Below are 278,371 nucleotides of genomic sequence, written 5' to 3' on the forward strand. Positions count from 1 at the left end.
CTTAAATTTAGCTACAGCACTATCAGACAGACGTCTTGTATAGAAGTTTTTTCCCAATGGCGTGTAGTTCAGCAATACAGATTCAAAAGTTATCAAGCAGTGGTCAGATTAAGAGGGATTCTGTGGGAACACTATTAAATGTTCAATTTCAATACCGTATATCTGGAAAAGGGGTCTGTTCCAGAAAGCAGGTTTAACAAACTCTGAATTGAAAGTATATGAAACCCCTAACCCAAGCTGTTATTCTGTCATTGTGTTACTCATGAATGGAATAATAATGGAAATAAATTATTCCCTTTTTCGCTGGAGCCCATGAAACCCCCTCTAGGACCCCTGGGGGCCCTCGGACTCCACTTTGAGAATCACTGTAAGATCTGGAGAATTTGGAAGGCTTTTTTCTTTTTAATTAAGCATAGATTTCATTAACTGCATCAGTGTTTCCCATTAATCAAGGAGACCATGGCGGCCCGCCATAGTCTAATTTGCTCCACCATAGTCTCAAAATGAACCGAAAATTTTCACGCTCACACACTTTGGCATCCAACTCGAGACAACGTCTCGGGTTACGTATGTAACCCTGGTTCCCCGAGAAGGGGAACGAGACACTGCGTCGGTTACGAAACTATGGGAACGCCTATAGGCGAAGCAGGTCTGAACGTGAATGAAATCACTCCAATCCTATTGGCTTGTGTCACGATCGGTGGTGTGGAGCAGGTTGGAGGACCCAAAAGCAGGACACAGAGCGGAGCAGGTATGGTTCAGTGGTTTAATAAACAAACAAAAGGCAAGCACACTTACAAACTGAGTAGCTGCTGACAGAGTCCCAAAACAAAGGCTGTCCAACAGAAATCCAAAAGGGTGAAAACCAGAATCCAAAACTGAGCAGGGTAACAACGAGACACGGCGAGTAAGGCTGAAGACACGAGAACAAACTGCAACACTGGGTGACAACATACAATGACCCGACAAAGACAAGACAGAAACACCAGGTATATATACACACAGGGACTAACGAGCAGGGCGGGAGCAACACAGGTGAAAGACATGAGGCTAATGAGACACAGGCAGGGAGAGAGAGAGCGAAGTGAGGAAGTGTGGGGGAAAACAGAGACAGAAATGCAGAGTGTGACAGCTTGTTGCTAGAACGGTAAGGTGTGACGGAATAACCGGAGGAGTATAAAGCACACCTGTACACACTCATCATTAACTTAAACTATGAAGCAGGCGCTTCAGGCGGGGAGAGAGGTACGGCGGGCCGACGCAGTGTCTCGTTCCCCTTCTCGGGGAACCAGGGTTACATACGTAACCCGAGACGTTCCCCTTCGAGGGAACTCGAACTGCGTCGGTTACGACACTATGGGAACGAGATACCCACTAAACCGTGCCAAAAACCCCGCCTGCCCCTGTGTGCAATAAAGTGGCACGACTAAGAGGAGAGCGCACGGGTGCCAGGTGCCGAAGGAAGGTCAAGACTGTAAAACCGAATGAATGTGTGCGGAGTGGCCCAGCCAGCTGCAAAACAAACATCCTGCAAAGAGGCCCCGGAAAGGAGGGCTCGAGAGGCCACCATGCCTCTGGTAGAATGAGCCCTCACAGCCACAGGTGAAGGCAAACCGTGTAAATACTCAGTGCTCTGACAGGGCAGAGCAGATGAAGTCTCCCGTCCTCCGCCGTCACATGAGGTGGAGGATGAAATGCCTGCAGCACTGTGGACCCTGCCGCACAAGAAGGCACTTTAGGGATGTATCCTGAACGAGGGTGCAGGATAGCCCTAATATTCCCCAGGGCAAACGCCAGGCTTTGTGGGGAAACCGAAAGCGCTTGGAGATCCCCCACCCTCCTCAGAGAGGTGATAGCAAGGAGAAAGGCCATCTTGAGGCTCAAGTGCTTAGCCTCAGCTGACTTCAGGGGTTTGAAGGGGGCCTCAGCCAACGCCCCAAGAACCACTGCCAGATCCCAAGTGGGAACCTTGGACCGAGTCGCAGGTCTCATCCTCCGGGCACCACGGAGGAAACGTACAACCAAGGGAAGTTTCCCCTAGGACCCCTCCCTCAGAGGGGTGTGGAAAGACGAAATAGCTGCCACGTACACCTTGAGGGTGGAAGGGGAAAGACCAGCAGAGAACCGGTCCTGGAGGAACTCAAGTACCTGAACCACCGGGCAGGTAACAGGGTCCACCGACCGCTCCCTACACCAAGTGGAGAAAACACTCCACTTCAGGCCGTACATCCTCCGTGTGGACGGGGCCCTGGAGCTCAGGAGGGTCTTGACTGCTCCGGCTATTAGACCCGCCTCTAGGTACTGTGCCCCCTCAGGGGCCAGACCCACAGTCGCCATATGGCGGGGCAAGGGTGAAGAACCCGGCCCTGCGCCTGGGACAGCAGGTCTCTCCTCAGAGGGACCCGCCACGGCGGGCCGTCCAGGAGCGACATGATGTCCGAGAACCACACCCGGGTTGGCCAGAACGGGGCTATGAGCAGTAGGCCGACATTGTCCTGGCGGACCCGCTCCAGAACCCCCGGGAGCAGAGCGACTGGGGGAAAAGCGTACAGACGTAGCCTCGGCCACGAATGTACCATGGTGTCCAGACCCAACGGGGCTGGAGGAACAAGAGAAACCATAGCGAGTAGTGCGTAGTCTCTTGAGACGCAAACAGATCCACGCCTATGGGGTCGAACTCTTCGCACAAGAGCTCCACCACTTCGGGGTGAAGTCTCCATTCCCCGGGCCTCAGCCCCTGCCTCGACAGCAGGTCTGCTCCCTGATTCTGCGTCCCCGGGAGATACATCGCCCTGAGCGATAGTAACCTCTGCTGGGACCACAGGAGGATCTGACGCGCCAGTCTGTCCAGAGGGCGCGAGCGCAGACCGCCCTGGTGATTCAGATAGGCCACCACCGCTGTGTTGTTCTCTTCGGAACGAACCAGGACGTGGTGGCCTTGGAGATCGGGCAGGAAACTCCTTAGAGCCTGGAACACCGCCGACATCTCGAGACAGTTGATATGCCACTCGGATTGATGCACCTGCCAGGATCCCCTTGTAAAGCGGCCGTCCATGACCGTGCCCCAGCCCGTGAGGGAGGCATCTGTCGAAATAAGACAGACAAGACCCTCCCAGCATGGGCCCCTGGGACAGGAACCAAGTTTCCTTCCAAACTGATAGGGAACGAAGACACTTGCGCGTAACCCAAATCAGACGGAGAGGATTTCCCCTCGGGGAAAAACCCTTGTTCCTTAGCCACCACTGCAGGGGTCTCATGTGCAGCAGTCCAGATGGTATTACGCTGGATGCAGCCGCCAGGAGACCCAACACTCGTTGAAAGTGTTTCATAGTGATGGCGTGGCCTAACTTCACCCCTTTCACGGCAGCCAATATGGTGTCGACACGTGCCAGAGACGATTGTGCCCGCATCGTTGTCGAATCCCATACAACCCCTAGGAACATAGTCCGATGGGTGGGCGCCAGCACGCTCTTCTTTGAGTTGAGCCTCAGCCCTAAACGCCGCAGATGAGCCAGAACGACATCTCGATGCCGAACCGCCAACTCTCGAGACTGGGCTAGGATGAGCCAGTCGTCGATGAAGTTGAAATCCGGATGCCCTGGAGCCTCAGCGGGGCCAGTGCTGCATCCATACACTTGGTGAATGTGCGATGGGAAGTGCCAGGCCGAATGGAAGAACCCGATACTGGTAAGCCACACCCCCGAAGGCAAACCTCAGGAACTTCCTGTGAGAAGGACGGATGGAGACCTGGAAACAGGCGTCCTTTAGACCTATCGTGACGAACCAATCCTCAGATTGGATGTGCGTCACAATGGTGGGGATGATGAGCATCTTGAACCTGAATCTCCTCAGAGACCGGTTAGAACCCGCAGATCCAAAATAGGGCACGCAGCCCTCCGTCCTTCTTGGGGACTATGAAGTACCGGCTGTAGAACCGGTGTCTCTGTCTGGGGGGGAGACACGTTCCACGGCCCCTTTCCTCAGCAGAGTACGAACTTCCTGTCCCAACACCGGACCTTGCTCCAGGCAGACCACAGTCCAAACCACCCCCTCTCTTCTGTTGAATTTGGAGTGCGGGTTTTGAACTGTAGTCGATACCCATCTATGGCAGTGCGCAGGACCCACGGAGAAATGTTCGTCAGGCTCCGCCAAGCCTCTGCAAAGTCTGCCCCTCGGGGCTGGTGGTCGGTGTCTCGTGTGATCTTCTGGTGGACCCCTGAAGCCCCAGAACGGCAGGGGGGAGCCGCCGAAGATCCACGGTGAGTGAGTCGGGACACCGCCTGACTGCAGACCCTCGGGGCAGGCAGTACGGCGTGGACTCAATGGTGGCAGGTGCGTCCTGAACGTGTAAACTGCGGGATAACATCACCTGTTGCCACGGCGGAGGGGACCTCGGTCGGTGGGGGGGGTGCGGGAGGGGAGAAAGACTCCCCTACCCCGGTCTTCCCTGAGCTCCGTCGGGACTGGATGACGGTCCTCAGATCGCGTCTCTCAGACGCCTGAGGGTGAGAGCGCCGTCTCGCTGCCCCAGCTCCTCGGGGGGGCCCCCGAGAAGCGACACTCTGCTTCCTCTCCTCTCCGTAGGAGCTCGTAGAGGGAAGGGACCTACGCCTGGCAGCCTCAGCTGCCTTGGGTCCAGACCGGCGAGGGAGGTACTGGTGGAACGCTTCGCCCTGCGTCTAACGCTCCGTGGTTCTGCGAAGCTCCGCCAGATCTTCCTCAGAGGGACCCCCCCTCTGAACCATCTCCTGTAGCAGGTCGGCTTGGTAGGCTTGAAGCACCGCCATGGTGTGCAAGCTCGCACCTGCCTGGCCCGCTGCCATGTACGCCTTCCCCACGAGCGTGGATGTGGTGCGACATGGTTTGGATGGTAACACCGGCTTCTCCAGGGAGGACGCAAGTCGAGGGGAGATTCTCCACCCGAGGCATCCTCCCATAACCATAACATTACACCCCGATCACATTACTGTAGTTCAGTGATCGGGGTGTGGAAAGCAATGTAGAGAAGGGTCTGCCCCATGATTACTCAGTTCATCATGTAAATCAGGAGTGACCGGCGTGGAGGTGGCGTGTGGTGTTTAAGAAACCTTTCATCAAGCTTACCACTAGCCTGTGGTGTCTGCTCCTTTGGCCAGTTGATGTTGAGCTTAGCCACGGCTCTAGTCACCACCTCCAGCAGCACGTCATAGTCGGGCGCCGCCAGATGACGCCGCCCCGACACCCGGGAAGTCATCGTCCACCAGATCCAAACCGCGAGCGGGAGAAGCCGAGAACGGGCTCCCGAACGAGGAAAGGAAGCGTCGGAGCCAGCGGATGAAGGTCGGGAAAAAGCCTCGGCCGTCCCGAAATACTCCGACAGATCACGCTGTGAACCCATGAGTGAAGCCGCCGGGCCGCCTCAGCGGCCGCAGGGCCCACACCACGAGGAAAACACATCCGGCCATCCTCGGAAAAGAGAGCCATGCTGTACCTCAGTACCCGCACGGAAAGGGCTTCGCAACGGGCGCAGGCAGCCCCCTCGAGAGCTGCCCGGGCGTGCTCCATCCCCAAACATGAGACACACATCTCATGAGAATCTCCATCCGTGATGTACCGAGGGCAAGAAAAAAAACACACCTTCTGTACATCTGATTGCCGGACATGCTGGTAGACTTTTTCTTCAGGTAAGACATACTGCTTGTAGGACTGGAGCTTTCTTCAAACAACATACAGAGCGCCTGCTGAATAGAAAAAAGCTAATGATGAGTGTGTACAGGTGTGCTTTATACTCCTCCGGTTATTCCGTCACACCTTACCGTTCTAGCAACAAGCCAATAGGATTGGAGTGATTTCATTCACGTTCAGACCTGCTTCACCTATAGGCGTTCCCATAGTGTCGTAACCGACGCAGTTCGAGTTCCCTCGAAGGGGAACCACTTTTCTTTTGAGGTAACTACGGCAACGTCAACGGCCTGTTTCTGTCACTCGTTTCTGAGAAGGCGATCAAGCTAGCCGCGCCAAAATTAGGAGTGCACACGTATACAAGCCTTTATGGTAAATCCACAGAAACAGTCCAGTGCGAGCTGATAGGCAGGTTGGCGAATTTGTCCGGTCACTTTCTCTCTTTACAAAGACAAGTGTTGCAGTATGAGAGTCCTACCTGAAGAGAGGCTATTAAGTCTTTATGTTACGACATACGAGAACCACATACAACATTATTTATCAAATTGGGTCGGACTTGATGAATTTAGCGCGAGGAGGATACATATGTGACAACGTCCGATTTTCAAAATAAGGTGTCTATCCAGTATGGAAATAATATTAATTGGATTATATCATACACAGAAAGTATAAAACATTAAATGTGTCCATTAAAGTAATAAAAAACAACAACACAAAATGTTAGGAAAATGACTTATTTTATTATCTATTCTTTGAATTAGGGTTGCTGGAAAAACATTAGGCTACATCTGTTGCCTTTTGTTGCTGTTTCATCACCATTTATAGCTATATAATGGGTTTATGATAACATAGTTTACTAGAGTACAACATTGTTCAAGTTATTCTTAGATATCCTCTTAATTTAGCCCCAAATTAATGCATTTAACTTTAAATGTACAAAATTTTCTTCCGGAGGGGCATGGTCCAAGGTCCACCCACCATAGTCTCTTAAAATCCTGTGGGAAACACTGCTGCATTGATGGAATAGTGACTGTTTCACCTGTGAACACCTGGGGCAAGGGGTGTGGTTATCCTTGTGAGGGCATTTGAGGGCGGGAGTAGTGTTTTATTGGTCCTTCTCTCATATCCTGAAGTGAACACTGCCCAAATTAGTGGGATTACAAACAGAGGATAACCTTTAATATCCTTTTGACACACCAGGCCAAAGGTAAGAAATTGAGACATGTTATACTTTCTCTTGTTGTCAGTTGTGTTAAGGTAAAAAAAGAATGGAGAGGCATACAATCCAAGATGCTTGAGTCCAGTGTGAAGTTTCCACAGTCTGTTTGTTTGGGGAGCTATGTCATCTGCTGGTGCTGGTCCACTGTGCTTTATTAAGTCCAGAGTCAGCGCAGCCGTCTACCAGGACATTTTAGAGCACTTTATGCTTCCTTCAGCAGACGAGCTTTATGGAGATGCTGACTTCATTTTCCATGGGATGACCATGACCATGGGATTACTGTGCTTGATTGGCCAGCAAACTTGCCTGACCTGAACCCCAGAGAGAATCTATGGGGCATTGCAAAGAGAAAGATGAAAGACATGAGACCGAATAATGCAGAAGAGCTGAAGGCCGCTATTGAAGCATCCTGGTCTTCCATAACACCTCAGCAGTGCCACAGGCTGATAGCATCCATGCCACGAGGCAATAATTCATGCAAAAGGGGCCCAAACCAAGTACTGAGTACACATGCATGATTATACTTTTCAGAGGGCTGACATTTCTGTATTTAAAATCCTTTTTGTTTTTTACTGATTTCATGTAATATTATAATTTTATAAGCTGTACGCAATAATCATCAAAATTATATCAAAGGCTTGAAATATCTCTCTTTGCATGTAATGAGTCTATATAATGTATTTTCACCTTTTAAGTTGAATTACTGAAATAAATGAACTTTTGCACGATAGGTTAATTTTTCAAGTTTCACCTGTATAGTGTCAAGGAAACATCTGAAGGATTAGGAGAGTATTCTTCTTGCGGGTCAGCATGTTTTATGTAATGGTCTGACTCTGACTCTGAAACTCTGTCTACAGATTATTTGCATGAGCTGGTGTAAATCATGTTCCTGTGGCAATATCTGACTCTACTCCTGCTGGTACATGTTCAAATATGCAAAGGTAAAGCCCAAAACATAACATGTAAAATGTGTGTGTGTGTGTGTGCGCACATACAGTCGTTTTGTTAGTAAGTGTATATCAGCTGCACTCGTGGGGATAAAAGCCCAGCAGGCAACATTTGGGGAAGTGAACCTTATTTGGAAAACCTGCATGTTAGAGCAACTGGCCTTTACTGTGGTTTGCAAAAACGAATAACACTATATAGACCTATGAGCACATCTACTGTGTAACAGTTACTGAGAGCAGCTTCTTCAACATAAGGTCACTCAGTATAATGTAATACACTTGTTAATTTGTTTGCGGTTTATTTAGGAAAGGAAAACTCAGGGATAAAATGTTTGACCACAGTATCAAGAAAAACAAATCAGTCTCTATATCACTACCAGTTCAGATGGAAATCAATATCTTGTTGTAAACACACTTCATTTGCTTAGCAGACTGTTAATAGAAGCAGAGGTGAGTGTTCTTGAGTGTCTTCATTATTATTGGTTGTTTGCTCAATTATCATGTGGTTTGGAAGCTGGCAGTGACATAATTTAAACTCTAAAATTTTCTTGCTGAATTGTCAGATAGTTTAATGCCACTGAATGAAACAACACACACCATAGTCTGTCTCAAGTGTCAATATTTTGTTAGTTGTGGTGTTCTAGGCTGTAGTAATTAGTATTATTTCTGCACGTCTTCTTTACTAATCCAGACATGATTGGTGGCGTGGATGCACTTACCATTATAACCACATCTTCTGCCATTCTGAAGCTCTATAACTATATGTGTCAGTGATCTTGACGTGAATTTCATTTAGCATATGTTTTGGTTGAATTGGGCTGCAAACTATTTTTATTACATGTGAACTTTGTGTTTGCTAAACTTCCTGCTTTCCCTGTCGAACTTGTTCATGAAATGTTTGTCTAGTAGGCGAAGCTGCGTTTGAAATGTTTAAATGTAGTATTTACAATGAATACTCCCTGACTCATATGGAAATTGTCGCTGATGTTAGCTGACACCATGGATGAGTCTGAATATTTAGAGCAATGCTTGTTAAGATAAAAATGCCCATGTCTTATTGTTTTTTGGTTTTTTTTGTCCCCTACACAAATACACCTTTCTCCATTTCTTATTTCCCTCACCAGCACTTCCAGATGAGAGATGTGCTGAATTTACGGATCTAGATCTTGGTCAAGCAATCATTGGAACCAGACTCGAAGTCAGGTTCTTGGTGTACACTAGACTTAATGGCTCCTGTGGTACACTGGTTTCCCAATCAGACCTGTCCAACCATCCCCGTTTTAACTTGTCCAGACCAACTACCTTCGTCATTCATGGGTATCGGCCCAATGGATCTCCACCAATATGGGTGTCAAATGCCAGAAAGCTGCTGCTGGCCAGGAATGATATTAATGTCGTCATAGTGGACTGGAACCACGGAGCTGCTAATGTTAATTATTTTAAGGCAGTAGAGAACACACGCAAAGCAGCGGACTATATCACTGCTTTCATTGAAAAGATGCAGGTATGAGATGTATCTGATGCACTCTGGGACTGTGATTGCTATGTCTAGATAGAAATGTCAAGACTGTGTTGTGTGTAACAAGCAAATAACTGATCTTTTCAGAAACATGGTGCCTCTTTGAGCTCCATCCACATGATCGGAGCCAGCCTTGGGGCTCATATATCAGGCTTTATAGGGGCCAACCTGAAAGGTTCAATTGGAAGAATTACAGGTAAGTGTGCACATTCAAATTCAGATCACTTTCATCATCTAAATTTTGCTATCCTAGCTATCCACAGTTCTACAGAGGTGAGATATCTGTTTTTTAAAACAATTCTGAATATTGCTGTCTAGATTTCTAAACCATGAAATGCTTCTCTCAGGACTAAGATTCAAATTCCATCCTAAAACAAACCCCACTGCTATAGGAGAGCAGTTTGTTTGGTCTGGGTGTGGTTCTTGTGATAGTTCATTGCCAAACAGCACCATTAACTTGGGAAGCTTGTCAAGAACATTTCTTGAGAATTGTGACACTCGAATGAACTTAATTCCTAGATTGCTATAATTACAAATAACTACTAACACAGAGTGGCAAAGTCCTTCCTGACAAAGTGTTTGTAAGGGTGCAGAGTCTATGAAGGATTTTGGATATGACCGAGTTGTGGAGTTGCAGCAACATATCACAGTTCAGGTTTTGGCCATCTGGGCAAGGATTTGTGTGGGGGAAAAAAATCAGTAGTTTCAATGATTCCACCTGAAATCTCTGGAGAGATTGTGAGGTGAAGGCAGAAAATCCTCTCCATGGTGCCTGTAGTGTCAGTGAAGTTCAGAAAAATAGATGTCTAGGTCAGCACTGCTTGAAATGAGTATAAAGTATTAAAACATAAAGATAAGAAAGGCGGGTCTTGGACATACAATATAAAATATCAAATAAGAGACAGTAATAAAATTAAAGCTGCAAGCAGCAGTGGGCGGGCCCTCGGGGCGTAATGCAGCGGCACAGTAGCAGCCAGAGGTCAGGAGAGGCTCCTTGAATTGCCACGCGTTTTGGACCAGTCACAAAGCAGTTAAACGTCACTTCCTGTGTCCCCTAGGTGGCACTAGACAGCACCTGCTAATTATATGTTGTGCAGCAGTTCCTGTTACCAATGGTGGCGTGATAAGTGAATATTTGCATGTAGAAATTTTCAGGGCGGGATTCTTATCAAACATGTAAAGGCTGATACAGATCTGAGCATGTACACTCCATACAACAACTTCCTGTTTCATGGCGAAGCAGCGAACTTTAACACCACGCCAAGGATGCGCCATTACCCGAAAACTCACAAGCTTCACAACATAGCATCATCAATGTCTTAAGGCTCTTCTGAAACTGTTTTGAAGTAGGTGTGGCCAATATGTTTGGAGTAGTACATAACTGTGTAAATCTTGACACTTCCTGTTGCAGTTGGTGGCGCTATGACATTGAGTGTTGTTTGGCTGATGGTTCTGTTCAGGGCGGGAGGGTCATCCTACATTTTTCAGATGTGAGCATGGACAAAAACTTACAGATAGCACAACTTTTCATCGTCAATGCCTCTAGAATGCACCAATCAACTTGAAGTCTATCGGCTAAATTTCCTAGGAGGAGTTTGTGCGTAATCTTTGAATTGTCAAAAATTGGCCGTTAAAGTCATAATGGCTGACTTCCTGTTGGGTTTAGGGCATTGGCCCCGGAGGCTTTTTTGTAGGTCTGGACATGATACATGTGCCACAAAGATTTCATACAATTCGATGGGAATGTCAGCGAGCCATTTTGCCACGCCCATGCGCAAACACCATATGGCACGTAAATTGTTGCCACCCTTGAACTTTGTGCAGTTTGCGTTTTTGAGTATGTTAATGCTGTCAAAATTGAGCTATATCTATACTGAAAACTGACTTGTCAGATGTAATAAAGTGCAATGAAGATACTAAATCTTTACAATAAGAACATTTCAGTCTTCCCAAGCCTGCTATTTTAGCTTCCACCAGCTAATGTTGGGTTTGAGGTTAAGCTTGAACCTCTACTGAGGTCTGTTGATGTGATGTTTGCAGCTCTGGATCCTGCTGGGCCTCAGTTCACTGGCACTCCTCCAGAGGGCCGCCTGGACTCCACAGACGCCCAGTTTGTGGACGTCATGCACACAGACATGGATGGTCAGTTTTTACTGAAATACTGTATTATATATTCATTTTATATTTTTATATGTATTATTTTTACATCCAAACCTACAGATTTACACATGTGAAATTTTTTGTCATGTGCCAACTGTATTCACAGTCTTGGGCTTCAGAAAACCTCTAGGTCATATTGATTTCTATGTTAATGGAGGACTGGACCAACCTGGTTGTCCAAAGACCATCTTTTCTGGTAAGGTTAATATTTACTGAATTTATGTTATGAGAAATGGAACTACTAACTAGAAACAGAAATACTGTATGGTTACAATGACCCTTGTTTGTTATCCCCGTTTAGGAGAATCCTATTTTACATGTGACCACGAGAGAGCAGTGTTACTCTACCTTGACTCTGTGAATGGGACGTGTGTCAGCAGGGCCTTCCCCTGCTCCTCCTATAAAGACTTTCTGGATGGAAACTGCTTGAAATGTGACCAGTTTGGTGCTGCAGGATGTCCTGTTGTTGGTTGGTATTTTAATAAACTCAGACATGAAGACGCATTGTTTCAGTTTTCACTGAGAAATATGTTTCAATAGACAAATTACATAAACACAATATTTAACAATACTATTAATGAAAGAACTCTTATGTGATGGTATCTTTTATTTCGTCAGACTTCAATATGTTGTTGTTGTAAACCTGACGCAGCTGTTTCACTGAAATCCAGGTTATGATGTCACAGAGTGGAAAGATGTCCTGCTGAGGCTGGGCCAAACAACAGCGTTTTTTACCACAAATGCAAAGTCTCCATTCTGTAGTAAGTAACACAACACTAATAATCTTAACAAATGGACAGAAACACATAGCAGGAACATTTAATCCCACTATGGCAATGTAATAACTGCACTGTAGTGTGGTATATAGATATATTGGTAATGTAAAAGTAAAGGGACACATTAAAAGGCATATCATACTTTGTGAAAGGATTTAAAAATATATAAAAGAGCTTTGAGCCCCTTTAAATGGTTGAATGCTTTACTACTACACAAGGTGCTTTCTATATTCTCAACATCAATCGTTTAGTTTGACATTGGCGCATGGTGGCACAAAAGCAGATGGAAAAAGATGGAAGACAGAAAATGACGGCTACCTGTGGTAACATGTGAATAAAGAGTATAAAATTAGACTGAAAATTAAATTCCGACTTCAGCTGATCAATTTTTTATTCATGAGAATGATTTTTTTTTTTTTTTGAGCCAAATACTTTCATGAGTGTCATCAGCTGAAATGGCAAACATATTGTACTTGAATAAAAATCTTAATGTCCCCTTTCAGTGTCCGCCTACACAGTGGACATGATGTTGGCGAACGAGGATGTGGACTGGGGATACATTACTGTTAAGCTATATGGTAATGGTGAAGAAGCAGTGGCAACTATTGTCTCCAAGTAAGTCTTCACTTTATCATAAGATAAATAACAGATATTCCACCTCAACTTCTTTGTCCATCAGGTGCTTCTTTCACTCAGTAATGTCTTTTTCCCCCTCTTTTCCATATCAGTAAAAGTGCAAAGAGTAACACAGAGACCAAGTTGTTTGCCCAGTTTGACAAAGACATTCAGTCAGTGGAAGAGGTGTCTCTCAAATTCTTCACCTGGAATATATTCAAGCTCAAATATAAATTCAGTGTTCTACAAATCCGTCTCACAAACCTTCAAAGCAAGGAGAGGTATGAAATAAATATATAACACACACACACAGATTTTTGTGTAATATCTTTAAGAAATTTTATCTAGGAGATATAATTTCAGCTGGTTTCACTGTGTAAGTGGTCTCTTACTTCTCCCAGCTCAAGATTTACAGTAATGTTGACTCTGTCCTTCACAGGCCTCTCTGTCTATATGACATCCTTCTTCAGGAGAACAAAGAATTTACCTTCAGCCCTGTTCTCTGTTAAGAATCCAACCCGACAGACCCCACATAAAAATAAAAAAAATGCCACTGCTTGTATTGGAAGAGATTCAACTGACTTTCAAATCCCAGACTTTCTTACCATTAAAAAGTAGTGCACTCTTAACTTATGAAGATACTTTGCTAAACGTGGATTTTTGAGTTTTAACATGACATCACTAGAAACTTTAGATTTGTGTCTATGGATTGACCCTCAACTATGAATAAAATCTCAAGACAATGTCAGACATCTTTTAAGAGTTCACAATGTTCCTCACACAACGACTGATTTAACTGTATTGACTGACTGCTTGGTCCGTCGAGTATTTGTACAAAAGGCAAACTATTACATTACTTATTTACTAATATACTAATGTGATATAAGCTTCATGTTTGTGCATCCACATCACAGGCTCGCCTCACACCTAGAAAACCTCTGGGGTAGAGAATGCATTATGTCAATGAGATATGCCAACGGATAGTGGAACAAACGTGATATTTTCATATTTCCCCCACCACAAGATGCTAAAATAGCAGTCATTAAGAGTCCATCTACTGAAATAAAAACAAAACAGGGCCATGTGCTGACATTTCCAGAGAGAACTGCCAACAGATACCCCACTCAGTGTGACATCGGCTCAAGTGACAGGTTTTTTTTATTTGTTTTTTGCAGCTCCCAGTGTGCATCACGTTTGCACTTTCAGCAATGACTCAGTAAAAACATTCAATCCTCTTGGCCAGCCCAACAAAAACAAAATGAAAATGACCATCTAAGAGAAGTGTTTCGCTAAAAAATAAGAACTTTTCATCAAAGGTGGTCTTTTCAAAACGCAGAAAAATATTATTTCTCAGAGTGCAGAACACGACCTTTTAAAACTTCTCAAGCTTGTCTGTGGTGATGGTGAAGTTCTCCACTTATTTAGACATGTGCTTCTTCATACGTTGGATCTCCATCTAAAACATAACAAAAACTTAAGTCTAATATTCTTACCTCACAGCAATTCTGCCTAGTTATCAGAAAGCACATTAGAGCAACTACACAGAATGGATTCCTTTTGCTTCTTCATGCCGCACCTGTAAAGTCAAGCGAATCCTTTTCTCCTCATCGAGCTCATTCATCAGCAGTTTAATTTCTTTGCTGGAACACACGATAATTAAAAACAAATTAGTACTGCAACAAACTCTTCTGATTAAGACCATTACAGATGCAGGGATGAGAATGTCACACACACCCAGGCTAAGTGTGAATGGGCGGGTACAATAAAAAACTGATTGCATGACAAAGCCATACTTGTGCTGACTCTTCATCTGATCAAACTGGTCCCTCAGGTCTCTCAGCTCTGTCTGAAGTTGTTCCAGATTCGGTGAAGTGTGTTTCACCCGATCTCTGCTGGGCTGGGGGTCGGAGTTGAGACCTGGGGGCAACGTTGGATGTAGCACAGCAGAGAGAGCCTTTGGTAACAGAGAGGAGAAGGACTGCGTGGGCGCACCTTTGGACCTCGCTGCTGCCTGTAGAGAATAACCCAACATTTACTGACAACAAAAACCTGAAACACAATAATTTGAATTTTAAGCCTTAAGTTTTTCTTGTACACTTACAGGCAGGGCAGACCCATTGTGACTTGTTTCCTGAGAGTTTCTTGAGAGTGTTAAAGATTCCAGCTCTTCACTCTGGTTTTCTTTTCTTTCTTCCTCCATCATGAGTGTTACCTGTAAGTTAAGTATATTTTGAGACAGCTGATAGGTAAAAAAAATATTTAAAGGGTACTTCACCTCCACCCATTGTAAGTGTGGAATAAATGCTCCCAGCTTTAGTTTGGTGTCCCCAAATAAGCTTTTCAACATGGCCTTTAGGTCATAGATTGATTACAATGATACCCCTCTAAGGAAATTTCAGAGTATATCATATTTATTACAGGGCAACTAACTTTTAATCTTCTTTTAAGTAGTGTGAGTGCATATCTTTCAGTGCTGTACATGGCTGTGTGTGTGTGTGTGTGTGTGTGTGTGTGTGAGGCAGCTCAGAAAAGTTAAAATTATCCCAAGGACAGATGGGACACAAACCGAGGAGACCACACACTCTTTTCAAACAGTATTTAACTGGATGATATACTTCCCAGAGTCTGAAGCTCTGACTGTAATCTGCCATCTGCGGCATGAGCTACCTGCTCATTCAGCTTCTCCGCGATTGACACAATTGAATCAAACTCTTCAGTCTCTTCGAGAGAAACAGAGAATAAATGTTAAAACCCAGAACTAACTTAAACCTATCACTATAGAGAATGTCATCCATTTTCACAGTAATAAGACAACATCTTCCAAAGCCTGCATTATCAGTCAGCCTCTTTCACATGCAGCAATCGTAATAGTAGTATGTAAAATGATGTTGCGACAGGTTTGACAACAATAGTTGCGAGGCTTACCAGGAACGAGGGCTGAGCTATAGCTGCCCATCGTGACAGAGAGGAATACAAGTGCAGAGAGTGAAAGACAGAAAAACCTGCAGAGTCTTTAAGTCTACATCTACAAATGACAGATTGGAGCAAGTCAGTGGAGCAGAAATCAACAGAAACCTGTCAGTTCAGTGCACTCTGATGTCATGCTACACCTTTAACAACCTGAAGAATAGTGGTTTTATTTGTTAAACCATGACCTGTGCTCTTGGTAATATAACAGCAACATCAGTCTGTATATTAAACTGAGATAATTATTTATCAAAAACTGAAACTTGGCAGCCGTGTCTCTCATGAAACAGCAGTGAACCAAAATGCAACACATGCTGGAACCAATGCACAGACAGAAGCACAGTGACAGATTATATACATTAGCAGACATAGTAACCCAATTACCATATTATTGTCAGTTACAGTCAAGGATCTGGTGCGCACACTCACCTTGTTTGGCCAGCGTCACCGATGAGATACAGCAGCATCTGTGGTAACAGGACACCAGCCATTGTAGCCCACTGTGGTCTGCAGAGTATGTTGTGATGAGGTGTGGTACTGTCAGGGCTAAGTTTAGCTCCACTCTGCTCACAAATACCACCGGGACAGAGCGAAGGGCGTCACAGGGTGAAGGGCGAGAGTTGTGTTTAAAGGGGCAAACTGGAGTGCAGTTCTGCTATAAGGCATAAACAGTATTTAAAGGGACACGCCACTGATTTTACACTTGAAGTCTATTTTATTGATCGTGAATAATTAAAGCCCTTAGAGGATCTTTAAATGTCTATGGTATTAAACAGCACGTGAAATCAGTTGTATGTCGTCTGTGTGAGTTAATAAAAATTACCCTGATGTCATCAGAGTCATGTCAGCTCAAGACTTACACTTTTAACAGAAAGCCTGAGTTAGAAACTGGAGGGTTTTTTTATTTTGTTTTTTTAGGAGGCTGGGGCCATTTAATTGCATTATGGGAAATGTAGAAATGAAGAAAAAATGATTACCAAAAAAAGTTTTTATTTCAGAACACACAAACTGGTTTGTAGGCAAGATTAAGAAAACTTGTGATTATAGGTTAATGATTCTTAAAAGCATTATTGATGGACTGTCCAAATCTACAAGCAAAACTCAAAACAAATAAAGCTTGTTAAATCTGATTTTATTTCAAGTCTCAAACAATAAACTGAACATGTGATTATACAAGTTTTACAAGTAGTAGCTAAGTGTCTTGTGACAAGCAGCAGTTTCTAATCAACACCCATGATTAATCAAATAGGACATCTCATGTGATAAGTCTTTACAAACAATAAAAAGGTGAGATAGTAAACACTGCTTGGACTTCAATCTGAAATTGAATGCTGCAGGTCAAAAAAAAAGAAAAAAAAAGAAAAGCTAAAACTATTAAATGTAAAATAAACTCACAAGCAGCAATTCCCAAATAATTAAACACCAGTCAAAAGCAGCACAGTACAATGTTGTAGGATGTTACAAATATTCTAAAACAAAAAGTACTGCAGTACTTCAAAGACAACTGTAACACCAGATAACAAATGTAAGCAACAACACTTCAATTATTTACAGGTAGGTTGAGATTGTAGAGAGAGATGGGTTTGTGCGGCCCACACCAAGCGGAGATAATCTTGATGTTTTCCAGTATCATGTCTGCACATTGTGGGACCTGTGCTGAGACACAAAAACAAAACTCCTTTGAATACAACATTTCTTGAAGATCTTGAAATGTAAATTATACACTGCTTTGCCATGATAAATAAAGACTTGTTTACAATGAAGAAGTTACACATACAGCTACACAGCTGACTAATGGACAACACCACACTGTTTTGAAATTGCCATGCTGCCCCCTCACAGCCACTGCATCATGATAACTTACCGGAAATTCTCACCAGCGTTGCTGGTTGGGTCCTCGGTTGTACGGTGGGCGCTGACGCATCACTCTCATGGTGCGGTATTTGGACATGATACTGTGACTTTTTCGGAACACTGGCCTCTGATTTGGGAAGGGACGTGGCACCAAGCTCTCCTTTTGTAAACAAAGACATTCAAATATTAGTTATTTAAAAAAAATAAATAAATAAATAAAAGAGTCGATGAGCCATTTAAGATTTCCCAGAGGAACCAAGTGATCTCTGAAGAGGGCATGCATACCATGAGTGGTCTTCTAACATTTGAAGATAGTTCAGGGCCTGTCTTCCTTGGACCACCAATGAACTTTGGTCTCTGTAAAACACAATAGGGAAGGCTGAGTACATTCAGTAGGCCATTATCCTTATTCATTCTTACAACATATTTTAGGCAAGTACACATTCATGAGGCTGAAAAGGCTGACCTCTGACAGCTTCCTTGTTTTCATTTATTATATTTGTTTTTGCAAAATATTTGAATATAATTCAACATTTCAAAAGCAGTTAATTTTAACATATGCAAGTTTTGCTTACTGCAGCAATTCTTAACCATATACAGAGGGACCAGCTCTGCACGGTCCTATGCAATAAAAGTTTTGCTCACCTGCATGGGTCCTGGTCCAGGTCCTTGTCCTGGTCTCCTGAAGGGCCTCCCAGGTCTATGGCAGTCCTGCATCATATTAAATGGCCTGCAAAAAAATAAAGGAAACATTAGAAAAGGGACACGTTCTGTACGAAGCTTGCATTTAACCTACGGAAAACAAAGCACTTTCTAATGAATGAGAAGCTTGTTTTAAACACTAACAAAAACTGATTCTATGAAATGTACCTGAACATCTTCTTATCCAAATAGCCCCGTTTTCGGTCTTCAGAATCATTCGTCCTTGAGAGTCGGCTGTTCAGTGTGGTATCTGCATCTGAACTGTGTTCTAAAAGAAAACAAAAAAATAAATAAATAAAAAAAAGAGAGAAGAGATAAACCCTGCAGCAGAAGCTTTTAAAAAATAAACAAAAAAGTGAAATGAGCCATCAAAACAATAGATAAATGGCCTCTGGTGCACCCTTAAAATATGTGAGATCAAAAACAGAACTGACTTACCAGACTTGGGTTTTGGGCTGCGATCTTTTGGAGGTGAGCCGTCCTTAGAGGAGGAGCTTGGCCCAGGTGGCCAGTGGGACAAAACAACAAGGTCACGTTTCTCTATGGGAGAAGATCTGGGGGGAGATCAGTGGAGGCTGTGTTAATGACATCAGCATCCCCATAAGATGTGTATGAACATCTTCAATGTAGCCTGTATACATTAAAATCGCCTCATTCAAGTTATCACAGTGATTAATGGAAACAGATTGCAAGTATTAAAAAATAAAATCACCCTTGCAACTATTAGAAGTAATGCAATTTAAACCAACAGCTGTTTTGCAGGCAGACAAATCATCATAAAGCCACGCATCACACATGGGTACTTACAAAAACCATGGAATGTCCATGCTTCTTTACTCCTATTTTTGTACCCTGAATCAATCTGAGCTCTCTTCATTTACTCAGTGATTGTTAGAGCGGGCAAATCTTGGAGAGAACTTTTAGATATTGGTCTACATCACATCCCCGAATCTTCTATCATTCCTCTCTCAGAAGCACAGGAGAACGACGTGTTTGCACAGACAGCCTGAACTTCAGAAGATTCCTAGTTGTTCCTTTAGCCGTTTGGATCCATTTCATCATCCGCAGGGTTTTCCGAGATGGACATGAGAGTAGATGGGAGATTTGAGTCCTGGAGAAAGCAGTAGATTTGAAGTGAATAGTTGAACGTGTGATTACGTCAGATTAACAGCTTCTCCAGAGCTGTGCAGTGCTTTTAAGAGATGATCCATTGTTTGTCTGCCCATGAAGAAGTCCTGGTTGCAAGGCAACTTACTAAAAAGCTTTGTAGTTCCCACAATCGACACTTGTATTTCTTTAGATCTTCTGAGACTCTGGGGCATGATTTAGGAAAAGGCAGTGATTTAATAAAGATGATCACATGATTGGTTCTGCAGTAAAAATGCAGTCAGGGGGCTTGCACAGTGCTCTTGTCCTCTTCTTGTAGTAGTCTTGAAGGTACAGTGGGATTGTTGATTGAGATCATTAGTTGCCCATTACACTGAAATGTCTTTGCAGGTTGACTTGCAGGTGTGGGTTAGAGATCTTTGTTGCATTACTGAATATTGGGATTTACCGCAGGCCGATGCACACTTTATTATTACTTTTAGGTCACGTCAGATTATACAGATGAACTGACCACAGCACATGCTGACCTGTAGGCCAGCTCAAATGCATTCACACTGATAATGACAGAAATTACCAAAGTGATCTTCCTTGTGTCTGTCCCCACGCAGTATGAAGTTGGAATTTTGGCCGCTTGTAATCTCTTTTCATCTTCTGATGTACTTTAACTCCATACTCATGGGTCCGTCTTGCTCCTCAATTTGTGGCTCATCCTTTTTAGAGATTGATGTAGTCTTCTTTTGTGTTCTCAGCCACTTTATACATTAGCTTTTTCCAGCTATTCAAAATGACAGGAGTGTTTCACGGCAGGCATTGTTGATTAAAATAGAGGTGGCCACATAGTAGCGCTATTGTTGTTTGAATCCTGCGAAATTTGACGTCATCCCTGGTGTAGGTCATCAAAATACTTAAAGATAATTCTCCCGCTTTGACGTCGTTAATGGTTGATGGCTGCCTGGATGTGTTCTTGAAGTTCCTATTACTGCAGAGAAGCAGAAAACTCCAGTACTTAGATGCACTTCAGAAGTACAAGTAGTAGTTTGGCTCCTCTTCATTTTACTAATTCTGAAAGGGAATGATGCAGCACCATCCACATGGTTCCAAATATTAGGTGGTGCAGAATTGTTTAGTTCCTTCTGATGAGCCAATTCTTCTGGCATAGATTATTTCACTTGAAGGACTATGATTTCCACGTTTGCGTAAAACACAAATTGAGCATTACTCCGGGTCTATAATGCATGCCGATGAATGTGTGAGGAGAAAAATTCCTGAATATGTTTACTATTGGTAAAAAAATTATCAATTGTTTGCCGAATTCCTTGTCTCGGACTTTAAGTTTTTTTATGTTGTTAAAAGTCTATCATGACTACTTCGGAACTCAATAAAAATAATTACTGGTAATTTGATGAGCATACACTTCAATCTTTGCATAGGAGTTATGTATCAGTTAATTTATCAGGGCACTTCTAACTGATGGTGGCTTATAATGTCCTTCAGCAAGTCCTCTTCATTGTTTTATGGCTTCTGTCGTCTGTGTTGTCAGCAATAATCACCGTCATCCATCCTGGCGTTATGGTTATATTTAAAGTAAAGTGTCACATCTCAGATCATCTTTGTTTTGGGAATTTCCACTTGACTTGCAACTTTGCGGTCTTGGTTTTAGTTGGTGCAGTGAAGAGTCAACGTTTGGACATTCATTTGATGAATCTCTTTTCCCAAGGCCCATGTATGACTGATTCGTTGCCATTCCTTTTTTCATTTAAAGAAAAGGGGGGGGGGGGTTGAGTAGCATTTTCAGTATTGGTCATGTTTAGTGTAGTCCTCTTCATATCCTCTTCTGCGTACGCAGATACCGTTTTACACTACATGTTGTAACTTCAGTTTACTTTTGTTCTCTATTGGGGATGAAGGGGTCTTCATGACATGCTGAAGAGCACTTCTTTCAAGCTTAAGACCATCAATGCTGACAAACTGATGAATCCTTCAACAGGCCAGATCAACTACTTTTTCCACACCCTTCATCAACGGTAGTAAACATTACTTGTCAGGTTTTAAAACAGGTTGGCTTTTTTTTCCCCCCTATGGTGCGTAACTTAGCACTCTCTCTTCAGCCCACTTGATAGGAAGATATTTTGAAACATAGGCAGCACGCAGACAGGAAGGCATTTGAAAACTTTTGCAGCTTTCATCAACTGAATCAGTGTTGCACATTTAGCCATCACGATATCTCCATTTTCCACAGCTGGCACCCCCTTCACATAGAGACATTCTTTCTTGACCTCCTAATCACCATCAAGCCCCTGCGAACAGTGCTAGAAGGAAAATACCGTACCTGTGTGTGTTCAAGGACCGGCGAGACTCCACCTGTTCTTTGCCTGTATCAGAGTCTCTTGAAGACTTGCTGGCATTGCTTTCTTCTCTGCGGGGTGACTCTTGTGGTTTTGCCCTCCTTGGTTCCAGGTTTCTCAGGGGAACCGCATTTGACTGGAAACGTTTCTTTCTGATAGCAAAAACAGAACTAACATTCCCCCGTGAAGCAGAGTCGCCCAGGCGAGGTCTGGGTTTCACAGAAGGAGGTATTCTGAGCCCCATGAGAGACTCTGCTCTGACTTGTCTGCTCTTAATCAGGTAACTTTTATCTCTAAGAGACAATGGTTTACCACCAAACGGCCTGGGAATACCGAGCAGCTGAGGTCTCTCTCTCCTGGGGTATTTTGGATTGCCATGCTCCAGTGCAGGGTTTGGGGAGGGCATGCTGATGTCTGATATCCTCCTCTTGCGGGGTCCTGCCACTTGCCTCTCCTGAGGGCTCCTGTTGTAGGAGGTTGACGGTGCTGGACCTCCTTTCCATGAGGGGGTTCTGAAGGGGGGCGGGTGAGAGACATCTTGTGCCCTCTCTCTACTGTGGGATCTGCTGCCCTGCCTCTCCACCGGACCACGCTGCCGCCTGGTGTCTTGCTCAGATGACCACCTGCATATCCATCAAACAATAGAGAAATCATTACAATGATAGATCCATTGCCATGTTAAGTGGGAGGAGGGACGTTTAATTTTTATCTTAATGCAGCCCCTTCATAATGCCATGACAGAATGAAACAGGTAGGAGAAGTAAAGGGCAATAACAGATGTAACACTCCTTTCAATGGCAGGTGAAACCACATTTACATCAGACCCCCATTTATCCCCTCTAATAACTATGAGTTGGGGCAGAGTAGGAGGTCATCATTACCACCCCCTGTGACTGGGAGGACTGGGCCAGCTTCAGGCCTCCTCTTTAATAATTTTACCCAGCTGGGATTGTTGCTTCACTCCTGTACCTCTGTGGACAGGAGCCTCTCCCATGCATCTCTCTGGGGCCCCTCTGTGAACCAGAGGGCCCGTGCTCTCCATTGTGTGGATGAGAGAACGGTCCAGCCTCGTCCCAGCGCTTCATGCCATGACTTGAGTGCTCATTGGGCCTTTCTCTGGGACTGTAATTTCCACGAGGGTCTCGGCTCCGCTGCTCCTGATGCTGAAAACCTGACTGCCTTTTGTTGCCCCTGAAAGACCCCTGGTAAGCTGGTGTAGATCCTGGCCTCCTGTCAGCTGGGTGGCTGCGAAAGTGTCTCGGGGAGGGTGACCGGTGACCTGAGGGGTGGCCATGGAAAGGTGGGCCCCTTTGACCCGGGGATGCTTGTGCAGGACTGCGAGAGGATGACTGATGCTGGACATGGGGGGAGCGGTTTTGCCTAGATGGAGAAGGCCTCCTCTGGCTATGGTGTGGTTCAATTTTGGCAGGGTATGATTGAAAGGAATCCTGATTAGAGGACCTCCAGTGGTTGAAACGTGGCTCCCTCTGCTCCCCCATCAGGGGGACTCTCCTGGTAACTGGGGGACGTCCTCTACCTCTGGAATCTCGCCAGTTAAAAGGGGCCTTTGCTGGGTACCCCTGGACATCTCTTCGACTTTTGGAATTGGGGTTGTAATTCCCTTCACTAGAGCCAACGCCGTGACCATCTCCGTAAGGTCTGATAGGAAACAACAACAGAATTTGATAGATTATAACACATCATGCCATCATTTTGCAAAAAGAAGAGCCAGCATCTTCCTTAAATCACGAACATAACACCAAAGTATTTGGGTGCAACTTGACATAATCATATGACATTACCTGGGCTTTAGGCGCGGTGGTCCAAAATGTGGTCGAACCATCTTTGGAAGTGAGTCAACAATCTATGGACAAAATAGAAACCACATTGAGTTTTGACAGCCCTAAGCTGACATAAAGCTAGACTCCAGAAACTAACCACAATCTTTGTCCCGACTCCGTAGTTGAATCCAGCTGATCATATAAAATAACTACCGAGTAAAACTAACTTCCAATTTCTGTTAAGTTTCTTTTACTCACCGTCTGTTTCTTGCTATCTCACTCATGTGGTAGAAAAGCTGGGTAGTCAGTCAGATAAAAGTTGCTTAAAACATGAATAATACTAAACAGCATGTAAATGACCAGAAAAATGCAGTCAAAAAATTTGAAAACTATGGTGTGCTTTGGAAATATTTCCACAACGTACATGTTACTTTTAATAGATGGTATTAACATGCAAAAGCATGCCTGTCATTTAAATTACATCTATTTTATCTATTACTAATAGATAATACTAATTACTATTACTAATTTCAAAAACCACCATTGATTTTCAACTCATACTGTTAAAATGCTGTTAAAGAACTTATCACAATAAAATTACTAAACAAAATTCAAAAGCTCCATATAGAGCTGTTGCGATAACTGCAAAATTGAGATACGCGCAATTGGTCAAGCTTACCGGAGGATGGCAAGCACCTCAACAAACACAATGTTCATACTTTACACTTCAGGGCGTGTTAAATTATAACCAATTATAATTATTATAATATTGAACAACAGTGTGTAGACTTTAAATTAATAATAGTATACAAGATGCATAAAGACTTGTAAACTAATCACTTTCCAAAAGCAATGGTACATAGCATATCTATAACTGTTACTATGGCCAAAGCCAACCCACAGCAATATGTTACCTATTTACCTGAGATAAAGCCCAGTGAACCTCAACCTAATCAATACTGTCACAGAAAAAAATGACAGGCATCCCTTTCACTTATCCAATATATTAATATGCATATATGCCTAAATTAATATCAACCAGACTGTTATGAATTAGATTATTAAAGAAAGTTTAGATTTTCACGCGTGGTTTGAGAAGGTCTTTAAGGTTGTTTAGGACAGTGGTTCTCAAACATTTTCACATCAAGGGCCCCTAAACTCACAAAACATACACACTCAAAGGACTGCCACAGACTTGATAAGATTTTTCCCCAGAGTGCGGCAAGTGTATGAAACCCATGTCCCAAGTAGTCATACATTAGGTCATTGTGTTACTTATAGATGGAATTATAACGTTAATGAAAACTAATTACCCCTTTTTGCTGGGGAGAACCGCTTTGAGAACCACTGGTTTAGGAAACTGAAACTGTCCAAAGCGTGGACGCAACTAAAGGTTAGCTTAAAAATCTACCGTAGAAAGAACTAAGTTTAATATACAACACATTTCCACATGCTCACGCAACTTTAACGAGCTTGTTTTATTATGCCGCATATTTCACTATACCAGATGAAAAAAACATCTAAATATAAGCGAATAAGATTACAGGGGAGAGATCAGTGTTTAGGCTGTATACGTTTCTAGGATCACTGTCGGTTCAGTTTCAGGCCTGATCCTTAAATCCTGGCGAAAGACCTGGGAAGATCGTGCTTCCATTTTTGGTATTAGCCACTGTCAGCTGGCTGAGAAAACAACATTATTATTACGATCTTTCTGTGGCGAAACGAAACCAGACAGTGGTGTTGCGAGTAACGCAGTGCCGTTAGTAAAAGTACCTCAATGTTTCGGTCTGGTTTCGATTAAGCAACACAAACACCTTATCTCACTGCTATGTCTGCTAGCTGAGGCCAGTTACGTAGCCTGGGTATTTCGCTAGCTTGTTTCGTTGGACGCAGCTCTCGGAAAATTCACGTCGTGAATCATTTAAACATCTTACGACCAGTCAGACAAAATAAACCAATACACATAAACTTTAACTGCGTGTAATTTAATAACTTAGCTAACTACTTACCAAAGACCAACTGTCGATTAGGAGAAAGCTAGGTGCGACCAGGCTGCGACACAGTCGAGTTGCTCTTCCTTCTTCTTCTTTATAGAATTTTGTTGGCGGTTGGCAAACAACGAAATGGTGCATTACCGCCACCAACTGGTGTGGAGTGTGGATCAGAATGACTGCATATAAAAGGACTAAACAAAACAAACAAAAATAAAATAAAACTCAGATCCTCTCAATGATATTGATTACTCTAAGAAAATTAAAAATAATTCCATAGCACTTCTTTCTAAGAATTTCTATTAAATCAAAATGTATTCTTTCCCCTTTAAGGTTATGGATAATTTCCCTCCGTTTCCCCTCATACTTCTGACAGTGTCCCATGACGAGTTTGACTGTCTCTTGTTGTCCACAGTATTTTGAATAAAGTGCTGTTTAATCCAGTGTGCCCAAATCTAAGTCGTGATATAATTGTCTCTTCTCTCCTGTTCCTTCCTGCACATGTCATTTCTCCCGCTATGTTGCTTTCTGTCTTACTGTCCAACCAAAGCTTTTTGTCTCCCTCCTCTCCTTTTCCCAGCAAGGTTTTAAAGTGCCTTGTGGTGGATGATCTTCACTATAGCCGTCTAAATTGACCCAGTAATTCAGAGATAGCTGTAGTCTTCTCATCTCTAATGGTATTTCTCCCATTTCAACCTGTAGTGCTGCTGTTGAAGTTATTTTAAATGCCCCTGTGCATAATCTCAAAGCCTGAGACTGAATGTTGTCTAACATTTTCAGGGATGTGCTTGATACAGATCCATACACCACATAACCAAACTCTAACACTGAATTAATCCACAATATATTGACTTAAAAGCTGCTCTATCAGCCCCCCAGTCACTTCCCACCAAACACCTCATAACATTTAGTACCATTTGTGCAATACCTTCTGAATATGTAGTCTACACCCTATGTAATTCCCTCATCAAACCATAACCCCAAAAAGTGTTTCATTCTTTCCAATTCTTAATGATATAAATTTAGTTTTGCCTCAGTTTTCTTTGTAAAAAAGACATTGGCTTTGTCTTATCAACTGAGAATTTAAAACCCCATTTATATGACCACTCCTCTGTTTTCACAATAGCTTCCTGTCGTTTTTTTTACAATAAATTCCAGATTTCTTCCCCTCTTCCAAATTGCCCCATCATCTGCAAAAAGAGAAACCCTCTCTATTTCCCTGACAACATAATTTATTATTATGGAAAATAATAACAGTCTTATTATCTTTCCTTGAGGTGTTCCATTCTACAATACATTTTAACAATATATTTTCTTGAATAACTCTTTCCTATTCTTACTTGTATTAATCTTCCTCGTAAAAAGTCCTTAATCCATCTATATATTTGTCCTTTGATACCTAATTTGATAGTCTAATTAACAGTCCTCCTCTCCACATCATATCGCATGCCTTCTCTATGTCAAAGAAGACAGCCGCTACACTTTCTCAGTTTACTTGTGCTTTTCTGATTTCATGCTCTAAACATACAGCGGGATCCATAGTATTTCTTCCTTTCCTAAAGCCACTTTGGTATTTTTTTTATATATATCCTTTATTTTCTATAACCTTTCATTTAACATTTTCTCCATTATTTTGCATATATTTGATGTTAAAGCAATTGGTGTGTAATTCCCCGGATGACATCTTTTCCTGGTTTGCATACTGGGACTACCACAGCCTCCTTCCAGCTCTGCGGCAGTTTCCCATCCCCACACACTTTATTATATAGTTCTAAATATATCCTTTCACATTTCACTGAACTGGTTTATCATTATATAACAGATCTGATCCATTCCTGGTGCTGACATCTAGGTTTTCTGGAGATCGCGTTTTAGTTCTGTCTTTGTTAATGGTTTCTGCTTTTCCTCGGCGTACCGTCCTCGCTCTTCAGCACAGCGTTTGACAGCCACACTGAAGCGCCACCTACTGCCTCGCAGTGTTAACTACACCTCTACGCAGACTGCCGGAGGGCTTTTGCTTTTCACAAACAAATGCTGTATAAAATCCTTTTTATATACAGTCTATGATAAAATCACATACAGTCTATCGCGGCTTAAGGCAACGCAAAACAAATTTGCAGCCGCGAGGGACTAAACACTGAGAGACTGAAAACACTGCGACGCGCAAAAACTCAGTTCCACTCAACGATCCAAGTTCAAGCATTTATTACACTTCAACACATAAAAGTACAACTGCACTGCAGTTACCAATTCATAAAATTGCTGTGTGAGTGCGGTCAACAGAAAATGTTCGCTTCCAGGCTCACCCCCTCTCTCTGTCAAAGCCCCCAAAAAACAGCTGAAGCAAACAAATACATCACTATCACTTCTGCCCAAACCCCAGTGGACACGCCCACCATCTACAATCTGAGTGCAGTGAATAATATGAACGAGAACATAAACATAGAACACATGGGAGACTTACCGGTGGCTCCTACACAGTCTATGTATAAAATACATACATAAGTCTTATTAGTGAGTCAGCGTTTCAACAGGGAGCGCTGAAAGTAATCTCCCTTTTACTCATAAAGAATTGTTGGTTCCTTATTAGGCCTACCATTTATTGAAATCATTTGATTTCTAATATTTGCTGCATAAAAGTTTGTCTCTTACCCAAGTAAAATGGGTTTTCTTTTAAATTAACTAACAGACTTTACCCCTCTAGTTACTATTAGCACTGGCTGTGTTTTCTGTAATGAATCTGTCACTCATTTATTTTGGAACTGCCAACTGTATAAGTTTTTCTAAGGATCTGTGTATCCATTTTAAATCCAGAGTCGGCTTTCTCTCTCAATTGGGAAAATGCAGGAATGATAGGGACACATTTTCCTTGATGAACCTTATTATAAATATGGCAAAATCTTATATTCCTATTTTAACTTTACTTTTCCTGCTCTGGCAAGTGAAATAAAATGGCATGGCTGTACAGTGCGAACAGAATAGCTTTAAAGCTGTCTGTATGTTCTTTAGTGTTTTTATGTAATCAATACCTGTTGATGTGTTTTCTGTAGCCTAACCTTTGGCTTTACCCTTCTTTAGGGTTAGGAATTAATTGCTTAATAGCACAGACAAAAAAACACAAACACAAACATAACACAGACCCAATTTTAAATTTTATTGTTTCAGATAGCATTGTTATGACCATGCTAAACATGCACAATGTCCACAGTAATTACATAACTTAAAAAGTTAAGCTGACCGCGAGAGACTGTATTGAAAAATGGGTATGAGCAGACTTGAATACTTCTTGAGGTGGTTGTATATATAATTTATTTATACTCAGTCCCCTAACTCTACACAGCAAATCCTAACTTTCAAATAGGCTACTGTATGTTATAATGGCTACTTCATTTAAGACAATTTCAGAATGCCTCTGTCTTGCCAGGGTATATATTGTCTGAGGAACACAAATCTAAATGTCACTTTATAAGTGACATAATAATGTATATAAGCTGTTGGCATAACTGTTTGCAGTGTGGTGAAGATGATGGGTTTCAAACCAAGGTTCAAGTATTACAGGTCACACACAACAATCCCAGTGGCCAAATAGAAGGGATAAACATACACAGCCAGAGGACTTTAAAACACTTAGCACAAAAACCCAGTAACCGATCAGTCCCTCATAAGGCATCTCTACTGAAAGTACATTTAGACATGACACAGAAAATGATAAATTGCAATTCTTAGTCATTTTATGAACTGCTCAAGAAGTTAAAGGAGCCCACTGGATAATTCCTACAGGACCACACAGCATGTTTATAGCTACAGTACAGGGTACACAAATTGATTGTTAAGCAAACATTCCTGCACATCCAGTGTACTTCAGTCTTACATATTATGTTACTGTATGTCTAATAGATGAATGCATTCATTAGCACTGTGCCTTGGAAACACTTTACAAAGCAAGGCACACCTACAAAAAAACTTTAAATGACATGAAGTTGCTCAGCTGTCAGTATTTTTATGAACCATTGAAAAACGGGCGCCTTGCCAGTGAAATAAGCTTTTATGAATGCAATTACTGTATATTTGCAATAGAGTCGAAATTAGGGATTCACTCTAGTCTGCAACAAACATGTAGTTATGTATATGTATCATATTGTGTTGATGTCATGATTTAATATGTTTATCATTTAAATGTGCAATAACATTCAAGTTGACAGCTTTGGAATCAAACCTCTTCACTCACGTGCAGTTAGACAGCCCCAGTTAAAGATAAAAAAAAAGAATAAAGGGAATTATCTCATTGAAATAAAAACTGTGAACAATCTTATGATCAGACCTCGCTGGGTTAAGAGGAATGAAGGACGGCAGTGGTCCTGAGAGTCCTGCTGGATTTTAGTTTGCCAGATAAATCCATAGAATTCCAGCCAAATCAATCATCAATACGTGCATGAATATCATTATCAAGAAAGGAAATTTCTGAAGTTTTCAAATTTAGGCTATCATGAAAATAAAAGTCATGCCTTTCCCAGCAACACACTGAATTAGATTTAAATGCTTAAGAGGGCATGTGGAAAGTCAGTTGTACAAATGCAGTAATCAGTGCTCTGAGCAGGCTTTTTTACTCCACTACTGGGACTGAACTGGGACCCAGTGAGGAATCTATGCAGGGGAAAGTATTGATTTTTACTGTACATTAGCAACACTGAGTTTTCTAAACTTCTATAACCTGATAACCATGATATTTGTCTTTTTTGTCATTATTTCACATATCCAGACACACCTTCTCTCCCTGACCCTCTTTCACATGTGCAACATGCACACACACAGTTGTCCACATAAGATTAAACAAAATATTTGTAAAATAAGTTCAATGGACAGTTGCTATGTGATTGGAACATAGGAGATGTTTGGTTTCTATTGCAAGTCATGGTTTACAGTTTTTTAAAGTCAATCTCTATGGCTCTATATCCATAAATGTAGCGGGGGCACATACTCGATGTGACATTGTGTGTGTGTGTGTGTGTGTGTGTGTGTGTGTGTGTGTGTGTGTGTGTGTGTGTGTGACAGTGTGAGACAGCAAGAGGGATAAGAGAGAGATAGCAAGCGAGAGAGGGAGAAGAAGAGAAAGATTAATGGACTACTGGATGCTGAGTTTATTTGAAGACAGAGGCGACATCCCAATGAGCTTTGAGTCTGACATGGGACTAACAACACCCTCAATGAGGTTCTTGTTGCAGTCGCCCATGTTGCCTTCAGAGGACCGTTTGGGATAGGTGACGCTGCCCGTCAGGTCCATCAGGTCTTCAAGAGCTCGGGTGTTACTCATGCTGCTGTGCTGGATTTCGTTGACTGGCGAGAAGTCTGGGATTGAAATCAGTTCCTCCTTTGAAGCCGGGCTGAAATATAATAATAAAAAAAGCAGTTAGGTATCATTGGTGTTCTTGAAGACCATGCATGTAATAATGTTGTCCAGCACTGCTATAATAATACCAGGTTACCAGATGACTCACCTGACCTCCATGGACTGCACCTCGTCGCAAGAGCCTGTGCCTTTCACATTTAGTGGCTCCAGCTTGATTACTGGAGGTGATAGGTGTCCCACGGGCATGGGTGTCACAGGGGGTCTAACAACCACCATCTGGGACCCTCCTTTAGCTTTCCCCTCAGCTGCTGACACATGCAGGCTTTGTTGTTCGCGGCACTCGTTCAAGGCACTTCCTTCCCCCTTCACTGCTCCATTCATCATACCACCCTCCCTTTGGTTGGCTTTGGCATCTGCTGTCGGCTTTGTCAGCCCTTTATTCATTTGGTCTTTAACATTTGTTCTGTGCTGCTTGTTTACATTCACATCCGCCTCGCTTCTCTGCTGCTGGAGAGCACAGGCTTTCCCCTCTCTGTTAGGTTGGCTGTCGCGCTCTTCGCTGGTTTGCTTGGTGTCAGGTCTCTTGTCAGGAACACTGTGTGTTGGTGTCACTTGATGAGTGTTGTTTTTTATGTGCAAACTCTTCTGACTGTCCATCTGTGCCTCTGCTGCTTCTTTCTTCACCAGGGCACACTCCTTCTTGTTGACCTGGACTGTGACCTGCTCTTTAACCTGAAACTCAACCTTTTTGATTGCTTGCTCGTTCGCCTGAGCATTAATTTGAACAGTCTTTACTTCACCTGTGGAGAATAAAAAACATCACAGTGGGCTTCACTTTATTTGGACTATCCAGTTCACATCAACTGAATTTTATTTGAGTTGACTTGAGTCATCCTGTAACGGTGGATGTCACGTATTACTAGTATTATTGGACAAACTGATGACTAAATATTGCTTCAACTCAACTGTAAAACCCAAATGAGCTGAGAACAGTGAACAGTCCAAACCAAGTGCTAGCTCACACTGTGTAGAGCAGCTCCTGAATAAATCTTCCAAGGGCATTTTGAAGAGCAGCTAATTTTACAGTCAGCTCCCATGGCACAGCTCTACAGTAAAAGGTGCCCAATCAGCACCAAGAATAAAGTCCTTGGCTGCTGCTCCATTTTTCAGAAAATATCGCACACCTCCAACCCAAACAGAATGTGAATGTATCGCCCAAAGCACAAGCAAAAGAAAAAACAATAACCTATGTTCTTTTCATTTCGACTTAAGCTGGTATAGACAAGGGTCATAGCTGTTCACTCTTCTGAATAGCCAAAGCCAAAGCAATGTAATTACTACATAGCAAGACATGACCAATAATGTTGGAAAAATCTGTCCCTCTGAGGTTTCACATAAGCCAACTTAAATGACTGCTGCGCATGCTCAAAATAAGATCATGAATGAATCACATCATACACCACGCATGCCCTGTTTGCATTTTTACAGCTGCATGGCATACAGAGGGAGAGGGGCACAGCAGGGACGACAAGCAAACGTAAGTATTTGCGGGGCGACTAATCAACACACTAACCTGGTGTTGAGACGGGCTTCGTCTCCACCTGGTCCTCCTTCTGATTCAATGCAGAAGAGAGACGATCAAGTCAATGTTTGTGGTAATCAGGACACAAAACCAAAGTATCACCAACAACAGAGTTTAATAAAAATAACAACAAGAAAGTTGGAGTTTTAACAAATTAAAGTTGGAAAAACAAATCCTGATCACGTATTCGGCAGGCAAAGGCAGCAGGACTACTGTATGAGAACAGAAGGTCTCTTACAGTACCTTCAAGTCAGCTTCCCCCTTCCTAGTTCTCTTCATGATCTCTTCAATTCTCTGCAAAAACACATCAACATTTAATCAGTTGTGCAAACTTTCAAGTGCTTTATTCAATCAATCAGCATGCTATGATTGCTTGGACTGTCCTTTCAGTTTAATTATAACCTTTTTTCTTAGCTGCCTCTCCTCCTCTTCTTGTTGCGCCTGCAGTTCTCTATCTTGCCGCTGACGTTCTGAGTCCTCCTGAGCCTGGACTTTGGCTTTTTCTCTCTGTTAACATCAAGAGGAAATCTATTTGTAACCAGAAACTGTAAGACAGATTATTTTTACAATATGCCAAAGGTTCACAAGAACTCAAAAATCTAAATCACTACTGATCTCTTGCCTCTTTGTCAATCTGGGCCTGTAGTTCCTTCTCCTGCTCCTCCTTTTTTTGATTTTCTTCTTCTTGTTTCAGACTGTGAGGATCTTCTTCATTTTTCACCTTTTCCTTCACTTGTTGAGCCATTGCCTCCTGCTGTCGCTGCTCCTGTGGGAGTTGCTTCCTCAGCTGCTCTTCCCTTAGTCTGATCAGCAAGTGCATACACTTATTAAACCCAGACTCTTTAATGCTGTCTTAAATTCCCAGTTTAATCAGTGGACTCACCTTTCTTCTTCCTCCTGTTCCCGTTTTTTCTCGTGCAGTTCTTTCTGAGCTCGAGCCTGACGCCTACGTTCTGCCAGCAACCTAGTAGCCTCCTCTGCATTTGTTGTGCCAGCCGCCAGCTTCCCTGATTCTGTCAAACACACATAAAGACTGGTGTAAGATCACCCAAGTTACTACAACTTGACTTTCTGTAGGGTTACAAACACTTTATATGAAGTTTACCTTTTTTCTTGTCTCCGTCCTCAGTGTTGCTCTGTGTCTTCCTCTCTGAGCATTCCACTTTGGGAGACATGTGGGCCTTTCTGTCAGGGGACTGATTTTTTTCAGATGTGTCGCCTTTGAGACGCCTATCAAAAGCTTCACCTTTAGATGATCTGGATTTAGTGCTTTCAGTATTAACCACATTCTTCTCATCTTGTGAAGATGGATTCGTGCTGTTGATGTCGGTATTCTTCATCCCTGCGGTCTCATCTTTGGATTGTTCACTGTGTTTTTCCACCTTCTTGTCTTCTGCTTTCCTGTCATCACTTGACAGGTTTGGACGATGTCTTGTAGGAGAGTAATGGTTGTTAGGAGATTGGGCGCGTATCTTAGATGCCAACCTGTACACAGATAGAGATGTTTGGTGTTCCATGACAGGAAAGGAAATTTAAAAATGAACTTTAAGTCAGAGCAAAATCCCACCTGACAGCCACGTTTCACCTTTCAGTTCAACACCAAACAAATAATCTTACTTGGAGGTAGTAGGGGAAGCCCACTGCTTGGTGATACTAGCAGGGGATTCAGATCTTCTTGCAGGGGATCCACAACCGGGGGATGCAGTTCTTCTGTCCCTGCGCAGCCGCTCTTTCTGTAAGCAATGTCAGAGTATTTTATCCATTAATGTTGGATTCATACAGATGTTATCTAAGTATGTCAAGGTACAGCATGTGAGCATGTGTGAGGTCTGACCTTGGGGGTATTGGGAGTGGAATGAGAGCCTCCCTGAAGTCCAGCTCTGTTGTGATCTGCAGGGTTCAGCGAGCTGCAGAAAGGTGATCTGTGAGGGCTGCAGGGCGCTGCATGATGACAAACACGATGCTTATCAAATCAAATGATGGCAAATAACAAGTGACAGAGGGATATTTATACAGTAGCTGGGGGGTAAGGGAGGGCTTCACTGGACAGTGTGTGCTGCACCCAACTGAAGCTTACAGACTCATCATTTGCAGCCAAAGTCAGTTGTCAGAGATGATCCTGCAAAACAAATTAATATAATAATATGCTGCTTTTTAAGAACAACCTAAAATTTCAGGAAGAAATGTATTAGGGATGTACTGTAGGCATCCATGTTTCACTGTGTGATATGTTTCTTTTCAGTGGTTGAAGTCATGGTAATCAGCTTTTGGTTTGGGTAGAAAACTTGCAGCTCAAATCTAGAAAATATTCTCCACATCAGATGTTATACATCATTGACAATTTTGCATTTAGGTTTTACAGCAAAAGGTAAAAGTGCATGATGAACTTTTTCCAGTCAACTCCCCGTCAGCTCTTCTGTATATTGGATTTTCTGAAATTGACAAACAAACGTGGAGGGACACATTCTTGTTTTGATTCTGCCAAAAAGAGGCCACTGATTTCCCAATATTAGATTAGGCCTGACTGAGGGATATTGACCACATCCTTGTTTTTCAACTGCTAGTATGAATCATTCAGGGTCAGGGACATAATAGGGGGGCGTTAATGTCCCGAGTCTGTATGCTACTATGCAGCACACACACATGCCAGCATAGTGGCTGTGAACATTAACCCTTGAACCTGATTCCGAACATCTCCCCCCATTGCCGCAACCAGAACAACGACAGCAAATGAAAACACACACACACACGTTGTGCAAACTCACAATCACAAAAGCAAAGGCATTAATGTGGAATGCATCGTACAACACTAGAAATAGTCTTCTCTTGTAACGTCTCCCCCATCTGTCACCCTCTGTAAAGAGTAATCTCTAAAGAGTGCAGCCCTCTCAGTGGGATGCCTATACTGTATCTGTGGTTATTTTAGTGCACATATTTCTATTCTAGGTCATGTGCGATTAATCTCCAAAACCGTCTGCTCCAGGGAGCGGGAGTCAGCGCCACTTGGCTGCTTTCATTTTGAAACGCCTATCCCAGGTTATCAAAACAAAAATGAGACAAACACATATATACACTGTGAAAATACAATACCACTGCAGTGTTTGAGATCATCAAGTCAATGTGATCCACTGTTCTTCGGCGTGTTTGTAATTACTGAGAGGTTACTAATCTGCGGGAAACTAATCCAGAGGTTGACTTCTAGGGAAATTAGGAGAGAGTTATTCATACCGCAAGTGTTACTAAAACACACGTCACATAGGAATACTGAGATGAAGGTGATGAATTAAAGGAAAAAAATATGTTTCCGCCGACAAGACTCAGTCTCTGAAATAGCTGATACCAGTGCATTTCCCTGTTGTCCTTTTTTCCTGTGTGGTGATCCACTTACAGTCAGCAGAGTTCGTCTCTACAAGAGATGAAAGAACGAAAGTCCCTCCCGGACATTAGGCAGACGGAAATGTGTCCAACCTCTGCCTGGAAATTAGGTTAGATCATAATAAGAACCAGTATTTTGGGGAAATGGATTGGATACGTGTTGGTGAAAGCCCCTGTACTGATAACATCTGCCTGTTAATTTGCATCCCTGATGCCTGTCTCACAGTCCTCCACACAGTCTTTTGCGATGATAACTCAAAAATAAAAGCCACTGCAGCAGACCACAAACACAGCAAACGTACCAAAGGCTGGAGTACATACAGACCACTTTGCAGACATACATTATATCTCATTCGTTCAAACAACACAACTGCTTTACATACATGCATCACAGGAGGAAGACATTTGCCTTTTGGTTTCAGCCCACCCAAAGGCAAACAAACACAGACATGGTAACTGTTGGATGAACAGGAGGCCAGATACATTTGGGAGGGCAACGGGGGCTTAACTTTACCAGATTCGCTGACAGCAGGAAGGGGGGAGGCAATGCCATGGGAAAAGGCGGAGGCAGCAGAGAAAGGGAGTGGGGCATTCTCACTGTCACCTATAGGCAGCGGGCGGAGCAGAGCAGAGCAGAGGTGAGCAGACAGAGCGTTATGAACAGTTTATCTGAGCAATTCCTTATCCAGCTGTAGATACCTGGATGGGAGTTAACATACCAGCATGGATGTCGTGAAGTAACGTAACTTAAACAGTCATTGTTTTGTTTTGATTTAAAGCCATTATGTGTGGGTGTTGAAAACTTCCAATTGTGTGATTCCCCAGTGGTGGTATCATAAAAGCCAGTGTGGCAGGCAGATGATTTCATTGTTATTTTTACATTTTCATTACAGTTTGCATACCCTGGCAGAAATTTTGGCATTGATTTTCAAAATATGACTAATCACATTTGATTTAAGGATAGTGATCATGTGAACACATTTCTTTTAACATAGTTGTTTGGCTCCTTTTCAAATAATAATGATAACAGAAATCAATCAAATCGCCCTGATCTAAAGTTTACCTTGAATGTTTGGCCTTGTTACAGACACAAAGTGACACACACAGGTGAAAATGGCAATTAAAGGTTAATTTCCCACACCTATGGCTTTTTAAATTGCAGTAAGTGTCTGTGAGTGTCAGTGAGTTTGTTAGCTCTCACATGGATGCATTGAGCAAGCTAGATACTGAGCCATGGGGAGCAGAAAATAACTGTCAAAAGACCTGCATAACAAGGTATTGGAACTTTATAAAGATGGAAGAGGATATAAATAGATATCCAAAGCCTTGCAAATGCCAGTCAGTACTGTTCAATCACTTATTAAGAAGGGGAAAATTCCAGGATCTCTCCATACCAAGCCAAGGTCAGGTAGACCAAGAAAGATTTAAGCCAAAACTGCGAGAAGAATTGTTCAGGATACAAAGAAAATCCACAGGGTGACCTCGGGAGAAATACAGGCTGCTCTGGAAAAAGATGGAGTGGTTGTTGCAAGGAGCACAATACGACAATACTTTAACAAAAATGAGCTGCATGGACGAGTTGCCATAAAGAAGCCTGTACTGTGCCAATGCCACAAAAAAGTGCGGTTACAAGGCCTATAGTGAATAGAATAGCATCCCCACTGTGAAGTATAGTGGTGGCTCACTTATATTTTGGGGGTGTGTGAGCACTAAAGACACGGGAAGTCTTGTGAAAATTGATGGAAAGATGAATGCAGCTTGTTATCAGAAAATACTGGCAGACAATTTGCATTCTTCTGCACTGAAGTTGCGTTCTTGGATTTTCCAGCATTATAATGACCCTAAGCACAAGGCCAAGTTGACCCTCCAGTAGTTACTGCAGAAAAAGGTGAATGTTCTGGAGTGGCCATCACAGTCTCCTGACCTTAATATCATCGAGCCACTCTGGGGAGATCTCAAATGTGCGGTTCATGCAAGACAACCAAAGACTCTGCATGACCTGGAGGCATTCTGCCAAGATGAGTGGGCAGCTATACCACCTGCAAGAATTCGGGGCCTCATTGACAACAATTACAAAAGACTCCACGCTGTCATTGATGCTAAAGGTGGCAATACACAGGATTAAGAACTAAGGGTATGCAGGCTTTTGAACAGGGGTCGGTTCATTTTTATTTTTTTTTTATAGCCGTGTGTTTTATATAAATATGTTTTGTTTTATGAATGTGCCATTCTGTTAGGACCTACAGTTCAATTTGAATCCCAAAAGAAGTAAAATACATGTTCTGCCTGCTCACTCATGTTTTATTTACAAATGGTATATTTATATTAAAAATGATCCAAGGGTATGCAAACTTCTGAGCATAACTGTATTTCAATCATCCACCAAAGTTTTAAAAAAGATGTATTTCCGTGGTACAAAGACACCAGTGCACATAAGTAACTCCATCCTGTCTCTGTGGGAAACCAGGAACACATTTCTGCTCATGAGTACTTCAGTAGCCAGGCTGTCTGCAATGATCAGGCCAAGAGAAAGGCTCTCTTTAACACACACTCACTCACATACACAAATCTACACATACACACCCATACTGTGTCATGGTGTCTCACAGAAATACAGCAAAATGCAATCCTTCTGAACAAAAGCACAACTTACAAATCCTGCTGCTTTTCAGTTTCAGATCACTCACATTTGATCATTCTGCCATCCATGCTATCCAGAGCAATCTCTGTTCACATCTCACAAAACTATGAGCTCTGTTCTTACCTGCAGGGCAGCCTCTGCTCCAGCGTTTGGTCCTCTGCTCCAATTGAAGGCTTCGCTCCAGAGAGCGTTTCATCAGGGCCTCCAGCCGCTCCTGAACGTAACAAAGCAGAGCTGTCATTTTTATACCTGAAAGTGTTTATGTATCTTGCACACACACAACCACACATTAGCTAGATAGGCAAGAATGCATTTATAGATTAGACAGATCCTGATGTTGATTTTTTAGTTTGTTTGTTAAATCAGCTGACCCTCTCCTCCTCAAGCTGCTGCCTCCTCTTCTCCTCCACTGCAGCTCTGCGGAACTCCTCTTTCTGCCTCTGCTCCTCCAGCCGCCTCCAGCGTTCCTCCACTGTGCGTTCATACTGCAGCCGAGCTCTGCGCTCCTTCTCCCTGATCAGCTGATCCCTGGCCGCTGAAAGAGACGAAAAAAAGATTTGAGCCAGTGGACCAGTGTTGTTGCCAGGGGCTTTTTGCTGTTCAGAAGGTTGTGTAGAGTCCAGGATACAATTCAAGAAATCAACAACTTGATGAATACAATCTATACGTAATGATAGTGCACTTTTTTTGTTTTTGATTTGGCATCATGTGACATTTTTTTGTATTCATTCTTCTAACTGAACACTCATAATTTGTCATTATAACGTGAGCTTGTATATGTTCCAATGAATATGTGAAGTGTCCGTCAATCCACACGCAAGACTTATCATGAAGATAGAAATCCTTGTCATCATGAGGCAACCGCAGGAGCTACAGGATTAACTGTGAATGGGAGACCTACTTTACTGGACTATTCGATGTTACTGTCACGTTCTCTGAAGTGACAAAGCTCATCACATCAAAAGCCCAGTGAACTCAAAGTAAATCTTCTATCGGCTAGCAAAGCCATTCCATAACCAATTAAACTGTAGAGAGAAAAAACTTTGCAGGGAAACTGCACTGAAGGACAATCACAGCACGAACAAGAACTTTATTTGAACTTGTACCAAAACAAACAGAACATCACCCACCCAGACTTCTCTCCCTCTCCTCACGTCTCTCTTTGGCCAATCGCATCCTGTCATCCGTCTTCATATAACCCTCCACGACTGAAAGATGAATGAAGATGTATGAAAAAAGAGTATTTTACAATGCAGCCAAGCTAAAGCAGAGAGAAAAGGCAGTTTAATAGAAGCAAACCTTGAGACTTACTTTGTTTACCTGCATGGTTGTTATTGATGTTTGCTGTTAAGTGTGAAGGAGACGCATGTCCGTTTATGTGTGGCTTCTTCTCCATGTTAGACGGAGCTGGGATCATCATAACAAAGGAGAGAGAGAGCAAGAGACCACACTCAGCTTTATCTAAAGAGGAATGACATCAGTGGCACAGTACTGACCTGCAGCGCTGCTTTAATACCAGCAGAGGGACACATTTCAGCTCTGCGTGTGGCTGCTCTGTGTTAAACGCATTGTGTTGCAAAATGTCAAGTAGCCCCATGCCAAGAGCAAACTGCAGCAATATGCAGGAGAGGGGAAGAAGCTGTCCTTGGTGTGATAGTCACTCCACACATGCTGAATGCCTCTTTTTTGGTTACTGTTGCTGAGCTACATTTTTCCATGTATAGGCCTACAGAGTCATACTATGCATTACATAATGTTTCTCCAGTAATCATTCAATAACCCACATCATTGTGTAGTAAGTGATTTTCATCCTGATTAAATCACTTGGAAGTTCAGTGTGAATTGCCTGGCAGAAGCCAGAGAGGATTACTCACTTGTTTTTCCAGTTCGGGCCGGAGAGCTATGACCGTTTGTCGGAGATCTCTTGTCAGGAAGTAGAGTGATGGACGGTGGTGCCATCTTTTCACCTGATGCACAAAAAAAACCCCATATTGATCTTAACAGTAAGATCAGTCAAAAAACTATAGTCACAGAGTGTGTGTGTGTGTGTCTAAAAGGGGAGAGATGTGTGGAGTCATGACACCTTAAAATAAATATTCTAAATGTGACACCTCTTTTAGTTTATATATGAAAATGAAGCCAATATAGTTAAGCCAATATAGTTAGTATTATAGTTGAAATAAACAAATAAAATAAATATATTAGATAAAAATATTTTGAATTAGTACCCAAATAACTAAGATAAGATAAGATAATAAGACTTTAATGATCCCACACCAGGGAAATTCACTTGTTACAGCAGCTCCAGATCCAACATAACACAACAGATAAGAAAACACACAAGATACCAGAACATATAATAGAAATATGAAAAATAAGAATTATCTGTACACTATGTACACATTTTATATACACAATTATACATCTAAATCTTGACACAGTGAGTGGCCTCTTAAAACAAAATTTAATTAACAAATTCACTCAATCAATATGTGCGTTGCAGGCTAAAATGCCAACACAGTCAGTTTCTTCACTTGATCAAGGGAATTACTCTCTTTTCAGTCAGTCAGGGCTTTTATATTGTGCTGAAACCTGGCAGACAACACAGAGTCCCTTTTAAATGTGGTTTGGCTTATGTCAGACAGGAAGCTGCCTGCATTTCACTTGATATAAACTTCTATGCTCATATTACTGTAGACACGCATCATGCTTAACTTGTAACATTCAGAATTTTCCATTTTCCATGACAACATGATATTGATTTCTTCAGTGGCTACAGGGGTAGCCTACCTCTCATGAACTGGGGTGTATTTATCGTGGCTTTTATGGCTTTGATGAGAATACCGCTCATACTCTTATTTCTTTGTCATACAGGCATTAATCTTGAGCATAAAACATGCCGTTGTAAAAATAGAGGCTGCAAAAATAAACTAATTTCTACAAGATATCAAGATGTTGCCAAAGAGCTGAAACGGAAATGAAGACATTTTTGGGGGGATTCAGCATTGTCAGACTTGTAAAAGTACCAACATAACAAATGTCTCCAGTAGTCACCTTGCATTAAATTTTCAGCAGACTCTCAATATGAACTAGTATGACAGGATCAAGTTATTTCTCCTTTTTGGAATAGCACAGTCACTCATACAATTGTTTCAAATGTAATTATTGACCTGCAGGGATGATTCTTTCAGGGCATGGAGTATGTGAAAAGTCCATTTTCGTCCTGCTCTAGACAGTGTCCCAGCCTTCAACCCACAGAGGAATCACAAAATGGTTTTTGATGGTTATAGACATTACACAGAGTAATCCACGGGTCTGTCCTCCTGTGTAGGCAACAACCCAGCCTTCCTCTCTCCACCCATTTGAACCTTTTTACCAGATTGAGTCGCGTCATCACCACAAAAAAGGGTACACGGGCCTGACTTTGCTTAAAAGTGACATGACACTTATCATATCTGTAATGCCGATATCCCCTTTTGAGAAAATGTAAATAACACAATGAAAGAAGACACAAGACACAAAGAAGGACCCCAGTTCTGTTTGGCTCACTTTCACGCGTGCTAAAAAAAAACCCACCAGGCCTAATAATTTGAGTTTATTTCCAAGGAAAATAAAAGTGTCCATCTATATTTATTACTCTGCACCTTATATACCTGCACCTAGTGGAAACAGCCAGCACATCGTGGATAGCGAATAAACAAAAACAGTGAAGCCGGATCATCGCTGCACAGACCCGCATCACGCACATAGCAATGAAAATGCCAGTTGCGTCATCCATGAGTCTGCTTTAAACCGTGGTGCAAACACAACAGAGCGCGATAGCATGATAATACCCGCTAAACAACCTCTTGCATCAAGCTTTGCTTACCTGTTATTGCACTGGATGATGTGGCTGTTTTCGCCATGGTGGCTGTCACAGGCAGAAATCACCCTAATGAATGTCACCAGAAACGCTCTGCAGTTATGCCAATGCAGCACAGGTATCCCTCCACAGCAGCAGCAATGAGCGCAGCCACAGCGGCCAAAAACAACCGGACACCATTCAATCAGATGGCCTGAAGGTCATTATAAAGTCTGGAGATGATGGGCAGGATAGGAGGGTCCTGTGTGGACGGAGGAGAGAGATGCTTGGACTGGAGCGGAGATGATTATGATGCGCACACAATGGAGTTTACTATCGACCGACCACACTGTGCGTCGCAGCATAAAGCCCGCCCTGATGTAGACTAGATGGAGGAAGTTTCCTCTCTGCACACAGCTCAACCAGGTCCAAACCAAATTTAGCTGGATTTAATGCTGCTACTAATGCTAATGCTACAACTTACAGGCCTACCATGTTCACAGTCAAATGTGGGATATTAGTATGGGACACCGGGGATGGCTGTCACATTTTTCTGTCTGTTTCTTGGAGCACTTTTAAACCAGTGATACACACAAGTCACGTGTGTGCTATTAAATAGTGTAACTCTTATTTTCACAAAACAGACAGACAGACACAAAGAGTACAATTTTACAATGTAGGCCTGTCCCGTAGTCCGGCTTAGCTGTAACATACCCAGGGCTGAAATGTAATATTGTGTAATATGAAATATGAGAAAAACAGAATATGGAAAGCTTTTTAACATAATTTGTGTGTGTGGGGGGAGGGGTGGGGGGGTCCAAGTGTCTTATATACTATCAGTTACAGTGACATAATAGTGAACAAAATACTATCAGTTCCACAAAATGTGTAAATGTGCACCAACTGAATATTAGTGTGTGTGTGTTGGTGCTTGTTTGTCTGGCACCATCACAGCGGTGACAGACATATGGCAGTCCTGGAGAGCAGGCCTCATGGGCTCACAGAGAAGAATACAGGTCTTACACTAACATTTAAACATATTAATAAAACAATTAAACATTCCATGTCAGAAACATATTGAAAAAAAGAAAACATAAATACAACTAAATAATTTATAGGGGTGGGTTTTAACGATGTCTGTGAAGGTTCTCAGTCATCCAGGTCATAGTTATCCAAAGAAGGTTAAAGTCAAGGGCAACTGGACTTGGATGAAGATAGTAGAAGCCGTTTTGTCCCTCATCCAAGAGACTTCTTCAGTTGTGAAATGACCAGTAGGGAAACTCAGCTACTAAACCTCTGTGGGGTTGTTTGCCAAGATCATCGATACCGCTGGTTCATTAGTGCTCCTGGCTGTTGTAACGACAGTTGTTATGGTCATTAGAGCCACCGTGGCCAAGCCTGAACGACCATCATGGGTGTCTCCACCTGAGACCAAGAGGTAACGTTTGTTAAGTTTCCTGGGAAGTGGTGAAAGGACAGCATTGTAGGATAAGTGGTGTCGTAAACCATCCATCCTCTCTGTCTAAATTGTGCACCTGATGGTCCTCAAACGAGTGTCCTTTATCCTTCAGATGTAAGTAAACTGCTGAGTCTTGACCTGAGGAGTTAGTCCTTCAGTGTTGAGCCATGTGTTTATGTAGTGGTTTTTTGGTTTCCCCATGTACAGTTCTGTGCATTCCTCACTGCACTGGACCTGATTTAAGTTTGATGAGTTTAACTACAAAGCAGGCAATGCAATAACAAAAATACATGTGCAGTGTGAATAAGGTGACTTGTAACTTGTTCCTGATTGGAGGAATTAGATGTGTTACAACTGACCCTTGTTACAACCATCCCCTGTCTCCCCTACTCTGTAGCACTAGACATATCCGAGTATCTGATTTGAGACTTTGAGACTATAGAATTGATAGAAATCTTGATTAGTCAACCTCACTTTTAAATCTCTTGTCAAAAGAATTTTTAATTTTTTTGAAAAGATCAATCTGAGAGGGCCATAGATTAAACAAATAAAGACTCACAGGTTGAACTATATGGGTTAGTGATGCACACAGATCAACATTTGTGACCCAATCCATAACATTTAGATAGGGTCGCATTTTCACCATTATGACGATTTGGTACAAAGTAGAAGATCTGACCATGGTCAGTAAAAGCCTTTTCAGTGGTCATATCTCTGGATCAAGGTCCTGGGGCAAAATGAGCTGTGGGCCCCTATATCCTCCCCGTTCTTTCTACTCTGCATTGAGTGAATTAATATCATCTCCAAGTGCCCATCAACTAAAGTGCATACTGCATACTGCAGACTGCACACGGACAGCTGTATTACATTTTGCCTGCAGTCCCAAAAACAACTTCTACTCCTGTGTTGAAATACTTCCAATCCCAGGATTTTTGTGGTTCAGATAATACATGTAGGCTATTTAAGAATATGCACCAATTAGTGTTGTAGTCAAGACCGCCCAAACCGAGACCAAGTCAAGACCAAGACCAGAGTTTATCGAGACAGAGACAAGACCAAGACTTTTAGGGGCTGAGAGTAGTCGAGACCAAGACCGAGGGAGGGCGAGACCGAGTCAAGACTAAGACCAGTTCCCTGCATTGCATGGCACGCAATAAAATGTGGAATGAGATCATAGGTAGTTCTCAAATTGATCTGAAAGATCCACATTCCTATTAAAACACCCACATACAAACACTAAGGGCTAAAATCAACGTAAGCATCGCAGGGAGGGGTGACCGTCATTAATTAGCGTTATTGGTTGCATTTGAAGCAATATGTTTTACTTCCAATCAAAGTTAGGATGTTAACAAATCAGACAATGCAATAGCAATTTATTGATATTCCCAAAGTTATGGTCTTGACTGGTCTTGAAATAAAATCCCAAGTCCTCAATATCCGAGACCGAGACAAGACCGAGTACAAGACCATCAAAAAGGACCGGTCTTGAGTACTACAACACTACCACCAATTGAATCCGAGGTAAATCCTTAAAACTAAATTTGACAAGTGTCAATATTAAGTGTCGTGGAAATTATATTCCTGGTGAGGGGCTGAGCAAATTATTGAGTTACAACAAACTGTTGTCTTTGAAGAATTTATTTAACAATAGAGAATAAACAGAGAAGTACTACAACACAAATCAGCTGGACCAGAGGTTCTGTCTCCTAAGACAGTCACTAACGTCTGGCCCCAAGCAAAGGGATGCATCATCATTTACACAGTCTAGGTTTCTATGTTTTGGGGAACAGAGATCCTCTCTTGGCCTTGAATGAACATTCCAGGAGAGGAGAGGAACAACAAGAGAGGAAAACAATAAAACAATCTCACAGCTCTGACCTAAACCCTAGTAAATGTGGACAGACTAACATAAGAAGTATAGGAGAGGAAAGGTTAAGGATAAAACACAATAAATAATAATAATAATAATAGTAAAAGAACATACATAAAAGATTAAATGTAAGAGGACACAATTTTCTGCCATAACATTAAGCAAGCAGGTGTGTTCTCAAGGTCAGCTCAAAAAAGATTACATTGTGAAACATGTTTTCAAATTGTCACACATCTGTTCGGGATTCCAAAGACTCCAGCTGTAAAACATGGTAAATGTAAGGGATTTTCATATGCTCTATCTATTTGTGATTGGTGTTGACAGTAGTTTTTTTGTGTGCAGCACTATCACTGCTAAATCCAAGCTAAATCTATTAGGATTAACGTTATTGTGTATTCTCATTTTTTAACACTCTGTTCATAAGAGGTCTTACAGGGATAGATCCTGCTCTATCTGAACCCAAACAGAAGTAAAGTCACAATGTAGCACAACATGACATATTGTTTGGCAAATCAAAAAAGATATTTCTTAGTGAACTGCCCACATAACATAAGCAAATTACTTGAAGTTGTTTCATCTCTCCTGGAAGAGGCTTCTTCAATTCTAACTGACTGTCAGGGAGTCTCAGTTATTTAACAACAACAACAACAACAACAACAACAACAATAATAATAATAATAATAATAATAATAATAATAATAATAAATAATAATAATAATAAATAATAATAATAATACCTAAAAACCCACATTTTTACTTAATTCAAAATGGGATTCTTTCATGCATGTGTTGTCGCAGACAGACCAGAGGAGCAGTGGGGGCAGTAGCGTATTTGCTGCCGTTATTTAAGCCAGAGAAGAAGAAGAAGAAGAAGAGCAAGCGCAGCCGGAAGGACAGAGCCTGGCAGAAGGACGGAGCAGTGCCGTGTCGGGATTGTGGTGAGCTAGCTGAGGAAGATGCTGACCAATATCTCTAACGTGCTGAGAGCGGGCGCTCAGAGAAATGTAAGTACACACATTTCAAACTATGAGCGGTCTTCACCAAACACCGCATTTCAGTCTCTGAAACCTGCGGGGTTCACCCAAAACAAGACTGTCATCGCTGTGCTGACCTTGTAAGTTAAGGCCGAAAGATGGTAGCTTGTTGGGCTAACACAGCTAGTCTGCACATACATCTAAACTCTTGATGGTAGCTTCAGTGTTTTGGTAAGTAAAGACTCAGTCATGTACATTTTAAGTATATGTTTCAGAGTCGGGGCCTGTTTTCACAGCTGTTTATGACAGCTAGCATTAAGTTAGTAAGTTGCTTAAAGATTAGTTACTTAATTCTGCCAAGAGATGGAAAAATGGAAGCAGCTTGTCAAAAAATTTTATTTTCCTGCTTTAGTGAATGAGATACCACTCCATATATAGACTTTTACTTAGAAACACTAGTTATGTCAGCGTTATGTACCTTTTTATTACATCTTTTCCCAAGACGTTCGCTCTAATGTTAACTATCAGAACACTAGCTAGGAGGTCTTTGAGGATTTCCTGAGATCTACCAACAAACTGTGGAATGGTTAAATGCATTTGAATTATCTGTATTCAGATTTATCACAATAATGAATAGTGATATTGGTAGGCCGATATCTTATTTTGTTATAACTTGTACATCTTGTCCATTCTGCAGTTATTTATTTATTTATTTATTATATATATATATATGTATATGTGTGTGTGTGTGTGTGTGTTTAAGTCTGGCACTTATCAAACCAAATTCCTTGTACGTGTAAAAACTACATGGCAGTAAAGCTGTTTCTCATTCTGATGACAGCAAATTATCTCAATCTCAAAACCATTACATTGTCTAGCGTTAAATATATTGTTATACCCTAGAGAATAATGCAGTTCAATGACGTCATTTCTGACTGTACCCCGCTCTCCACGCTCCGAAGTCTACAGCACAACCCAAGTAATTTTTGTATTTCATTAATTAATAAATATTCCATCTAAAACAACATGTTACTGGCTAAGATAACCATTCATATTAGATTGTACTCTGCATCGGCCATCACTCACCCTGCTCTCTAAATATTGACATCTGCCAATGGAAAAACCCACACTAGTCGAACACTAATGATTAATACAAATGGTGTTTATTGCCCAGTGTATGTTCAGCTACACTCAAGAAAAACTTGAAAAACTTCATTAGGCAGGTTTATTTACAATATTATTATTATTTCACATCATTCTGATTGTTGTTATTTGGGCTGGGGTAATGTGCTGTGAAACTTGTGTAACACAGTATGTTGTCTAACATGGCACTGGGGCTGTATATGGATATCAGTTATATTTTAGGAGATTATTTTACCAATATCTTTGCACGTGCTCTGTCAGAAGCAGTGTTTATTTCTGTCCTGCTGGTCAGATCAGCATTATGTGTCAATAAATAGCAGCAGATTTTAGATATTAACCAAATTGAGTATCTAAAACTGTAAGTACTGAAAGCTGCCATCAAATGTTTGGTCCAACTCATAATCTTGTTTACTTACAATCAGCCAGGTAGTTCCTGATTTGTTTTTAGACCACATTTCATAAATGAGCACTTATGATTATGTTTTGTTTAATGGACAAAAGTGTTTTGTAGAAAACATGTTTAAATTAAGTGGGTAATAAGAAGATACTGAAACTTATTGTCTCTAGTATTAAAACATTTCATACAATAGCAGATGTGAAAGCTTTTGTGTCTGTCGTTTTTATTTTTTTTAATTTCTTTTTCTCCCATGGCAGGGAGTTGCAGTGGTCATGTCAGCGCGTACATATGCTGACTTCACAACCCAGGCCTCCTTTGAAATAAAGGTAAGCTTCAAACACTGCCATTTTCTGCAAGAGTGATCAATGCACTTGGCAGTTGGTGTTGCTATGGGTATTTTCTTCCCTCTAGAAATGTGACGTTCACAAGTTGGATGAAGCCCCAGCCACTCAGGTGGTTATGACTCGGGATGAGGGTCTGCAGTACTACCGCACCATGCAGACCATAAGGCGTATGGAGCTGAAGGCAGATCAGCTGTATAAGCAGAAGATCATCAGAGGATTCTGCCACTTATATGACGGCCAGGTTGAGAGCACCATAATTTTTTACTAAACATGTAGGGATAGTTTCTCTTCAGTGATATAGTAATTATGTTTGCTACAATGGAAAGGATATTAATTGGCATTAAAGTAAAGCCTACCCTAAAACACAACCAGATATTACATATTACCTTACAGCTGCTCAGTAAGTAGTAATATTTAAAAGATCCACATATGTATGCACATCCAGATATCATGTCAAACTGTTCTCTTTGTAGGAGGCCTGTGCTGTTGGTATTGAGGCGGGAATTAATTTGACAGACCACCTGATCACTGCGTACCGCGCCCACGGCTACACTTACACCAGAGGAGGGACTGTGAAGGAAATCATGGCGGAGCTCACCGGTGAATCTGCGATGCTAAGACATTGTGACATTTTCAGCTGCATGATGCAAATTGTTCTTCTGTTTTTCTTTCACCTCAGCTCTTTCATCTCCTGCATGTTCTTGTTTTTAATTCACAGGCAGAAGAGGAGGTATTGCAAAGGGCAAAGGAGGCTCAATGCACATGTACTGTAAAAACTTCTATGGAGGAAATGGAATTGTCGGAGCTCAGGTACATGACTGAAGTGTAGCAGGGTATTTGTTTGATGTAACTGCGATAGTTATTGTGCCTGAATACAGGTTAGTTAGTTAATTAGTGGATCTGGTTTCATAGTGTTTACTGATATTGTGGAAATAAAGGAAGGTGACATTGGTAAAAATCTTGATACTGTGTTTTGCCAAGTTCAATGCCACGAGTTGTCATTGAACTCTGGAGACCATTTCAGTCTAATGACTGACGCAGAAGTTGACAGAATTATAATTATTTGCCACAGGAAGTTAGCAGACTTTGGCTGGACTTACCTTTCAGGGCAAGAAAATTTGAAATGGAGAAAAGGGAGCTAAAACTTAATTTCCTCACTTAGCATCAACCTGCATCAATCTCTGGTACTGCTCTAGAATGGTTTTCATCCTACCTGTCAAATAGGAAGTTTTGCGTGTCTGTAAACAACTATGTCTCTTCATTCTGTCCAGTTAAATATGGTGTGCCTCAGGGGTCGGTCTTAGGACCCATTTTGTTTTCCTTGTATCTGCTTCCCCTTGGACATATTATCCATAAACATGGCATTTCTTTTCATATTTATGCTGATGACACACAAATATACTTGCCCGTCAGATCCACAGACCCTGGAATGCTGAGTTCACTTAACAACTGCCTTTGTGAAGTTAAAAAATGGATGTCAAATAATTTCCTCCAGCTGAACTCAGACAAAACAGAAATCCTGGTCATCGGGTCCCAGCAGATGGCAATCAAATACTGCCATCTGCTGGTTCCCTAGTAAATCACATTAAGCCTGTGGCAAAGAACCTTGGTGTTTGGTTTGATAGTAATTTAAATTTCGAGCAGCACACCACAAAGCTTGTTCAATCATGTTTTTATCAACTTAGAAATATAGCTAAAATTCGATCTATGTTAACTTTTAAGGACACCAAGACTATTTTACACGCCTTCATCTCATCACGCCTGGATTATTGCAACAGCCTTTTCACCTGTTTAACCCAAAAATCTATTGATCGACTCCAGACTGTCCAGAACTCAGCTGCCAGGCTTTTAACCAGAACAAAGAAATATGACCACATTACTCCTATTTTAGCTTCATTACACTGGCTCCCAGTATGTTTTAGAATTGACTTTAAAATTCTATTGATCACTTTTAAAGCTCTTCATGGCCTCTCGCCTTGTTATATTTCTGACCTTTTAGTCCCATACGCACCAGCACGTACCTTGAGATCCTCGGGCAGAGGTCTGTTGTCTGTTCCAGAGTCTCGACTGAAAACTAAAGGGGACAGAGCGTTTGCTGTCAGGGCCCCGAGGCTCTGGAACAGCCTGCCCGAGGAAATCAGGTCGGCTGAGTCAGTGAACTCTTTTAAGTCCCTTCTTAAAACATACTTTTATAGGAGAGCTTTTCCCGATCTTATTTGACTTTTTTATCCCTTTTATTTTATTGTATTTTACTAATTTTATATTAAATTTTCATGCTCTTATCTTTTTTTTGTATTATTCTTTACACTTGTTAAAGCACTTTGTAACTTGTTTTTGAAAAGTGCTCTACAAATAAGGATTATTATTATTATTATTAATATGGAATCACTACTCAAAGGTAGTAATAGGTGTCAGATTACCACATACAGTCAAATTACATAAAAGACAATATTGGCTTTGTTTTATAAAAAAAAAAAAAAAAAAGTGATTAATTTAAAAAGTGTATCCATGTGTTGTTGTTCTGTATGTTTGTTGTTTTGATCAATTTCTATGGAAGGATTAGAAACTTTGTCCTGATATACCTGCATCAACATAAGACTGTTTGATGAAGCAGCTTCTTGTAATGTAATTCAAACTATCACTTTCACACATTAATATTGATGTGATGTAACCCCCACATATATCTGTATTCCCCTCAGGTTCCCCTGGGTGCTGGTGTGGCTCTGGCCTGCAAATATCTGGGCAACAACGAGCTGTGTGTCAGCCTCTATGGAGACGGTGCTGCCAACCAGGTATGGCACATATTACTACATTTTAGTGTAGCTTTGTTTGATAACTTAATGGGACCAATAGCAAAAGTAGGGGATAATCATTCTAAAGTTTACTACTACATTACGTCATTCATCCGTTCCTCCAGTTTCTAACTTGATAATCTTGTTCAGGGTTGCAGGGATCAGCTTGAATCCAACCAAGCAGATTTTAACCTGGCCACCATGCTGCCCCTACATTAACAGTTGCAAGTTTTTTAAAAGTGCAAAAAGCATCTTGTGGAAGCACTGTGTATGTCATCATGGGTGCCTGTAAACCTTATTAATAAATGCATTATACTGAAGTTGAGTTAGACCACCCATGTGTTGTTGGATAAGTTTAATAGTCTGTTTCTCTACTTTTGAGTCTTAGCTGCTGCTGATCTTATAGACATCATGTAACTGAGCTAACCTAGGCTGCTCAATACACACAAGTTTGCTGTAAGAAGGGAAAATAGTCCCCAAAAAATGAAACTCAGACAAAATAAGACCTTTTCTAACCTGTCTATTTAAACAGACTGAAAATGATATGCACTTTGCTGTATAATTCAAATGTAAGCTAACATTGTCATATCATTGTACCATACCACATTTAAAAATAATCATTTTTATTTCATAGGGTCAGATTTTTGAAACCTACAATATGGCAGCACTGTGGAAGCTGCCCGCCATCTTCATCTGTGAGAACAACCGGTATGGCATGGGCACATCAGTGGAGCGAGCTGCAGCCAGCACAGACTACTTCAAGAGAGGAGACTACATCCCTGGTCTCCGGGTACTGTTCTTACTCACGTATTTAAACCCACTCTGTCCCCCACTGATAAAACTGACTACCGTAAAACTTCAATTAATAGCCGAGTCCCAAATAGTTATCACTGACCGCCTACCCCCGTTTACTGGCCTGGTGTGTGAACACATAACAACATTGACAAATAAACGCACGCCTCTATTAAACGCCTGGTCTGGTTTTTATGTTAAGTTCTTTGGATGTATAAAACTTCTTAAACCCTGCCGGGTCACCCGCTTTAGCCGCTTCTAAGCTGCTTAGATCTTTAATAGGAATATTAATGTTTAAATGTATGGACATGCTGAGATATTGACCATGCTACGCATCATTAAATCCATTAGATTCTCCACAATTCAGTCGTTAAGTTAATTTAACAGAAAAAACAACCCCCAAAGTCTAATTCATATATATTTACCGGTGTAACCGGCATGGAAATGAAAAGGAGAAAAAAAGTGCTGACTCCCATTACATTTGAAGCTTGTTAAGTCCGAATTTGTCCATTCCTTAATTATTTAATAAATTTACTCAGTAAGGGTCCACTGATCAAAAGAATCAAAACAGCTTTTCATAAAAATTAATCCAAGTTATGAATCCTGTCATGTGAAGTTATTGCTCTCTGTCAGTTAACATCTGCCACACTTTTCTAATCCTGCACCCTGTTGTTGTTTTGGTTAAGTTGCTGCCTTCAAAATCATATAAGCTGTCTCTGGGAGCTAGATCAAATGAATGAAACGTATTTGATTATTTCATACTGTTCGAAAAAAATAAACTGTTTTATAGAAGCCTATTTCAGTTTTGTGCGAAAGGAATTAAAGGCCTGTCCCATATGGACACCTGTCCCAAATATAGACAGGGTCAATTCAGTGATTTTAGCAAATAAAAGCCCGGGTTATTAAGTTTTACGGTATACAATAAAATGAATTCATTTGTAAATTCTAACTAGATATCTGTGGTTATAACAACATCTTAACATTGCTTTGCTGCCCAATGAATGCAATGTAATATAATACAAAGCTAGTACCACTCCATACTTCCATATACAATACCTGAAGTACCCTGTATATACAGTAGCCAGTCACTCATTCATTTCATCCACCTAGTAATGACATCCTTTTGCTGTCCATATGATTAGTTCAGTATAAATTACTATAATGTATTTCCTGAAAGGGGCACACAGTAGTTCACTGAAATTTGGGATATTGTTTGTGTGTCCAGGTGGATGGGATGGATGTTCTGTGTGTTCGGGAAGCGACCAAGTTTGCAGCTGATCACTGCCGATCTGGGAAGGTCAGTTGAAAACATTGAACTATATAAAGTGGTTGTGTGTTTGTCTCAGCTAAATCATTTTTGTCCTACCTTTTGACCAGGGTCCCATTCTCATGGAACTTCAGACCTACCGCTATCATGGACACAGTATGAGTGATCCTGGTATCAGGTACACAGTCACCTCCTGACCTTTTTGTAAAGTTTAATTTACATTAATTAGATAGAATTTAGATATTAATTATTGCTGTAACTGATAAATTGAACTATTTCTTGATAATCTTTAAACACTTTAATGAATTAATTGATTTATTAATTATTTGGATGTATGTATTAATAATAATCTGACCTACAAATGTTATCCTCGCTGTGCTGTTGCCCCTTGCTTCTACCACTGTCCCACAGTAGTCTTCATGTACTCTCCTTCCTGCTGTAGTGGCCTTGGGATGGGGATGCTAGGGATGGACTTAACGCAGACACTAATATTGCTATTGGCTTTAGCAGACAAATGCCTGGCTTAAATAAGGCAGGAGGAATTTCTCATGAGAAACGTAAACAAATCATAGCAAAGTTACTTAAATTTTGTTCTATTGATTGGTTTTACAGAATGACCCCAAATCAGTTAACCTTATTTTAATAGCTGTTAGTGAAAGATATGCAATGCATTACTAACAAAGTAATTCATTGCTAGTAATAAAGATTTTCCAGTACTTGCACTTGAATTTGGTGTCGGCTCTAAAACATAAATATTATATTAGTTCATACCTACAACATCCCTGCACCAATCTCTCCCATTTCAGCTATCGCACACGTGAGGAGATCCAGGAGGTCCGCGGCAAGAGTGACCCTATCTCCCTGCTGAAGGACCGCATGCTCAGCAACAACATGGCCAGCGTGGAGGAGCTCAAGGTAGAAACTATTTTTAGTATGTAAAATGAAAAAATGCTTCTACAGCAAGTTGTCTCCGGAAATAGTTAACATTTCTGTATCACCTTTTAGCATTTTTAAATCCTTTTTTTTATTTTATTTAGATTTTTAAAATGTATTAATCCAAGTGTCCCACCATGGGCTTTCAACAAGACTTGAAGAAGTTGATTTGAATAATTCCAAAAATGCACTGAGACAGACGCGAAGGGAGATATATTTTATTATTATTATATTTTATTGTTATGACTCCCTTAATAGTTGGAATTAAAGTGTGTTTCGGGTAATGGCATAGAAACCACATATTACCAAAATAATCAACCAAACATTCTGAGGTGGTCATGAATGCAGCCAACCACACTAACATCGCCTGGTAATTCATCTAGAAAACACAAGTAATACAGTATTATAGAAATAAATTTAGTTTTGTGGTCAGTTTTGATTCAGGACTGTATGTTATGAGAGGAAGTGAGCTGCGTACTAAAAATGTAGTTAAAAACATTTATGACAACGTGTCTACAAATAAAGCACTTGCTGGAAAGACATTTATCTTATCCCGAGGTAAGTGGTAATTGGATTTAAAATTGGTCTTGAGTTTTCTAAAGGAGTATTGTCCTAATCCAAATATTCTTTATTACCAAGTGCCTTTGGATACAATGGCTGTTATTAGGGAATATAACAAGTTTGTGACATAATTTAGTATTTAAAAATTTTTAAATATAGACCTTAAACTCCAATCTGCAATCCTCTTTTGAGGGATATTGTTTTAGCGTTTGCACACAAAGCTGCAGTACATTGTTTAAACACAAGTGAGTGCTAGTCTCTCTGGTTTTAGCTTCTGTCTCATCACCCTACTCTATACAGTTCTGTATCTAGCTGTATGAATGACTTTATTTTCCTTGGTTATGCAGATGTACTGTAACTATCAGGCAGCAAAGTACTTCAGAATAATTGGCTGTCTTACCTGTGTTGTGTCTGTAGGAGATTGATGTGGAGGTGAGGAAGGAAATTGAAGATGCTGCTCAGTTTGCCACCACAGATCCTGAACCCCCACTGGAAGAATTGTGCAACCACATGTTTTATAACAATCCACCAGTGGAGGTGCGTGGCACGCACCCGTGGAGCAAGCTGAAGTCTGTTAGCTAAAGTTTTTTTCATCATCTCATGATGTCTATTATATATTAACTCCCCATGCCCCTCACATATACGTACACATCATGAAATGTACCATAAAGTTGTGCCTCAGACCCAGAGCTTAAAGCATCAACAAGTAATTTAATTTTAATGTTTACATTTAAACAGCAGGTACCAGATTCACAAAGATGTTCTGAGAATAAAACTGTATGCAGACACAGTCAAAGATATTTTGGGCTACAAAAATGTTCACGGTAAACACAAAGCCTTACAAAGGGAAATGTAAGTTCAATCATCTTTAAATGGTGTCGGTGGTCAAAACCTTGTTAGCATATGTCACGGTGATGCCAAAGTCTCATGAAATTCTGTCCCATATTTATTTATATTTTTTGTAATGGTATTGAACTATTTGCAAACTCATCAGAAAATGCACCAAAATATATATAAATCAATTCCTGTCATTGTCATTATATTTATTTTATTTTAAAGGGAAGCTCACAAAATGACTACTGTTTTTAAAGCATGTTGGGTTCTCCTAACATTAAGCATTTAGCATATTTTATCTTCAGAAGGTTTTGTGAATCTGACCCCAAAGTGAATATATTTAGTAGATTCTGAAGTTGCTTGTTTGATGATCACCTTTGGTCACTTTTGAGGTGCAATTTAGCAAATGTTCATCCATCACAGTCCAATCTCAAAAAGTGACTGACCTGTTTTAAAAAAAAAAAAAAAAAAAGCCTTTGTACTCTTTATACAAGTGTACGCGATAAACCATTAAGTTTAAGTTAACTAGTTCTTGTCTTTTTTTTTTATTTATTTAACCACCTTCTTACAAAGGCAGCAGGACAAATGCTGTTGTTACTATCCGCATTCTCAATATGTCTCCATGTGTCTTTCTTTCAATATACTGTATATGAGTTGGGTGAAGAATACCAAGGGAAAGGTTAGAAATATTTTAATTCATCTTGCCAAACCAAACGTGCCTGGCAGATCTTGTTGATTTTAGAGGATGAATGTGTCGTCTCATGTTTTTGTCGCAATCCAAGTTGAACAGCATCTAAAAGCCAAATGTTTCAAGACATGTTCAAAAAGTGTTTTTAGTATACATATGGTTATTTTGCAGATACATGACATAAACATTAACTGCTCATTTTCATCTATTTGCAGAAGCTCTTGTTCAATTTCTGATGTACTTGTGGGAGGATAATTATTGTCCTAAATATTTACACTCAAAATGACCACAAGCTGAACCAGCTGTGAACATAAACATAATGACTTTTAGCTAATCACTTAAATTTTGCAAATCAAAGGGAGATGTTGGGTAAAGTATTGGTTCAGCTGAGAGAGTTTCAGTGGCTTTATGTGCCACGTTTTGCTCAGTAAGTGTTTTGTGATATTCCGATAGGTCCACAGTGGAACATTATTGGCTCAAATGCACAGTGGTACATGGACATTTTAAATTTCAGTTTTTTTCTTGTCAACTACTTAAAAACATTGTAAAAACAAAGTCTCTTCACTGACACATCAGGTAGCAAAATACAAACAGCAACATGTACTGCTAGCAGCAAATTGCCACGTCATTCACTAGTATTTGTTGTAAACATTGCAACAATGTATGTAACCCTTTAAAGGGTGCCTGAAGGGAAGGGTATTTTCTTTGAAATGTGAAAAGTATTTAGTCAAATAAGAAGACAAACTAAAATTTAAAATGTCAATACCTGTCATATCACACCTGAAAATGCCTACAGTGTGAATATTTAATGTGTAGTAAACTGTTACATTGAGGGTGGTCGTCATGGAAACATTGGTTTTATGTATGTGCACATTGTAATAAAAAGACTGTAAGGTACTGTATGTATGTACTCTTTGTATGTACAGCTGTTGGGTAAATTGTCTGAAACATTTACATTGTTCTTGAGTGAACCAGTGAGTGCATCTCTGTTCAAGCCAACATTATTATTACTGATATTTGGCTGATTTGTCAAATTAGCATCTGGATAACTGTCATGGTTTGTAAATCTAACAGTTTTATATACGGGTAGGGAAAGTGACTGGACCAGATGGATGGTTAAAAACCAGAAATAAATGCCACATAGAGCTGCAGACTGATGTGTTGATTCTCAGAAGTAGCCGTACACAATTGTAGTACTCCATTGTGAGCTACAGTGCCCAGGTATCCACTCCCAGATCAACTCTCCCCTTGGACAACAGATCTTTTTCAAGGCATCGTCTGAGCCATCTTACTGTACTGGGTTTCTCCGCAGTTTGACCCTCAGGCATCCGCAGTTCTATCAATTTTAAAGTAATTTACCAGTTTTTAGATTACGAGTTAATTAAGGGTGTGATCAGGAGTAAATTTGCCATGAGGCCATGTGAAGTTGTTATGTTTAGGTAATTAGCTTAAAAACTAAATATATAAAGAACTAGGTACGATGGCTACAGCTGAGGATCTGTAAGTGACGACTCCATGCAAAATAGCTCATTTAAACCTTTATTAGATTCTAATCTTTGTACATGTGCTACATTTAAAGGAGTGTTTATTTGTTTGGCTGGTTGGTTTTAGATCACTCCTTTGCATTGTGTGCAGAGCACGGTTTACTGGTCTTACCGGATCTACAAGCCTACAGGTTCTTTTCACATTACACCACAGCTCATTTATATTAAACTAAATAATGTTCTTTACATATTGCAGACTAAAACTATAGTGATGGTATGTCAAAGCAGGCGGCCAATTTTCTTTGTAACTTGTATATTTGTTTATTTGTATGTTTGATGGTGTATCGTACCACAGGATTATTCTCAACATATGTGTTTATGCGTGGGAAATAACTAGACCAGAATGATGAGCTGGTCGTGAATATAGACTATAGGACCAATGTGACCCAATATTTGCCTTGACCAGGGTTCACTGTGAAAGCCAAATAAATAATGTTACATATATTTTAATTGCAGCATGATAGTGCCGATTCCTGATGGATGTCATTTGAAAGACAGCTATTTTGGGCATGTATTAAAGAACACTGAAATACAATATTAAGCTAAGGTACCTGCATTGGGAAAGATGGCAGTGTTTTTGGTCCAGACTAAAATATCTCATCAACTATTAAAAGGATCACAGATAAATTTTGCACAGACATTCATGGTCCTCAGAGGAAGAATCCTGACTTTTCCTACACCACAAGTAGGTCAAGTCTGAGTGAAAATATATAGATTTACTGTATGAATTGGAACAAAATTTTGTACATTTTAGGACATTTATGTTATTTATTTTGACATCTATAATTCGTTTGGTGGTCCCTTTTCCTCAAGCGTCACCATGAGTTTGACATCTTTGGTTTAAAATGGCTCGGATTTCCATGTATCCAACACTTCGGTTAACAGGCTACCTGCAAAACTGATCAACCTCATCTGTACTTTGCGTTTAGTATAATTAGCGTATGTTAGCATGCTAGTACTTTAAGCCAAAATGGTGAACCTAGTAAGCGTGGGATGTGGTTAGCATGGTGATGTTAGCATTTAGCTCACAGCTGTGCAGACCCATGGGGGCTAGCGTTGCTGTAGAGTTATAGTCTTTTTAAAATGTGCAACAGATGTGTTGGTTAGAATAATGTGATATATATTCGTCCATTTCTACCTGTGGGATGTCTCCCGATTCTCGCTGACTCACTCAGTACTGACCGTTCTGTCTGAGTTATTGTCCTCTGTGATTGTGCGGTGCGCTTCTCCCATCCGGACAGTTGGGAGCGGCCACGGCTCACGCTAGCCCTGCTCTGTGCACAACTGATGCGGTCGCTGTCATGACCTCGTCTGCACCTGCACAGCTGCGGGCCCCCCCATCCGGTCCCCGACCTTTTACGCACGGGTCGGTTCTCTGCCTTCCCATGTTGCGCCATTGGTTATTGCTCGCACAGCGACACCAATGCCGCGGGCTACAGGGGATTGGGTGGCTTATTATGTTGGTTCTGGGTAGGTGGGTCTGTGCTTGGTGGTACCGTATGTGCCAGGGAGGCGCTGACTCATCCTGTTCCGCCTCTAAACTCGTTGGCGATGGCCTTACAGGGCGAAGCCTATACGAAATAGAACGATTGTTACGTATTGTAACTCCAGATTCTGTGAGTATAGGGCAAGCCCTCTAAGCAGTCCCTCACTGGGCCTTGGTTCTCAGTGCTGAAGAAAAGGCACTATGGGAGCCGATGTCTGGGTCTCACCGTTGTGTATATACGACCCCTGCTCTATAGGTCCACATACAGTTTGATTAGATACTGAATGTCAAAGCATGTCACCTGGATTAAGTACAATGATCTCCTCTAGTAATACTGCTAAAAAAGTTTTGTTGCAACATGAGAATGCATAGTAAAAATGTCACAGTCCTGATGGGACAAACAAAAATACAAGATTCTTCCATTTGAACAACTCTGGGATAGAATGTAATACATAATCTAAATATGATATATTCTATTTATTGTTTATGATAAATATACATAACGCACGCAGTGGAGAAGAATATTCTTGGGTTCTACTGCATACGACATCACAATTGTGACACTCCATAGAACATGTTCATGCACTAACTGTTGAACCTGGTACCTGTCAGTCAGTGACTGATCTGACAGAGAGAAAGTACTCACACTTGTTTCCACTTGTGGAAGTGATGGAGAAACAAGAAACAACAAACATCTTCCACCAATTTTGGAAGTGGACCCGGGGGGACCGGGATAATGGTGATGTAAGTAACCAAATCTGCCAATCACTATCCTTCCTTCTATTCATATCTGAAGGTCTTTCATAGTTGACTGCTCTAAAAAGTATGTAATTTCAACTCAAATGTAATTTTTGCCAAGTCACTAAGTTGTTTTGTTGTCCTGCAAACTGGGAGCCAGTGTAGACAAAAGAACCCTGATAACTTCACCAGTGAGGCCAGGATCCTGGACATACAGAGGGATGAGAGGGCTGCGTTAACTGAACGCACAGAAAGGCTGTGTGCTGCGACGAAAGCCAGAAACTATGCTGTTCTGAAGAGACTGGGACTCTCTGTTCAGGACTTCACCCAGCCTTCACCTCAACCACCAGCTTTTCCCAGAAAAAGCATAAAACCCTCTCGGCGGGAAAAGAGGATCAGCTGTATTTTAGATGCACCGTGTTTGAACATGGAGGGCATCGACAGAAACCAGAAGAGTCCTAAAGGTATGGATGATGAGGACGATGACTGCTTCAGGGACACGGTGCTTCCTGGCGGTCAGATGACTGCACTTTTACGTAAGGAGGCTCAGACGGCAGACAGGGACGAGAGCCTAACTGCTTCGATCAGCCTCAGCTCTGTAGATACTCTCACACCCAATGAGCTGAGGGCCATTTCTCTGATTGGAAGCCCTGTTGAGTTGACAACTTTCAAACCAATTCATGCTCCTCAAGCTGTTCTTCTATCCAGGAGAAGAGCGTCTCGTCTGCCTGTGTTTTCTGCCAAACTCAGTGGAGCAGGTCAGTTCCTTTAAAGACAAACTGGTGAATGGGGATGTCTTTATTTTGTGGGAACCTCTGCTGTTCCTTCTGCAGGTCTTTTAAGTGTCTGTTGGAGTCACAAAGCATTGGAATATTTTGCTCAAACCTTTGGATACAACACTTGTATTTCAAAGTGCAGTAGAACTTAATGTGAAGTCTATATTGCCGTTAATCCCAACAGACAAGGAAGTCACTGATGGTTGTAGGCTCCAAACTGCTAAATATAAAGTTGAGGCTATTGTAACAAGACTGGAGCGCTTCCAGCTCAACTCTGTCCCTCCAGCTCGACCACAAGCCACTGCCAAGAGGAACCCTGAGGTGGCCCCAACCCTTCCAAGAGTTCGCCAAACCACAACAAGGGGATCTCGACCCGGGATGTTCCTTCCCCGTGCAAAGGTCAGTGGAGAAGGTAAGTTCTTCCATACACATCCTGAATAATTCTAGTACAACCTGTGAACTTTCATTCATGAGTTTCTTAAACTCTTTTGTAAAAAGTTATAGTACCTACACTAAGTGCAATGCTTTGAGTGAGAAGAAAGGAGAGTAAACAGTATTTTACTGTTTACCAGGCAAGAAGACAGCCAGTGACTGCAGCATCCAGACTCCAAATGATAGAAAGGTTGAGCTGCAGCCGTTGACCAACCCTGTGGAGAGCCTGTCTCTCTGCTTCAGGCTGCTCTCCTCAGACGACTGGTAAGACACTGACTCTAGAATACTTGAGTTAGGGCGCTACGTTGCAACTAGTTAGTTTGACATTAACTTCAATACACTCTGCCGAAAGCTATTGCTCTTTATTGAGAGGCCAGTAAATATTGAGCTGTAACTTTTAGCAGTTGATACAACATGTTAGTATAGAATAGAATTAAAAGGAAAAAAAACGTAATTATAGTTGTTGTATATTTTGTAATAACACAATTATTGTTGTTGCTGCAGCAATGTACAGTGCGATTTATTTTGTCACATAAATTCACAGGGTGAAGAAAATAGACGGCTTGAAAACCATGCAAGCTCTGGCACAGCACCACTCAGAGACCCTGAAGACCAAACTCCATGAAGTGTGTTTGGTTCTCATTGAGGAGGTATTGTACAAACTTTCCTTTTTGTATCTTAATATCCATCTTTGTGTTTAATGCATTTTCATTTGCCTACACGTGTCTATGAGTGTGCATACTGCGTTCTTGACTGATGATGTTTGTTCTTACTATACAGGTGAAAAACTTGCGCTCCACGGTGTCATGTGCAGCTATGAACACTTTAGCTGAGCTATACGTTCAGCTCCAGAAAGCCATGGACCCGGAGGCAGAGGGAACAGGCCGAGCCCTGCTGTTGAAACTGGCACAGACTAGAAACGCCTTTATTCAACAGCAGGCCAATCTTGCACTAGATGCCATGGTGCAAAGCTGCAGCCATGGTCGGATCGTGAACGCTCTGTTGAACACAGGGCTGAGGTGAGAGGAGAGAAGAGGGTGCTTTCACTTTATCGGCACAAGCATTCATATCAAATAAAGTGAAATGAAACATGGACTGTGGATTTGTTTGCCTCATATTCCGTTTTTTTTCCTTCCTCAGTCACCGTTGTGTTGCTTTAAGAGGGAGCATGGCACAACACCTGCACCTGCTGGCCAACGGCCTTGGAGCAGCTCGCATCTTGACAGCAGGAAGGAGCTTCACTGAGCGCTTCCTTACTGCTGTCTCGAAAATCTCTGTGGATGCTGCACCAGAAGTAAGGTGGGTTATCAAGTTTTAGTTAGTGTACAATTTCTCACTTGCTTGTGTCTTGTAATTTGTGGCTCTTGTTTGTTTGCTGAGTGAGTGTTACCATCAATATTGAACATTGTGCTAAATAAGAAACGTATTCGGCAACAGGCACCATGGAAAAGTTATCCTCCAGGAACTGGCCCTCCATAAGGACTTCCTGAGCCTGTGGACAAAGATCATTCCAGAAAAAGAAAGACGTTCACTAGACAAAATCTTAAAGAAGGCCAAGAAGTAAAAATGGAGGATATCTGCAGTATTTTAGTGTAACTGTTATCGTTGATAAATGTTTCATTAACAAATGTACCTTTTAAAAAAAAAAGTTTTTGGAAGATGCTTCATGAGTTGGCTTAAAAACAACAGCACAAATCACACACACACACACACACACACACACCAAATTTACATGTCTACATCTTTAACAGGATGTTTACCTTGTAGGAATGTGTATTACCAAGAGTCACAATCCTTTATGTTTATACTTAAAGGGGCTATATGTAAGTTTTTGATTTTAATAAATCAAATTTTCATTGCCTAATTGTCAATGGGCCCAAAACTCACTCAGAAATGAAGCATACGCCTGTTTTCTCTGTTGCTTGCATCAGTCACTATTCTGCTTTTAATGTGAGGTCTCCGGGTCGGATTCAGCCCTGCAGTCCACTAACACCATCAAACAACCGGCTCACAGCAAAACATAGGCTCCACATAAGGATACAAGACAACAATAAAGGTTCATGTGCTGAAGCCCATCAGACCAAACAGGTTCAGATGATGTCGAGTAAGAACAAAGTGAGCATTAGAAAAGCTGGAGAAACACGGAGAAAGTCACGTTAGCTCGCCGGCTAACGCTGAGCAGTTGCTAATGTTATCCAGTGCAAAGTTGTATCGCTTTCCATATTACTTCACCAGCTAACGCGACCCATGTTACTATCCTGTATACCATTGGTATTATGTCAAAGTGTCAAAGCCTGCAAGAAATTATGTAATGGTAAAAAGTAAATGTGGAGCGATTTGTTTACTATCATATAGTGATGCAGCCAGTTAACGCTACATTGCTACATTAAACAAGCCGCTGTTTGCTTCATTACGTTCAATTTAGATTTATTGCCTTTTACCAATACTCAGGTACACAGCTTCTCCACCTCTCAGTCGCTGTAACTAACATGATCCACATAATATACAACCCAAAGGAAGAGCCATCCACTGACACTACAGTAAATTTACTTACTGCAGTCTAACTGTTAAAAAGTGTGACACAATCTCGTTATTATATTTAGTCCAGCCCACTAACAGTTTAATTATTATCCAATATATGTAGCTGTGCTGACATTGCTGAGCATCCGATGAAAGATACACAGATAATAAAGTTAGTTACTGAAAGCAGGAGGTGAGCTAACACTGTAGCACGTTGGCTAAATGCAGTAAATGTACCGTTATCATGTAACGAGCATGGATTAGTTCAACATTGAGCTGATAAAAATATTACTGTAACGTTGCAGTGGGAGTTTACCTGAGTTTCCACCATGTCGTGTGAAGCAGTCTCCCTGCCTGTCTATAGCTGCTGTCACTCTGCCTTTTTTCGGGAGTACTGTGCCAATATGCCAGTGTCTCGCTGCACTGAATGAAAGGTATGGCGCCGGTGTTGAGTTGTCTCTGAGACAGGAACGTTGAAGTAACAGAGCCTGAACATGTCTGTGTTAAAAGCAACAGCCTGCATACAGGTGTTTCTTCGTTTATTGCAGGATTTCTGTGTGAAAGTGGTTGTGTTTTGGATTATGCTCACTCATGTGTTCAAGCGAGCACGCGTACGAGCACATGCCTGATTGCAATCTTAAAACCGCACCGCTAGTGGCCGCTGAAAACTACATAATGCCCCTTTAGCCCTCTTTTTTAAATGTAGCTTGGGTAGCTTGGATAACTACTAATGATTTAACAGAACTCAGGAAAGTGGGACAGAATTTAAATTTAACATGGATGCATGTGAATGTTGAAAATTAAATGACAAAAAGTTGCTGATGAAAATGCAAAACCAAAACATTTGACAGGAAAATACCCCACTGATAAATATATGGCTATAGCTCCTTTGTGGTGCAGATAGAGACTTTTGTGTAAGTGTAATATGATCAATTGTATGATTATTAAAAAACATTTAATGTGAAATTATTTAGGTGAGGTTAGGAAATAATAAAAATATATATTTCAGCTACATAAAGATGCATTTACTTATGGGTCCCAGGATCGGATGCTGCAGGGTCTGAAGCTGCAGTTACATCTCCAAGACAGTTAATATTGAAATACAGTCTAATGATGTAGTATAGATTATAGACAAGCTATCTAAAATAACGTTTCAGACCAGACTTGAGAGAAAAGGAAAGAAAAATAAAACATAATCATGGCAAAATTACAAAACAGGACAGTAAACCAGCTAATGATTGTGATGAATTTCAAGAATTTGTGTAGGGACTAGGAGGATGGGGACATAATTATAGAACCCCTGTTGTCCTGGTGTCCGGTCAATGTGGGCCTGTTTGGTTTAGCTCTTGTTCTGGAACTACAAGTCCAATACGTTTTTTAAGTTTTTAAAATTTTTAGTGACTTTATTTCTCCCGCTGGGAGATCCTTTTTATTGTCCCCACCTACAAATATCTAAATATCCGCGCCATGTATTATTTTTATATTTATTGGGTAAAACCTTGGAGAAGGACTTGGAGAAGCTAATTAACTCCAGAAGATGGCAGTAATGCAACAATAAGAGCGCCAGTCGCTGTAAAAACCTGATGGAAGAAGAAGAGGAGGAGGAAGAAGGTCTCTTCAAATCCTGTCCAAAGGATCTGAATCGCATTGCCAGGCAGTGGCTACGTGCTCTTAACGGGACGGCACAATGGAGTTTCTTTCCCATAATAATCTAAAGAAGGAGCTTTTCTGCGCGCTTTGCGCAGCTCTCCTCCTCCTCACCAGAGTCACATCTGCAGAGGAAGGCGACTATGTGAAAAATTCCCAATGTCACAACTACGCGGGAGGACACGTCTATCCTGGAGAGGCTTCCCGGGTGCCTGTGTCTGACCATTCCCTGCACCTCAGCAAAGCCAAGAGTGAGTTCCTCTCATGATTTCAGACATAGGTGGCAAGTTATTTGCATAATCGAAAGTGCGCAGTGATTTGCTTTTCTTCCAATTGCTGACAAACACAGCGGCAGCTGCAGCTCCAGCATGGTGCTCCTGCTGTCAGGACAATAGAAACAACCTGACGGCGTGTGTCTGCGGCTTGTGTTCATTTGTTTGGCTCTGTCTTATGGGTTAATGCTCTTATGAGAGTTTAAGAAGTTCGTAAACTTTTAATCAGATGGTGGTAGGACACGTCATTCTATGAAATGCATCTCTGTTCCTCCCTCCGCCCCTTCGACACATGACGGTGTATGGCCCCGCGCCAACACCGCTCATAATAAGACCAGAGGGTTTTACAAAATAACAGCAACACTTGGACATCCATTAAAGTCGCGTCGTCATGTTTGAGCGACTATAATATGCAGTCTTGTAAGCAAATGCAGGTGTTTTACTTCCTCCTCACTAATACAGTTTTTTTCTCAGTCATGTGTCATGACTTTTGAGACTTTACCCCATGTCACTTTACCAGTGTTTGTGCACCAGACATGAGCATAGTACTTGTTCCACTTGCTTTATGTTGCCCATTGTAATTGAGACAAAGATTTCTAAATGATGGAATGCATACAATGCCAGAAGGAAAGCCTAAAAATGACATATTATGTCAGATGTATCACCACACCACAATTGCACACTGTGCAGTGAAATGCTTTATGATCACCATAGTGTGTAATAAAATAGAGTAAACCAATGCAAATACTTCAAAATAGAAAGAGCAAAAATAATTCATACGAGCAAAAGTGTGCTGTACAAGTAAGTCATTAAAAAGGATATGGACATAGAGGTAACGTATCTCTGAGAATGATGCTGTACAGTTTAGATAAATACACTTAACCTTATGGCCGCCTAAACATACATTAGAGTAAAATCACCCCCTCTAAAAGTGTAAAAATAGTATGTAGAGTATGATAGTCTTAATGTTCTATTTAAAGGCTAATGTACTGCTGTAATCTCTCTTTTTTTTCCTGCACGTTTTTGCCAGAATACATGACATTTGGTTATTTGCAGAAAACAAAAAAAAAGAGTCCTGGTTTTACCAATCCATGTATTTTTCTTCCTACTCAAGTTTCAAAGCCTGCACCACACTGGGAAGGAACAGCTGTCATTAACGGTGAATTCAAGGAGGCGAAGCTGTCGGACTACAGAGGAAAATATCTTGTCTTCTTCTTCTATCCACTGGACTTGTGAGTAACATCAGAGACACACATTACATCATCACTTTATTTGTTTTGCCAGGCTTGCTGCAAAACAGAGTATATTCTTATGTAAATGTATTTGTTATTGTTTTTTGCAGCACATTTGTCTGCCCCACTGAGATCATTGCATTCAGCGATCGTGTGCATGAGTTCCGTGCCATTAACACAGAGGTGGTCGCTTGCTCTGTCGACTCCCAGTTCACCCACCTGGCCTGGTAAGATTGCTGTCAACATTGCAATCACAAAATGCTGTCAGATTTTAAAGACTATAATAAACGCTATTGTAGACTGAAGTGGGAAAAACAATCCAAATACGTTGGCAATTTTAATAAATACATTTTTCAGGTGGTTCAAGAAGGGGAGTGGGTGCTTTTTAAAAATGTTTTGCCCTCATTGACTTTATCTTTTTGTTCGCCAGAAAGTCCTTTATCTAAACTACACACTCAGAACATCGCTTTTTTTTTTTTTTTTTTTCCCACATTTCTTGTTATTTTTAGGATCAATACGCCCAGGAAGCAGGGAGGACTTGGACCAATGAAAATCCCTCTGTTGTCTGACCTCACTCACCAGATTTCAAAAGACTATGGAGTCTACTTGGAGGACCAAGGACACACACTGAGGTACAGTCTCACATTTACAGACGATCAACTTAAAGAAACATGTCCTATTATATATGCTAACACTGAGGTTGTTTAGGAGTGAACAAAATGTTATAAGAGCAGGTAAACTGTAGTTTGGGTGGGATCAGTGTGTCTTCCTGCAACACTTTAAAATATGAAACAAATCACAGTAGATGGTTCTACAATGTGGATGAATGAGCTTCATAACTGATATAAGTTAGAACTAACTAGGATTTTAACAACCACGGAGAAGTTAACTGTAAACAACTAACAGTAAGTCATGCTTGAATCTTTGGCAGGGGACTCTTCATCATCGACGACAAAGGCATTCTGAGGCAGATCACCATGAACGATCTTCCAGTAGGAAGATCAGTGGATGAGACTCTGCGGCTCGTGCAGGCCTTTCAGTACACTGACAAGCACGGAGAAGGTACGAAAAGCTCACTTATATTAAATTTCTTTCAAACTCATTCAGCAGTGTCTGGAAACAAATAGCTGGTTTCAGAGGATCTTGTGCTGATTGGAAATATGTGTCTTTTATTTTTTACAGTGTGTCCAGCAGGATGGAAGCCAGGCAGCGACACAGTGAGTATCACGGGCTGTGGCTGATTTGGATCCTTGGTCACTAAACTAGTGCAGGATAGAAGGTCTCAGATAGAGTTACCATATATTTACAAACCGGTCGGTGTGTGTCCAGGTAGTGCAAGAACAAATATTGGGGTTGTCTAAATGACAAGCTGTCTTAGTCTTTTTTTTACAAAACGAATAGCGTTTTATTTCAATTCAGTTTTATTTATATAGCGCAGTTCACAGTTCTCTCTGTGCGCTTTTCATAAAAGAGCAGGCCGAGACTGCACTCTCTGTGATGATAACAGTTCCCACCAAGAGCAAGCACTGGTCGATAGAGGCAAGGAAAAACTTCCTTTTAAGAGGCAGAAACCTCAGGGTGGGCGGCCATCTGCCTCGACCTATTATTTAGTTCACAAATAAGTTAAGAGTCTAAGTTAAGACTCTCACTGTGGGCTTTGCATGACAGTTTAGGTTGTGCCCTCATTGGAGGTTTAGTAATAAACTGCAGGTGCCATTGCTGGTAGCTACTTGTTTGTGAAAAATGCTTTATGTTCAACTTGGATACAAAATTGTGAGCAGGGATGTTCACTGAGCAATCACTCCTCTAAGTAAAATACTTCTTTTTAAACATAGGCCAGATTGTTTTCATCTGTGGGAAACTGAGTAATATTTGAGATACTAGTGGACTAGTTTGTTGTCAGGGATCTGCATTAGTCACAGCCTGGTTAATAGCATATATATATATATATATATATATATATATATATATATATATATATATATATATATATATATATATATATATATATATATATATATATATATATAAAAAGATATTTCTATTGTCCAGTGTATTTCTTGTTATCACACATTATCCACTAATTAAATTTTTTCCCCCACAGATTATTCCTGACCCTTCAGGCAAGCTTAAGTATTTTGATAAACTGAACTGATCTGCATTTCTGTCGTCCCAGTCCATAAAATCCACCTCATTCTGAAAGTTCAAATAAAATGTGTTTTCATAAAATGCTGTCTGCGTGTCTTCATCTAACAGTGACAACATGAAATGGCAGCTTTTGCTTAGTTCATACCTTGTTTTCCTAAGTGCAGAATGTTTCAAAGCCTGCACACTGGGAAACAACAGCTGTCATTGATGTGAATTCCCTCAGTGGCTGCCAGATGCTGACAAGCAACAACATATTAAAGAATCAAGAAAGTATGATCAGATATTATCATATTTGCTGTGCTAGTTATGGTGACTGCTTTGAATCTTGCTAGTATGCAAATGTGCGGTGAACACAGCAGATGACACAACTTGCAGTGGAAAAGTCCCAGGCTCTGCACATGCACGGTCAGTTAAAACAACTTTCCTTAAGCATTTACTCAAAGGATGGAGTTTGCTTTGGGATTACACTGAGAGCAAACTGCAATTTCTGGGTAAACAATGTATACTTAAATTTTAACATCAAGTTTGAAAGACAGCAATGTTTATCCATAAACCTAATAAAAGCTAACCACAGTTACCACCCAACAGTGACTAATATTTACATTTGAAGGATAATGTAATTAACATTATTTAGAGTTTTGCCACTTAAAGGGGCATTTTGGAGTGTTCAGCGGCCACTAGCAGTGCGGTTTAAGATTGCAACCAGGTGTGTGCTCGTACGCATGCTCGTGTGAACTCATGAGCGACCATAATCCGAGACACAACGGCTTTCATACAGAGATCCTGCAATAAACACAAACACCTGCATGCAGACTGTGGCTTTTCTCCAGACATGTTCTGGCTCTGTTACTTAAACTTTCCCGGATCAGAGGCAGATCAACCCTAGCACCATGCATTTCATTCAGCGCAGTGAACCACATATTGGCACAATACTCCCGGAAAAAAGGCAGTATGATAGCGTCCATGGACAGACAGGGAGACCGCTTCATACAACATGCTGGAAACTCAGGTAAACTCCCACTGCAGCGTTACAGTAATACACTGCTCAAAAAAATAAAGGGAACAGTTAAACAACACAATGTAACTCCAAGTCAATCACACTCCTGTGAAATCAAACTGTCCACTTAGGAAGCAACACTGATTGGCAATCAATTTCACATGCTGTTGTGCAAATGGAATAGACAACAGGTGGAAATTATAGGCAATTAGCAAGACACCCCCAATAAAGGAGTGGTTCTACAGGTGGTGACCACAGACCACTTCTCAGTTCCTGTGCTTCCTGGCTGATGTTTTGGTCACTTTGAATGCTGGCGGTGCTTTCACTCTAGTGGTAGCATGAGACGGAGTCTACAACCCACACAAGTTGCTCAGGTAGTGCAGCTCCTCCAGGATGGCACATCAATGCGAGCTGTGGCAAGAAGGTTTGCTGTGTCTGTTAGCGTAGTGTCCAGAGCATGGAGGCGCTACCAGGAGACAGGTCAGTACATCAGGAGACGTGGAGGAGGCCGTAGGAGGGCAACAACCCAGAAGCAGGACCGCTACCTCCGCATTTGTGCAAGGAGGAGCAGGAGGAGCACTGCCAGAGCCCTGCAAAATGACCTCCAGCAGGCCACAAATGTACATGTGTCTGCTCAAACGGTCAGAAACAGACTCCATGAGGGTGGTATGAGGGCCCGACGTCCACAGGTGGGGGTTGTGCTTACAGCCCAACACCGTGCAGGACGTTTGGCATTTGCCAGAGAACACCAAGATTGGAAAATTCGCCACTGGCGCCCTGTGCTCTTCACAGATGAAAGCAGGTTCACACTGAGCACATGTGACAGACGTGACGTGAGTCTGAAGACGCCGTGGAGAACGTTCTGCTGCCTGCAACATCCTCCAGCATGACCGGTTTAGCGTGGGTCAGTAATGGTGTGGGGTGGCATTTCTTTAGGGGCCGCACAGCCCTCCATGTGCTCGCCAGAGGTAGCCTGACTGCCATTAGGTACCGAGATGAGATCCTCAGACCCCTTGTGAGACCATATGCTGGTGCGGTTGGCCCTGGGTTCCTCCTAATGCAAGACAATGCTAGACCTCATGTGGCTGGAGTGTGTCAGCAGTTCCTGCAAGAGGAAGGCATTGATGCTATGGACTGGCCCGCCCGTTCCCCAGACCAGAATCCAATTGAGCACATCTGGGACATCATGTCTCGCTCCATCCACCAACGCCACGTTGCACCACAGACTGTCCAGGAGTTAGGTTAGGCTTTAGTCCAGGTCTGGGAGGAGATCCCTCAGGAGACCATCCGCCACCTCATACAGGCACGTGGAGGCCACACACACTACTGAGCCTCATTTTGACTTGTTTTAAGGACATTACATCAAAGTTGGATCGGCCCGTAGTGTGGTTTTCCACTTTGATTTTGAGTGTGACTCCAAATCCAGACCTCCATGGGTTGATAAATTTGATTTCCATTGATAATTTTTGTGTGATTTTGTTGTCAGCACATTCAACTATGTAAAGAAAGGAGTATTTAATGAGATTATTTCATTCATTCAGATCTAGGATGTTATTTTAGTGTTCCCTTTTAATTTTTTGAGCAGTGTAGTTTTATCAGCTTGAGGTTGAACTAATTCATGCTCGTTACATGAAAACGGTACATTTACTGTATTTAGCCGACATACTACATTGTTAGCTGGGCTGTCTACTTTTCAGTAACCAGGCAAACTTTGCTATCTGTGTATCTTTCACTGGAGGCTCAACAATGTGAGCACAGCTCAATGTATTGGATGATAACAAAACGGTTAGTGAGCTGGACTGAATATTATAAATGAGATTGTTGTCACAGTTGATTATGGAAGCCCTAAGCAGCCATTCACTAAAAAAAAATTTTAAACCGTTTTCCCGTGATAACGGGATGATTGTCTCGTGATCTTGAGATAACAACTGTTGTTTTCTTGTGATAACGGGTTCATTTTCTCGTGATTTCAAGATAACCAACCATTGTTGAATCAAGCTGGATGAGGGCGCAGGACAACCGAGCTGCCGTCACCCTGTATCCTGATGCCACATTCAGACCAAACGCGAATTTTCGCCTCGCGGCGCTTTCTTCGCGTGAGTAAATTTGCTGCAAGTGTTCACACACAACGCGAGAAGAAGAAGAAGAAGAACGCGATTTTAACGCGATAACGTGAATAAACACAACTCGCCATTACTACAGCTGTATGAACCCAAAGTAAACATTTTGCTGTGATTAAATAGCAATAAACGGATCAAACGGATGCCGAAATAACTACAATATGATGCAGTTTTGTTAAACATATGAATTCATGCTTTGTCAGGTCTGTCAGCAAGACAGCAACTTCTACAATGTTCTGAATTCTAAAAACTTCTGAATGGAGTTCAGATTGATCAGGGCTATGCTATGCTAACTTGGTCCCAGTAAAGTAGCCTCAGTACGGTTAAGACCTACGCTGCAGCCATCTCCTGTCACGAAGGGTTTGGTGACAGGACTGTGTTTATTCAACTGTTGGTGAAGCGTTTCTGAAGAGGGTGCAGAGACACAGACCGGTGTCACGGCCTGTCGCTCCACAGTGGGATTTGGCTGCCCTCTCTGTGGCCCCGTAGCGTCTCATGGCGCTTTCAGACCAAAAGCGAAGTGAGCGTTTGGGGCGGTGAGTTTACATACAAAATCAGTGACTTTTTGTCATGTGTTTTTGTTGTATGGCCACTAGAGGTCACTGCCACAATAAACAGAAACATGAACCATAATGTTGTGTGGCTAAAACCCATACGGCCGTTTTTCTGTGTAGGACAGGCTCAAAAATAGACTACCTATTTAAAATGCAATGTAATGGGCTATAGGAGAATTCCAGCACTTCATCATTCATTTGGGAAATTCCAATGCTGAATGAGCTACACTGAGTAAAATGTAATATTGTTAACGTATTCCTTCACTCATGCGTTCTAAGATAAATATCATGGTCCGCAGTGGCAACTTTTCATATTTATAGCGCCACCCGATTAAAATGAAGGCTCTGCTCTTTATTTACCACTAGCCATGGTGAATGGCAATGGGTAAATAAAGCGCTTCCATCAGTTTCAACATACTCAGTTGACTGAACTAATTCTAATCAGCTGTTCTGGAACGCAGAGTTTCCCATCTCAAGCTCAGTTAACTCAGGGATAAGCTCAGGAAAAGCTAGGCTTGACCTAGTGTGATAAGTGCATCCTGGCTTTATCAGTTTCACAAAGGCCAAACCAGGCTCAGGACTGTCAAGCCAGTTATAAGTAATTCAAATAAATGTTTGTAACGTCATATATGACGGTTAAGAGCAGCGATATTTTTAGCAACTTACACATTAAGTCGGTCCACTTGTCTGCCGCACTTTTTGTTCGCTGTTTTATTAATATGCCCGTGTTACTTTTTATTCCACGTAAACCTCCTTGCTGTTGCTCACTGTGTGTAAAGTATGGTGCACGCGTCTTCTTTTCAAATTATGAAACCTAATAACCACAAACTATGTGCTATATACCATATTGCCAAAATGTAGTATTTTAATGCAGGCTAAGGAAAATGATCTTCGTGACCGCTGACTGAACAGATAAGGCACCAGGATTAACCAAGCCTGGCTGTTAGCCTGGTCTAGAGCAGGCTAGCTGAACAGAATAAATCACCATGGTAACTTATGTGCTACTACTTTCATGAAAACAAGTCATGGCTTAATTCAACCAGAATATCTGGAAAATCCAGGCTTAATCCGCTATCTTGGTTTTGTAAAACAGCCCTCAGGTCGTAATGGAAGCTAACATCAACAGGATAAAACGTGTCGGCATCAGTGTCATTTACACTGGGGTCGCTGGGGACATGTCCACATCACCTTGAGGAAGGTTTATTTGAACTTAGTTATTTATTTATTTAACGTAGCCAAGATAAAACAAGCTACTAATTAGAAAATTACACAAAAACGTGCATGCACCAGTCAGTAACTCTAACAACTTCTTGACACAGTTGCATTTTGGCCAAGTTTTCCGTTCTCTGCCTGTGAACATGACAAAACAAGAGGGAAGACTAAATCATGCCTGCATGTGTGCGGACCCAGCAGGGATGATGTTAAACGAGAAAAGTTGATCTATAGGAGAAACCTATCTGAAAGCAACACAGAATGAGAGCCTTACTGCTTTATAGTCTGTAATATTTTTTATATTTGGAATTGTCACCTGCCACCTGAATTTCCCTTTACATAAATAAAAACACTTCCACCATAAAGTGATGTAGGAAATTCACCAGAATGCAGGAAATGAAATGTTTGCTTGAAATTGTATAGGGGAGGACCCCAAGAACCTCCAACTAGGCCTAATATATTTCAGCATTGATGATTTCTATAATGTAATGTTAAAATATCGTCACATCTTGACAGCAATATGGTGCATCGCCACATCTCGTAAGCTATCGTCACACCTCTAATATGAGGTCATGTCTCTACCACTTTTCAACACAAAATAACGCCCTTGCATGTTGATATCTATCTGTTGTTGTAGTAGTCAAATGCATGTTATCTCATCATGTAAGCTTAAAACAGACCTCTCTTACATTTTTTACCCATGACCAGTTTGCATGGCTGTTTTTGAAAATAATAAGATTGCCTTATTAGGCCTTTGCAACTGAAACACATGCATGTTTGTTAGGAAGGTTTGTGGTTTGTGTTCATAGATGCAGAAAATTTATCTTGAGCAAGTCAACCAAAGGCATTAGCATACAAGACAGAGACTGAAAACTAGACACCAACTCTATTTTGTGTCCCTAAAAGTTATGCTGTCCTTTGAGCAGATCAAACAGTGAAGGGTAAGTGTGTTTATGACTGTCGCCAGATGACAGAATATGATCATCATCATCAATGACTTAAAGATGCTCTCCATCAGCTGTGGAGTACAGGGATCTGGTTGACCGCTTTGTGTAGAGGTGTGGGAGCAACCACCTCCGTCTACACATGACAAAGACAAAGAAGAAGGCGGTGGACTTTAGGAGGACCAGGACAACAACACTGAACAACATTCACCATCTGGGAGAGGAGGTAGAGATGGTGGAGAACTTCAAATACCTGGGTGTACACCTTGACAAAAGACTGGACTGTAAATACAACTCTGAGGCTGTCTTCAAGAAGGGCCAGAGCAGACTCTACTTCTTGAGGAAGCTTAGGTCCTTTAATGTATCCAGCAGGATGTTGTATCAGTCTGTTGTCAAAAGGGCAATTTTCTTTGCAGCCATCTGCTGGGGCAGCAGCATCAGAGCCAGTGACAGCAAGAGATTGAACAAGCTAATAAAGAAGGCTGTCTCTGTGCTGGGGTCTGCTCTGGAGACCCTGGAGATGGTTATGGAGAGAAGAATGCTACACAAACGGTTTAACATCATGGACAACACTTCACATCCACTGCACACCCTGCTGGTCGGGCAGCAGAGTGCATTCAGCTGGAGACTCATTACAGAAAGTCATTCCTACCCACTGCCATTAAAATACACAACAACTCTCCTCTGTGCAGGGAGAGGAGACTGAAAGACATGTGAATGACATTTCACTACAGTTAATGCAAGTGATGCATCCTGAATATGTGCACAGTTGCACTTGTGTATACATCTCAGTTTTGTAAATATACGTTGTAAATATTTACGTACGTAAATTTTGCACAATATGTAAGTTGTGTGAATATGTCTGGTCTGTACATTTTTGTAATGTGTCAATTTTACTGCTGCAACACTGCACTTTCCCTCGGGATCAATAAAGTTCTATCTATCTAGCTATCTATCTAAAAGATGTGAACACATCACAGCCTTGTCTCTAGTCCACCACTTAAAGAGTTAATCTTTCACCTGCTTATTCCTGGCTATTAATAACCTAAACTTTCCCAACTCATTTTCCTTTTTTACTTTTTATTGGAGGTAGAAATGATTGTTCGACTGTCTGTGTGTTAATGTTTGCAGAGCAGAAGCAAATGTGACCTACTCTGTGTTTGCACTCATTGTCACATTCTTCTTTACTCAGCCCTTCAGACATAATGTACACATGTTTTCCAGATCTGGTTAATATTTACCTTTTAAATGACAGAACGAAAGAAGTAGGCTACAGTGAAAAACAAGAAACATGACGTAAAGGGCTGCTTGACCATAAATGAATTACTGAGCAAGTCCTCCTCCTCTAGGGATCTATAAAGGGAAGTCACTGAAGCTGCTGTTTCAGTCTGTGCGACGCACCCAATGCATTCCTCTACACTCTGGTTTTATAAATTCAATGCCCGGGGGTGAACTCCTGAGGAGCGGATGAAGAAACTAATTTTGCTTTTATTCACATTCAGAGGACTAGTAAGCAAAGGGAAAAAGAGAAAATGGACAGTTTTAAATTACGGAAAGCTGAACCCAACGATGTGTCTGATATCCTGCGACTCATAAAGGTAAGCCAAATGTTAACGCCTCATATTTTAACAACCAACAGAATATTTGGGCCATTTGATAGAAATCTTATTATCTATGTTGATTAATTGTAGTTCCAGTTAAAGTTTCTTGTTTCCTTTTAGGAACTTGCTAAATTTGAAGAGATGGAGGAGAAGGTCATGCTGACAGAGAAAGGTGCTTTAGTTTATGTTGAACTAAAAGCATACAATTTTAAACATATGCAGTATTTACCTGGACTGTCAAAAAAAAAATTCCGGTCTTACAAAATCAATCTCCCACTTGTAGAGCTACTTGAAGACGGCTTTGGGGATCATCCATTCTACCACTGCTTAGTTGCTGAGGTCCCAAAAGAGCAGAGCTCAGAAGGTAAAAACATGCCTCCAACACAATTTAAGAGTCATATTTCTTAACAAATATAGGCTTAAACTTTCAATTCAACCCTTGATTCGTGGCGCTTTCTTCTAGGATACACTGTGGTTGCCTTTGCCATGTATTACTTCACATATGACCCTTGGATTGGAAAGCTTCTATACTTGGAGGACTTCTTCGTCATGCAGGAATTTCGTGGTAAGGCTGTTAAGAAGTACTGTTATATAATGGTGGTAAAGGTTAATGAGTTACAGTTTTGAAGGGCAATTAAAGATCAGTTTTAACTGAACTGTGTACATTTATCTTTCACCAGGTCTTGGCATTGGTTCAAAAATCCTGAAGGTTCTGAGTGAGGTATATGATCATGAAGCTCCTTTGGTGACACATTAAACTTAATTTCAACTATATTCTATACTTAATATGTCCTTGTGTGTAATGTTTTGTTTTTTCTTTCCCCAGACTGCAGTGAAGACTCGCTGTAGCAGCATGCACTTCATTGTAGCAGAAAACAACACAAAGTCTATTGAGTTCTACAAGCGGAGAGGAGCAGCTGATCTCTCCTCTGAGGAGGGCTGGCGTCTTTTTGAGATTGAAAAGAGGGATCTACTGAAAATGACTGCCAAATAGAGTTTACTGTCACTTGTACTGCCTGTTGGTGATAACAATAATCATGTTTTGTTTGATCAGTGATTTGACACAGTTTTAATAAACACATTTAAAAATCAACTTTTACCTTTGATAATAAACACTGCTAATTTCAGTTACATTTAGAAAGACCTCTACTGATTAGTGAATGAACACTGAGGTTTGGGAATATCAATGCTAATTGTACTGCTGGCTGATAATGTTTCATTTGAATATTTTTGGAGGCCTGTAAAGGTAAATTATGACCCTTTGTTGGGCCCTGACCCCCAGGTTGAGTACACTTGAATAATTATTTGCAGAAGGAGTGTTTGTTTATTGTTGTTTTTTACTGCCATTGCAATAAATCCACACAGTTTGAAATAACCTCTGATTTAAAGGTCATACAGGAGAAAACATTTAGGTGTATTATTACAAATACAAAGTTAAAAGACAATGTTTGTGAGACAGAAGCTTAGAATCAGTGGTGGAAGTTTTCAGATCCTTTAATTAAGGAAAAGTCGCGTAAAATATTATCCATTACAAATAAAAGTCCTGTAATAAAAAACACTGCTTATGGTAAAGGAAAGAAATATGATCACCAAAATGTAGCCAATTAAAAGTATCATAAGTCAAATAAGTAGAATTTTTAGTTCCAGTAAAAATTCTAGTTTTAAGTAACAAATGTATTGTGTGTTAAAGACTCATAATCGCGTTTCAGGTAATAACTAAGTTGTAAACAGTCAGAAACATGTAGTTTCCCTCTGAAATGTAGAATGGAAATACTCAAGCGAAGTACAAGTTCATCAAATTTGTACAAAAAGTAAAATGTATTAAAAAATTGTATTTCAAATACAGTTGATGGGTAAATGTGGGATATTTTCTAACTTATACTTCTGCCTACATCAAAAAGAATGGTGTCCAAACACTACTGTCTCACTACATTTAGTAATTAACTTAAAAAATTCAAAAGTCATTTCTTATTTTTGACCAGCAGCAAATCTGGCAAACTTAAACTAAGCCAAAGGAGCTGAGGTTGTTGTGAGGAAACAATTGGGTTCATACACTCAAGAGTGAAACTGATCCAGTGTTAGGGTGTTTCGCTGGAAACTAGTCAGCGGTTTGTTTAAATGTCGGATGCTCTCCGCCTTCAGGTCATGGTTTAATCACATTTTATTGTCCACCTCACTGCCTCGTAGGTGTCTGCTTGTTTGGCGAAGTGAAGCAGTCGTCAGCCCATTACTAGGCTCGCCAACCTCGGGGCACACACTAATTAAAATGAACACCACACTGCACGTTTTCACATAACCCGTCTGCACAGCGGTCCTCAGATTATGGCCTGTTTGGTGCCTGCCGGTGTGATTTCCACCACAACCCTTCCGCATTTTCCTGCTGCTCTCGGGCTGTGACGTGTCGTGCTGACGGCGGCCTCGGAGCTGGAGGAGCGGGGGGCTGTAGCATGACAAGATCTGGCTCCAGAAGTCCTGCTTTGCTTTCACCAGATATCCAGAAACAACCCCTAACCCCTCCTTCTCTGCTCCTCTCCGGCCCGCCCAAATAACACAAAATTCCCGACTGAATCCTGCCCGAGTCTGGGGGAACCAGGCGGCCTGGGAAGCCGAGGAGCGGACAGAGGCCATCCCTGCAGCATACATCTGGTACGCGGGTCATTTTCGCTCTTGGGGCGCCCGTTTGCAGAGCTATGTTTGCATTTGTGCGTGTCCGTGTGTCTTTGTTTTTGCGTGCATGTGGTATTTTAATTAATTTCTTTATTCTCACCGAGAGGCCGCAAAAGGGTTGGGCCTTTTCTTCTCAGGCCCAGGCCTCTATAGAGGCCGTAACTGTTAACGTTAATTCAGGCCTATCCGGTTAGCTAGCTAGCCTGCTGAAAGGAGCGGGGTTTTTGTATTCGCCAGTCGTCGCTGGCTAACTTGTAATTTGTAATTTACTGTATCATTCACTATACAGCAACATTATAGCCTTCAACAGAAGCGCGATAAGCATTTTCTCATCGCAGAAGGGTATTTTCAATAAATGTTAAAATTAGCATTCGTCCAGACACCAAGCTAACAAAATGGCGGACGCTGGTGTGATGAAAATCGGTTGTAGAAAATGAGTGTGTGTTGAGCCTCCTCCAGCTATCTGGCTACTAGAAAGCCACACCAGTGCACACCTAACGCAACCTCCCCTCTTTATTTTGTAGTTTTATCTTAGTGCATGTTTGTTGGTGCAGTCGGCTGTTTCTGAATGCCTGTGTTAGCCGTGACAGTCGGACTGTAATGCGAGTGTAATCAGTGCTAACGTACTCCAGTGGTCAGTCGAAGACATTAACGGTATGGTTAATCATGTCTTCGGGGTTCACGCTGAATGAGTGGCTAAGTTAGTACGACGGCAGGTTTTAATGTATTAGCGGCATCTTTCAGCACAGTGATGCACCTTGTTGTGCGCCACATCTCCACACCGTTGTCATCGTTTTCCACCTGGAGGTGGGGGATGGTAACGTTACACTGGGTGGAAATTAAATGGCACCCCGGCTGCATCGTCCACACCACTGTTTACATCTCTGCATCCCCCTGTGTGTATCAGTGTTTGTGTGTGGGTGGGGGGTTGTTGTTGCACAGTATCTCATCTCCATCATCCAAGGTAGTGCCGATTGGTCTGAAATGTTTGTTTTAATTTTGAAGTGGGGATGCAGTCGTGGTCATTATGCCACCGGTCATTACACTTGCTGTCTTCTGCCGCAGCCACAAGCTAACACTGCAGAAATCTATCATCTTAATAATAATTTAATCGATTATCTAGTTGTTTCCTCCGTTAAATTTACTCAAGTTGCCAGTTTAAAAAAAATAGCACGTGAACTTATGGAGTGTGTGTGTGTGTGTGTGTGTGTGTGTGTGTGTGTGTGTAAATATGCGTTTGTGAATAAAATGTCAAAACAAATTAAGCTCTCCAAAGAGAAACTTATTAATTGCAGCAGCAGGTTACAAGAATGCACAAACTAAGATTAATATAAAATCGTAATATTGTGTTTATTATACAAGTAAATATCTTATTGGGGCAGGATATTATTTGAAAAGGTTTAATCCTTTTGCTGATTTAATGAATAAGTTTTGTACAAATTAACAATTAATACTTTGAATAGGTGCTTGACAGTTTTCGGTGTACTGTGAGTTAAATACACGTTGGTTGCTTCCAAAAAAGTACGGAGGTTTGAAGCCCAGCCCTGTTTCTAGTAGAAAATATGAAGTTTACTCAGTATTTAGAATTTCAAACCCACTGAAACCAATCCATAATAGTGTTTATGGCAAAATGACATAACGGAGCGATAAGTATTCAGGCTGCAGTAGTTGTGTAACATCAGGCCAGTGGTCTCTCCATCATGTGAATCACATAATGTTGAATGAACAGCACACTCGCACCATGTTTTTGTTTTTTTCAACAAGCAAAGGATGACAAGCTCATTGTGGCGTTTGATGGGCACATCTGGAAAAGAAATTACAAATAAAGGTTAACAATCAGTGTTATAATCCCATTTGACGCTCTGCATCATCTGGTTTTCTGTTATAAAACTGTTTAGGTCACATTATGACCATGAACACAAACAGGATTTTTGCTTGAGTGGGTGCAGATTCAGTTGCTTGAGGTTCAGAGTTCTAGCACACACAGCACAAGGAAAATGACCGTTGTCAACACACATCATTGTATATTATGCAATTAATCTGAGAAAATGCACTTGGGTGACCTGCAGTATATTAATCCTTTTATACGACATAAGCATCATACTGAAAAATATGATCATACATGCGTAATAATAATCTCAGAGAATGTAATGATGGACAGATTTGTTATTTTGGTGAGTAACAGTATGATAATGAATAACTTATCAGTCATGGAGATTGCAGGGATTTGCATAGTTCTCCTGTTTAGCTTTGTCTCCGAAAGTTTTGGTCACTAAAGATCTGAGCTTTCTGTCTTTTGCTTTCAGCTCTCCAGTAACAAATGCAGTGCGAGGACAATGGATGAGGATGTCACCAGGCTTGCAATACATTCTGAAGAGCCTAAAATAATACTCCACGGATCGGGTAATTTGTTATTGTACACAAAGTATGTTTGTGGGTGTGTGTGTGTGAGTGAGCTCTGATAAACGTGCTAGCATTGGGGTATTTCAAGAAACAGGAATATTTGATTAGCCTGATAACACATCATATAAATTTAACGTCATAAGTCAAGTGTTGAAGGAGATGTTATATTATGGCTGTTGATATTATTATAGTTGCATGATGTTGGTAAGAAATCAGTAACATTTAAAAACTGTGCCATTTAAAACTTCCACACACAGTAAACCATTACTATTGACTGATTTCTGCTTAACTGGATAATCCTGCTTCTTGTAGATGAGGGTGGTGCTGGCGGGCAGGAATTTGTTGTGGAGCTTCAAGAGACTGTGTTGGTGTCCGAAGGCGAGGGGGAAGGCATGGCAGTTCACAGGTTTGCCCCAGACGAGCTAGTCATCCAGGATGCTGTTGAGGATGTGGTTTCTGAGTATGTGCACTGCGATGAAGACGAAGATGTCGCTGTGGAAACGTGCGTGATGGCTCTGGAGGGCGAGGAGGAAGGTGTTGCCATGGGAGACATCCCTGAAGATGGGCTGGACTCAGAGCAGCAGGAGGACGACCAAGATGGCTGCGGAGATTATCTTATGATATCCTGTAAGTTTACTGCTCTGCTGTGCTGAGATTGGGTTTAAATGTGCCATATTTCCTCTGGAAAGTATACTTAAACCTTATTTACACAACTTCAGGCGTCTTATGCAGATTGTATCTTATCCACAAAAAAGTATAAATGCATAAAAAAGCACAGAAATACAATTGTTCAAACTACCTTGGGGGTTGCAAATAGCAGCTCATTGTCTGATTTCCTTAATACATCCATGATCTGTCTCCTCTGTCCTGATAAGAGCAGCTAAAGTTACACTGAAATTAACCAATTCATTCCTGTGTTTGTGTTAAGTTATGAATAGATGTTAGGAAATGCTTGCTCAACTATTGTTCAAACTAAACTGCTAAGTGCAGACATTATCCTTATTCTGGTGTTTTTGGCAGTTTCTGGCGCATTACCAGGGCTGACCCTGAATTTCATGTAGCCGGGGAAAACAAAGACGAAGTGGAATCAGATTTGTGATCTGACCAACTGAGATGCATATTATGTAGCTAAGTGTAAATGAGTGTTTTCTGGATTTTTATCTCAGTATGAGACACTTGAAATGACAAGATTAAGTCGGGCCTTGTATGCTAAGATGTCGATAATGGTGTAAAGTGTTCACAGAATTTAAAGTGCGTGACTGGTGGTGGTTTTAAAATGATATAGGCTAGTTTACAGTGTGAAATAGTGATTTTAACTGGTTTAGTTGTTGAATGTTCAGCTCATACAGGAGCTGCTTTCCTTTATCTGTCAAGGGCAGCAGTCATCAATGTAAAATGAAGGTAAATGTCTGTTATCTAACTACATCTCTGTTCAGTGAAGAAGTGCTATTGATTTTTGTTGGTTTTAAAGAAGACAAACTTGTGACAACTTGTGTCCAAAATACTGACTCGGGCTATTGCTGACATTTCAGCTACTGAGTTTGTGAACTGTTATAGACTGCAACACATTTCAGATTTGAACAATCTCTGGTACAGGGCCACATAATCAGTCCAAGCAGCCAGTTTGCTTTCATCCTGCAATAATTGTAGCAATTATGCAGCACTGACTGACATTTAGTTATAGAATTTAATCTGAATTTAGTGTGTTAGTGGACATGCACCACAATGTTTTATGAGTGCTTGGAGATTTTCTTTAGTCACTGATTAGGGTTACTAACCACATAAGAGGCTATGGGGTGGTCGTTTAAAAGACTGTTTAATATGGTGGAATTTAAACTTGGATTATAAACTAGAACGACTTATAAACCGATTATTTTGAAGATAATTAATGGTTCTAGATCTCAGAATTGACTGGGTAACTTTTATTGATTAGTTTCATATAATAAATAGATAAAAATACTGAAAAGATACAATTAAAATCAGAGCGGCATCTTTACTAAACGAATAAATAATGGTGAGTTATGAAGCATTCATGTTTAAACCGTCACCAGCTCGTGGCTGCATGTGTCTCTAATAAAATGTGATATGATTCCGTTCTAGTGGACGAAGCCGGTAAAATGGTGTCGGAGGATGGAACGGAGGTAACAGTGGAGGGAGCTGTGGAGGACCAGGAAGTGGAGAAGGATGAGGATGGGCAGGAGGTGATAAAGGTGTACATCTTCAAGGCTGATTCTGGGGAGGATGACATGGGTGAGTAGCGGTTAAGCTTCAGCCTTTTGTTAGGAACAATGACGGGTCCAATTATAGCCCAAGTACTAGTGATTGCCAGAGCATTCCGTATTAGATGTGGGATCTTGTTGCGACATTGAATTGTGCACACAAACCCTTTTTGTGGAGTTTTAGTCAGCGCCGTCAGACATGTAGCACAATCTGTCACTAAAGCTAGCTGGCTAACTTCAAAACTCATTGTCTCATAATGGGGAAAATGATAATCTTAGCAAAAACCTAAATTTATTAATAATTTTTAATTAGTTCAACCATTTTTATGCAGCTTATCCGGGTCCAAGTTACATTTATTTAACTGGATATCATTACGACTTATTGCTATGTACTGCTGGGACATACTGGAAAAAAAGGGGTGCAATACATTTTTTTAGACCATATCAACCCCACTGGTTTTCCAGCATACTTTCACCGATTACAACTGTGAAACAAGTGTTGCATTGCATTCTATAAGGTGTTTAAAAACGTCTTAAATCTAAATTAGTGCACTCCTTCAGAGGGCTTAGTTTCCCACAGGATGACAAATAATTTGTGGCACATTTGCCAAAAATTGGAGGATTTAAAGGTGTTTTTATTCTGCAGGAGAATCAGTTGACATCAGCGATGGAGACACTGAGAGTGTGGCGTTAACAGAGTCTTCAGGCCAAACGCTCAGAGAGAAGATGGTTTACATGTCTGTCGGAGATTCTCATCACAATCAAGGAAACCATGGTGAGACATTTAGAGCGAACGCGCGGGGATAACTGTCATGAAACTAAACATCACTAGTTTTTTGGTTTTGTACATGTTGGGCTCATCTACAGGTGGGTCCAAGGTGACTGATGAGGTTTATATGGAGGTGGTGGTAGGAGGTGAAGAGCCAGTAACTCACGACCGCTCGTATGACAGCGTGTCTCTAAGCAAGGACTTCATGCCTGTGGCCTGGGCAGCTGCTTATGGTCAGCACCCCTGTCTATTAAATTGCTTTACAAACAACACTGGAAGCCTGTGCATCCAGCACGTCTCTTGAGTGTCTTGGCTTAAGCTTTACAGAAGCTGGTTTTGTTAATTTTTTGTGTAAAAGACACACTGTTGATCTCACAGGTGCAGAGGATAGCGAGAGTTGTGAAAACCGAAACGGGGCAGCCAGCGCACTGCTACACATCGATGAATCCGACGGCGTTGACGAAATCAACAGACAACGCAACAAGAGCAGGAGGCGGTCGGAGCCTCGCCAGGTGCAGACAGGTAAGAGCAGCACAAAGTTAATGGATATGGAAGTTGCCTGTAAATGCTCTTTCTCTCAAGACTTTCAGGTCATAACTCCTCCACTGGAGCTGTGCGGGGCTCAGCAGTAGCAGAAAGGATTCATAAAGGAACAAAGCTGCAACTGGGTTTTATGGGTGCTCTGATCCGACATGTAATCAGCTGATATTAGTTATAGTTTGATCGGAGGTATATAAAGGCTTACCAGAAGAGCCCATCAGATAACGCACCTTAGGTATATTTACAGTGACCCATTCTGAAATTTTGAGAAAAGCACAAAGAGAGAGATGTTATCTGGTGTTACGTTAGAAGACACGGACATGTTGGATTTTTTTACAAGCACGAATGGCAAGTTGTGTGTTTTGGGGCGACTTTATAAAACAAACTGCTGATGAAGAAAGTCAACAGAGCAAACATACAGGGAGAGAGAAAGAGACAGTGGTGTAGGAGTGTCTGAGGGAAAAGCGAGGTGAGCAGTAACAAAGTCCTTTATAGATAGCAAATCCCGCCAGTTGGCAGCCATCCTGACAATGCCTCCAGGCAGTTATTATGGACTAACAAGACCAGGCCCCTATCTAAATGAATGTGGAGAGAGCCGTAACTGCACTTTCACTGGTCACCGGGACATAAAAACAGCATGGATAGAATCATTAATAAAATCTGATAAACGCTTAAAATGTTTGAAGACTTTGCCCCAAAGTAAGGTTTAGATTTTTTCCCCCCCAGTTATACTTCTGCTACGCATGCGTGGTAGACCCTTACATACATAATGCTGCACAATAAATAGAAGGCTTTAAATATAAACAATAACCAATGCACAACACACATGATCAGAGACCAGAGTGATTAAAGAATATTTCTAAGATCATTGCCCTAAAATAAAATCATGCAACAAAATCCTCATTTTGAATAAATTGATTTGTCAGATTCGAAGCTTTGAACTTCTCTGTACACCCCTAAAATGTAATCCACAATGTATCAGCACAGCATGTTCTCCTGATTCAGTCCAGCTCCCTGTGCTGCTGTCACTTGTATCCTTTGCACAAGGCTTATTGTGCATTCCTCTCTGACAGTTGCAGCAGCCTGGATGTTGGCCTTCAACAAGATTTTGTCCTCATTCATAACAAAACATCCAGTGTAGGTGAAGCAAAAAGAGAACTCTTACCTGTTAGAACTCATGAAAGACCTTTGATAAAGCAAACCACAAATACGGGTCTTGGGAAAACTTCTACAAAACCTTTTTTTCCCCCTACTACTTAAGAAAAAGCCATTTGTTCTGCTTCTCAGACTGAGGACCTCTAAATGGTCATGCTGCTGCACTCACAAAATCTTCCTAGTTCTTCTTTTACTTTTTACATATATTTTACATCTATATCTTTTACTCTACACTTGTGTTGTCTGCTCAGTATGTCACAGAGCACTTTTAACCTTACTGTTGCATTACAAGGACCAAGGATTGATCATGTGTGCACTGATGTGTGGCTGCTTATATTAATTATTGATATATTTTTTCCCTACATTAAATTCAAGGCCATACCTGTTTTTGTTATCAATTGTTTTTATTGGGATTGTTGTTGGTAAAAAATATATGCTGTCTATTACCTTATTTAAAAAAAGGTTATTGGTTATTATTTTAAACAAGTGGAAGCTCATATGATCAAAGGTTTGCAAGATTGTGGCAATGTAGTCATTTCCGTCTCCCTCTTGTCATTTTTGTCTCCAGCCATCATCATTGGTCCATATGGTCAGCCTCTGACAGTTTACCCCTGCATGCTTTGTGGTAAAAAGTTCAAGTCACGAGGCTTCCTGAAACGCCACACCAAGAATAATCACCAGGATGTTCTGACGAGGAAAAAGTACCAATGTACAGATTGTGACTTCACCACCAACAAGAAAGCCAGCCTCCACAACCACATGGAGGTGCACGCTCTGAGCAGCAAGGCCTCTTTTGAGTGTGAAATATGTGGCAAGGAGTTCCACCAGCAGGCGGCGCTGTTCTCTCACAGACTGCAGCACCACCACCGAGAGCCTAAGAGCCAGCCGCCTCCAACGCCCACCAAGATGCATAAATGCAAGTTCTGTGACTATGAAACTGCAGAGCAAGGACTTCTCAATCGGCACTTGTTGGCTGTTCACAGTAAAAGCTTCCCTCACATCTGTGTGGAATGTGGAAAAGGCTTTCGACACCCTTCAGAGTTGAAAAAACACATGCGCACGCACACGGGCGAGAAGCCTTACTCCTGCCTGTACTGTGACTACAAGTCGGCCGATTCCTCTAATCTCAAGACCCACATCAAGACTAAGCATAGTAAAGAGATGCCATACAAATGTGAGCGCTGTTTCCAGACCTTTGCAGAGGAGGAGGAGTTAATCCAGCACGGACTAACACACGAGGAGAACAAGACCCACCATTGTGCCCACTGTGATCACAAAAGTTCCAACTCCAGTGACCTGAAACGCCATATCATATCTGTTCACACCAAGGACTACCCACACAAATGTGCCATCTGTGGTAAAGGCTTCCACCGGCCGTCTGAACTAAAGAAGCACTCGGTCTCCCACCGCACCAAGAAACTCCATCAGTGCCGGCACTGCAACTTCAAAATTGCAGACCCCTTTGTTCTCAGTCGTCATATCTTGTCTGTCCACACAAAGGAGCAACAGGCCCCTCCTGAAAAGAGTGAGGCTAAGAGGACAGAGACACACACTCCTGTTGTGACGCCTAAAAAGTCTGCGCCTAGTGGGTCCAGCAGCTCTGGCCCACCCGGCAGAGTCAGCGCAGCCAGCTTGGCCAGCAGTGTGACTGTAGTTATTGGCAAAGGACAAAAAGAAAGGAGAATTTACCAGTGCCAGTACTGCGACTACAGCACCGGGGACGCTTCGGGTTTCAAGCGCCACGTGATTTCCATTCACACAAAAGACTATCCGCACCGCTGCGAGATCTGTTCGAAAGGCTTCCGACGCCCCTCGGAGAAGAACCAGCATATCATGCGCCACCACAAAGACGTGGTGCAGGCAGAGTGACTCTGACAGAGCCAAATACTGTGCCACAACAAAGAACAATGTTGAAGAAACCATCACACCCCAATCACTGCACCCTCAGCACAGCACCATTTACACTGAAATAGTGTGGCGTGTGTGCGTGCTGCACTTGGTCCGTTCTGTTGTTTAGCCCTTTTTTTTGATCCTCAGCCTAATGTTTGTTCAGAAATGTATACACGTGTACATAACGTTAATGCTCTGTCAGAGTTAGCAACAGTACCCCTCTGTAGACTTGCACTTTTAACTGCATGTCCCTTGCTGGTGACAGTGTGCATGGCAGATTGTGCAGATGTCTCTTTGTAGATATACATTTTTAATTTTGCAGGCCGCAATCAGTTGTCAATCACAGTGGTCCTAATTATTTGTCTCAAAACTGAAGTGTGATTTTTGCAAAACGTTTGCGTCATTTTGTTAATGTACTAAACACAGCAGTATGGATTAGCAACCTGTTCCCAGTAGCACTTCCCATCTCGGTGGAAATCATGAGATGAATGCAGTCATGAAGTCGTGTGTGTGTGTGTGTGTGTGTGTGAGAGAGAAAGAGAGAGAGTGAGAAAGATAGTGTGAAAGATAAACAAACCATCTGTTGTGCTTCCTGGTGCTCTGACCCCACCACTCTGTAACATAGTGCTTGCTGTTGTGTTGACAAAAACACAAGGCTGGCTGTGCACAGCACCCGGAGGAAAAGAAACGATCATCCTTAGCTTTGAACACAGGGCTCTACAATCATGAAATGAACACAAAATACACAGTGAAATAGTGTATGTGTTATGGTAGTGAATAAAAGTTCACATATGCACCTATATCACAATGCGATCATTACCCCGTCACTTGATTATCACATACCTGTCTGATGTTTCAGTTTCGAGTCAGTGAGTGTACTGTGAGTTGTTCAGAACTAGTGTCCAAAGCAGTAGAGATGAAGCCCCGGCTAACAGTATTTGTAGTCCATAAAATGCTACCTGGGGAGTGAAATCCCATTAATTTGGAGAAAAGAGTTTAGTGATGAGGAAAATGTATCATTTCAACATTATTACTGATGACGAGCTGTTTGTACAGATGGTTTGTTTTTCTATGAACAAAGTTGTTTTTCATATGAATTGACATGTTTATCTGTTAAATCATAGAAAAAGCAAAATCTACAAGCGCCAGTATGATACCGATTATTAGGCTGGGTTAAAAAAAAAAATTCACATCAGTGTACCAATATAACTGTCTAAATTGGAGTCATACAGTATATCTGGTACTGCTGTTATAAAACTATGGACTGAACTTTGTTTTCACCTACACAGATGTACTTTTGCCAGTTGAAAGGGAAAACGTATATCTTTTTAGATGCAACTTCAGAAGACAGGTGCTGGTGGCGTACTTGTACTATGGCTTTTTACAGTTTTGTTATCACCTGTGATTATTTCTGTTTTTATATTTATTTCATTTACACGTTGTTGTATAGCTAAGTGTAACTAGACTTCTATGGGACGTAAATTATTGTTTTGTATACAAATCTGTACAAAGCGAGTAGATGTAAACACTTCTTAAAAAGGAAATCTGAACTGTGTTGTTATGGATGTACTTCAGCGTATTTGTTAAAAAAGGTAATAAAAGCAAAGTATTTTAGCAGTTTGTCTTTTTATTTGCCCACGTTGTTCTGCTTATTGTTACTTTACTTGGATGTTTGTATGTGCAGTTTGACATCAGCAGGTTGTTCTCATCTGCTGAAGGGGGAAAGTTTCTTTGACCACCTATTAAATCTGAGTTTAAAGGTACCCTGTAGGGTTTTCTTGTAAACAATGTTTACTTTCAGTGTTATGCACCACAAATCTGTTAAATTTATTTCCTCCCTCATAAAACGTGGAACAATTGAAATCTGTTGCTCTGTTTACATCCTTGTTTACAAGCTTTGTTGCCACATTACTACAATCTAGATCATTGGATAAGACACCACTGGCAGTAATGTGTGTCACGTCACCCACATGTGCGTCCTGGTGCGCACAACACAAACAAAACTGGGGACCCTCTCATGAAAAAACAACTCCACAGGGAACTGTTAAGATGAGCACGTACAAGCATGACTTTATTTCCACAAGTAGTTTGGAAGCCTATTCGTGGTGTGGAAACTTCACACAGCCTCCAGTGCACACTCTGAGAACGGACAATATTTATAGAGAGAATTGAAAGAATTTAGCCATTTAAAACAAGGCAATTAATTTTTTTTTTTTGTGGAAAAAAACACAGACACAAATATTCAAAGCAAATCATTTTATATGTCTCAAAACATGTCTGGAAGGGACTTTTTAAAGACTGCTCTGTTAAACTGCAGGTAGACAAAAGCTTAATATTGAAACCAGGCATTACATCATGTTTAGTGGCATTAGAATAAAATAAACTGGGAAAAAAAAGAATTCGTAGTCTCAGTTTATGGAAGTGACTTTGATAAAAGTAGAATATTCAGAGCAAACGTTAAGGTCTTCAGACAGCATCATTGACATACAATGACCGGGGCAGGAAACTAGGCAGCTGGGCACTCCGCTGAAGAAATAAGAAAGAGTAGGATGATGAGTGCAAAAACATCACTCTCAATCACAGGTGACTTATGTTTTACATAAAACCTTCCCATAGATGTAAAAAGTACCGTTTTTGGGAAGGAAAGCAATATTTTCAGGCAGGATGCCAGTCTCCAAGGAGATCTGCCTGAACTTCTCCAGCAGCTCAGGGCTGAGGTCCACTCCACGGCCTGTCAAACCACAAGAGATGAATTTGCTATAGTATGCATAACTACCGAACTACGGAACAAAATCATAGGACAGCGTGTAGCATCACGGCTAATGACTTTACCATATAATTTGTTGACAATGGTGGCCTGACCCGCCTTGATCTTAATGGTATGAATCAGGGCGTACTCGTCATACTTCACGTCAACAATCCGCATGTCATTCTCATTTCCCCAGCCTGCCCAAAGGGAGAAGGGCAAAATGGATCATGTAAAAGCAGAAATACAGTGGATGGTTTAATTGTGAATGTTGCACGCCTCTGTGTGTTAAGTATTTGAGTGTGTGTGTGGGAGTGCACTCACGCGCACTTGTGTAGGTGAACCTTCCAGGTGTATCAGTCTTCCTGGCCAAGTTGTTTAGTCTCCAGCAGGAGCCATCAGAGCTGCAAGGAAACCATTGAAACAGGACAAATTGGGTCACCACTGCTCTCCTTTATTTAAAAGAACCCCCTCTTTTCTCCCTGTCCGCCCTCTCAAACTCACTTGAGACTGGCGTATGAAAGGTCCAGGTCCCCATCTGCAGTTGGGGTGATCATGGCCGTGCCTACCTTCATGCTGGCTCTGCGGCTGACAAACCACTGGGCGTTAGTGGCAAATCCAATCAGGTACCACTTCCCTGCCATCTGTGGACAAACACAAAGCAAACTTAGAGAAATGAAAATAAAAAAACACCTGCAATTAAACAGCATGTTTTAAATAAAAACCAGGTGCAGGACTTTTGAAAAGTTGAAAAGATAATTTTATACACACAGTTGTCCATTAGTGTGTAAGAAAGTGATGATAGGTTAGAAAACACATTTATTTACCTAAATGCCACCTTACTCTTTGCAAAACTTGAGGGAGATACACATCTAATTCAAGTACACAGCTGTTTAAATGCATTTTACATAATAGGCATGAAGGTTTACATCATCAGTCAAAGTCCAATTATCCTTTGATACTTTTTCTAGCTCACATAACCATAAAATAATTTCCTTTGACAATTTAGTAATCGTCATGTAACACCCTATCACACATCCTGAAACAGCACAACCTCAGATTCTCAGGCTGCAGCTGACTCAGTTGTGAGGACGAATTACAAAACAAAATGCACACATGTGCCATGAATCAATATTGTGACTTAAATCAAAACATGATAAAATTTCACCCAGTGATGTGTCTTACCCCCTGTAAATTGAAGTCTGCCTGGGGCACGAGTTCAGAGGAAACCGTCAAGGAGCAGAGCACGGCTCCCAGCACAGTCAGCAGTAAAGTCATAGCTACTGATCAGTCGCAGAAATGACAGTGGAGAAGAGTGCGGGATGAAGATCTGGAGGTCTGTTGTTGTAGTTCTGCCTGACAACCCTTTATATAGTGGAGAGTGAGATTACCCCACACACACATACTCCCACACCCACAAAACCCCCCAGAGCAGGGATGGGTTCAAACACGTGTAGCTTCATACAAACGTACAAACAATTTCACAGCGACAAGGTAAGCTTTTAGCCCTGCCAGGGCAGAATTCAGTCAACCGCGTGAGAGGTGAATTTGTGACAGTAGACAGGAGAAACATGCCAAGGACTGCATAACCACACCAGCAAGTAGGGTAGAAATTATATAATCTCTGCCACATAGTTAGAGTTAGAAAGCACGTTGTCTGATAATGGACTTTGATTTTGCAGCCTACTGTTCATGAGTATGAGCTGTAAAAACACAGTAACCAAAAGTGGTAAACAAGGCAGGGGCTGCCCTCCAGTGCTTTCTGTGGCAGAGACCACAGAATTAAATTCATCTGTCAGCAGTTGCGATAGTAAAACACAGAGACAACACAAATACCCTTCCAGATTGTGATGCTTGCATTCATGGTGAATTGAAATGCTTTCCTGTGAAACTATAGTCTCTCTTTTATGGGTTAAAAATCTGTAAATACTTTCTCCTCCTCACTTGTCATAAAATTACACAAATTACTGACATGAAAATAACTCTATGTGCAGCTTATAGCTCCCTCACTTTAAATAAGAGAACTGATTTCACATTGAGTTTCAAAGTTCATTCCAAAGTCAACGATCTTGCATCTTAATAAGCGGACTCAGTATAATTGGAGTAACTAATCACTCAGTCTATCACCTGGAAGAATGGAATATAATTTAACTTCATCTGCTGATTGAGATCATGCGATGTGATCAGAAGCACCAGAACAGTTACTAAATGGACCCTAAAATGGAGAGATTGAAGGACAACAATGATCTAAGCCAACAAGAAGTTCTCAATTGAGGTTGTTGAAAATCACAACTGAAAGTACCCAAAAAACTACTAAATGGACCTTCAGGTGAGATTGTTCTGTCAACTGCTTTCATGTTGTTTGCAGTAGCCGCTAATCTATTTATGAATTCATGTGCCTTAAAATGTACTGGCCTAGTAGACTTAAAAACTCTACAAATAACGTACTGACCAAAAGACACAACACTTCCTGACTGTATTCAGGTGTTGTTTTCAGTGAGAGAGAGAGCAGGTATCCATTAAGGAGAAAAAGGTATATTGGTATAATAATTATTATCATTATATCCTGAAATGGAAATTTATACTTTTACTTTTGGTACTTTAAGTATGTTTTGTTGTGCACAATTAGTTTTGTCTGCAATTCGGATCTTAAATAGGTTGGTCACAAGGCCGAGCTCTTGACTTTTCTCCGCTGCACAGATTCAAATATAAATCCAGGAATGATGATGAGGAGATGAATTAGTTTAATGAGTTGTGCAGTCACATGCAGGCAGATACACGCCACAGTACAAAGATTTCTCCGACCTACATACTTTTCCAGTTCAAACAGGTGTGCCTTTTGCCCCAAGAAAACCAATACTTAGTAATGTCGTGCCACAAAGGTATTTATAAAGACAGGCTCACACGAAACACTGCAGCTGTGTGTGTTACAATTGTGTTACATATTTGTAACAGTTCAATAAGTGAAGCCAGATACTGACAAATAATGTAGACCCTTCTTGATTAACTAAATCGATTGAATAAGAGTCAACCAGATTAGGCCCAGGGGTCAAACGCTTTTTTTATTTTGGCCACTCCATGAGCTTTCCTCTAGTGCCATCTTCAGGCCAATATGTCAACTTTATTCACAAGAAATCACATGACCTAAACAGCAGATTCAGCACATTAAACTCCCAGGAAAATAAACTCTCTTGACTTTACAGTAATGAATCCATGCCCTTTCCTCGTGTACTACCCTAAGGCCAAATTACTTTTGTACCTTTGTGGCAAAGCTGTGAGGGTATAAAGATTACAGTCTGTATTCATTATGTTTATTCTCTGTCACTGTAATATTTGGGTGTAATGAATATTTCATTGCTTCACTCTCCAAATTTTCAATTCAATTCAATTTTATTGATATAGCACACATTTACAATAGAAGTTATGTTAGACTGTACTGTAGATCTAGGCTGTACTCTTTTTAAATATTATTTACAGAGACCCAACAATTCCCACCATGAGCGGGCACAATAATAATTGTAGTAGCAGGTGAAATATGGGGGCAGCAGGTGGCCTACAACCACAGATCAAGACTCTACAGCCAGAAACCCCTGCGGAAAGTGACAGAAGGAGAGGGGAGAGGGATGAGAAAGCACAAAACTAAGGGAGAGGGAAGAAGTTGAGTTAGTGACATGTATTAATGGAATAAGAATGCATACAGATGGAGATGAAGAGGAGGAGAGAGGAGCTCAGTGCATCATGGGAAGTCTCCGGGCAGTCTTAAGCATGCTCTCAAGTGGAGATGGTGTCTGCTTCCCAAACTCAAAATGTCACCAGTGGCAGATGACTCAATTCTCCCTGAATCCAAACACCTGATTCCAAACATCCCATAAACTTTATTTCTTGTTTTACTATATTTGTGGGGTCTGACAGCTTAGCCAAAATGCTGGACCCCATACGTTTAAAGGGCTGTTTGAGGGTTTAGACCGGGTTTTAGGGTTAGGATTAGAATTAGAATAGAAGATTAGGGTTAGGGTTAGGCACTTAGTTGTGATGGTTACGGTTAGAGTAAGGGGCTAGGGAATGTATTATGTCAATGACGGATAGCAACTCAAGGCTCTGTGTGTGTGTTTGTGTGTATGCATGCCTGCCTTGGAGCTCCTTGGCACACATAGGAATCTCAGCATTGAGACTGTGATTGCTCTGGGCAATGAGCTATTCACAAAATATTCAATCATATTTTCTCTGTGATGATTTACATCCTTATTTATAGTTCTGATAAAGTAGAGCAAATCATAGGCCCCTTTTTTCCAGTGCTGAGCCGGAGTTACACATTTCAAGGTTAATACCTTCAAATTATATCCTTCAGACTGTAATTATGAACAACCGAGTGGAAGAAACTGTTCATGTCAATTGAATTTCTACAGGAGCACTCAGAAATAACATCTAATATTAAAAGTTCAGGGAATTTAAAAATGGAGTTGCACAGCAATATTGAAGAAAACACTATATCATTCAGAGTAGTAAGCATAAGAGAGAAATTGATTGAGGGATAAAGTGAGAAAGACTTGCTCTGCCACAAGCGCTCAGACTTCCAGATGTCATACTTACAACTCTGTGGGGAACTGAACACAACACACACATACACACATTTTAACCATTTATTTATGTCCACATGAAAAAAGGATCCAGTAGAATACATACACAAAATCATGGACCACTGGCATACAGCAGGTCTTTTCAATACAAAGCATATCACTCAGTTCTCATGGGTGTAAGTAACAGCGTCTCAGTAATAATAGGTGATAGAACACAGTACTTTGTGAGCTGTTTAGCCCTCTTTTTGGGCACCCGAGAGCTTTTGAAGCCCTCTTACAACCAATCTGTGTGTGTGTCCATGGCTGCCAAATACGAAAACAAGTCTGCACCTATAGCCTACCTCTGAGATGGTTTTTAGGAGTGGTTGGTATTTAATGACCTTGGTCATAAAAGCTTCCTCCAATGCCAGAAGAAAGTACCAGAATTACTACTGCAATAATGAAACATGGATGGTTTTACACAGGGTGTAAAGAGAGAGGCAAATGGTTTGATTTGTCTTTCACACACACCCACACACACACACACCCACACACATTTAAAATAATGCTAAAGAAAGGCTCACCAAATTGTACTGTGTATATGACAACATTGCTTGCACTAAAAAGCCCAGTAAGTAATTATATAAATGTACATGAGTATAGCCAGTGAGTCTCAGCAGCAGTTATCATTCACAGGGTTACTCTTAAAATACCCTGAGGAACTGAAATGACCAACATTATTTATTCACTTATTTATTCTTTAAGAGTATGTTGGGGTGATCAAACTGCTGCACTTTATTTATCCCTTTCATGCATGAATTATGACAGCCTTTCTCTGGATTTTTTTCCTATGTGTTTTTATTGCTCTTTAGGCATGCAAAATATAATTAGAATTAATTTTTTTTTAAACACATACAGTGGGTACGGAAAGTATTCAGACCCCTTTAAATTTTTCACTCTTTGTTTCATTGTAGCCATTTTCCAAAAATCAAAAAAGTTCATTTTATTTCTCAGTAATGTACACTCAGCACCCCATCTTGACAGAAAAAACAAAAATGTAGAAATTATTGCAAATTTATTAAAAAAGAAAAACTGAAATATCACATGGTCATAAGTATTCAGACCCTTTGCCGTGACACTCATATTTAACTCAGGTGCTGTCTATTTCTTCTGATCATCCTTGAGATGGTTCTACACCTTCATTTGAGTCCAGCTGTGTTTGATTATACTGATTGGACTTGATTAGGAAAGCCACACACCTGTCTATATAAGACCTTACAGCTCACAGTGCATGTCAGAGCAAATGAGAATCATGAGGTCAAAGGAACTGCCTGAAGAGCTCAGAGACAGAATCGTGGCAAGGCACAGATCTGGCCAAGGTTACAAAAAAATTTCTGCTGCACTTAAGGTTCCTAAGAGCACAGTGGCCTCCATAATCCTCAAATGGAAGACGTTTGGGACGACCAGAACCCTTCCTAGAGCTGGCCGTCCGGCCAAACTGAGCTATCGGGGGAGAAGAGCCTTGGTGAGAGAGGTAAAGAAGAACCCAAAGGTCACTGTGGCTGAGCTCCAGAGATGCAGTCGGGAGATGGGAGAAAGTTGTAGTAAGTCAACCATCACTGCAGCAATCCACCAGTCGGGGCTTTATGGCAGAGTGGCCCGACGGAAGCCTCTCCTCAGTGCAAGACACATGAAAGCCCGCATGGAGTTTGCTAAAAAACACCTGAAGGACTCCAAGATGGTGATAAATAAGATCCTCTGGTCTGATGAGACCAAGATAGAACTTTTTGGCCTTAATTCTAAGCGGTATGTGTGGAGAAAACCAGGCACTGCTCATCACCTGTCCAATACAGTCTCAACAGTGAAGCATGGTGGTGGCAGCATCATGCTGTGGGGGTGTTTTTCAGCTGCAGGGACAGGACGACTGGTTGCAATCGAGGGAAAGATGAATGCGGCCAAGTACAGGGATATCCTGGACGAAAACCTTTTCCAGAGTGCTCTGGACCTCAGACTGGGCCGAAGGTTTACCTTCCAACAAGACAATGACCCTAAGCACACCGCTAAAATAACGAAGGAGTGGCTTCACAACAACTCCGTGGCTGTTCTTGAATGGCCCAGCCAGAGCCCTGACTTAAACCCAATTGAGCATCTCTGGAGAGACCTGAAAATGGCTGTCCACCAACGTTTACCATCCAACCTGACAGAACTGGAGAGGATCTGCAAGGAGGAATGGCAGAGGATACCCAAATCCAGATGTGAAAAACTTGTTGCATCTTTCCCAAAACGACTCATGGCTGTATTAGATCAAAAGGGTGCTTCTACTAAATACTGAGCAAAGGGTCTGAATACTTATGACCATGTGATATTTCAGTTTTTCTTTTTTAATAAATTTGCAAAAATTTCTGGTTTTTTCTGTCAAGATGGGTTGCTGAGTGTACATTACTGAGAAATAAAATTAACTTTTTTGATTTTTGGAAAATGGCTGCAATGAAACAAAGAGTGAAAAATTTAAAGGGGTCTGAATACTTTCCGTACCCACTGTATTTTTCAAGGACTTTCTTACTAAGGTGGACAGTGTGCGCCTAATGTATTAACTGAAGAAATATTTATTTAATAAACCAATGAATAAAATGACATAGTATGTGAAAACTATATTTTTAATGCTGTTAAACCAATGTGGTGACATATTTTAACATATTCTAATGCAGTTTAATGCAATACGTAAACGTTGAACCTCACTTCTGACTCCTCAGCATCTCTATCTCAGCACCCTCAGCTCCACTATCACTACTGCTAGCATTTGGAGATTCTCCAATTTCTGGCAGCCATTCATTATCACTGGCACTAGTATTATACTTACTTGATTTTGAATTTGCTCCACTGAATGCCTTTCTATTACTTGCTGCAACACACTAAATGTTACTCACATAATGGAACTAATCTGCACAAAATAATGTTTTTGTTACAAAAACTGCAAGTGTAACATAAATCCATTGAATTACATCCCAAAAGTTAGCAGAAAAACAAAGTGAGTTAATTGTAGTTGAAATACAGCCAGTGATGCATAATGTCCAATTTAGTGAACAGATGATTAATTGTAATTTCCTCCCAACATAAAATCAATACTTGGAAAATTTAACAATTGCACTACTCCTCAGGAGTACTCCTTAGTTGTTACCAAATTTTATTTACCTGCAGGGGATGGCAAGATTTACCTGAGCAGCTCAGCATTTCCAAACGTCCGTCGGCCATCTTGGTTTAAACGAATTTAGGTTGCACTTACAATGGCTTACCAGACGGTGGCAGTGTATGGCATGACACTACATTTAAATTTATTCATTTAGCTGACGCTTTTAACCAAAGCGACTTACAATTGCTATATATGTCAGAGGTCACACGCCTACTACGTGAAACACTGCAGTCTATACATCACAGGAGAGTACATACACTGTTCAGTTTGCTATGTTTATTATGCTAAGTAAGAGTGAATAAATAAAATGAATAAAAAACATATACACATTGAATGTTATACAATACATTTGAGTACAAGACTGACTTTCAGCGTAATATAAATAAATAATATTTATAACTGTCTATTTACAGAAACAATCACAGGATGTCTTAAATGGTCTGGACAGTGTAAGAAGCACCACTGGCACTATGAGAAAGCAATGGACAAAAACCATTAGATTAAAAAAATCAATAATGCAGAGAACTGCAGAGAACAATATTAAGTGAATACAGGAAAAACAAGATTGCATCAGTCATAACAGCAAAGATGACCACTGGGTCAGATGCAGTGATCTGTCTGTGCCAGTATTTATGCCTGTTTTGTTAAATCCAATGCTGAATGAACAGTCTAAATTGAAGTTTTATAAAAGTGCAAGGATGGGATATATAATCTCCCCTGCATGTCCCTGGGATTTCTCCATAGTCAGGAGATCTCCTCAGGGAGGCATCCAGCCAGCTCCACCCTTCTGCTTGACAGAGAATAGTACTAGTTGAAACAGGGTTCTCCGCACAATCAAAGCAATATACAGCTGAATCAGGTGCTCCTCAGTTTGACAACAGCAAACTTCCATAGAAAAAACAGAGACTAGAGCACACTGATTGATTTGCAGCTTTTAATTGTGCAAACAGAATAGAGAGACAGGCACTAGAAACAGCTTGCTAATAAGCTAACATGCTAAAAAGGAAATATTAGCATGGTAAAATGCTAAATGTCTGTTAACATTTAAATGTGCAAACATGCTAACTGAAGGCATGTTTCTAACATGCATTAGCATAGCAGAGCTGAGCCTGACAAAGCACATCTGCGGCTGAGGAAGTCTGACAGCTGAGCCTGACAAGTTAAGTCTGAGATGTTCTGTGGCCACTGTACAGAGGTTAAACCCTTTCAATTGCGGACACAAAAAGGGCTTTTGTCTGGCACCACCAAAGCAAAGCCAAGCTATTATACACTGCTAGTAAACTTTCTGCAAAGTTATTTCTCCATTTTTTTCAGTTACTTTTCCATTTCATGAATTCAGCTGTTGTGTTTTCTAGGTGCGTACTGACTATTAGCATCTCACAGAGCTGAAGGCATGGCTGTAGTTCTTCTTTGACTTCAACCCCAGAGTCAGTCTTCATTTATTAAAAGGTTAAGGTTTCATTTTTTAATTGACATGCAGTCAAAAATAGTTTGAATTCAGTCAGAAAGCACACATGATTTTCACTTTCTGCAGGTAGAGAAAATATGTACAGTAACATGCGTGTATGCTATTTCCTTAGAAATAGACAGCTGTACAACAAATTCCAACCCCAAAACATGTGTCAATGTGTGGTTTATTAAGTAGTCAACATTAGTACCTTGACATCCCCCTGCAACTCTTTGTAGCGTTAAAATACTGTTTAATGTATTAAATGCAATAAGCATTGGAAGTCACTAACTGATATAAGAAATACATGAGATGGAATTCTTCACACATGCTGTATTAACAGTCTGTTATCATGATGTTATTAGAGTATAATGTGAAACTAGACCAAGTCAGTGAGGCTGGAGCGAGGAGACACCGCGGCATCTGCCATGGTGAGGAACTCAACCCAGTTCTGACAGAAGCCACGTGAATTCTCTCCTGTGTCGATGACGAGTCCCCACAGGCGGATCTGCCCCGTTTTGTTCCTCAGAGCTAGCTGAGACTCCCGCTCCGTCACATTGAAGCTGATGTTCAGAACTTGTACCACCAACAGGTAAAGCAATCCACCTGTGACAATGCTGCTGTACCAAGCACAGGTGAAACAAAGCGCCGTGCTGTAAACATGAAGAAAGAAATGCATTTAAAAGTGCAGCATTTTAAACTTCTTAACACTGGCAAGAAGCTGGCAGCTGATCACTTTATTTAGTGTTTGTAATATTTCTGCCACCTAACTATAAACCTGTTATTTCACTTTTGTGAACATGGTATAAGTTGATCTGATAATCAGATAAATTTGGTGTAATCCAAGTGAAAAAAGAGGGCATATTTGAGGGAAGTATGCACGTATGCATACATTGCCAGAAGTGTATATGCTGTTCATGCTGGTTCAAAAGACAAAATAAACAAAGGAAGGTAGTAAATAAAAAGTAACAGTGATAAAAGAAATTTGACTATGACAAAATATGACTGTCTTGAATATATGAAAAGAATACGACTAACACAGTAAAACTGTGTTAGAAAAAAGAGACATCCTTCTGCATCATTTATGTCCCTGCTAATGCTATTGATGTTTTAACTATTTGTTGATCGTGCTCATTATTTAATATCAACCAGGAAAGAATAGAAAGGAAATATAAAAGAGTGTTGTACCTAGGCTGACTGTAGACGCCGGGGCAGTAGAAGAGAGCTGTCATTAGATACTGTCGAGGACAAAGGCTGCAAAGCACCAAACTGATCCCATAGAGAGAGGTCAGTACGAACACGGAGAGGGTCAGCAAGAAACTGCGATGGTTTGCCTGTCCAACACAGCTGTTTATCCTACAACACCTCAACACATATAGACATAACACACAAACACACCAAACAATGTACAGGTTGAGATCAGATAATTACTCCATACACCTACTATTGTTTGTAAAATCATGCAATAGCAAGATAAAAATATATTTTTTTACACATTTTTGCCTTTGAGTTAGAATTAGTATTAGTGGTAAATATTTGCAGAGAACATTACCTACATTAGGAGACAATTCAACACTTCCTTTTTTTAGCGCAGACTCAAAGGCCATAGCTTTGTCCTCCTGGTTGCCCTGAAATGGTCTTTGGTTGCGTCAGGTGCTAGGTATATCTGCTTACAGGTCTAGTTTAGGTTTACATATGAACATAGTTTTGCTGAGAACTGCTATAACTTTAAAAAATAAAACCGAACATATTTTAATACAAATAGATACAACTATACAGCTACAAAGTTGAAAATTACACTTTAATGGCTGATTTATGTCCATTTAACTGACAGATTTGATGTTGGTGTTGGTGTGTAATCTAATGTTATAAGGGTTATTAGTCATTTCCTTCTCTGCTATAGAAGAAAACAGGAGGTAGGTGGAGTCTTTGCTGAAGATTAGATTGCTGGTGTGTAACTATAGGGCAGTTATCTAATCCATCATAATTCTACCTTCATTTTTATGATCTGTTGTGAATGCAGAATACAAAAAAGTATAACTGACTTAAAAGTGATTCACAGGCCACACAAGAAATATATAAATATTTATGTTAAATCCAACCCACCAGATACAGTGGTGGTCCAGACGCTGGACACAGGATTCACAGGTTCTACAGTGTCCGGCCCGCGGGGGTCGCATTATTTTGCACACAGGACACCGGCTCCATTTTGCTGTCAGGGCCCCTTTTGTTGTCTGCAACTCTGCTGTAGTCCCTGAGGAGGAGGCTGCTGATTGGATAGCTCCATTAAGGTGTTTGGAGTCCTTGTTAGCCTCTTGACTGTGTGCTTCATGTGGGGAAGTGGTCACAAATCCTGGGCCTCTCTTAGTGTGAATAAGAGAGACGATAGTGAGAATCATCCCAGCGGTCACAGTACATGCCTGCAGCTGGCTGACGTCCCCACGCGGTAAGATCTCTGTGATGAAAAGGTAATACATATAGAACAGGGAGTAGAGTGAAAGAGTGAGGAAGAAGAGGGTGCGTCTCCTCTTTCGGTGCGTGGCGTAGTAGTACCACAGCACCAGGCCGGGCAGAGCTGTCAGGATGATGATACCCAGCAGGTAATGCAGAGCTGCAACCTGCAGCAGAAGAGGTAGCAGAACCAGGGCCGGGATCATGGAGATCTCCAGATTGCCAATCATGGCCCCGAGTACAGGAGACTGACATCGACCTTTAGGGGGTCTGTCTCTCAGCCACCTACAGAGAAAAGTGGTCATCAGTGTAGCTAATATTGTAGCTCTTATCATTGGTGGAAAGAAAGTAGTTTTCACTGTGCTTGTCAGGCATACATTTCATACACTCTAAAATCAGTGATGCTTTCACATAAGTAGATTGTTTTTTTAAGTACTGTACTCAAATTCAAGATTTACAGTGTAGCTTACATTGATGCTATAATGGCATAGTTAGAAAGATATTTAGTTTTTTTTTTTTTACTTTCTGAGGAATTCTCAGGGAGAGTTTTCTTATAATAAAGGCCAGACTAACCTTTTAGGGGGCCCCAGAAAAAAATTGTGCTCTGGGGCCCCCTATTTCTTCCCCTCTCTGTGCAGTGTGCATGCATTACTTAGTAGTCATTTGTTTGATGTAATTTGATAAAGCATACATTTTTTAAGGAATATGCAACCTGTAAGCACAACTGAAATAATATTGAATTCTAGATTTTCACTCGGGGCCCCTCTAAGGCCTTAAGATTGGTGTTACATAAAAGGAATAGTTTGACATTTTGGGAAATTGATCTATTTGATTTCCTTCCAAAAGTCAGAGTAGAAGACTGATACTGCTGTCTTGTCTGTCAGTTAAAGCTACAGCCAAGAGACAAAGCTTAGCACAAAGAAACGGGAAAACAGCTAGCCTGGCTCTGTTCATAGGGTAAAAACAACAGGGGGTGTTATGTTCCAGACTATTTCTTGGCTAGTAGATGGAGCAAGGCAACCAGCAAAGATCACAGGAAGTGACCGTTCCTAGTCAAGATGACAGGCTAGCTGTTTCCCTGTTTCCCATATTTATGCTAAGCTGGCTAACCAGCTGCTGTAGCTTCGAATTTCACTGGCAAATGTGAGAGTGGAATTAATCTTCTCATCTAACACTCCTCCCAGAAAGCAAATATTCTTTTGTGGTCCCTGTCATTTCAATTCATATTGTGCTTTTGTGTTGCCTACGCTGTTACCAAGCAAGTTTGAAATTAATCACCAAAAATAAATCGCATCATGGAGCCCTCAGGCCACCTGAGGGTCTAGGGCCCTGGGGCAATTGTTCACTTCCAGCTGTAACCACACTTGCTCTTTCTTGGTTACAATTCATGACAAAAAAGTCTGTTACTTAGAGCAGACTTTAAAAGATGCTACTTCTATGTGAACAACATTTAAAGCAAAAGCTTGTTTTACTTTCCAGTACAGTACTTCAGCATATTCCACTGTAATTGTACTCAGTAGGCTACTGACCCTTTTCCTCAAGCCTTTCATACCTGTTAAAGGCTTCATCCAGATCTTCACAGTCACAGCAACATCCGTACTGGTAGATATCACACTCACAGCAACACATAGGATCATCTGGCTCTGGAGGCTTTAACTTCTCCCATTTCATAATGGCTTGCTAAAGATGACTGAAGTTTACAAGCTGTCATTTCAACACAAAAGGTCATCATTTTAAAATTCTGTATCCTTGAACCATGAACAGTACACTGGTGTAGAGAATATGTTAAAACATGTAAGTTACATGCATAATATAAAAAGGCAATGCCACAACCAACAACAATCCTCAGAACAAAAAGGGTTTTAGTAATCTATATGTTTCCTGCAATTAGTATTAGCAATTAGTATAACACGCACTCACTATATGCAGCAAGCAAGCACACACGTACGCACACACACACCCATACAGAGAGAGCGAGAGATCTGACCCTGTCTCACTGACCTCTCCCTTCACTGTTTCTCCAAATTTGAGAAGCAATGATAATGACGACAAACATGAAATCCAGAACCTGTGTGTATCTAATTTCAAGTTTGTAGAAGAGCACATAGGAACAATGACCATGACAACTGGTGACTCACACGGCAAAAACACATATGTACGACAGAAACATCTGACAGCAATTATGCTACTACTACTTTTACTGTTTATTATGATATAAAACCTCTGAAATCCTCTAAAAACAAAGGATTTTATATGAGATTTATAAAGCTACATAATAAGAATACAGATACAGTTTACAGCAACTTACACTTGACTCAACCTGTACCTGTAACTTACTACAAGATTTTCTGTTTGTAATAAAAATTAATCATTTCCAAAATCAGAGGATCCTCAGTCCTCGAGAGATTCTAATGTAATTTGTTGAAACAAGGCTACTGTGTCCACAGGGACAAACTATCTGGGCCAGCTAAGCCAAGTCCTTGAGTTATTGTCAGTGTAAGTTATTATTTTAGTCTGGTTTATAACTTGGGTTACAGCCTTGTCATATGGAGCCTGACCAGGGATTAACAGAAATAAAAATATACATCTCAGACAGCTTTTGTCTGTCTGTCTTATCTTAGTTTCAATGACTTAATTTTTTTAAATTAAACTTAATTTTCTAGCACTCTACCTTCACAAATGCAATATAAATCTTCTCTCTTCCAACTTACCTTTTGTCCCCACAACAAAAATACAAAAACATCAATACAGCCCAGCTGAAATGTCACATTGACTCTTTCCAGGTAAAAGTTATTCAGCAAATTGATGAAGAGGAAAATTAAAAAGACGAACCTTTGTCACTAAGCTTCCTCTGTCAATGACTGACGTTTCTGCTCTGGTGGTGCTGCGGCGACACCATATCAGTGCAGCGAGATGGTTTTCATTTCATGAATTCCCACAGTGGAAGTGTCCCAACAGAACGTAGCTTAGATTCCTCCTGACAAGTGGTTTGATATTGTGTTGCATCTGCCAGATCTCTTTTTACAAGACTACCTTCCTCACATGTCATTAACTAGTTCACAAGTTGTTCTCTAGCATAGCCTACTTCTGCTTTTCAGCTTTCTAAAAGTTACCATCTGAAGTTGTAATGCTGGCATGCTTGGTAAATAAAGTGGCTGAGGGAGCCAGAGAGCCAGGAGCCTTTCATACCTCTTCCCACAGCTGACAGGCTATGTTGAGGTGTTCAAAAGCTGCAACACAGCAGCCCTGGCAATCCACCCTGAGCTGGACGAGAGTGTATATGAGAAGCATGACAGGCACTCGTGGATGAGAGTGAGCAATGATCCACAGGACAGCCCCGCCCTCTGGGATCAGATTTCCTCCCACAAGCAACCTGGGCTCGCTGCTCACACACAGAAAACTCTGGAAGAGTGTATTTGTGTGTGGAGCTGTTTAAATGAGCCTGTGTTTCTACATAGTATACTCTTTGTATGACATATGTGACAACACTAGATAACAGTGTAAATAAGTGATCCTTGCAGGGGAGTTTTCTGTTCTCTTTCCACTCAGGGTCAAACACCAATCAGGCTCCCCCTGCACATGTTAGGAATTTGGATTCAGATTCTTGCTCAGCAGAGAACTTATTTGCCAACATGGGAGCTCGAATCCAGTCTTCACCCTGCTGCTACAGTCAGCAAGTGATCAGTGAGCTGATGATAGGGAATCCAGAAAACATGGAAGAAAAGTTGGAGGAAGAGCAGGTAGCAAATGCCCCGACGTTCATGAAGTAGTCAGAGACTTGCAGAAGTGCTGATATTATAGAGAAGCTAGTCTATTAATTACATAAAAGAGCACTTTATTATTCTATTGTCAGACGACTGGTGAACTTTTACAATGGCCACACAAATGAATAAAATACCCATAGACATGATGGAATGAGGCACTTTCACTATTTTCTTTACACACAGTTTCTCTATCCCCACGGGGAAACCCCCACTGACATAATGAATTCGCTAGCCCCTTACCCTAACCTTTACCATCACAACTACATGCCTAACCTTAACCCATAACCCTAACCTTAACCTAATTGTAAAGTCTTAACCCTCAAAAAGCACTCTTAACCCGTGGGGACCACAATTTTTGTCCCACGGTGACATGAATCCCCAGGTTAAAGTCCCCACCGGGATATAAAAACATAAAACACACACAAACACTGCCTGTCTGTCATTACAAATTGAAAAATGAGAGAAAGAGAGGCAGGTGCATTGTACGCTATAGGCTAATACATCCTGAGGCCACAGAAACCTCTTAATGTCGGCACTAGCGTGAGTCTGGATGGACTGAATCAATGCAGAGTAAGAGATGTGCTCTTGCTCCTGTGGGTTATGCTTCCATTAGTCTTGATGGAGGCCGGAACCCGAGATACCAGCTCTAATCTGTTTTGGAGGAATTAATGCTGTGTCGTAGACAACGGGCTGAACCAACAGTACATGCTGAAGATTATACATCAGCAATGTACAGCAGATGCTGTATTTGCAATGAACAAAGCATCACTAGTGAATGTCCTTTTTCTTCTGTGTTTATATTTCCCTCTTGTGAAGTACAACATGTCAGTGCTTCTCAGCAACACTGCACTGTGCCCAAGCAGAATTTCCCCCTGGGGAAAATAAAGTTAACCTAACCTAACCTAATGTAACAGGGGGAAATTGTGCAACCAAATATTTTTTTAGAGACAGTATTCCTATAGAACAGCAAGTTTTACCTTTGCTTCCTTGATGAGACAGGAAGCAGTTGATTAAAAAAATAATCAGTTGTCCACCTGTCACACGGTCTGTGATCCTGTCGTCGATCTTTCTTTTAAGTTTAGACAGAGCCATTATGTTGTCAGGTGCGTCGTAGTGTTGTTGGTCCTTGTGTTAAGGGCCCTGATAAACAATTTTCTCAATAAGCTTATTAGCTTATTATAAGAGTATTAGGCTCTTATATGAACACCCAACAGTTTAGGTTATTTCAGATGAAAGATATTCATATTTTCTGTTTTGTCTGTGTGCTTCTCACTGATTTTAAGTGGGAGGGACTCCTTCTAAAAAGGTGATGTCATGTACTTCCATGCACCAATCAAAATTTACCAACATTTGAATCAAAATATGATTAAAGTTGAGGGGTTGGTTTCTCATATTTCCAAGCCAAAGAATGTTTTCTTTGTTGAAGTCATTTAGTAAATACTATTTTATGTTTAAAATTCTTAAGATCTGAAACCCTGTTTTCAGAGGCTTTAATTATCTATAATGCAAAAGTTCAAAGTTAGGCACAGCTTGTTAAATGTTGATTTTTACACTCAGATTGCAGCTCAAACAATAATAACAATAAACATTTGTGGGCCTGATTTAACAATAAATATGAATATTTATATTATAAGTAATAACCACGCACCATGTTTAAAATATTTACATTTGATGCGGCAGTGCAGTCATAAGAAAATGTTGGTGTTTCAGGCTCAAATATCTCACATTTATCATCATATACTGTACGGTTGAAACAAGTAGACAGATACACAATATACTGTAGTGTGTAAATATAGGTTTCCTAACTTTTTCAAAGCTAATAAAAAACACATTCATGACCGAAAATAGGTTTCAAGGGGTTAAAAAAAAAAAAAAGAGCCTTTTCCTAACCGTCAACCTTCAGCATTCAAGCAATGTGTGTACGCCACCTAGAGGTGCGAGTCTTTCACTGAGTATCTTTGTGTTCAGGAGTTGCAGAAGTCAAAGGTTGATTCTCATGCTCATGTTTAGCTTTTTTAACAAGGTAAAAGAGCTATAAAAAATAATGTACTTTATATCACTTTCTAATCAGCTGTGAAAAGGAAGTCACCAGAAGAAAGATGCATCCTCTTTCAGACATCCACACAATGAACTTTAGTCACTTCTTTACATTTATTTCAGGAGACATTAATGTTCCATGAATATAATAGAGAGACATCTTTTACAACACAACACCAACACACTCATTCATTCACATTGTTTTTTTTTTTTTTTACACATAATATCAAGTATATAGTCCACAACATCACTATCACACTGAAGAGGTAAGAGGTGGAAGAATGTCTTTAACCCCCTGATATACAGTAACACAGAGCATCTGTCCCTTTACCCATGTGCATGATGCCATTTGATTATTGATTTCTAATCTGATTATTGATTGATAATCTGTATTGAACACTGTCACATCTGGGGGGGGGAAGAAACATCCCTTTCCACTATTTGCTGCAGCTATTAGTTAAGTGCAAGTGCAGCTCCTGATTTGGGGCCCACTGACTTTATCCACAACATGATGGTGTAGTGATCTATAAGTGCAATGCAACGGGCTGAGTGAAGGTGTTGCTACATCTGCAGAGCAAACCATATCTTCAGGGGACTCGGGATATTCCAGTACTGTGTTTCTGAAGTAGACGAGCCAAAATTAAATTAATCAACTAAACGAAATGCAAACTTCGGCAGATCATGGAATGTTTAAGGGGACGTAAACACCAAGGAATTTCACATGACTGAGGCAGACATTCAGAACATGGGCCATTTAATCTGCACTATGTTGCACTGCACTGGGGGTTGGACATTTAGGAGAGGAACTGAGAGGTAAGAAACTCATTCCTCCAAGGTCCGGAAGGAGTTCTGCATGTCCTCTAGCAGCTGGGCGTACTCTGCTTTGATTTTAGCTTCGCCATCCTTAACAGGGTCCTAAAGAATCCAGTGAACATAAAGAGGTGTTACATCAACAGAAAATAAGTTAACAAGTCTCTTGACTGATAACATAAAACATCAGCTAGGAATAATTATGTACCTTGAACTTCATGGAGCTGATTTTGTACAGGGTGTCTCCCATGTGCTCCCTGATCATGGCCCAGGTGATTTTGTTGTCACTCTGTGCTGTGGACTCCACTGCGTGCCGGGCCATGTCGTAAAAAGCAATCATGTTTGAGAGGATGCCGACAGTTTTGTAGAAAGGGCAGAACCTGTGTGTAGAGACAGAAGGATGAGTCTCATAAGTTTATATAATAATCTCATGAAGGGAAGATATTTACAGACACCTCGCTTTCATATCCACAGATGATAAGACTACGATTAGGCTTTATGTAAAACCAATAGACCACATTAGTTTTTCTATTATGTCCACAGAAATCACTTGGATGTCTAAAAATACATTAACTTCAAAGCTGTGTAGTTGCCGGACAGTAATGACTTTGCTTTGCTAATGGCTAGCTTTTCAAGAAATGTTTCTAACTTGTTGCTCTTGTGAGAAAGTTCTTCTTAAAAAAAAGCAGGACTGAACTTTTTTAAATGTTTTGTTTTAGAAAAACAGTATTTCAATGTTTACAAAATTCATTATCTCCATTGTGATTTTAAAAAGAAGAAGAGTAAGGAGAGCCATTTCATGCCTTATGAGTGGAAAAGACTTGTGTACTGTGTATTGTGTGAGTTGTTTTAAATTCACCTGTCATAGGGGGTATAACCGTTCTGCTGCAGGAAGTCATCCTTAATGAGCTTAGCTACTTCTAGAGTGATCTTATCAGATTCAGCAAGAGAAGCCTGTGAACAAAACAAGATCATGACGATCAGCTAATATTTTATCAGAGTTGCTGATTAACCAGGATAGCATGTTAACAAGGCTCATCTTTAAAACACAGATTTTACACATAACATGGCTGTAAAAATGTGTGGGAAACATTAATAAAGGCTGACAGCATTTGTTTTGAGTTTTTGATCAAACGCATTTTGTCAACTAGACTTTCTTTGCAGTTAACTGAGCCACAGATAAAAAATGTTTTGCTGTGTTTCACAGGTGTTCACTTAACTCTTCAGTTACTTTTAAGGCCAAAGTTTGTGTTATACCATGTTATATAATCTCAACCGGCCCCACCTTGCCTACAAGCTGCACGATTTCAGCCAGGTCCTCCTCCTCCTGCAGGATCTCTTTGGCTTTTGTACGGAGAGGGACAAACTCAGGGAAATGTTTGTCATAATATTCATCCAGAGCTCGTGTGTACTTGCTGTAGCTAATCAGCCAGTTTACAGAAGGGAAGTGCTTTCTCTGAGCCAGCTTCTTGTCCAATCCCCAGAACACCTAGAAAAAAAAAAAAAAAAAAATCTGACACGAACTCAGAATGCTGCGCAAAAGAAATAACTACTTTAAGGTGAATAAGCCAAATTTTAACATCAAGGACCGAAGAGCCACTACCCATTACTTACCTGAACAATTCCCAATGTGGCTGAAGTGACAGGGTCTGAGAAATCTCCACCAGGGGGTGACACACTAAAAAGAATTCACATTTTTTAAGGAAAGGGTCATCTAATAATTGATAATGTACCTAACATGAATTATGTTGTGTGCGTATTTGATTTCCAACCATCCATTAGTTTTAGTTGGTTTTATAATGCTACGGCAAGAAACTTGCAGAAACTTTGACAGGGAAGGATCATTGAAGGCACCAAAAAGCAGGTGATACAAGTTGATTTTCATGGTTACTGAAATGAACTAAAAGCAACAGCTGCTTGGAAGGAAGGAGATTCATTTTGAATCCTTGGTCTGATTTGGAAATACGTATTTACAGCAATAGTAGTATTAGTTGTAAGTATTAGGCTAAAACATGTAGTTTTAATGCACCTACTTTCAGTCAATTTCAACAGGTGCGTATATAAAAGCCAACTCACGCTCCCACGATGCTGACGCTGCCTTCTCTCTCTGGATTTCCCAGGCACTTCACACGTCCGGCGCGCTCATAGAAGGATGCAAGCCTGGCTCCCAGGTAAGCAGGATACCCACTGTCTACAGACGACGAAGTACACAGCTGTAAGTGGTTTCACAGCAAGCTGTCTCATAGTGTCTTCAAAAAGACATATAAAATCAATCACATCGGTTGTGAACTTACCAGCAGGCATTTCAGCTAATCTTCCAGAGATTTCTCTCAGAGCTTCAGCCCATCGAGATGTCGAGTCGGCCATCATGCTCACATTGTAGCCCATATCTCGGAAGTATTCGGACAGTGTGATCCCTGCAGAGGTAATTATATTCAATTTACAAATGCATGAAAGTGCATTTAATGGATTCCCCAAAACAGGAAAGAAACATTTACTTAATTGTAACTATTTCAACATCATTCAGAATGGGATTTCAGGGCGTTTTAAGTTTTTCCCATTGCTTATAAAGACACACAAAAGGGTAAATGAACTTAGTTTTCTCATGTTTATTTTAAAACAAATCATGTAGTAGCATTTTAAATAAACATTGAGACTGTTCGTTATAATGTGAATGGTTGGTACCTGTATAAATTGAGGCCTCTCTGGCAGCCACAGGCATGTTAGATGTATTAGCAACCAGTGCTGTTCTCTTCATGATGCTCTCAACCTTGCCATCGACCTCCATCGTAAGCTGTTGGGAAAGAGCAGTGTTAACATCACACAATGTGAACACTGGTGCAGTATTGAAGATTCATTCATCTTCAAAGCTTAAAGGGAGCTGAAAATGACCCAGTAAATTATATACTGGGCAGAAATAACAGATATGGCACAAGGAAAACGTTTTGTTCATCCACCGACCTCAGGGAAATCCCGCAGCACTTCAGACATTTCATTTCCACGCTCTCCACAGCCGACATAGATAATGACGTCACTGTTGGAATATTTGGACAACGACTGCGAGATCACCGTCTTTCCACATCCAAAGGCGCCTGGTATAGCAGTGGTGCCACCCTGCACGCAACTGTATAGCACAAAGGTCATGCAGTTTGATTTGCCGCTTACAGACTTTAATCACACATAAAATAAGTGGCTCCACACATGTTGAGGACTCACTGTAGAGTTAAAGCGCAAGTTTAAATAGAGTGGAGAAGTAGTAGCAAGAACAATATACACAAAATATTAAATTCCATCCTAATTTCTACTACAAGTACATACAGTTTTCCTGATTCCACAACTGAGAACAAATTGTTTAACGTCTGCAGTTATGAAAGCAAATGAGAGGATAACTCACGGAAAAAGTGCGTCCAGAACTCTCTGACCGGTCAGCAGCGGATGATTCGCAGGTAGCTTCTCTGTGACTGGGCGGATTTGTCGTACTGGCCAAACCTGCACCATGGTCAACTTCTCCTTCACGCCTTCAAATTCCAGCTCCATAACCACATCCTGAACGCAACAAAGTGAGAAAATCAGCTTCACAGGAGATGTTGATCCAACAGAACAGTGTTTTGCTTCATACAGAAACATACAGAAATGTTGTAGTGTCCAGGTGGGGCAAGGTAGGTGACAGTGCCTCTGCTGCGAGGCGGAAGCATCATCTTATGCTTTATTAAGGAGTTTTCAAACACCATGCCGTAGATATCGCCGCCTGTCACATGACTGCCAACCTGGAGAGATCAGGTGAAAATAGTCAGAACAGTTACTGAGGAGAAACATCCAAATCCACATAACACTCCATTTGTAATTTTCTTACCCGAAGACTCTGGCCGGGTGTGAATTCCCATTTGATGTCTTTGTTAAGAGCACTAATGTTTACTCCTCTTGGAATATAGATACTTTGAGTGAGGTCATTAATGTCTTTAAGTGGACGCTGGATACCGTCAAAGATGGAGCCCATGATTCCTGGTCCCAGCTCAACAGAGAGGGGTTTTCCCGTCCGAAGGACAGGATCACCGACGGACACACCAGCTGTAGCATTAAGTTAAAGAAAACTAAACAAACCACAAGCACATCAAATTCATATTCCCACTTTCTATCAGTAAAGTAGCTATAAGATGTGTCTTTTGTAACATCTATTATGTGAATTTAGTTTTAAGAAAGATCATGGCATGGTTTGTTACATGTTTAACCACAGGGGAAGTTCATATGGCATCAGAAAGGATACAAGTCTCCTCGTAGACCTGGATAGTTGCCATGTCTCCCTCTAAACGGATGATTTCTCCCACCAGCTCACTGTGACCTACACGGACCAGCTCGTACATGGCTGCTCCCGCCATTGCAGTAGCTGTCACCACTGTTGATTGGACAAATTTGGGGGAAAAAATTAAAGACAAATATAGAAATGAATACAATGAACAAATCTGTTGGGGAAGAATATTCAGTTTTTTTCATGCTTACACTTTGTATGGGCACATTCAAAGTGCAGTGAAAAGTGTTGTATTAATACAATAATGAGAAAATGAATAGCTTAAAAAAATGTAAAAGCCCATAGTTATATAAATCATATTAACATATAGGTATATATACACACACAATTTACCTTAAAAAAAAAAGTTTAATAAATAATATATATATAAACAAATACTCAGCAGCCATAATACAATGAAACCAACTAAATTACTTCAATATTTTCTCAATGATTTTGTGCCTACAAATTTGACCTTTACCACCAGTGAAAGGGATTCAAAGCTAGATAAAGATGCTGATTGATTGAGTTGCTAAACCACTTTGAGCAATATTATGATATACAATGAGCTGATATAAATGTGTGTACTGTCAAGATATTTTTATATAGTTTATAGTATAGTAGCTTTCCTTTGAATATATCTGGGAGTAATAGTTCATTGTGTGCAATCTTGCAAATCAATGAGCAAGTACAGTATTATGGCAATATTAGATTTTAGTATGATTTCTGCTTCAGTGTGATGAAGTTTCTTGATTTGTATTCAAACAAAAACATTACCATCTGGTTAGTTTTACCCACATACAGTTTCTCAACAGATTTTTTTTGTTTTAAAAGCATAATATAGAACTAAATATATCGTGATACAGCATTATATCCATTTTGCCCACTCCTGGAGAGAGCCATAATAATGTCAAAGGTTGTCAAAGACACAACCCTTTCAGGCTTGCCTGACTTACTGTAACTGGCTGTTGGACTATCTGATGCTAAACAATGCAATCCAGCCATTTAAAGAGAAGGGCAATAAACCAGACCTGGTCCAGAAACCCCATGCACATATCCAAACTGGCTTTCTCGCTCCTCATCCTGGATCTTAGGAAGTTTTGAGGTATCCATCTTGACAGCTTCTGTCCTGCAAAAATTTTAAGAATGAATATGAAACACAGATAGTGTCAAGTCACGACAATCCTTTTACAAAGTTTAACACGCGTGTGAAGAACCCTCATCCCAGCTAATGATCAGACTTTACATACCACAATATCCAATACACGTACCAAACCACACAAGATCCTCATAGTACCCGCCGAGATATGAATGACCAAGCCGGGCAGTGTAAGATTACAAGCTAACTCTGCTAGGGCTGCAAAACCGTTCATAAATGCTGCTTCACCCAGGGTAAAAGATAAGGTACAGTATCCTACTGCTGTTCATGGCTGAGGATATCTTTGCTAGCCAGATGGCAGCATAATGTTTGTTACTACACACACATAGCTTTGAGAGGAAAGCTGATTTGGTGCGTGTGTCAGGTAAACTAGCTAGCAAACATTAGCTGTCATCATCATCATCGTCGTCATAAACAGAATAAGTTAAGCTTATTCACGCAATATCTGGTCCTAGAATGGAAGGAAATCTCAAACCTTCATAAATCTAAAACCTACTATAAATATCTTACCTTGTCTTGATGTGCAGTTCTCCAGGTTTATCTCCAACGTAGCAGGCAGAGGAGGAGCTTCACTGTGCTAATCACCTGCTAGGCACCAGACTGTCACGGGAAGAAAACAATCTCCATTGTGGCTCAACTGCTTTCCTCCGTTCTAACGTGGCTGGCTAGCTGTAGAGCCAACATGGCGTCCGATGCGCACCAGTTTCCAAGTTCCGCCATTCTACACACTACGACCAGGTGTATTACTGACCTCTGCTGGAAATAAATGATATGTTCACTTCAATCAAACCGTCTTTAAATAAATGAACCAAGGTCAAGCACTTCATGACTAAGTTATATTTAAGTTTTGTGGCTATAGGTTTTACCCCTTACCCCTTTTCTTTATTATGTTACTGCCTACTAGCCTACTAACATAATTTGATAGCGTTGTACCAATAACTACCTAATAATTACATGTATGCATAAATACATGAACTGTAAAATAAAGTGTTTAAAACAGAATTTTATTCCATAATTGAACAGCATCTCTTATGGGATAAATTGGAAAGACAGCTACAAGATAATAACTATGAAGTAAAATACAAACACAACATTTTAATGTTTTTATTATTATTATACTATACATGTAGCTACTAGAGGATTATGATGCACAGTCTAAGAGTTTAAGTTAAAAGAAAATATAGTAAAGGAGACAATCACAACATGATTTTCTGGCTGATGCTAAAAGAATTAATATGTCAACAAGACACATCACAACAAATAATAATTTAATGGCAGAACAAAACTGTATTCAGACTCTTTATGACACCCTACTACACATACCGTGGGGTAGTGGATTTGTCACAGATTGAGGTAGCAGTTACGAAATGTCTTACAACACTTATATAATATAAGGAGGGGTACATTTAGGACAAAATTTAATCTGGAATGTGTAATCCCATAAAATGATACAAAATAAATACTGAAGTCCTTAAGGTTTTTCTTTACATAGTTGCACTGATTCAAATCTGATGTGAGCATGTGTTACAAATGACAAGTGAGCCAACATCATAATACCAGCACCCTGAAGCGAGCAGCTACATTTTAGTGTACCTAAGGCGAAGTGTCAAATGTCTTCTGTGAAGAATGCATAGTAGTACTGAGACATCACACATTTCCTCAATAGAGCTACGGGTATGGTGCGTTCAATGCGTTAGTTTGTTGTTAGGAGAGGACATTTGATTGGAACATACAGTTTCGGTTGACAAAGTTAGGAAACTAATGGCTCATATTTCATCAGTGGTAGAAAACAAAACATTCATTATCATACAATTAATCCAATTTAAACTGTGTACAGTAGCTCTGAAAATTCACCCTTTTAAGAAAAATAGTACAAACTGCTCACTCATGCCATTTCCTCATGAGAAGTACAGGGCAGCACATATTAATAAAAGAAGATGAAGATACTTTGGCAGCAGTGGGTTGATACGTAGAGTCCACAAGGTGGAGCCAAAGCAAGTGATTTACAGTTTTGTTTTATTTGCACTGAAGATCCAATACAAAGCAAAACTTCCCCCAGGTGCTACACTTCCTGTCCGGTCAGTCTGACCACTCGTTTTCATCCAGCTCTGAGTCATCATCGGAGTCACTGTACTCCACCGCTATACGTCGGGACAAGATGGTGGCCACGTCATTCCCCACCGGCTGCCGCTCGTTCTGCTGCTCCTGCTGCTCTTGGACTTTCTTCAACTGGATGCCTAATAAGTGCACACATACAGTGTATTAAAATAGGATCACATATTGTACACCTGTCACACACAGGGTCATGAACAGGATATAGTTGTATACAATGTCTACCAATGTCTGCTGATACCCCGACTCACCTATGCGGATGGCGGACAGCAGGTCACTTCTTGCGTCTCTCACAGGTTTAGTCTGAGCTCTGCTGCCTAAGCTGTGTCCTGCTATATGTGAGGGTGCAGCTGGGGGAGGGAGAGGTGGAGGTGGGGGACCTGGTGGAGGAGGGACCATGCGTGGCCCTGGAGGAGGTACAGGTGGGAGTGGGTAGCCTGGGCCTACATGCAAAACTCCATTATGTGCTGTTGGTGGTAGCGCACCATGTGGAAACCCAAAGGCTGTCTGGGCTGATGGGATGGGTGGGCCTGGAGCAGGAGGTGAAGGGACGGAGCTGGTTTACATTAAAAGAAAGAGAATTATGTTGCAGTGGAAAAAATATATTATATTTAATTCTTTCTCTAATTATGCAAACGACAAACAAACATACTTGTAATCTGCAGGTGGACGTATTGAACCGTTAATCCGGTCTGCTGCATGAGGCTCTGCTGTGGCATAGGTTACTCTCTTGTAGTTGACATCAATGCTGTGGTATTCATGCTCCACAGGTGGTGAGGGGTGTGCATTCCCAGGCACGTAATCATGTGACTTGGCATGATTACAAGCAGAATGGGCGGGGACTGGAGGGACGGGATAGTCTAGGAGGTCAGGCCTGGATAAACAATGAAAGAATGAGAGCTTCTCATTCAGATGCCTTCACATATCCAGATGGTGGATTTGTTGTTATAAAATCACAGCTGAAGCTTTACACAACAGAGATATTGTTATTTTAGTCACAATATCCTATTCTTGAAAATCTCAGTCCAGTTTAGATTTTATTCCTCCCATCTTTGTCTGTAATTTTTACTAAAATCTACATTTTGTCATATTTCTACATATGACAAAGCTATGCAATTTTTTCACAGGTGCTTTTTTAAAGATAAATGTTGCCTTTCTTTGATATTTAGAAGTAAAGACTGACAGGAAACATAGGAACAGAGACATAGAGGACATGTTACATCAGGACAATCCTTATGAAATGTTGTTTTTTTGCACTCTCCAAAGTATTATCCTAATATAATTTTCATTGTGGACACACAAGGCTGACTTTCCAGTGAATAAAAAGCTGGGCTAAAACATTTCACATGCAGTATCAGAAAGAGCAGATGCAGCAACATTTCTCCAAAGCTGTGCAGTTTATGACATTTTACAAACACAGATTTCCTGTTCCATCTCTACTTTTTTTGTCAAAAAATTAAGCACCAACCTGCCATCTGGGGACAGCGAGCCTTCAGATGATGCCCCTCGGCAGAGAGTCTGCGGATGACGGTGATCTGGGCGCAGCTCCTTATCGAATGCCATCCTGTTCCACTCTTGCCTGCGGTTTCGAGCCTTTCTCACCTTTTTCACCTCGCGCTGAAGGGTGCTGCTTTCTACGCTTCGCTTCTGTTCCTGGGAGAGGTACACGGGTGGACAGAAAAGAAGATGCAAACCCACTTGCTAAACAAATACATAAAAATAAAGTGGTAAGGTAGCAGTGGAGATATGAGTATGCTCTTACTCTTTGCCTCCGCCTTTCTTTTCTCTTGTCCTCTGTGTCCTGAAGCATTTTCTCCTTCCACAAGTCAAAAAAGTAAGACGGGTCTGAGTAGAATTTCATTGCATCAGTAGAATCCTCTCTGTATTTTAAAAAAACAAATATCCACGTGAAATGAGACACTGCCTGAAAATGTAACCTGTTCAGATGTTGTTGTTTTTTTTTACAATGCGTACAGTACCTATAGGCAGTGAGGGTGCTGAGGGGAGGAGGCCTGTCACTGCTGTTGCGCATCTCAGCCACAGAGTTTGGAGTGCTGCCCTTAGACAAGACCTGCTGGTCCTGGACTGTACAGCTTTTGAATGCCTTCCTCATGTTTATGTCATGAAGAGAGACTAGAAAACAGCAAGACAGACGTTTAGGTTCAATGTAAAGCATGTGAGGATAAATGAAAGGGTAGAATATAGGGTATTAAATCCACAGACAGATTGATTTCCAGTGAACTAACCCTCCTCCACGCTGGAGTCCAGCTGGGTGACCTTGACGGCCAAGCGGTCGATACGGTCCTGGAGAGAGTTGGCGCGCCCATAAAAGTTGTTGGCCTCGTTAAAAAGCTCCCCAAAAACATTTTCTGCATGTTTACCTGCAACCAGGGCAAAGAACCAGAAGAATCTTGACATGGAAAACACTGAAATCTGCACGAACACCTGTTTTAGACATCAGCTATATAATGTTTTCTGATAAAGTAAGGTCTTACTCACAGGCTTTACAAGAAGCAACTGTCCATTTGGTGTTCGGCTTTATACACTTAAATAAAGTACAGCAAGTTTGGCCATCTTATAAAACACGGATTCTTTATATTTATACTGTTTGTACATTTCTGAATCCATTATATTTACCTGGATTACACACTAGCATTTAGTGCCTGGACGGTGCACGTCAAACAGTTTGTGTCTCCGCCCACTCACTCTCCATCTTGTCTGCCTGAGATACAAAGCTTTACGGTAAGCTCTAAGCTCCTGTAACTTCACTAAATCCACACACACACACACACACACACACACACACACACACACACACACACACACACACACACACACGTACACACACTAATCAGAGTTTCCTTTGGGCCAGATGTCCAGGAGTAAATTTGCCTCCCAAAATAGTCTCTCTCTGTCTAACATATTTCAGTGCACAAACAACAACATACAGGTATACCAGTGCTTATGCAGACATATACGCATCCTTAACCATATAAACCAGTCCACTTCTGTACAAATTGGCTAATTAGAGTATACAGTGGATAGATGTTCAGTACTGTCTACAGCGTTGTATAATAATGTACATTAACTGAAACAGTTAGGTGATAATGGCTTTATCTTTAATGTGATATTTATCTTTGTCAATATATCAGGGCTCAAATCATCGGAGAGTCCGTGAAGAAGTTCTGATCTGCTGTTGTGTTTACGTCATAACTCCTGAAGACCAAAAATGTGTCAGATTTTTGTGTTGTGTTTATCAAAATGGGGCTACAAACCCTAATTGAGATGACTGAGAGTCAGAGATTATTACTTACTGCATCCACTAATCCATGACTTCTAATGAACTTGTTTAATGCTGATTTGGGTGATTTTGCAGTTGTTACAGTTTCCCTCCTGTAATGACCTCAGGTTAAAAAGCATCTGAACATGTTATGATACAAATGATACTAAATATGAGTTACTGTAATCTTACTCAGGCTACTGAGCTGGCGGATGATAGTGGACAGCGTGTTGTTGGTTACACACTCCAGCTCGTTGCCAATCCCATCAGGCACTGCACCGTGGCACAGGTGCCGAGGCTCAATGTTTCTCTTGACCAAAGGCATGGTCCCTTCTCACAACTCAGCCACCTGCTGGGGGACAGAGGACAGCTCACTGCATACTGCATACTGCAACCAGAGTAGAACTATCAGCACATTAATCCACATTCATAAAGCAATCAGTGTTCATGTAAATACACGGGTTACACTGACCTATTCATTAGGCACAAAGTCCACTTTAATGCATGTAACTTTTATTGTTACTGATTTACTCACCAATAACTAGAGTAATGATTTCCAGTATTTATACTTTCTATAAGAATTTATTTTTAAGTTTTACAAGTTTCAGATAAAATTATAATATACATAAATTGTATATTTTTAAAAAGCATGTTGTAAATGTTTATTTGATCAAAACTGAATTTAACATTTTGATGATATTACGTTTAAAAAGAGTGGACAGCGTAAACAAGTGTAATGGACAGCATCAAAATTAAACTCTTTAAGGTTGTGTTATATTTGCTGTGTTGAATATTGTATGACTTGCTGCAGAATGTCACAATTTATCACCACCTGCCAAAGTGCTACACCTATTGTATGTTACTGGGCATTTTGTTTGAAGGATTAAACATACTGAACAACAGCTGTTTTATTCAGTGAGCTTATTTTGATAAAAAGAGGTGTGAAGACAACAGATGTGGCAATTTGTAAGTGAATTTGCAAGTCACTTTGCACTGCTTTATTAAATGGACTTGAAACAGGGGACTGAGTGATTGCCAGTAATTACAGGTATAGGTTAGTCAGTGCACTAGTAACAATAAGAACAATAATAATAGAACAAACATAATTTTCATATTCGGTACGCAAACAAATTAGAGTGAACTCCTGAATGTTTGATTACACAGGTAAGTGCATGGAGCTGCAGAGAGAGTGGGAGTTTAGAGCTATAACACCACATTAATGTTCACATTCTAACATTTTTAACAAAAATGAAACATGATCTATAAATTAAGGGGTCAATTCCTCAGTTTCTACAAAAGCAGAAACAAAATGTTATTTATTTCTGTACTCAGGTTACTATTGTATAGAAGCCCTAAGCAGCTATCGATTCAAACATTTTTTTACTCCATTTTCCCATGATAATGGGATAATTGTAAAGTGCTCTTAACTTATCCTAAAGAAACTCACTGGCCAACCCCTGTATTCAGCTATGGTTTGTTATCTCGAGATCGTGAGAAAATGATCCCGTTATCCTGGGACAACAGAGTAAAAAAAATATTTGAATGGATGGCCGCTTAGGGCTTCCATTCTATTGTGCTTCAAGCAAATCAAGTGCTTGAGAGCAACATGCACACAAAGCCTCCTTTAAATGTTTACTATAAAGTTAATGTGAAGTTATTAACTGAACACATTGACAAATTAAAGGAAAAAAATGCAATTACCTTGTAATTCTTAAAATTACATGTGCTCTTCCTCGATAATTTAAGACTTAAATGTATTTTCAGTACTTCAACGAAAAGTTCATTCTCAGCGTATGCACACTGGAGGTTTTATGTTTCCACATTACATTGGTGCAAACAGAGGTGGAAGAAGTATTTAAATCATTTACTTCAGAAAAAGTAGTAATACCACAGAATAAAAATACAAAATGTCAAAGTACAGAATGTACTTGAATTTAGCATCAAAAATAAAAGTACTCATAACGCAGAGTGGCTTCTATCAGTGTTATACTATTGTATTATTGCATCATTATTATTAATGCACGAATATGTACGTGACACTTAGTGGGTGAAGTTGGGGCAAATTTTAACTACTTCATATACTTTTGGTAGTTTATTCTGTAACAATGGATCATACTCTATAAACTGACCATATGTTTTGTATGTAAACTCTTAATAATAGTTAATAAGAAAGCCCATTTCTGCCATGAGAAATGTTCTCAAAATAATGACTTAGCATCCCAAAATATTTACTTAATATTTCAAAATAATGAGACACCTTCTCAAAATACTAAGTATCTCAAAATATTGACTATCTCAAAATAATGAGTATCTTAAGATAATGAGTATCTTAAAATAATGACTTAAGATACCAAGACATACTAAGTCAATATTTTGAGATACTAACTCATTATTCTCCTGCAACCCTGTACGCAGGATAAGTTGTTGACGATGGAGGGATGGAACTCATTATTCTGAGATGCTAAGTCATTATTTTAGACACTAACTCATTAATTTAAGATCATATAAGTCATTATTTTGAGATGCTAACTTATTATTTTGAGATGCTAAGTCATTATTTTAGACTAACAAATTTTTTTGAGATACTATAAGTCATTATTTTAGACACTAACTCATTATTTTGAGATACTATAACTCATTATATTGAGATACTAACTCATTATTTTCATAAAAATTCTCATTATAATGACTCGAGGGATCTTTTTTCATCACATTGACGGAAATGGGCTACCATAAGTAACTGTAGCTCTTAAATAAATGTAGCCAAGTAAAAAGTACAGTATTATCTCTGAAATTTAGTGAAGGAGAAGCAGAAAGTAGCATAAAATGGAAATACTCAAGTTAAGTATTAATTAGTACCACATATACTAAAATTTAAGGCGACCACAGAGAAACATTCCCCATCAACAGATAAAACAGCCTTCTATAAAACCAACTATATCATTGTGAATTAGCCATAGACTGTAGAAAGAAATTAGTTCATCATTTAGAGTAACGTTTAAAAAAAATCCAGTTCTGTTTTTAGGGTGCCAAGCAAGCGTCATTCGCAAATTTCCCATAATTCACAGCGTGACCGTTACAACAGTCGGACCTCTGCTGTGAAAGCTTTTGGAAACGGCTGTCTGTCACAGAGCTGTTTGTTCTACTTGACAGAAAGTTTAAACATCTAACAGCAGGTAACTTTTTTCAGTACACATACAGGAAACATAGGGGTATCTAACATTATGTAAGCGGCACCAGGAGATGCTTAAAAACACAATAGTATCCAAGCCCTACCATAGAGATGCCAGTTAGCTTGTCAGTTGGCTCAACGAACGTTTCTTTCCCACCACGTCAGCACGCTCGGACGGGGCAATGGAAGTCGACTTGTCTTATCGGCTGACGCGCTGCTGTCGTGTGTTGGACAGTGACAGTAGTCATCTCTGCAGGGCGGAGTTCACTCTGACAACAAATCTCTCTGGTCCAAATCACAGCTTGAGCCATGAAGGGATTTGGTCAGCAGATTTACTCCTGTCATCCAATCACGGTCGTCATGCCAGCCGTTTGACATCCACTGTTTTATTTCAGGATGAATCAGTCCTATTTTTGTGGATTATAAGTCATTAGCTGCCTTCTATGAATTGGATATTAATATAGCAATTTCCAATTATTAATAGAACAACAAATCACATTAAGGGCGATATTTCATGTCACTCTTTTGGGGAATAATAAAAAAATATGTGCTAGTGGGAGATTTAAAAAAAAAATAAAAGTTGATGAGGGTCTGAAAAAGGTCGGCAAGGGGAGGACACTTTTCAAAACTTAAAAAACGCAAAGAAATAGTGATGTTCACCAAGTACATTGAGTAGATGCTGAAGGACAACAGCGCTTAGATTTAATTGTTTTAAACAAAATCATTGCCAAGGACAATTAAGTAGTAGCCAGATATTGGTAGGGACAAGTGTTTTCCTCCTAGGAGCAGGTAATGGTCCTCATATGACACAGAAAACCCTGTTCATAAGGCAAATTTGAATGTCTGAACTCTGAAGATGACAGAAAATAGGTGTTAAGATGGCACATTTTAACCATTTGGGTGCTACCACTTAGTCAGTTTCTGAGGGGAAACCGTACATTCAAAAATTGCAAGAAAGAAAATAATGAACCACTCAATCTACCTTGTATGAAATGAGATTAAAGCATAGGCCTAGACTGTTTAAAAGAAGTGGTGGTAGCCACCATGATGTCACCCATTGGTTTGTGGACTACTGCTTTGATCGACTAATTCAATAATTGCCTATAGCTTCAACACAAAAACAAAATGCATGGAGTTTAGCAAAATGTTTTTTTCTATAATTTTCAAAGTACGTTTTTACTTTGTACTTTTTATTTAACCTTCTTCAGCTTTTCTCAGTTCTCTCCGACTTTTGTTTCAAACCACCCACTAGGTATAAACAGCAGCATGTCAGTCACAGCCGGTCTGTTAACATCTTAGTGGGGACGACCTGGATTAATAGTGAAATGAGACACTCAGCATTTGATTTGAAAGCACCACCAACACACACACACTGCTCTTTTCTCACAGATGGCATCATCTGGATTGCGGAAGGGACTAGTGTAACCCAGATATGGGGGCTTAAATCTTTATAAGTAGCACGCCATGATACTATACTGGAGTATTGCTTGTTTCACAGTGTTAAATCCAACTTTTCTCAATGTTATCTGCATTGGTGATGACTTTAATGTGGATGTGTTTACATAGTTTGTGTATTACAGGAAGACCAGACGCGGGAAAGAGGGAGAGAGAGTCTAAGTGGAGACTCCGGGAAGTCACTGCAAGAGGGCCAACAAATAGTACAGCACATAACCCAAAGGTAAATCTACAGCATGTGGTTTTTGGTTTTTGTCAAAATTCAACAAACAAGATATAACATATTATTTAATGAACTTCAGTGGTGCTCGAAAGCAGATTTTTATTTAAATTTTTTTACCATTGGACAGAACCAGGCTAGCTGTTTATCCCTGTTTCTGGCTCCGGGCTCCAGCTCCAAATATAGCATACAAACATGAGAGTGCTTTCCATCCTTTTGTCTAACTCTCCGCTGGAAAGGAAATAAGTTTATTTCCCAAAATGTTAAACTTATGAAGGTGAAGGCATAAGGTACAAGGTAGATTTTATCGTCATATTACAACAGGGTTGTAAAATGAACTTTAGTTTTTAGTTCCCTTCAGCTACAAAGGAGAAAATATAAACAGAACAATCATAAAATGGTTGCTCTGTTTTATAGAAAGCTGAGGAATAATTAAAAATTTTCATTAAGCTGGGGGAACAAAGCTGATCTGTTTTGCTGACCTTGACCAGTAGGTTGTTCTCTGTGCACCACAAGATTATTGATTTCCTCCCGACATGAAGTCTCATCCTTGTTTGAAATCCGTCCGATGATGGAGGTGTTGTCCTCAAACTTCACAACAGAGTTATTACCGTGTTGGAGGATGCAGTCGTGGGTGAACAGTGTGAACGGGAGGCAGCTGAAGACACAGCCCTGTGGGTCTCCGGTGTTGAGCACTAGAGTGGAGGAGGTGTGGCTGATAATCCAAACTATCTGGGGTCTGTTTATGAGGAAGTCCAACAGTTGCAGAGTGTGGTTGCCTACTTAAGCCCAGAGTGCTGAGATTGCCAATCAGCTTCGTGGGGGAGACTGTGTTGAATGCTGAGCTGAAATCCACTGTACAGAGGGGCCTGATCATGTAATGCCTTGTGTGTAAGAAGTAACACTTTAAAATCTGTCCTAAAAGTGACAAGGAACCATGAAAGGAAACTTAAATTGGAGCAACAAAAAAGGCTCTTGATGACTTTCTGTTGTTATTTTGATTTTGTGACAATCAGGGTCCAGAAGATGAGTTGCACACTTTTTCCGTCCTATATTTAGGCTGGTCCAATAAAAAACCAAATACTGAAGAGTAGCATTACAACAGAGGATTATATCTCCAGTGCTTTATTTGAATTAAACAGGCAGATGGCTAACATGACAGAGAACAACATACAGTACGTCTTGTTTCGTTATATACTGGATCCTGGATGTTTTGATTTGATGAAATATTAGTATGTAGTCTTGTGATGTGGTTGGTCACCCTGTATCTGAAACAGTAACATTTTGGGGGTTATTTTTCCTCCCATTGCCGTTGTTTTCTGGTCAGTGGGGTCTACTGAGTCTACTTATACACCAACGACTGCACCTCAGGGGACCCATCTGTCAAACTCCTGAAGTTCGCTGATGACACAACAGTCATCTGCCTCATCCAGGCCGGTGATGAGTCGGCCTACAGACGGGAGGTTGATCAGCTGGCTCTGTAGTGTGGTCAGAACAACCTGGAGCTTAACACACTCAAAACTGTGGAGATGACCATGGACTTCAGGAGGAGCCCCCCCACTCTGCCCCCCATCACCATACTGTGTCTGCTGTGGAATCCTTCAGGTTTCTTGGTTCCACTATATCCCAGGACCTGAAGTGGGAGCCCAACACTGACACGATCATCAAGAAGGCCCAGCAGAGGATGTACTTCATGTGCCAGCTCAGGAAGCTGAACCTGCCTAAGGACCTGCTGATCTGCTTTTACACAGCTATCATCCAGTCTGTCCTCTGCACGTCCATCACTGTCTGGTTTAGATCTGCCACCAAAAAGGACAAGGACAGACTACAACAGACAGTCAGGACTGCAGAAAAAATAATCGGTGCCAACCTGCCCTCCATTCAGGACTTATACATTTCCAGAGTCAGGAAACGGGCAGGAAACATCACTGCAGATCCATCTCACCCCGGACACAACCTGTTCCAGCTCCTCCCCTCTGGTAGGCGCTACAGAGCACTGTACGCCAAAACTAACAGACACAGAAGCAGTTTCTTCCCACAAGCCATCACTCTGATGAACAGCTGATTTCTGACTCACAGTGTCAGGAACAATTCCTGTGCAATAACCCAGTAACTCTGTCTCTAATCAGCACCTGTTTACTGGCTAACACTTATTATTTATTTATTCACCATTCTCTATTTCAGTGCTGTTCATACTGTATTGTATGTCATATTGTATATACTGTATACCATACACCTACCTCAGGTCATAAGGTCATAGGTCTTATTTATTTTTTCCAGCATCCTTTGCACTATGCTCCATCACACTGTGTACATGTGTACCTGTATGCATGTATGTGTATGTGTACCTGTATATCATATCCACCTTCAACATGTACATAATGAGAATAGTTTACTCCTGCATCCTTTGCACTCTGATCACTGCACTATTTGTCAATATGTCTATATTGTTTTGTTCATAGTGTGTATATTAGTGTTGTCTATTCTGTAGTTTGTGTCTGATTTTATTTTATTATTGTGTTATTGTATAAGTAAGCACATCGTGAGCAATGTACAATCCTGAGTCAAACTCCTCGTATGTGTACACATACCTGGCAATAAAACTGATTCTGATTCTGATTCTGATACTTTTAAAATATATCTTCAAATATTTTATTTTTGTCACTTTTCGGTTTTTGAGAATGCTTCTTGGGTGTTTTTATTTAAGTGCCGGTCTATTTTTTGTTATTGTTGTTGTTTAATTGGTTAACCAAGACACTGTTATATTGTAATCAGTTTTATGCCAGTGTCGTAGAATGACTTCCGAAAGAAAAGGCTGATATCAAAATCCTCACTGAGACCATCGGGAGGCAGATTGTTTACAAAATAAATCCAGAAAATTCACATTTAAGAAGGCATTATTCATAATCCCCACCTCAATTTTAAATTAGCATCCACTATTCTTTCAATTGTATCTTTTAATGTGTAATTTGATTACTATTTCCTGTTTCTGAAAGCATTTCACTGAGGGGTCTTCCATATTTTAGACAGTGCTATAATCTCTTGGCCAGCTCAGAAGTATTAACCCCAATACAGTACTTACCCTCCCCATTATCGCCATCATTGACCCTGCTGGTTTCACACAATGTAGCCAACCACCAGCTTACCCACTTACTGCACATCGGCCCAAACACTAACACCTCCATCATCCATTACACTCAGACACCCAGACTGCCTCTCCTCTGATATTTGTCCTCCTATTATGGCTTTCTAGTCCTACTCTGATCACTGCCAATGCCTTGCCAGTTATTACCCAGTGAGAGTGAGTGCCACGCTTACACACATGCTGAGCTGTGTCATGAGCGCCAGCATATAAATCCAAATCATTCAGTTTTCCTCTTTCATGTTTAGCTGTTTTGTGTTCATGTTTAGGGTCAAGGTTATACTAATAATCTTATTTCACGCTGTATTAAGAGAAAGTCTTGTTGTTCTGTTTTTTTTAAACAACCTTTAAAAGAGACACATTCGGGTCCCATTCGGGTGCTTCATTCAGTGGGTTAAAACATCTTTAGAGTTAGGTCTCCGTAGCAATGCGGCACACATACCAGCATTTTATTAATGGGGCATTCAACCAATTTTACACATGCAGTTTAGTCTATTTGTCACGAGGAGTTAGGCTTAATAGTCTTCTGTGGCTCTGGAGTGAGCTCTCCAAAGTTTGAAAAAACAACCCTGATGATGTCATCTAAACTAAGGAAAGTTGGGAGAATTATGGGAAATGTAGGCTTGAGCATTGTTGGAGCTTCACCATGAGCTTCACCCACATTAAGGACTAAAATTCAGGATATGTCAGCCTCGTGCATTTCAAGTGGTGGCTCTGACACTGTGGAATGGTCTTCTCTGAGACTTACGTTCTGCAGTCTCTGTTGATACCTTTAAAATACAGACTCTTATTTAGGCTGGCCTGAATTTACGCCATCGAAAGTATGCAAACATATGTGTTTTAAGGTCGGTCACTGCCTGCATGTTTTATTGACATTTTATGATGATGTTGTTGCTTATGTCTTGCTTGATTATTATTTATTATTTATTACCATTTTACATTGTTGTTGCTTTTGTTTTATTGTTGTCTCTTATTATGCATATGACTTTTATATGTTATTTATTATGACTTATTTACTTAATATATGCCATATTAAGTAGGCCTAAACTTTACTTACTTACTTACTCCTCTGCTTTGATTTTAAAAGTTTTTTTTATCTCTCTTTTGTGAGCCCGCCAACTTTATTGAAGTGAAATACTAAATTGCTGAATACCCATTTAAACTTGACTTAAAAGAGAAGTTGAGTCAAATCTTACATAGGGCTGTAGTATTATAGTATAGTCTATTATGGTATAGTATAGTATAGTATAGTCTATTCATTTCTCATTAGGTGCCATACTTACAGTGATTTATTTTTCACAATGGTAAAATGTTAAAAGAAATAAGATAGTAAGAGTCCTCTGATGCTGAATCTCTCCACCTTCATTTTTCACTTGGTGCCATCTGTTGGTTATTGTTGGTAGCACTATAAGTAGTTAATCTGTTGGTTTAAATACTTGTCCTTTTAGATGATATTAAGACTTTCTGAATAGATCATTTAAGAGAGTTGGAAGCAGTCTTAAACTGCAGAGCAGTAGGGTTCATATTTCTATGAATATGTGTTTGACGGGAGTTGCTCTGTCTGGCTGTGTGTATTTCATTGACTTATTGTTGTTGAAGGAAACAGTGTTATGAGGCTTGCACAAAGATAGATATGTTTCAATGAATAATATATTTCTTCATCGAACAGATCCTGCTGCTGATCAGCTGTATGTGAACTGTCCACTCCTACCATTCCCCTGAGCTGAGGCACTTCTCAGACAACCGAAAATCCCAGGTAAGAGATTAACTTTCGAAAGAACTGAATAATCCATAAACAAGTGAAACTTTATCTCAATAATATAATACCATAAACAAACTATTTTCCTTCACTAGTATTTGGGGACATGACAAAACAACTCATACCATATCAAATGGTTTTCATTAGCAGGAATTTGCTCAGGTGTTATGGAGATGGATCTGTTGACATGCAAACTCAAGCTCAGCCATTGTAATTTTATAAATAGCATTTTAGATAGCTTTAAAGTAAAGCTTCAAAGTTAGAGCTTGAACTTGTATGATAGTAGTTTGACAGAACAATTCCAACCCAACTGAAGGTCCACGTACTAGCTTTTTAGGGGCTTATAAACAAATATTTTTGTTATTTGTTGATAACAGTTAAACTATTGGAAGAATTAACCACACATATGGCGTGGAGTTATTTTGTATGATTATAATTAATTTAACAGTACCGCTTCTCATCTGCATTAACAAATCATTAAAATTCACCATACCTCATCATTATGAAGCTATCATCAAGTAATTATCCAACTGTTTTCTTCTCATCTTTACAATGGGCATTTACAAAACACAAAACCTTAAATTTTCCCATAGCAGAGCGCAGCACACCACACGACAGTGGGAAAAAATAATCAGTCGGAGCTTAATGCCGTATCAAAAGCCTCACAGTTCCTGAGCAGCCGCCTTTAGAGGGGGTGACTCTTAGAATGCCTCAGCTTGTTTGTCTCAGGGTTTAAGTGGTGCACATAGCCATGGAAAGATCATTAAATCACTGTTTTACCACTTGGCTTAATCCCCACAACAAAAGGGGAAGATACAAAAAAAAGAAAAAATAGAGAGAAAAAAGTGGTGGGTGAGATTAAGTAGAAACTTGATGGATCTAAACTGACGGCTCTGTTTCCCAGCGTTGCTAAGGGGAGCTAAGAATCTTGATTCCACATCTCCCAGCCTGAAGAGTGGCTGCTGATCGGACGTTCCCTGTTACCCCTGCAGCGGCCAGCCGCGCTTGTAGTGTCCGCTGCTGTGGCCATCTGCCGGATTACCCAGCAGGATATATTTTTATAGAGAGCATCCTATTCATATCCTGCCTGCAAAGGTTTACATTAAGGTTGAACTCGGGTGCACTTACAATGGCAGATGAAGTAAGCTCTATCCTTCTTACAGCACCCCTCCCCATCTTCTCACTGTTTGGGAGACTGATAGCACTGGGTTGAAAGGGGCTGCTTCACTGTGGCATGAAAGAGGATCTCATGCCACTGTCTGCTGCTGATTGTTTTCACGCGCTGACAATAAAGTGGTGCCCAGCATGAAAAAAACATTTGTATGTGCCAAGTGCGATTGTTTCTTCTAATAGGCATCAACAGGCCGACTTCTCTGTGTTACCATACAGGTGAACTCATTCCTGGGAAAATGTTTTTTTCTTTCTCAGCCTTGTAGGCGCGATGGCGTCCCCCTTTTTCCTCGGCCTAAAGGGATTAGTCGTGCCAGTGCTACCCCGGCTGTCACGGTACTGTCTACTTCCCATCTCTCTTCTGGGCCTCTAATGTGATTAACCCATTCCCTGTGGTCCAAATGGTTCTGGATGGGGGGGAGGGGGGGCAAAGGGAGGGGAGGAGGGGGGCATCTCCTTGGCATGTTCCTCCCCATGCCTAACTCACCATCATTGGCACCTTTGTCAGGCAGGAAGGACCAAGGTCGAAGGTCCGTTAGGGTGTGGACAAGAGTACAAGCGGCTGAGGAAAGAATTCATAGATTTAGTTCATCAAATGATAAAGTCACTATTGAAACCATTTTGTATTAGATTAATATTTGTCTTAAAATCTTTGATATGGATCCAGTAGGGTATTTGTGCATTTAAACACTAGATCTCGTTTTACCAGCTCGCTGTGTTTCAGTCTGATCACAATCTATTCAAACACGTCACTCAATAATGAAAATCTGTTCAGGCTGATTTGTATTTTGGCTTTTGCATTCACAGACATCAGCCCTGAATATTTACTGCTTGCTTAAGAGGAGACAATAATGATTGCCTACGCCCATCATCTTGTCAAATGTCAGTGTATTGGGGCTTCGCCTGTTTAACACATGTCACGCTCATTTTCGCCTCATCTGTCGCAAGTGTTCTTCGGGGCATCTGCTGCACGCAGAGGACCACATGCCCTTTGCCACCGCTCAGAGGGAGAAGCCTCAAAACCAAAGGCCTACATACAAAACCCAGCTGAAGGAGCTGAAATCACCTTTACAGTGGCAAACACTTGTCACTTCATGTTTTTGTATGTGTGGTGATGTACAGCATACTGTAGCCTCTCGGTATAATGAGGAAAATCATTAACATGTGCATGTGAACGATTCATCTGTTGACCAGTGTCCTAGACTCAACTGGACTCAAGTGCTTGGAGAAATTCAGCACCACCAATGACACATTTGAAACTAATCTATAATAATAATGTTGGGGGAAAAAATTGTTTAGCTGCTCAGAAATAACTCTTTGAATTTAAAGTTTGCAGAAACCAACACAATTTTACACATTATCAATCGATCTTAGTTGCACATAATGACAGCAGCACAACAGTTAATTTGTACAGCCAATAAAATATTAGCCAAACTAATTTAAACCCTGTTTTTACGGATTATGGATGAATGTTTGCCGTACCCTGCCCTGTGAAAGCCGGGAAAACAGCAGTCCCTGTCCTATCTACCCTCACGCTGTGTTCAGCAGGGCTTCACGTGAGCGCACAGCCTCAGTCAGGCGACGGCACGGAGAATTAGGAGTCTTAATTAAGATTTTTTACAAGTCTGCATGTGCTGTTCATATGCGAGACAACGGGCTTGAAATGGGCGGGGTGTGGTGGATCCTTAAACAGCTGCCGGCTCTGAAACAAAAAGCAAAGTTAACATGAAGAGCCACACGATAATTACATTACTTTACTTTTACCTTCTGAGATAGTCTGTAAGGTTGTTTATATGTCAGTGAAAACTTTAAATTTATGCATCTATATTAGTGGACATATTTAGATTATAGGCATGATAAAGCAAAGAGAAAACAATTCGACATTGTGGCTGAAAGACAATACTGTGCATGAGGGGGTAGCGCCCGTTGTGTGGAGATTTGGTGGGTTTCCAATCCTGATATCCAGCCCAGCACCATGTAATGGAAGGTGACACTTATTGTATTAGTAGGAGCTAATGAGTGTCTAAAAGCCTGTGTGACTGTGTGTGCCGAGGAATCTCATCGTGTGTGTTGGGTGGCGCAAAGTAGACGAGGCCATAAAGTGCAGCCTAAAAAAAAAAAATACATCCACCACCGTCACTGCAGATTTCAGGAGGCACGTGAGGCCTCAGAGAGTTTCAATTCTAATATAGACATAAAGAGAGAATGAGTAGCCAACTTTATTTCATGCCCAATCCAGAGTAGTTTAGGCAGGTAAAAAGTAAATCTGTTTTCACATGATCATAAAATAAACAAGACTCTGCTTTCGTCTGATCAAAATGTTAAGGATTGTAGAGCAGCCACCCCGTTTTCCTGGGTTTCCTGAGCCACAGAGCCAAGGTCAAAGGTCTATTAACAAACTGAATGCTTTTCCCACAAAAGGGAACATGCAGCGGCTTTTTTGCTGCCAAAGACAATCACAACATTTGAACATTTATTAACCAAATAACAGCGTGGAAAACCAGAATGTATCTGCTTCATTAGCATTTGATGCTACTTCTCTAACAAAGATTTTGGTTTGTAATATACTGACACATGCCGCCTCATACAAACAGTAAAAGGTGTAGTACTACTTTCTTACCACAAGGTGGATATCTAACTAAATGAATTGGGCATCATTATCAAGTGGAAATATGTCCTTTTTTAAATTCACTTGGAATAGTTGTTGATTTTACTTTAATGTTCTGTTATATTTCAGAAACATGTATAATATTAGTTAGCGTAAATGCAGCCCTTCTTTTTACTTTTATAAGACATCCATATCATTTTATTTATGCTCTTTAGAATAAGTCTAAGACTTATTTTTTTTAGACTTAGGTTTGATGATTTTTTAATAATGTTTTTACTCTTCTTAAAGAACTCACAGTAAACAAATTTAAGAGTCACACCCTAACACTGAATTATCAGAGGACTACTGTCCTCTTTCTTGAGTCTTTGACATGTAGAATAATCTGTCAATTAATGTAAACCTCTGCTGCTGGAGATATAACTAGAAATCCACTGCAGCTATTCTGTGGCCTATATTTATATAGGCCTGAAGTGCCTGGCAAGAGGTCTCGGTCAATATGTAAACCACGATACGTTACATCTCCTGCACTGAACAGGTATATCACAGCTGTTTCCATGAAAGTTGCACATGGAATCAAATGTCTGCACATCTCATTGAAGGGACATGAACATTACCTGCCACTCAACACAGGCTCTTAACATGGTCTGTTTTACGTGTTGTGACAGTTACTGTTTGACTGGGTTACAGTGCCACCAAAATCACTTTACCATAATGACAATGTCAATACATCTGTGTGTGAAATACATACAGGACATTGGACCTTCCCAGCGTCCTTTGCTGTGTCTACATAGGTACATAGATAGACATTTTAAAACAGCATGATGGGACTATATGTCTAGTATTACATCTTTGATCACATCCTTATCTTTACAGTAGCATGCAGTCCCATTGTGGGCGATGCCTAAATGCTGGTGACAGAGGAAGTGGGAGGTATTTGGTTATCATTTTCAAGTGCTGACGGATCCACATTTCCTGCTTGTAAAACCAACTAATTACCATTTTTATGCAAGTTGTTCCTTGACTAATTAATTGTTGTTTTGATAATGTGGGATAACGTAGTGGAAAACACACTGTGGCAGAAAACTAATGATTATTGAATTAGGTGTATGTATTTTTTTTTTAAAGGTTTGGTGCGTTCCATTTACCTCAGAAATCGGAGGTCGGAGCTGGGAATGATGTCACACCTGAGTTGACAGCGTTCCAGTTAACAAGTTGGAATACCTCGCACAGCCAGCTGTTGTTTACAACTTTGCCAGGTTAGCCATTGTTACCAACACCGATTGATAAAAATGCATTACATGGTATTTATTCATATTAAACACAGTAGTCACATGTACACACACAGCAGTTGGACGTAACTTTGTGTATGAGTGATCAGTGGGCTGTAGGATACTGTGAACGGGTTGATTCAAGCTCTATTCAACAGTAAAAATACAATATCATCTGTAAAAGATGATTCACTGCTGCACTACAGAAGTAGAGTCACAAAAATGAAGTGTTCATTTTAAAATACTGTAGCTGTGGGAACTTCGCGTTTCTATATACACTACACTAAATCTACCATTAAATGTGTGTCAAATGTGTGTCTGTTAAATTTGTTAAATTTGTGTTGTTTTTGTGCATTTGCAATTGGGCTGTGAGATGATAACCTTCACTTTAACACATGCCATCAAAATGTCTTATAACATAAGCAAGTTATTCATCTTTGTCCCTGAAGCTCCTGTCAAATATCCTAGGCTAGCGGGCAAAGGCAGCAATAAGTAACAGCACCTGATGTGGTTCTCCGTATTGATGTGATTGAGCTGACAGACTGGAGTTAGACAGACAATTATTGCGGATCTTGATTGAACACCAAAATTAACTTAATTGAACACTATTATTTATGCTGCATTGCGGAGGGTGTACTATTAGTACCATGGTGCTTGTAATACAGACATGAATTTAAAATACATTGCTGATTTAATTTAATCATATCGAGCTACACCATGAGTTGCACAACCATTTTCATTATTGCAGAAATTCAGTACAATATTATAAGACATCTATACAAAAAGTTAAATATTTAGAGCATAAACAAATTGTAAAAATAAAGTGAACTATTTCTAACTCTACCTATACGCAGATGACAGTTATTTATGCCTGTGCTCTTTCATAGAAACAGGCCTTTGAAAGTTAGAGGCCGAACACTGGAATTGTTGTCATTGTTCCGACTTTATGAATGGCCTAATTTGTTGCCACATCACAAATGTGCCATTTCACAAACGCAGCCGGTTTCGGAGTGCTTAATAATGTCGTCAAACCGGGAGGCTGTCAACTAAAGGCACATGGCCCACTGGAGATATAATGACATCAAGAAATGGGAATGAAAGCGGGCTTTTTAAACAGGCCGGTGCAGGCTTACACTTGGTACACAGGTCAACTTAAGTGCGCTCATCTGAGCGTAACTCAGGTTGACACAATTTGACCTCAGCTGATACCCCTCTCTGCTGGCCCTTTTGTTTTCATGTTCTCTCCTGGGAACTGCATTTAATACTATCCTTACAGATTCTATAAAATGTTCTAGTTTTCTAAGCTCTCATTTCTCAACATTTGCTTTTCTATTATTTCTCAGGACTCTATTCTTTCAGATATGGGCCTTTGTAGGCCTTTGGTGGGGCTGACAGAATTGTTTCTCTTGGCCTGTGCTTCAAAGGAAAATCCCCTTTAGAGGCTTGAATGAAGAGGCCATTGTTGTTTGCTTGACTTGGATGTTTTGAAAGGCAAACATTTAAAAACTGTATCTTATTTAATAATTGAAAAATTGTTGATTGTAAAACACCGTGCTACAATGGTGCGACTTTCACCGAACTCAAAACGTCAGGAAACTTTCCGTGAGGCGGGTTAAATGACAAGCTTCGCTCATTGGTCTTTAGAAACAGTGATTCCAAAGATTTCACAGTCAAATGAACAGCAAAAGATTAATATGTCTAATGCTGCTCGGCACACAAAGGTAGTCTAATCTTTGCTTTCTTCTGTGGCTTTAACGTCAGCGTCAAGCAGTGGAGTGGAGTGTCTTAAACAACTGTTTTAAATAAAGCCCCATCACCTGCTTGTCACACAGGTATCTTCTCACTCAGGTTCTCCTCATTTTTGCTCCGCATAGTTTGGATAAAAAGCCGGTTAGAGTTTGTAGAGGAGTTTGGTTTGAGGCTAAGATAGAATAAGACTATTTTCAGATTATCTTTTTATATGTAGACCTCCAAATGTTTTTGTTTCTTTATAAACAGGGTTTCTGATACTTAATTCATTCATAGCATACATGAGTTACTTCTGAGATTTTTTTCAAATGTTTGACAGAAAGCATAATTATGCCTTTGTTCCATGTTCTGTATCAATTCCAAACTGACTAGACTTATTTAGGGTGTGTAATTGTCTGTAAGATTTTAATTTGGTCATCAAGGCCGCCAAACACAACAATCCAGCCCCCCAGTGGCCTGGCAGTTCGTGCCATGTTGTTGCACACAAAGTGCACATTTTTGAAAACCCATTTAAATTCTTTTAGGAAGAATCTGAAAAAGAAGAAACGTCCATCATTTGGAGGTAGCAGGTGGATGCTTGTGCATGGTTGACCGATCAGAAATAAAAAGATGCCCAAAAAAGCATTCATGATGGGAAAGGCGATGTTCCTCATTTCCTAATTAGCGTTTGGATTCTGATTCCTCGTGCAGCATCCCACATTGTTCCAACAAACCAACAAAAAAGTTGAGTTAAGCCACAAAACCTTTGGTGTCTTTTCAGAGGAAACGGTTCTTTATGGGGGTCAATGCAGCCTGTGTTTATTTTCTAACAGTGAATGGGGGTGAGGTGTGAAGCTGTGAATACTGTGAGGTCAACCCGCCGTGATGCTGTAAATACTAACAGTGCCAGTTGGTAATGAGCAAGGCCACGGCCCAGCTCCCTATTCAAGCGTTTAACCAAAGAAACGGAACAGCTTTTCCTCAACAAAGATACACGTAAAAAGAGATACATTTACAACAGACAAAATGAGAAACGAATTGTCATTGATCTCAAATTAATCTTGTCTGTTACTTCAGCTGCTGGCATTTTGTTTTTTTTATAAGGAATTTAATCATACACCACCAAGATAAATACTGAAAGAGTATATATTACATTTTCAGTAACAAAATAATGTACTTTTTTTGTTCAATAATTAGGCATTAAAAGTTTTTGAAAAGTAAAAAAAAAAAAAAGATAATGAATAGGGTAGTAGGCCAGTTGCAAATGGTAACTGACTTATCTAATGCATTTTTGTAGCTATGTCAGTGGGTTTGTGGACTTAATAATGAATAATTGAAGATTTGTGCCCTTGAACCTTTTGTTTATGGCTACTGTAGCAAGGTAAAGTCTGATTTTGACAACATTTATTAAACATTAAGCTGGATCTTTAATGACATATCGCAGATACATTTTGTTCCCTGATATGTTTTCCAGAGCCAACAACAACAACTCCAGTAAAGACCCACTGTGTTCTGGCGTGGACTAAAACAAAACATCAATCAGTTATTATTTGAATAGCATCTTTCATACAGGTCAGTACAATTCAAAGTGCTTTACAAGGGAATGACAAGCTGATGATAAGGCAGTACAAATATAAGCAGTAAATCAATGTGAGACAAATGCACAAAAGTGAAAAACTAAATGACAATAAATGGCTAAATGGCAATATATATAATAAGCATTTCAAACAAGAATACAATAAAACTAATAATAAAAAAATTAAGAAATTTGATAATAGCCATAAAGCATTACATTCTAATCAGAAGCCAAACTAAAGAAATAGGTTTTAAGTTTGCCTTTATAGATATCAACACTTATCTCAGATCCTCCGGCTTGGAGCATAAACACTGAAAACTCCACCAAAAGGTTTTGGCCCTGCTCTTGGAACACCAAAAAGATACGTGCCAGAGGACATGAAGGGCCGTTAAAAACAATTAAAATCATTTTAAAATCCCCATGAAAACTGTATAAAGACAGGCAATGTAAAGACTTTTAAATGGGTGTTTGTGTTCTCTCCTTGTGTTCCTAGTCAGCAGGGTTCCCCTCACTGTGAGAGAAAGGTAATACAGTGAGAGCAGAAAGGCCAACAACATGATTGTTCCTTATTTCACAACCACAACGTGTTAGAGAATCAACACAAGGAAAATACTGGAATTCAGCACATTTGCCTGACTGGAGACCTTTGTCTCGTGTGAACCCTCTGTCGTGTTTTCTCTCTCTGCCTTTCCTGTCTCTAAACTGTTAACTATCAAAACATAAAACATGCCGCAGTGGTCTTTTCAGTTTGATGTGAGAACCCACAGGCAGCTTTATGAAGTTAAATGAAGTATGAGGATCATTAAATAAAAACCTTCATATTCTAATGAAGCATTAGTCTGGATTAAATAAAACAGCTATAGGTATTTAACTACAGGTATGCTTCATTACCAGGTGTTGCCAGGAAAATGTCACTTGGCAAAAGCTTGGCCGTGTCCCAGCTGAACCTCTCTGATACCTTAGATGGTCATGATGCAGACAAAAGGATTTAACCTAGAGGACATGCAGCTTAGTCTTGTCAAGGCTGAGCTTAGCGTAGCGAGTGCACGCATTAAGAGAAGATTTCTACCACAATGTGTTAATAAAACCAGACTTGTAAATGGCCAACAGCTTGTTCTGATAAAGTTGACTAGAATTTATTATTATTATTATTATTCAGTAGATTTGAAAGAACTCTGCAGAACCTTTTGTTACCCCAATATGGTAATATCAGTAACAGGTTTGAAGTGCAGACAAAAGTATAACAGATCAAAACAGTGTATAAGTGAGGAGTTAATAGGTTAATAGTTAACAGGCTGATAGCACATTCTGTCTGTGATCAGTTTTGTCACTGAGTGACTGCAGTTGCACTATTTGCCCATAGGGTGTCACTATATAGATGATTATCTTAAAACAGCTCTTGGCATACAGGATCTTAGTCTGGCATGTTAATATAGTGCTGATCAAACCAAAGTCATTCATACACACGTAATACAACTAGTGAGAAAGTTGTGTTACTGTGACAATATGTATTAGTAAGAAATTAAAGTCTGTAAGTACAATGATGCATTGGTTATTAAAGTATTTCCAGGAAAACATAACATATTTAGATTTACAATGTTTTATGACACCATCTGGTCTTAAACATTTAGTAATAAATTGCACTTAAGTGTCATTTGTGTCACTAGGCATGATAAATACCCCATATTGTCTTAGTGGCACTAATGAAATTATATTATATTATTTCAAACACAGCAGATCACCATCCATCAAAGTTCACTAAATGTTGAAAACATACCAAGTAGTTACACCCAGCACCACTAAAGCCACACTTTCATCAGTCCATGATAATATACTTGCTGAATAAAGTACATAATGAGAAGAGCCCTAATTGCACCACTTATTACCATCCAAGACCCCGTTTTTGATTAAGTAAGGGTTTTTCTTTTGGTGTGAGTGGACATAAAGCTGGTTCCACAATTTGACACTGAGGATCATTTCATAGGAAATGATTTTATTCAGTCATTGTAAAAAGGGGTCTGCTGATGCTGAGATAATGTGGCGCAGCTTATAGGTTAGATTACGCAAATTTCTTCAAGAAAATAAACCAAACTATGTTGATCGATGCACCCTGCCATGACAGGAATGGCCTCCGCTGACTTTCATCTCCACATCTGATATGAATCAATCCCTTCCTACCCTGACTCCACCTGATTTGCACTTATGATACGCACTTATTTGAGAATATATTGACAGAAGATACAGCTGGATTGGCTTTGTTTGCTGCTTGTCATTTTTATCTGTTAAACCACCAGCAGGTCGTTTATCAGGCATTTATGGTCTTATCCATGCATCCTTATTACTAAGTAACGCAGGACCCCTTGTGTCCAAATATATAATATATAAGATTATTAATTACAGAAGTGGTGACGGCGCAGTGGATAAGACACATCTTTTTGGTGTGGGAGACCAGGGTTCAGTTCCCACTGCGACGCATCCACCAATGTGTCCCTGAGCAAGACACTGAACCCCTAGTTGCTCCAAAGGCATGCGACCTCTGATACACATAGCTATTGTAAGTCGCTTTGGATAAAAGCGTCAGCTAAATGACTAATAATAATAATAGAATATAAGATTTGTGGTGCACCTGCATGTGGTTGTATATGCTGCCTGCTTTCTGCCGCTATGGAAGATGAAGCACTGCAGTGTGCCATTAAATACATTAAATAATAGTATGTCCATGTGTTAGTAGAGATTCTGAAAACAAGTTTTTCACATTAAATGGTACCATCATGGTGGAGATGTGTGCAAATCTTAAACATTTGTGCTAAAATCTTACCTCATCTGTTCCTTAGTTACATTGCAATCTAATGAAAAGATATTGTTTTAGTAGACACTGTAACCTTTAAATACCTATAGCTGTTTTTAATCCAAATAAAATCAAGGCTAATGCTTCATTACCGGGTATTTTTACATAATGATCCTCATGCTGCTGCTGTTAATTTTTTTATTAACGCAATTACTGGGCTCTTAGTGGACGGGGTCAGAGAGGTCTAATTACCCTGCGTCATGCTGGTAAATAGTTGGAGGTGTCTCTGAGCAGGTGGCCCTGGAGGTAAGAGGGAGACATGGGGCATACCGAGGCGGGCAATTACTGGATGAATTTCACTTTAATAAATGTTGAGCTACATTTGGAAATTCAGATAACAGAGCTTTCTGCCTAATGGGTGCTGCACTGAGGCCACTTGAGCAAGAAAATGATCTGAAAGAGGGTTTAATTAACACAAGCTACATGATCCAGGGAGCGCGTGACAGAATGTTAAAGTGAGGGGGAGAGCACACAGCACAGGGATAATATGAAAATTAGTGAGGAGGAAGGTGAGATGGGGGGGGGTTGCCAACTTTTATCTCACAGGTTTCGAAGTCTGGATTTTGCTCCTGTTTTGGCACATGACTAAAGTCTGTGTCATGAACATCAATATCTGTATAAACACAAGTCCAGAGCATGAGGCCAGCCAGAAGCAGAATTGATTTGATAGTATCACACTGCGTATTCATGCTACATTTAATAGTTAATTTGATAATAAAGTGAAATCATATAAAAGTCTGTTAAATTCTATTTATTCCAGCTCAGGAGCTGCTGATGACATTTTCAGCTGATTATTTTAGAATTTGGAGAAATGCAAACAAAACTAGTCTCTCTGATAATCAGACTGGATTACCATTTTGTTTCACTTCATTAATCACTCAGACTTTGTGTTCTTGTTAGCCGTATCACTTCCAAAGGCATCATTTCCAGTTGACATGGTGTACAAGAAGCTACCTTAAGGTTTTTCCTTAGTCAAAGAAATGAGCATATATAAGAGTTGTTAATTCTGTAAGTCAACTAACAACAAGTTGGGCCTACTTATGTTTGTGACATTTTTTTTCTGGCATAGTAAGAGCCCCATTCTTAATCCAGCCTACAATGCTCTACAACTGGCTTGGTTGTTTTTGCGAAGGAAACAAGCTTGTTGGAATCACTGAAAACAATCGGTGATGTGGACGGGAACTCAGATGTCTGGAATCAGGCTAGAATATCTCTTTTCACCTGTGAATTTTCCTTCACTGGAGCATACAAAATATCTCACATTCAATGAATAGGTCAAAGATACTTATACTAATGGGTGGCAGATTAAAGGAAGCTGCTGGGATGAACACTATTCTTTCTGAAAGATATTCCCTCATTGGGTGTTTTGATGGTGGTGGTGGAGAGCGCTAACTAACAGTGGTTGAGATCAGGCAAGGGTTATAGCATATGATTCATTTTCATACTCATCAAACCATATCCTGACCCCTCGTACCCTGTAGGATGAAAGTGCTTGCATATACAACAAAAGCAACCCCTCTCCCCAAAAACTCAGCAGGGTTATACATTAAATACTCCCTCAGCTATTTATAGCTGGTGGTTTATCAGATGAGATGTTGTTTAAATGGAAACCTGGAAGAATGCATATGTACATGAGGTAGCTTACCATGCAGTGACATAATCACATGTTTGAAAAGTTAACACACAAAATTCAGAGTAGTACCTGCATTACGTGCCACTGAAAGGACTGTATTCTGGCCTGTAGCTGCCGTCACTTTTTATGTTTTTAGTGTTTGTTGCATGAGCTGCACTAACGCTGCAGCGTATAGGCCTGTGTTATGTGTATAGAGGACGAGGGGTTTTGTTTTTGTTTAAACAGTGTATATGTGTGGTTTTGTGCATGTAAGGTCCTCATGGTTTTACACACCGCGGTCTCCCTCCACTCTCCACTGGAGCTAAAAGCCCCGAAACAGAACGGTAATTGCCCAATTAGGGCCCTCGCTCTGTGGGCCGCAGAGCACTATGCGCCTCCACATGCTCACAGAGTCAGATAATTGAGCTGAAAGCAAATGAACGGATGGCAGACAAACAAGCTACTAGAAAATAATTACTTGGAGTGTTTCTTTTCAGTACCTGTACAGCGAATTTCATTATTGTCAATAGCCTCTAAAGCTGCTCGAAACGGTGGTATTTGTCATTTTCATAGAGACTTGATAATGACATTAATTTGTCTTAATGGGTTGGTTCTATTGTTAAAAATAGTAAAATGAGCAGAAATTGTCTTTCCTCAGCAGGTAGAGAGGACTTCACCACACTCCCGTCAGGCATGAGGAGATAATTTGGTGTGCTTGTCAAATTTCCAATAATTTGTTATATGGAACATGAGTAATGCTAATACCATTAATGTCCATTTTCCTCTAAATTCATTACTGCCCTTTTTCCCTTTTATGTTTTTAATGCCTCTGTCGTTTTTCTGTGCTTCAAGAGGTTATACCAGACCTGATTAAAAACATGCACATTTAGACTTTTGCCTTATACACGCACACATACATAAACACATGCACATCATTTAAAACATCTGTAAGTTCTCCTCCTAAACAACTGAAGTGTCTGTTAAACCCGAATTGTAATTTCTGTTTGTCAGAAAAAGGTTACAGTCAAACAATTATTCATCGACAATATCAGCTTTAAATGACAAACTAATAAATAATCTGTGAAAATGCAGCTTTTCAGTTTCATTTAACATCACTTATTCAGCAGAGGATGAATTTTAGGGGATCATTCACAAATTTGAATCTGTGTTTAATGTTACTGTACCTTCTGTGTAAACTTTAGAAATCACATACTCACATAATAATGTTCCTCTATAGCTACAGCTGATTGAATCCAAATCATGTTCAGATCGTTTATGTACTGTTTATTTAATTCTTTAATGTTTTAATTTGAAAAAATTAGGAGAAATCTAACAATATAGATTCAAATGTTCACCACTCCTATAACCTTGCAGCGGTGAAATAGAAGATGAAGACATGAAACATTTAGTCAAATATTTATTATAAAAAATAACACTGAAATAAAATTTGCCAACAATTTAAATCAATTTCCCAAAATGTATGTTTTGTGATTATTCAGGTTTTTGGTTTAATATATGGAAAGAAAGATTTCGCTGAAAATATTAAATAACAGACAAATTATTAATTATCCACAAATTCAACAATATTTATAGTATTAAAAAAAATACTGTAATGATGTTACATTCTTATTTATCTTCATTTAAAACAGGTAAAACTGTAACTGCAAAATCTATTTTTAGGTGAAACATCTATATTATGGTGAAACATTAATAAATTAAATTATTAACAAATTAATAATTAATAATAATTAATTAATAATTTATTATTATTATATAATCATGACAGTGCTTTTTTATTTATCAGTTGTAAAACTAATGTAAGAACAGGTTAACATGTAAGAAATGTGGACTAAGTCAAAATTGAACTGTTTTATTTCTAAAATTAGATTTAAAAAAAGATGAAAAATAAGGGAAAACATTTTTTTTCCATAGGCGATACTACAAAATGTTTAACATACTTCCAAAATGTAAATAAAACAGCTATCTTTGAGGAGTGATACGGTTATAGCTGGAGGCAACAGAGGCAGCTGCTGGGAGGCACCACTAAATCTGCCTCTGTTGATGGCTCCCTGCCTCCATGTGACCCTCCAACATCACTGGGACAAAACAATATCAAATATCTTGAACTTGTGCACACAGATGATGTCTTCTGTGCCTGAAGTGGAGACGGCAAGATGAGCAATCATCCCTGTCCTCCGTTGTACCGCCAGCAGTCAGCAAAGTGTTGTGAAGTGGGAGCAATGGGAGGATGACCGCACAATAAAAGCAAAACTAATATGTGTCCATTGTGGAGGTATAATTTAATGCTGCAGGGTGCTTTCAAAAAATGAAAAGACATGCTGAACTGTAATTGAGCTCCTACTGATACTAGCACATAATACAACATGTAGCAACTTTATTCTTATAAATGTTATTTGAGGTAATAAAATAATAATAATAAAAAAAGAAGATTGTGGCCAAATTTAGAACATTTGGGATTAATCTCATGAACCTGAGAGTTTAATCAAAACTGGGAATAATAATTTTGGTATTAGGGAGTTAAGATACATTTTAATCCACTCAAAAGTCATACTCTTAAAGTGAGGATTCAAATACTTTTTATTGTGGCCACAAAGTAAATACTCCTGATTCGGATCCGATTAACTATCCCTTCCTGCACTGATCTTACATGTGTTTACATTTCCAGACAGCATAAGAAATCTAAACATTATCTCTAAGAAAACCTTCAATAAATGTTCACAAATAGTGTGGAACTTACATTTTATTGTTCTCAAATGGATAGGTGACACTGCTCAGTGTGGCATGTAGTTGGTTGGCTCTGTGATTTTAACAGCCTACAGGGGGCGCTGGTAAAAATTAATACTATTAAGTTCATTTTCAAAGTTTTGATAATGAGTTCAGCATACAGTAAGTGTGTCATACTATCTTATCAGCAAATGGCGCAAGAAATATATAAAGGATTTGTTTTGTGTTTTGAATTGACAGACTTATAAAATAAATAAAAGTAATGGTAAAATGTTCAAATCAAGTTTAATAATTACTAGTATTTTCCAGTGAAAAATATCATAGGTAGTATAATTCTTTGAAATTGTATTTATGGTTGCTAACAAGTATTTTTTTTTGCATTATTTTCAATTGCAAAATAATATAATAAAGTAAAAGAGTGAGTAGGAATCTGATCAAATAAACTAGTAACTAAACTAGTATTCATTGTTCAAATTGACATAAACGAATTGCTTCAAATTTAGTTATTTAATTCCCCCATAACCTTTCATTAATAATTATATATAAAATAATTGGCATGTAGCTCAAAGGCTGATTTTCCTGACTGGGCTTTTTATCATTGGTTTATGTGGAAATTTGCCACACACACTTTTCTGTGTCTGACCTGCAGTGTCAGCCACTTCTCTGGAACACACATGGGTGTGGGCAATGGACATATAAGGCTTCCTCATCATCACCATCTCCTTCTTCTTCTTGCTCTGTGTGTTTGCACCTGCAGTGGCTCCTGTGTGTTTTGTTTTTACACAGTTATAGCTACAGGTGTGTTTAAGCTGCCAACACTTCTATGTATGAAAGGGCTGAAATAATGGCCACATTACTTTACCTGTTTTTTAAGCCAGCTCTGCCACTGGGCCCCATTTATGTCCCCTGGACGTGTCGCTGCTCTATTTCATCCCAACAAAGACTGTTTTCAAACTTTTCACAGAAATAGGGAGACTGATTTCAGAGTCCAGATCTCACTTTCTGCTCTAAACGTCGTTACCAATCTTCCAATCTCATTCACTTTTGTTTCGTTAATCTTTAAATGACAGATTGAGTCTTTTTGCTCAGCAGGACTTATTTTTGTCTGAGCTCATCTAGACACTTGATGTCTTTATTATATGGTATTAAAATGCCTGAGATGTGTTTATAATACTTTGTAATACAATACTTTTCTTTGCCTTTGCTGGAGTGGTGCTGGCTGGCCTCACTGGCCTATTTAGATGAAAGTAGATGGCAGCATTTTATTGAGTGAGTTACCTCTCAGAGCCAATCAGCTGGCTGGATGCACCAAAACATTTACAGAAATCAGAGAAGTCAAACACTGTCTTGAGGGGCTGATTTATTATTTCATTTTAAACACAGAGACACGAGGAAACTGTATATAGTCGGTACTGTTAATTTATTGTATGACTTGCGTTTGAAAATACGTTAACGTTTACTTTGATAATATCACACTCATCCAATAATGCCAATATGTTATCCCAACTAATGATAAGTGAGTCCAGAATCATAATATCTTGTTGGCATGTTTATGAGGTTTTTAAATGCATAATCATCAATTGCTATGGGTTGCTTACAATTACTGTGGTTAGTGTTGACATTTATGTGTCCATGCATAAAGCTGCAGTAAAATGTGTTAATATTCATCTAAGTGATACTTGTGCCTGTATTTAGATGTGTATGAGTCTTTTTAGATTGTGTAAAATGTCATGAAGTGCTGTGAGTGCCAGAGGATCGTTGTTTGACATGATGACTGAGCCGATGATTCATTTTTGCCAGGCCTGACTCCTGTTTAGAGCTTCTTATGTAACAACTCTGTTGAATAATACTTTTTAAATAGAGACACTCTTGCTTTCCACAAGGCCACCGTTGGGAAGTAATGTCTGAGTGTGAGGGATCTTGGGTTGTTACACTGCAAACAGGAGAAAAACAGGAAAATAATAGATATGTGGGAGGTAAAATACATTGTAAACAAAATACACTATGGCATAAAAGTTTATTGGATACAGGTTTCTTGCAAAGATTTGGTCCCTTTGGAACAGGAAGTGCTGTACTGAGTTGTAATACAGAAAGCAACCTGCAACATTTTAGACACTGTGTGTTAAATTAAGTCAGGTGTTTTTCAGGATGTGCAAAAGGTGAAAAGAAATCCTCTGAGAACTGTCTAAAGTACCTTTGCTTTGCTTTGTCCAATCAGATCACCTCCTGAGAGGTTTTTAAGAAAAAAATGTTGTGCACACTGATAATACACCCCAATAAAGGCTTTGTAATGAGATGCAAAGTGGCGGTTACATTGACCTTAACCAAGCTGTGTGAGGTTTTAATGTAACGACAGCCTGAGCTTTAATGATGAAACTTGTTAAAACAGTAGTTTTATGGTTTCTGTTTATCTTCTGCTCACAGAGTAGCAGATGGTAAAAACAAAGACAATCCTGTGTCCTGGCTGTCTCAGTGACCAGGGTATACATTTAGTACTGGAGCAACATGAGAGAAGGGCCGGAGACAATTTAGTATCACAATCATTTACTGATCTTAGTCAAATCATTTACTTGGACAACAGAAACGTGTAGAATGATTATCGTTCTACCTGCACTACAGGTTGTAATACATATGAGTGGGATATAATTAATTGCTTCATACAATTATTAATTAATCATTTAATGTGATTTTAGGGACATTTGCCACTATGTAATACATATAAACATCAGAAAAATAATCCTTATTAATATTGTGATAATGAGTTCAGGGATATAGTCAGTCAGCTCTATATGAGAGTCAAGACTTTAGGACGGACTCACAGAACATCAGATGAATCTGCTCTGGTAGCTCCTGTTGGTTTATGTTTGTTTATTTGTATGAATGAGTTTTCGATCTGGGCCATTTTTTGGAAAGTGATGTGATCTGCGTGTTCACTCTACTCTGTGGTTTGTCTTCCTAGTATTTAGGATGTTTTCTATTTTACTTTACTTCTCCGATGATCACAGAAAGGTTAGAAATGTTTCACATTTTTGGTTAAACATGTAATATACAACAAAGAGCATGTATTATGATTTTATTTTATTGTAGATTCTTTTTTGTGCCACTTTCTTTTTGTATTAAGTTGTATTTATTTTTCATTCTTTAAATTATTATCATCATTATTATTATTACTAGTTATACTTACTTACTAGTATAAACAGTGATAGAAGTAGTATTAGTATTTTTTTTTTACCACTACTATTATAACTCACCCTTGTGCATAAATGGCAATAGAGACCCACTAAGCAACATTAACCAAGTATTTAAATTAAATTTAAAGGATATGCCCAGTGTCTCATTTGACTAATTCATTGATGGTGTATCTCCACCTGCTTCTGCCTCTGTGCCAGTGTCTGAATTTGTGTGACGGTAGGGCTGAATGGTGATGTGTGACACACTCCTGATGAAAAATAACAGCGGCCCTCAGATCTGCACAACGGCTGATGAAGAATCACTGACTTTTATTGGTGCCAAATAAAAGGATGTGATGAAAGAGTCAAAGGCTGAGGGAGAGAAAGAGGGATTCAGAGGGAGGGGCGGAGGAGTGCAAAACAAGGCCCCATCCATCACATGAGTTGAGAAGACACATTCCAGTGCCCTTAGCAAGAGGATACATTCACTCAAAGTCACAATAGAGGGGGAATCTGGGAGAAGCTGGGAGGGGCACCCATCAATACACAACCTCACCCGTGGGCTTTCTGTGCGCACAAACTCAATACCCCATCCAGTCCAATTCAATTCCCTCTATAGGCATGACAAATGTACATTTTGCTGCCGATGAATGCGTTCATACTCATACCAACAAAACAGATGAAAAACAAAATCACGGCATGGATGCTAATAGTTAAAATTCTTATTTCCCCCTTCCCTTCCTCCCTCCCTCTCTGTGTCCGTCTCTCTCTGTCCCTCTCATTAATCGGAGTTGGAGATATTTGAGCTGTGGTTGTAGGATATCTCTGGCTGGCAGAGTTAGCGGGGATTTTAGGGTGGAGGGAGCAGGTGATGGCTTTCTGGAGTGCACTCATTTACACTCCTCCCTTTCTCTCGCTGAGCAGCGTGAAGAGGTGGGAGAGATGAGGGGCCACCTCCTCTCACTCCTGTGTGCTGCACCTGCCAGGGGTGAGAGGATCAATTGTGAACTCTGACCTTGTACCTTCCACAATGCCCAATTATTATCCTTACCATGTAATATATACATCATATATTATTTCACAAGTGGAGAGCAAATAGGATGTAAACAAGGAAAGACATTAAATTGCTTGCACCTACACTGTTTTCTTTATTGGACAAGCTAAACATTGATTTTAGATAGTGCTAACCTGTTGCTGGTAGTTGGCATCATAAATTGTAAACTTTAGTATTTACTTCACTGCTTTACCCCTCATCAGTGTCAGTTTCAGAGTGTGTGTTTTTTCAATGGACTTGTAACTTATAGGCTGCCTTCCACAGCACCCAATTATTACTCATACCATACAAAATGCATTAAGGATAGATAAATGAAATATTCTGGCATTTAACTCGCACTGTTGCGCAGAGCAAGGGTGTAAAAAATTACTTGGACTAGCCGAGAAAGAAATTGAACTGACTAGTTTGTCCCTTTTTCCAGTCCTTATGCTAAGCTAAAGTAACAGGCAGCTGGTTGTAGCGCACAGATATGAGAGTGTCACCTCTTCTCAGGTAAATCCTGACAAGAAAGCAAAATAAGCTTCTGACAACAGGTTGTCCAAACAGCTGGAGGAAACAGCTTAAATTGAAAACCTAGATGCTGATAAGTTCTTGCTTGCATTCCACATCCACAGTGTGTAAGCTGCTGTAGTTCTTACTTGACTGCGTCACTCTTCAAAGTGTTTTTCCCATCTTGTATTGATTAAAAACAAGTATCCCAAAAAGGAGGCCTCTTTATTTTTGGGTGTCATAGCATACAAATGGGTATTATTCAGAGTGCTGAGATCCATTTGGAGTTTTGTCAGGACTTAGAGTAGTGTGAAACTTGGTGTCAGTGGACCCCTGGCCTAGACCAGCTGAAAGCCAGCGTGTTTGTTTCTATGGTAATGGGGAAACAGTAACTACCTCCCAGCAGCGTCCCGCCGCGTGTCGCCTCCTGAATAGAGCGCATCTGCAGAAAACCGAGGGACCCTGTGAGATGGGCAGTGACCCGTCATCACATCAACTCTCACATGTGTGGTCATATATAGACATTGAATTAGCCTAAACCAATTTTTCACACTGCTTACGTCATAACTCTTTAGAGAAAGTTGAGACTGAGCCATATATTCCTAGTTTGGTGAAAAGCAGAGTGTGAGATGCAGTAAAAAGCCGTCGCAGAGGTCATTAGGATGAGGGGGTGGGGGGAGAAGGAAAATGCAACAACCACAAAGTGGGGGGAACAAAATCAAACAAAAGCTTAGTCCAAATCACAATGCCTGCAATAGAAATTCGAGAAGAAAAGGGGATATTGGGTTATGAAAATCATACAGAGGGTCTGTTCTTACTTATGCAAATGTCCCTACATTTCTCATTCATTGCCCTGAAATGTTGCTCTCACCCAGGAAACAATCTTAACTCCATCCTTTTAGAGAGTGGGTACAGTCTAATATTTGAAAAAAGTAGCCCATCTCAACACTTTAAACTAAAACTTAAAAAATAATTATTTTGCTTTTTTTCATCAAAATGTATCCTCCTATTTCCCTTCATCATGTGGCCGAAACATGGACAGAATGACACAACATTCAGTTTAGTTTTAAAATGTCAAACAGTTAAGATGTTTGTGTTGACATTCAAACAATTGTGTCCCTGAGAAAATGAAAACAGTCCCAAAACAATGGTGACTTCTGAAAGGAGGCTAATGTGACATGAATGGAGAGGAAATGGGCCAAACTGCAGGTGGTCATTAATGAGAAAACCATAAACTTTAAGGAATCACAGGGGTTTAGAGTCTGCTTCCTCTAAGACTTTTTTCCCCTGGAGCTCATCCTCATCCTGTTATTTAGTGACACACACTGAGTATGAGGTAATAATGAACTGCTGAGCTGAAAATTCGTAACTAATTTTTACATGAGTAGTTTTTGGAGCGTTTATCTCCCCTCCCTCCTCCTCTAACTCTCTGACCTCCCTCCTCCCTAACCCTTACCCCCCTTGGTGGTTTCCCATGGGCCTTCAATTGATTCAATTAAGTGAACACACAAATACCATATGTTTAAAGATGTTTTTTCTCAACCAAGCACAAAACAACTCGGCAGCTACATCAAGGAAACATACTTGATGTGGATACTTTGCAAATGTTCAAAATAAAACTTTTTTGGAAAGTCAGCTACTTTCTCCGACCCCATAAACGTTCGTTTTGAACTTAGCCGTCAAAGAAAACCTATGGGAGACATCAGAGCACTGGAAAATGAAAATGAAGACAATGAATGTTGGGGAACCTGAAAGAGGGGAGGATCAGAAAAGTAAAATGGTGAAAAGGAGGGAGGAGTAGCGACTCACCATCAGAAGTTGCTCTCCGCCGTAATTCTGCTTTGTTTTCTCCACAATAAAAGTCTCCTACTTGTTGGCCTACAGCATAACATTCAGCGGAGAGAAATGAGGCATACAGAACATCGCAAAAGACGCTTTGCATTCTTTCGCTTTTGTACTTGGGGGGGGGGGGGGGGGGGGGGGTGCTGTTCATGAAAGAGGAACAGACACAAAATAGGGAACAAAGGGGGCAGTGTGGACGAAGGCACTATCACTGACATCCCCAGCACTTTGAACAACTTGTCAGCACTGAAGCAACTGCATTCTGTCACATTTGTGTACAAACCCCTTGAAAGAGCTTGCTGACCTGCCCATATCCCTTTATTGGGGTTCAAATGGCAAGAGGCAGTCATTGTGTCTGGGAGGGTTCATTAAATTCATTGGTTTGACCTGTTATTTCTAGGCCAAAAGTCTGCTGATTTGGAGATATGTGAGTCAGCCATACGTAATAGCCTACTGACCTCTGCAGGGTAACGAACCCTTTTGAAGAGCATTTCAAGGCTTTTGTATGAATAGAGTCAAAGAAGAAGTTTGAGACATATCTATAGCAGAACTAATCGATTTACATCAAAAGGGAATTTGAAATCATCCAAAGCTATTTAGACCTCTAATGGCTCTGTGGAGCTTCTCTAACAATCTTTTTGAGCAAAGCCCAATTTCTATTAATTATTAATTCATGAGGAAAGTATGACGTTTGGTGAAACTTTCATGTCAGGAAACACAGCTGGGAAATTCATCAGTGGGCAAGTGGCATCGCTTTGTTCTGTTTGTCTTTCTCTGAAGTTGGTAAAGTTCATGGAAGACATTTGACCATTTTTAGTTCCCATAACATCATCACATTTAAATGTAAATGGGCTCATTAGAGAGGCCAGACTGTCAGGGTTGCATCTATTTCCCATTTATTCTCGTCAGGCCGGACCCACAGCATGTGTCGTTCTGCTGAGCTATGAATGTAAAATTGCTGTAAACCACTGTTTGCTTCAAAGCGAGCCAGTTCCAATTAACTCACTTGCATTGATGATCATGATGATGTAAAATGAATCACAAAAATGCAAATATTACCAGATCAGTGATTTCTAGTCGGTTGTATTAAAATGTACAAACACAAATCAGAAAGGCTGGAGGTAAATAGGTATATAGGCAATGTCAAGGTAAAGTGCCGTTCTGTAGAAAAAATCTAAATGGGAAACAAAGGTGTACAAATTTTAATTTACTGCATCAAAATACGTTTACTATTTGAAAATGCAGTAACATTTATTTGCATAAATGTCAAGATATTAGTAGGCTTATGTTTTTTTAGTACTTTAATTTGTCTCGTACTTTGGTCTACCCATACACTGTAGTTATAGTTAAATAATAGTTAAAATTCTTATATCCTCTTCCTTTCCTCCCTCCCTCATTCTCTGTGTCTATCTCTCTCTGTCTCTCCCATTAATTAAAGATCGTTTAGAGGTGTGGCAAGGAGACTGGGAGTGAGAGCGCAGACCAGAAAACTCTAAAAATCGGGTGCAAGAAGCCCAATCACTGAACTGCATGATGCAGCAGATCAGCACAGTAACATTTCTTACTTTGCTACATTTGCTTGCTAGTCAACTTGGAAAAACAGTACAACTCTGAACCATCCATCCATTGTCAACCGCTTATCCTGCGTACAGGGTCGCGAGGGGCTGGAGCCAATCCCAGCTGACATTGGGTGAAAGGCAGGGTACACCCCGGACAGGTCGCCAATCCATTGCAGGGCCACACATAGACAAACAACCAGTCACATTCACACCTAAGGACAACTTAGGGTCACCAATCAACCTAGGCTGCATGTCTTTGGACGGCGGGAAGAAGCCGGAGCACCCACGCACACACAGGGAGAACATGCAAACTCCACACCACTGTGTCGCCCCCAACGAGAACCAAACATCTTGAAAACAAAAACAATCTTCTTTCAGAGAGTGTTCATTTTTAACATTATTGAACAGAACTTTAGCTGCAACATGGCTCAGATATCTGTTTTTCTCTCTGTCTCACTGAAGCTGTCAGGGCTGAGACTGTCATGGCTGCAAGGTCGCACCTAGCACTAGGTGCAGCACTTGACATGGACTCAACCACATCAGGGTCAGAATCAGTCAGTCATATCAGAGTCTTAAATTCACAAGGCATAAATTCAGCACTCAGATTAATCATCAGGAGAAAAAGCATGAAAAACACGAATGTATGTTTTGTACAAGATGTGCTTCTCAACTCGTGCAGTTCCGTGCTGCTTGTGAGTTTTACACCATTTGCATAAAAATGTGAATGAGTGGCACTTCATGTTGGGTGGTTCTCTTTTCATTTGAAACACAATTTAAGTACAATAATTAGTAGTGACTTGTAACCTATGTCTTTTAGTTTTGTTAAAGGTGAAATTTCCAACACTAGTGATTGCAGAAGTGACTTTTTGTGATCACACCTTTGATCTTTCTACACTGTCGGGCTTTGAATCATTTTCTCAGCTCTGCACGATGTAGGTTGCTACGGGATTTTTACAAAGTACCGCAGCTCTGACTTGTGACAGTGTGACTTATGATCCATCATTTGTCATGTTCACTCATGCAGAGATGTTTCAGTGTGCAGCGTGGCCTTTTGCTTTTCACTGGAAGAGTTTTGTATCACATGTAACTGAACATTTATATACACATTAAATGTACAAATGAGCGAGGCAGCAAATAGCAGCTCACTGGCAACTTAGTGTTTGAATCTTGTGCCTCTATCTTGTACTATTTTTAAGATACTGACTTGTAATATCAAACAGGTAAAGATGAGAGTGATAGTGTTCAGATCGCTGGTGATTAGAGGGTGTGTTATTGGGTGGCTCTGCTTTGTATTATTAATGGGGTTCCCAATGTAGCAAAGCAACACAGTTCAAATTATAACAAAACATGTAAATAACCACAGACAAAAATATTGTGAAAGAATGACAGTTATGTAAAGTCAGAATTATTATAAGTAATTATAAGTAGTAATAGTGTAACTATTTAAATTACTTTATCAAAGTTTAATGATAATGTAACTTATTACATTTAATTACTTTACAAATTCAAACATGAGAAGCAATCAACATCAGAGTGGCATCAAACTTTACTAAATGGCTGTGGCTGGACATAGCAAATGAAGACATTGTGCACATGAAAAACAACAAAATTAATATTACTCAACAAACAGCCTATCGTTTTACAGAATATGTTCAGATGTAACTCCAAATGTAACCATGAACATTTTCAGAAGTAACTGTAATTTAATTACACATTTTATCCCAGTAACTGTAACCAATTACAGTTACATTTATTTTGTGATTAAATTATGTTACTAAATTACATGTATCTAGTTACTCCCCCACACTGAATAAGAACAGGTTCTTCATATTATGAAGAATTGTGCGGCCCCCATCAACCATAATGTGTTTACTTTGTGCACCACAGACTAGACAATCTCTTATTTTTACCACTTTCACTGTAACTGATGTCATCATTCTAGTATCCTCCTTTTGTTGCTCATCTCAGCTTAATCACCAATATTGGACTTGACCTTTGCACTGTTGACCTTGTCTATAGATGGATCTGAAGCTACTGCTGGCTGCATTATGATTTGGGAACAACTAGCACCCAGGATTTTAGTAGCTGCAAACTTTAACTCTGCTGGAAAAATGTTCTGTGCTGCTATTAAGAATTTACAAAGTTACAGTATGTTCCCTTTGACTTTCTACAGCTGTCACTATCTTAATAGCTATCTTAATCCCTGCAATTCCTATAAAAAAGAAATATAGAAACAGTTCAGCAGAAATTGGTCACAACAAAACAAGTATGGGTGTCAAAACAACAAATAAAAAGTGTGGCTCCAATAGTCAACCACAGGCTTTCTGTGATGTGCCACAGATAAAAAAACAACAACATATCCTATGTTTTCAGTTAGCCCCTTAACAAACATTAATGTATTTGCTCACTTTCAAACTCACTCAAAATTGTGCTAAACGCTTTTTAATTACTGAGCAAGAACAGGTAGCAAGTGAATGCAGCGGTAAAAAAGGTTAAAATAATATCAATTGTTTAGCTTTAACGCAGAACACTTATGCAATAATCAGTTCAGCTTGTGTGGTTTAACATAAATGGAATTCTAGTCCTGGGAATGATGAACAACAAGTTTTACAGTTATTTCATAGTGAAATCCTCATGTCTAGCCAGTGGTTCTCTAACCTTCTATCAACATCACCCCCTCTATGAAGAGTAATCTGCTCTATACCCTGGTACCTAAATTAAGAAATTAAAGATCAACCTGATACCATAGCCTTTATACAAACATATCCCATGAGAGGACTAGATAGACTTTTATCTTCTTGAGCACGTATTTGTCTCTACACATTTCTCAAATGGTACAGACATGTGGATGATCTGTGAAGATTCTCAGTCACAGTTTTCTACGGAAGGTTAAGATCAAGGGCAACTGGACTGGTTGAAGATACTTGAAGACATTTTGTCACTCATCCCAGAGGCTTCTTAGGTTCTGCCTATGTATCTTTATTAGTTAGCTGATTTGTGGTAGATTTTCATATTGTGTATGAGTGTTTGCAGAATCAGATCTGCCATCTGACAGATAAGAGACAAAACGTCTTTAAGTCTCTTCAGCCAGTCCAGTTGCCCTTGATCTTAACCTTCCTTGGATATTTGGATGCCCATTTCAGGAACTGTTGGAATGTGTTTCATATCTAAATGGTTGTAATCCTGATTTAAAATTCACTCTTGAATAAGGCTGGGCAATAAAACAATAATGATAATTATCGCAATATAATTTTCCTTAATGACACTATAACAAATGTTCAATATATCATCAATAAATGATTTAATTCATTTGAATCGTAACAAATTAGCACTTAATTTTTCTGTTAAGATATTTATTTTGGGAAAAAGGCACTGAAAAAACTTATATATAGTTTTGAATGTTCTACCTCAGATTTATGAAGTGATCCACTGTTTGTACGTTCTGACCATGAAGAAATGTTTAACACCACAATTAACCATCTGTTTTTTTCAATATTCACGCAGGATCAAAAATCAGCCTTTAAACCTGAGAGAAATAATGGTTTGACATTTATCGTGATAATTATCGATATCGAATGAAATAAAAAGTTTTTTTCATTAATCGTGATAACATTTTTGGCCATATCGCCCAGCCCTACTCCTGAGCATTTCTTGATATGTGTATTGAGTTAAATAATGTGAGCCTTATTACCTCACTATATAAGAAAGACACAGACCCTAAAATTCTAAAATATGGCATACCTAAAAGACAATTTTACACATTAAGACGCCTCTGCCATTCTGATGAACACGTCATCGAGAAGGCCCTGGAGATGAAACAACACTTCTTAGAAAGAGGTTATTTAACTCAATGTGTAGATGACACTCACCACATTGCTCTATCAAAATCTAGATCGGACCTTTTATAAAAAAGGACCAAAAAAGAAAAACATTACTCAGTGTTCCAGGGCATAGTGCAGATTACTCTTCATAGAGGGGGTGATGTTGACAGGAGGTTATGCAGAGAGACCTTTTTTGGATCCACTCTGTAGGAACATTGCAACCACTGGGTCGACATGAGGATTTTGTAGTGAGTGTGTCGCGATGAATAAACAGTAATAGATTCTATATTCTGTATGCTTGATGAAGGCAAAAGCCTCCATTGTTGTGTATTCTATTTTGTTGTGTATATTGTGAATTTGGTGTACTTGATGTGCTTAGGAGTTCTTGACAGTCTCTATAGACACTTGTAGTCCATCATACCCAGGGCTACAATCCCCTTGATGTTTAGTCATACAAGTTAAACTGATTGACACAAGTGTTCTGCATTAAGGCTAATCAAGTGATGTTCTTTTAACCTTATGTACTGCTGCATTCACTTGCTACCTGTTCTTGCCTTAAAGAAGGTCTCTGACCGAAAGCTCACTAATTAAAAAGATTGTTGCACTGCTTTGAGTGTGCGGATGCTAATTTCTCATAGAGCGAATTTGTGCACAAGAAAGAAACTGACAAATCCGAAATAAAATAGTTTCAATCCTTGAGTCCTTTTGAATACAGTTCTGATCCTGGTCTCTTCTGAACTGGAACTGATTAACCCTTTTTAAATTAAGAGGTGACCATATGTCAACAGCATAGTAAAAAGCCTGTATTTGGGCCTCTGCCTCTTAAGTATAATGATTTAGCACTGATGAAGGGAAACATGGTTATTGCTGACAACATACATTTTTGAGCACACAAAAACCACATTAACCACAATATGTAAAATATCTTTATTTTTAAAATGAGCATTTGAAAACTATTTCTTTTGTGTTGAAAAATGTCAACGTGTCTAATTTTGATGGGTGCCAAATGTTTCTTGTAACTTTAAAGTAAAAATGCCATTTGATCTGTTTAATTGCGAGGCCATGCTGAGTTAAGCAGCACTTTTACATAATTATCATCTTGAAATGGTCACTTAAATATCTCCTCTTTCCAAAAATAATCACTGCAACGCCTCCACTTTCTAGATATCATCAGTCACTGTTCAGCATGACAAAACACATAGAACTGTATACCTTATATTTACACCAAAAAAACATTTAGCATTTAGATTCCTCTGGTTCACGAGAGTTCACCTGTAGAGCCTTAATATCTGTCACATCATGGTACCTCAACTGGCTGCGTCTCTTTGTCAGTCTCCCTCTCTCTTAAGGATTCATTAGTCCCTATAGACTCCAGCAGCCTAAACATATTGCACCATTCAGCTGGTACTTATGTGTCATCTGTTATCTATTGGACTGGTGTTTCTGGTGAGCATATGAATGATAATCAGACCTTTGTGTGTCCATAGAGGTGCAGCAGGATCTGCAGTCTGTGATGTTGCCTCAGGGGGAGATTAGGAGGGGCAGCCGGCCCTCTGTGTCACGTCGACAGTCACAGCGCCCATCCACGGCTGGGCCAAACCCCACTGGGACCTTAAATCCTGTTACACTGTCAGCTAAAACCATCATTTGTATTAGAGATGTGTGGGTGTTTAAGTGTGTGTACGTATTAAGTGAGGGGGGATAGTGTCTTAAACTATGAATTATTCATACCAAAAAGAAAAGGAGATATTGACTACATCTCCATAAACAGACTGCTCTCTTTATGTCATCAGGCACGAGATCTTTGGGTATAATTGCATAAAAGCCCCTGAAAATGTGCTTCTCCAATGGCACAGCAGGCACTGGTCAGTGTTATCATCGGGGATGAACTTGAGTGATGGCAATTGTTCCAACTTAATATCTTATAAATAATTTACTATTTCAGAGGCATTGCTATCCCCCCTATCAAACAGTAACGTTAAGAAGCTTTACCAACCCACAGCTGTATGCTAGTTACAGAACACACCAAGCTGTGCTGAATTAGTCTGGATCATTGGTTTGTGAGGGAAAACACAGATATGGATATGATGATACATGAACCTTATCATAAGTGGCTATAAATGTATTTTTTTAGCTTGGAACTAGAGCAAAAAAATGTAATAGAGTTGTTGTAATGTGAGTGGGCTATTTCCCTCCATTATTTATCTCAGTAACAAGTGATTATGGAGAATGAGATTCTTTGCACTTCTGGCCCGCGCCTGCAGAGGGAGGTCAAAACTATTTGTCAGTCTCCAGTTGGGATTGCAAATTAGGATGAGCCTCCCTGCGTGACGACCCATGAAACCTCTATTCCTATCCACGGGGTGACTGCTGTACATAATTTGAAAATTAGGGCCTTTGATAACATCTTTATGTTAAGCAATACATCAAGCTGCCACCGCCGTCCTGCCGCTGTGAACAAAAAAAGAGGTGGGTGAAAATAAGTTTTAAATCTGCAGTGTTCAGAGCCATAAAATTACACATTTTGCCTGTTTAATTTTGAGCTTAAGCACATGGTCAGGCAAACTCCTCGTGAAAATAAAAGCGCTTTATAAGGTATGATGAAAACATGTCATTAACTAGGCTAAATAAGAATCTGAATAAAAGCGATAGATTTGTGTTTACCTACATGTTTCAGTGTGCAACAAAATTGACAGACTAGGCTAGTTAATGGCTAATTGATGGGAGAAAATGAAAGGATAGACTATAATAAAACAACAATGAAAGTGGCTCTCGGAGATATAGCAGTCATTCCGGCAGATATTTTGTCTTGTTGAAGGGTTTAACTGCTCCTAATTTTAATGGCGCGCCTAATTACAGGTCCAGCCTTTATGGAAGATTAGTGGTGTGAAGCTGAGCACATTAGGCCTCTTTTATGAGTAAAAAACAGATAGCAGCACACGGTCATGTGGGTATGCTTTTGGAGCTGAAGAGCTAAATCGCTGGACAATTTGTGGGAAGGAAAGCCTAAATCAGATGACATGTAGGCCTAAACAATAGGCCTACACCTCAGCGGACGACAAGGTAGGCTACGTTTTGTCAGTAATTAAAGAGGCTAACTCCAAATACTACTATACAAAGAAAGTGCGAATAATAAAGCAAAACCCATGTTAAACACAAGGATGTAGCTCTGCAATAACTTTGTGTAGACTATCTTAGCGCCATCATTGCCCCCATCTAACACAACGTCCCGAGGCGTTGAGTCTATGATGTCAAATTTAGGCCTACCCTTAATTTAAAGATATCAACAGACTTTGTTTTGTGCTGGCTGCTTAATAAATAGGAAACATTTAAACATCGTAAGGAAAAGAAATCATATTGCACTATTTACTCACACATTACGAGTCCCGTCCCTTTGAAGGTCTTGTTCAGAGAGCCTTAAAGTGAAAGAAAATGTTTTCCTATTACTTAATTCAATCAGAGCGCGAGGCGGGGGCTTCACGCGCAGCGCACTGGGCTCCTCTATGACAGAGTCGCCTTTGTTGCGTCTATCCGCCGCTGTCACACACTTTAATTCGACTCTCTTTCTCTCTCATTGAAACCCCTCCACAATGACATTCAATAAGGGCCGCAGAGTGAAAACCTGGTTATTTTTACATATTCTTTCCCCCGACTCTGCAGGGGCCCGAGCAAAGGAATTAATCACTGCTCTTTAACAGCACTGCCTTCAGGCAATGACTTGTCCCTTTTTTGTGCCCAGAAATGACACATTAACCTTAAAATGGATATGCATAAACTTTACATGCAGCTGTTGCGCTCAACACTGTCAGTAAAGTAGCCACACAGGTGCAGAAGAAGAAGACCTGTCGCGCAAATAAATTAACATGTGCAACAAACAATTCATTCAAAAGAATGGTTGGCATTTATTCAGAAAGATAACACGCATGCAACTGTTTATACATTTGACTGGTTTCTCATAATCTCACCAGATATGGGCATAATGAACCTTTAGTTTTAAAAGCACCGACGGGAAATGGTTCTGTAATTGATAATAAATGTAGTTACATTAACAGGTGTAAATATTTCTGAAAGTTTTCTCCTTCACGCCTTGGTTGTACACACTCGATGAGGACCATCATACACGTACCTAATAGGCTGCTTAATGGCTAAAACAAAACTTGAATACATATACTGGCTTTCCGAATTTGACAGAAACGTTTTCTCTCGCGCATTTAAGCTGTGCTCTATGATAAAATGAGAGTGATGATAAAAGGGAGAATGGGCAGTGCCGCCTCTTGCGGCGTGGGTGGGGCTGACAAGAATAGACTACATTATGCAGTTCATTTAGTTAACAAGTGAAATAATGGGGAAGCGTGCAGTGGGAATGCCGAGAGAAAGGCACAAAACCCTATTGAGAGCTCTTTGCCGCTTACAGCGTAACCGTCACATGGCCGAACCGAGTCCACGGCGGCTATTTAAGGAGCGTCGGTGCGCCTTCAGCACCACTTCGCTGTCCACCGTCCCGAGGAGAGCAGACTGACACAACGACGCGCCGGCTTCAACGTCAAACAACGCTGAGCAACAAGTTCGCAAACATGCCGAGGTCTTTTCTCGTGGATTCCTTGATTTTAAGGGAGGCCAACGACAAAGGGAACGAGAATAACCCACCTTTATTCCCGTACGCCGTGCACTCGCCGCACCATCCGCACGGGCTGCCGGGCTCCTGCCACTCCAGGAAAGCCGGGCTGCTGTGCTTCTGCCCGCTGTGCATGACCGCGTCCCAGCTCCACCCGTCACCACCGACACTGCCGCTCCTCAAGGCGTCTTTTTCTCCATTCAGCTCACAGTACTGTCACTCAGCTCTGTCGAGGCAACACTCTTCATCCAACAGCATCAACCTCAGCCACGGACCAGGGATATACCAAGCTGCGTACTCAGTCCCAGACCCGCGACAGTTCCACTGCATCTCCATCGGTGAGTAGAGGCTGCTTTAACGTTTGATCGAGTGGACGAAGACACATTCCACCTGTTTTCATAATATTTCTGTGGCTGACATTCTCTCTTTTTTCCCCACAGAAAACAGCAACAGCAAACTTCAGAGCAGCAAGCGCATGCGCACAGCCTTCACCAGCACACAACTTTTGGAGCTGGAGCGAGAGTTCACATCCAACATGTACCTCTCCAGACTGCGGCGCATCGAGATCGCCACATACCTGAACTTGTCTGAGAAACAGGTGAAAATCTGGTTCCAGAACCGCAGAGTGAAGCACAAAAAGGAGGGCAAAAGCAGCGGCCAAAGGACTGGATCACATAACTGCAAATGCTCTTCCCTGTCCACCGCGAGATGCTCGGAGGAAGAGGAGGATGACATTCCCATATCTCCCTCCTCGTCCGAAAAGGAGGATGTGGACCTCTCTGTCTCCCCCTGAACTCTCCCCTGCCTCCCATTTAAAATATTTTGGTCCTCATGATTTTCAATACAGCCAAAAAAAGAGAGAGACTGATCCACTTGTGTTCAGTCGCTTGTACATAGAAACAGAATATTTAATCAGGGAATTGCCCTGAATTATTGTATAGCTGTATACATGTTGTACGTTTTGTATGTAGTTTTTTTCTGAAAACGGTCCATTTGTTGTTGCCAATCCGATGAGTATGATAGGCACATTTGTAAAGAGAAACCCAAATGACAAAAAAACTAAACAAAAAAATGAAACAATAGCAACATTGTTTATTAGTATTTTGGGGATACAGTATTTTGTATACATGGTGACTATACTGGTTAGATTCATTCTATGTGGATGGAACTGTGACTTCAAATATGGAAAGCTGGAAAGAAATGGAGATAACTCTGAAATTATATCTTCAGTGTAATTGAAAAATATTTATTTATTTAAAAATGTTGATACTTAAATAAAAAATATTTCTGAGCGGCAGACAGCGTTGTCGTGTGAATAACATATTTTGGTCTTTGCGCACCACTGAGTGCGCAGTGGCGCGCTCCACTCGTGTTGATATTAGCCGTTTGGACATACAATTATACATTGTTTTAAAAAAAAAAATGGTGCTATGAGGAGACACACAGATGATGCCACATACTATGTGAAAGTCTTTGGTCAAAGTGGTGACATGAAATACATCCGCACACGTTTAAACTCACTGGTTGCGCTGTGTGTGGCGACGCGCAGTGCATTATTTCAGACGTATATTGTAAGATTCTTTGCCATTTAAAATATATATTTTAATATTCTCTTACATAACGGTTGAGTTGTGCTCAAGAGGTGTTTGATATCCAGGCTACGAGGAGAAAACTATATAAAAAAGTAACTGGCGAGGTTGATCATTTTTGCTCAAAGAACCAAAAAAAAAAAAAAAACAGACACTAGGGAGGACAAAAACACACTACAGACAAACAAAACGTGCTTGTGTGTCTTGAAGGAGCACATCAGGCCATAAGAACTGAACTCCATCATGGACGAGTAAATCAAATGCTCAATAATCTGTCAATCAGATGTGAAGAATACCTTGTTATGTGGTCATTTTATGTGCTTTCCCTCGGGGACACTCAGCCCAGATATCACTGCCTGGCCCTTTGGGGCTCTTTTCAAGTTTCATCCCTGAAATGATCCGTCTCGTGTGACCGAGTTAATAATCACTGTGGGTGTATAATGGTGCGTCAGGAGTGTGCATATCTTAAGATATCGATCTAACATGAAGATAAATGAGGAAAAGACACAGTTTGGTTTTCATGACCCATATTGTTCTTATTGTTAGCGCAGTAGTGTGCTCAAGTTTATTCTCGGTTTTATGAGCTCCAGGTGTGTTTCAGATCTAATACAAGCCTCTTCAACTGAGTCACTATTATTCTTAAAAGAACGTAATTATTAATTAGCATATAATGTGATTTTTATTGCAAATCATTCAATACATAAAATGAATAGTTGTTTATGCAAAGTCAAATGATACATTGCATCCTCAAACATAAATTTGGTCTTTTAGGCAAAATACTTTTGTTGTTTATTCTGGTTCAAATTAATCTAAAAAGAGTGTAAAGGTCGATATGTATATTTTTACTGAAGTTAAAAATATGTCATTAAAACATCTCCAAAAAGACCACACCAGGACTTACTTATCAGCGTATAGTTCCAGTTTTGTTCGCCTATTTTACGCACCGGTACAGCTTCTCTCTGACTGAGGCTTCGGTTCTTAAAATTATATTTATTATGTTGAATATGCTTTAAATTATATTGGCTTCCTTAGAAAAGTATCTCTAGACTTTTTTTAAAGGGAGTAAAAACTGTTCTTAAATTGCGTACAGCACGTTATCTGCACCAGCGTGCCTTTTTTTGGATGTGAAGTTTCACTTGTAAACTTTCATTTAATTGTTCACTTAACCATTTAACAAAACTCTACTATTTGCATTTGTTAAGATATGGGATTAGACTATTTTGTTAATTGCACCAAAGAGCCCCATTTTGCTCACAACGTCTTCTGCAAAGCGCCCTTTATCCATTCAATAGCCCGGGGGTATGCGCCCTGGGGGAGCTTATACGCTCGGTGCTCCAAATGCTCAATTTATTTATTCTTAATTTTGTGCCGATCAATTCATTGAAGCAAAAAGGACTACGGTGTCTTTTTAAAAAGAAGAAAAGGGAATTGTGGACGTAACCTTGACGGAGCTGAGGAGAGGGCTCCCCTGACGCTGGAGAGCCGCTTGAGTCAACAGGCGCCCATCTAGCAGACTCGCCCTTGTCTTTATTCTGGCTAATTTTTTATTTACGGCTTTTCTTTGACATGTCTCTTATCTATCAGATTAAAAGAACAGCTTGTAACAAATCAGTCTGCACGATTTACAACAGCATTAAAAGGGGACAAAGGGAGCAGGCAGTCAGTACCTGAGAGTCTGGTAGACGGCGCAGCGCTGCAGCTGATTCGATGGTTTGAAAATACGCACGAAACAAAATACTTGAATCCTGAAAAAGAGCCTTTGTACGTTTCTTTAGAAATCAAGCAATTCTGCATGACAAAGGACAATTAATAAGCCGTCTTTTCACGACCAGCAGCTGGTTTCCCCGTCAAGGAAAGTTGGAAAAAATTCAGACTGAATGCGCGCAAAAGCCCTTTGCGCGCAGACAGCAACCCAAGGTGACCCATTTGGCACAGTTAAAATAACCAAGCCGAGGTAAAAGCGAGGGAACTGTCAAAAACATTTAAGCTGAAATATCTTGAAATTGCAAATCCCTTTATGTGGAGGGACGCTGCCGATGTGGGTTAGTCGTACAAAGGAGGTGGTTAAGTTGGAGAGGCTTTGGAAACGGACACGTGGCTTCTCAATGAGAGCTCTTTTGGACCCGCGTGGCTTGCTGTGGCACTGCACATTCAACTACTTTCAACATATCCAGCTTAGTAAATGTGTTTAGTAAACCTAACATGTTAACCTGCAAAGTTTAACAATATAGTTTGTTAACTTTTAAACACTTTAGTGCATTTATAACGTGTTTGTTTAGTCGTTTTTTAAGGGACAAACGCCTGCTGCTCCAGGCTTCCAACCTCGCTTGTGAATGTAGAGCACAGTTATTGTTGGAAGACGAGGCACTGTTTTCAAGGGGATATTTTTTAAACAAGCATTTAATGGTTTAATACACTTTTATCTTCAAATTTCATTACTTTAGTGGCTTTTTTTATTTCGCGTGCAGCTGTTGAGGCAATTGATGAGGCTACTGATATAAATATAGATATGTGAGCATGTTTGTGTGAACTGAAAAAGGCAAGTGTTTTACTTTTGCATCAACACCAGGAAGGCTAAATATTAAGCGTGTTTATAATCATATAACAGTTTTTTTCTGGTGTATTTTAGCAGAGCTTCATCCAGCAAGTCGACCTGCATCCATGGACTGGAAACAGTTTCAGTTGCCCATGATGTTTTTTTAATGACTGTGGTTTTAGTGGTAAAGGCTGAACAGCAACATGTTTAGATATGGAGCTTGTTCGTGGTGATGAAGTGTATTCAAACTGCTGAAGTGGCGGGGAAGGAAACCGCTCGGCATTTCCTTGAACTCCGACTGCTTTCTGCTGCAACATTTGCACCCAGTCATCTGTTTATAATCTGTTTAACAGCTAATCAGTAATGTAAGATGAAGGACTGGCACGCAGCCCCCCCCCCCCCCCCCACACACACACACACACTCTCTCTCTCTAATTGAATATTCAACTCGCGCACCGTGCTCTGCTTGCCTTTTTCAGTGTGCTGGGAATTCGCCTTCTTAATTCTCGGCCCATACACAAGCAGTGTCAAAGGTCGGGAAATAATGAACTGCGCAGACATGGAAGAGACCTCTGCAAGCGCCAACACCGCTCCCAAATGAATGATTCGGAATGGCCTTTTGGTCAAAATATTAGTGACATTTAGATACAATTACAGTGCACTTTTTTTTCATTCGTTTGACTCCTGTCACCTTCAGTCACATGTCAACATGAACATTATAATAGATCTATACCTGGCCACTTAGGTAACAAAACAAACAAACAAACAAGCAAAAAAGATCTCATTTCATTGGGACCTAGAAGCAATAGGCTAATAAAGTAAAAATAAGAATAGCCTACCGTTAGGACTATGTGATAAAAATATAGTTAGATTTATTTCTTGCACCATGTAGGCAGGCTATATTAGTGGTCTGTTTGTTATTTAAAACAAACACTTGCATCACGACTTGTGAGTGAACTGACGCAACCTAATGCATTGTATTCTCGTGGGGCCCCTCTGTATTTAAGCAAAAAGCAGAAATGGGATTGTGAGCAGTTGACGTGCTCTGTAGCGTGGCGGTGATTGGGCTTCACTGTGCTGTTGCAGCATGGAATAGCGCACCATAAAGTAAGGATTTATTTTGAAAAGGACAACAGAGAGGCATGTGAAAGGAAACTATACGCGCGTACACACTCACACACATAGATGCAAAACATATGGTTTTCTGTCTGCAGATAACGGTCCACACTCCACGTGCCTGAAGCAGACTTTCACTGTTTCCAGCAGCTCTGTCTGTTTTGTCCCGCAGTTTAGTGGCTAGCTCGGGTTTGCGTTGTGGAGCAGGAGCGTCATCTGGTGGATAAAAAACAGAGCTATTTAATTAACATGGAACTGCACGTCCATGCTTCGGACAATATTGACCCCACAACCCCCACCTCCCCCCAAAATAAAAAAAAAAAACCCTGCTTCATTAATAGTTAACCAAAACATTTTCACTGCAGCCTGTAGAGTGAAACACCCCAGATAGCAACAAATAACAGGCATGATGTCATCACACCACATAACTGGGTGCAGAATCACATCTGATCTCCAAAGGGCCCCATCAGTCTCCTGGGGCCCCTTGAATACTCCTCATTGACACAGCCGCACCACAGACTCTTTATATTGTCGCTTTCAGTGAGCTGCTTTCTGAAGGACTGCATGAAAGTTCTGAAAATCTCAGGAGGAACAACATCAAGTAGTAGTAGTTGTAAAGTAAAACACATCTTTGAAAATGTATACCAAGTGTGACAATGTTTCCATATGTTTTAGCTGAAATAAGGGAGAGAGAAGCAAAGCTCAACATCTAAAAGAAGTGCAAAGCAAAAAGAAAAAGAACAGACACATGTCCAGAGGAAAATTAATAACCTTAGTTCTTTCTATTGTACAGTATAAAACCTGTTTCACTTTGCAAAAACACTGCAGTGATTTACAAAGCTTGCATTCCACAGTTGGTGAAGACTCAGTAGTTTTCTCATCACTCCGAGTAATCTTTCATCCTGACTACCAGGTCATTCGCAGTGTGAAATATCACCTGCTGTCTTGTCATTGTAATAATTGTTGTGATATTTAACCTCTGGGTGGTAAATACACAGGGTGGTTAAAGAAACTGCCAAACATCACACATTTGGATATATCAAGTAACATTTAACAAGAGAACCATTGACTGATATGATTTTCACAACTTTTATTCTCATTACTTTCTTTTGTAACAAAACTCATCACGTGTCTTATGTACATTACTTCAGGTGCCGTCATCAGATAATTAAGGCAAAACATCTCCAAATCCTGCAGTCAGTTGTATTTCGTATGAACACAACGGTTCAGTCAATCATTTTCAGTATCAACAAGTACACAAAAGTGACAAAACATATTTTAAAAAACACTTTGAATTAAAACACTACAATCATTCATCCAGTCCATCCAAACTAAAGCATAAAAACACTGTGACCTCAAAAACATCTACATCTTAAAAAAACAAACACTGTGACCTCCTTTAACATCCAAACTATGTTACGCTCATTGGCGCTCGACCACAAATAGCACAAAAGGAGAATAAATCAGATCCTGTGTTTGTAAAATGCACAGAAACGAGAGAAAAACCTGTAGATACCATCATCTGACTTTGACTCAAAGCACCATCTAAACCCAAACACATGGAATACAGTCAGTGTGCACACACTCAGCCTCCAGTTTACTTTTCATAACATCCGATACTCTTCCTGGTTCTCATTATTGTCAAAAACCAAACAACAAATTTAAAAAATGCCATAAAATACAAAGCAATTCCAGAAAATAAAGATACACATGTGGGTAAATACTATTAATCACATTTGTGATATATATATATATATATATATATCGTGGAAAAAAAGGAATTTCCTGTTAAATATTTGTTTAAAAAATCACATGACATCAGCTTATCACAGAGCCAATAGCAACATACAGTATATTTAATAAGTATCAAGTTTACTTCATATCATGTGTATGCGAATAAAGGAATAAATAAACACATCTTCATCTACACGATCAAATTCATGGCTGTCAAACTGTGTAACAGTTTAATTGTCAGTATTCACTATGTGAAGAAGTCACAATCTGGTACAGTATGAACTCCTGCTGTTATAGGTCCATTAAATTCAAATAATCCAGCTGTACTGTATGTCATAACGTCCTTGACACACATGGGGTTTTACTTTAACATTATTTTAATGGAACTGAGTGTGTTGCAGCAGAATCCAGTATATCGAAATATTGTAGAGACAAAAAATATGAAGCCCTTGAACACAAAAAAGTATTTTGTGTAAATTTCCAGTGATTCACTAGAAACCTGGAGACCTGTCTCCACTGAAACCTGGAACAAAGTTATTTTAGAGGAGGCGGATGAAAAAGGAACACATGTAAATATTTAAAACAATGAATCCCTATGAATTAGACAAAGAAAACTTAAGGTCCACATACTAGCTTTTTGTGTAGTCTTCCTCAGTGCATGGAGCTTCATGACAACTGAATAAACTCCATCCTCTGAGGAAGACTGAGATGTGGTTTAAACCTCTGGAAAAAAGCTAGTAAGAAGACCTTGAGTTCAGAGTTTTTCTTTTGTTAAGCTACTTTTTCCTACCAATACTTCACAGCAACTAATTTATTAGTAAATGGGTGTTATTTTGAACAGTCCAAAGCTCTGTGTTTGCTTTAGATCTTTTATGGCAGTGATACACTGACTGTGTAGCACCACACATGCTGTGTTCGTGAGGGTAGACTTGATTGCTGTTTCTCAGATCTACTGTAACATGACATAAAACAAAATGGCTGTCATTCTTAAAGGCACTTTTAAAAACATTTCCTACTTTGATCTCAGTAGAGCTGAAATGATTAGTCGATTAAAACGTTCGTCTATTGACAGCAAATTCATGGCCAACTATTGTGATCATGGATTATTTAAATAATTATGTTTTTAAGCAAAAATGCCACTGGTTCCAACTTCTAAAATGTGAATATTTGCTGGGGTTTTTTCTACTTTATTATCTGTTTTGACAAAACCAGCCCCTGAGAAACTGTGATGAGACTTTTGAAACTATTTTCTGATATTTTATAGACCAAACAAATAATCGACTACTCGAGAAAACAATCAGCAGATTAATGGATAATTTAAAAAATCATTAGCTGCAGACCTAGATCTCAGACAAGCTTAATCAAATACATCATGGCATCCTCAATTGCTTCTCAAATACTTCAGAATCCAAATTTCAACAAATCCCTCAAGAAACAAAATGCTATTCATTAGGTTATTATATCATCCTCCTTTCAGTTTCCACTGTAAGTTTCCTGGTATACTTATATACAGAGTCAGTGACTGCACCTCCAGTCACTCAATCTGCCTGTGGCTCCTGCTGTCAAATATCATCGATCTCCTCTGTGGCTGGTAGAAACAGCTGGTTGACGTTTCCAGTCTCTGTCCACTTTTTGGTATAGTCATTTTGTTTTGAAGAGGGATCCCCTCTGGCGTCCTGAAATTCTCGGCCATCTCTTTAGAGAAGACATTCACTGCTGACGTGTCGTTCAGGCTCCTGATGGATGAAAGGAGCCTGCCGTCGTCTCCTGAGGGCGGGTAGTCCATGATGGGAAATGGAGGGCTGAGCAGGATGAGACTCTGAGGTCTCTGCCTGTTCCTAAAGGATGGCCTTTGTAAGACATTCCCTCTGTTAGGTCTGGGACAGTCTACAAACACTTCCAAACTGGGTGCGTGTCTCCTTGTTATGACTTGCAGCTCTGGAGTAGACGTGGTCTTCACAGACTCGGCACATTTCTCAACATTTGGGTGTTTTTGGTGTTTGGGGGAAGGCTCTTTATTCTCCAGCTCCTCCTTTAGATCTGACATCATCATCTGAGGAGGTGTAGCGTTGCTTTTCTCTGCGCTCATTTTAGGATATTCCTTCTCTTGTTCCTTCACTGCGTCAAAATCATTCTCATGTCTGAAGTGAGGTATCTGACTGTACTGCACCTTTGGAGGGACGACAGGCACGGCTTTGGCCTGGCATGTTTTTATCATGAAGGCTGTTCGCACCGATGACACGCTGACCGGGGCTGAATTTCGGCGTAGGGGCGCTTGCCGATCACTCAGAAAAAGCTCCAGCTCCAAGGGCAGCCCGTTGTTTACAGTTCCAGACAAGGCCGTTAATTCTCTCTGACAAGAGGAAAACTCTGATGAATTACGGTTCTGCTGATTAGAAATGTCTCTGATGCATCGATGCCCCAGGTCTAAATTAAGAGAATATGGCCTGTGTTTAAAAAAGCCATTTTCCTCTTTTTTCTCCAAAGCAGCTGCCTCATAAGACATCTGCCTGTAAAACCTCTGAGATGACACTGTATTCTTCTGTTTTGTTGTGCTGCTCTTTCCTGTGTGAGGTTGTGTTGCGTTACTGCTGTTCACACTGACCCGTGTAGGCGGGGATGGCAAATCCGTCCATTTAGTTTCTGCTTTGCTGCTGATAGTCTGAGGAAGGTTTCCTGAGAGGCGTTCAGTTCTCTTAATGAGAGATTGTTTATCATCATCAACTGAAGGAGATGAAATTTTTCCCTTCTCTAAGCTCACAGTTTCCCCACGAGAGCCGAAGGGTGATAGCTGGTTAAGAAACTCCTCCACGTCGGGTGAGTGGAGAGGACTGGTAACCCACTGCTTGGTGGAGCTAAGATCCTCCCAGGGCTCCACCAAGTCCAACTCCTCTGAGTTTCCTCCACATCCTTCGTCAAGGTGTGGCAGCTCCAGCGTTTTACGTCTCTCCTCCAAACACACCGACAGCCTCTGAATCACCTCCAGCTCAGGAATCACACTCTTTGCGCCATCACAGGAGACATTTTTGTCTCCTTGATGAATTCCAGATTTCTCTGACTTTTTGTTGGTCTCATGTGCTCCTGAGGAGCCTTCAGCTTTTGGAGGATCCTCAATCATCAAAGGATCACTTACTTTATCTAAGCAGGTTTCCTTTAAAGGAAGGTGGCACTGTTTGGTGGAAGCTGGCTCGTCTTTGTTTGAGGGTGTGATTTTTTGATGCAGCTTCTTTTCTTTTTTATCCACGATGTCAGCAGCATTTTCTGTGTTTCCATCAACAATCACGTCAAACGTATTGTGGCGAGTAAATAAGATGTCTGACTCTGAGGGCTGTTTCTTTGCGGAGTCTGATCCAGTGGTGACTACATGATCTCTCAGAGAGGTATTTGAAGACGGCTCCCTAAATAACAAAGACAGAGACGGAGAGCTGCGGCTTCGTTTTGATTTGACGTCCATCGTTAACTTCATGACCTCAGATGTACTCCTGGAGCTGAAAAAAGGTTTAAAAGTCTCATCCAGAAGGTCAACTTCAGGTTCAGTTATCTTCAGTTCTTGGTGGAAGTCAGGCCACAGCTGTTTCCCAGTAGAAGATCTCTTGTCCTGAGAAAGTGACAAACAAAAACCAAAAGGATTAAATAGATCCAAAATTATTCCACTATTCATCGAGCCGAAGACATGTGGTCATATGTTCACCTCTCACATTACCTTTCTAGAAATTTCAATAATGGGAGAGTTGGGAAAAAGAAAACTGTGTTAATGTGAAAACTATGTAATTATATGATTACAACTCAAAAACTGCATTTTTAGCTCTTTATCTTGACAAATTGAATTTGATGATGAATTCAAAACTTCAGCCCCAATGAAAGATTATGTAGTGGAAGAACAACTAACTACATGGTTTACCAGTTGCATAGCTATGGCCTGGCTGTGCAGTTCTTTCCCAGGAGATGGCGCTGCATCTTGGCCCTCTCTTGCATTTGTAAGGGACGGTGGTTCCAGTTCAGAAATATTCATCCCGCCTCGACCTTCTTGCAACACTTCTCTGCTTGTATCTGAATTAAAAAAAGTATGTTTTTTCATTGCATCCGTTTAAACATGTATGACTTTAACACGTAACGTACCAAGCCATTTTAAAATGTGATAAAGGAAGATGTCCTCACCCTCTGGTGGGACTCTAGAGATTGGCTTCTCTGTGTTTTTCTTCTCTGTTCCTTCCTGCTTCTTGGGTTCCAGTTGGGGGAAAGTGTTGCTCTTTCCCCTGTTGCTGTTCTGTTCTGAGCTCTCTTTGCAGGGTTTCAGAGTAGCTGCTTTGTCTTTGGCGTGCCCCCGGCATGGCGTGCTGTTAGAGCTGATAACAGCAGACACTCGCAGGGGCACAGACACAGCAAAAGGCTCAGATATGTTCACGGCTCTGCGCTGATGCCTCGGTGAGGACTCCAGGGGGAAGAAGCTTCCTGGGAAGGACGGACGAGAAGAGCTGTTGTGGGAGGAGCCTGAGTACAACATCCTCCTGTTTTTTGGAGAGGTGGGCTTGTAGCCACTGAGGTCATCACCTTTGAACACCTTCAGCTGCTCTGGCACTGTTTTTTGAGGGGGTGCAGGGGCACTTGGTGACCCCTTTTTGTTGATGTTGGAGCTCCAGCCACCTGTTGCCCCACCAGCATTGTTCCCTTTAAACTCCCAGTTTTGGTCGTGTTCACTCAGGTCATAGAGCGAGTCGGACCCCAGCGTTCTGGATTTTACATCTGGAACATAAATGCTGCCAGGTCCACCAGCTGGATTGTTTTTTCCTGTCCTGTCATCATCTGCGCAGTAAAATGGGGCAAAGACAAAATTTGTAGTTTGTAAAATGACACTATCACATTCATTTTGCTCTGTATTTAAATGACTTCATGTAGGTTTTAGCCCCACCTGTTGGTAAGGAGCACAAAGACTCCATGCTCCTGGATGGACGAAGACCTGCCTTTTCTGTAGAAGAAACACATTATCACACTTTGACAAAACATTTAAAGTATCCGGCAGCTTTAAAAATTTTAAAAGCACATCAGGTTACAGCTCAAATAAAAAATACTTTAAACCAAAAGCTAAATTTTCCCCAGATTGTTTCACTTGAATCATTTTTATAGGCGTGACACTATGTAGTATTTCACAGTAAATATAATTTTGTGAGGCTGAATTTAGGTTGTTCTTGTTTCCTACACCAGGAATGATCTCATCGCTGCTTAGATTAATCTTCCAGCACCATGCTCTACTAGTTCCTATTCCTAGTTGTCCTTTAATGATAATCTTTCTCTTTGTACATGATGATGTTGCCAATCTGTGTTTGACTTGGGAAGTGAGCTGTTCACATTGGACTATCTTAGACTGCAGGAACAACATTTAGTTACCTTTCCTTTAAATCTGATGATTGAGCATTGTTAACTTTCCTGTTTGACACTCTACCTGTTATCCCCGGTGCTCTTATAAACACACTGCCATTCCGGCTCAGCTTCCCCTTTGAGTCCACAGACCGACCCAGGTTGAAGATGGACTTCCACTTCTTCGACTTCCCAGAAAACTTTCTCCTAAGAGGTAAACAGGGATTATGAAGCCTAGCCTATGACGAACAATTCCACTTATTCTGACAATACTAAATTCATGGTAAATACTCCGAAACACACTGTTATTACAAATTATACTGCTGATGGCTCAATAGACTAAACCAAAATCTGTCATACTTGCTGTCTGATATGTCTATGACGGTGTGGTAGAGCGTGGCAGTGCTGGTATCAGGCAGGCTGTTTTCTCGCTGCCGTTCTCTATGTACAGGATGGTTTGGACTCAAGGAGCGGGCCTGGGCTTCTTCCAGGCTCATCAGTTTCATTGGCCCACACTGGCCACTGATCGGGAGCGTGGCATACTTCTCCCCACACATCAAACTCGGTCCTGAAAAAGTATTACAAGTCAGTTTTTTTCAATGAATTAGCAAAATCCCATAGCGCAACAAATCTCCCACAAAACAATCAGTTTGTATTTTTTGAACGTCACACCTTCTTTGGGTTTGATTTGCACAGAATCACTGCTGAAGATCTGCTCTGTGTGGTTTAGAATAAACTCAACCACTGACTGTTGTATCCGCACCTCCTGGAAAGCCATGTCTCCATTACTACATGATGCCTCAATGTCTTTAGATCTGAGAAAATAAGAGATGAAAATGAGAAGTGTGGCATCCTTTGAATTTCAGAAAAAAACAATGTTTTCCAAAAATGTCTACAGAAATTCACAAGAGGTTTCAGTTTGAATACCTTGAAAAAAGTGTTTCAAGTACATCTGTGAGTCTAAACTCACCTTAATAGATTTGGAGCCCAAACCAGAGCGAGGTTTCGTGTGTGCATGTTGGTCTCTGTGCTTAAGGTGGCAAGGTGGGCCAAGTGCTTAGTAAGGTACTCCAGAGTCCTGAGGAGAGTCGACAAGCACTTCTTGTCACATTTATTACAACATTATTTGTAAAGGCTAGCAAACAGGAGTATCATTTGTACAATTGTCTTTACAGCTTAGAGTGAAAAGGGCTGAAGTTCACCTGAAGTGAGGGGTCGGCAGTTCTTTGATGACCCTCTGAATGTGTAAAAGTCTCTCATGATCCCCCTGGACCGAGACCACTTCCTTCATGTCAAACAGAAAGATATCCATGTTAAAATAATTCACATATAGGGTCGGTAAAAAAAAAAAGATTTGGATGCTCGATCCCGGTTCTTCAGCAGCATTGCATTAATTATTTATTTTCAGTTTATGATTACGGTCCAGAAAATGATCTGATTTCTGAATTGGACTCCAATGGCTACTTAACCCAAAGTATGAACTAAATCCTCACACTTATGGTCTCTGCAGCTCTCTATAAATTCTGTCTGATAATGATCTTTAATTTGTATATGCATACTCTTAAACAAACAGAACATCTAACATCTGGTTTTTCTCAGGATTGATGTGTTGATGAAGTGAAGGGCCACTGCATGGCCCTGCAAGCCTCTATCTAGCTTCCTAACCCAGTTATCCTTGCTGAACAAATGTAAACAGATATGCTGGAGTGCGTGCAGTCAAACTCATGTGACTAAGGCCCAGACAGCTGAGCATATTAACTGCATTTGTTAGTCATGTGTGAGGTCGTCAACGTACATTGTTGAAACGTGCTCTAGCGCATTCTTGTGCTATTATGTCTAATTGCTGAGGCACAAGGATTTACTTCAAAATAACATTTTATAAGTGTTTTAATTGAAAATACACACAATCAAGCACTCAGCCTACATAAAGATGTACGGATAATGCTCAGTGTCTGTGATGATTCATCTGGGTCATAGTTATCCAAGCAGTGTCAAATCAATGGCAACCGGACTTGAGTAGATGAGAGAGTAGATGCGCGAAGATGTTTCATCTCTCATCCAAGAAGCTTCAGAAAGTTCAGAACTCTTGAATGAGAGCCGAAAAGAAATCTTCAATCAACTCCGGCTGCCCTTGATTTAACCCTCCTTGGATATCCTGCTCAAAGCTCATGTTGTTGAGACAGGTCATTCCTTCCAAGATAATTTGTCAAGAACAGCAAAAATGAGTTTTTGTGTTTCTCTTTCCTATTACACCATGTACAGAACTGACTTTTTATAGTGCTGGAGTTTTCAGGCTCGAGGATTTATGAATGCCAAGGTATGCAAATGGCCCGTCAAGGTACACAGAAAGCACAAACCACATCAGTTTGGTATTCCTGTTCCCTTCTCTCCCGCTCCTCTCTAAAGTCTCTTTCATTATTATATTTAATAAATGTAGAGATTGTATCACTCCAATTTTGGCCACACAGGTTGCCAGTTCAATTTTGAATTGATTTTATTGATCTTATCATTATATACATTATACATGTTTTCACTCTTGCTGGATTACAAACCTTAACCCTCCCCTCCGTGATCCATAAGGGCCAGAAACAAATTGTTTTCATCTTTGAACCAAGCATCAGAACAAATTGATATTTTCCAGAATGGCCGGGTAACAGGGTAGCCCACAAAAAACATAAATCCGGACATAAAACAGATCATAAACATTCAGTCTCTTACAATCAATGTTGTGGTATAGTATATGCAGGGACATCGTTTTGTTTCGATTATGAGGCAGCAACACGACTTCTTTTAGTAATGACAATGATAATATTAATTAATCATACTGAGGTAAAATTAATGTTTTTGTATTATGCAAAACCTATGTTCTTCGCTTACAGTTCAATTGACATCTGCTAAAGTACTGTATTCTCCAGGGATAAGAGATGAAAACAGCTGATTAACACTGAGCCAGAGAGATGAGGTCACACTCACAAAAGATGATAATAAATTAGGTCTCTACAGTGCTGACACAGATATATCAAGGGGCCATGTTGAAAAAATACTGCTTATTGACGTCTGGTGTTGCCATTCATGTCTGGTACTGATTACTGTTTGTAAAGCATGAATATAGAATAAATCTTTTTTTTTTTTTTCTCAGCTTAAGCAAAACTATGAATGTGATCTGAATGTACTCACAGTGAATCTGCTGTATAGCTCATATGTGAGCAGAGGATTGGGAAGCTCCCTGAAGTACAGCTTACATAAGGAACCCACACAGTGGATGTCCTGGAGGTACACTTCCTTTGTAAGGTCAGGGCACGCCTCAGAGCTGAATTCCTGCCTGCGCACACAAACACACACAGTTAACTAAATGCTTTGATTGTTTAACACCCATGCTATCTGCTGTTGCAGTATGTGGGAATGTCAGATTGAAGTCTATTCAGTCGTTGTTATGGCAAAACATTTTTTTTATAAAAACAGCAACAAAGATGCCAAACAAGCTCAATCTGAGAAAACAATATTATCTAAATGAAGTTAACCATGTCTGTTTTTTCTGCCCGAATGGATAGAAAATGAGCTGGACTAACACTCATGATTTAAGACAATAATATTTGATCTTGCATAGCTTCAATTTTTACTGAATAATTGGAGCTGCTCCAGTCATTTCAGAGAATGTGAATGGAGGCGATACATTTTAAACACTTAATGCTTTGTACTGAAATCATAGTTTTTTACCACCTGATGTCTAATATTTTCTATGGCTTGCCTTAAAAGCATTACTATACAGGCAAAGTGTTGCATGAGTACCTGAGGCGCTGGATATTTGAGGTGACCCCCGACAGTCTGTAGATCCCGTCCACAATTCCATGCTCCTCAATAAACTCTGCACATTTCTTCAGAACCTGAGGAACTGAAGTTAAGGAATTGAGTCAGTCATGCTGTGTTAGAGAAACTTATTTATTTTCTCCTGTTTCAGCTCCTTAACATACACGCTGGACTTGTTGATTACATTAAAACTTAAAAGCAGAAGGAAACAACTGTAAAGGTAATTAATGTTTTAGCAGTAAGAATGCACATAAGGTTAACATCATGGTATAGGGTTTGTTCTACTAGGTCTGTTTTAAATTCCTTAGGGCCGCTGATTGTAGGTGGACTTTCACAGGAAGTTAAAAATGGTTTGTTTGTTTCAGAGGAAGGTTGACACACCCAGTCCTTGTAGCTGGTATTACTTACGACATTTCCTCTAATAGAAAATGTCTTTTGAAATGTTACCACTGACCTACAGTACATCACCTTCTGTACACAACAGTGTTTGGCTGCGCTTAAAAAAAAAAAAAACAAACAGATTAAACTGCGGCTTTACAGCTAAATCACATGATAAATCACACTGATTCAGTCTGACCACAACATCCCTTTAGCTAATATTAAAAATAACAATTGATTGCAAAGCACTTGGAAAAATTTGATAAGATGATGTATTTTTAATTGCATTGGAATTTCTTTTTTAACAGACAATTAATCAGATGTCTAGAGTTAAATAGTAAAGATAAAGAATGACTTCCAATTTGATCCAAAAGCTTTTAATAGCATCTTACATGCACCAACAAATCGACTTTTAACCTCTAAGCGTGATATGAAGTAGTAATGGGTAATTAATGTGTCGGTGCAGGTTTAAAGAAGATATGTGATTTTCACACATGAAAAGCAATAGTTAGTATGATACAATTTTCTTTCATATAAAAAAGTCCAAAAGAAAAACGATAATTGTTAACATCTTTTGAGAGTTACAGTTCCATCCTTACACTTCTAAACCTTTTATATATATGAAGGAACATTATTTTATTCCATGATGTCTCAATATGTTATTCTATTGATAGTTACTTTTGTAGGCTTTTCCATTTGTCTCTTGGTGCTGAGTACAAAACTGATCATCCTCCACAAAACGAAAGAATTATTTCAGCAAGGGTTCATTTCTCGGTAATCACTGTGGACACCCAAGAATCTGCCATTTATATTCTCATTTACTTGACCTAAATGTACTTTCAGCGACATGCCTGTGGTCAAATGCTGGATGATGAACAACTCTGGAGCCTTCACTTAGTGCCTCTCAGTCTGCACTGAGGGAATAATTCTGCTTCTTATAGACTGGCAACAAAATACAGTTTGATTTTGGACTGACTTTTAAAGACACTTTATGATAACACATGAAATGAAATCAATGCATGATGCTGAGGATGCAGCTGCTGCTCAGTGGTTGGCATTACAAAAATCTGTAACAGCCCTGCAGTCTACCTCTTTTTGTTAGGTTTAATAAATGTATTTTAAGGTAACATTGTTGTATGTTGACTTTTAAGGCTCAGGTGCAGATTGTCTGCCGATTCTGCTTTTCTGAAATGATCATTGTTTAACAATTGCAATGTGACATAAATGTCACAAACAACCTGGTAGAACTACATCAACTTGATCACTTCTGTCTCTGTGAGACAAGAGGTGTGACTTCCACAACCTTATGTCCAACACATAGATAACTCTCAATTGCTAATTATCAATGTTTAATCTCACAAATGTGAAGGATGAAGTGCATTTTCTCTCTTTAAAGAGTTTGATCAAGTATACCAAAAGATTGTGAGTATATAAGTGTGTAACTTTGTTCTGTTGTCATTTGTGCAAGTGGGGTAAAAAAAATACATCAGAGAAATTCAATATAACATTATGCTGGATTTTGTGTGCAGTAGAGATGCTAAAATGGGATCTATTGCAACACTTGCTATGCAGGGAAGATGTGATGCACTAACAATCTAAAAAACACAATATGTCTGCTGAGCATCCACGACGGAGGGGTTTGACCCAAACGTCCTCCCTCACTTCCTGCGCTGAATGCTCCTCCTTACAGAGGGTCCACTCTAACAGGTCTTCCTTAAAGTTATCCTCAACACAGCTATTCATATGGCTCTACATGTGGGAGATTTCTGTTTGCTCTGTTTTTTTGACATATCATGGTGCTCCCTAAAAAATCGCAAATGATGGTTGTTAGAAAAGAATAAGGCATACGATCAGTGGAAGCAAAAGGGATAAAGGGGTTAAAGAATGAAACTTTCTCAAAAAAACCTGACTACATATTTGATGATACCTTTTGCTTCTATTCTTTTTTTTCTTGGCTCATTATTTTCTCTCATCCATAGGCAGCAGCGCCGCCCAGTCTTTTGTCAGACACAAAACTACTCATAGGAACCACAGTCACTGTTGAAATTGACACAGAAAATGTAAGAGCCACACCCAAAGTCACAAATGACCATTTAATACAGCCAATGGCTGAATGAATGTTCTTACTAAATGTAAAACATATGTATACCTACAATTCATTATGTAACCAACTTTGAACAAAGCCCATATTGGTTACATAAAGAACCTTTTTTTATTTTATAACATGATGTGTATGTAAAAAGTTATAATAATGTAGGAAATGACTAATAAAGCTCAATTCTCAGGATAAAAGTTCTCCTCTATGTATGAGTCAAGTAATTGGTGAAAGAAAAAGTATTGTAGTTTGATTAAAGCTGCTTGTAAAACAGTGTTAGATTTCAAAGAAAGCTAAATAAAGAGTTTACCATCTTGTCCTGAATTCTGGAGATGTTCTATCAGGTCACAGCCGAACGCATTTTCACTTCCTTTCTTTTTGGACTTCTGCTTAGTCCCTTTATTCTTCATGTGGCTCCAGTTAGTAGTCCAGATGATTAAAACAAACAGACCCTTGGAAGCACAGCGATCGATCCATATGACCCCAAAAAACGTTGAGTTTGTAGGTCAAAAAAGCAGCCACATAGAAATCCCAGAAATCAGCTCACAAAAGTCTGCATCCGCTCACATTCTGACTAACCACACTGTCGGAGGCTGAGAGCAGAAGTGACGTCACATTTTGAAGTTTTAAAGTTCTTTAGATAGTCATTACTTCAAGTGATGATTATAGAAAAGACATGGTGTGACTGTCACTTTGCTGGGACGTGGCAGAGAGCAGCTTTATCTCTTAAGGATTTGCAGAAACAGCATAAGAATCGGCTGGTTTCCTGTTGTTTTTTTACCCCCAGCCAGTCTCTCTCTCTGTGCTCCTTTTTTATCTCCTCCTCTTTTTCTTCATTCCACACAGTCTCCCCTTTTCACTGGCTTCTCTGTAGCTGAGGAAGCATACATGTATCAAAAGAGGCGAATCCCCTCAGGAACATTAGTTTTTATTTTTAATCTGATTTTCACTGACTGTACAAATTTTCTGTTTAGAGATGGACTCGTGGCAGTGGTGTGGCAGGGATTTCTGAAATGTTGAGACTGTGTAAAGGGGAGGGAATTGAAGTGAGGGGAGGAGAACAGCTGACTTCTGTTTCTCTCCTACTTTAGGAATTACTGACCTCTTTTATTCAATGTTTTTTTTTTTCATGTCCACAAACTCTGCTGCTCTCTGCCTTCCTGAATGCTCCCAATGTATACAATTTCCTGTGCAAAGAGCCCGGGCTCAAAAACAAAAACAGACGGGTTCTGAAGGAAGAGGGAAGTGGGAGGTGACTGAAGTGAGGGCCTGAAGGGCACAGATGGGAAATGGGGGGAGACTGGGGGGGGGGGGGGTTGGGGTGAGGAGATGGACAACACACATGGTTCTCATTACTAACTTCTATGCATTTCATGTTTTTCTTTTTCAAACTGGACTGCAAATGAATTGCAAAGACATAATCAATGAACGTATAGCATGGATGATAATCTTGTTAAGCAAATAATGTTTTCATCCAATACTTAATAAGTATCTTTGCTACTTCCTGTCCTGAGAAAATGTAATCAAATTAGATCCCTGCATTCTCCAGCGAAAGATCATGAAATACTCCTGGGCAGTTATGATGTATTCCTCATATTTGTAGTTGACGTAGGAAATTAAAGATCCCAAAACCTAAATTCCATAAATTGACTTTTACAGATGTAAAATATTACACCTTCCCTGAGGGGATATTTTAACAGCTAATCACTACTTGCACTGTATACCCCTGTTGGACCACTGTCAAACCACCACTAATCACAGTGATTTGACACAAGACAGAAAAGCTACGCTATGTAGGCATCAAACAGAATGTCAGACTAGCTTCTCATGTCTGCTGGAAACTTAGGACATAAAGTCTCTGGAACCACAGAAACCACTAACAGATTCCAACTTATAAAATGTGACATAATACTGGTTGGTTATTCAGCTACTGGCATACACTTGCTGATGTATTGTATTTACAAAAACACTGATTGTCTTACTCACCTCTTAATTGTACTCCATAATTTTGTTACCACTGAAGAAGTGAAAAGCAGGTGCCAGTTATTTTGATGCTTCTGAGCTCAGACCTTCATAGTATCATAAAGAAATGTTAAACTTGCACAGTCGCATGATGCGCAACAGTTATAGTTTCCAAGTCCTATTTCAACCGTCATAGCTTAAAAGCTTAGCGTACTTAAACCTTTAATAACAAGTGATTTTTTTGGTCACGTGGGGGCAATGAACACAAGTTGTGAAAACACAGACAAATTATAACCTTTTAAACTGATATATGAACATTTTTCTAACAGTTGCCCAGTGCAATATTCACTCTTATAGCATTGTTTTTGGTTTCCACCAACTATGTAGGTACAAGTATGCGGCTCTTCAGTTGCTAATTCAAAACAGTGAAGTCGCAAAACCAAAGAAATGAGACCAAAAACTCTCAGTAGAGCTGAGAAACACTGCAGAGGTGTGTGATAATTCTATGTAGATTCTTCACTACAAGCTACCCCTCTCACATACAAGCAGTCATGTGATCTTTTGTTCAAATAAAAAATATTAATGACAGCAGCTTTAAGTACGTTAGTTAAGTAGTCTAGTTTTTTTTGTCTTTGGCATATTTTCATTGAAGAAAATGTTTTCCAATTGAAATTTAAGGACTTCATCCGTCCATCTGCTCTACCTGCTTATTCCTATCCCAGCATACATATGGCTCAAAGGAAATGTGACTAATAACAAACAAACACACACACACACACAAATATTCACATGTGAATTTTCACCTGACCTGCATGACACTGAACCGTGGGAGAAAACTGGAGCACCCAGAAGAAACGTGCACAAACCCACGGTACCACTGAGCTGCTGGGCTGCTCTGAAACGGCTGACTTTCCATCCAATAGTTTAGAACATGTGTGAACCCAGCCAATATATTTGGACATAGAGTGGACAGAAAAAGTCTACACACCCCTGTTAAAATGCCAGGTTCTCATGATGTAAAATAATAAGACAAAGATAAATCATGTCAAAACTTTTTCCACCTTTAATGTGACCTATAATGTGAACAGTTAAATAGAAAAACAAACTGAAATCTTCGAGGGGGAAAAATGAAAAATAGAAACCTTACAATAACCTGGTTGCATATGTGTGCACACCCTCTTATAACTGGGGATGTGGCTGTGTTCAGAATTAACCAATCACATTCAAACTCAGGTTAACTAGAAGTCATTACACACCTGCCATCATTTAAAGTGACTCTGATTAATCACAAATAAAGTTCAGCTGTTCTAGTAGGATTTTCCTGATATTTTCTTAGTTGCATCTCTGACCAAAAGCCATGGTCTGCAGAGAGCTTTCAAAGCATCAGAGAGATCTCATTGTTGAAAGACATAAGTCAGGAGACGGGTACAAAAGAATTTCCAAAGCATTAGATATCCATGGAACACAGTGAAGACAGTCATCACCAAGTGGAGAAAATATGGCACAACTGTGACTTTACCAAGAACTGGACATCCCTCCAAAATTGATGAAAAGATGAAAAGAAAACTGGTCAGGGAGGCTTCCAAGAGGCCTACAGCAACATTAAAGGAACTGCAGGAATTTCTGGCAAGTACTGGCTGTGTGGTACATCTGACAACTATCTCCCGTATTCTTCATATGAATGGGCTATGGGGTAGGGTGGCAAGACGGAAGCCTTTTCTTACAAAGAAAAACATCCAAGCACGGCTGAAGTTTGAAAAAACAAACATCAAGTCCCCCAAAAGCATGTGGGAAAATGTATTATGGTCTGATGAAACCAAGGTAGAACATTTTGGCCATAATTCCAAAAGGTATGTTTGGTGCAAAAACACTGCACATCACCCAAGGAACACCATATCCACAGTGAAGCATGGTGGTGTCAGCATCATGCTTTGGGGCTGTTTGTCTTCAGCTGGAACTGGGGACTTACTCAGGGTGGAGGCAATTTTGGCACAAAACCTTCAGGCGTCGGTTAGAAAGATGAAGAGGAAGTTCACCTTTCAGCATAACAACGACCCAAAGCATCCAAATCCACAAAAGCATGGCTTCACCAGAAGAAGATTAATGTTTTGGAATGGCCCAGCCAGAGCCCAGACCTGAATCCAATTGAACATCTGTGGGGTGATCTGAAGAGAGCTGTGCAGTCGATGTCCTCGCAATCTGACAGATTTGGAGCGCTTTTGCAAAGAAGAATGGGCAAATATTGCCACGTCAAGATGTGCCAAGCTAATAGACTCATACCAAAAAGACTGACTACTGTAATAAAATCAAAAGGTGCTTTAACAAAGTATTAGTCTAAGGGTGTGCACACTTATGCAACCAGGTTATGAGGGGTTTTATTTTTCATTTTTCCCCCTCAAAGATTTCAATTTGTTTTTCAATTGAATTGTTCACATTATAGGTCACATTAAAGGTGGAAAAACTTCTGACATGATTTCTTTGTCTCATTATACATCATAAGAACCTGGCATTTTAATAGGGGTGTGTAGACTTTTTCTGTCCATTGTAAAGATTATGTCTGGATTTTATATTTAATCTAAAGGACTTGGGCATTGTTTTCCATAACTGTGCTATTGCAAATAAAGATATGAACTTCCCCCTGATGAATTCTTACACTCATAGTCATACAAGGGTTATTATGATTAAAGGCAGGAACAACACTTTACACATCATTCTATTTCCATATCTGAATGGACTAGTTTGTAGAGTATCTCATAGTGTTCTGACTTGCAGAGGTGATATTTTTGTGTTAAAAGAGTTTTGTGAATGTCACATGTGAGCTTGATGACCAGGCCTGGCCTCCACAAGACAAAGCTTTCTTTCTGCACCATAGGAAGAGGAGATGACATCATTCTGTCGATACAAAGCTTCAGACATCCCGCCCTTTCTCTGCTCTGGTAAAGAAAAAAAAAAGTCTAAGCTAAGAAGACATTTCATTGTATCTGAATAATAAGGGGTTATTCTTGTCCTTACTTTTAGTACTTCATGTCCTCAGAGTGACGCAATGTCTTAATGGTTATAAATTTGCATCTGCCAGAGTGGAAATGATGCAATGAGGGAAACAGACAAAGTACTCCTTATATAAGAAATGTTGTTGATTTGAAGGTGGAGACGACACATTTTTAAATTCAAGTTACATGTTAAATACCTCAATAAAGTTTTATGTAAAAGCCTGAAACAGCCAGCCTAAATCTTGAGAGAAATTTGTGGATTCTGACGCTACACATAATATGGTTACTGTGATACTCCAAATAAATAAAACTGAATCATTAAGGCACTAAACCATGCTAAAATTTAATTCGAAAAAGGATTTCACTTGCTGTCAGCTGTGGATTTTAGGGAGTAGTACTGGCCAATTCCTGTTGGGGATACTATAGTCTATATTCACACACAGTATCTCTCTTTTCACCAACAAAGTGTCATGGAGGCACTAAACTGCATTCAAAGGGAATGTGAGGAGCTGATTTGATCCACCATGTAATGTTCAGTGTTCAACCTAATCAAAGTCCACTAGCAACTCTACCACCCTCAAATCCTGGAGAATTAAATATCATAGCAACTCGTTTACATAAATCTGTTGGGTTTTTTTTCCTGAGGCCAAAAAACTGTTCCTTGAGGAAATGGCTTGTCTGATTTGTGATATATTTTTATCAAAAATGTCTTTATTTAGCTCACATTTGTTGGTTTTCCTGTATTTGGTCCACACTTGTCCTATGTGTGACATCTTCCCACATTTCTCACAAAATCCAGATATCATCATGATTTATTAAGGCTACTATTGCACAAATTGCCTGGCAATAAAAGCACACATTCAGTAATTAACAAGGACCAAAAGACCTCCCTCAAGATGTTTTTCCAATAATTGATATTGTGCTGTCAAAGACCTCTTCTGGCCATAATCATGCACTGCAGGCTGTTGCCATCTTGGTGGGACTGTTGTCTGCTGTCAAAATACTACCATCACACAGTAACAAAATAAGCAGGGGGGTCGGGCGTTTTATGCTGAAACCATCCACTGGAAGGGATAGGGCAAGTGGAGCAAGGAGCAGTGGTCAGGATCTGGTCATGACACCGGGAATATCAGAAACTAAAATAATTGTTTTAAATCCTCAACATTATTCTCAACATTACAGACATTTTTCAATTCAAATCAAATTTCCACAACAAAAGCAGCTTAATTCCCTTAAACAGCATAAGGATTTAATTGTCCCAATTACAGTATTTGTTGCAATCAAGCAGCCATCGTCGATATTTATTTATTTTTATTCCTGACAAAAATAAAACAAACACCTTAATATTCATGTACATATCTTATGGGGTAAAATCAAAATTGTGGTGCCAAGACTGTGCATTTTTGCCCTGGAACACATAACACCATGAGCCCATTCATAAGAAAAAATACCATTTATTATACCAGTGCTCTAAAAAGAAAAATAATGCTATTAAAAGTGAAATGTATGATCAGTGTTCTCCAATTAATATAAGCCAAACATCAGTATACTAAATGACATTCCCTAATGGCATCTCTTTGAATTTCATACAATGATTCATATTAAAAAAATTATTCAAATAAAAAGTTTTTGATGCTACACTATTACCACACATTTTCTAGGATGGGATCATGTAACAAAATCTTTTTCAGAATTTGTAGTGTAACTTCTGCACTTGCAATATATTTTTACATGTAAAAGTTTTCAACCCACTGTAGAAACCCTCCCCCCAAAACATTCATTCAGGAGTGGAGTGGTCTAGTTTTCTAAATGTATATATTTATAATGGCTACCAAATACTGCAGATTTATGAAGCATTGTTCAGTCAATCAGTGTGAAAGCTAGAGCAATCTGTAGTTATTATAAAGTTCTAGTCTAACAGTTCAATATGTACATTAATTAAAATAAAATGAAATATTTATTTCTTTATCACACTTGATGAGTGAATCACACACATTTCTTTTTTTTTTTTACTTTACATTACTTTAAGACTAAAACAGAGTTCATCCAAAGATGGTCAAGGTCCTCAAGATCTGTAAATAAAGCCAGTTGGCCCAGGGCAGCCAAAGATGATAATAATTTAGTTTAGTTCTTTAGTAGCCTACCTAGCCTAGAGCAGGCTTTATTGCTCAAATCAGGTTGTTTTTATTGACTGTTCCCATTATTTTCAAAATGTGGACATAGAGGTTAGCGTTTGCAGTTTTATTTTTAAGTAGACTCCACATGGAAGAAAGGGAATTCGTGAGCAAATGATAATGAGGATGAGGAGACAGAGAGACAAATTTTTAATCCTGGCTTTTGTGAAGCAATTTATTCTACGCTTTATTTCCGCTAGTGCAGAATTGTGACAACTGTCGCTCTGGAGTGAGTCAGTCACATGAATTCCAATCTGACCGTTCACACTGAGGTTTAAAAAAAAATTTGATCTGTATCTGACGGACTATATATGAAAGTGGCACAAATTTGAACTGGAAAAGATCAGATTCCATGTGACTTGAGTTATTTACACTGTTTTGTACACAAAAAAAAAGAGAACAAAACTATCTGATTCAAATTTGAGCAAACGTTGACCAATATAAATATAATACCAATACCTTAGTTGACCAATATAAATATAACTTATCACCATTTTCAAAATAACATTTCAGTTGAGTATCACTTAATATGATTAGTCCTCTATATATTATTATTGCTTTACAGTGGTCCGTGTTTCATCTTCTGCACACAAGGTTCATCTGTTGTCTGCTGTAGGGCTGATGCAAAACTATAGTTATTCTGTACCCAAAGTACTAATGTTTAAATTTTTTAATCCTTCACTTTATGATGCACAGCAGTAATGTCAGGAGATTAATGTTAATGATGTCCTCTATCAGCAAACACCAGAAACAGCCATTCATTTGTATTTCCTACTTTATGTCTGTGGTTGTCTTATTAAAAGTTGTTGCCAGATCCAGTACATGTACACTAGATGCATTTAACCTAAAAGAGTGTCTTGTCAATGTGTCTTTACCTTTATATTGTTCTTTATTTGCACTTGAATTAGAGGAATTCTTTCTTTAATTTTTTTTAAGGCAATAAAGATTTTTGTTGATCTGTGTCTAAAAAAGCCAACTGTGCTTCAACACTGTAAAACATGGTGACTCTAGGGGGATAATTACTTTTTTATAGGCACTGTAATTGTTTTAGGCATTAGTGTTACCATGTTCTGTCTTTCTGCCATTTAGCAGGAAAATTAATTCAGCTTTAATGAAATAATTACTCTTATCAACTGATCACTTTACATCAGATTACACATAGTCTACGGTTGTGTGTAACATGTCATTGTCACCTACGCTACCAATCAAACATCTCCAAGCAGCCTAGACTCAAACCTAAACATTAACTTTGATCTTACAGGCTCTGCACACCTACAACAGTGATCTCTGTTATCTGGCTAATTAGACTTCTGCTCAGTCTAACGTTGGGCAGAGCTATGCTGGGAAACATGAGGTCACTACATTCTATGTACTCGTATTAAAAGGTGCAAATAGTTTTGCCCTAATAGAAGCAATGTAACATGAGCTTAACAGAGATTTCTATCAGTCAGTCAGTCAGTCTGTACCTCCCAGACAGTCCTAAGCTAATGTCTAATTAGGCAAAATATGTAACAACACCTGCATCTGTAGAGGCTTTAGAAAAAGTCAATGCATCCACAGAATAAAGCACACAAAATACACATATATAAACTATCAGCATGTTTTATGCTGCAATATATCATGCTTAAGACATACATATAAATAAAGAGTCTGACAGGTGTATGTTTCAGCAATACATTTACAACAATACCAGGAATATTTATATTATTTGACAAAAGCCAATCATTAACTGACAGGAAAATAAAATTGTTTTAATTCTTTTTTCCTTTATTTTTTTGCAGGCTCGTCACAATATAAAAAAATTAAGGCATCATGATAGGCAAAAAAAAAACGTCCAATGATGTAGTTGCCTGCTGAGCTTAGTTTTAATACGTAAACTAATCAAAAACAATGTGTATTTTGTGTGCTTAACATCTTGGACACAGTAGTTGCTTCTCTGCAGTCTGTGGTCTAAACATACTGTATAAAATATATCACAATATGTTGGGACCACAGCAGGGTTTCCTGTTTGACATCTCAACTCCCTGGCTTACCAATGTCCACAGTAACATTCACATAAAGAGGCAGCCTCTCTACTGACAAAGTCTTATATGAGCAGCTATTGAGTCCATCCCTTCTCCATATCTGTGGTGTTCTTCCCAACAACCTCATCCTGGGAAGCAAAAAAAAATATATTAAAAAAAACATTAATTCAAGAGATTAAATTTGCAGCATGAATCAGGATGCATACATTTAACTGACCAATAATGAAACAAGCACGACACATTATCCCCAAGTCTACATGTACTAACCTGTCTCTGTTCACTTCATTGCCACTGTCCCGTTGGTGAAACACCATGGTATAGCGAGCTATATCAGGGGGTGGCCGCAAAATTTTCATGTTCTGCAGCCCAACTCTGCACAAGAATGAATGAATGAATGAATGAACATACACCATATATCCTCCTGGGATAAAAAGAGACACTAATGTTCTTAAATACCATTCACTTGTTTCTGTCTCACCTGATGCGAAGGTCATCATCCTCTCCACCCCAACCCCAGTAAGTATTTGAGAATCCATTCACTTTGAGAAACTGGTCTTTGGTCATTGCTGTGACTCCTCCAAAGTAGCCTTTGTAACGTAGCCTAAGAGTAGAAGAATATGAAGAAACATTACAGTTCTTTGTTTAAGACTTTATCTGCGCTTTCAAGAGAACATCAGCCAGCAATTTCTAAACTGTTAAAACTGCTGACTCATGGCTTTGAGGAATTTACTCGGAGTCACATGCTTACTTGTATCCTGTGACGTTCCGGCCAACCACCAAATGTTTGGGCTGCTTGTCACAGGCATATAAATTGTGATCATTTTCAGGAACCAGGTCCACATCATGGAAGATGAAGCACTCCCAATTGTAGTCTTTCAGTGCCTCCAAATACCCGACGTTCAGTAACTTGGCACGGTTAAAAGTTACATCACCAGCCTTTTAAAACAGAAACACAGTAACAAAAAATCACCATCTGTTATTGTCCATTATGGACTACAGTTTAGATGTCTGAGTTCTTCTGTTGTATCACCCCCCTTTCATCTGTTTTATGCATTGAAAATAACAATGATTTATAATAGGTAGGAAGGTCAGAGTACAGGGTCAACTACAGAATTTTTTTTGCTACTCGTGTGGGCCAGTTACTAACTAACTATAATTGTTGGCGTCATCATATTCAGGCTATTATCATAAATTACAAAGCAGCCGGTGAATGTGAAGGAATGTCGGTGCTTTATTCTGGTTGATTTCTATAAGTATCCACCATTGGAGCCAGACACAAACCTCAGTAGGGAACCAGATGACCACATAACCAAAACATTGTGAAGCATTTTGTACAATTAGGGCAGAACGGAAACGAACTAATCAGGATAAATAGGTGACGTGTGCGTGTGTGAGCCATAGGCTGCGGTCGAAAGGTAAAAAAAAATCTCCTTTCCTAACCACCTTTCCTTGAATTTGATGAAAAACATCATGAGATTCAATGAAAGATGTGAAGGAGAATTCATAAGGACTTGCTCTTGCTACTTGCTAGAAAAAGAGGACTGCGGGGCTCAGAGAATCCGACTGCTCTTTTCTAGGCAACGTAATAAGCAACGGCGGATGTTACTGACGTGACCTGCTGTGATGAAACTACAATCTTCTGAAGTTGGACTGCAAAATGTGCATCTTTGACACTGCGCCCTGTGTTGTTTTAATGCAGGCCATCTAAAAAGGTGGACAACACGGTGGAATTCATTACTAAATAATCAAGATAGCAAAAAGGCCTATAAGGTATGAGTCACAAAATAATGGAAAGGGTTGTCACATTGAGAATGCTTGCTCACACTCACCCTCCTGCCCACCCATAGCCCATTTATCAACATGAATGCTGATTATTGTATGTCAACACAGTGTTTGCCACAGAATGACAGCGTAACTGTGGCGAGAGAGAGGGAGAGAGAGTGCCCGAGCGTGAGGAGGTGCTAAGCGAATAGTATAGGCTATGCGCAGCTCTGTAATGAAATACGATTTTACCAATAACCAGGGACGTAGGTATTGACAGTACAGACAGTGCAGCTGCACTGGGGCCCACACTGTACAAGACGGGAGAGGCCCCGCCGAGTTACGAGCTGGACTTGTGTCAGTTACACGGTAAAAAAATGCATCAAGTCTCATCAATCAATGTAAACTCCCAGTTCACCTTCAACTGTTCTCTAGTCATGTTGTTGAAGTGGTATATATACACACAAACACACTCATATGTGCATTTCCCCCTTTGCCGGGGTGTCTGGAACCACAAACTTTTGGCTGACTGCAGTCAGTAGTTTTACCATAATGTCTTGCCTCTCTGTTGAAGAGGAATTGGTTGCCATGATTCGAAGGTTATTGTACTGAAATTGCCCGAAAAAGTCTGCGTCATTTCAGCACATTGGGAACCTCCTGCACTCAGCTGTTTGCAGTGACATTTCAGGACAGCACTGGCCATGGTCCTTATACAGTAACTTTCTCTTTGACTTCTGTACTTTGCAAATACAAAAGTCTAGGTGACACAGTCCGACTCTAAAATCCATCACATGATGGTACTTTAGACTAGGGCTGAAACGATTCATCGATTAAATCGATTAATAAAGTGCTTTGACACAAATTCTTTACATCGATGCTTCGTTTAATCCATATAATTTTCCAGCACAGTGTTTCGCAGGGACATTTATTACTGTCGTACATCGCGCTTATGCTGTGAACACGACATATAATGGAGCTGTTTGCAAAGTGGAGGAAGAGAGAGTCCAAAGTGTCCAGACATGGTAACAGTAACAGCAACTTTAGCATTTAGCTGAAATCATGATTGGCTAGCCTTCAACTAAACAATCAAAGTAAGCCGCAGTCTTCAGCTGAAAATGTACATGTGCGTTTGTTGTTCTCCTTATTGGCCCGTGAGTTGTAACCTCACAGTCAGGAGTTAACTGGGTGTCGGGGAGCTGCACCTATTAACTCCCCTCCAGCTCTGTAGCTCAGACAATCCCTGCTACCTGCGTATGCTAATCCATCCTTCACCCAGATTCTTTGTCTTTATAATTGTTATCTTTATAATAACAAACAACAGCTGTTTCGTGTGCAGGATCGCTCATTTCCCGTTTCACATTTCACGCAGGTTTTCTTGACAAAACATGGTTTGGAGAGCAGCGTCAGGTGACACAGTCGCTGTCAGCTCCTGTAGTGTGTATGTACCTGTCACCAATCAGTCACGTAGTGTGAACACCACAACGACTTCAAGACTGCAGTCATATGACGTCAAGTTGTGTGAACGGCACGGCCATTGGCCGACACTAAAAGTCGTGTAGTCTGCACGAGCCTGTAGTATAACTTGTATAGCACTCGGGTGATGTTTGTGTTTGTAAAGCAGCTGGCTGGTCTGATGTTTGCTGTATGACTATGTATCATATCACTATGAATTTCCGAAAGGACTAATAAATATCTCACCTATAAAGCACAATCTGTGGCGGTCAGCTTTGGAAATGTGGCAGGTCGCCACAAATAAATCAATGTGTGGGAGACATTGAAATAATACATTACATTTACTGTAGTGGTCATACAACTTCATCATTGCCTTTATAAGGTGAGGGTGTCAGCATCTGTGACTGAAGTAAAATTGTTGTATAGAATTACTGAAGGCATTTTACAAGACTAGTAACATAGTTATTGTTGACAGTTCAAGACATATGCGAGTTAGTGAGTTATGGTGAGTTATTTTTTTTTATATTGTAGAAAATTGTAATAAAACACTTTATAGCATATTTCAACAATCCGAAACATAAAATGGTGTTGAAACTGCATTAGATTACAGCAAAAGCAAAAGAAAGAAGGAAATTGTGAGTGTCTTATTCAAGGATCATAGTATTGGAAGGATTTTGCTAAATGTGGTCAATGAATTTTATTGTTTGAGTTTGACAACGTGCACAGCTTTAAATGTTGCTACCGCAAGGAATTGTGGTACGGCATTATCTCCTTTCCTTTCGTAAAGGATGGTCCGGTGTACCCTATGCTAAAAAAGATAAGAAAGGAAGCATTGAGGATACTTCTTTAGTTTTTAGAGAATTTGAACAGCTCTTATCATGGCTGCCACTGAAATACTTCCGGTTCACTTCACTCAGTTACGAACCTTCCCAAGCAAAAAAGACTTTTCGACCGCAGCCTTAGACTGTATATAAAGATGGACGACATGACAGCTTCCCAAAAGTGAAGCCCAAACATCTTGCTTGCCCCCTAGTGACTGGCTGCAGTACATGCTATAAACCCAACCCCCTCTGTGTCCGTCTTTCAATACAGTCTATCTGTGCTGCACACGTTTTATGTTTTACCTGTTTGACATTTTGTCATTTGAAGAAAATACTACAAAAGAAATCCAATAAAGACACACATTTATTTTACATAATTCTTTACTTAAACTAGCATTATTTTTTCCACAGAGTGAGCTCCTTACTCTGTGCTTAGGTTTACATGCATGAACCCTTAACACCCTTTATATGAAAACTGTGTGACATAAAACTGTGCATGGTGTGTGAAGGACTACCTGCTGGATGACATAAATTGTGTAATGTAGTTGCTGTCTCTGCAGAAAGGGGTGCAGGTGGTGCAGGAGATAGAGGAGGTGTCTCTCTCTGCTGCGATGAGGGATGAGGATCGCTACGCTCTGCCTCGCTGTACAGTCTGAGGGCTCATACTCGCCGTTAGTCACTCCTTTGTTGTTAGTCTCCACGTCCTTCAGTTTCAGAGAGGATTCAAAGGACAGCTTCACAGCTCCATCTGTAGAAGTTAACAGATTCAACCAATAATTCGACCGCAGCCTATGGCTCACACACGTACACATCACCTATTTATCCCCATTCTTAAATTCTGGTGATCATTCTGTTATATGTGATTCATGACACAGTAAACAGATTAAGTCACAAGCAAAATATCACATTTAAATTAGGCTTTGCTAAATAAACATTATAAAACATTTTTCCAACTGTGTCATTTCAAACTATTTCTTTGCTTCCTTGTTGAACCGATCCAAGACAGACAAGTATTTTGAGATTATAAAGCTGACAAACACTGGGAATGAGATCCTTCAACTGTAGATTCATTACATTACATAAGAACAGGTCTGCTAGTTCCCTAATACTCAATAACCTTTTAAATGTTGGCATAAAGCATTGTTTGGTTTATTACATAGCACCTGCACTATGGAGTATACTTACGTAGCAATGGTGACTTCTCAGGGCATTCGACTTTTGGTGGAGTATTTAAGTGAATGGGTGCCTCTGTCAAAGAGGTGAGTTCATCCCTCAAGCTGTGTTGTTTGAGAGTTTGTGTTGTGGTGGAGGACATGTGAAAGGATTTCACAGTTTCGCTTGAAAAAGTTGCGATCCATGCCAGCACTGATAGAGAGAGCAGGAGCAGTAAAAAATACTTCCCCCTCCTCAAAATCTTGCACACAGGTGAACAGAAGCTCATGGCTGTGTGACTCCGTTGACGTGAAGCAGAACAAGTGGAAGTCAAAGTTGTAGTTTAAGATATCTCCTCCGTGCAGGACATTTCAGCAAAAATACTGACAGCCACAGTTTCATTAACCACTCATTCCATGGTGATGAAACATGCTGATCTATACAGTAAATCAACGATCACTGTGAAGTATGGAAACCATATTGGGGAAAATTCATCGCTGAAGCCTCCAAATCCAGTTTCAGGAGGTGAGGCCAAAAAGGTGAGTTCACCAACAACTGTAAATTGATTTAGAGAGAAAAGATGTTACTGCAAAGAAAATCACTCTAAAACTACCACACCTGCTCATACAAAGTAATACCCTGACAGAGCAGTTTCTATTTTTAAAGAGATATGTCCATACTTTTCATATGACAACAAAACATTCCTTTTATATAAAGATAACAAACTAAGGTGCGGGAAAACATACCGGTTAAGTGCCTTAACTTCAACTTCCTCATTTTTCTTTTCTTTATTTTGCTCAAGGCCATTTAGTCTGTTAAGCAACACTGAAAGAACCAGTAAGTACACACTTGCCAAAGTGTAGTATCATATTGCACCGCTGTTTCGCAAATACTTTTTCAATCTAAGGTTTTCCTACTAATGTAACTCAAATCCAGTAACTACACACTGTGTCAATGGAAGCCCAGGGTATATACACAGGAGTCCTGAAGTAAAATTCAATACCTTTTTAAGACCTTTTCAAGACTTTTTCAACATATTTTAAGACTGCTGCACCACTTTGAGCTGTAACAGATTAAATCAGCCATACACCTTTAAAAGGGACATTTTTGAGTTTTTAAAAGGAATTTAAGTGTATAACATATACATATAACATATTTATTGCCTATATGTCTTCAGGTTGTAACACCACCTAAAAATTGAGGCACCAACTTTCTCAGTTGCCTATAACAGCCTGTATGGGCCAACAGTTTACTATGTGAAGGACTGGTCAAATTTCCTTCGAAAAGCAACTGTCTTACATAAGATATGACGTTTATGTACGCAGCATTACAGAAAATCATGTGAACCACACTGTAATTTTGTGTTTAAGTTGGTTTAAACTAGATAATTTGAGCTTGCCTGCAACGATATGTGATAACTTTCATCGACCACTTGATCAATACAACAAAATTCAAATAGGCCAGGAGTTAACAAAGATGAAGAGAATAAACTGAGTGATGAATAACGTAAGTAGTGTAGGCGGCGGCGCACAGGCACAACCTGGAGGAGGAACTAGTCTAAATGACTGTATTAGTATAATATTATAACATTAAATTGAAGTTATGTTGTTAATTTAATAGTAAACTGTAAGTTTGATATTAATATATTCATTATCTTACTATATTCAATATAATTTCATATAATAGTATATAACTTACCACTAGTATAATATTAATTCAAATTACAGCTGCTTCAGTTTGGGGTTGCTTTTTATTCAACAACTTTGTGTAAGAAAAATGCTCTAGGCTACATGATAGTCTCCAACCTTGATTTTGGGCAGGCTACTAACTCGTCAATTATCAGAACTGTGTTCAACATTTATAAAGTTTGTCGCAGCTTTTTTTTTTTTTTTAAATCCTGCTCCATCCAGGCTGTGATTGATTTGTTCACAAAAAGTGACACTAACGAGAGCATCGGCTTTATGAAAAGTTTAATTTGTTTCAATTAAAAGCACCGATTTAGCTAAATAGCCAGTTAAATGGCTAACTAAGTTGATAAAATGGCCTGGAAATGAATAGATAGTACTTTATTCTCATGGTTGCCGTTATTCAATTCAAAAACACGTATGAAGTATGAAGAAGACATTGCGAACCAGACTTAATCTTTTAATTTGGCGAGAGAGGGCATGAGACGAGACTCCACAGTCTTGGGTTGCTGCCACACAGACCACTGCTGCCACACTGGTTGTTGTGGTCGCTGCCACTAGGGGCGCTGAAGACAGTGGTCGCTGCCACACTGACCGCTGGTTGCAGTTGGTTGTATCTACTATGTAATACATCTTTATTATAATTCTTTGTTAAATATACTGTTATCGATTATGCCTACTCTTATTGTTGCACTAGATATTACGGTTTGTGTGGTTATAGCCTATCTACAGTAACAAATATATCTAGATCATAATACTTATGATAGGTATAATATTTAATTTATGGAGGATGCATCAAAAAGCCAATAATGCTAAACAAATAAGCAGCAGTCAATACAGAGTCTAATTCTAGTTTCATGTTCACTGTGAGCACGATAGTGGCTGATGGTGGAGAAGTGCAGCCATCCTGTCAGTCATGCGGTGCGCGGCGTAAGGTAGTTTATTAGGAAAGTATGCTCATTTAAGTCTGTTTATCTTTTTAATGTAAATAATAAATAGATTTGTTCAAGTTCATTCTTAAGCCTGATACCATAGAAAATTGCTTTGATCCATTCCTCTCTATTAGACAAAAAAATTGTATCATCTGCCAGTTGAGATAATTTAAATGATCTAAGGTCACTTTAGGTCTACTTTGGAACCATAGACTGTATAAAAACTTGAAACTGACCTTTTTTAATACAGCCACAGTTTGTGTGACAAGGAACAGAAAGGAGCCTTCCCTTAGAGACTGTGGTAGCGACCAGTGGTCTGTGTGGCAGCGACCAGACCACAGAATTGGCTACAACCCCCCTTTCACTTCCATTAATGGCGTATATAAAGCGAATTTAGTCTGTAAGGCAGATTACTGGATTTATTTCATTTTTTACTTGATGTGAAACTGATCTTGGCTTTCATTCAGCAGGCTACTTACTAGTTGTTTTTATAGAACAATTGTGTTTTTCTAAGAAGGGATAGAGTAAATGTGGGTGGTCAGTCCTTTTGGGCTTTAGGCATTACTTGCCTTAATGCAGTACTGGGTCACTCCCTCGTTATTGTCACAACCTTTCTTCACATTATTAAGATGATTATCATAGATGCTTTAGGAATAATCACTTTTAATCGGGTCCCCGAGCTACTGGGGAAGGCAAATCATATATAGCGCTCTTGATAGGAAAGCATGTGGTTTGGTTGGCTACACGTCCATATCAAGATTATATTAGGTCACACGTTCTAGTCAGCTGGTGTGATCTTATCGATACCTTTATGTAGATAAAAAAAACTGTACAGAATAGCTAATTAGAGACATGCAAAGCGCACTCCCTAGAAACCATGTTGCACAGAAACACATTTTTGTCCAAAGAGAGACTTGAGATTGATACGGCCTTGCATAAAATGACTTCTCTGACTAAACAGACTAAACAATATAAAAACACAAAGGGACTTCTACTTTGAGTAGTTTATTGACCAAATACTTTTATACTTTAACTTGAGTAACGTTAGGTTTGTCAAAAGTTACCCACAACTAATAACCGATTGTAAATCAGAGAACCAAAAAAATGCAACTTAAAAGAGGTTAACATTATTAGCGTTTATCATCAAAAGGATATGAATGCAGACAATGTGCTGTGTTACGCCAGTTTGTATTACAACGAACGTTTGCGAATCCATTTAGCTTAGTGATACAATAACAAGATAACGCTAACGTTAGCTAGCTCGGAGCAGCACAATGGTATCTGTTAACTTACTGTTACGCTACTCATGAAAAAGACTAGGCAAGATAACAGTTACCACCTTTTATTTCGCTGTCAGCTCCTTCTCCTCTTCCTGATTACTGTCCACATTTTATGGCAGTAAAAGCTAATTTGTTCCGCAAACTGGCTGTAAAGTAACGTTAGCTGTGCCCAGATAAAATGTAACGTAGTTAACTGCTAACGTTAGCTGGCGGATGCGGAGGTAAAGTGCTGTAACGTTACCGTTAACACTTAAATATTAGCAATAACAGTCACACACAGTGGAGCCCAAACACAGACCTTACTTCATTAACAACGAGCACTGTCATTTCAACAGTTAGCGATTTGGTTGGCGCACCTTACCATTAACAAAAGCTTCCGTCCAGGTTGTAAACCCTGTTGTATACAGTCTATGTTGTAAACCCAGGAGCAAACGACAATAGTGTCAAGTCAACATTCATATACAATACTTCTGCCGGGTGCATTTCACACTAAATGAACAGCGGGATTTGGGAACACATCTCTAAAAGCAATTTCTTCCCATTAGCTCACAAGTGTCTGTTTATAAGCTATCCGGTGATATAAAGAGGTCAGGGTAATAAATTACTTAAGATAGCCTCTTTTACAATTACCAGCTATGATATGTAACACATCATTAACATTAGTCCTCTCAAAAAAAGTCTGCTAAAGATTTTCAAAAATGTGTTCTGGGCTCAGCAGATACCTTAGGATGTCTGTGTGTCTATTTTATTCTTCTAACGTTAATAAAACCGTGAGATTAACACACACTAGTACCTGAAAAACTTTAATTTTGAAGGCAACATCAACAAACAGGAAGTCGTTGTTCTTTGTTGAGGTGGCTTGAAACACTTCCGGTATGTGGTTTTCGAAATGTAGATCGTCCCCACTGTATGTCCCTCCTGATGACAGTTTACATTGATTTACTTGACATTTCGCTAGAGACTGCATTGTCTTACACGTTGGTGCAAAATCTTCCATAGGTATAAAATGGGTTGAGATCTTGTAAAGGTCTTATAATTAGTTTAACTTGTTCCCCTACATTATACTTTGTTATATATACTTTGTGTATGCCTATACATAGGCTACACTTGCATCATGTTACTGAAAACCATACTGGTATGGTTGAGTACGGCGAAATATATATACTGCATTGCTATAAGATTTTAACATAGCTGTTTAGTAGTAATAAGGCCAAGTATATTTGACTTCAGCAATATGTAAATTACAGAATATGGATTGATTAGCCTATGTTGGACTAAAATGTGACCTTTTGGGATGGGATCTTATCATTTCAAGGTCCTGATGCAAATCCATCCAATTTGATCATTCCTTGAAAACAGCAGTATAAAATACATGTACAATGCAGCCTTTAGAAAACAAGAAAACAAGTGTTTGTGTGTGCACTTGTGTCAGTGTGCTCAGGTTCTTCATTTGTAATTGCAGGACTTTGCCAGAGCCCTTGTAGGAAATGGATGTGTCCTCTTCTCTTTCCCAACCAGGGCAGCGGCTCGGCTCTGACAAACATTCCCATCATGCAATGCTTCCTGGTCATTGTGTCCAATATCTTTCTCATTGTGCTGCAGATCAGACACCATGCTGGTCTCTCTGCTGGGCTGCACTGGCTCTGAGGATAAAGGCCTTTTCCTCCTGCTAAGAGAGAAGGTGGTTATCCAGCTGCTCCTCAGCCTGCAGGTCAGCCATGACACTGGATGTCTCAGCATGTCTTCCTCCTGTTGAGCAATGTGGGAGGTCCTGTACTCCTCAAATGCCTTTTACCTACTTTTTTCCTTCTTGAGACATTCCCTTCGGGAAAGGTCTAACCATGTTTAAGTAATAGTTTAACAGAAACAGTGGGATCAATATAACATACTATTACTTGTTTTTTTTCTATGTCGACATAAAATCACTCTTTATTGAACTTATTTATTAATATCTTTTCTTGAATTACTATTGTAATGAATTCTGCTTTTCGTATCACTCAGAATGTGTTTCCTTTTGGTTTGCTGTTAATAAGTATTTCTGTTCTCAACTCTCATTAGTTTTTTTTACTTGGTAATTACATGAAAGAAGTCCTGGATTCAAAATTTAATCTCAAGTATTTTAGCAAAATATACTTAATGTATGGCACTTTTATACTGTTGTATATTATTTTATTGTACTATTAGTAATTTATGATTAATGTACTCAAATAAATAGTTAAAGAAATAGTTACAACTTAGTTTCTTTACCATCAGACAGATCTTTATATTTTCTGCCTACAATGTTTATTGTTATGCACCAGGATACCAAGGCAAATTCTCAAATTCTCTCAGTCAAAACCTGCTTGGCTATAAACCTGATGCAATTCTGAGTGGATTACAGTGCCTTCCCCAAGCTGCTCCTCCTCCCTCTCTACACTCTACCTCCATGCTGCGAGGACATGACTGTGTAGTGAAGGCCAATTGTGAGAATGACAGTAACATGTGAGATAGACCTGCACTATTTGCAGTTGTCAGAGAGGTGTGATAAGCCAGCTGCAAGCAGAGAAAGTTCTCTGAAAGATCTATACCGTGGAGCTCTATCACCATGTTCACTGTTTATCATTTTTCAATCAGGGTTTTTTCTATTACTCAGATCAGAGGGTTTCTAAATTGGGGAGGCAACATGCTTGATGTCATGACTTAGTACTTGTCTGTGAGGCTATTATGACAGCAGTGGCGCATCCTTTATTAAGCCAAACAACTAAATCTCATTTATTACTACATCTAGTTTACAATTAATTTCATAATTTATTTCTATACTGTTTCAAACTTTGCTTAAAATTAACTGACCAAAGACAACCCAAATAAGACGGCATGGATATGGCAACATCATGTTGAGGGACTACACTTTATTACATTTCTGTTGTTGTCTTGTGATTGACTATAGAATGTAATCACTAAGCATGGAAGTTTTGTCAACACCCTGTAATTGTATATTTACAGTGTGACTCCTAGAGTACATCCTCTAGTTTTTTTTATCCAGTTGAAGAGCCTGGGCTGTCCTATGGTCAAATGTTGTGAACCTGAGTTGTCTGTCCCACTTGATTTTTGTTTATGTAATTGCTGCACTGCGCCTGAATAGTAATCTAATTTACCTAAAAAAAAGTCACTCGTGTTAATTGTTTCTGAATTCCATTATTCTGGATACATAGATAGACAGACAGATAGATAGATAGATAGATAGATAGATAGATCGATAGATAGATAGATAGATAGATAGATAGATAGATAGATAGATAGATAGATAGATAGATAGATAGATAAAAAACAAGAACTTAAGGATCCAGTGTAATGTTTTTAATTGTACAAAATCTTTTATTAATTTTAGCAGTGTACATCATGGTTATGAAAATTATAAAGGAGTCACAGGATTCAGGTATAGTACATTATATTAGTTGGACTGATATTGTTAACCTGAAGTGAAATGTGATCTTTCTGATGAAATGTTAAGGAAATGGGAAGATGAAAAGATCTATGTGTAAATGCATTTCAAAATAAAGTCCAAAATACACCCTATCAAGGGGATAGATAAAGCTGAAGTTTGACACATCCACACGTTTGCTATCACATGAGAGAGCTCCTCCTCAACTCCTCAAAGCTCAAGGAAAGAGTAACTGTTCCACTGCCAAAGCTCACCCTTGGCTTATGTTTTTCTGAAGTCGGGCCACAGTCATTGTCGTTGGTCTTGAGGCTGATGGATGAGGACGGAGTCGACGCAGAAGATCCACCAATGCTGCTGGACTTTTTTCTCACAGCCGTATTATGTTTTAGTGTAGCTTTGGCAGCCACTTTGAAAGCGTGGGCTGCGGTGCTGCATCGGACTTCCTCTATGGTGTTCCTGGAGGGTTTGAAGAGGATGATATAGACCTTGTTGAAGAAGATACAGGCCAGCATTCCAAAGCTGGATGCCAGTATAGCAATGACCTCCACAGCTGAAACAAACTTGCCATAAGTACTAAAGTACGCAGGGATAAAAGAGATCCAAACAATGAAGAATATAAGCATGCTGAAAGTGATGAACTTGGCCTCTGTAAAGTTTTCAGGAAGTTTCCGTGATTTAAATGCAAAGAAGAAACATATAGCTGCCAGGAGGCACGTATAGCCAATAAGAAACCCCAGAGCCATCACAGAGCCCTCATTGCAGGTGATGAAAATGATCTCATCAATGTCATGATTCCTGTAGCTGGAAGGAGGGGCGTTGTAAAGCCAGACCACACAAATCATAACTTGGACAAATGTGCACAGAAATACCAACAGAAATTGCAGGTTTAATCCCCACCACTTACGATGGAGACTTGTGGGGATCTTGGCTTCAAATACCAAGAGTACTCTATTAGTTTTCACGAGGATGCAGGAGATGCAGAGAACAAAACTGATCCCAAAGGCAGGTTGGCGTAAACGGCATGTCCAATCCAGGGGCTCGCCAATGAAGATGAGAGAGCTGGAGAAGCAGCAGATAAGTGAGAACAGGAGGACATAGGACAGTTCTCGGTTTGTGGCCTTCACTATAGGAGTGTTGCGAAATCTGATGAAGACTCCCATCACAAAGGCTGTCAAGAGAACACCCAGTACTGCACAAATGGCCAAAGCTATCCCAAACGGTTCTGTCCAGGAGAGAAACTCAATTTCCTTCAGGAAGCAGAATGTGTGGTTACCATTGGACCAAGAGTTATTTGGGCACTTGGTGCAAACGCTGGCATCTGTGTAAATAAAAATAATCATCTGTGTTAGAACTGCAACATTAGCCAGTTGTGTAACACATGAGATCATGAATGTTTGACATTGCAATACCTTTATGATTACTGTACTCTCCATCTGAGCATTCGGTGCATTCAAAGCAACACGTGGGCATGCTTTCTATGATCCCCTTTCTTGTGCCAGGTTCACAGTCCTCACTACAATTAGAAAATGGCACCTACAAGATATAAACAGTCAGAAAAGTTGCATGAGAAAGAGCAGAGAATACACTTACAATGGATGTGAATATGTTCAAATGTAGTTGGTGTAGGTTTTTATATAGAAAGATAGTTGTGGTCAAGCACATTGTTTTGACATATATGCATTAAACAACTTTTAAAGCATTTTATGCTTTTGCTAGTCAACAACAGAGAAAAAGCAGGAAGACAGTAGAGAGAGAAATGGGGTATGTCATTTAAACAAAGCCCCCCCCCCTCCGTTGTGTTTATAATTCAGCTGTGAAAACTAAAGATACTGAGGGGAAAGTTTAAATATTCTCCAAAATTTCAAATTTACAGATAAAACTCAGAAATCACATATGATTGTGGTTAATAATTCAGTCACAAATTTGGAAAGTTGGGGCATTTCATCTCCAGAATCTAACAATCTGTGAATCAACTTTGGTTCAAAATAAAACAACCCGGGCACGATTTCCCAAAAAGAAACTTTAAGCTGCACTAATAATTTACAACACTGATGTGTGTGTAATATGTAAGCACAAATGTGACAAACCCACAGAAAATTATTATCCAACTCTGCCTCTCCCTCAGCTTTACAAGGTGTTGTATTATCTTTCATGTCATTATTTTGGTGTTATGGCTTGGTTCATTCTCACCACTCTTAACAACTTGTTTTCAGCACTGGTGAAACCACTTTATGCTACCTGCCCAGACAGACAACATTAGCAACTAGCTAATGACCATAAGTGAGCATTTAGTAGCTAAAGAACCAGATATTAATTGCAGTTGGTTGAGATCTAAAGATGCTAAAAGGAGAGTGAAAAGTGAACTTTCATTCATCAAGTGGAGACAACCATGACTCCAGATGAATACTAATGTTGCTAAGAGTCTGCTGGATGTGTATAAAAGCAAATATTGTATAAAGTGTTTGCCACAGCAATTCTATATGCTAATAATACAGTATGTCAATGTTGTATTTACAGCTAATTGAACTTCCAAGTGGACAAAAAAAAGATCATTTCCAAGGGCTACAATCATCTTACAATAGCCTGAACAGCTTTTTATTAGCAAGTTTCAGCGTTTGTTTGTTTCCTTCCTTACCTGGTAGATCATGCCAGGAGAATGAAAAACACACCAAATGACGGGAAAACTCAGAACAAATTAACAGGAACATCCTCTACAAAACAGTTTGACTGACCTCAGAACTGTATCCATTCCACAGAATCTTTGTCTTGTCAATGAACAGCTTGGCTCCTCTCTTGACATGCATATTGTAGTATCCGACCTCCTGAAACACCACAGAGCCATCTTCAGTAGACCTGTGCCAGTTTATAAGGGTGTAGTTTGCTGCCAGGTCTGCGTTCTCATCAAAGTGCATCTTTTCCCCCATACTGTTGGTGTAGTTCAAATGTCGGAGCTGCTTCAGGACCTGTGAAGCAGTGGATTATTCAGATTGGCAAATAAATGATTAGGTATTTGATTTCTTTGGTTTCAAATAAATTACATTTTACCTGCCATGCTTCCATTTTCTTTATATCAGCACAGGAGTTGTTAGCAAAAAGTCCATGTCCAGGTGTGCAGGTGAGTATGTCCTGCAGGGCCTGTGCAATGGAATAAACTGCAACATACACATTATAGGAGATACGAAGATGTGTGTAGTCCACGTACGGGGTCTCAACACTTGTGATGTCTTCCTCACCAGTACACAAAGGCCTGAAACTAGTGCTGCCATTCTCACTTTCTTGCCGTCTCTGGCTGTCTTCCAGATAACAGTTGAAGGTTTCTTCCCAAAACTCCCTGACAAATTCATTGTGACTATCTTTCTTTGGTTGGACTTGTTGTAAGAACTCCCTAAAGCCAGGTATATAACCTGCCTTTAGAGCAAAGCCAATTGTGCCTGCCATAACATCAAGATACTCTGGTTTAGCAATAAGGGAGGAGCTTGCCCAAGCTTCACTGGCTAACCAGATCCGATCTGTGATGTTTCTCCTCACCATCTCTTTGATTAAAGGCTCAACATCTGGGCCGCTGGCAAACACAACAATCACTTTAGCTGTGGAGTTCTCAATCCTGTCAGCTAGAGCTTGGATTTCATGATCCTCAAAGTACTGAGAAATAAGTTCATTTAGGTGAATGCAGATGTCTCGCTCTTCCATCTCCTTCTCAAACTTTTCGATTCCCGGGCGTCCATAGTCGTCATCGGAGGCCACAGCAATGACCCAGTTCCACTCGAAGTACTCAATGACGTCTGCCATGGCTGTGGCCTGGTACTCGTCTGTAGGAATCGTCCTCATGAAGGACTTGTACTGATTCTTGTTGCTCAGTAAGCGACTAGAGGAGGCATAGCTTATCTGAAACAGTAAATATTTCAATACACATCATACAAGAGACATTTTGTTTCCTGTAAAAGCTATTATCCACTGCAAATGAATTGTATGTGAACATACTTTTCAGAATACACGGTTGCCATGTGTTATAAGCTCATTTTAAATCTACTACACAATACTATTTCAACTACTAATGTGGAGCATTGATGTGGTACTGATGTGGCCACTCACCTGAGGAATATAAAAAAGACCCAGTAGGTTTGCAACTGCTGTGGAGACTGCAGAACCAGCTGCTCCAACTACTGCAATGGTTGCAGGGATGTGATCGGTGCAGTTACAAAATTCATCTAAATTCAGGGAGTCAATCTTATTTTGGGCCACAAAACTAAGAGTAGCTTCCAGGGCTTTTGACACTGTGTTGCATGTGTCAAAGATCCTGTAGCCCAGGGTGATGTTGGGCAGGAGAGTACTGCTGTTGTTTATCTCATCAATGGCAAAAATCATGGCCTGGAGCCAACGGAAACCACGGAAATTGAACCTGTAAAAGCAAACGCGGTATGGAATTAGATGAGTTGAGCTCATTTAATCAGTCAAATCATTTATGGATTCGAGCTAGCCTTCAAAACCAGTCTCAAATTTTACCTGACACACTTTGTGGATTCGGGCCGGGCTGCGAGGTCTTGGTCTTTGGAGGCAACACCAAAGTGTATGGGGAAAAGTCCTCCGAGTAAAATATCTCCAGTCATCTGTGCTCTTTGATGGGGCCCATAAGTTGAAATGACATAACTAGACCCCAGCAGTATCATGTAGTACAGAATCAGTCTCATCTTTCCTGTCTGTGTAATGGGTAGGATTTATTTCTACAACTCCCCAGAGTGAAGGTACATTCAATATTATCTTCTCCCGTCGAGCTGCCTGCTGCGCTGTTTTGTGTTTATCATGTTTGCATTGATAAGAGTGTATGACTGTAGAAAAAAGGGAAACACATGTTATGCTTTTGTTTGAGAGCATTGGCTACAATCAGATAATATGTTTAATATAATTGTGTTGTCTATAAAATAAACATGCATCCACAAAAGGAAACCTTGTTTTGGTGAAAAATAATCAGCAGCAGTGAAATGCGTTACCTTTTCCTGATAACTCAACAAGATATTAACATAAATCTTGTGCTGTAGCAGTGTGCGATTCCATCCAACAAACTCTAATCACTGAGCTCCATTTCCCATATAAACAGTGACAGAGGGCGAGAAAGGTGTTAGAGGCCAACATGGCCTAAGGCTGTTATTACCTAGTCCAGGAGGACTACGCAGTTACTTAAGCCTTTTAAGAGTTTTGGGATTCTTAACGGGTTGACCTCGGTAGTTATATTTCTAAGAGGAGATTCATTTTAACATTTCACACCTCAGTAACATTGTTGTCACGTTGCTTGAAATATCTACCTGAACCGAAATAGACATAGGATTTACATTAGCTGAGACTGAAGTCACACTCTAATGACCCTCCTTCCTGCAAATGCTCGGCCTCATGCTCCAGCCAGTGAACCCAGTCACCATGGAGAGAAGCTTGCTGCATCTGGCTAATACTGCTGGAAAAATGCTGGGGCAGAGCTGTGATAATGAAGTAACTAACGGCTGTACAAGCTGGTGTTTGCTAGACTAACACTTATTGAGAGAAGATCTGCACCATATAATATCTATTTTAATTTCTTATTGTCATTACTTGAATGGAAATCAAATTTTGCTTTAAAATATTAGTTTCCAGCAAAATATTGCAATATTGTAGAATATGATCAAATAATTATCTAGGGTCCAATGTTAGTATCCAATGTCCCTGAGGACTTGTTTTTGAGAAATAACACTTAAAAAAACATCAAAATTACAATTCACACAATCCCTACCTGTCTGATTGAAAACATAATATATTTCCTGTAAGGTAAATCAGCAAAGTAATGTTATCAACTGTTTTTCATTACTGATGGCCCGTAATCAAAAGTTAAGCTGTACGGCTGAATTCTATAAAACAGTTCTTTAGTGCTTTTTAACTCCCAAAGAAAAAAAACAATTAAAACTCAAACATGCAAATAACACAGAATCAAACTTACTGAACTCCTTAGAGTGATTTAAATAAACTTGAGACAGTTCATCTGCAGGTATACGCCAATTATAAGGCCTTTTCCTCAAAATATCCAGGGTGCTGAATGAATTCACAATGGTGTTAGCTCCTGAACCTCTTTCTGCAGATCAATCATTAACAGAGAGAGGGGTAGTCCATTTCCTTTAGCTAATGTCTACTAACTAAAGTCTACTCACTGTTCACTCCTTCTGAACCAAAGTCATCCCAACCTAAAGTGGCAGAGAAAGAGTTGGGAAGGTTACTTTAATTTGTAGCAACACTGCAGGAATGCAATGGTGCAAACTAGCTACATACACTACTAACTATAATATTGTTAAGGTTGTATTTGTCTACAGCCTTCAATTAATGTGTATTTCAAGGTGTTTAACATGATGCTTGTGTCTGTATTGCTACAAATGAAACAAATATTTTTTCATGCACGTTTTATGATGGTATACTACAAACACATGTCAGATTAAGTCTGAAGTGCTAGAGTGCAATTTACCCACAACAAATAAAAATCTCACTGTCATATGCGCTGTTGTCTTTGGCACCCGTGTCTGCATGTGACCAGTGATCAGTTTTCCAGGCAGCTTTAATCTCTCATTGCATTTTGCCAGAAGAGCTGCAGGGTGATACCAGCAACCCCTAGAAGCAATGGATCGTACCACTGTGTTCCTCAAACAATTACTTGTCTCCTTATGCTCTGATGAACAAGTCTTCAATTTTGTTGCTGAGCAGATGTCTCCAGTGAAAACAATTTCAGTTTACAACATGTTGACTCATCTGTGACTCAACCCAACGTCGTGTCCACGAGACATCAGGCACATGGGCCATCTTAAAGGTCGAGGATGGAAGAAAGCTGTCCCCCTCTCCATCAGTTAAAAATTTAATTACGTTTAATCTCATATTGATCATAATATGGTAGAGCTGTTTGATCAGCATCAGGAGATTCAGAAACCCTGAAATGTTTTCAGAACATGCATTTGCTGATCTGATAACACAACCCTCATGTGGGGGATGAGACCAAATATCAAACACATATAATCAAGATTTAGAACAAGGATTTGTTTTATGTATTAAATTACAGTAAAATGTTGTAGCTGCGGTATTGCCATTTTTTGTAAAGTTTTTATAATTTTAACTGAAACAAATCATGAGACTTCTCTTTATTTAGAGAAGTCTCTAAATATAGTAAAGGGATATTCTTTTAGTTGAGAAAAACTAACAGAGGGAGAAGTTGGACAAGGTGACAGAGGACTTTAGAAGATCTTGCAATTTCAGTTTATTGCAAAGAAAGTGCAATTAACTGAAAATTATAACTTGGTTGTTTTCAGCCCAGAATTGAATAAATTAAAACAAAAGGTAACTGAAAATGTCCAAACCGTTTTAACTTGAAATTAATTGCAATGAGTTAGTAAACATGTTTTTGCATTAAGCCAAGTTAGAGTGTAACCTGTGATTTATTTGGTGTAAAACACACCAAATAAATCACACTGTAGTATATACAGGTACACAGGGTATCATTTTAATTGGTTTAATTAATGAAAGCCAAGCGAAAGCTTTACTTACTGTTCTCAGCAGTTCAGAGTATTTAAATTAAATGTTATTAATGTGGTCATTTTGTGCAAAGATTTGGGTTGAATTCAAAAATAAAATATCAAATGAAATTTTTGGTTTATTTTAAATGTCAATCATGGTATTATAATTATTACAATGATATTATATTATTATATATATCATATTATATATTATATAAATATTATTTTTGTGTTTTCTTATAGAAATTATGAATTATAAATGATTAATTTGAAAATTCATACAGGAGTCTTCTGTCAGAGATTACCCACAATTTAAAGGCATGAAAGCAGAATTTGGGCCTCCGTCATATCATCTACACACATAAGAAACACCTCTATAAAATGTATCTTACTGTTTTTTCATGCCTGAAATGTTCTCAAAGAAATCATTCTGCTCTTGTCTTTTTCAAAAATGGCACGTAAGTCTGAAATGTAACATTATGTGTCAAAAATGTTGAGTTGTGAAGAGCGAATGGATTTATCCTCACAAATAGTGTGGTCTGGTGCAGATCAAAACACAGTCACATACGCTGCAACTTCAGCAGAACAGGTAAGGAAGTCTTTCTTATAACGATGCGTACATAATCTACTGGATATGATCGCAGTTTGTTTGCTAACATAGTTTTGAAAGTCTGCATCATTTTTTAAATAAAAAGTTATTAGCTGACGATTTAGCCAGTGAGGAATCATCCATACATCACTTAAACAGTAAAATAATACTGTAATGAATCTTTCTTGTTTAATTTCCGATGACATATGAACTGATTACCATCAATAATCTCTGTCTGACATGGATGAGTATAACTTAACGCATATCTTGACTGTGTGAGCAAGTGAAAACCACTTAGTGTGGAACGCACACTCTAAAAGTTCAACAAGAGCTTATTGAAAGTGATGTACAAGGTGTTCATTTCTTAGTGATTGCAAGGCTAAAAGACCACCTGCCTTGCATCAATTTTACAGCACAAACAGTGAAATCACTGGTGATTTTATCAATATGTAGTTACTTTAACATGTGTGTCGCTCACACACAGATCATTTTACAGTTTCAAACTATTGCAACATTGATTTATTCAATAGCTGATTCAAGATTTCTGCAATGCAGATAAAATGGACTAAAATGAGAAAAATGCTACACACTAGGACAACATTTAAATTATAGATTAGTTTATTTGTGTCTCATATTTTGAATGGGAGCATTTAAATTAAAAATGTACTTCCATTTTACATTTTCAAGAGAAAATGTTTCCCTCCTTTGACAAGAAAATGTGAGTGGTTGCATGTTATTTTTGGAACAGTATGCTGAATGTTTATTTAAAATCACAAACTGTCCAGTTGTTAAAAATACTATTCACCTAGACACATTCTGGCTTGTCTATTAGCTGTCTTAAATCTACACTGCAGGTATGTGTTATTGCTATTGTTGTGTTGCTTTGTCTTGAATCAACAAATTACCACAAAATGTCTTGATTAATAGGATGTCTGGTGCAAAGATACTGCTATTTCTGCAGAGCCTGTCGCGTAGGAAACCTCTGGCACCTGACGGAGAAGAGTCCAACTTTCGGCGATGCCTGACCACCCTCGACTTAGTGGCTCTGGGGGTCGGCAGCACACTAGGGGCTGGTGTGTATGTGCTGTCAGGAGAGGTGGCCAGAGCCGTAGCCGGGCCCAGTATCATAATCGCCTTCCTGATAGCAGCAGTGGCCTCCATCTTTGCAGGGCTTTGCTATGCTGAATTTGGAGCTCGGGTTCCCAAGACTGGCTCTGCCTATCTCTACAGCTATGTGACTGTGGGAGAGATATGGGCTTTTATCACCGGCTGGAACTTGTTGCTGTCTTATGTCATAGGTAAAGATAGTTCCGCTCTGAATACATTTCCTGTATGTGATGGATGTGTAATTGTCATGTTGGAAAAGTCTCTTCGGTGAATACTTCTGTGCTCTTAAACCTTGTCTTGATATTATGAGCCTCAAATATAAAGTTGGGTTGGAAAAGATGGTTGTGTTCTATCTCCTTGTTTTCTGATTTTAAGGGACATCAAGTGTTGCCAGAGCATGGAGTGGCACCTTTGATGATCTCATTGGAAATGTAATTGCCAACTCTCTGGGCAAACAGGCTGCTATGAATTTATCTGGATTAGCTCCCTTCCCAGACTTCTTTGCAGCCGGCCTCATAATGCTCTTGGCAGGCAAGTTTCATTAGCTAAACCCCTGAGACTTCATACCAAGACACTTTTTTATGTTTTACTTATGCATATTGAATATCTTTTTATAAACAAGGTTCTGTTGTGTTCATAGTCATAATCAATTTTATATTTTTTGTGTGTTTCCTTTCTAGGGATTCTTGCATTTGGTGTTAAAGAGTCAGCTATTGTAAATAAGGTTTTTACAGCAGTTAACATCGTGGTATTGCTGTTTGTTGTCCTCTCTGGAGTCATTAAGGGTGACATCAACAACTGGTACATTGGTGAAGATTCTCTCCAGGATGGATATGAGTATTGGTTCTCATTTTTTTTATATATAATGTACCTTTAAGAAAAAAAAATGGTGTTTTTCAGGCAGCTGCTGTCAATAACACATATTTTAGGTGACCTTTGCAGCTAAATGTGGGTTTGAAATACGTAGTTATCAATCAGTTTGTTGATTGTTGTTGAATGACCAAGCATCAACGTGTCTATTCTTTACAGAAACTGCACGTCACTGAATGAAACCGCCAGGTATGGCAGTGGAGGATTTTTCCCTTTTGGCTTTGAGGGAACATTAGCAGGAGCGGCCACTTGCTTTTATGCATTTGTCGGATTTGACTGCATAGCCACAACAGGTAAATTCATTAACACATTAAAGTACACTGCGAGACTGAAAGAGGATGCAGTGGCATAGCACAATATAAAAGACAATAAGTTACTATAAAATAAAATGTGTTTTTCTTCAGGAGAGGAGGTTCAAAATCCTCAGAAGTCGATCCCACTCGGCATTGTGGCGTCCCTCCTCATCTGCTTCCTGGCTTATTTTGGTGTGTCTGCTGCCCTGACTCTTATGATGCCATACTATTTGCTCAGTGTTCACAGCCCGTTGCCTGTGGCCTTTACATACATTGGTTGGGGCCCTGCAAAGTATATAGTGGCTGTGGGATCACTCTGTGCACTGTCAACAAGGTATGAAATACAGTGTGCCATTTACAAACTCTGCAAATCCTTTCATTCACAATTACAGATTAAAACAGAAGCAAATAACACGAATAACTAAATGGTTATTGATGAGTCATTTGAGTTTTTCCCCCACAGCCTACTAGGATCAATGTTCCCGATGCCCCGTGTTCTCTTTGCCATGGCCAGGGACGGACTTCTCTTCAGACCCCTCAGTAAAATGAGTGAAAGACAAATTCCTGTCATAGCAACCCTGGCTTCAGGAGTTGTTGCAGGTAAAACGACCAATTCAGTTCATAATAGTCTTTTTTTCTGTATTTTTATTCTATTTTTTTTTAGTAGAGTTTTTATTACAGAAATTCCCTCCTGTTCCCACCTTAGGTGTTCACCCTCATGCTCATAGCTTTGCCAATATTTGGCAAAGGTTTCAGCTGGGTCTTGTCAAGCTGTACAGTACAGAGCTGAGTAAATATGCAGTGTTGACTGAGCTCCTGAGTTCAAGCACACAACCTGTGTCAAACTGTCAAGACATTTTCTGTGGGATCCCAGTCATGAGATGTTTGCCTTGTCCAGAACAAATCTGCAAGCTTATATGTTCTCCGGAAGTTACAGTTGGATGACTTTTACTGATAAGAAAAGTAATGAGTTCATAAAGTAAAAGATATTTACAAAAACAATGTCTGAATTGCTCATCACCATATGTTACATACATTTTGAGCGTCAAATTTTTTATTAAAAATTGCTGACCAACCACAGGTGAAATATGATTTTTTGAAATTAGTGTAAAATCAAATTATTAAAGTTTATAGAAATTCTTAATATTATTATTCATATCTTTTCAGCTATCATGGCATTGTTGTTTGATCTGAAGGCACTGGTTGAAATGATGTCAATTGGAACCCTCTTTGCCTACACACTCGTTGCCATATGTATCCTCATATTAAGGTATGATTCATCAGTACGAAAACATTACTACTCTAATCTTAGTAGTTACTATGTTTGTGAGAAAGCTTATTTTTGTGGGTGGTGTTGGTGTTGTGGTGGGAAAAACATGGCAGGGCTATACAGCACATGTAGGTGAAACACCTGTATGTGAAACTCAATGCCTAGACTTTGTCTGAAAGTCAGGGTTGGAAAATAACAATCGCTGTAATTTTAGATTACAGTATGTTTGAAACTGAAACTGTCTATGTGCTATTGTCAAAATGTATTGGTCAACGAGCTTATAGTACACTTTGATCAACTGCTATTATAACAGCCGGCAGACACTGTGTAGTCTCTACATTAAAAATGCAAGTTCAGTGTCTGACAAAAGATTGTTATATAAGATAATTAATAGTACACACACTGAATTACATACAGGGATTAAACTGATGTGAACCAGGATAAAAACTAAGAAAGAATAAAACCCATTGAACCTCCGTGTTTAAGTTACAGCTATATCCACATATAGAAATAAATGCTAACACAATTCTTAGGTGCATTTATTTATTATTCCTCACTTCCACAGGTACCAAGCAGACCTCAACGAGGATTCAAGTTTCAGCAAACCAGAGCCCTTTACAGTTACTGAAGTATTATGTCCTCCTTCACAAGCCACCACGCGGACATCAAAAAATGTGTCTGTTTTAACAGTTTTTATTAGTAAGTGATCGTCTTAACATCATTCTTGAATTGTATACTGTATAAAGCTGATTCCATTGTTAATAATCATTTGAACTTACATTGTTCTCTTTAGTCTTTTTAGCTATCATCCTCAGCATCGTCATATCTGGGGCTGTAGACTCCCTGCAGGCCCTTGAGTGGTGGAGTTTACTTTGTGTCTCAGTGGTCGCGGTGATGCTGGTCCTCATTACCCTGATCATCTGGAGACAACCACAGAGTACAACCAAAGCTGCTTTTATGGTATGCCTCGTCTAGTGCTGGTTTTCTGGGAGCACTTGTAATGATACAATTTAATATTTATTTCAGCCAGTGAAGCATCATTACTGAAATTATAAACTTGAATTGCTAAGTCTAGGAAATCACTCCTAATAGAATAAATAGAATAGCCAACCAGTAACAATTCTTTTTTTCTTGCAAATGTTAAGTTCAAATCAGGAAAACTGAGTATTTTTGTCTTTGATATTGCCTGTCATAATGTTACTGCTTTTTTATATACATAGGTTCCTTTTGTGCCGTTGCTTCCTATTTTCAGCACCTCTGTCAATGTCTATCTGATGGTTCAACTTGGATCAGACACATGGATCCGCTATGCAGTGTGGATGGCAGTAGGTGTGTCAAGAATGGCACTATGAAATACACGTTTATATTTAAACTAAATGTTGCACTAACATCAAATAAACAAGCATGGCCATTATGTGGTCTCACTTTTCTGTACACAGGTTTAATCATCTACTTCTGTTATGGTGTTCAGCACAGTGTGCAGAAACAAAGGCTTCGAAATTCACACAACCAGGTCAGGATTCACAGCATCACCACCGCTATGGAGCAAAACTTTGAACCTGAACAAGATTTGAATGTTTAAATGATGTGACATGATTGATTTACTGATACAAACATTTAGTGGGCAAATCATCAAGCCAAGCAAATTTGGCCAGTATCTCCTGCTCCTTTACTCACAGTTACATCACTTTTATGCAGTTTAGCTGTTTCATATTTTCATGTAGGCTATGTATTATATTGCTAGTGACAATGTTGTGGCAGTGACAGTTTTCCCACTGCACCCAACTCCCGATGTAGCTTAATCAGCTATTAAACAGTGTTTAATGTATTTATATTATAACTTTCTATTATCATGTAAAATTTTCTGTCAACATTTTTTGTAATATGCACGTGAAATAAACAACTTTCCATTTTCTGCCTCCTGTTTTCCTTTCTACTTTGCATTCAAAATAATCGTGTCCTCCTATTTTCTTTACCAAGTTGTCCCCTTCTTTCTTTCTTTGTTTCTTTCAAGTCCCTTTAAATCCACTGTGAGACATGTATCGGTAAAATGTCACCTTTATTAACAACACGTGATAGAAACTCATGACAGGAATGTTTGTTTAAAGGAGGCACAGTTCACATAACGCACCATGGGCGCTTTAGCTTGTGATGAAGGAAACGAAGCGTCACGAAGTTCTGAATCACTATGAAGCGACTGTGTAGAAAACGGTTCACTGTTTAGAAGCATTTCATTTTAAGACCTTTAAAAATAGATGATTAATCTCAAGGGCTTTATCCTGAAAGAATAAATGTGATTTATACGATAAAGTCAAAATGGCGACATCTGTTGGTCAAACACTAATATTGCTGTTAAGCGCAACGTCACTAGCTTCAGCCAATCAGTGACTCGCTCTGCAAGAAAGCGCATTGTTCAAAAACGAAACGGGTAAATTAACCGAGCTGGGGTTCAGAGGTAGGCAAGTGTTAGTCCCTTTCAGGTAACGTTAGCTCTATGTGATACGATTTTAATCCAATAACGTTACCTCTAGGTTGGGTTTTGGTGTTTTACTCACGTAAGAAGATTTAAAGTTAGCTCCTGGAAACCGGGCGTTCATCGCACTTTCAACGTAAGTTAAATTATCTTTGATTAAAGGTGGATCATTCAATGCTAACGTTAACGTTAAATAATTGTATCGTAAACGTTAAACCGGTTAGTCATTACAGCTGTAATTATAAATGTTGCCTGAACTGACGTTAATAACGTTAAAGGTTTTTATCCAGATAACCAACAGCAACAACATGTGCATTCTTGAGATTTTGTTTGGTGGAAGTCATTTTCAAAACTTCCAAACAAGGACACAGCTTCGTGAGCACGTTCAGTTAATAACAGTAACGTTAACTTGTGTATTCACGCACTCAACTCGTGTTGAAACGGGTTTTAATTCAAATTCAAGTTAGCTAATATTAATGAAAATGAGCCGTCTTTGTAAAGTTGATTAACTATCCAAAGAAGGTTAAAGTCAAAGGCAACTGGACTTGGTTGAAGATTGAGTTAACTAACGTTATGTTAACGTTACGCTAAACCGTAGAGCATATGAGGTTAACGTTAGTTGGGTAACGTTAATGTTATTCTCTAGTTAACGTTAGCATATTAGGTTAGGTTCCTGGGGGACTGAGGGACAGCCTGAACGTAACAGAGTTACAAGTTGCCATTGTTACCTTGAAAACAATGTCCTGACATACTACACAATATCTAAGAACGTTACCGTTAAGGCCATTCACGTCTTGTTTCATAAAAAAAAATTATTCAAATGTAACCGCCTCTGTGAATTCACCCTTGAAAGTGTTATGTCTGCCAACGATACACAGAACAACCTTAAAGTTAAACATTTCGACTAAATAATGTGGCTTCGTCATGATTTCTGAAAATACATCAAAAGTTTATTTATTCAGTAACTTAACGTAGGTTTGTCCAAATGGCAAATACATCCTCATATTCAGCTTAGCATAAGAACTTGCATTGAAAATGCAACAGAGGAAAATGTTTGTAGGGGGCGTGGTCTCGTGGCTAAGTAGTGTGTGACGCGACCACTGCTCTCTGACCGAAGTGACTTATGGTTGAATCATCTGTTCATATGACAACAAGAATCTGTGTGATTATGTGTACAGTGGGGGAAGAAAACTGTGTATGTGTAGTTCCTCTTAACTGCTCTAGTTTTGTTTGGCTGTCAGTGGTGCATTTCAAAGTGAAGTTCAGCCCTATTAACTATTACCTTTTTCATCCCACTGGCTTATGAAGGCATGGTTAAACACTAGAGAAGCCCAGTGCTGTCAGAAGCATTTTTTGAATTTTATTTATTGATGGAACTTTTCTGCAGTTATACTGGTCAGGCCAGATTATAGCCCGGGGAATTGTTTTCCTGTTAGACTACTCTTGGAGCTATTGTTTGGCTTTGAAGGGAAATGCAGGTTTCACACATTTTCCCGTTCACCTAGGTCACGTTGTCCCACAACACACCCGTATTTTAACTAGTCGTTTCCTGACAGTGAGCTGCTGCCTGAAGACGGCACACGTGTGTGACCGTATCTGAGATGGGTCTCATTGACCTCTAAAAAGCGTTTATGTATTAATTTCTAAAATGTTGTATATTTATAGATCCTATAGCTTTATGGAAAGGGACATTACGAGGTGACCTTTTCATTAATTTCCTGGCTTACAGCCAGTTTTGAAATGTGTTGCAATTCCTTCATACTCATGCAGATGTATCTTCCTGTAACAGGTAAGCATGGCGCTGTCTTTGTCCTCCCCGTGTGGAAGCCCCTACGATGAGGACGAGGAAATGCCTGTGTTTGAGTCTACGGCAGCAGAGCACGGAGGCCTGGCCAGACCACGTCTCCCTGAGATTTCTGTCATTTCCCCTGGCCTGGCCACGCCGCCACCCATTACAGAACCAGTGAGTCGACAGGAGAATCATTATAAACAATAAATTAGGTTTTATTAACATTCAGCATTTCTCACCAAAACATGTGCATCCCTAAGGTGGAATGAAACATGAATGCAGCACGAATGCATTTCCTACCCCATAAAACATTTGCAAACAACCTCTTTAAAACATTTATTAAAATTGACTGGCTGTTTTCTTCCTCCCATTTACTGGCTTCTATGTCAGTAACAGTACATTAACGATGTTTTTCATTTGGGTCTCTAGCAGAAACTAGCAGCAAAACCTGCCTTGGTGAGACAAGAAAGCCGAGATGAAGGGAACACAGAGAGGGTGAAGGTTTTTTTGCGCATCCGGCCACTTATTAAGACGGAGAGAGATATGGGAGAGGAACAGGTAAGACTATGAACCCATTAGTAGCAGAGGCCGACCAATACTGATTTTACAGATTTTAAAATCCGATATATCGGCTGATATTTTTCTTCTTTTCAGAAACACATATTGTACATCAACAAAGATTATCCCTATCATTTCTTATGTGTACTTATGAGACCTCGCCAAGATAATGTGACCCATTTTAAATTGTTCTAAATGGTACTTTTGCAAAAGTACAGTTTATTATGTCAGCTGATTGCAGTGTTTTGTGTTGGATTGCCAACAGGGGAGTTTCATAGTGCCGTTTGTTGGACAAACTGTGCAATGACAACACTCACGATGAAGGCTCCCTCTCTCCCTTTATTTTTTGTCATTTCGTAATTTATCGGCTGTTATAAACACTGACACTGATTTATCTGCATTTACCTCATATCGGCACGCTGGTTTATCAGTCAGGCTCTAATCAGCACTTCTGTAGGTGTGTTTTATTTTATTTTTTTATTGCTTTTAGTGCACCTGCACACTACTGAAGTTTCACTCTTATTTTAGGGTTGTGTGGCTATCCAAGATGAAGAGACTCTGCTGCTCAAAGCTCCAAAAGAATCCCAGAACATGAGGACCGCAGAGAGGGGCATCACCCAGAGCATGCACAAGTTCACTTTCTCAAAGGTAGGAGACACACTTTAACACACCTAACTTGTTGTTTATTACTATGGTTAAATGTATTGCTGGTAATGAATGTGCATAGCAACTGATTGATGCTGCATTATGAATATTTCTAATTTAAAAGCTATATACTGATGTTTTTTCCTTACCTATATTTTATAGATTTTTGGGCCAGAGACCACACAGCAACAGTTTTATGAGTGCACAATGAAGACAATGGTGAAAGACGTGCTTCAAGGAGAAAACAGACTCCTCTACACTTATGGGGTCACCAATTCTGGAAAGACCTACACTATTCAGGGTAAGGTGTTTTATTTGTTTTTTTTTCAGTCTAAAGCACAGGTTTGACTGTGGCGTTAGTGTGTGCAGCTCTGTGAATGTGTGTGTTGTAGGCACTGATATAGCATTAAACACTCACATGGTCAGTTAAATGCCAACAATGCACAACTTAAATCTCAAACTTTGACCTGCAGGCAGTGGTCGGGAGGCAGGCCTCTTGCCCCGGACTTTAGCCTCTCTGTTCAGGAAACTGCAGGGTCGTCTCTATGTTGCCATGAACCTGAAGCCTGTTATGTATCAGGATGTGAGGCAGCTTGACCCTGATGAGGTCAGGGTGGAGGAAATCCGCAGAAACTCTCTGCTCAAAGAGGTAAACAGCTTTTAGATGTCTTATGAAATGAAAAAAATGTATTTCCTTGTTACACTGTGTCCCAGTGTCTATTGCTGCCAAGTATGTGCTTTTATATTTAAAATGGTATCTCAGCTAAAAAGTAGCTCCACGTGCCTCTCTTAAATGCAAATAACTCTAACCGAAGTAGTGTACAAAGATTGTATGTTAATGTCTGAGTAAAGGGAAGGACTGTCATGTGTCTATCTAATTATGTGAGTTGGAATGGCTAATTATCCTTTTTATACATACAGACATACACTGAACAAAATTATAAACACAACACTTTTGTTTTTGCCCCCATTCATCATGAGCTGAACTCAAAGAGGACCTGTTACATGCACAAGTCATACGTCAAACAGTGGAAGAAAATTTCAGTCACCAAAGACCATTTCATGGGACCTTTTGTGTAAACTTTCATGCAAATATTTGGTTTATTTTTTTTATTATTGAGGCTGATCTGAATAGCCACACGTCTCAAGAATTTGATTATCTTCTAGCACACAGATATGAGCTGGTGTATTCTTCTTGTGTACTCTTTGTCTGTTGCAGGATGAGAATCTGACTTCTCGTCGCGGTGGTACCACTACAATCTGGGACAGCGGCGTTGGAGGACTCTCCTCTACAAGTAACATTGCCACCCAGCTTGAAGGTGAGGAGGACAGTATTTGTGTTGCGTTGGACAGCAGTATATTCCAAAACTTTCAAAGGCCGTCAAACACTTATTGCCTATTCCAAATTAAATTCCATTTGTAGTATACATCCTGAATACTTATTAAACTGAGCCCTGTCTCCATTACATTAATATCAGAGCTGCCATTGAACTCTGTCTCTGCAGACACTGACAGTGTTTGTCTGGAGCCTGACAGCCTTTCACACAGTGGAGGAGATGATCTGGAGGAAGGTGTACAGTTTTCTATCTGGGTCTCCTTCTATGAGATCTACAATGAGTTCCTGTATGATCTGCTGGATGCTTCGCCCTCCTCGCAGCCCAGAAAAAGGGGCACACTACGGCTTAGTGACGACAAGCAGGGCAACCCCTATGTAAAAGGTAACACTCACTCATTCACAGAAAAATCTTTCAAGAACATTAAACTGTTTAAGTAGTTAGAGTTTGAACCTCCGGAAGATCAATCTCAGTATCCAGCTTCTCCCATCTGACATATGTTACAGTTCATTAAGCAGGAAATGGTGTTTCTTTCATTCCCCCCACTTCTTTCTGCACTTTACCTTCCATCTTTTGATGTTCTATTTGGTTGCAAGTGCCACACCACATTATAAGAAACACTGTGCAATATATGATGAAAATTATTTTAGAACTACTTTAAAATCTGTACAGTGGTAGGTTGCAAGAGTTTTAATTTATTCTACTACTTCCTTGTGTTCCATCAGACCTCACCTGGATCCAGGTCCGCAGTGCTGAGGAAGCTTGGAGGGTTCTGAGGGCTGGACGTCGTAACCAGAGCTTTGCCAGCACTCACCTCAACCAAAACTCCAGCCGAAGGTAGGAGCACATTAAATGTTTGGCTTGTTTTCCTTGGATTTATTTTGATTTACACTTGTTGCATCTCTGATCATAAATGTATCACCTACACAGCCACAGCATCTTCTCCATCCGTGTCCTGCACGTCCACCCAGAGGAAGAGTCAGGCCAGGCCACGCACATCAGCGAGTAAGTTAACCTTCTGTTACCTATGTTAACTTTAAGTTTTGGTTAATTTTGATTTTGGTATATTTTAAGTTTGTAAATGTGATTAAACATTGATGTGTCTTGTGCTGTCTTCTTTTTAGACTGACTGTGTGTGATCTGGCTGGGTCTGAACGCTGTAAAGAGCAGCGTAATGGTGAGAGGATGAAGGAGGCCAACAACATCAACACCTCCCTTTTAACACTGGGACGCTGTATTGCTGCTCTGAGGCACAACCAGAACAACAAGTACGTGTTAAACCATAACTTAGAATGAAGCCACACCACTGGTTCACTTTTTAAACGTTTGATGTGGAAGTAGTGATGTTCGTACATAACTCCTGTAGTAAACTTGTAAGGCCTTTTGAGTTGTGTTTCTAAGGTCAAGAATAACCTTTTAATGCCTAGTTCCTCTCTAAAGTATGTTAACGTCTGCGATAATTATAGTATTATTCCATATCGAAGCAATTTTATTAATATACTTTAGTTCATTTTATTATCCCAAATAGGAAACTTGGCTTGCAGTCAGGGCACAAGATAAACATACAAAAATCAGATAAACACAACAAAAAATGTGACCAGTACATACAGTACACTAAAAACACAAAATAGTCTCTAAAATGCCAGGTTACCTGAGACAATTAAGCGGGGTTATTGCACAGGGAACAAACCCAGAATGAATTGGGATTTTTGTGCACTCTAATCTAGACCTGGCCTTGCAGAGAACCTGCTAGTCAAAGACAGCAGTCAGGTTAGTCTATTACCTTCAGGTTACCATGCCATGCGATCATAGAATAAGTAAGAACAGATTCAATAAAAAATTTAGCATTAAATTTCAGGTCACTATCAATGACTATTTCAAGATATTCTGTTCAGTCAATTCAACACCAACTCCTTTTAATGAAGGTCTGAGATGGGTGTTTGGATGATTTACTTCTAAAATCAACGACAATATCCTTTGTAGCATTTAACGGGAGGAAGGCCTCGTCACATTTCATAGGCAGTTTTACCTAATGCTTCACAGACGAAGATTTTTTTTTATTTTATGATACTGGATTGAACTGTTTTAAGAAAAGCCTATAATCTAAAAAATTTTTTGAATACATCCACAGGTCGCGACCCCCTCAAGTGGTGCCCTTCAGGGATAGTAAACTGACCCGGGTTCTGCAGGGTTACTTCTGTGGCCGAGGAACCTCCAGCATGGTGGTCAACATCAATCCATGTGCCTCCATCTATGACGAAACCCTCCAAGCCCTCAAATTCTCAGCTATCGCTACTCAAGTAAAAAAAGAAAAACCACTGCTCTTTTACTGTACATTCAATTTCTGTGATTTTTAGAGTGACAGATTTAGTTTTGTATGGAGGGATTCAACCAAAGGAGAAATAAAAGATCCTTCATATCATTTCAGTTGGTCCATGGCCCGTCCACAAAGACCAGAGTGGCATACATCCTGTCGCTATTGCGTGAGCCAGCAGCAGATGGTAATGAAAGCACGGTGATGGAAGAGGAAGAGGATGAGAGTGATGATGAAGAAGGAGATATCACCATGTTAAATACTGAGGTAACATGTTCCATGTTCATGTATAAGGCAATCAGAAAATGTTGCTATTAAAGCTTTCTGAGGGAGTGTTTTGCATATTTACATAAACCTCTAGATGATGCCCTTTAGATAAACTTAATTATGTTAGTCATTTATTTTAACCAGCATTTCAGATGTCTCAAACTTCTCCAGTGTTCCTAACAGCTGACTTTCCTTTATGAAGCCTTTGCTGCAGGCCATTGATGTCCTGAAGAGAGTGGTGCAGCGTCAGCGGGAAGAGAAGGAGGTTCTTGAGGCAAATGTGAGAGAGCAGGTGGTCTCTGAGATGATGGAGGTCATCTCTAGGATGCAAGATGGTTTCAGGTGTGTGTGTGTGCTTTAACTCAAAATATTTCTAATACTAACCAGACAGCATTTACTACAGGACATGTAGTAAAAGCATTTCTAGCAATGTTTTAGATGTGAAACCCAAAGGGCCTCGAAGTTAAAATGAGAAGAAATGTCTGATGCAGATACTGAGTTGTGACGTCTTTTTTGCCCTATAGTGAGACCTTGGAGGCAGAGAGGGCTCTAATCGAAGAGAGGTGTGAAGACAAGATAGCCAACATGCAAAAACATTTGAAGAAATTCTACAGCCAGGAGCTGAAGGTGAGAGCTAAATCATCAGGCTTAAGTGTGCATTACTCTCAGGCAGTGTCTGTCCCCATGGTGTGGTTTCAGTACAGGCATAATCTATACAATCTACAATTTAGTAAAAGGAGATCTTTCTACAAGTGCAAGGAGCATCCACCAATTTAACTGGGTTATATTTGTATTGCTGTTGCTGTCTGTACTAAGATACTTGAATCTAATCTGTTTTCTTTTAGGAGCGTGATGAGGAGATTGAAGCTTTGTCCGCTGCTCTTGAAAAAAATAAGGCAGCTGAATCGGTCCCCGTGTCAGGGCCGCAGGGAGACTCTGAGGGGCCTCGACGTTCTCAGCGCCTCACTACTCAGACAGAACTTGGCAGACTGCATGCTGAGCTCAACCAGTGTCGCGCTGAGCTGCTCACCAAGACACAAGGTGACTGAAACCCTGCTCTGATTATGTGTTGATGTTAGCGTATTGTTAATGGTAGGTGACTGTCTCTTGTTCTGCTTGCCTGTGCAGAGCTGACAAAGCTGAAGATCCAGCTGGATGTCTCAGGTTCAACCGGCACCTTCACCAACGCTGCGGATCGCAAGCTGGAGGAGGGTCAGCGGGTTAGTTACCGCTGTGTCATATGAAATGCACCATTGTTTTTGCTGCGTGCGAGTGTCTATACCCTCAGAAAGCCTAAAATTCCGACTTTTCTAACAGAACTTGCGTCAGCTACGCCTGGCTCTGCAGAGGCTCGGGGTGGACCTGCAATCTGGTGAACGAGCCTGCTGTCGCAACACAGGAGGGGAAAGGCTGCGCCAGGCTTTAACGACTGCAGATGAGACACTGGCCAAACAGGTAAAACCATAGCCATGTACAGTATAATGTCATTTATATTATTTTATAAACTGAGCTTTTCTGTAATAAGTTTCAATTATGGTTTTTAATTGGATAAGACCAGTTTCCAATTGGAAGTGAAAATAGTTCTGCTCTCTACTGCTGACAACAGTAGCTGAAGCTCAGCTGAAAAAATACTGAACTAAATCAAGACCCCAACATACGCTTACCTGTAAGCACCTGCATGTGCAATTTCAGTTAAAGCTGGAGTAGGCAACGTCTGGCAAAAAACCACCTCCCTTCAGGCTTCCCTCCACAGCCATTTCATTCGGCCAGGCTTATTACATTTTTTTAAATGATTGAGCATTTAATTAATTGATTGCTGTCAGTTTGTAAAGAGAATTTCCACAAAGAACAAAAAATGCTTCTGAAATTAATTTCCCAACTTCAAGGTAGACTGTAATATCTTTTCTCACTTTAGCTGCTTATTGATGATTCAACTTTAGAGAAGCTATGATTATAAGTATTTTCAAGCAGCATCTGTTTAAAGTGTAATTTAAAATACATTTTTTTCTCTCCCTCTACTCTTTTCACTAACAATCTTGATGCACTGCCAGCTTTTAAACTAAATCTAGGTTTCTAACATCTGCACCAAGTGATTACTGTGCATGAACACTTTTTCTCTTTGTTTCATTCAACCTTCCACCTCCATCCTTTACCTCCACTTCCTCCTCCTCTGTGGTCTTGTCTAACCCTGTTGACTGACTTCTTCTTAGGACCAGATCCTGGTGGAGCTTCAGAATGGCCTGATGCTTGTAAGAGCTGACTTGAGGCGGAAAGCAGAGACCCTGGCCCAGACACAGGCTGCCCAGCCCCAGCTACCCCCCTCAGGTTTTGCTGTGTCCACCACACCAGGTTCCTGCAAGAAGAGGGGTTGTGGGGCCGCTGCAGCAAGTGACACTGAGAACCGGCCTCCGCAAAAACGCCCCCTTTTCCAGTCTCTGTTCTCGACACGTACCCCAGCGCGTAAATACAACAGTCGGGCCGTTGAAGATGAAAACCATACCCCCTACTCACGGATCTTGCGGTCTCGCCAGCAGTCTCCACCTCGCAGCCCTGTGCTGACCCCTCGTAGTCTCCGTGGGAAGTACTGAGCACCTCTTTGGAGCTTTAGTGGGAGAGTGCATTTTTTTTTAATATATTATGCCAAAACAGTTATTTGCTGTTAACTTTATAGTATTTTTTTTTTGTGTATATATTCACGTTTGCAGTGAAACTCACTGTCATCATGCTTTAAATGGGGCTTGCAGTATACTACTAGGGAAGTTGAGGTGCTCTTAAGCAGTAAAGCTGCTCAGTGGCTAATAGTCACAGACTAAAAATAGTGCATGTGTGTTAACCTTTTCTGCCTCTACTGTATTCTGTTAATAAAATACACAAAATCCATGAGAACATGCATCTTTTTCACATTATAAAAATTTACCCTTCTCCATTGTAACTACATTTACTAACAGACTTTGCAGAGCAGATATGCTTTATTTAAACTATTTACATATACATAGCACTGATGGTGTCCCTTGAGTTTCTGCTCGGAAGGATTTGTTTTTACACTGACCTAGCATTAAAATTACCAAAACCTTGTGTATTTGCTTGATTTACACATTGCAGTGAACAGTCTTAAAATTTATTACAAGAGCTTGGACTGTTTAAAAACCTGTTTGATCCTAGATAAAAAAAAAAGATCAGGATTGCAAACTTTACAAATGCAGTTTAATGTAATTAACAATTCTACGCATCAATAAGTAAATCCTGACCTGTAAAACACTGACATTTGGCAAAGTCAACCCCCCTAAGTAGTTTCATATCACAGGATACACATTGTCCATTTTAAAGCCAGCAAATGGGAGGGTGGGTGTCAGGGTGTGAAGGAGATGAGGTTGAGTGGAGACACCCTCCTGACGGGAGTGTTGCTGTTTGAGAGTGGAGCGAACAGATCTGCGGATGGCGTCTCAATTTGATCTCTGACCTGTGAGATCTGCCTCAACAGAGCCTTTCCCTCTTCGCGAGCCTACAAGCAGAGTGAGCACAGACACAAGTTAGTGTATTAGTACTATTACATCAACTAGAGAGCAGTGCTCTGATTATGCAGGCACGCTTACATCGTTGTAGTCACAACAGCGCTGAGCATAGAAGGACGCCTCATCGTAGAGCTTGTTCTTGAAGTAGTACTGGCCCAGGTACCGCAGGGCTGTGCTCACCTCAGCATGCTCCAGTTGTTCCTTTGATGATGACATTTTATTAGAAATGATTTCTTTTAAACGACTACGTCACCAAGGTGTCAAAAATTAACATTATTTAAAATCCTTACCCCACAAGAGAAAATGTCTTGGATGTAAAGCATGTAACACTGGGCAGCATCCTCAGACTCATTCAGCTGTTCATGGAGTCTGCCAAAGGAATAAAAATTCACATTTAGCACCCATTATCTCTGGGTCATGCAGATAACATGATATCTGACATCAGAGAAAAGCTGCACATCAGATCTTCCTTTTGTGCTTAAGCGTTAAAGAACATGTGGCGTGAGCTACTTTGTTTTATTGATTTTTTATGTATTTCCTCAGGATGCACTTACTTTGCCAGTTTGAGTAGAGCCATTTTCTCTACATCTCTAACAGAGTATGCCCTCCAGTAACACTAGATGAAAACAGAATAGGTTATGGTCCAAATAAAAAACTAAAATGAATTTATTACACAAACCAGGAATCACTGACAGGTTGGTAACATGCGCACCTTCTTGGCTTCCACTTGCTGCGACAGTTTTTCGTAGCTTTCACCCAGGGCGACCAACATGCGCGAGTCATTGGGCCTACAAAAGGACATCACAGTATGTCAAAACAAATACGACCATTTGGTTTATGAGCATACTTCATTCTTAGTAACACCTGCATGAACACCTTTTCCATACCTAAGCTGGTGAGCCTTTCGATAATAGTACAAACAGTAAAAGGGCATCTTGAGGATCTCATATGTCTGACCCAGGCCATACCAGGCACGGTAGTCCCGCTTGTTCACTTCAATGGCATGCCTGTACACAAGGAAAAACATGGTAACGACAATATAATCTGGTATAATTCCTCTACACTGCTGTGAAAGGTCTGGCAATGAGTAAAAACTCCATCATCCTGACCTGTAGGCCTGGATGGCAGCCGAAGTGTTCTTCATTTCCATGTACTCATGGCCCATGAGGGTCCAGGCGCCAAGGCAGCGAGGGTTCAGCTTGAGGGCCCGCTGGAAGTACAGAGCTGCCTTCTCATGCTGAGAGCGTAAACTGTAATAGTTGCCTGTGGATGAGACACATCAATTACAATGTTTATAGGACATTAAATGGAAAAAAGCAAGCAGTACATCTGTGAGGTTGTCAATTCATGCTTACCGTATGTATTGGTCAACTAACTGTTCCATCACTGCGGCACTTACCGATAACGCAGCACGTCTCCACTCTGTACTTGTCGATCTCCACCAGGTTGTGGGCCAAGTAGCTCAGCTCTGGCTTCATGCTCTGTGGAAGCATTCAACGGCATCAACAATACAACAAAACATCTAAAAACAGGTCTTTATAAGAACATTAGTCAGTTCTAGACCAAAGTTTTTTATTTAGATCCCCCATTGTGACATAATTCAGAGGTCCAATAAAAAAATTAAGATAATATAACACAGCCCCCTGCCAGTAAGCTTCTTGTTCTTGTGCAAGGCACTTTGCCCTACTGGCTGCTATAATTTAGACCTCTAACCTCCCTGTGAAACAAGACAACACACACTTCTATGTTAATCAATAAGGTATCACTCACTTTGACGTAGAGCAGGTTGGAGAACGTGTCCATGTTGTCGATGCGATACGGATCCTGCTCCCTCAACTCATTGAACAGAGCCAAAGCTTGGTCAATATCTGAAATGAATCAAGACAGGAGAACTGTAAGAAGTAACCTGTCCCCGTAACATTCAATTTCAGACAAAAGGTTTTTGAAAAAGGTAGAAAACAAACTTCTGATGTTGTGGTAGGCGACTGCAATCTGTGAGATGATGTAGGTGCTCTTAGAAAAGCCAGCATCAATGAGGTTCTGGTATTTCTGCAACGCTTCTTTGATCATCTGCAGCTCTGTGTACATGTGGGCCACAAAGAAGTCTTTAATCCAACAGTCTGGCAGAGACAGGGACTTTAGCTGGGGAGAAAGACCAAGGTAGATGGAATCATTTATCAGCCCATATAAAGACCTCAGATGGAGCATTTCTTTACACTGATTGGTTAGGAGCAAGTTTTTTGTTTTGTTTTCGGTTTGTTCTTCAGACATAAAAGTATAGTTTAAAAGTCATGAGGCTGTGTTGTGAGGACTGCTTTTGGGTTTGGACACAATGCGATCTACAATTTGTGTATGTGTAAACACAAAGACAGTTACCATTTCAATGTTGGTGACAAGGTTACTAAGCTCCAGCCAGGCTCCCCAGTGAAGAGGAAGTGCATGTATTGCCTCAACAAAGACCTCCACCGCCTCCTTCAGCAGATCCAGCTTTCGTAGCACCACCCCGTACCTGTGTTCCCACATACATATATTTATATACACAGTTTATGAGCAGTCCACTGTATTCCTCTGCAGTGTGTACACTTTAGAGGAAAGGTTCTTACAAGTACAGGGTGAACCCGTCCAACTCTCCTGCAATATGCTTCTTACTGAGCTCAACCCTCAGCTCTCTCAAGGCTTCGTTGCGCACCTGACCCTTCTCCAGAGGACCTAAAACCACAAAAAAAAAACCACGAAAAGTTCCGTGTTAAAGATTAAGAAAAGGACTTTCAGTTCTCTTTTAAAAAAAGGTCCAAAACAGACAAGTCCTCACCCAGGTTGTCCACAGTTTCATCATCCTTCTTTTTCTCACCCGACTGAAGACACAGACGGAAACTTTCAGAAATGGTTCCCAAGCATTACAATCAAAATGAAAGCAGTCTTGTCATCAAATGAAATTGAGGATCAAAGGATGCTGGCATGCCTGATATGATCAGAATCTTACCAGATAGCGTGAATACATGTAAAGGAAATAAGCCTTCTGACTGCAGCAGCCTTTCAGAAAGTACGCAGCACGGTCATACTCTTTCAGGTCAAAGTAGGATTTGGCTAGTGTAAGTGCATCCAGGTCTTGTGCATCTTGCTGTATTTGTGACAGACAATGAAAAAGAAAAGTCATCCTAATCATCTTTACCAAGTCAACTACATAACTGATAAATAAAGATTAATCTAATTGAAAAACACAATAAGGCTTTCATAAAGTAGTAACAGTATACGCCACTTCTGAACACCTCATATTTCTTCCCTATGGAAGAATTTTTTAATACTCAAAATTATGCCTTTGCTTGTAGTTAATGTGTCAAAGGGTAGATCTAGTGATATTCTTTATCTTCATACAGTCAACAAACCCTGTGAAAAGACCAAAACTGAACAACAAAATGACCCTACTAACAAGTATAGTTAGCCATAGTAGCCAAATTCTTATCCCTAGATTAATGTCTCCCTGTTGTCCAAAAGAAAAAAACCAGAAAAAAATTAATGTTCACACTGTTCCACTGGGTGACATGTTCCTTTATTACGATGAAAATGGGCAAGGTAGTTTATTTTGAGGAGATCCCACATATGAAATATGAAATGAATATGAAAACTAATTAAACCCAGAAAATCCTTAAGCCATGGCAGTGTACAGACCTCAGTAAAAGGAGGTGATGGGGGTAATTCATCCTTGGGCAGAGGGTCCAAAGCAAATGCCAATTCAGAAGCCCTAAAATATAAACACAGGAAACATGTGAAATAACAGTGTCATTGCAGTCAAGGTGATTTTTAGGGTTAGATTTTTTTTTTGGTGATATCAAAACAGCTTTGTTCTTGCAGCAAACATGAACACCACTACACACCTTTCACCTTTCTATTTAATCCAACTCTGCCCATTATATATATATATATATATATATATATATATATATATATATATATATATATACGCTAATTGACAGGAATTAACAACAACTACAAGTTGAGCCCAGTCAAACATTAATACACCTTCCAGTACTGTCATCTGTGTCTGGCAGCTAAGTTACAAATTATTTCAGCTCAGTGTTTTGGTCCTTAGGGTGCATTTAAACTTTCTAGAACAATACAATCAACGGATGATTTAACGACGCTGAAATATAACGTTAATAGTGTTCTATATTTCTTGTATTCAGTGAGCAGCATAAGCTAAATTGTTATAATGAGACTTGTCAACAGCAGTACCCCACCGTAACGGTTAGCGAACAGCTAACTGTAACGCTAGGTTACTAAGGCAGAGGAGCAGAAACACAGGCAGTTAATGGCACAGTAGTCTCAGTCAGTCTCACCACTTCCCGCTTTGTAAAAGCCCTCTTTCTTTACAAAGCGATATGATCGATATTAGCTGTTTCTTGATTTGTACCAGATCCCCAAACTCACTACAGAGAGCCGCCATTTTCATACTTTACAAACCAGGTATACTATTGGTGGAAATTACAAAGAGGTGGCCCCTTCTTCTTCTTCTTCTTCTTCTTCTTCTTCTTCTTCTTCTTTGGGTTTTTACGGCAGCTGGCATCCATTGAGTAGCATTACTGCCACCTTCAGGCTATGTTTACCCTTTGCTTTCATTCATACTAAACCCGCCTATCTACTGTAATACAGTCGCCCTCAGAAAACCAAATATCCATTTCCTTTAATGTTGACTTCAACATCTCCTTTTTCAACTGCTTCTTTTGCCACCTTATCTGCTCTCTCATTTCCCTGAATTCCCGAGTGTGCAGGGACCCACAGAAATATGACATTTTCCCCCTGCCTAGCTATTCTTGAGTTCATAAATAAGACTTCATAATGCAAGTCCAGGTGACTTCTAGTTGTGCATGTCTTCATGCTTATAAGAGCTGACACAGAGTCACTACATATTAATATTTCTGTCCATTCTAACGCCATCAATATGGCAAACAGTTCAACTGCAAACACACTCAGACAATCAGATGTTCTTTTGCTAAGTATCACCTGATACCTAGGAACAACAACTGCAGACCCTGTTGCATCTGTTTGCAAGTCCTTTGACCCATCTGTGGAAATCTGAATACTTTCCCTATACTTACATTCCCTATAGCTATAATATACACTAGTTAAATCAGCATTCTTATTATTGCGTTTAATCTTAAGTAGTTCCAAATCTACACATGGTATTTCAAATTCCCAGACAGGTCTGATAGGCTACACCACATTTGCGCCAAACTCTTTATCATATACCCCTGTATCCTTTGCCATTTGCTCCCCTGTCCACCCAAAACTTGTTTTTTGTGTTGTCTCCTTCTCCCAGCATGTCTGCAGCACCCTTTGTGCTGGATGGCTATCTCCATGCCCTCTTATATTGACCCAATAATTAGCCCCCAGCTGCTTACTCCTCAACCACAAGGGCATTTCACCTGCTTCTACTTGGAGAGCACATACTGGGGAGGTTCTAACCGCTCCTATGCACACTCTTAAAGCCCGAGCTTGTATAACATCCAGGTCTGCTAACACAGATTTGGCTGCCGAACCATATACAATACTTCCATAGTCTAACCTTGATCTTATTAAGGCTATATATATGTATTTCAGCGATGCTACATCTGCTACACGCCCCAATCCTGCAAGACACTTCATGACATTTATAACTTTTTTACACTTATCAACTAAATATCTAATATGCTCCCTCCATGTTAATCTCACATCAAAATATACTCCCAAAAAACGAAAACTTTCAACTCTTTCTAATTTATTTCTATACAATTTCAAATACCATTCCCTGACTTTCTTTCTTGTGAAGAACATAACTTTTGTTTTTTCCACTGAAAACTTAAATCGCCATTTTGTTCCCCACTTTTTGACTTGATTGATTCCATCTTGCATTTTCTTAGCTACGTATCCCACATTTCTCCTTCTTTTCCACAATGCTCCATCATCTGCAAACAATGATCTCCCCATATCAACAGGAATTTTTACAAATACATCATTTATCATAATGGAAAATAAAGTTAGACTTATTACACTCCCCTGAGGTGTCCCGTTCTCTACAGTATATTGGCTAGATAATTCTGCTCCTATCTTCACCTGAATAGTTCTTTCATTTAAAAAGTCCATAATCCAATTAAACATTCTCCCTCCAACACCCATTAGATTCAGTTTAATTAGCAATCCTTCCTTCCATAACATAACATATGCCTTTTCCACGTCAAAAAATACTGCAACCATTGTCTATTTATTTACTTGAGCTTTCCTTATTTCATCTTCTAGCCCCAGCACTGGATCTATAGTATGCCTTCCCTTCCTGAAACTGCTTTGGTATGAAGCCACCATTTCTCTTTCCTCTTATTCACCATACGTTCCATTAACTTACAGATATGAGACGTCAAGGCAATTGGTCTATAGCTTCCAGGTCTGCTGGCATCTTTTCCAGGTTTCCTTATTGGAATTATTATAGCCTCCTTCCAACTCCCTGGTATTATTCCATCTACCCACACTCTGTTGTACAACATCAATAATTTTTCCAGACTTTCTGGACTTTATCATACAATAACATATTTCATCTTTCTCTGGCAAGAGGTAGTCCCGCCCACCAAGAGTGACATCATTCTTTTCCCGCTTAGTTACCAAAATAAGAGACTGTCTTTGTCTAGTCAGAAAAAAGATTTGGGAATATTACTAATTACTTGTTAAAAATGTAATCAGCCTAATCCAAGTACCAAAAAATCAAAGTACTGTAACCTGATTATTTTTAGTTACTTTTGGATTACTTCCATGCCAAATAGCAAATGAAGACAAGAGAAGTACCAATGATGCGTAGTCTGCTCAGTGTATTTTTAGAAAAATATACAAAATATTCCATTCCCATGAAATCCAAAAATTTTTTTTAAATGTTTTTATATGATACGCTGTGCACTATGTCACCACTATGGCAGTATCTGGCCCATCAGTGACAAAAATGTGTTATGTAGGTATTCTCAATGATATTTAAAAGTTTGTCATGTGGAAAAGCATTTTAAAATGTTGATGACTCATTCTGCACCTAATAAAAACATTTCTCAAAATGAGCTGCTGAAGCATAGTGTTTCTTGGACCGTGCCCCACTGATTACTGTACAAAAACACATTTCACTGATTTTGGTGAAACTGGATCATATTTGATGGAGAAATATTAGAAATATGGAGAAAATATATTCTAGTTTTCTCTCTGATGTCTCCTGGCTGTTTGCCTCAACTCTGTGATTCAGTTTCCTGATTGACAGATAGCTTTACTTGTAGCTGAAGTTAGTTAACAGCTACCTAGCTGCTGTTATTAGCTCAGTTAGCTGTGCAATCACTGGTCAGATTAGCCTCAGAGCACCAGGGGAGTGTTCAGACTTTCATATATATATTATTTTCTAAACGGCGTGCCATATTATATATATATATATATCATACATCCTCTGTTGGACACGTCTTCCTATTTTCTCCACATAGCAAAAGTCACTTAAGAAGACTGACAAAGTAATCAAGTAGCACTGCAGTTTACAAGGCAGAACAACATATTTATTTTGTAACTCTTATGTTTGGCCTACCTACATACATTAACGTAGTGTCTTGTGTTGAATCAAATATTGTGTGTTTCATGCATTTAAATTAGCAACAGTACCTGCAAGCTTATATGGGATAAAGACATCCCAACATCATCAGGACTTTTCACTCTATATATAGCCTTTGCCTGAGACCTGCATTAGCCCTGGGCTTACAGCTCTGTTAGCCATGAGCTTACAGGCCTTTCAAACTCAAGACTTCAAATGTGGGATGTCCCCGAGCTCAGGGCTTAACCCTTCTGCAGAGTGGGGCTAAGCCCTGACTTTTACACTAAGAAGATCAGAGTTAAAATGACTAATTTCAACTTAAGTTAGAGTAAAGCAATAGGATGTTCATTGTTCAATCAAATTATTGCAATGTGATCACAGTGTAACCAGTGTGCTTTGAGTGTTCTAAGGACAAGGACCCTGGACTCTGAGTTTCAAAAGTGAATATATAACCTGAGCTGGGATTTACTTAGGCCTATAGCTTTAGGCTTTCTGTACAATCAGGTTAGTGTGGGAAGTCTTTGGATGTGTTTTTGGAGCTGATACTATAAACATACCAGCTTCCTTTTGCTCCCATGCACAGCTAATTTCAGTGTATTCATCATGTCACCATGCAGGTTATCAACTTCTGGAACCACAGCAATAGCATGACTTCCTGTTTTCAAACGCTTGCTGATGACCCCTAAAATGTCTCTGTTACTATTTACAGTAAGTCCTAACCGGCAGTCTATTTTCAGACCTCTCTTTGTTGAGCTTATGCTGTCGAATAGTTAGACCCCAAACCTTACATCTCTTTAAAGGGTAGGGTGGGGTTGATCTGACGTTCATCTACTTTCAGCAACCCTGTCAGATCATCATATTTGGGGTGTAAAATGTTACATAGGAGAAATTTAAAAGACAGAATGTTTGCAGAGCTACAAGTGTTTGACATAAATTTTAAGAACATTGCCACAAAATGTCACCAGTTCCTGCATTAGCAGTACATGTCTTAGGAAATATAACAGAACACATGAGGCCTCCATAGCTACCAATGACTAAGCCTTGGTGATAATTTGAGCTTTTGATCATAACATGCACCATACAATCTTAATTTACATCTTTAGAAAGGCCCTTTTAAGCTCTGCTAAACCCCTGTTCTGTCATTATTATCTGCATTTGCTTTCATGGAAACAGCAGTTCCTTATTCAATCAATATCTAACTCAACAGTGAGTTTTGAAAGGGCAACAACATTATGACTATTTCTTGTGCCAGTAATGTGTCTTATTTGATTGCCTGCTCAGCTCCTGTCACTGGCCTCTGTCTTCCGTCCTGCTCCAGTGATGCAGAGCTGACAGGGCTCATCATGTTCTTCTGTCAAAATCAGCAGCATCTCTGACTATGGGATTTCCACCACCCTGCACAAAAATACAAGCACATCTTCTTTATGTATAATGTTCAAATTCTCTCTTTTGCTGCTAGGCATAAAATAAAGATAATGTAATTATTTATATCACATTTTAGGTAAAGTAATGTAGACCCAAACAAATGAAAATGGAGTCAGCTTCACTAAAACAGTTTGGACTAACCATAAGCAAAACATTCCATCTTTGGCTGATGCAAATGTTCAACAGTTGTGAGAAAAGTTCAAAATCCATGTGATAAAAAATGTTTTGCACCCAATCAATAAATCCAGGATCAGCATGCATCCCTGAAACAGTACACCAACAGGTGTTCACACCCCAGCTGGAACTAAAACCCACACGACAACTGCCTAATGCACTTCTTATGATCTTTGAAGAGGGTGGATTCTTCAAGTGTTGTTTGGCGAAGATGGTTCTCTTGTAAAACTTTGGACCAGAAATACGTCATCTCTTCCAGGAATCGCAGACAGCACAAAGCATTTTTTGATCACAGACCCCATAGAGGTTGCTGTCTACAGTTGTCTTATTCACCAGCAGAGAAAAGCAGAAGAAATGCAAGTGGGTAATGCAGGATCAATAAACTTCTTATGTTTTCTTCAACCTATTAAGTCTGGGAAGGAAAATGATGACAATATTTATACAAAATGTAAACACATGAAAGGCCAACACCAAATCTGAAGGATACTTCCTGTCTGGGGATATTTATTCTTCCTAGCTCTACAGATATCCATTAAGTGTCTGAATAAGGTTATTGTTCACTCCTATGTGTGTATATGTATGAAAAGTATATTGGACATTGGTTCAACTAAAGACATGTTGCTGTGTCCTTCAAGCAACATGTAACACTAACATTGTGCCGGTCAGTCTGTCTGTAATGAACTAAAATAAAGATAATCTCGGCCTTGTGTTACTGAACAGATGTATAACAGTGCATATTTATCAAGACAGCTGCGTCAGTCAGCCGACAAGCAGGCAGAGAGGAGAGACAGAGTCTGACCTTCTGTTTTGGAGTCACTGGCTGTCACCTTAGGCTTACTTTAGCTCAGCAATTGAAACTCTTGTGACCTCTGGAAACCTGCAGCATAGTACCTTTAAATTCCTTCACACAGGACATCTCTGTAGCACCACAATGCTTAATTTATAATAGTATGATGTGACAAGCATTTGGCAGATGGGGGTGGATTGTATGAAATACTGAGTACCTAATTTTGCCATGGGATGGCACTGTCTAACTGTATTTACCATGGGGGGGGATGAAGAAAAGACCCAAAAGTTTATTACTGTAAAACACATTTGTTTTCAGTTTTTAAACACTGTGTAGATCAAAGAATCAGAGAAAAATAATATTCTTTTTGACAATATGTTTTCCTTTAAAGTGCTGGGCTTAAATGATCTGCTGGTATCATCATAATTCATCTACCAACCTGACAGTGAAGTTTAACCAACCTCATCCTTCTTTCCCTCTCCTTGAAAGGTATCTCAGGAGTAGTTTGTTTGAAATGTCTTTCTTAATTACTTGAATTTTATCCAAAGACCTGAACTGGGAATTTGGTACAAGAAATTAATTGACTCTAGTCCCTCAGCTCTCCTTAAGAAGACGTGGGGATGACACAGTTGATGACACATATTTTTAACTATTGTATGTACACAGCAGAGGGAGAGCCGGTCCTCTTAAGGAGATGGATTTTCTGGTTGTTAAGTTTGAAGTTCCAGCACGTCAGAAAACTAGAGGCTGATGATACTCCATCACAGACAAGACAGTAGAATATAATTTCCCTTCAGTTCTATGCAGCGTCTCCATTCACCTCCCTGCGCTTCCAGCTCTCTCTGTTGGACATCCTCTGTTGGACACGTCTCCCTATTTTCTCCACATAGCAAAAGCCACTTAAGAAAACTGACAAAGTAATCAAGTAGCACTGCAGTTTACAAGGCAGAGCACATGGCTCACTGAGCAGGTTGAAAGAGGTGCAGAGACCGGCCATGTAGCCCACCCCTTTCACTCATCCCTTCCTCACTTTGTCGTTTATTTCAAATTTTTGTTTCTCTCATTCTTTTAAACATACACCATCATGCACACACACCCTTCTGACTCATTGCCTCTATAGCACTTCACTTAAACATCCCACACACACACACATCCTGCAGGTATGGGGTAGTGAAGTGCATGATGAAGCTGCTGAGACTGAATTTTCAGACAGCTGTGTAATTGAAAGGGAAAATATGCCAACAATGTGCTTAATTGTTTGTGTGTGTGTTTTGTTTCTTTGTTTATATGTTGGCGTTTGTGTGTGCATACGCCTTCACCGTGGGATTCAAAGCTGTTTGTAAAAATCCAAAAATCTATAATTATATGTCATTTTGATTTGCTGTTTTTTTTCATTATAACAAAAGTCACTTTTCAGTCCAAAATACACCCCTAATGTCTGTGTATGTGAAGCTGATGATGAGTAGCCTACAGATTATCAATGTGTGTGAATAATAAAAACAAATACTGCTCAATTTATCTCTTCAAAGGTAGAGATCAAAGGTTCATACAGGCTTAATGTGGATGAGTTGTATCTGTTCCAAACCAGAAAATACATACTCATCCTCAGAAAAGAAGACTTGATACTGTTATTTCCTCCTTTATTTCTTTTTGCAGCTGTATATCAAAGCAGCATTAGATGGTGGAGTAGATTTGCCTCCTCAGGTCTGGCAAAGGGAGACAGTAACAAAGAACTGGAAAAAAAACAGGCAGTAGAAAACATATTTCTGAGCAAAAAAAACCCAAACAAACCATAGGAACATTTTCCCCATAAAGAAAAACATTTCTGTGCATCTGTTACATTTGTGTAAATAAGCGTGATAAAGTGGCATTCCCGGTCCCTGTGGTTTTGATCTTCAGGGCCCAGAACAGGACCCTGTGATTGGCTGTCGATGATGTTGTTCAGTTGGACTGAGAACAGCCAACAGTCATGTCTCATCGGGGCAGCCACCACCTGAGCACTGGGCACTGCATCACACTGCCTTCACATGGACACAGTCATGAACTGGTCTGCACTGGATTGTATTTCTGGCCTTAGTAGGATTTTCTTTTGTTTTATCATGGAAAAATAAAAATACAAGTGGCAGAAGAAGTATGTAGATCCTTTACTTTAAAGGTATCCTTTACTTGTACTTTAAGTAAAAGTACCAATGCAACAAAAACATGGAAACACGTAAAAATACTCCTATTCAAGTAAAAGTCCTCCATTCAAAACCCTATTTAAGTAAAAAGTACTGACGTGTTATCAGCTAAATCAAAAGAAGGCTGTTCAGTACATGTGAGGCAATCTTAAAAATATAAAACTCTTTCCTTTCCAACTCATGTGGACTTGCTTTTTAAAAGTGTCCCGCTGCTTCCAGCAGGGCAATCTGACATTTTCCTGCTCATCTGTTGTCCATTCTTTGCCACAAAAAAGTGCTTTGAATGACGTTGTATGAGGAGAGCGGAGAGGAAGAGAGGAACGTGGAATGTGCAAAAACAAAACAAAAACCCAACAACTTCCCAAACAGTATAAGCCCTTCTGTCAGTTCAGAGCACTGCAGTAACCACATCCTCCATGTTAAGGTGGCACGTGATGCGTGCCAGGAACATGTCAAGCCGCGGATAATGGCTGAGACAGATGTGTCACGTCTGCGCACAGAGGGGGAGAGAGGGACATGTTTTGGGTATGGGATTAATTTGCCTTTTGGGACAGGTGCTGAGAGGAGTGGCTGCAGACACAATAAATCTTATGTTACATGCAACTCCACCCCTCCCCCTATCCAACTTCACAGTACACTGGGAACATGTAACTGGCTAATTCATACGGAAAAACTCTGTCAGCGATATGCTTTTACACCAGTGTTACTATTTCCTGTAATGAGAGATATCTTTCTTACTCTTTGCCTTCTTTGAACAATATGGATTTTGGCTAGTAGCACTCATGTTGTCAGCTGGTGACTACAAATTATACCAACTCAGTCTGAGTGAACCTTGATTTAAACCAGACACTGCATCATATTTTAACTGAAACAGTTTTTTTCCCACTGATTTCATATCTCAGGGTCCCTGGTCAAATGCAGGAGTTATGGTGCACGGATGAATTTAGACATGTAATAAGCCAGTCAAACATAATTGTCAACAGATGTAATTCAGCTCTGAAATGGCAGCACAGAGTGGGGATGGGGATGATGGGTTGCTGCACCCAAGGCTATGTAAATACATTATTTAATATTTTATGATTCATGACTTTATACATGAATTCTGATATCAACTCTCTTTCCTTATGAAACCCAGGAGCCATATTATGAATTTATGGCAGGACTACATGTTCTCTCCACTAAATGGTGCAACGCTCTCAGGTAATTAATAAAAGGGCTGTGTATTGCATTGACACCATTTCCAGCTTGTCTACTAATGTAAGTTAGCAAATTTTGTAATGGAATGGCCTCAAAAACTAATTAAAATAAATGTTCGATCAATAATAGAAAACAAAGTGTTTCTTGGCCACTGCTGGAACCAGTCTGTCCTGAACAGAAAAACAACTATAGGCCTATGTGTGGTAGGTTCAAGCAGCTTATAAAGACCAATATTTACGCTTGTTGTTAGGTCTGCCACTAGGTCGCGACCTCTAGTGGCAGTATGACTGTAGCCAAACAGAAAGTCAGGTGAACCAGTATTAAGAGCAAGAAAGTCCGCGAAAGGGTGGGGGGATTGGGTCAAACTCAGGACTTTCACACAGGAGACTGGCATTTGAGTAAGTCCTGAGTTAGGCTACTTAGAGTTTTAGGTTACATAGCTTTACTAACGTACAAGGGTGAGTGAGTTAAGTCAGGCGATTTACGAGTTAGTACGAGTACTTACGTCATGTACTCATTTTAACCCAAACCATGATGTTTTCCTGAACCTAATCAAATACTTTTATTGCAAAAACTAACCAAACTGTGGCCGTTTCACAATGTTAACCATGTGTTTAACGTCATGTGACTTACATGAAGTTAAGGTCTGATACTCCTGGACTGGTTGCTGGACTTTCCAACAGTCACATATGTTGTTTAAAGGAACTGTCATATAAGTTGTTTTGGGAGGCACTGACAAACCACCTATTTTGTTGATAAGGTATGAAGACATGTTGGCTGGAACACAGACTAAGGATCTAAGATATATGTAAATGTAACAAACCAACCAACTTGTCACAACAGGTTACTTGGAAGTCCTAAACATCTGTGAAAGAGTGCATACACACTTTTAAGACCATCACCCTCCTAGATGCCCAGAACTCAAGAAATCAACACAGAGGTTAAAGATTGACCTTTCTAGCTTCAGCAACTGGCACTGCAACTTTGACCTCTTTATCCTCACTGACCTCCCAGTGGGCCAGTCATTACAAACTGCTGCTGCTGCTGCTGCTGCTGCTGCTGATACCTCCTGCGCCTGAAAACATTGCTATGAGAGCTGAGTTAAACAAAACAGTACATTACAGACTGGACAGCTAAACAATGAGCTGAACTCACTTGCAAAGCTCCGTGAAGCCGAGGGGACGTGCAGATTCGGGTGATAAATCTTTGTATGTTTATCACTACAAGTGATAAACGTTTCTTGTTTTTTTACATTGTCATTTGATACATTTTTATAAAGATATTGATTATAGCTGCTTTAAAAGCTTAAGAGGATTAAAAGCGAGGGAACTGTATTAAAAGCTTTTGAATGTTCAACTGTTCAGGTATAAAATGAACTCTTACAAACTATTTAGATCAAAAACACCAATCTGTACCAGAGCTTGAAATTACCCCTCCAGACTACGCTATTTTCATGCTGACATGTGAAGTGACATACCCTTTAAATTCAAAGGTGAGGTTATTTGCTTCATGGTTATGCACTAGTGGTGCCTATAAGCATTTAACTGCTTTGTTCATCTCACTGCCTGGATACTGGCACAAAGTTAATTTCCATTGTTGTAACTGATGTTTACATCCAGCTGGAAGCCACTGCCTTCTTTTGTGAAACCGTCTCACTTCTTCTCCTCAATAGAAGGTTCCCACGCTAAACGCTGTTATTGTGTTTGGTAATACTAACCACACCAATCTGCCATTTGAGCTCCCGAACGACAAGCAACAGATGACAAATCCCTGTGGACAAAACAGAACACTCCAGCAGATTTGCATGTCAAACACTGATGCTTACCGCCTGCTCCTACAGGCTCTGCTGGGTCTGACCATGTCATGCTGCTCCTCTTAGGGAGTGTTTCAAGTGTACAAACTGGGTTATGCTCACTGCAGCTTGTTTGGGACACTTTTGATGAGCTCGCTGACATGAAGACATCACACACACTACATCGTCGTGTGTGAAGATGTGTGCACCGTCGCAACCACTGACAGTGAACTGCTCTTTTGTGAGATCAAGGCCCAGAAGAGGCAGCACGTTGGAGACCTCATCAAGGTCTGAAGAGAGCCGAAACATCCCTGAGTTCCCATTATGCCTCTACTTTATCCCTCCAAGTCAGACTGCGATTTTTTAGTTATTCATGCTCGTACGTGGAGAAAGACTTTGAGCTTTTAAAAGCTGAGGAAGCTATATCAATTTAATAACCACAAAAAATCTTTTTCTTCTTCCCCTCTCTGTCTTTCTGTCTAACTCTTTGTTTCACACTCTTAACTAAATTAATTAAAAACTAAGCAGAATAATTAAAAACTGATGTGAATGTGATGTACAAAAGAATCATTCAGATGACTAGACAGCTGAAAAAGACTCACTACTTTGTGTTTTTTGATTTTCAGAAAGGGTTTGATCTACAACCTATCAAGTAAAAATGGAATTTTGAGTGACATGTTTTACATATTCAAGGCAAATGTAACTACAGCTACTCACTTCATAATTATGGGGTTTTACATAGGCTATTCTAGGGGTTATTAGCTAAGACATTGAACTTTACCTTCAGAGAGTGGGACATATCTCCTGTTTTCTGTGGTTGTGATGTGTTTTTGTTTTATTATTTTACATTTATGAATTTATGACAGGATCTGGTGGTGTGCAGAGAGAGAAGAGCCAAAATTAATAGAACCATTATTTATATAGCAGCTGTCATTCAAATGAGCGACCCATCAAAGAACATGACATGACAAAAGAAACCAGAAAAGCACAGCCACAAAATGATTTTCCAATCATTGTTTTGTAGAGTGGTACATCATACAACTTTTTCAATGTGTAATCTATCTACCTACAGTATGTTGTGTATATAGATATATACATACAGTATATAAGAACAGGAGCCCTCTTTTACATGCATTCCATGTTTATTGTAAAAACAAACAATGACAAATTATAGAATAATCATAGAGATAGACATTTTAAAATATCCACTAAAAAAGTGTAAAAAATGAACATTAGTCAAAAGCCAAGAGCATTGCTGCAGGAAACGTACCACTAAGATTAATAGTGCCCTTAATGAGATTTCTGAAACTACTTAGAGTTACCAGAGTCTTGGGCGTCAGCGTCTGTCAACGCTTCCATGAGGATGGAGCAGCATATCTGAATTTATTTTAATCATATCATCCCAATATCCAAAACTGTACTCTCTGCAGGAAAATAACATTTGATTGAAGCCATTCATTTAATTGATATAAAACTTCCACATGAGAGAGAAAATGGCCAAATCCATGCATCAGTTATTCAGTCCCATGTATTATTAAAGTTTGAGTGTATTTTGTGTCTGGATTCTTACATCAGAACGTCATTTGCCATTGTGATTTACGTAATATGATGATTTCTAAGGCTTTATTGCACACACACACACACACACACACACACACACACACACACACACACACACACACACACACACTCCCTCTCAAAGAGAGAGAGAAGGACAACAAATTAATTTTTTATGTGTCAACACTGGGAAGTGAGCGTGCATTTTATAGTGATCGGACAATTCGTGTTTTGGTTTATATAGTCTACTAAAAGAAAACACACTTGAATATTACAACAGTGCAATACATTACAAATCTACACACACACATACTGGCAAAACCAGGGTCATAATATTGTGTATGTCATTATCTGATGCAACTGTGATGTGATTACCGTGTCTTTCTGATGTGTCAGAAGCAGAAGAAATATATAACCCCCAGTGATAAATACATTAATCTTCTTAAAAGCCTTGAACCATACTCACTATAACAGCCTCATAAAGCTTTTATCACGAGATGTAATTATGATTTAATTATGTTTTTAAGATTTAGGATGGCTTTAAGTGTGATATTGCAAATAATTCAAGCAGATTCATCCTATAATCTCTTATGCCCAAAGAAAAAGAATATGCAGACCGGTCTCTGATGGACTTGAGAGGATGTGTTTGGTCTGTCCATGACACAGTGATGCTGAATCTGTGGAAATGTGCTGAAAGAGGCAGAGGTCTCTGATATGGTCAATTAAAGTGGCACCACACTGAAAGTCAAAAATGTAAAATCTAAAACATAGCGTCCTATTTTTTTATTTCAGTCTTGTCTGTAGCCGAAGGTACTCTAAAGGACAGCGCTTGAGTCAGCTCTTGATTAAATAGAACTATGGATCAATTTTTCATCCTCAAACCCCCTTTTTTAAATGACTTGAGGCAATAACTGCAGAGTTTGCCAAAAGGTCTCCTCTGTCTTCCCTCTCTCTGTCTCCCCCCTCTTTTGCTTGCATCACTCACGTCTGCCTTTGAAGAGTGAATTAGTAGAAGACTGCACTAATAAAAGAGCAGCCAGCCGGAGCAGACTGATTGAATTAATAAGCAACATAATCATAGCTTGATCTGTAAAGTTATCTACAAGCCAAAGCATTAGGAGCACTGGGTGTAGCGCACTGGAGAGTGTCTGGCTGCCTGTCACATTTCTGCATCTGCTCTCATGCTGTCAATCCCTTCTTCACATAATTGCTTGAGACAGAGGGCTGCAAATTGTCTTAAAGAGCTCCCCCTCTCTCATCTCACTCACATAAAAACTTGGAGATGCTTGATTTGTTTACGGCTGCCTCTTGTGAATGTTTACTGCAGCAGAATCAAAACAAACTGAGAGATTAAGAGTCCCTTATATTTCTACACTCACAATACACTTGCAGAGAAGGATTTGATTTTGATATCATGATATGGCAGACTACAGTATTTTACTACTTGCACATGTTAATTAAATATTACAGACACACTTCCTAAACCCACATTAGGATCAATTCAGGATTCACAAATGTGCCATGTGGCCGTTACATAGTTCTCAACTCTGTAAGATCGCACATTGTTCATGTGTTTGTTGTGTGGCATCTAAAGTATTCAAGCCAGAAGAATGGTATATTTTATCAGTGGAATAAAAAAAAATTCATGGCTTCAAGGCTTTGGGTTGAAAGCGTGTCAAAGGATGAAGCTGCAACGAGCGAGTCTTCATTGTAATATCATTGGAATGCATCACACTAAATCACTTTCATTGTGTACAGATTACAGCAGTGAATCTTGGGAGATTTGTGGGTGATGTTCAGATTGGTCATGACCAAAAAAAAAAAAAGCATAACTTCTAACTGAGCACTTTTTGGGCAAGGCTACCAACACCCAAAAGCTGGGATTCTGAAATTGTGCTAGGCCTACTATACTTTGAACCATGCTAACGGCATGGCTCCTGGGATGGTAATGTCAGTCTATTGGTCAGTCGTTCCACCACTTTGGTCCAGACTTAATGAAATCAAAATTAATTGATTTCCATGACATTTTGAACAGATGTTCATGGTTCCGGGAAGATGTATCCTACTGACTTTAGTGATTGCCTGATGCACGTTCATAAGGCAAAGATTTGTGGTTTGGAGTGAAGTGTCTTGACAACTATTCGATGAATTGTGTTTCAATTCTGCTTGAATCTTTTTCAGGTCAGAATGTTTGTGTACAGCCATTACGTTTTTTCACTGATGCTGTTTTCTGATAGCCATGCATGTGTGTATAATTACCAGCTCCGACCAGCACTCAGCTCTACTGGAGACGGAGTTGTTACGAGCTAGATGGAGGTACGTTGATGTTATGTTGCTCATTTCAATAGAAATGCTTTAAAAATGTAGTATGGCAAGATTTAATGATTATTTATATTTACCGTTGGCAAGGTCACGGAGTCTATCGCTGTCTCCTTTTTTAGAATGGCATGTATAACAGTAAGCTAACTGTTAGCCGTCTTGGCATGAAGCTTGACTGGCAGTGCATTTTAAGGTGACCAGATTTTTTAAATGAAAACCGGGGACATTTTTGGTTTGGTGGTCAGTATGTCATTAAAAAGTATAATGCTATTAAATATGAAATAAAAAAGTGGGACAACTTCGGTTTTATAATCTGTCCAATATAACTCTTCTGAATGAGGCAGAAACTAACTTTCAGTCAATAAGTAGAGGCTGCAGTCACTTTCTGGCAAATAGAATATTGTATTTTATGTGTTGTTTTGGCCATTTAATGGTATTTTAAGAGGTAAAAAGTACTAGTTGAGCTATAATCAGTCAAATATAAACCTCATGAGTCATTTCAGGGCAGAAATAACCTTTCAGTCGATAAGTAGAGGCTGCAATCACTTTCTGGCAAGTGGAATTCTGCATTACATGGGTTGTATTGGCCATTTAAAGGTATTTTAACAGGTTAAAAGGACTGGATTTGTTGGTACACAGCAAGTTAAATAATGTAGCGTCATAAGGATAATTGCAAAAGAGATCAAATCTTTTTATTTTTTTATTATTTTTATTTTATATATCTCAGCAGTAAGTCATGTTAATTATAGGTTACAGTCTGTTTTCCAAATATGAACAAGGATATTAGACATAGATCCACCAAACACATAATCCATCGGCAACAACAGGCTTCTATTATTGCCTATAATCACATAAATGTCAGGCCTGGTTACGCCATATACTGCAAACATTTATTTGGCCATCAGTTTTCCGCGAATGATCAGTTTTTGGCAGGACACCTGTATGCTCTGCTGTCCAGTCTTTCTGGCCACATAAAATCTGATTTCAGGTCTGTTAACACCTTATACAGTCTACGTTTTACACAGACAGGGACATTTCTGGGGACAGCTCCAGACAGGGACAGGCCACAAAAACTGGGGACTGTCCACAGAAAACAGGGGCATCTGGTCACCCTAGTGCATTTGTACACTCAGTCATGACTAGCTAGGCTAAGGTTAGCTATTCACATTTAACAAATTGTACATGACATCCAGCAAAACTAGTTTTCTGTGACTGTGCGCTACAGCATATAAAAGCCCCACCTTCCATCGTGGCTGGCTCTCTTCCCTGACAGCACCTGCACCTTACTGCTTTGCTGAACCGTTGTTTTTATTTTTACTCCACAACACCTTATCCCACAGTATATGAACACTCCTTATTTAAAATGTAAAATTATGACACTGGCTTCCTATCCATAGGTTCCATTATTATAATTACTGTTACAAATATCACACATTATTTCATGTATTTAAGTGTATTAGCTGTGCATTATTTCAAGTCATACAAAACAACTTCAACATTTGTAACCTTTTTAATGACGTTTTCATGAATGCAGGATATGCTTTTAGTTAGTTTAACTGTTTCTTGTGTAGTGTAATCATTTGTTAAATAAAATCAGGCAAGACTATAATAGTTGTAAATTAAAGTATTGACATGGTATTTATAGGTTAAAATTTAGTATTTCTTTTAGTAAAAGTAAAAAATGGAAAGCAAGAGACAAGTGTGACATTCACTGAAAAGTCATACTCAACAAAGAATTATCTGCATATTGAATAATTTTGAAGCTGCGACCTTTAAGTGTTTAGTGAGGCAAAAGTAAAAAAACTAAATCAGCTGATAGAAAGTACCTATTGATCACTGTATAAGCGTCACAATACCTGTGTATTTGACTGAGAAGACCTCAGAGTTTGAAACACTGCAATAAATGAATAATAATGAATAATTTCTCAGTGTGCAGGTCATTCTTATTTTTTTTACTAAGCCCTTTTCTACAGCACTATGCCCACAGGTGTGTTGGATGTGCACATGTTCTTGTGTATTTGAACTAGACTTACAGTATATCAGAATGTGAAATCTAACGTTTCCAGTCAGTATTAAAGACAAAAGGAGTGCATGGAGTGGTAGGGAGAAAGGGGGATAAAGGTGTGTTATTTTTTTAACAACCATTATGAACATTAATAAACAACATTAGCCATGACTGACTTTTATGCACAATGGTTCCTAAAGGCCAAATTCTAAAGCAGTGACACTGCCAACTGAAAGTAGTTCACTGCATTTGGAGGTGGCCTTTCAGGCGATTAGCTGCTGTACTTAAAAACATAATTTGCTCTAGTTGTGAAATGAACTCCATTTTTCAAATATAGCCCAGAACTGCCATGTCTGATGCGAGGGTTCTTAATCATGGCATCATTTAAGCTACAAACAAATACAGCCATAACAATGTTCACTGATTGGCACCAGCCTTTCACCAACACTTTGGGTCAGACGACAACAGGATCTTCTTGCCAGGGTGCTGGAGGTAAAGCTGGTGCAGGTACTCCATCATGTTGACCAGCTTCACGCTGCTGACCTCCCCCATGCTGCTGCCGCCACAGTGGATGATGAGGACATCCGGTGCTGCACTTCTTTGCAGGGAGGGGAAAAGAAGGGAAGAAGCCAGCCAGACCAAGAGGCTGAAGTTGGTTCCTAAGCTCTCTGCAGCTCTCTGGCCACCATGCTGGACATAGCTGTCACCAATGATCCAGACTGCAACTATGGGAGGAAAATAAATGAGTGTAATAAATGCTTCTATGTAACCTTCTATGGAGATGAACATAAGGCAGCAACAACTCAAAATATCTAGATAACATTCTATATTTTTAATGTAATATCAGTGGTCTAAAGTCTAGTTTATGCTGTGTGCCCATAAACTTCAATTACCAGAAAACTAGTTTTGCTGGATATCATGTACAATGTGTTAAACATGAGTAGCTAACCTTAGCCTAGCTAGTCATGTCTGAGTGCACAAATGCACAGCCAGTCAAGCTTCATGCTAAGATGGCTAACGTTTGCTAACTGTTATACATGTCATTCTAGAAAGGAGACAGCGATAGACTCCGTGACCTTGCCAACAGTAAATATAAATAATCATTAAATCATGCCATACTACATTTAAAAGCATTTCTATTGAAATGAGTGACATAATCTCAATTTACCTCCATTTAGCCTGTACACGTAACAACTCAATCTCCAGTAGAGCTGAGCGCTGGTCGGAGAAGTTGGAGCAAGGGGATTGTTTTGCGTGGAAATGATTTTTTGCCGATGCAAACCCATGATTGGTCAGTCATTTTTGATTGCAGTTCCATAAATATGCTCTCAAAACATTTTTTTTGATTGCATTAAAAAGGCACAAAAATATCTTCATAGCACGGCAGTCAACTGCTTTGTTGTGTAATAGAAAATGCTTTATAGAAGAAGAAGGACACCGAATTCTTGCAGTATAATCGAGGGTGAATGTTCAAATGTCATAATACTTGGAGAGATTCCACACAGATTTTGAAAGGATACTCTATAAATACAGTAGGCTACATGGCAATTTTTCGTTGTTTAAACATCTCATTTATATTTTACATCCACCAATTTTACATCAGGATAAAATTGTTCAAACAAGTAGCCATACAAAATCACGAGCCAGACAGCGCACCCTCCTGTCAAATAAAATTGCCTTTCTCTCACTACATGGCACCCCACTGATTTTCATTTTTGAATAATCACTTCCACATTGAAAATACATAGAATTTAGGAACAAGATAGCAACAAACTATTTTTTTCATGATGTGCTTCATACTGTGACTTCAAATAAATAGCTATTGTCCAATGTTCGAATTTCCTGTCCATGGAAAACAAAGAAGCTCCAAAATTCACAGCTGACATGTCTCTCTACCTTTGTCTTTTGCCTACACAGAAATATGATTCAACACCATTTGATGTCATCATGCCAGTGGCCACATACTCCACATGGCAATTCTACACACTCATTATTGCTCACACCCCTGGCTGTACCTCAGGCTGTGGCCATGTTATTAATTTCTGTGTACTAGAGGTTTCGATGTTTATTTATCCACAGAATCCCTGTAAATAATTGGTGTTTGTGGTGGAGAGCAGCAGTGTGAAAGAGTCACTGATACCCAGTCTATTAACTTGTTGACACTTTGGGGTCGGCCTGACTCTGGGCTAATGTGGAGTGTGACCAAGCAGAACCATCTTCATTATCCTGCCGTAATGTTTCATCGCTTCAGGCTTGTGCACTGATGGCCACCCACCCACTTCTCTGCCTCTCTCTTCTTCTATTCCTCTGCACCTCTATCTTCTGTAAATGCGTAGTTACGAACGGCTGCTTGCCATCAAGCATGTTTTTTAAAAAAATTTCCCACCACTGATTTCTAGTTTATTTCACCCTCAATCCATCCATCTCCTTCTTCTTCCTACTTCCATCTTTCTCTGTAGTGTAAGAGCTTTATTGCATCATCTTTCTTGGGTGTACTTGCACTCATATTTCTTCCTCTCATTTTGGCTGCCCTTGTATTATTTGTACATCTTCTTCACGATTTTGTTGGGCCAAATCACAGCGATTCTCAGTAATCTTTCTTCAGACTTATTTCTTGTCTGTAGCACACTGAGGTGTTTTTCAGCTGTCTTTCAGGTAACAGACTCAATAGTGGTAGGTCAAATTCTTTATACTTAAAAGAATTTGTTATTGACTGCTCCTTAAAAATATGATATTTTCTATGTGAATAAAGACAGTTATGCATTACTGAAAAGCTGTGTTATAAAACTCAAAATTGCATGCTATGCTTTTAGCAGTAATGAAATTTCAGCGTAGCTGTGACGGGGAGTCAGGGGAACACAGTGGCTTTTGAAAAATGTCCCCATTTCTAATTATTTGCATTCTTGATCCTTATTGTAAATCATTGCACATCTACATGAGCTGTGCCAATTAAAGTCCAGGGAGTAAACAGCTTCAGAATCATTATGCATTAGAGGAATAACAAGTAATATGAAGCTGTCCAGAAGAATCTCTCACTGCCTCTCCACTCCTTCCACAGACTGTCATCTTGTCACTTGCTCTGTCAGAAGCTCTTAAGTCACGCTAGCATGGATGCATGAATTTATTTTTTTTACCTTTTCTTTAGTAAGATTAATTGACACAGATGTGAGGAGGAAGGGGAAAAAGTAGAAATCAACCAGGTGCAAACTATTGATGAGCTATGATTTAAATCCAAAACATGACCTTTATAACACATCCTCCTCAATTCACTCACATATTTCCTCACTCTCTCCTCCCCACACTGTCTAATAAGGCATAAATGCTGCATCTACACCTCATATTGCTGTTGGAGTCAATGTAAGTCATTGTGGGAAACTATTTGATCTGACTTTCAGGAAGCTCATTAGGGGTTTTGGCAGTGTTGCCTGGTCCTGCATTAGAAGCCGAATGTTACCAGCAAACTGGACAGGCTCTTGTCGTACCAAACATATCCTCTGTTGTTTTGCAGAGGTTTACAGATTTATAGAAACTAAAACATTGGTTTAAAATCTAAATAGTCATGAATAAGTGAGCATCAAATTTAAAGTTGGAAAAAATATATATTTATATAGATATATGTATTACTCAGGTTTTGTTTTGGCTCATTTCATTGACAGTGTTGGCAGCATAAGTAAACAACCCACCAACAGTCATCACATTTTGATTCATATGTTGATAAATCATGATTGGTCCATGGTAGTATATGACCATATATTGCCAATCTGAGCTCCACCCACTTTAGTCCACATAGAGCAGTGGTTCTCTCTCAGAATCTTGTTTATTTCAATGTATTAATGTATTATTATAAAAAAAAAGCAGAGGTACATAACTATTTATAAAGTGAAGGAACTACTTATCCCATAAACCATTGCAAATGATACCTTTCCAACAACTTCTGACCCAACAACATGTAATTTGCTTTGTTAGGCCTATATAATTGTATTTATTTAATGTTCACTGAAGTATGATAACAACATAATTAATACAATTAATGTAGTTTCACGTTAGCTAATGTTAGCTACTTAACTACCCAGCCTATGTCTTGACTTTTATTCTGGCCCTGACGGAAACTACAAGCTGGCCATCACAAAGACTACAACCCAGTACATCACATGACTTGTAGTGATTGTCCTCATCTCTACAAAAAAAAACGTAAACGTGATGTATTATCTACTAACTATCGTAGAGTTCAGTGCTAGCAGTAATTCACTAGCCATTCACGGGTTCACCTGTGCGGTTAACATTTTCACGATAAAAGCAAAGCTCAACTAATCAAAGGTGTCACTGTCACACTTTAGGATTGTCTCCGTGACATAGCGAACCTTTAAACAAGGTTGATATCTTTCAGAATTGTGGCTTCTACAGGAACATATAGGTGTCTAACTTTGGTAGAAAATGTTGTGTTCAAGTAGGACCATTGCTCGTAGTAAGAAGCTCGGGATCATTAAAATCACCCCTGACCATGTTGTGCAGTCACCCTCTGCCAGAATGACTCTTAAAACAGCTGGAGTGGCTGTGTCAACACATCCCCCTGCTGAGCTGCACATTCCCCCGAGCTCCCAGCCAGTGACTGTGTGACAAGATGAAGACCCGCTTCCTCTTCTCCGCTGTGATTGGAGTAGGCCGTGGTCCAGTCTCATTTGGGGTCAATCACGGTGAACCTGCTGAAGAAGAAGTTCAGCTGGATGAAAACGGAGGCGAGGTCTGAGTGACCTCGGCTGAGGTGTCATTATGTGTCTCTTACGTTATAGACCCATTTACTTATACATAACAAAGTCACCGTGCTAGCATTGTGAGTGCGATAATCTATTTTTTTTAAATTATATTTTGTTCTGCTTATATTACATTACCGCATACAGCTGTCTACACTAAACCTGTAGACCTACTGTATTCATTCCCTTTAGACATTGACCCACATAATACTATTCCAAGTCAATCATCCTATTGTTAGTAACTTAAAAGGGAACCACTTAAATTAACAAATAAATAGCTTTTGCAACAAGCCAAAAGAAAGCAATTGACAAAAATGTAACAATTCAAGTGAGACAGACTAGGCAAAAATATATTTTCATGCTCTGAAAGGCACAAAAAGTTGACTGGATTTTCTGCCATCAAAACTACTTATTTGCAAGGGTGTTAGTTTTAGTGATTACATGTTTTCATTTATTTTCATTGGTTTCTTTATTACTGTGTGTTTATAGCAGTCTGAAATAGGAGTTCTTCCAGAAGTTAAAAGCCTCCAAAAAATATTCATCGCTATGTTAGTTGCATTGAATAGATTTGATCATGTTTACATTATTCTACAATGATGATACCTATTGATCATTAAAAGACTTAGAGGTGAGAGCAAACACTCATGTAACTTTGATGAAAATGATATTGTGTTTGTAACAATTAACTTTCTAAAACTACTAGTGCACAGGTCTGAATGGATTGCTGACAGATGGAATGATTCAGCTTTGAATTGATTTCAACTCTGAATTGCTGTTATTGCAGCTGTTTTGACATCGATTTCTTTTTATTTCCCAAAGTGGTCACAGTATAATTTTTGCAACCCTCAATCAAAATGAATCACAAATGAGTTCCTCTAAGTGTGAAATAGACTGAAAATAACAACCACCAGACTAGACCTGGGCTCCTATGGAGACTCCCTGATGTTTTCTAATCATTCTCTGCCACATTTCATGTGTTAAGGTCGCTTTTAAAAGCGAGGACGATCTCTGCTGTGCTGTCAAAGCTTGTTTACAGGTAGAAGTTCAAGCTGATCCCATGTTACCCTGGCAGTAATTACTTGATCTTTGTTCTGAGCCATGACCCAGCTTGACATCCTCAATTTCACATGTTGAGATTGGCTGAAATGCCACAAAGGTTTCTATATTGTCTGACACGATTGCACTGCTGATGAGTTTGCTACAGCTGTCACGGACATGTTAGCAATGCATGTTAGTATTATCTCAGAATAGTTTATGGACAACCAAAACATTTCTCTTGTATTTTCAATGGCAGGGAGTCTTTAACCTTGAGATTGTTTGCCCGTTTGACATTTTAATGCACTGTCTAGTCAAAGAAGACGGTGCATGTTTGCTTTAATTTCCTTAAACCATCCTGAACCTCTGCAGTATTTGAACCTTTTTTCCCTTTTGGTTCAGGTTTCTGACTGGTCTCTGTGCTATGATTGCCTTTCCAAGGGCCCCGTAGCTAATCAAAGCCTCTCTTTCTGCTTAGCTGTCATACACACAAATTCCCAACAGCACATCCTTATTAGCCCTGAGTCTAAAGCGCACCAAAGTCAACTGACAGACCCTCCAGGCCCTGCAAGAGCAATTCTTAAGAAGTGTTTCATTCTGTCTGTCAGACACGTGGATGTGAACTGATGACTCTGCATCTTATGTCTGAGAATTTCTCCTCCTACCTCGGGTCCTGATTTCAGTGGAGGTGGGAGTCAGCTGTGTGTATGGCAGCAGCAATCATTTTGACTCAAGCAAGGCCAAATTTGTTCTGAACTAAAGATCAAGCTAAAAATGTCCCCACAGCAACTTTGATAAGATCACATCAACAGTAAGTATCCTACTTGTCCCCAGAAACCAGAACCAGGTTTCAGTGTTTTGGCAAGTGATAAACCACTAAGGTGCCTGGATTTTCATACCTCAGGGTTTAGTGAACTCATGTTGCTGTCAATAGATAAACAGGGAAAGAATGAAATTGCTCTCTTAAAAGCTGAAACCCCAAACTGTTGCATGTTGTCACCATCTCAAGCTGGCAGAGGTGACTGATACTACAGCACATATCTGCAGATTTATTAAAAATTGGAGGACAGGGATGCACCATTTTTTTTTCAATGGGGTCCTCATTAGAATCAACTACTGAAAGATACCTGAAAGACGCATCAGCAGGAGTGGTGTACTGAGAGAAAAGATACCAACAAGCTGTTACACAGTCATTCTGTTATGAACCGACTTTGTTGTTGTTGTCACCCATCACAATTTTGATCCAACAAGCCAACTACCACACCACACATATATTAATAATATGTCTTAAAACTTAAATATTACATGATGTATACACTTAAATTCTAGTATTCTATACATATTTTGTTTTCTATTGTTTGGCAGACTTGAGGACAATGTACAGCTTTCAGAAACCTGGACAGAGACTTCCAGTTTAGGCTTGACTTGCCGTCAGAACTTGAGAGATCTGACTTGAGACTTTGCTCAGACAGTCTTGAGACTTGAGTCAGACTTGCTCAGACTCCTGTGGAAACAGTAATGTATTCTTAAACTCATATAATTCTTCTGTGTAATCAAAGGAAATATGAATCTCTCTGTAGGTCTTCAGTCCCACTGCGAGTGCCTGCAGATGTGCTCGCACTGGAGCTTATGCTATTCTTCTGTGGCTGTGACAGAGCCAATGGATTATTCAATAGTGTAATGAATGAGGTGTCAGAAACATTCAGCTCTGCTGTTGGGCAGAATGATTTCTCTATGTCTACCTCTGTCTTGCTATACGTTGCTCTTATTGATTATGATGAGGCTTTCTCCTCTCCAGTTATTACAATATTGATCTCAGACAGATGCAGAAGAACAGAGGGAACAGAGGAGTGAAGTTTAAGAGGCTGAGAAACTAAGAGCAGAGGCAATGAGATGAATCGATGGCTTGCAACCACATATGAGTGCTCTAAGCTAAGTTTGATATTAGAGAAGTAGACAGTTTAAGATATGCTTTTTTTGGTTTAAAGGTCTTTATTGTGGGAGGTGACACACCAATATTGGTGACTGCAAAGTGTAGCTTTCTCCGCAGAACGAAAATGTGTTTTTCATGTTAGCACCCTCTTGAGCTCAGACTTTCTCACTAGCTTTTGCCAGAACAAATTGTTATGGTGCAGTCTGAGATATTTTATCTTATGTGTGGAAGTAAAGTCCAACTGAACTGTACTTTATTTCTACTTACCTTTTGTGTAAGGGCATATAAACTGTAATAATAATGCTGGTATTGTGCATATTTTAGCATTTTTCTACCTTTTTTACATTTAAGAATTTTACATGGCAATGGATGACTGACACTTCAGATGTGTCATCAAATTCAGTGGTGCGCTACATGCATGTCCCACTTCCTCCCCCTTTCTCAACAAGCACACATAGCATTTATTATGTACCATTAGTGAAGTAAAGGTACAATGTGTAAGATTTGGACAGACTTTTAGTAAAAAAAGTTTAACAAATAAAAAATTAACTAACATTATTAAATACGCCATGTATAACCACCACCTTCCCAAACGTATGCTCCTAACTAATGAGTGAGCCAAAACAGAAAACGACACAACTGAGTGGGTTAACGCTGCAACATTACAGTAATATCTTTATCAGCTTGACGCTTAACTAGTCCATGCTCTTTGCATAATAATGTTACATTGACTGCATTTAGCCGACAGCTTTACAATAACTACTGTGTGTATCTTTCACCAGAGAGGCTCAGCAATGTCAGCTTTGCTACATTCATTGAATGATAATGTAAACTGTTAGTGAGCTAGACTAAATATTATAAATGAGATTGTTGCCTCATTTTATAACAGTTAGAATGTAATAAGCAATGTTACTATACTCAGTGGTCCAACGAAAGTTGAGGTCAAGGGCAGCTGGACTAGAAGATACTAGAAGATGTTTTGTCCTTCATCCAAGAGACTTCTTCAGTTGTGACTGACTGGTAGGGAAACTCAGCTATTTAACCCCCAGGGATAGTTATCTAGGATCGTAGATACCACTGGTTAGTGCTCCTGGCTGTGGAAACGACAGTCGTCATGGTCGTTAGAGCCACCCATGGCCAAGTCTGAACGACCATCGTTGGCATCTTCACCTAAGGCCAAGAGGAAATGCTTGTTTAGTTTCCAGGGAAGTGATGAAAGGACAGCATTGTAAGTGGGGGATAAGTGGTGGCGTAGACCCCCTACTCTGTTCAACAATGGCTTCTCAATCCTTCTCAAAAAAAAGTTTGTAATGTAAAGTAACCTGATTTCTTCACATAGGAAGCGGCTTAGATGGTGTTCCAAGCAACTGAGAAAGCAGGTGTGCAGTTTGTAACGCACTGGGGATCTCCATAGTGTCAGAGTTCAACGCAGTGGGGGTAGTCCTGTAGCATCAGTTTTGGACAGTAAAGATAATGATATGATATTTAACAGGAAATACCAATTAAGGAGGTGGTTGGGGTGGATGCAGGGCCAGAAACTGGACTTTCAACCAGGAGACCACTATTAGTTTCCCGTGTGAAACAAAAAATCAACATTAAATGTTTTTATTTAAGTTACGTAGGTTACATAAGTTGTGTAAGTAACATTACATAACTTACGTAAATTAACGTACTTAGGTAGTGTAATTATTTGAACCCAAACCATGATCTTTCTCAACACCTAACTTGTTCTTGTTGTTGCTTAAACCTAACTAACTACTTCTGTACCTAACCCAATTGGAACATTAACAACATGATGTTTCAAGATGGCGACCTATTGCAACATTTACGTTTCATTTTGAAAGTCTAACTGGACGTTGCATATTTATTGTTGCTAACTTGAAAACCGACGCCAAGGGATCTTGACCAAGCGTCTATATGTGACAAGTTGGGATGAGAATGTGTTGTTACAAACCGTTCACAAATAGGCAAATAAAAAGTGATTAATTTTCTAAAAAAATTACATATTGCCCCTTTAACAGAATGAGTGATTATAATATAATCATAACGCTATCATAAATTGACACTGTCACCTACTGTTTGTGATCACTCCCTGTTATACAGTGCTGCATAAGATATTTGACATTGTTTTTGTAGCTAGCATAGTTTCCTTAGGCAGCCTTAACTTTGGCTAACTGTCCTGATGGCTGAGTTGAGGTTATTTTGTCAGCATCGTGTTGGCTAATCCCACGCGGCTGTGAAAATGACATGTAGGCTACTTGTATCTGAGTACGAGTTGTGTACTCCATGGTCACCTCTGATCACCATGGAGTCAGTAAATGAGTGCAAATGAGTACACTTTTCCACAGCACATAGCGCTCAGTTGGTTTGGGGGAATATTACAGTAGGTACACATGTTACATATGGAAGGATGGTGTATTGGTGAGGGATGTCCGACAGATTGTGGTATGCTGCCCGGGCCAAAAATGCCAGGGCCCTGCACCAACCCATCTTGTGTAATACCACTTGTGCCTCGAGAAGCAATACTGAGTCACTGTAGCGTCCAGTCTGCCCTCCGACCAACATTAGAGGATGAAAAAGAAGCACTCCCCTGAGGGCTTGTCAAGTTGAGCGCTTTGGAGGTCTGGCTTTTCAAAACTAAGTTGAAGGTAACTTACAGCCCCTGGTTAGTGTCACAGAAACACAAAGATGGGAAAGAAAGGAGCGATATACAAAGAAGCAAAACAAGAGTAAATATTGGTGTGGCACCCAGTCCAGCCCTGCTATACGCAGGATATGCGGTTGACGATGGATGGATGGATGGATGGATGGATTGATATTGGTGTGGCTTTCCACCATTGGAGGCAGCTTTTGGCAAGAAAAGAGATGTAGTTCGATACTGAACTCAAGACATTTTCTTTTAGACGTTACATCTAACGTGGCTTTAGTGCAAGTAATGACAAAAAACATTTGAAAAGTCATCGGTATATGGTTTTAATGTGGCTGTTTTCTTTGTACTGTGGTCTTGCTAAAACTGAGCTAAGCAAGCTATAGCGTAAACTATGCGCCGACATCACATGTAAAGATTATAAGACAGCAGGGTTATTTTGACCAGAGTTTCAGCAGTGTGCACTACGGTGCGTCAGGAGCAATTTGGGGTTCAGTATCTTGTCCAAGGACACTTTGACATGTGGGCTGGGGGCCAAACCACAGATCTTCAGATTAGTGAGCCAGCCGCTCTACCTCTAAGCCACAGTCTCCACAGCAGGGATCTCAAATCTCACGCATTCGACCTCAAAATAATTAAAAATTCATTAAAATAATCAAGTAAAAGCCGCAAATCTTCACGTTTGTGAAGCTGGAACCATGAAATGTTTTTACATGAAAAATGACTAATACCAAACAGTTGCCAGTTAAATTTCTGTCAATTAGCCTAACTGATGTAGTTCTACTTGTAAGTAATTTAATTTATATCAAAATATCCTATTCTTCACACATTTTGTGTGTAAAAAGCTTAGTTTTTTAAGTAACTAGTAACTAAAGCTGTCAGATAAAATAAAAAGTACAATATTTTCCTTTGAGATGAGGTGTGAAGTAGTAGAAAGTGGTATGAAAAGAAAATATGCAAGTTCAGTACAAATACCTTGTGTACTTAAGTACAGTCCTACTGTGTTAATGTCCACCACTGGGCTTATCTTTGGCTACCTGAAACTAAGGAAAGGATTAGAGATGTTTTTCTATATTTTGGCTCTGGACGGGAAGCTATCATCCATCATGATGGTGTAAATGGCTGACCTTGAGGCACAGGGCTTTAAGTGGGAGCCCCCTACCCCTGTCATCAAGGCATTAGAATGTGCAACAAACAATTACAACACAAAACACCATTCATAAGTTAAATGTGCAGCCTACTCACCGACACATCTTGGCACACATGCGTAGGACAAGTTCTGCCATCCTACTGTAGGCCTATGTGTACAGCACGGCTGTTCAGTGGGCTCATTTGGGGCCAAATTTCTTTTTAGTTTTGATACATTTGTATTTTTGAAATATAATTATATATATAATAGTGATGGCAAATGACCAGACTTAAAATTCACAGCAACGGGTTAGTCCTGTGATTGCAGCCCTCCGCACATTATTCCATTATTCGAGTCACAACACATGTAACTAACGCGCAGAGTCACGGAGTAACACGAAGTACTCACATGACAGATGGTATCGTAAACGTAGCTGGTTAACTGCCTGAGTGGTCGTTGGAATTGAAGCAGTATTACGAGTACACCACCTAAACCTATCAAATTAAAGTACTGAACATGTCACTTGGAACCAAAAATTCTCACCAACATGTAGCGGTGATATCATCTATCATGGTGGAAGAAGAAATAAAATTAACAATATAGAGAACAATAAATTCTTCTTTTTGGTAGCCTAACTACAGTTTTGACCATATAACAATTAATTAAATCCTAAATCTATTATATTCTTTCTCTATACTGTATTGAATAACACTGCTGAGTTTCATTAAGACTTCATTCTGACAAAATCTGCCTTTAGTCTCGTCTTTGATTTAACTAGACTTTACATTTGTAGGACTTTACTGAGGTCTTTCTCAGTGTGTCCCTGGCTGTCTCCCTTCACTTTGCCTCTAAACACAAACTCCACAGTCAGAAGGTCTGGGGAGGATTGCATCCCCTCAGTTAATTTCTGTGTCTGTTTGCTCCCTCCTTAGAGCTTAGTAACACAGAAAGTCACACTCTCTCCAAACTCAGCCTCCCATGGTGTGCGACCTCAATTACGGAGGCAAAGAGATTATGGGTCAGAATTAATACCACTCTTAATCTGTACACACTCTCCAACTCCCTCTATCTGCTCTCACCCATGTCTTTTAGTGTCTTGAATCAATGCCAGTTTTATTTAATAAATAGGAGATAGGTTGACCACTCATTCTTCCATCACTTCTTTTCCTCTCTGTAGCTTGACTCTTTCTATCACACATGCACAGACTCTCGACTTTCTTGACCCGCCTCTGCTTTGGAAGATTTTTATTTTCGTGTCATTGATGTTTGGCTGATATATGGCCCTGTGTTTTCTTCACCAAAAACATTTCCCACTACAGGTTGTGGTCTTTAGCTCACTGTTTGTTGACGTTGTTGTCGTTCCTGCACCTTTTTAACTTCTTAGAATCGCTTGTGTATCTTTCAAATTTAAGGTTATTTTTGAGGAAGTTAACTAAAATTGCATTTTTTCAGGGACTTTTTTACCCTTAATGACTGCTCCGCACCTCCTCTCACTCGGTCAAAATTTGCGTTTCATTTGGAAATCAATCGAGTCTGCAGGATGCGTGAAGAGGCACATAATCCAAGTTGCTTGAAGTCCAGAGAAGTTTCCACAGTCAGCGATGACTTGGGGTGCCATGTCATCTGCTGGTGTTGGTCCACTCTGTTTTATCAAGTCCAGAGTCAATGCAGCCATCTACCAGGTGATTTTGAAGCACTTCATGCTTCCATCTGCTGACAAGCTTTCTGGAGATGCTGATTTCCTTTTCCAGCAGGACGTGGCACCTGCCCACAGTGCCAAAACCACTGGTAACTGGTTTGCTGACCATGGTATTATGTGCTTGGTTAGCAAGCCAACTTGCTTGACCTGAACCCCACAGAAAATTTATGGTTTGTTGTCAAGAGGAAAATGAGAGACACCAAAACAATACAGACGGGCTGAAGGCTGCTATCAAAGCAACCTGGGCTTCCATAACACCTCAGCAGTGCCACAGGCTGATAGCCTCCATACCACGCCACATTGATACAGTAATTCAAGCAAAAGGAGCACAGATCAATTACTAAGTGCATAAATTAGCCTTTATCAGAACTTTCTGACTTTTCAGAAGGTCGACATTTCTGTATTATACATTCTTTAATCTAATATTCTAATATTTGGAGATATGGATTTTTGATTTCCATGAGCTGTAGGCCGTATTCATGAAGATCAAAACAAATAATGTAATAAATCTAAAATATACAAACATTTCACGTTTAGACTTTTTCAGGATAGTCAAATTTTCTGAGAAGCACCTGTATTGTATGTAAAATGTATGTTCCATGTAAAATTCACAGATGCAGTGCAATATACAGTGCGCAATCTGCAATCGTATCAGTAACCCCACACACTGCCACCAATACATTCTTTCCACACTTAGTCTAGACTTTATAGTACACATAAACTAACCAAACCGCACTGCGACAATGTCACTTAAGTTATGTGCACATCAATTTATCTAATACAGTGTTACTTCTGCCATTAGATTTGATCACTGGTCTTGTTTATTGTGGAACTGTTTTACTTTTATATAAGCTATCACTTCTGCAAAGATTTGGTCAACTCGACTGTCAAGACGACTGTTCGTCACAGTGTTGCCAGCTGTCATCCAAGGAAATAAGCTTTTGGCTGCCAGTTGCCAACTCACATCATGTGCTAATTTACATATAAATGACATCATCACAGTTGTGTACATACAAAGTAGGAATTTAAGAGAGGGGAAATCACTGGACTTGTCAGGTTGACAAGAATTATGGCCATATTTTCCCACACACAAAGTAAAAGAAAGATTAAGTTTTGTCTTTGCATTGCCTTGTCATGTTATTACATCTTCCTTACTTGCTTGTTTTTGTGACCCCTCTTTTTTGAAGTGAGATAATTTGAATATTTTTTTTACAGTGTAAGAAGAGAAATTAAGAGTTGTGCTATTGAGTGTTGGTGCACAGTAAGTTGTTCATTTATGTTCGTGCCTGTGTTTATGATTGGGGGTTGGGGTGGAAAGGGAGGAGAGTAAGAGGAAGTAATAAGAATAACCCACATCTGTTCTAGAAAGGAGGATTTACAGCTTTAAAGCCCTTGGCTGTATCTTTACCTCTGAGATACCCCATCTCCACTTCTCCTTCCTGTCTTTCGCTCCCATTCTTATATCCCTTCATCCCCCCGTAATTCTCCATATTCCCAGACATTTCAATGTGCTCTCTTCAGCCTATCTGTCTCAGCAGAGAGGACCAGAGATGAATCCATTAAGTTGCATAATTTCCCCGCAAAGCAAAAGTCTTAAAAAGGGCCTCTGCCATTGTGTGTGTTTCAATAGAGAGGAAGTGCTTTTGTGTAAACCTCACCCTACCAGACTGTAGGCTTTTTAAGGTCTGACCACTGGCCCTGGTGTACTCAAAGGGCTAAAAAGCCCTTCATGGCTTCAACTGACGTCTGCCCTGAGATGACTTTCACTGATATAAAATAAAATAAATCTACACATAAAAATGCATTTAAGCTCCACAATGCATCCGGCGGCAGTAGCTCTGTCCGTAAGGATTAGGCTGGGAACCGGAGGGTCGCCGGTTCGAATGTAGAGTGTAGAGTGTGGACTGGTAGCTGGAGAGATGCCAGTTCACCTCCTGGGCACTGCCGAAGGAGGACTTGAGCAAGCCCCTGATCCCCCAACTGCTCACAGCCCCCTCACTCTGACATCTCTCTCTGTGTTGCTATGGGTCCTGTTTGTGCATGTGTGTGTCTTTTGGACCTGTGTGTAAATACAACTCAGTGAAAACATTGAGTTTCCCCTTATGGGATTAATAGTATATCTTTCTGGTAGGATGTTTTCATGGGTTATGCGTACTTATTTTATAATATTGTGGATGAGATAGGTGAGTGTGCCAATATATTTGGAAGAACAAAGGGCTATCATGTCGGTCTGACAGAAGTAAGTGCACTGACATCATCGCACTCTGAGGCGCACTCTGGCTGGCATTTATAACGTCATAACAGTCAAATCTTGTGTGTATGCGAGGGTAACTGTAGCAGTGTGTATGCTTTTTCCATGTTGTGTGTTTGTCCATTTATGTGTGTGTGTCTGTGTTAATAAACAAAATAGTGTTGTATGATTTTAAGCACATTAACACTCAAGATGGATTTTAAACCTCAAGGTGAAACACAACCAAGTGAGAGTCCACTGCTCTGTGAAGCTGTATGCAAGCACAGCGGTGCTTTGAGCTAAAGGCTAACATGCACACAATGACAATGCCAACATGATAATGTTTAGCCAGTATAATGTTTACCATGTACACCGTCATAGTTTGGTGTGCTAGCATGCTACTAAGTGCAGGCCATCAATCAAAGTGGCCTGTTGGACAAATGAAAAGTTGGTAATGGCTCCTAATGTCATAGACCTTTTCTGGGGGGTTTATAAATAGCGTCAGACAAGTGATCAACAGGAACATATAAGACATGACATGTCAAGAGACAGACACAAAAACAGATATGTTTAGGTAATTAACAGGAGTATCTGAGAAGAATAGAATTGACATACCTTAAAACTTCAATTAATAGCCGAGTCCCAAATAGCCGCCTATCCCGTTTACTGGCCTGGTGTGGGAACACATTTTGACAAAGAAACCTGCGTTAGCTGCTTCTAAGCTGCTTAGATTGTTAATACAAATAGTAATGTTTAAACATCCACATTTCAATAGTTCAGTTCATTTAAGGGAAACAACAAGCCCTAAAGTCTAATTCTTCAAGATTTACAGTGTAACCTGCCTGGTACAAGAGAGGAAAGGAAAAAAAGTGACGACTGCCATTATCTTTGAAGCGATCATTAAGTCTGCTCGTTAAGCCCGAATGTGTCCTTCCTGGATTATTTATATTCCTTTAGTCTGTAAGGGTCCACCCATCAAAAGAATCAAAACAGCTTTTCATAAAAATTAATCCAGGTTGTGAATCCTGTCATCTGTCTGCTAACTTCTCTCATCCTGCACGGTGTTGTTGTGGTGATGTTACTTCAAAATAAAAGCGCATAAGCTGTCTGTCGGAGCTAGATCAAATGAATGACGTGTATTTGTAATTATTATTCTGTTGTTAAACTTTCATAGTAGTTTCAGTTTTGTGCAAAAGGAATTAAAGGCCTGTCCCATATGGACACCTGTCCCAAATATAGGCAGGGTCAATTCAGAGATTTAAGCAAATAAAAGCCCGGGCTATTATTCAAAGTTTTATGGTATTATTCAAAAGCTAATTAGATTTTCTTATCGTACTACACATCGGTGTAGGTGTAAGTGTGTGTATGGGAACTGGGGGAAGTATTTTTGATTTGTTTGTTAATCTTTTTTTCTTCCTTTTGTCATTGCGTTCTTTGCTTTCTCTCAGCATGCTGCCTCATACTAATACATTACCCCAAATCCCCCCTCAGCCGACAGGGCCTGGTCAGAGATCTCACCCCATTCTGGGGAGTAAATAAATGAGAAAATAAATATATATAAATAAAGTTGTATGTGTGTTTATGATATCACATGAGGATGTCTGTGTATTGCCGTGCTTGCTATGTGGTAGAAAATCAAGTGCTAACAAAAATGTATATTGTTAATGAATACAAAGTAATAACAACAGTTGTGACATAATTTAATGATAACTATAATAATAATCATCATCGTCATCTGTCTAACAATAATAATTATGATCTGTTTAATAATAATAATCACATCATCATCCTAATTCATAGTCCATCCATAATAATAATACACTCTATAATAATAATACTAATGGCCAACTAATAATAACATTAATGATAATATCAATAACAATAACTATAAAGTAACACATTTTTAACCAAACTGACAATAATACTCGTTACATAATCATCAACACCCTTATTATTGTTATATATTAAAAAAGTTAAAAAGTCAGAGATTAATATTACTAAGTCATTACAAGTCACTGTGGAGGTACATGAATATGACAAAGTTTATGCTAATCCAGCCATTCATTGTTAGGACATTTCACTCAAAACCACAAATGTCAATGCTGTAGGGTTCATGTATATCTCTGTGTGTCCATCCAGTAGATATTTTATTGAATAAGTGAAAACTCTGACGAGATGCTAGAAAAAGATTCAGGGGATCAACAAAGTTAGCAGGACTTCTCCTCTGGAGACCATGAATATCTGTATCAAAATTCATGGCAACACATCCATCTAATCTTTTTAATGAGCTCATTGGACAGCATTGCAGAGTTTTATTATCTCTGTCAGGTGTAAGCCTGGGGGGATCCTGCGTTTGGTCGTGTCTGTGTTCAGAGATCTACACTCTACTCAGTGAACTCTTGTACTGTTATCGATGTATCCAGAGACACTGTGATCACAAAGCGTGTACAAGTAAACAAACAGACAAAAACTATTTTCACAAACTTAGGTTTTTTTTTAATTAAAATTGTACTGTACATATTATGGTAGAGGTTTCTTAGCCAACAGGTGTTGAAATGATGTTGTGCAGGCATTAAAAATAAATTCAAGACCAAATGCAAAACAAGACATCTACAGACTTAAAACACAAATTCATCATGCATGGTAATCTATTCAAAGCAGGTTTTCAAGTATCTGATAAAACTGGCTGTTGGCTAAAATGAGAACTTGTTTTGAGAACTTGTAGATATGGTAACAGCGGTGTGGAATAAAACTCATTTATTCCTCATGAGTGGTTCAGCTTAACTTAACTGTTTATGACACCATGGCTTCAAGCAATATTCAGGATGTTGACTGGACTGGGGTAGTGAAAAGGAATATGAAAATGGACATTGTAAACGATCAGTTGTAGATTTCTGAAACCATTACAACACTTTGTGTTGATTGGGATAACATCAAATTGACTTTCATTCATTCCCTGATGGCTTAGTGCCACTGAATTAGCATTACACAATATACCACATAACATATACATTAACAGTGTCAGACTGACGATGGACAGTTATTAAAATTGATGGAGCAGCACCAGGCATCGGCTTGTTTAATCCACGCATGCTTCTAAAACTGGTGCCTAACTTAACACACAATGCAACCAATCCACTGACAGCTCGAGTGGGATTATTCACGTGTGTGATGCTAGTAGCAGCCAATGTAGCCTTTAGCTGCACAAAGCTACAGAGGTCTGGTAAACTCATTGTTTTCTAACTCCACACTTCCAGATTTTTTTAATTTTTGAAGTTGTAAGCCCCAACTGACACTGACTTAATTAACATCCACTGTTCACAGAGGCAGCAGTACTGACCAAGACCTCTAAACAGACTGTTGTGTAAAGTCAGTGCAGTTCCCCTTTATCCATTATGTCCTCAGATGGGAGCTGAGTCCCGATAATGTGACAGTGCGAACGGAGTTTTGTCCCCATAATGTTGTTCATACATGAAACACACACACACACACACACACACACACACACACACACACACACACACACACACACCACTTCAAACGACCCACCTCTGCCCCTGATTTATTAAGGCCTGCCATATAAAGTTATTTAAATTTTGAAAAAGAAAACACTGAAACAGTAATAGTTGCCCGACATGTACACTGAATAAACCAGCAGTTTTTTTTATGTCTACCATCATACAGCTAAGTGATGTGTACAGCTGACTAATTTCTGTTGCACTTGAGGCTATGTCCCTGAAAAATAACAATTCGTTTGTGGTGAAATAATAAACAGGTGAATAAACACATGAGTTTCATTGGCTGAAATTGTAAACAAGGCTTAAATTCTAGTCACATTCTGCAAACAATTTACTGAAATTGAGCTCCCTGATTCATGTTTTTTCTTATTATTATTGGTGACTAAACAGAGTGGTTTCTCCCAATTTTATGCCAGCACTTTATTATGGCTACGTTTTTTTCACAGACCTCCTCTGTGCCTTCATCACTGTGCATCCTGGAGCACGAAGGTTTAACAGTGCAAAGCTCTCACTCATCACCTTTTATGCTTACGCTGACAGGCCTGCCCTGTCCACTGGCAGACTTATTCATTGGCAGTCTTTATCATTAAGGCCACTCTTGTTCTCAAGACATACATCAAAGACTTCATCTTCATTTTCCTCCTCCTCTTCCTTCATCGCTCTTTCTTTCTCCCCTCTCTTCAAGCAAACACATTATGCCTGTATATTGTCGTGGGGTAAGCAATTTGGCAGATGATGAGGCATAATGACATACACTGTCTTAGCAATAAACACAAACGCAATCATAAGTAAAGAATTACCATTACTGTGTAAATACTAAATCACAATTGCCACTTTTTGTATCACCGCATATGCAAAATTACCACCATAAGCTTAATGGACTCATACATATCAATACATTGCCAATGGAATAAGGTTCTGAAAGTTATTCAGTGGACACAGGGCTTCACCCCCTACCACCTTCTCTCTCTGGGGTGTCATTGCTTTCAGCCTGTCTGGGCCTCTTCTCTCCATCTGTTGCCTCGTGTCTCTCACTATGCGCTTTCTCACAGAAACATTTCCTCCACCAACACCCCCCGTCCAAAAGCCGCACTCAATCCTCTCAATTCCTCTCCCTCCTGCTTTTACAAGATTTGCAATATTGCTGGCCTACATTTGTCAAAAATGAACTAAGACATTTTTTTCTTCTTGTCCTTCTGTGCGCATGGACTTCTCACTCTTGCAAAGAAAGTGAAGGTGTCTGGTGCAGCTCTCACACATTCTCCCATGCACCCGTTTTCAGTCTTTGTGTTTGATAGAGTCTGTGGGAATTGTTCCTCTCTCTTGCTTCCTCTCATCATTCTGTTCCTCCTCTCGGTGACTTTACTTATTCAGCCAGCAGCTGTGTTTTGACTGAGGCTCATCTCCCCCTCGCTGCCTTTCTCTCCCAGCCTGTGTTACACCCTGGGCTTTTATATAATCCTATCATTTCTGCATCCAAACATTTCTATGTGGACAATGCAGTTGGTCAACATTCAAAGCTTAGATTACTTTTCAGAGACTTATACCAACTTATTGGCACCAGTTTTGTGCCTGGTTTTATATGTTGCACAGCTCTTTATTAAAATATTTTATGATTCCCATTACTGGAAGAGTGGTGCGATGAGGATATTTCCCAAACAAGAAAAATTGGTTTTAACTTGGAATTGTTTTGACTTGTCAAATACATGACTAGATAACCTAGAACTCCTGTAGCCTGAGTTTGTGCTGCAATTTGACCTCAGAAAATGTTACACACACAAGTTACACATGCATACTCCATGTTGACTCTCTCTCTTTTTCAATTCAAGATCTCTTCAAAAGTATAAAAATTTAAATTTAGATTTGATACTGTTGATCCAATAATTCCCCACAATATGTAGTAAATGGAAGTTAAAGTGAACAATACAAAGTGTGTTATGTATCTTGATTTAGGAAACCCTTACAAAAAAAACAGAAAACAGATTTTAACAGTAACATATTTTAGCTTTAACATGATTTAAATGTGGTTTCTAGCATAATTCATTATCTAGAATCACTCCCAACAATTAACATAGTGTGTTAATAACTCTTCAGATTTTCAAATTATTTTCACCCTTGCATTGATTGTTCAAGATATCGTCTTCAACATGAAATGCTACTGGATTCATTCAAAACTGCAAAACTTTGCTAGGAACAACAGCTCTACCTTTACATACAAAATTTACAAATTAATTTGATGACCTTTACGTTAAAGCAGCTGAATGGTTGAACGAGTGAAAAGCTTGTACACTTCAGGCTGTTTTATGTTCACACACAAAATAAACAACAAAAGAGAATAAGGTGCCCTGTCTGACTGAACTGGTTATTCAGGGTTGTGTGTGTGTGTGTGTGTGTGTGTGTGTGTGTGTCAGGAGGTTGGGGTTCACTGCCCTGTCATAGCGGCCTGACAAGGACACAAAACAATATAATGACGCATCATCTCTCATCACATCAGTGTAGTGGTGTCTGAAATGTGACCTGAGATTTCAGGATTGATAGATGTGTTGAGGACAGATTTGGTCCATATAACTGTCAGATTTTCATTAAAGGAGTACTCCAGTGTTTTTTCTTAATATTAGGGATAATGGTGTAAGGCCTGTCAAATGTAACTGTATTACTGAGATGATCAATTCAGAGCATGTTCTACAGTTTATAAATTATAGAGAAAGCTTCAATATTTCTAATAGCCAAATATTTATGAGTGATAGTTTGGTATCTTGTGATGAAGCTGAGCACACCCAGCACAGGAGAAACCAACTGTAAACTCAAAGTGAATGAATACAGTCACACGTAAGTTTTACTGCAGACTCACTAAATATATAAAGTGAATGGTTTATATATTGAGTGAGTTTCTCACTGAAACCGAGGCCTAAGTAGACTAAAATTGCCTCTGTCTGGCATTTGGATTTCTCCACTGCAGAAGCCCAGCAAGATTTTAGGGAGATTACAAAGTGCAACCTTAGATGCTAAACAGCAGATTCAGAAGTGAAAGCCTTCAATAGTGTCACTTTGTATTGGCAGGGGAGATAAATCTATCCAAATTAATTGAAATGTAAAAAATGTAAAATGAAACTGACAGCGTTAGACTCTAAAAATTGAATAGCCAGTGCTGCAGGACTGTTTCAGCAGGATGCAAATGAAACCGAAGAGACAGCCAGTCAGAGCTCACATATGATGGGATATTGTAGGGCAGGTGCAACATGGGCCACAGAGCCATCGGGGGAAAGAAATGTTTATGGAACAAATACAGGAGGAGGCAGCGAGGCTTGTCAAAGGACACTCTTAAGCAGGGTCAGGGGAAATGTGAGGACTTGAAGAAACCCAGCTGGATGGAGCTGTGGAGAATGATACAACTGGATGAAACCAAACCTGTTGTCAGGTCAGTCTTTCTGTATTCGAATTTCTACAATATCCTCCCATGACAGACTCTCAAAACACAAAACACAACTCGTGTTGATGATCAGCTACCTTCTGTAAATCTGCTCAGATGTCAAGTGAGGTATCAAAACATCCTGGATCCTTTGCCAAAACCTTCCACACACTGCAGCCAACCTCATGCTGACAACACTGAAAACTATCCAGCACACCACAGATTCAATGGCCTGTGTCATTGCAGCTACTGTATGGCCTATATGGTCAATAAAATCAGATTGGCCCTTAGCTTATGAATGTACTATTATCACAAAGTCCAATTTATGGTACTGCCGCATAATCCTTCCACGGTAGATGAACACAATGTTCACATAAATTTGTGTCCACAAAACAAAATCTGCATTTCAGAGTTCTCAGGAAAACTCATTTCACAAAATGTGTTGACTTTAGCAGCAGTGTATTGCAGCCTGGCAGGCCTAAAGGTGCGGCATTGTCATATTGGATATTTAGCAGTGAATGTGTATCACTGTAGGGCAATGTGTCTATGCATAGCCATTGCAGCAAGGGTTACAAATATTCATATGGCAGAAATTGTGTAAATTATAGCTTTTTCAAACATTTAGGCAATCAGCAGTCTGAGGTGCATTCAACGAGGCATTGTGATTGTGAGCATTCACATTTGTTTCTGCTTGCAGAGAGAAATGTTTACTAGATTTCCTCTTTGCAAACAGTGGCAAATGGAGAGGTAGTGTTTGTCAAGCAAATATCAGTTTAGACACACAAGAGTCTCAGACATAAGCAACACTTGCATTTAGGATGCTAATTAAGAATGTATACATTTATGCCTGGTACATTTTCAGCTGGATACATGTAGATAAAATGTTTTCCCAATGTATTTTAAAACAGTGTAGAACAAGTGTAAAAACTCATTTATGTGGTTTTATAGGTGTTTGTGTGGGACTATTTCTTTTTCTTGGTCTAGAGTCAACATGTGCCACAGAGCCATTGGGAAAAATAAATGTTTATGGAACAAATACCAGAGGAGGTAGCGAGGCTTGTCAAAGGATATAGGACATGTGAGGAGCTTGGCTGGCCAAGAAATAGTCCTTCACATGTAACCTCGCAAAACCACACATAGTCTTTTTTTAATTAATGAGCTTTAAAGGTGATGATAGGCACATATATCGTAACATTTACACAGAAACAAGCTAGCTGTTTCCCCCAGTTTCCAGCCTTTATGCCTATCTAAGCTAACTGGCTGCTGGCTCTTGCTACAGATTTACCGTACAGACACAAGAGTGGTATCGATCTTCTCATCTAACTGTCTGCAAGAAAGCAAGTAAGCTTATTACCCAATGTCATACTATTCCTTTAAGTAGTGCTAATTAGCAGAGTTTCAGGAGCAGGACCACACATCAACCACGTCATCACCAGCATTTTCATAAATACCCACACGTCCTAACTCCTCCCCTTCGCTCTCGTATCCTGCATCCCTGCATCCCTGCACTTGTGTGTGAGTGGTGACTGTTAGGAACTTAATATGATGTCCAAAGATGTCCATCCAAGAAGTAAGAAATAATGCAAACTAGGGGTGTCACGACTAAGGATTTACATTGTCGACAGAATTGTCAAGGATTGCCTATAGTCAACTGATTGTCAATAGTGAGTGTGTGTGTGTGTGTTGGAGGGTCGGGGGGTACAAACAGTAGCTCCGCTTTAATCTTGAAAAGCTCCAGAGCTGCAGTCTATAGTCATTAGTCACTGTAACTTACACTGTATATTTACAGCTAACAGAGGCTTATTGTTGACCATTTTCTATCTGCCCACCTGCCATTCACCGCAGTTGTGCATGTCCGCCGACTCACCGGCAGTGGCATGCACGTCACGGTTCCTCATGGGTCTATTTTAAGTTTTACTGTTTAAAAATGATATAACGTTCTTTGTGTGGTTCTTCAATGGTGATAAATGATTTGAACATCCCGCAAATTTAATGCACAGTTCTGCACTCACTCAACACTGCAGATAGTGCTCTGTCCCTGTCCCTCTTCTCCCACACACACACACACACACACACACACACACACACACACATACACAGCTATGTCACACACGCGCAATGACAGCCCTACCTTAAGAGAAAAATTAAATAGCAAATTTAAGCCAAAAACAAGTTTACTAATAATATTCATACATTTTGACAATTAGGGAAGTTGTGGGAAGAGAGAGAAATGTCATGACAGGTGGAGTGCATGCTTGATGACATTTGAGCTATGAAACAAACACACACACGTACATTTACTGAGCTTGTGAGGACATTACATTCACACATTTTTTTATTCTCTGAACACAATGATAATCATTTCATTCCTGAAAAGTAAACCTTTAATCCGGACCTGATCATCATCAAGGCTGAACCCTTAAATAATGGTTTGAAATGTCCTCAGTTGGGAGGAGACTGCCACTAGACACATATTTGTGTCCCAACAACGTAAGGAACACCACACATGCACGCACGTGCTGTCACACTCTGCCTGTCTGCCATGCGGTGTTTTTCACTTTTGTGTTTAGTTAGCGTTATTTTGGTCTGTTGGGTTTTCGGGGTCTGTCTTGTCTTTCGTCTAGTGTTCGGTAACCCTTGTCATGTCTGTTACCCCAGTGATCCCTCTGCATGTCTGTCTCTGTTTTCCCCTGCTGTCTCTCTCTCTCTCTCCCTACCTGTGCCTCGTTAGCCTCATGTCTTTCACCTGTGTTGCTCCCGCCCTGCTCGTTAGTCCGTGTGTATATATACCTGGTGTTTCTGATTTGTCTTTTTTGGGTCATTGTTTAGTGTCACCTTGTGTCCAGCCTACTTGTCATGTCTCCCTGTTTCCCTGCTTATTTTGGATTCTGGTTTTCTCGTTTGGATTACTTTGTTTTGGACTCTGTCATCAGCCACTCAGTTTGTAAGTGTGCTCGCCTTTGTTTGTTTATTAAAACCCCTTGAACTGTACCTCCTTTGCCTTGCGTCCTGCATTTGGGTCCTCCAACCAGCTCAACCCTGCCTCACCCACACCAAACCGTGACACGTGCAGAGACACATTGAGACTAAAAGACCTTTGTTCCCACCAGACTTTATTATATCAAGACACACTAAACATGGAGGAGTGACGTGTCAGTGCAATAACAAAAACTATCTAATTGAGCTCATCAGCCTGAAATCATCAAACAACAAAAGCCTTAGATTAATGCTTTGGACATTACATGGCTGTCAGAACATCCCCTTTCCACCACTGCCTCTGAGGCTTCATTCTCTGGTATAATAAGATAAAGTGCTCTGTAACAACTCAGTCAGCTTTGGGAGCCGCGTGGATAATGAAAAGAAACGATGAAATGAACACATTTTGTTGGAAGAGATGAAGACAACCTAATGGAAAATGTGGACTGTGAGCTGAAACATTAGACTGGTAGAACTAGAACTACAGACATTTTCTTGTTGGCGGTTAAAGTCGATCTGGACCTGCAGTAAGTAGCATATGCCATAGCCTTTTCAAAACTTCTCTTTGCCCTTGTCATAGGTTATTTTGCTGTATTTTCTATAGGATATTTTACTGCACTTTTAAAAATGCTTTATTGAATAATGTCATTTATAAACAACATGTCAGCAGAACCGCGGCAGTGCAAATCCTTGTCATATGTCTGAGTAGAACAATAAAAGCCTACAAAACAAAATCAAGAAGTCTTTTATATATGATCTGTTTTTAAGATAGACTTTATAGCAGGCAGTCAGTAAGTCTAAGTGATTTCTCACCTTACACAGAGTTAGATCACCTCCAGTTACAGATTCTCATCAGGAGGACCTTCCCTCCATCTCACAGGCAATCACCATAAACTGTAAGTAGGCCTATTTTCTTTGCAAAATGTCACAGCACATTACAATCAAGGTCGCCCACACATGGATGAAAATAATTGCGCGCCTTCATTCTTTATTTGTCTGACAGAAATTTGGTCCACAGGTACTGTATGTACAGGTGTGGTGACTGGTTATTTCTGTAGAAAGCTTTAAGACCACAAAATGTCACTGCAGTCTTTTTCTCTCTTTTTCTGCAGTCTTTTGTCATTTTTGTAAAGTAACAAGTGAGTATTTTATGGTGCAGTTAAATTCAACATCATAATGTATTTGAAAATCCTACTAATGTTAATTTCACTGCATTATCATCAAGTAGGTGGCATATCACATCTAAATTTCCTGAGGCATGCACAATGAGGAGTGGGATACGGTTGAGAGCTTTGCACACGTGTATCTCTCTGCATGTATCAGCAGTCAGCAGGTGAACCAACTCTGTGAACTGGTGGGAGGTTAAGTGTCAGGTGAGACGCTCTGGTTCAGAAAATTACCACAGTAATGACTCATGAAGCAATCTATGAAGTTTAAGATAGCTGAGAAAGAACTCAACAACATGAAGTTTGATTGCTAATCCGATGCTGGCAGTAGCTTCATATTTAGTATACAGAGACATCTAACTCTTGGCAAGAAAGCATATATCTCAAAATTTCAAACAATTTCTTTAAATAATCCATGAGGTACTATCAAAACAGCGGGTAAAAACTAAAACAACATTCAGCTGTTACCTTCAGACCGCTGTCCCAACATGCACCTTAATGTAAAAGCAGTGCAGTAGCCCTTTGGCAAACATCACTCTGGAAACTAAAAGTCGGATGTCCATTTACAGCACATCATGTTAACAGAAAATGTCCACCATGCACCCAAAGGAACATCCACAACTTTTAAAGAACAGTTTGTTATATCGCAGTTAAAAACATCCCAAAATACGACCATGACTGCTGGCAAAAAAGCAGAGTGTAACTGAGGTTTTTTAACATGAAATCCAGCACTTTCACTGATTAGTTTACCCTTTCTGGTTTAAGGTGTGCTAATCAGTGAAATCATCCATGGTTCTGTTTTCTGATGATGATAGCCTGACATTTGACCAGCCAGGGATCATAGTTTGAAATCTATCCTTCTGTTTTTAGGCTGGAAGCAGCATTAAATCTGGTTAACATCCTATATGACTGTCAAGTCCAGAAATCTTTACTAGGAAGCAGGGTTTGGGATTAACAATGTTAACTCAGGTACTTTGTATGCTGTGGGTGACGCAGAGAACCTGAGCATTGGGCTTTTGTATACCGATATCATCCTACAAAAGACTGATTCTACTAAGTACTAAAGGCTTGTACTAAGATATGAAAGCTCCCACATTCGTTTTGCTCGCCGGGGTTGCAGCTGGCTAAAATTGTCATACACGTCATTAGAACACATTAATTGCCTGCTAAGTTACACATTCACACAGCCAGCAATTTTCCCCTCCATTTGGCAGATGCATCTGTGTTACATTTAGCCTGGAATATGTGTTATATTTCTTTGTATTTGTCTGCTGCCAGTAGACTTGTCCATGTTTGCAATAGGTCATAATCTGCAAACACCGCCCCTTTTTATGAACATGCCCACGGCTGGATTCGGGAAACCCGGTGTTAACTTGAGTTAATAACAAACGTTGTGTGAACGCTTAGCGTGATCGCTGTTGTTAGGGTTAATGAAGCCAGATAACGAAAAGGATCTCCTGGGTATGCTGAACTTGCTTTGTAGTACAGGCCTCAAGTGAGATTAGATTTAGCTTGAACAGATTCATTCTAGCCATTTCAACAAAGCAGTTGCTTTTTTTTTTTTTATTTCTGAACTCCCATCCACCTATTGGGGTGAGATGTTGAATCTCAGAACATATTCAGTCAAAAAGACAAACCCACAGCCTGGCAGGCAAAACAGAGAAACTGTTTGAAAGCCAGGGCAGTCTGACAAAGCTAATAAAGTGGTTGATGCTGACTGAGGCCGGTCTTGTAAGCAGGTGTGTAGGCAGGAAATCGGATGATGGGCTAAGGCAGGAACTTCAAGACCAATGGGCCTTTTTCCCAGCAGACATGTTACCTTCTCATGGTAGTAAAGCACAGGTGTTAACATTAACGATGATTCTGTTCTGTTAAAGTGCCTCAGTAGGTGCTTTCACACCACCTTATTTTCCAGGATTATTACGGCAATATGTCGATTCGCTGCGATGCACAGGTGTGGTAGGAACCAGAAAGGGGGCACAGATTTGATTCCGCCCCTGAGCCGGGAATGTTGGTTGTAACAGAGACGGAACGATGTCTTTGAAAAAAGCCACAGCCGGCATGTCAGAACAGGAGTGGCGTTTCAACGCTGTTGTGTTACAAGTCAGGGTCTTTTTTTTTCATTACTAACTATGTGCAAGCACACACGGTTGCGGGATTATGCCGTGTTTCCATCAATGTTTTTTAATGCGCATTTTGAAGTATCGCATTAGAAAATGTTGATGGAAACGGCAAAATCTGGAAAAAAATCTTTAATTTTGCAAAAAGTTTTTACGCTCGCTTGTGATGATTTTTGCCTTTGTCGAAAAAGAGTAAATACACGAAATGGAAGATGGAAACACTTTTTCTGAATAAGTTCTGACATAGCGACTGATCAGCTGTTTCTGCTGTCAGCATCTAGCCCGGTTGTGCAGAGTTCTGCATGCCTGTCGAGAATTTTATGCACCTACGCTCATTTGTGCTGAGAAAAGAGGTGGATACAAATCTCGGCATGTAGCCTTCATCATCTGTTCTACTGAATTATGCATTCACCTCTTAAAGGTCCTTTTCAGATACTTTGCTCTGCACACTGATCAAACAGGGTTATCACAGCATATCTTTGCTGAATCTCAATGAATGCCACTTCTACTGAGTGTAATAAAATATTAACGACTCTAAACTTTCATAAAATATATACTTTGAATCATTTATCACCATTGATGAACCCCACAAAGGATATTATAGCGTTTAAAAGCATTATTTTGAGGTGCATGCAATTCTCAGCAGGCATGCAAAACTAACACCGCATAACACCGAATATTCCCATAACGCGCGGAGACATAGCTAGCAACTTGCCCACTTGAAACACATTTCTGAGGACCTCTCTCCATTTTTCTAAGATCAATGGCCATCAGGTTCATGCTTCTTGTTTCTGGTTTGGAACCCATACGTCTTGTTTATTACAGCCCACAGACACTTTTGGACAAACTGAGTGGCTTATGTGTATTGTCAACTACTGACGTAACTACGCTTGCCATAGCCTGGTTTATTCGCTCCAAACCAGCTGATGGAAACGCACATATTTCGCAAATTTCTTTTTTGCAAGATTTCAAAAATACGCTTAAAATTTGCATGAGCTAGCATGCACAACACCACTTAAACCAAAGCAGCTAAATGGAATTCAGCCATCATTAATTTTTATTATTTACACCTGAGCTTTTCCTACAGGAGATGTTAGTAATCAACCCTCTTTAATGCTGACCAGATTATGTTTACTAATGAGGAAATGTTAATTAATGTAAATGGAAAGTTGCATAAATGTTGATGAACTGAACATAGCGATTAAATATTCAGTGACCGTTCTATTTCATTTGTTTTCTGCCAAAGTATCTGATCTTACAACAGCATTATTAAGCTTTTTCATGGTTATATTAGGCTCACACATCACTTAGTTTGGGTTAGGGAAAGATCATGGTCTCGTTTAATACAGAAAAAGTTCACAGTGACTTGATTTATGTCACAATAAAACAAAAACACAGAACACAACATTGTTCATTGCCACATTAAGTGGTCATATTTGCATCTATTTCCCAAAATTTCAGAAAATATTAAGCGGTGTGTGCATGCCAATGTACGAAAGTCATCAGAGCTTAGATCACTGTGTCATTGCTACAGGACCTTTTAGATTTGTGGTTCACACCACTGTCCTTAAGACATAATATTAAAATCAGTAAAATTATTTTGAGAATAAAATCCAAATCCTAACATGCCTAAAGGACATGCTGATAATGACGCATCATGCACATACATTAGTGAACTTTGTTACAGCTTAAATCAATGAAGCAGTGTGATTCATCTGTATACACTTGGTTTAAATCATTTTTTTACCTGATGAAGAGGGACTTCATCCATGGACGCCCTGAGACCATTACATGGCAATACACTGCTGAGGTGTTTGTGTTTCTGTCTGCCTGGAAATATCTCCTACGGAGACTTTTCTGGACCAATTGTGTCCACATAACCTGCACTTACAGCCCTGGCTTTA

The 278,371-nt window shown here is 39.9% G+C and overlaps 19 protein-coding genes and 1 long non-coding RNA gene across 34 annotated transcripts; 10 read left to right on the top strand and 10 right to left on the bottom strand.

Annotated features, from left to right (window-relative positions):
- The first annotated feature begins 6,790 nt into the window (after positions 1-6,790).
- LOC119895237 (lipase member H-like) lies at positions 6,791-13,647 on the top strand. The gene is made up of 11 exons (XM_038708201.1): positions 6,791-6,868; positions 7,738-7,821; positions 8,952-9,331; positions 9,434-9,542; positions 11,387-11,488; positions 11,613-11,702; positions 11,808-11,975; positions 12,178-12,267; positions 12,786-12,897; positions 13,011-13,178; positions 13,337-13,647. Exons 2-11 carry the CDS (start codon positions 7,764-7,766, stop codon positions 13,404-13,406), a joined length of 1,347 nt encoding a protein of 448 aa, XP_038564129.1. The 5' UTR covers positions 6,791-6,868; positions 7,738-7,763; the 3' UTR covers positions 13,407-13,647.
- Positions 13,648-14,037: 390 nt separating this feature from the next.
- Positions 14,038-16,421, bottom strand: si:dkey-71d15.2 (SH3 domain-containing kinase-binding protein 1). 2 transcript variants are annotated; one of them, XM_038708203.1, is made up of 7 exons: positions 16,294-16,369; positions 15,823-15,922; positions 15,565-15,617; positions 14,999-15,109; positions 14,691-14,908; positions 14,474-14,537; positions 14,038-14,353 (listed from the first exon to the last, which is right to left on the bottom strand). In XM_038708203.1, the coding sequence occupies exons 2-7, from the start codon at positions 15,851-15,853 to the stop codon at positions 14,315-14,317; spliced, it is 516 nt and encodes a 171-aa protein (XP_038564131.1). In that variant the 5' UTR covers positions 15,854-15,922; positions 16,294-16,369; the 3' UTR covers positions 14,038-14,314. The 2 variants fall into 2 exon arrangements, with proteins under 2 accessions (XP_038564131.1, XP_038564132.1); XM_038708204.1 differs by lacking the exons at positions 15,565-15,617; positions 15,823-15,922 and having other exon boundaries at positions 16,294-16,421.
- Positions 16,422-16,979: 558 nt separating this feature from the next.
- Positions 16,980-25,800, bottom strand: si:ch211-114c12.2 (uncharacterized protein LOC336578 homolog). 2 transcript variants are annotated; one of them, XM_038708206.1, is made up of 10 exons: positions 25,663-25,800; positions 23,675-23,736; positions 22,842-23,531; positions 21,857-22,495; positions 18,859-18,974; positions 18,589-18,688; positions 18,364-18,448; positions 18,004-18,075; positions 17,729-17,878; positions 16,980-17,515 (listed from the first exon to the last, which is right to left on the bottom strand). In XM_038708206.1, the coding sequence occupies exons 1-9, from the start codon at positions 25,783-25,785 to the stop codon at positions 17,738-17,740; spliced, it is 2,028 nt and encodes a 675-aa protein (XP_038564134.1). In that variant the 5' UTR covers positions 25,786-25,800; the 3' UTR covers positions 16,980-17,515; positions 17,729-17,737. The 2 variants fall into 2 exon arrangements, with proteins under 2 accessions (XP_038564134.1, XP_038564133.1); XM_038708205.1 differs by having other exon boundaries at positions 16,980-17,520.
- Positions 25,801-28,930: 3,130 nt separating this feature from the next.
- map7d2a (MAP7 domain containing 2a) lies at positions 28,931-42,790 on the bottom strand. Of its 4 annotated transcripts, none has more exons than XM_038709138.1 (17): positions 42,458-42,790; positions 40,464-40,556; positions 39,910-39,996; positions 39,720-39,797; positions 38,961-39,124; positions 38,713-38,803; positions 36,463-36,552; positions 34,408-34,514; positions 34,191-34,306; positions 33,679-34,058; positions 33,457-33,586; positions 33,196-33,376; positions 32,976-33,080; positions 32,817-32,867; positions 32,565-32,604; positions 31,140-31,791; positions 28,931-31,025 (listed from the first exon to the last, which is right to left on the bottom strand). In XM_038709138.1, exons 1-17 carry the CDS (start codon positions 42,492-42,494, stop codon positions 30,767-30,769), a joined length of 2,661 nt encoding a protein of 886 aa, XP_038565066.1. In that variant the 5' UTR covers positions 42,495-42,790; the 3' UTR covers positions 28,931-30,766. The 4 variants fall into 4 exon arrangements, with proteins under 4 accessions (XP_038565066.1, XP_038565064.1, XP_038565063.1 ...); XM_038709136.1 differs by having other exon boundaries at positions 32,565-32,601; positions 39,901-39,996; positions 42,458-42,789; XM_038709135.1 differs by having other exon boundaries at positions 39,901-39,996; positions 42,458-42,789.
- A 3,818-nt stretch (positions 42,791-46,608) lies between these two features.
- On the top strand, positions 46,609-57,381 carry pdha1a (pyruvate dehydrogenase E1 subunit alpha 1a). Its single transcript, XM_038707865.1, has 11 exons — positions 46,609-46,763; positions 48,531-48,599; positions 48,685-48,858; positions 49,091-49,217; positions 49,336-49,427; positions 51,317-51,409; positions 52,044-52,199; positions 53,427-53,498; positions 53,579-53,646; positions 54,275-54,383; positions 55,380-57,381. The coding sequence occupies exons 1-11, from the start codon at positions 46,716-46,718 to the stop codon at positions 55,542-55,544; spliced, it is 1,173 nt and encodes a 390-aa protein (XP_038563793.1). The 5' UTR covers positions 46,609-46,715; the 3' UTR covers positions 55,545-57,381.
- Positions 57,382-58,998: 1,617 nt separating this feature from the next.
- On the top strand, positions 58,999-63,249 carry LOC119896160. The gene is made up of 9 exons (XM_038709650.1): positions 58,999-59,026; positions 60,086-60,258; positions 60,413-61,010; positions 61,213-61,440; positions 61,601-61,724; positions 62,005-62,110; positions 62,241-62,479; positions 62,601-62,759; positions 62,898-63,249. The coding sequence occupies exons 1-9, from the start codon at positions 58,999-59,001 to the stop codon at positions 63,022-63,024; spliced, it is 1,782 nt and encodes a 593-aa protein (XP_038565578.1). The 3' UTR covers positions 63,025-63,249.
- Positions 63,250-65,579: 2,330 nt separating this feature from the next.
- Positions 65,580-69,360, top strand: prdx4 (peroxiredoxin 4). Its single transcript, XM_038707866.1, has 7 exons — positions 65,580-65,878; positions 67,014-67,131; positions 67,242-67,358; positions 67,641-67,763; positions 68,063-68,193; positions 68,314-68,348; positions 69,236-69,360. The coding sequence occupies exons 1-7, from the start codon at positions 65,668-65,670 to the stop codon at positions 69,284-69,286; spliced, it is 786 nt and encodes a 261-aa protein (XP_038563794.1). The 5' UTR covers positions 65,580-65,667; the 3' UTR covers positions 69,287-69,360.
- A 7,107-nt stretch (positions 69,361-76,467) lies between these two features.
- Positions 76,468-77,801, top strand: LOC119894991 (diamine acetyltransferase 1-like). Its single transcript, XM_038707733.1, has 6 exons — positions 76,468-76,704; positions 76,828-76,879; positions 76,991-77,071; positions 77,171-77,272; positions 77,388-77,428; positions 77,534-77,801. The coding sequence occupies exons 1-6, from the start codon at positions 76,639-76,641 to the stop codon at positions 77,699-77,701; spliced, it is 510 nt and encodes a 169-aa protein (XP_038563661.1). The 5' UTR covers positions 76,468-76,638; the 3' UTR covers positions 77,702-77,801.
- A 1,141-nt stretch (positions 77,802-78,942) lies between these two features.
- LOC119894990 (zinc finger Y-chromosomal protein 1) lies at positions 78,943-89,964 on the top strand. Of its 2 annotated transcripts, XM_038707731.1 has the most exons (8): positions 78,943-79,353; positions 81,681-81,777; positions 82,090-82,404; positions 83,878-84,027; positions 84,643-84,771; positions 84,864-84,998; positions 85,144-85,287; positions 87,029-89,964. In XM_038707731.1, exons 2-8 carry the CDS (start codon positions 81,711-81,713, stop codon positions 88,327-88,329), a joined length of 2,241 nt encoding a protein of 746 aa, XP_038563659.1. In that variant the 5' UTR covers positions 78,943-79,353; positions 81,681-81,710; the 3' UTR covers positions 88,330-89,964. The 2 variants fall into 2 exon arrangements, with proteins under 2 accessions (XP_038563659.1, XP_038563660.1); XM_038707732.1 differs by lacking the exon at positions 84,864-84,998 and having other exon boundaries at positions 78,945-79,353.
- A 627-nt stretch (positions 89,965-90,591) lies between these two features.
- LOC119894992 (palmitoyltransferase ZDHHC23-A-like) lies at positions 90,592-104,426 on the bottom strand. The gene is made up of 9 exons (XM_038707735.1): positions 104,293-104,426; positions 102,396-103,025; positions 101,478-101,645; positions 100,705-100,942; positions 91,601-91,740; positions 91,421-91,500; positions 91,183-91,296; positions 90,980-91,081; positions 90,592-90,876 (listed from the first exon to the last, which is right to left on the bottom strand). Exons 1-9 carry the CDS (start codon positions 104,409-104,411, stop codon positions 90,857-90,859), a joined length of 1,611 nt encoding a protein of 536 aa, XP_038563663.1. The 5' UTR covers positions 104,412-104,426; the 3' UTR covers positions 90,592-90,856.
- A 4,210-nt stretch (positions 104,427-108,636) lies between these two features.
- On the bottom strand, positions 108,637-115,458 carry LOC119895749 (V-type proton ATPase catalytic subunit A-like). Its single transcript, XM_038709048.1, has 15 exons — positions 115,306-115,458; positions 114,668-114,765; positions 113,616-113,744; positions 113,205-113,419; positions 112,981-113,118; positions 112,746-112,897; positions 112,313-112,475; positions 112,037-112,145; positions 111,646-111,768; positions 111,428-111,542; positions 110,966-111,029; positions 110,637-110,840; positions 110,211-110,305; positions 109,560-109,731; positions 108,637-109,456 (listed from the first exon to the last, which is right to left on the bottom strand). The coding sequence occupies exons 2-15, from the start codon at positions 114,747-114,749 to the stop codon at positions 109,364-109,366; spliced, it is 1,854 nt and encodes a 617-aa protein (XP_038564976.1). The 5' UTR covers positions 114,750-114,765; positions 115,306-115,458; the 3' UTR covers positions 108,637-109,363.
- Positions 115,459-115,885: 427 nt separating this feature from the next.
- On the bottom strand, positions 115,886-123,649 carry LOC119895852 (wiskott-Aldrich syndrome protein family member 3-like). Of its 4 annotated transcripts, none has more exons than XM_038709222.1 (9): positions 123,464-123,649; positions 120,380-120,539; positions 119,154-119,288; positions 118,887-119,040; positions 118,670-118,787; positions 118,376-118,560; positions 117,560-117,781; positions 117,159-117,463; positions 115,886-117,032 (listed from the first exon to the last, which is right to left on the bottom strand). In XM_038709222.1, the coding sequence occupies exons 2-9, from the start codon at positions 120,510-120,512 to the stop codon at positions 116,875-116,877; spliced, it is 1,410 nt and encodes a 469-aa protein (XP_038565150.1). In that variant the 5' UTR covers positions 120,513-120,539; positions 123,464-123,649; the 3' UTR covers positions 115,886-116,874. The 4 variants fall into 4 exon arrangements, with proteins under 4 accessions (XP_038565150.1, XP_038565149.1, XP_038565152.1 ...); XM_038709221.1 differs by having other exon boundaries at positions 120,380-120,536; positions 123,464-123,648; XM_038709224.1 differs by lacking the exon at positions 123,464-123,649 and adding an exon at positions 119,545-119,675 and having other exon boundaries at positions 120,380-120,477.
- LOC119895854 lies at positions 122,883-160,563 on the top strand. 4 transcript variants are annotated; one of them, XR_005443116.1, is made up of 5 exons: positions 122,883-123,363; positions 124,926-125,037; positions 129,846-129,932; positions 134,839-134,969; positions 158,913-160,563. It is a non-coding gene; the product is annotated as an uncharacterized LOC119895854 (long non-coding RNA). The 4 variants fall into 4 exon arrangements; XR_005443117.1 differs by lacking the exon at positions 158,913-160,563 and adding an exon at positions 138,184-138,438; XR_005443115.1 differs by lacking the exon at positions 158,913-160,563 and having other exon boundaries at positions 134,839-135,296.
- A 430-nt stretch (positions 160,564-160,993) lies between these two features.
- gsx1 (GS homeobox 1) lies at positions 160,994-163,329 on the top strand. Its single transcript, XM_038709225.1, has 2 exons — positions 160,994-162,378; positions 162,481-163,329. The coding sequence occupies exons 1-2, from the start codon at positions 162,000-162,002 to the stop codon at positions 162,831-162,833; spliced, it is 732 nt and encodes a 243-aa protein (XP_038565153.1). The 5' UTR covers positions 160,994-161,999; the 3' UTR covers positions 162,834-163,329.
- A 5,025-nt stretch (positions 163,330-168,354) lies between these two features.
- Positions 168,355-181,627, bottom strand: arhgap31 (Rho GTPase activating protein 31). Its single transcript, XM_038708265.1, has 12 exons — positions 180,961-181,627; positions 178,160-178,262; positions 177,548-177,692; positions 175,573-175,655; positions 175,341-175,448; positions 175,043-175,185; positions 174,731-174,938; positions 174,456-174,577; positions 173,925-173,981; positions 173,174-173,818; positions 172,917-173,065; positions 168,355-172,613 (listed from the first exon to the last, which is right to left on the bottom strand). The coding sequence occupies exons 1-12, from the start codon at positions 181,058-181,060 to the stop codon at positions 170,550-170,552; spliced, it is 3,927 nt and encodes a 1,308-aa protein (XP_038564193.1). The 5' UTR covers positions 181,061-181,627; the 3' UTR covers positions 168,355-170,549.
- Positions 181,628-186,896: 5,269 nt separating this feature from the next.
- b4galt4 (UDP-Gal:betaGlcNAc beta 1,4- galactosyltransferase, polypeptide 4) lies at positions 186,897-199,353 on the bottom strand. The gene is made up of 7 exons (XM_038708431.1): positions 199,245-199,353; positions 195,020-195,541; positions 194,350-194,582; positions 190,549-190,736; positions 190,279-190,401; positions 190,068-190,172; positions 186,897-189,928 (listed from the first exon to the last, which is right to left on the bottom strand). The coding sequence occupies exons 2-7, from the start codon at positions 195,273-195,275 to the stop codon at positions 189,793-189,795; spliced, it is 1,041 nt and encodes a 346-aa protein (XP_038564359.1). The 5' UTR covers positions 195,276-195,541; positions 199,245-199,353; the 3' UTR covers positions 186,897-189,792.
- A 2,858-nt stretch (positions 199,354-202,211) lies between these two features.
- Positions 202,212-207,124, bottom strand: casr (calcium-sensing receptor). Its single transcript, XM_038707565.1, has 6 exons — positions 206,808-207,124; positions 206,397-206,703; positions 205,350-206,189; positions 205,037-205,267; positions 203,714-203,837; positions 202,212-203,622 (listed from the first exon to the last, which is right to left on the bottom strand). Exons 1-6 carry the CDS (start codon positions 206,990-206,992, stop codon positions 202,487-202,489), a joined length of 2,823 nt encoding a protein of 940 aa, XP_038563493.1. The 5' UTR covers positions 206,993-207,124; the 3' UTR covers positions 202,212-202,486.
- A 4,211-nt stretch (positions 207,125-211,335) lies between these two features.
- zgc:175280 (cationic amino acid transporter 2 family protein) lies at positions 211,336-215,890 on the top strand. Its single transcript, XM_038709033.1, has 11 exons — positions 211,336-211,705; positions 211,890-212,045; positions 212,195-212,351; positions 212,544-212,677; positions 212,789-213,011; positions 213,141-213,277; positions 213,845-213,947; positions 214,513-214,646; positions 214,741-214,907; positions 215,168-215,276; positions 215,387-215,890. The coding sequence occupies exons 1-11, from the start codon at positions 211,336-211,338 to the stop codon at positions 215,527-215,529; spliced, it is 1,833 nt and encodes a 610-aa protein (XP_038564961.1). The 3' UTR covers positions 215,530-215,890.
- Positions 215,891-216,403: 513 nt separating this feature from the next.
- Positions 216,404-226,210, top strand: kif20a (kinesin family member 20A). Of its 3 annotated transcripts, none has more exons than XM_038708755.1 (19): positions 216,404-216,556; positions 218,210-218,383; positions 218,639-218,767; positions 219,296-219,415; positions 219,575-219,713; positions 219,886-220,061; positions 220,632-220,731; positions 220,918-221,130; positions 221,472-221,583; positions 221,677-221,751; positions 221,871-222,014; positions 222,878-223,046; positions 223,175-223,327; positions 223,530-223,669; positions 223,852-223,954; positions 224,173-224,368; positions 224,456-224,547; positions 224,645-224,782; positions 225,538-226,210. In XM_038708755.1, the coding sequence occupies exons 2-19, from the start codon at positions 218,216-218,218 to the stop codon at positions 225,913-225,915; spliced, it is 2,745 nt and encodes a 914-aa protein (XP_038564683.1). In that variant the 5' UTR covers positions 216,404-216,556; positions 218,210-218,215; the 3' UTR covers positions 225,916-226,210. The 3 variants fall into 3 exon arrangements, with proteins under 3 accessions (XP_038564683.1, XP_038564684.1, XP_038564685.1); XM_038708756.1 differs by having other exon boundaries at positions 218,642-218,767; XM_038708757.1 differs by lacking the exon at positions 225,538-226,210 and adding an exon at positions 225,379-225,496.
- Positions 226,211-226,277: 67 nt separating this feature from the next.
- cdc23 (CDC23 (cell division cycle 23, yeast, homolog)) lies at positions 226,278-231,331 on the bottom strand. The gene is made up of 16 exons (XM_038708758.1): positions 231,177-231,331; positions 230,509-230,581; positions 229,823-229,960; positions 229,652-229,694; positions 229,443-229,548; positions 229,216-229,348; positions 228,804-228,981; positions 228,610-228,707; positions 228,239-228,320; positions 227,949-228,102; positions 227,727-227,846; positions 227,552-227,627; positions 227,394-227,455; positions 227,130-227,208; positions 226,921-227,040; positions 226,278-226,829 (listed from the first exon to the last, which is right to left on the bottom strand). Exons 1-16 carry the CDS (start codon positions 231,287-231,289, stop codon positions 226,677-226,679), a joined length of 1,728 nt encoding a protein of 575 aa, XP_038564686.1. The 5' UTR covers positions 231,290-231,331; the 3' UTR covers positions 226,278-226,676.
- Positions 231,332-278,371: the final 47,040 nt, after the last annotated feature.

This window comes from Micropterus salmoides, unplaced genomic scaffold (genome assembly GCF_014851395.1).
Source record: "Micropterus salmoides isolate LMB-PRFRI ecotype aquatic unplaced genomic scaffold, ASM1485139v1 Ms_hic_scaffold_9, whole genome shotgun sequence".
Classification (NCBI taxonomy): Eukaryota; Metazoa; Chordata; class Actinopteri; order Centrarchiformes; family Centrarchidae; genus Micropterus; species Micropterus salmoides.

Bases quoted from the DNA above. Each gene is read 5' to 3' on its own strand.
- pdha1a (XM_038707865.1), top strand. From the start codon at position 46,716: ATGCTGACCAATATCTCTAACGTGCTGAGAGCGGGCGCTCAGAGAAAT. The intron at 48,859-49,090 runs GTTGAGAGCACC...TTCTCTTTGTAG, and splicing joins GCCACTTATATGACGGCCAG to GAGGCCTGTGCTGTTGGTAT. The intron at 53,647-54,274 runs GTACACAGTCAC...CTCCCATTTCAG, and splicing joins ATGAGTGATCCTGGTATCAG to CTATCGCACACGTGAGGAGA.
- prdx4 (XM_038707866.1), top strand. From the start codon at position 65,668: ATGGAGTTTCTTTCCCATAATAATCTAAAGAAGGAGCTTTTCTGCGCG. The intron at 67,764-68,062 runs GTACAGTCTCAC...AATCTTTGGCAG, and splicing joins GACCAAGGACACACACTGAG to GGGACTCTTCATCATCGACG. The intron at 68,194-68,313 runs GTACGAAAAGCT...TATTTTTTACAG, and splicing joins CACTGACAAGCACGGAGAAG to TGTGTCCAGCAGGATGGAAG.
- cdc23 (XM_038708758.1), bottom strand. From the start codon at position 231,289: ATGAAAATGGCGGCTCTCTGTAGTGAGTTTGGGGATCTGGTACAAATC. The intron at 229,349-229,442 runs GTAAGAACCTTT...GTGGGAACACAG, and splicing joins GACGGGTTCACCCTGTACTT to GTACGGGGTGGTGCTACGAA. The intron at 227,209-227,393 runs GTAAGTGCATCC...TTCCTTTGGCAG, and splicing joins GCTCTACTCAAACTGGCAAA to ACTCCATGAACAGCTGAATG.
- LOC119895237 (XM_038708201.1), top strand. From the start codon at position 7,764: ATGTTCCTGTGGCAATATCTGACTCTACTCCTGCTGGTACATGTTCAA. The intron at 9,332-9,433 runs GTATGAGATGTA...TGATCTTTTCAG, and splicing joins CTTTCATTGAAAAGATGCAG to AAACATGGTGCCTCTTTGAG. The intron at 11,976-12,177 runs GTTGGTATTTTA...ACTGAAATCCAG, and splicing joins TGCAGGATGTCCTGTTGTTG to GTTATGATGTCACAGAGTGG.
- gsx1 (XM_038709225.1), top strand. From the start codon at position 162,000: ATGCCGAGGTCTTTTCTCGTGGATTCCTTGATTTTAAGGGAGGCCAAC. The intron at 162,379-162,480 runs GTGAGTAGAGGC...TTTTCCCCACAG, and splicing joins GTTCCACTGCATCTCCATCG to AAAACAGCAACAGCAAACTT.
- LOC119895749 (XM_038709048.1), bottom strand. From the start codon at position 114,749: ATGGATACCTCAAAACTTCCTAAGATCCAGGATGAGGAGCGAGAAAGC. The intron at 111,769-112,036 runs GTACCAACCATT...TTACCTCTGCAG, and splicing joins AGAGGCCTCAATTTATACAG to GGATCACACTGTCCGAATAC. The intron at 111,543-111,645 runs GTAAGTTCACAA...CGTCGTCTGTAG, and splicing joins ATTAGCTGAAATGCCTGCTG to ACAGTGGGTATCCTGCTTAC.
- map7d2a (XM_038709135.1), bottom strand. From the start codon at position 42,494: ATGGCGAAAACAGCCACATCATCCAGTGCAATAACAG. The intron at 39,997-40,463 runs GTGAGTAATCCT...TGATGATCCCAG, and splicing joins GGCCCGAACTGGAAAAACAA to CTCCGTCTAACATGGAGAAG. The intron at 32,605-32,816 runs GTACTGTAAGAG...GCATTGAATCAG, and splicing joins AGGGGGAAGCTGACTTGAAG to AAGGAGGACCAGGTGGAGAC.
- b4galt4 (XM_038708431.1), bottom strand. From the start codon at position 195,275: ATGAGCTTCTGTTCACCTGTGTGCAAGATTTTGAGGAGGGGGAAGTAT. The intron at 190,173-190,278 runs GTGAGACAGAAA...ATTCTTGTGCAG, and splicing joins GATGATGACCTTCGCATCAG to AGTTGGGCTGCAGAACATGA. The intron at 189,929-190,067 runs GTTAGTACATGT...TTTGCTTCCCAG, and splicing joins AATGAAGTGAACAGAGACAG to GATGAGGTTGTTGGGAAGAA.
- si:ch211-114c12.2 (XM_038708206.1), bottom strand. From the start codon at position 25,785: ATGCACCATTTCGTTGTTTGCCAACCGCCAACAAAATTCTATAAAGAA. The intron at 22,496-22,841 runs GTACAGGAGTGA...ATGGATATGCAG, and splicing joins AGAGGCTCCTGTCCACAGAG to GTGGTCATCTGAGCAAGACA. The intron at 18,449-18,588 runs GTACATTTCATA...ATTTTTTTGCAG, and splicing joins TTGGATAAGAAGATGTTCAG to GCCATTTAATATGATGCAGG.
- arhgap31 (XM_038708265.1), bottom strand. From the start codon at position 181,060: ATGAAGAATAAAGGGACTAAGCAGAAGTCCAAAAAGAAAGGAAGTGAA. The intron at 178,263-180,960 runs GTAAACTCTTTA...CCTTAACTTCAG, and splicing joins CCAGAATTCAGGACAAGATG to TTCCTCAGGTTCTGAAGAAA. The intron at 174,578-174,730 runs GTATGACAGATT...TTTACCTCTTAG, and splicing joins ATAGACATATCAGACAGCAA to GAGAAAGTTTTCTGGGAAGT.
- si:dkey-71d15.2 (XM_038708203.1), bottom strand. From the start codon at position 15,853: ATGGGCAGCTATAGCTCAGCCCTCGTTCCTG. The intron at 15,110-15,564 runs GTAGCTCATGCC...CTTAACTTACAG, and splicing joins CGGAGAAGCTGAATGAGCAG to GTAACACTCATGATGGAGGA. The intron at 14,909-14,998 runs GTAAGTGTACAA...TATTCTCTACAG, and splicing joins ACAATGGGTCTGCCCTGCCT to GCAGCAGCGAGGTCCAAAGG.
- casr (XM_038707565.1), bottom strand. From the start codon at position 206,992: ATGAGACTGATTCTGTACTACATGATACTGCTGGGGTCTAGTTATGTC. The intron at 206,704-206,807 runs GTAAAATTTGAG...TTGCTTTTACAG, and splicing joins GAATCCACAAAGTGTGTCAG to GTTCAATTTCCGTGGTTTCC. The intron at 203,623-203,713 runs GTATTGCAATGT...TTATTTACACAG, and splicing joins AGAGTACAGTAATCATAAAG to ATGCCAGCGTTTGCACCAAG.
- kif20a (XM_038708755.1), top strand. From the start codon at position 218,216: ATGGCGCTGTCTTTGTCCTCCCCGTGTGGAAGCCCCTACGATGAGGAC. The intron at 220,732-220,917 runs GTGAGGAGGACA...CTGTCTCTGCAG, and splicing joins CATTGCCACCCAGCTTGAAG to ACACTGACAGTGTTTGTCTG. The intron at 223,047-223,174 runs GTAAAAAAAGAA...ATATCATTTCAG, and splicing joins TCTCAGCTATCGCTACTCAA to TTGGTCCATGGCCCGTCCAC.
- LOC119896160 (XM_038709650.1), top strand. From the start codon at position 58,999: ATGGTGAACCTAGTAAGCGTGGGATGTG. The intron at 60,259-60,412 runs GTAAGTAACCAA...ACTGGGAGCCAG, and splicing joins GGGACCGGGATAATGGTGAT to TGTAGACAAAAGAACCCTGA. The intron at 61,441-61,600 runs GTAAGTTCTTCC...ACTGTTTACCAG, and splicing joins TGCAAAGGTCAGTGGAGAAG to GCAAGAAGACAGCCAGTGAC.
- LOC119895852 (XM_038709222.1), bottom strand. From the start codon at position 120,512: ATGCCTTTGGTCAAGAGAAACATTGAGCCTCGGCACCTGTGCCACGGT. The intron at 118,788-118,886 runs GTACTGTACGCA...TTTAAAATACAG, and splicing joins AGCACCCTCACTGCCTATAG to AGAGGATTCTACTGATGCAA. The intron at 117,464-117,559 runs GTATGTTTGTTT...AATGTAAACCAG, and splicing joins CGTCCACCTGCAGATTACAA to CTCCGTCCCTTCACCTCCTG.
- LOC119894991 (XM_038707733.1), top strand. From the start codon at position 76,639: ATGGACAGTTTTAAATTACGGAAAGCTGAACCCAACGATGTGTCTGAT. The intron at 76,880-76,990 runs GTGCTTTAGTTT...TCCCACTTGTAG, and splicing joins GGTCATGCTGACAGAGAAAG to AGCTACTTGAAGACGGCTTT. The intron at 77,273-77,387 runs GTAAGGCTGTTA...ATCTTTCACCAG, and splicing joins CGTCATGCAGGAATTTCGTG to GTCTTGGCATTGGTTCAAAA.
- LOC119894992 (XM_038707735.1), bottom strand. From the start codon at position 104,411: ATGAAATGGGAGAAGTTAAAGCCTCCAGAGCCAGATGATCCTATGTGT. The intron at 91,741-100,704 runs GTGTCTCCTCGC...GTTTGTCCACAG, and splicing joins TCACCATGGCAGATGCCGCG to ATGGCAGGGAAGTGGTACCT. The intron at 90,877-90,979 runs GTACTTTTTACA...TTATTTCTTCAG, and splicing joins TGCTTTCCTTCCCAAAAACG to CGGAGTGCCCAGCTGCCTAG.
- zgc:175280 (XM_038709033.1), top strand. From the start codon at position 211,336: ATGTCTGGTGCAAAGATACTGCTATTTCTGCAGAGCCTGTCGCGTAGG. The intron at 214,908-215,167 runs GTATGCCTCGTC...TTATATACATAG, and splicing joins CAACCAAAGCTGCTTTTATG to GTTCCTTTTGTGCCGTTGCT. The intron at 215,277-215,386 runs GTGTGTCAAGAA...TTCTGTACACAG, and splicing joins TGCAGTGTGGATGGCAGTAG to GTTTAATCATCTACTTCTGT.
- LOC119894990 (XM_038707731.1), top strand. From the start codon at position 81,711: ATGGATGAGGATGTCACCAGGCTTGCAATACATTCTGAAGAGCCTAAA. The intron at 84,028-84,642 runs GTGAGTAGCGGT...TTTATTCTGCAG, and splicing joins TTCTGGGGAGGATGACATGG to GAGAATCAGTTGACATCAGC. The intron at 84,999-85,143 runs GTCAGCACCCCT...TTGATCTCACAG, and splicing joins GGCCTGGGCAGCTGCTTATG to GTGCAGAGGATAGCGAGAGT.